Source organism: Pongo pygmaeus, chromosome 20 (assembly GCF_028885625.2).
Source record: "Pongo pygmaeus isolate AG05252 chromosome 20, NHGRI_mPonPyg2-v2.0_pri, whole genome shotgun sequence".
NCBI lineage: Eukaryota > Metazoa > Chordata > Mammalia > Primates > Hominidae > Pongo > Pongo pygmaeus.
This window is the reverse complement of record NC_072393.2, coordinates 11,194,338-11,396,695: the sequence shown is the minus strand read 5'-3', so window position 1 is coordinate 11,396,695 and position 202,358 is coordinate 11,194,338. Positions and strand designations below refer to the sequence as shown.

At 51.6% G+C, this 202,358-nt stretch overlaps 2 protein-coding genes across 20 annotated transcripts; both read right to left on the bottom strand.

Moving 5' to 3' along the window:
• Positions 1-9,296: 9,296 nt before the first annotated feature.
• Positions 9,297-53,443, bottom strand: LDLR (low density lipoprotein receptor). Of its 2 annotated transcripts, none has more exons than XM_054463952.2 (18): positions 53,117-53,443; positions 42,398-42,520; positions 39,950-40,072; positions 37,141-37,521; positions 36,040-36,162; positions 35,214-35,336; positions 31,895-32,014; positions 31,056-31,181; positions 29,239-29,410; positions 28,927-29,154; positions 26,225-26,343; positions 25,432-25,571; positions 22,501-22,642; positions 22,213-22,365; positions 19,822-19,992; positions 15,043-15,120; positions 13,427-13,584; positions 9,297-11,828 (listed from the first exon to the last, which is right to left on the bottom strand). In XM_054463952.2, the coding sequence occupies exons 1-18, from the start codon at positions 53,181-53,183 to the stop codon at positions 11,793-11,795; spliced, it is 2,583 nt and encodes an 860-aa protein (XP_054319927.2). In that variant the 5' UTR covers positions 53,184-53,443; the 3' UTR covers positions 9,297-11,792. The 2 variants fall into 2 exon arrangements, with proteins under 2 accessions (XP_054319927.2, XP_063513896.1); XM_063657826.1 differs by having other exon boundaries at positions 22,495-22,642; positions 53,117-53,328.
• Positions 53,444-80,206: 26,763 nt separating this feature from the next.
• SMARCA4 (SWI/SNF related, matrix associated, actin dependent regulator of chromatin, subfamily a, member 4) lies at positions 80,207-181,128 on the bottom strand. Of its 18 annotated transcripts, none has more exons than XM_054463906.2 (36): positions 180,880-181,128; positions 158,139-158,391; positions 157,094-157,226; positions 155,911-156,315; positions 155,501-155,599; positions 154,580-154,838; positions 153,061-153,187; positions 151,182-151,355; positions 148,166-148,339; positions 146,782-146,949; positions 146,618-146,668; positions 139,969-140,099; positions 139,731-139,788; positions 135,089-135,210; positions 132,582-132,732; positions 130,004-130,167; positions 124,120-124,186; positions 123,439-123,549; positions 121,174-121,416; positions 119,514-119,627; positions 118,703-118,810; positions 117,659-117,745; positions 116,816-116,862; positions 115,214-115,380; positions 112,283-112,446; positions 109,652-109,879; positions 109,303-109,401; positions 108,968-109,045; positions 108,036-108,254; positions 103,664-103,759; positions 101,653-101,906; positions 84,518-84,626; positions 84,003-84,104; positions 82,994-83,126; positions 82,692-82,834; positions 80,207-80,701 (listed from the first exon to the last, which is right to left on the bottom strand). In XM_054463906.2, exons 2-36 carry the CDS (start codon positions 158,358-158,360, stop codon positions 80,669-80,671), a joined length of 5,040 nt encoding a protein of 1,679 aa, XP_054319881.2. In that variant the 5' UTR covers positions 158,361-158,391; positions 180,880-181,128; the 3' UTR covers positions 80,207-80,668. The 18 variants fall into 18 exon arrangements, with proteins under 18 accessions (XP_054319881.2, XP_063513885.1, XP_054319879.2 ...); XM_063657815.1 differs by having other exon boundaries at positions 84,518-84,623; XM_054463904.2 differs by having other exon boundaries at positions 158,139-158,388; positions 180,880-181,101.
• Positions 181,129-202,358: the final 21,230 nt, after the last annotated feature.

Sequence of the window (202,358 nt, the reverse complement as noted above, 5' to 3'; positions counted from 1 at the left end):
TGGCACGATCTCGGCTCACTGCAGCCTCAACCTCCTGGACTCAAGCAAACCTCCCACCTCAGCCTCCCAAGCAGCTGGGACTACAGGTGCATGCCACCGTGCCCAGGTAATTTTTGTACTTTTTGTAGAAATGGGATCTTGCTATGTTACCCAAGTTGGTCTCAAACTCCTGGGCTCAAGCGATCCTCCCGCTTTGGCCTCCCAAAGCGCTGGGATTATAGGCATGAGCGACAGCACCTGGCCGGTTCTTTTATGTGACCTGAACTGGGAGCAGAGTCCTCTATTTGCACCCCTGACCCCCAAATATCTGAAGACCTGAAGCAGAACAGGGCTTTTCCACCTCAGCTCTAGTGACAGTGGGCCGGGCCGTTCTGTGTGTTGGGGGCTGTCCTGGGCGTCGTAGAACAGTTAGCGTCATCCCTGGCCTCCACCCACCAAATGCCAGCAGCTCCCCCTCAGCCTTAACAACAGGAAATGTCTCCAGCTGTTGCCAGTGTCCCTTCGGGGAGGAAGTCACACACACAAAGCCTCTCGCCTGCCTTGAAGCCTCAGGCAGGGAGCAGTTTGCAAGTCAGGTGTCAGCGCCAGGGTTGGCTGAGCACTGCTGTCACCTTCGCGGTCATTCCTTTCCCGCACACGGGACAGGATGCCTCCACTGGCCGGTTCACCGGGGCAACTCTGGGCGCCAGGAGTGGAGTGGGCCCAGCCCATGCATGGCTGAGAGCCCTGGGGTAGGGGGATGGTCACGTCTGCCTCTCGTCCTGCAAACTGCAGCTCCGAGTGCCCTGGAGAGGAAGCAAGCATGGGGCAGGGGGGCCGCTGTGATAAGGGTTCTCGGAGCCCAGGCTTATCTGTACCCCTGACCCAGGGCCCGTGCCCCCCCACCCTGGGGTTGGCGCTCCCTCCCCACAGGAATGACACGGCTTTGTTCCCGGAGGGGGCCAAGGAGCCATTGCCCTGCCCTGTCACTCCACATCCCCTCTACCCCAGCAACCTGGACCTCAGTTTCCCCAAGGAAGAGACGGTCCCATCAGGGGGCCTGTGCTGGGGTTCAGAGAGGCCCTGTGCCCACCACCCCCATCCCCATCCCTGTCCCCTCCAGGCAGGCCCGTGTTCCCCTCTATGGGGAGAGTGAGTGGGAGAGGAACGCGGCCTGGTGGGGGCCCAGCGGGCGGGTTCCGGGAGGTGCCTGATCTCTGGGGCCGGGAGAGGCCCCACTCCACATGCCTGGCCCCTGACTCACTGCCCAGCGCTGGCTGGATGCCCAGGACAGCCTGAGGCCGGTGGCCTCCAGCCCCGCCCCTTCCTACCCCCGCCCCCATTTGTTCTCCCTCTGAGAGCTGTCCCTTCGGCCACCGGCTCTTTCCTGAATGATGGAGGCGGCCAGAGGCTTGCTGATGGCTCAGCCCAGCCCTGCTGAGGTGGGAGTAAGGTTTCAGGCCCCAGGACACAGGGTTCCACACTAGTCCCTGCAGCACTGAGGCTCAGCCCCAGGACCATCCATTTTACAGATGGGGAAACTGAGGCACACAGGACAAGGACCACCCTGAAGTCTGAACTTCAGCAGTGAAGCCCCCAATCCTTCCCTAGGGGCAGGGTGATCTCGCTCAGGACCAGGGGCAGTGTGTGTATATCAGTAGCCCCTGGAGAATCATGCTGGCTTCTCAGATGGGAAGCAGCCCCTTTGAGGAGTCCACCCTGTGTCCAAAGCCACCCAGGTGAGAAGAGGCCAAGCCAGGGTGGGCACCCACACCTGCACCTGCTGGAGCTCCAGAGGGCGGCAGTGGGGCAGCCCGAAGCTCTAGCCACTTAGTCATTATTGGCAAGAGGTGTGCAGGTCATGAATTCACACCATGGCCAGCCCCCTGCTCATAACTGGTGTTTCTGGGGACGGGAGCCCAGGGGCTATGGAGTCTCGAGGCTGAACCCTTCCTCGGGCCCTAGTGCTCACTGGGCGGCTTCCCCTGAGGACTAGACTTGGGTACCTTTCCCCAGGACTCCTCAGGCCCTGGCGGGGATAAAGTGCATCCTCAGGCCAGTAGTGGGGGCCACCCAGAGGGGCAGGCAGCTGGGAGCAGCTTGGGATGGCTGAGCATTTTTTTTTTTTTTTTTTTTTTTTTTTAGAGACAGGGTCTCACTCTGTTGCCTAGGCTGGAGTGCTGGAGTGCAGTGGTGCGATCACAGCCTCACTGCAGCCTGGAATTCATCAGCTCAAACAGTCCTCCTGCCTCAGCCTCCTGAGTAGCTGGGGCCAAGCCTTTCATGCAACCCTCCTCTGGCCTGGCATTCAGTGCCCCTTCCCTGATAGTTCTGGACTAAGAGGTGGTCAAAGTTCTTCCCAGTTTACGGTTAAAAGAAACAGATCGCGGCCGGGCGCGGTGGTTCACCCCTGTAATCCCAGCACTTTGGCAGGCTGAGGCAAGCAGATCACGAGGTCAGGAATTCAAGACCAGCCTGGCCAAGATGCTGAAACCCCCATCTCTACTAAAAATGCAAAAACTAGCTAGGCACGGTGGCGGGCACCTGTAATCCCAGCTACTCGGGAGGCTGAGTCAGGAGAATTGCTTGAATCCATGAGGCGGAGGTTGCAGTGAGCCGAGATCACGCCACTGCACTCTAGCCTGGGTGACAGAGCAAGACTCTGTCTCAAAAAAAAAAAAAAAAAGAAAGGAAAAGAAAAGAAAAAGCAATGGGGCTTGCCTGTGCATGGGAAGTAAGTTTCCAAGGCTGGATTTGAACCCACGGTTGTCGGATCTGAAGTCTCAGTCTCCCTTCTAGGCTGGACAGGATCCGACAGGCCAGGAAGACCAGGTTTGTGTCATTGGCATGACAGTGCTTGGGTTCCAGAGGGGACCCCCTTGAGGTATGGGACTACAGCCTCCAGGCAACTCATCTAGGAATGTGGACCACCCTGGTCCACTCTAACGGTGGCCCCACAACCTCCGGTGGCCTCCCATTTTTGTTTTGTTTTGTTTTGTTTGAGATGGAGTCTTGCTCTGTCACTCAGGCTGGAGTGCAATGGTGTGATCGCGGCTCACTGCAACCTCTGCCTCCAGGGTTCAAGTGATTCTCTTCCCTCAGCCTCCTAAGTAGCTGGGATTACAGGCACATGCCACCATGCCCCGCTAATTTTTTTCTTTTTTTTTTGAGACGGAGTCTCGCACTCTCACCTGGGCTGGAGTGCAGTGGTGCCATCTCGGTTCACTGCAAGCTCCACCTCCCGGGTTCACGCCATTCTCCTGCCTCAGCCTCCTGAGTAGCTGGGACTACAGGCGCCCGCCACCACGCCTGGCTAATTTTTTGTATTTTTAGTAGAGATGGGGTTTCACCGTATTAGCCAGGATGGTCTCAATCTCCTGACCTTGTGATCCGCCGCCTCAGCCTCCCAAAGTGCTGGGATTACAGGCATGAGCCACCACGCCTGGCCAATTTTTGTATTTTTTTAGTAAAGACGGGATTTCGCCATGTTGGCCAGGCTGGTCTGGAACTCCTGACCTCAGGTGATCCACCCACCTCGGCCTCCCAAAGTGCTGGGATTACAGCCACTGCACCTGGCTGGCCTCCCATATTTACTTAGAAATGTGGACTGGGCCAGGTGCTGTGGCTCACGCCTGTAATCCCAGCACTTTGGGAGGCCAAGGCAGGAAGATTGCTTGAACCAGTTCAAGACCAGCCTGGACAACACAGTGAGACTCCTGTCTCTACAAAAAAAACTAAAAAATTAGCCAGGCATGGTGGTGTGCACTCATAGTCCTGGCTACTTGGGAGGCTGAGGTGGGAGGATTGCCTCAACCCTGGGAAGTCAAGGCTGCAGTGAGCTAGGATTGCACCACTGTGTTCCAGCCTGGGTGACAAAGCAAGACACTGTCTCAAAAAAAAAAAAAAAAAAAAAAGAGGGGAGGGAAGGGGGGAAAGAAAGAAGGAAGGAAAGAAAGGAAAGGAAAGGAGGGGAGGGAAGGGGGGAAAGAAGGAAGGAAAGGAAAGGAAAGGAAGGAAGGAAGGAAGGAAAAGGAGAAAGGAGAGGAGGGGGAGAGGAGAAGCCGGTGTGGTGGCTCACGCCTGTAATCCCAACATTTCTGGAGGCCGAGGCGGGGCGGATTGCTTGAGGTCAGGAGTTCAAGACCAGCTCGGCCAACATGGTGAAACCCCATCTTTACTAAAAATATAAAAACTAGCCAGGCGTGGTGGTGCGTGCCTGTAATCCCAGCTACTCAGGAGGCTAAGAGAATCGTTTGAACCCAGGAGGTGGTGGCTGCCTTGAGCTGAGATCGCACCACTGCACTCCAGCCTGGGTGACAGAGTGAGACTCCGTCAAAAAAAAAAAAAAAAAAAAAAAAAAAGTGGAAGGGAGAGAGAGGGAGAGGGAGCAAAAAGAGAGGGAGAAAGAGGCTAGGTGCGGTGGCTCACGCCTGTAATCCCAGCACTTTGGGAGGCCGAGGCGGGTGTATCACGACGTCAGGAGTTCGGGACTAGCATGGTGAAAACCCGTCTCTACTAAAAATACAAAATAATTAGCCGGGCATGGTGGCGGGTGCCTGTAATCCCAGCTACTGAGGAGGCTGAGGCAGGGGAATCACTTGAACCCGGGAGGCGGAGGTTGCGGTGAGCCGAGGTCGCACCACTGCACTCCAGCCTGGGCAACAGAGCGAGACTCCGTCTCCAAAAAAAAAAAGAGAAAGAAAAGAAGGAAGGGAGGGAGGGAGGAAGGAAGGAGAGAAAGAGAAAGGAAGAAAGAAGGAATGAAGGGAGGGAGAGAGGGAGGAAGGGAGGGAGGGAGGAAGGAGAGAAAGGAAAGGAAGGAAGAAAGAAAAGAGAAATGAGTACTGTAAGCCTGCGGCCCACCAGGCCCTCCGTCATGGAGCCACACCCCAGTGGCAGAGGCCACTGTGTCAGTTTTTCTGCAGGTGGGTGGCAGAGCCAGGGCTTTAATCCGAGCCGAGTGCGTTCAGAGCTTGTGCTCTTAATCCCGACCCACAAATGAACGCTGTGGGGTGGTGGGGGGTGACGCTCTGTGGCTCTGTGGGAGGCCCAGGGAGGAGGTGTCATTTGTCCCAGACTTGAGTCCCCAGGGGATAAAGGTGTGGAGACTATGAGTCCCCAGGGGATAAAGGTGGGGAAACAGCAAGGCTGGCATGGAGGAGACCGAGGGGGACGGCAGGAGGGCAGGGGTCCTTGATCACGCCAGGCCTGCAGTCCACAGGGCAATGTGGGGAGAATTTTCCGATTCCAAGACAAGCCCCAGCTCTGGGAGAAGGGAACCTGACACGGCCCCTTGACACAGTGGCCTCGCCTGTCTAGGTGGCTGATGTCACTATTTACTCCCAAGCTCCCCACTCCCCATCCCAGGAACAGCCCCAGAGCAGCCCAGCCCAGGGAAGGGACGGCTCCGGATGGAGCAGAAAGTTGCCAGGAAACCCCAGCGGCCGTGCTCAGTGGGGTGATGGGGACCAGGGACTCCCACTCAGAACCCTCAGTGGCTTTTTTATTCCTTCATCATCATGGAAAATCACAGCCTGCAAGGAGGAGGGTGCTGACCCCAGACTAGGGGGGTGGGGGAGGACTAGACTAGGGCCAGCTGCAGGGCAGGGCAACCTGCACCCCTCTCCCCACCTCCCTCCGGCAGCCGCGGCTCAGCCCAGAGGCTCCAGGCTGACTCACTGCAGACAGCTGTGGTCTGGGATGCCTCCGGCTGCTGGAAGGGGAACGGCCTGGGGACAGGAGAAGGGGAGGGACAGCAGGGGACACTAGTTGTGGGTGTCAGACTTGCTGGGAGTGGGACAAATTCCTCCCACCTTCCACCCTGTCCTGGCCAGAGCTGTTGAGCCTGCGGAGACAGGACAGGACCACCAGCCTGCAGGGGTGGCGTTCCCCAAGCTTCAGGCTGCCCCCAGCCCTGCAGGATAAGTGGGTGGGTGGGTGCTGAGCCTATAGACCAGGGAGCCAGCAGCGCATTTAACCAGGGCCCCGTTCTGAGCCAGAGAACTGGAACTGGCGAGGATCAGAATCCAGCCACAGTGACCCAAGCCTCCTATTTCTCTCTGTAAAATGGGTGGCTGTCACCCTCCTTCCCTTCGGCGACCATCAGGGCAGAACAATGGATTGTCAGGAAACTCTGAATGTCTGCATGTCTGTGTCACCCTCAAAGCCCTGGTACAGGCTCCCAATGCCGCAGCCAAGGCCGAATACCAGAACCTTCCATCACCTCTGGCCTCTCCTCTGGGCCATGCCCCACCCGTGCTGTGCTCCCAGTCCCCACCCCTGCCTGGGGATGCACCCCGGTCCTGCCCACCCTCCCGTCTGTCTCAGCACCCTCGAGCCGCCACCTCCCAGGCCCTCCCGTTTTCCTGGCCATCTGAGCCCGCTTATCCTGTTTGCCACTTGGTTGAGCACCAATTTCGTCAATCAAGCAATTATCGAGCGCCTGTGTGCAGGCTCCGGGACGCTTCCTGTGTGGGCTGCTCAGTTTTCCCTCCCAGGGGCGTTTTGGAAGCGTCCCAAAACAAAAGGCGGAAGGCAGGAAGGAAGTGCCACCCTGTGGATGCGGGAAAGATGACAGGCCCTGCCTTTGTCTCCGAGCGCCTGCGCAGCCCCATCCTGTCCCACTTCCAGAGCCCCTGGGGAGGGGGATATTAGCTTTGTCTCCATTGTCGGGTGGGGAAACTGAGGCTCTGAGGTGCCCGTCACCCAGCGAGTCAGTGGCAGAGCCAGGATATGAACCCAGACGGCCTGGTCAGTCTGCTCTTTTTGGATTTTTGTTGTTTTGTTTTGTTTTTTTGAGACAGTTTCACTCTTGTTGCCCAGGCTGGAGTGCAATGGTGCAATCTCGGCTCACCGAAACCTCCCAGCTTCCTCCCAGCTTCCTCCCAGGTTCAAGTGATTCTCCTACCTCAGCCTCCCAAGTAGCTGGGATTACAGGCATGCGCTACCACACCCAGCTAATTTTGTATTTTTAGTAGAGATGGGGTTTCTTCATGTTGGTCAGGCTGGTCTCAAACCCCCAACCTCAGGTGATCCACCCACCTTGGCCTCCCAAAGACCTGGGCTCAAGAGATCCTCCCACCTCAGCTTCCCAAGAAGCTGGGACTACAGGTGTGCGCCATCGCATCCGGTAGGTAATTTTAAAACTTTTGTTGTTGTTGTTGTCTGTTTTTTTGACGCAGTGTCTCGCTCTGTCAGGCTGGAGTGCAGCGGCGCGATCTTGGCTCACTGCAACCTCAGCCTCCCGGGTTCAAGCGATTCTTCTGCCTCAGCCTCCCGAGTAGCTGGGATTACAGGCATGCGCCACCACGCCCAACTAATTTTTGTATTTTTAGTAGAGGCGGGGTTTTGCCATTTTGGCCAGGCTGGTCTTGAACTCCTGACCTCAGGTGATCCGCCTACCTCGGCCTCCCAGAGTGCTGGGATTATAGGCATGAGCCACTGCGCCCAGAAATTTAAAAACGTTTTTTAGAGATGGGGTCTTGCTATGTTGCCCAGACTGCTCTTGAATTCCTGGGCTCAAGCAACCCTCCTGCCTCAGCTTCTCAAGGTGCTGGGATTACAGGCATGAGCCACGTTTGTGGACCTAACCACCCCAGTGTCGTGTCACCCCTGGGCCAACCCTGTCCCTCCTTCGATCCACCCAGTAAGGAACCATTGCCTGGGCTTCATCAGCCTGTCCCTGTTGGGTTCAGCCTGTGGGAGGCACTGGTGGGAAATAGAGCCCGGAGCGGGGGACAGGCTGGGCTCTTCCCCGCCTTGCTCTGCCGGGGACCACGTCTGCAGCAGTTCTTTCCCTCCTGTGAGTTTCTGGCTCTCACCAGCTCCCAGGCTCCAGAAACCACGTCTTCCCTCTCCTGGTTTTGTGGTGGTGGCGCTTTCTGCTGTTGCTTATTTCTGGGTTACCTCACTGTCCCCGTGTTTAATCTTGAACATTTTTTATGGTGCAATCTCGGCTCACTGCAACCTCTGCCTCCCGGGTTCAAGAGATTCTCCTGCCTCAGCCTCCCAAGTAGCTGGGGATTACAGTCACCCGCCAGCATGCCCGGCTAATTTTTTTGTATTTTTAGTAGAGACGGGATTTCACTATGTTGGGCAGGCTGGTCTCGAACTCCTGACCTTGTGATCCGCCCGCCTTGGCCTCCCAAAGTGTTGGGATTACAGGCGTGAGCCACTGCACCCTGCTTTTTTTTTTTTTTTAAATTGAGATGGTGTCTCGCTCTGTTGCCCAGCGTGGAGTGCAATGGCGCAGTCATAGCTCACTGCAGCCTCAAAATCTTACCCTTTTTAGTAGAGACATGGTTTCACCATGTTGGCCAGGCTAGTCTCAAACTCCTGACCTCAAGTGATCTGCCTTCCTTGGCCTCCATTTTTAGAATAGATACAAAAAATTGCTACATTTTAGAAGAATATTCTAGAAGAATATTAAACAGAGTATGGGGACAGAAAAGCGACTGGCAGGAAGGAAGTTTTCTTCAGGGCGAGTTTCTCTAACGAAGTAACATTTGGCTTGATGTGGTGACTCACACCCGTAATCCTAGCATTTTGGGAGGCCGAGGCGGTAGACGACTTGAGGTCAAGAGTTCAAGAATAGCCTGGCCAACATGGCAAACCCCATCTCTACTGAAAATATAAAAATTAGCCGGGTATGCGCCTGTAATCCCAGCAACTCAGGAGGCTGAGGCAGGAGAATCGCTTGAACCCGGGAGGCGGAGCTTGCAGTGAGCAGAGATCACTGCACTCCAGCCTGGGCGACAGAGCGAGACTCCACCTAAAAAAACAAAAAAATTAGTGTTGGCCATGCGTGGTGCCTCACGCCTGTAATCTCAGCACTTTGGGAGGCCGAAGGGGGCGGATCACGAGGTCAGGAGATCGAGACCATCCTGGCTAACATGGTGAAACCCCGTCTCTACTAAAAATACAAAAAAAATTAGCCAGGCGTGGTGGTGGGAGCCTGTGGCCCCAGCTACTCAGGAGGCTGAGGCAGGAGAATGGCGTTAACCTGGGAGGCGGAGCTTGCAATGAGCCGAGATCACGCCACTGCACTCCAGCCTGGGTGACAGAGCAAGACTCTGTCTCAAAAAAAAAAAAAAAATTAGCCGGGCGTGGTGGCACTCACCTGTAATCCTAGCTACTAGGGGGGCTGAGGCAGGAGAATTGCTTGAACCTGGGAGGTGGAGCTTGCAGTAAGCCGAGATCATGCCACTGCACTCCAGCCAGGGGCGACAGAGCCAGGCTCCATCTCAGGAAAAAAAAAAAAAAAAAAAAAAAAAAAAAGAAGCGAGCGAACAGAAGAACGTGCATCGAGTTTAGACAAATTGGTTCATTTAGGAAATTTAATTGATCACAGTAAGACATTCAGGCTACAAAAACCTTCTATACAGTGGTTTAAAAAGTGACACCCATCTCCCAGAAGCCACTCATACATACATTGGGGACATCATTCTCCCAAAAAGCGTTGCACACAGTCCAGTTTGTGCAAATAATCTTTGTACATAAAGAAGAGGCATTTCAGAGACAATAACCCCCTACACAGGGCCCCAAGAATAGTCACTGAACAAATACAGCAACCAGGGTTTGCAAAAATAAATAGATTTTATATATATGTATATATATATATATATATAAGTGATAACAGTTTCAACCAATATACAAAGTGCAAACATAACAAAAAACCCCCACTATCTGTACAGGGACGCATTTACGTGCTCTGAAACCAGAAAGGCTTATCACGGCTCCCTGCATTGGGGGGACACAGTGTTTCGTCCCTGGGGACAATCGCCAATCCCTTGTGACACCTTCACGCGGGAGTCTGACGGAGGCTGTCACTGTCTCCGGACATCAGTGCAACAGTAACACTTACGGTAATTTCAGAAAGAACCTGAAGTCCTGTCAAACGATCCAGACTGGAGGATTTATTTATTTTTTTTATAGTTGTATTTATGAAATAGGGTCTTCATCTGTTGCCCAGGCTGGAGTGCTGTGGCTCGATCATGGCTCACTGCAACCTCCACCTCCTGGGCTCAGGCGATCCTCCTGCTTCAGCCTCCCAAGTAGCTGGGATCACAGGCACACGCCACCGTACCCAGCTGATTTTTAACTTTTTGATTTTTGTAGAGATGGGATCTTGCTTTGTTGCTCAGGCCTGGTCTCCAACTCCTGAACTCAAGTGATCCTTCTAACTCAGCCTCCCAAAGTGCTGGGATTACAGGCGTGAGGCACCTGTGTCTGGCCAAATTCATTTTTTAAGAGATGGGGTCTTACTATGTTGCCTAGGCTGGAAAGCAGTGGCATAATCATAGCTCACGGCAGCCTCAAATGCCTGAGCTCAAACCATCCTCCCACCCCAGCCTCGCCATGCCTGGCCAGAGGCCATGGGCTGCTGATGCACCATGCATGGTTTTTTTTTTGAGACGAGTTTCACTCTTGTCATCCAGGCTGGAGCGCAATAGCACAATCTCAGCTCACTGCAACCTCCGCCTCCTGGGTTCAAGCGATTCTCCTGCCTCAGCCAGCTCCCGAGTAGCTGGGATTACAGGCACGCGCCACCACACCCGGCTAACTTTTGCATTTTTAGTAAAGACAGAGTTTCACCATGTTGGCCATGGCTGGTCTCGAACTCCTGACCTCAGGTGATCCGCCCGCCTAGGCCTCCCAAAGTGCTGGGATTACAGGCGTGAGCCACTGCGCCCGGCCTCACCGTGCATGTTTTAAACGCATACCCATCAAGACAAGCTAAGGGAAGTGAATGGCTTGGAGGCATTTGCGTAGAAGTGGAAGCACTAGGTGGGCGGACATAAAGAAGACAATGGCAGTTCTCGATATTCACGATCACGGCTTTGAAGTCCCGGTCAACCTGCCCCTCTCTGTCCCTGGCATTCATTGACATAGGCTTTCCCTGGCCAGGGATCCCATCCCAACACACACGACAGAAAACAGTGCAAAATAATAACACAAATGCCAAATTTACACAGTGTACAACTCTGAACTGAGAAAGTGCAAGGAGACCACGGGAATGGAAGTGGGTAGCGGTGGGGAGGACGGGCACCAGGCTGGCGTCCTGACAGCCACACCTGGGTGCAGGCCACGTGTCCTCACGGCCAAGGTAACCGGGTGTCTCAGGCACTTAATAAATATTAAGGGTGACCGGTGACTCAGGCTCTCCCTCTGGGAAGTGGCATCATTTGGTGAATGAGTTTGGTCTCGATGCCACCACGGATTCAGCCAGATCAGTTCCGACGCCATGAATCCCTTTCCTGGCTTAAGGAAGGTACAAACCCAGCTTGAAAGACACTGGGTGGGTGATGATTTGGGGGTGACAGGGCAAAGGCTAACTTGGCTGTCTAGCAAGGCTTGCATAGAAGAGGTAAACACGCTGACTCCTGAGTTTAGGGGTTCGGCTTAGAGATTGGTGGATGAGGCAAGGCCGGGGGGTCCCGTTGGTGGCATCTGCTGTCGTGTGTTGACAGCCACTTGCTTCTCTGGGCCTGACGTCCCCTGCCCTTTCATCTTCCATGTTTGAGGATTGTGTCACGGTGGAGAGAAACTCAAAACTTCCTGGAGAGAAATGGAGGTGTCATCCTGGCCCCCCTGGGCCTGTTTCTCTTCTCCTTCACAAGGAAAGGAAGAAACCAAAATCCCAACCCAAGCCATTGCATGGGCACTGTCCGAAGCCTGTTCTGCCTCCCAGATGAATAAATATATAAAACAAAGCTCTGGCAGGCAATGCTTTGGTCTTCTCTGTCTTTGAATAAAACAAGGCCGGCGAGGTCTCAGGAAGGGTTCTGGGCAGGGACGGGACTCCAGGCAGATGTTCACGCCACGTCATCCTCCAGACTGACCATCTGTCTCTGCCAACAAATGGTAAACAGCGGAAACTATCAGTCCAGCATTCAGGAAACGCGGCCAGAGGCCACCTACGTCTCACCTCCTGGGCCTGGCAGCCTCCCCCAGCCTGATCCCCAAGCATGTTCCCCCAGGAGCCGCCAGAGGGAGACGGTGAGTGCCTGATTCAGTCACTTCCCACCGCTTTCAGGGCAAAAGCCAAAGTCCTCCCCAGTGGCCCACAAGGCTCTGCACAACCTGCCTGGTCGCCTCCTGCCTTTTTACCCCTCTCTCTCTTTGCTCCAGCTACAACAGCCTCAAACCCAACAGGCACAGTCCAGCCTCAGGGACTTCGCACAGGCTGTTCTCCTGGCTCAGAGAAGCCTACCTACCCTAAACCCCTTGTCTAAAGATCAAGGCGGGCACAGTGGCTCACGCCCGCAATCCCAGCACGTGGGGAGGCCAAGGCGGGTGGATCACTTGAGGTCAGGAGTTCGAGACCAGTCTGGGCAACATGGTGAAACCTCGTCTCTACTAAAAACACAAAAATTACCCGGGCATAGTGTTGTAATCCCAGCTACTCAGGAGGCTGAGGCTGAGGCATGAGAATTGCTTGAACCCAGGAGGCAGAAGTTGCAGTGAGCCAAGATCACGGCACTGCACTCCAGCCTGGGCGACAGAGAGAGACTCTGCCTCAAAATAAAAAATAAAAACAAAAAAATAAAACACCTCCTCTCCCTTCCTCCCTCCCGGCCCTCTGGAAACCCTTCTTTGAATTTTTTTTTTTCTTTTTTAAGAGACAGGGTCTTGCTCTGTCACCCAGGCTGGAGTGCAGTGGCACAATCACAACTCACTGCAGTCGTGATCTCCTGCCTTAGCCTCAAGTAATCCTCCTGCCTTAGCCTCCCTAGTAGCTGGAACTAGGTGCTCATCACCACACTAGGCTAAATTTTTATTTTTTGAAGAGATGGGGTCTTACTCTGCTGCCCAGGATGGTCTTGAACTCTGAGCTCAGGTGATTCTCCTGCCTCAGCCTCCCCAAGTTCTGGGATCACATGTGTGAACCACTGTGCCCCACCTCTGAAGTCCTTTTTTTTTTTTTGAGATGGAGTTTTGCTCTTGCCGCCTGGGCTGGAGTGCAGTGGCGCAATCTCGGCTCACTGCAACCTCTGCCTCCTAGGTTCAAGTGATTTTTCTACCTCGGCCTCCCAAGTAGCTGGGATTACAGGCGCCCACTACCACGCCCGGCTAATTTTTTGTATTTTTAATAGAGACGGGGTTTTGTCACGATGGACAGGCTGGTCTCAAACTCCTGACTTCAGGTGATCCGCCAGCCTCGACCTCCCAAAGTGCTGGGATTACAGGCATGAGCCACCGCACCCAGCCTTTTGACTTTCTTTGCTCCGTCACCATCTGATGGAGCTCTATTTGCTTATCCAACATTCCTCTACACCACCGAGGCCATTGTCCGCTGACATTCTGAATGAGTGCACAGAAGCATTCACCTAATGCTGTCCTCGATCTGGAGGGCTGGGGAAGCCTCGGCCTGGTCCCTTGAGGATCATATGCCTCCAGCTGGGAGGGGGCCGCCATGGGCTCTGGCCTTCTAGACAGGGTCACTCACCGAGGGATAGCTGTAGCCATCCTGGTTGCGGCAAATGTGGACCTCATCCTCTGTGGTCTTCTGATAGACGGGGTTGTCAAAGTTGATGCTGTTGATGTTCTTAAGCCGCCAGTTCTTCCACAGGAGGAAGGCCCCCAGGCAGAGGAAGACAAGGAGCACTGTAGGGAGAGGCATGCTCTGTCACACAGCTGCCCCCGAGACCAGAGACCCAGCTCCGTGGCTGGAGCGAAAACACGGGCATCGTACCATAACCTGGACTCCTGGTCTTTTATGTTTGTTTAGAGATCGCCTTGCGGCCTGGGCCCGGTGGCTCACGCCTGTAATCCCAGCACTTTGGGAGGCTGAGGCGGGTGGATCATGAGGTCAAGAGATCGAGACCAGCCTGGCCAACATGATGAAACCCAGTCAGTCTCTACTAAAAATACAAAAATTAGCTGGGCATGGTGGCGGGCGCCTGTAGTCCCAGCTACTCAGGAGGCTGAGGCAGGAGAATTGCTTGAACCCAGGAGGCAGAGGTTGCAGTGAGCTGAGGTTGAGCCACTGCACTCCAGCCTGGGCGACAGAGTGAGACTCCATCTCAAAAAAAAAAAAAACACCAAAAAGAAAAAACAAACAAACAGAAAAGAGGCAAATCTATGCATAAGAATTTTTTTTTTCTTTTTTTTTTTTTTTTTTTGAGATGGGGTCTTGCTCTGTCGCCAGGCTGGAGTGCAGTGACACGACCTCAGTTCACTGCAACCTCGACCTCCCAGGTTCAGGCGATCCTCCTGCCTCAGGCCCTCAAGTAGCTGGTACCACAGGCACGTGCCACCTGCCCAGCTAATTTTTGTACCTTTTCTAGAAACAGGGTTTCGCCATGTTGCCCAGGTTGGTCTTGAACTCCTGAGCCCAAGCAATCCACCCACCTCAGCCTCCCAAAGTGCTGGGATTACAGGCATAAGCCACCGCACCAGCCTCATAAGTATAAGAAATATCTAACCTGAAGCCCACTGGGTGAGCCACACCCCAGAAGTAGCTGACTTCTTCCAGATTTCTGTCCAGGATTAGCCACACACAGGGCTGTGACTTTTTAAGAAATAGGAACTGGGGTACACTGGCTTGCACCAGCTACTCAGGAGGCTGAGGTGGGAGGATCGCTTGAGCCCAGACATTGAGGCTGCAGCGAGGCATGATTGCACCACTGTACTCCAGCCTGGGTGACAGAGCAAGACTCTGTCTCTCAAAAAAATTAAATTTCTTTTTTCTTAAAATTTAAGAAAAAAAGAAAAAAGAGATGTGATGGTAACCGAGTTAGGATGAGCACGAGTGAGGCAGGGAGAGCGCACCTCTCCACACAGCCCCCTGCAAGGGAACCAATTCCCCAGAAGGCACTCAAGTCTCGGTGGGGCTATTCCACAGCACAGGTCCCAGCTCCACATTCTCCATCTAACCCCTTAACTGTCTGATCTTGTCACTGTCAGCCCCAAGCCGGGAGAGGCCGTGGGGGTGATAAAGGACACTCAGTGAGGCTGTTCTCCGTCCGGGAGAAACGGTGAACAGGCCCAACCGGCCAGGCACGAGGTCACATTGCAGGAGGCTGTGACCTGGGGGACGCTGGGGGACCGGCCCGCGCTTACCGATGGGGAGGACGATGGACAGAGCCCCCACGCTCCTGGGCTGCTTCTCATTTCCTCTGCCAGCAACGTCGCCCAGAGCTGCAGGAGAGAAGCGAGAGTGAGGCCCAGCTCTAAAGGAAGGCCACCAAGAAATGGAGCAGGCCGAGGACGGCGGTCACGGCCAGGAAAGTGCCCGGGACATCTCCCTGGGCACTTGGAGAATTTCCCGAGTCTGCGAGAGGCCACACGGGCTTATTTGTGAGTTATCGAGGTTGTGGGACTCAATTCCGGTTTAAGAAGGTTCTTTTTGGGGGGGATAGAAACAGGCGTCTGGCTATGTTGCCCAGGCTGGTCTTGAACTCCTGACCTCAAGTGATCCTCCTGCCTCAGCCTTCCAAAGTGCGGGGATTACTGGAATGAGCCACCGAGCCCAGACTAAGAAGGTTCTTGAGCCTCACATTGATGAGTCTTTAGGGGAGGGCTGCAGAGGCTTTCATTCTAGGTGGTTGACAAGGTCGCAGGTGAAATTTTTGTCAACCTACTTCTGCATTTTATTAAAATGAGCATATTTTGGTCCGGGCGCGGTGGCTCACACCTGTAATCCCAACACTTTGGGAGGCTGAGGCGGGCAGATCACCTAAGGTCAGGAGTTCGAGACCAGCCTGATTAACATAGTGAAACCCTGTCTCTACTAAAAATACAAAATTAGCTGGGCATGGTGACACGCACCTGTAATCCCAGCTACTCGGGAGGCTGAGGGAGGAGAATCACTTGAACCCGGGAAATGGAGTTGCAGTGAGTCAAGATTGCGCCATTGCACTCCAGCCTGGGCAACAGAGTGAGACTCCCTCTCAAAAAAAAAAAAAAAAAAAAAAAAAGGCCAGGTCCAGTGGCTCAAACCTGTAATCCCAGCACTTTGGGAGGCTAAGGTGGGCAGGTTGCCTGAGGTCAGGAGTTCAAGACCAGCCTGGCCAACACGGTGAAACCCTGTCTCTACTAAAAATACAAAAATTAGCCAGGCGTGGTGGTGGGCGCCTGTAATCCCAGCTACTCAGGAGGCTGAGGCAGGAGAATCGTCTGAACCTGGGAAGCAGAGGTTGCGGTGAGCTGAGATCGCACCACTGCACTCTAGCCTGGGCAACAGAGCAAGACTTCATCTCAAAAAAAAAAAAAAAAAGAAAGAAAAGAAAAAAAGAGGGTATTTTGAAGGGGACAGGGGAGCCACCTTCAGACCCCACAGTGCCCAGCCTGCTCATTCCTGAGGTTGAATGGCACAGCAGCTGTTGTCCTGCATCAACTGTCCCAGGCATTATGGGATGGGGTTAACCTTGGTACAGAACCATGCAAGTGGACCTGGGCCATTCAACATAAGGACCCTGGGCAAGGCAACATTTCAAGTCCACTAGAGCTAGGCATGGTGGCTCATGCCTGTAATCGCAGCACATTAGGAGACCAAGGCAGGAGGATCACTTGAGGCCAGGAATTTGAGACCAGTCTAGGCAATATAGCCAGACCCCCCTCGTCTCTACATAAATGAATGAATGAATGAATGAATGGCTTCTTTGCCAAATTTGAGGAGTCCTGGATAGGCCGATCTGTGAAGCGATTAATTCTAGCAGTGCCCCACCTCCCCCAAGCAAGAAGGTTTCTCAGCCTCTCCCAGGCAGTTTCCATTTTATCCTGCTTGTAACTGAACAAAGGTTTCAGCTACTCTGGGAAAAAAAAAAGAATGGTCTGAAATTTGCTGATGTGCCATTTTTTTTGTTTGTTTGCTAAAAGTCTAGGAGCACCATTTCCCAGCAGCTCAAAGCAGTTTGGGCGCCCTCTGGTGGACAAACGAATGACATCCTGACCCAAGCCTGGGTCTCATCACATCCAGGGAGGACAGTGAGGCCAGGTCAGACACTCACCCCAGCCCCCAAACTAAAGGGGGAGCCAAAAAGCTTAGGAATCTGATAATATTACTTTTTTTTGCAGAGGGGAATGGAGTTTCACTCTTGTCCTCCAGGCTGGAGTGCAATGGCTCAATCTCAGCTCACTGCAACCTCCGCCTCCTGGATTCAAGCGATTCTCGTGCTTCAGCCTCCCGAGTAGCTGGGATTACAGGCACCCGCCACCATGCCGGGCTAATTTTTGTATTTTTAGTAGAGACGGGGCTTCACCATGTTGGCCAGGCTGGTCTCAAACTCCTGACCTCAGGTGATCCACCCGCCTCAGCCTCCCAAAGTGCTGGGATTACAGGTGTGAGCCACTGTGCCCTGCCCAGGAATCCAATAATATTCTAATGCATTATTTTTATTTTTAGAGATGGGGGTCTCGCTATGTTGCCCAGGCTGGACTTCAACTCTTGGGCTCAAGCAAGTCTCCCGCCTCAGCCTCTGGGAGTAGCTAGGACTGCAGGCGTGCACCTCCACACCAGCCTTTAATAAGTTATTTTTTTAAATTTAAATTAATGAAAAACCACGCAATGAACAAAATATCAACATTTTCAAGGATAGGCTGTAATCTTACACCTGTAAGATTCGGCCTCACTGGACCACTGGCTCCGATAAAACTTTATTTACAAAAGTAAGTGGCCAGGCCTTGGCTGTAGTGTGATGATTTGAAAAAACAAACAAACAAACAAAACAATTTTTTTGGAGACAGAGTTTTGCTCTGTCACTCAGGCTGGAGTCCAGTGGCATGATCTTGGCTCACTGCAACTTCTGCCTCCCAGGTTCAAGCAATTCTCCACCCTAAGCATCCCAAGTAGCTGGGGATTACAGGCGCCCACCACTATGCCCAGGTAATTTTTGTTTTTTTTTTGGTAGACAGGGGGTTTCACCATGTTGGCCAGGCTAGTCTCGAACTCCTGACCTCAAGTGATCTGCCCGCCTTTGCCTCCCAAGGTGTTGGGAATACAGGCAAGAGCCACCAGGCCTGGCCAAAATTTTTTTTAAATTACATTAATCTCAGCACTTTGGGAGGCCAAGGTGGGCAGATCGCTTGAGCCCTGGAGTTGGAGACAAGTCTGGGCCACAAGGTGAAACCCCGTCTCTACAAAAAAATTCAAAAATTAGCTGGGTGTGGTGGCTCATGCCTGTAGTCCCAGCTACCTGGGAGACTGAAGTGGGAAGATCACCTGAGCCCAAGGAGGTTGAGGCTGCAGTGAGCCATGACAGCACTCTATCACTCCAGTCTGGGGTACACAGTGAGACCCTGTCCCAAAAAAACAAAAATAAAAAAGTTTTGGCCGGGTGTGGTGGCTCACACCTGCAATCCCAGCACTTTGGGAGGCCGCCAATCCTTGGGCAGATCACGAGGTCAGGAGTTCGAGACCAGCCTGCCCAACATAGTGAAACCCCATCTCTACTAAAAATACAAAAATGTTAGCTGGGTATGGTGGTGGGCGCCTGTAATCCCAGCTACTTGGGAGGCTGAGGCAGGAGAATCGCTTGGACCTGGGAGGCGGAGGTTGCAGTGAGCCGAGATGGTGACACTGCACTCCAGCCCGGGTGACAGTGAGAGACTCCGTTTCAAAGAAAAAAAAATTTTTTTAAATATATTGCATTACTATGTTGAATAATTGGGTTTTAAAAGAAAAAAATATTAGTTTATTTATTATTTATTTTGTAGTAGAGATAGGGTCTTGCTATGTTGCCCAGTCTGGACTTGAACTCCTGGGCTCAAGCCATTCTCCTGCCTTGGCCGCCCAAAGTGCTGGGATTACAGGTGTGAGCCACCAAAAATAAATTGTAGGCCAGGCGTGGTGGCTCAGGCCTATAATCCCAGCACTTTGCGGGGACCAAGGCGGGCAGATGACTTGAGGTCAGAAGTTTGAGACCAGCCTGGCCAACATTGTGAAACCCCATCTCTACTAAAATCACAAAAATTAGCCAGGCATAGTGGCGGGCGCCTGTAGTCCCAGCTACTCCACTTGGGAGGCTGAGGCAGAAGAATCGCTTAAACCTGGGAAGTGGCGGTTACAGTGAGCCGAGACTGCGTCACTGCACTACAGCATGGGCGAGAGCGAGACTCTGTCTCAAAGAAAAAAAAAAAAAAAAAAAAAAAAAGGCCAGGTGTGGTGGCTCACACCTGTAATCCCAGCACTCACTTTGGGAGGCTCAGGCGGGTGGATCACCTGAGGCTGGGAGTTCACAACCAGCCTGACCAACAGAGAAGCCACTTCTGTACTAAAAATACAGAATTAGCCGGGCATGGTGGCGCATGCCTGTAATCCCAGCTACTCGGGAGGCTGAGGCAGGAGAATCACTTGAACCCGGGAGCCAGAGGTTGTGGTGAGCCTAGATCGTGCCACTGCACTCCAGCCTGGGCAACAAGAGCAAAACTCTGTCTCAAAAAAAAAAAAAAAAAAAAAAAGTAAAATTGTGTTAAAATGTTACTGGATTCCTTAGCCTTTTGGAGCCTCTGTGAAAAGCTGTGTACTGAGGAATCCCTCCCTCTCCTTGCCTTAGTCCTGGCCTTTTTGGGCAGATGCCTGAAGCTGAAGCAACGAATGTGCCTTGATAAAATTTCAGGACCCAGACTGTGCGTGGCTGACTTTGGGAACCAGGAGCCTGAAGGACCTGGCTCCTCGTATGATTTGGCCCATTTAATCCTTGCAAAGAGGGCAAGAACTGTTATTAGACCCACTTTACAGATAGGGAAACTGAGGCCCCAGAGACACATGGCCCAAGCGAGAGAAGGTCAGCAAGGGAGTGAGGACGACACCTGGATTCCATCTCATGACCAAAATGTTCGTGGCCACTGAAGGGACCCGTCTCCAGGTGAAGAGGGGCCCAGGGAGGGCCCAGCCTTTACCTTGGTGAGATGTTGTCACTGTCTCCGCTGTGGTGAGCCCAGGGGTGGCCCCAGGCAGCTGGGAGGTGTCGGGAACAGGCCGGGTGGTTGTGTGCTGTGTCCTTACGGCTGTGGAGCTGACCTTTAGCCTGACGGTGGATGTCTCCTGGGTGGCCACTGCAGCCTCAGCCTCTGAAAGAATAAATAAACGTCTTCTGAGTGCCACGTGCCTGCAGGCCCCACTCATAGGTGTGCACCTAATGACGAAAGTCTAAAAGGACCTTGGGAGGCCAAAGCAGGAGGATCTCTTGAGTCCAGGAGTTTAAGACTAGCCTGGTCAACCTGGCAAAATCCCATCTCTATATACAAAAAAAAAAAAAAAAATTAGCCAGGTGTGGTTGTGCACGCCTGTACTCCCAGCTACTCAGGAGGCTGAGGGTGGAGGATCACTTGAGCCCAGGAGGTAGAGGCTGCAGCAAGCTATGATCCCATCACTGCACTCCAGCCTGGATGACAGAGTGAGACCCTGTCTCAAAAAAAAGAAACCAAAAAATAATAATAATAATAAAATTTTTAAAAAGTCCAAAATCAGGCCGGGCACAGTGGCTTAGGCCGGGCGAAGTGGCTCATACCTGTACTCCCAGCACTTTGGGAGGCCGAGGCAGGTGGATCGCCTGAGGTTAGGAGTTTAAGACCAGCCTGGCTAACATGGTGAAACCCCGTCTCTACTAAAAATACAAAAAAATTAGCTGAGTGTGGTGGCGGGCCCCTGTAGTCTCAGCTACTCGGGAGGCTGAGGCTGGAGAATGGCGTGAGCCTTGGAGGTGGAGCTTGCAGTGAGCCGAGATCATGCCACTGCACTCCAGCCTGGGCGACAGAGCAAGACTCGGTCTCAAAAAAAAAAAAAAAAAAAAAGCCTGGCGTGGTGGCTCACGCCTGTAATCCCAGCACTTTGGGAGGCTGAGGCGGGCGGATCACAAAGTCAGGAGGAGATCGAGACCATCCTGGCTAACACAGTGAAACTCCCATCTCTACTAAATATACAAAAAAGTAGCCGGGCATAGTGGCGGGCGCCTGTATTCTCAGCTACTCGGAAGGCTGAGGCAGGAGAATGGCGTGAACCCAGGGGTCGGAGCTTGCAGTGAGCCGAGATCACACCATTGCACTCCAACCTGGGCAACAAGAGCGAAACTCCATCTCAAAAAAAAAAAAAAAAAGGCCAGGTGCAGTGGCTCATGCCCGTAATCCCAACACTTTGGGAGCCCGAGGCAGGCGGATCACAAGGTCAGGAGATCGAGACCATCCTGGCTAACATAGTGAAACCCCATCTCTACTAAAAAATACAAAAAATTAGCTGGACGTAGTGGGACGTGCCTATAGTCCCCGCTACTGGGGAGGCTGAGGCAGAAGAATCGCTTGAACCCGGGAGGCGGAGGTTGCAGTGAGCCAAGATCATGCCACTGCACTCCAGCCTGGGCAACAGAGCAAGACTCCGTTTCAAAAAAAAAAGTACTGAAAATAAACACCATGAATATCTACTTTGTGATCATATTGTTTCTTTTTCTTTTTCTTTTTTTGTTTTTTTTCAGACAGGGTTTCACTTTGTCCCCCAGGCTGGAGTGAAGTGGTGTGATTATAGCTCTCTGTAGCCTTGACCTCCTGGGCTCAAGCAATCCTCACACCTCAGCCTCCCGAGTAGCTGGGACCACAGGTGTGAGCCACCACATCTGGGTCATATTGTTACTTTTTGTTGTTCAAAAGGGAGATTCAATTCGCTTGAGGGAGGTCCTGGCCTCTACTGAAACTTTCTCAGAGGATGAGAAAAGTCAACAAAGGGGGGTGGGCGCAGTGGCTCATGCCTGTAATTGTAGCACTTCGGGAGGCAGAGGTGGGCGGATCACCTGAGGTCAGGAGTTTGAGACCAGCCTGGTCACCATGGAGAAACCCTGTCTGTACTAAAAATACAAAAATTAGCCAGGCGTGGTGGCGCATGCTTGTAATTCCAGCTACTTGGGAGGCTGAGGCACAAGAATTGCTTGAACCCAGTGGAAGAGGTAGCAGTGAGCCAAGATGGCACCACTGCACTCCAGCCTGGGTGACAGAGCAAATCTCCAAAAAAAAAAAAAAAAAGAGGAAAGTCAACAAGGGGACCATTTCCTCCCTCAGGGCTCCTGTCAGAAATCAGATCACCTCTTCATGGGGCTGGGAAAGAGGAAACCAGGCGTCAAAGGGGAACTGGGTAAATGTCCAGCCCAGTGCTGATGTGTCCATCCAAGAAAAGAAAAGTACGGTTATCCCGACTCATGAGTCCTTACAACAACCTTGAGGTACCCATTTGACAGATGAGCAGAGAGAGGCTCAGGAGGGGGCAGTTGGAGGACACAGGACGCAGAAACAAGGCGTGTGCCGCACCTGTGAGGCAGCTCCTCATGTCCCTGGCCAGCAGCATGCCATCCGGGCAGGCGCAGGTAAACTTGGGCGAGTGGGGATTGATCTGCGGGGCAGGGAGGCACAGATACTGGCAGCCGCCATTGCTCAGGGTGGTCCTCTCACACCAGTTCACTCCTGGGGCAGAAGAAGTGGAATCAGGGCAGGAACGAGATCATCAGATAGACCAGAAGATTCCAGAAATTTCCAGAACATTCCAGAGTTTCTACAAGGAGGTTTTAAGGTGGGGGGGTGGGGCTGACCCACCCTTACCTCTTGGCTGGGTGAGGTTGTGGAAGAGGACCATATCCTCTGGGGACAGTAGGTTTTCGGCCAACAAATTGACATCGGAACCTGTGAGGCGGTTGGCACTGAAAATGGCTTCGTTGATGATATCTGTCCAAAATACTTTGTCCTAAACAGGGAGCAAAGAAGATGACAAATCCCGTTAAACACTGGGATGAGACACAGGCCACCCTCTCTCCACAACTAGTTTTTTTGTTTGTTTTTTTGAGACGGAGTTTCACTCTTCTTGCCCAGGCTGGAGTACAGTGGCCCAATCTCGGCTCACTGCAACCTCCACCTCCCGGGTTCAAATGATTCTCCTGCTTCAGCCTCCTGAGTAGCAGGGATTACAGGCGCATGCCACCATGCCTGGCTAATTTTTTGTATTTTTAGTAGAGATGGGATTTCACCATGTTGGCCAGGCTGGATTCTAACTCCTGACCTCAGGCCATCCCCCTACCTTGGTCTCCCAAAGTGCTGGGATTACAGGCGTGAGCCACCGTGCCTGACCCACAGCTAGTTTTGTTTGTTTGTTTGAGACGAAGTCTTGCTCTGTCGTCCAGGCTGGAGTACAGTGGCATGATCTCGGCTCACTGCAATCTTAGCCTCCCAGGTTCAAGTGATTCTCCTGCCTCAGCCTCTCAAGTAGCTGGGACTACAGGCATATGCTACCATGCCTGGCTAATTTTTGTATTTTCAGTAGAGATGGAGTTTCACCATGTTGGCCTGGCTGGTCTCGAACTCCTGACTTCATGATCCGCCTCCCTCAACCTCCCAAAGTGCTAGGATTATAGGCATGAGCCACCACACCTGGCCCACAACTAGTTTTTAATTATGGTAAAAATACACATAAAATATACCATCTCAATTATTTGTAAGTGCACAGTTCGTGGCCTTAAGCAGATTCACGCTGTTGTGCAAGTATCACGATCACCACCATCCATTTCCAGAACTTTTTTTTTTTTTTGAGACAGAGTCCCACTCTGTCGCCCAGGCTGGAGTGCAGTGGCATGATCTTGGCTCACTGCAGCCTCCACCTCCTGGGATCAAGCAATTCTCACGCCTCGGTCTCTCGAGAACCCGGGATTACAGGTGCCTGCCACCACACCTGGCTACTTTTTGTATTTTTTGTAGACACAGGATTTTGTCATGTTGGCCAGTCTGGTCTCACACTCCTGGACTCAAGCGATCCTCCTGCCTCAGCCTCCCAAAGTTCTGGGATTATATGTGTAAGCTGCTGTGCCCAGTTTAAACCTCTTTTCTTTATAAATTACCCGGCCTCAGCTATTCCTTTACTGCAATGCAAATGGACGAACACACTTGGGGGGGACTCCACTTTTGGCTGTTGGTAATCATGCTGCCAGGAACGTGGGGCTAGAAAATAGTGCCATTTCCTTAGAGCAGGGTTTCCCCACCGTGGCTCTATCTAGGGCCTGGACTTCTCTGTTCTGGGCGTTCAGCAGCATCACCTACCTCTACCCGCTAGATGCCAACAGTCTTCCCCATCGACTTGTGCCAACCAAAAAATCTCTAGAAATTGCCAAATGTCCCCTGAGAGCCAAGATCACATGTGACAGAGGATCACTGCCTTTCACGACTCCCAGTAAAAAGAATACAAACCGCCAGGCACGGTGGCTCACGCCTGTAATCCCAGCACTTTGGGAGGCAGAGGCGGGCGGATCACCTGAGGTCGGGGGTTCGAGACCAGACTGGCCAACATGGAACCCCATCTCTATCAAAAATACAAAATTAGCTGGGCGTGGTGGCGTGTGCCTGTAAACCCAGCTATTCGGGAGGCTGAGGCAGGAGAATCCCTTGAACCCGGGAGGCAGAGGTTGTGGTGAGGCGATATTGTGCCATTGCACTCCAGCCTGGGCAACAAAGGTGAAATTCCATCTCAAGAAAGAAAAAAAGAAAAAAAAAGAAAACAAACCGGCCGCCATGGCTCATGCCTGTAATCCCAGCACTTTGGGAGACTGAGGTGGGAGGATCGCTTAAGGCCAGGAGTTCAAGACCAGCCTGGGCAACATACTGAGACCCCCATCTCTACAAAAAAATACAAAAATTAGCCAGGTATGATGGCGCACATGCCTGTAATCTCAACTACTCAGGAGGCTGAGGCAGGAAAATCGCTTGAACCTTGGAGGCAGAGGTTGCAGTGAGCCAAGATTGTACCACTGCACTCCAGCCGGGGTGACAGAACAAGACTGTCTCAAAAAAAAAAAAAACCTACAAAAATGAGCTGGGCGTGGTGGTGTGCACCTGTAGTCCCAGCTACTCGGGATGCTGAGGTGAGGTGAGAGGATCACTTGAGCCCAGGAGGTTGAGGCTGCAGTGAGCTATGATCACACCACTGCACTCCAACCTGGGCGACAGAGAGACATCCTGTCTCTTAAAGAAAAAGAAAAATGAAGGAAAGAAAACAGGAATAGCCGGGCATGGTGGCTCACATCTGTAATCCTAGCACTTTGGGAGGCCGAGGCAGGCGGACCACCTGAGGTTGGGAGTTCGAGACCAGCCTGACCAACATGGAGAAACCGTATCTCTACTAAAAATACAGAATTAGCTGGGTGTGGTGATGCATGCCTGTAATCCCACCTATTGGGAAGCCTGAGACAGAAGAATCGCTTGAACCTGGGAGGTGCAGGTTGTTGTGAGCCGAGATCGCGCCATTGCACTCCAGCCTGGGCAACAGGAGCGAAATTCCATTTCAAAGAAAAAAAAAAAAAGGAAGTAAAGAAAACAGAAATAACTCAGGTCTAAGACCTCCTCCCAGTCACGACCAGTTTTCCGCATTCGTCTTGGCTTGAGTGATCTACACAGTCTGTGTCTGTCCTCCACCTAAGCACTTGCATCTCGTACATAAGTTGCTCTAAGTGAACAGTCAGCCAGGACTTCCGTCAACCTCCCAAGCCGCACCTCAAAGATGGCCAGGGAGAAGGGGTGGGCCAGCCTCTTCGCATCCTCCAAGACGGTCTTCCGGTTGCCCCCATTGACATCAATGCTAGAGATGGAGTGAAGTTTGGAGTCAACCCAGTAGAGGCGGCCTCTGGGGAGATCTACAACACACAAGTGGATAAGGAGAGGTCACGTGCCGATGCCAGTCCCAGAGGGGCCTGTGGGCCTGGCCATGCTACTCCAGGCAGGAAGACCCCCACCAAGGGACCCGGCAGAGAAGCATCTGGAAAGGCAGCTCCAACCACGTGTGAGCCTGACCCCCTCCCCTGTGACGCCCTCTCCAATGGGCAGGTAGGTAGGGGAGCTGCAGGTTAAAAAAACTTCAGGGAGGCTGGGTACGGCGGCCCACGCCTGTAATCCCAGCAGTTCGGAAGGCTGAGGCGGGAGGATCGCTTGCACCCTGGAGGTTTGAGACCAGCCAGGCCAACATGACAAGACTTTGTCTCTTCCGAAAAATAAAATAAAATTAGTCTACCATGGTGGCATGTGTCTGTAGTCTCAGCTACTCAGGAGGGTGAGGCAGGAGGACCACTTGAGCCTGGGAGGTGGAGGCTGCAGTGAGCTATGATTGCACCAGTGCACTCTACCCCAGGTGACAGACCAAGACCTCATCTCAAAAAAAGAAAAAACAAAGAAAAGAAAAAGGGAAACCTTCAGGGAGCAGCTTGGGCTTGTCCCAGAGCCACCTGGCGACCCCCATCTGTCCTCCAGCCTGTGCCCAGCCCTGGCTGGGACGACCGTCCTGCGAACATACCTAGGGTGATGCCGTTGGGCCACTGAATGTTTTCGGTCACCAGCGAGTAGATGTCCACACCGTTCAGGCCCCCTTTCTTGATCTTGGCAGGAGTTCCCCAGTCAGTCCAGTACATGAAGCTGGTGGGAGGACAGAGAATAGCTATGAGGCTGGAGGGTGGGGGAGGATCCCAGCCAACGTGTGTAATGAATTCTGGCAGAAACAGCCAGGCTCAGGCTTGGGAAATAGCCCTGCTGGGAGCCCCAAACTCCAAATGTGGTTTGTTTGGGGTTTTTTGTTTTTTGTTTTTGAGACAGTCTGTCTCTGTCGCCCAGGTTGGAGTGCAGTGGCACGATCTTGGCTCGCTGCAACCTCCACCTTCCAGGTCCAAGTGATTCTCCTGCCTCAGTCTCCAGAGTAGCTGGGATTACAGGCGCCCCACCACCACACCTGGCTACATTTTTGTATTTTTAGTAGAGAGGGGTTTCACCATGCTGGCCAGGCCTAGGAGGCTGAAACCGGAGGATTGCTCGAGCCCAGGAAGTTGAGGCTACAGTGAGCTATGATCACACCACTGCACTCCAGCCTGGGTGGCAGACTGAGACGCTGTCTCAAAAGAAAAAGAAAGGAAGAAACACAAGAACACAAACCGGCCGGGCGCGGTGGCTCATGCCTGTAATCCCAGCACTTTGGGAGGCCAAGACGGGCGGATCACGAGGTCAGGAGATCGAGACCATCCTGGCTAACACGGTGAAACCCCGTCTCTACTAAAAATACAAAAAATTAGCTGGCCTAGTGGTGGGTGTGCCTGTAAACCCGGGAGGCGGAGCTTGCAGTGAGCCGAGATCACGCGCACCACTGCACTCCAGCCTGGGTGACAGAGCGAGACTCCGTCTCAAAAAAAAAAAAAAAAAAAAAAAAAAAAAAAAAGAACACAAACCACGCACAATGGCTCGCGCCTGTAATCCTAACACTTTGGGAGGCCAAGGCAGGAGGATTGCTTGAGGCTAGGAGGTCAAGACCAGCCTGGACAACATAGTGAGACCTCATCTCTACTAAAAATAAAATAAATTAGCTGGGCGCAGTGGTGTGCACCTGTAGTTCTAGCTACTTGGGAGGCTGAAGTGGGAGAATCAAATGAGCCCAAGTTTGAGGCTGCAGTGAGCTCTGATTGCGACACTGCACTCCAGCCTCAGTGACAGAGCGACACCCTGTCTCAAAACAAACAAATGAAAAAAACAAACATGAGACTAGAACACACACACACAACATTTGTATCTGAGTGGAGACAGTCTGGGAGTCTCTTTCCCTCTGGCAGTTATGTGGCCAAACACACTGGGTCACAGGTACCCCACCCATTGTTCTGTGGTAACAGCAAGCATTGTCTTGTTTAAAAGAGGTCTAGGGTTGGGTTGGGCGCGGTGGCTCACGCCTGTAATCCCTGCTCTTTGGGAGGCTGAGGTGGGCGGATTACTTGAGGCTAGGAGTTCAAGACCAGCCTAGCCGACATGGTGAAACCCAGTCTCTACTAAAAATACAAAAAATTAGCCGGGCATGGTGGCGCATGCTTGTAATCCCAATTAGTTGGGAGGCTGAGGCAGGAGAATCACTTGAACCTGGGAAGTGGAGGCTGCAGTGAGCCGAGATCACACCACTGCAATCTATCCTGGGAGACAGAGCGAGACTCCGTCTCAAAAACTAAGAAATAAAAAGGGGGCCGGGAGTGGTGACTGACGCCTGTAATCCCAGCACTTTGAGAGGCCAAGGAGGGCTGATCATGAGGTCAGGAGATCGAGACCATCCTGGCTAACACGGTGAAACCCTGTCTCTGCTAAAAATGAAAAAATTAGCCCGGCGCAGTGGCGGGCGCCTGTAGTCCCAGCTACTCAGGAGGCTGAGGCAGGAGAATGGCGTGAACCCGGGAGGCGGAGCTTGCAGTGAACCAAGATCGCGCCACTGCACTCCAGCCTGGGCGACAGAGCGAGACTTCGTTTCAAAAAAATAAACAAATAAATAAAAATAAAAAGGGACACTGGCCCTAGCGGGCCCACCTTCACCCACAGGCAGGTTCTGTTCCATCTGAATGATGCTCTCTTCCCTGCTTTTCCCTTCCAGACACCAAGCGTGCCTTTTCCAGTGTTCTCTGCCAGAAACCCAACATTCACCTCCTGATTGTAGCTGCAAGGACAGTGTGCGTCCCAGGTTGTCAGCACCACACTGAAACTGTGAAATGCCACCTCTCACGTGCTTAGGTAGCAGATGTTGCCTGACAGGTACAGAGTACACTGGGCAGGCGGCAGGGGCAATGCTTCCTGCCAGGGGACACAGGTCAGAGTGTCTTGACCCAGAAGCTGCTGAGTCAGCCACGGGCTTGGAAGATACCATCCTGGGGCCTAGCCACTAACCAGTTCTTTTTTTTCTTTTTTTGAGACGGAGTCTCACTCTGTCACCCAGGCTGGAGTGCAGTGGGGCTGTCTTGGCTCACTGCAACCTCCGCTTCCCAGGTTCAAGTGATTCTCCTGCCTCAGCCTCCCGAGCAGCTGGGATTACAGGTGCTTGCCACCACAGCCGGCTAATTTTTGTATTTTTAGTAGAGACGAGGTTTCACCATGTTGGTCAGGCTGGTCTTGATGATCCACCATGCCCAGCCCACTAACCAGTTCCTGAAGCCCCTTCCTGCTCCCTCCCTTCCCTCTGCAGCCCTCAGCGTCGTGGATACGCACCCATGAACAGGATCCACCACGATGGCCCTTGGCTTGGAGCCGTTCTCCCTGAATAACGTTTTCCTCTTCACACCCTTGGTATCCGCAACGGAGACAGTGCCCAGGACAGAGTCAGTCCAGTAGATGTTGCTGTGGATCCAGTCCACAGCCAGCCCGTCGGGGGCCTGGAGGTCCCTGCTGATGACGGTGTCGTAGGAAGAGACGCCGTGGGCTCTGTCAAGCTGGGTGCTGAGGCAGGAGGAGAGGAGGGCATCAGGGCCACGAGCCCTCATCTCACCTGAGGCCAAGGCTGCAGGCAGGGGCGACGCTCACCTGTAGATCATTCTCTGGGACAGGTCAGACCAGTAGATTCTATTGCTGGCCACCTCCGTGTCCAGAGCGACCACATTCCTCAGGTTGGGGATGAGGCTTGTGTACTCGCTCCGGTCCAGTGTCATCTTCCTGACCTCGTGCCGGTTGGTGAAGAAGAGGTAGGCGATGGAGCCTGGGGACCCGTGGAGCAAGGTCAGGGGGGCAGAGGGGACCCGTCGATGGAACCAATAGTGCCTCCCCATCCCCTTGTGTCACCCTGCAGGGTGCAGCTGAGCCGGAGGAGGCACCCAGAAAAACAGGGTGGAAAAGACCTCCCAACGGGAACAGGCACAGTGGCGACCACCTGTAATCCCAGCACATTGGGAGGCTGAGGGAGGAGGATCACTTGAGGCTAGGAGTGTAAGGCTAGCCTGGGCAAGACAATGAGACCTTATTGCCTCAAAAAAAAAAAAAAAAAAAAAAAATATTCCAGGCGTGGTGGCTCAAGCCTGTAATCCCAGCACTTTGGGAGGCTGAGGCGGGAGAATCACTTTATGTCAGGAATTCGAGACCAGCCTCACCAACATGGTGAAACCCCGTCTCTACTAAATGTACAAAAACTAGCCAGGTTTGGTAGCAGGAACCTGTAATCCCAGCTACTCAGAAGGGTGAGGCAGGAGAATTGCTTGAACCTGGGAGGTGGAGGTTTCAGTAAGCCAAGATCGCGCCACCGCACTCCAGCCTGGATGACAGAATGAGACTCTGTCTCAAAAAAAAAAATTAGCCAGGCATGGTGGCACATGCCAGTACTCCCAGCTACGCCAGAGGCTGAGGCAGGACGATCACGTGACCCCAGGAGGTCAAGGCTGCAGCGAACTATGATGGAAGCTGCACTGCACTACAGGCTGGAAGACAGAGCAAAACCCTGCCTCTAAAAAATAATAGCCAGGTGTGTTGTCTGTAATCCCAGCACTTTGGGAGGCCAAGGCAGGAGGATCACTTGGGTTCAGGAGTTCAAGACTAGCCTGGCCAACGTGGTGAAACCCTGTTTTTACTAAAAATATGAAAATTAGCGGCCGGGCACGGTGGCTCACGCCTGTAATCCGAGCACTTTGGGAGGCCGAGGCGGGCAGTTCACGAAGTCAGGAGATCGAGACCATCCTGGCTAACACAGTGAAACTCTGTCTCTACTAAAAATACAAAAAATTGGCCTGGCGCAGTGGCGGGCTCCTGTAGTCCCAGCTACTAGGGAGGCTGAGGCAGGAGAATGGCGTGAACCTGGGAGGCAGAGCTTACAGTGAGCCGAGATTGCACCACTGCACTCCAGCCTGGGCGACAGAGCGAGACTCCATCTCAAAAAAAAAAAAAAAGAAAAGAAAATTAGCCAGGCATAGTGGCATGCACCTGAGGTCCCGGCTACTCCGGATGCTGAGGTGGGAGGATCAACCAATCCTCCTGCCCTCAAGCAATCCTCCCGCCTCAGCCTCCTGAGTAGCTGGGACCACAGGTGTGCGGCACCATGCCCAGCTAATTTTTTTTCTTTAACCCCTTGAAGTCACTCCCCAGGTTGTCCCTGAAAGGAAAGCCGGTTCCTGTTCCACCAGCAGGGCTGAGGGTTCCGTTAACTGGATATTCCCAAAAACTAGGACATATGCAGGCACCCCCCTGGCAAGCCCAAGTCCTAACAGGGCGGCAGACTCCCCTGCCAGAGCCCTCAGGAGCAAACAGCCTCCCGGTCAGGGGATATGAGTCTGTGCAAAGTTCAGATGATGAAAATCCCCACCACTGCTGCCTGCGAGGGGTGAGGCCGCCCCCACCCGCCGCCTTCCCGCGCTCACCCACAGCCTTGCAGGCTTTGGTGTGGGGGTCCAGCTGGAAGCCTTCCTCACACTGGCACTTGTAGCCACCCTCCAGGTTCACGCAGAGCTGGCTGCAGGTGTCGGGATCCTGACACTCATCGATATCTGGGAGAGAGAGAAAGAGGCTTGGTGGGGAGGCTCTTCCCCAATGGCTAGAGACGGAGCAAGGGGGCCCAGGCCAAAACCCACACCTTCGAAGGCAGCCAGGAGACAGCCCAGCCTCTCGGGGGATGTAATCAAGGAAACAGCCAGGTGTCATCACTAGTCATCACCTGACCTCACCATTCACCACGAGAACCCAACCAAGAGTGTGAAGCTGTGTCAGCTGAAATTTCTTTTTTTTTTTCTTTTCTTTTCTTTTTTTTTTAGACGGAGTTTCACTCTTGTTGCCCAGGCTGGAGTGCAATGGCCTCCCGGGTTCAAGTGATTCTCCTGCCTCAGCCTCCCAAGTAGCTGGGATTACAGGCATGCACCACCACGCCTGGCTAATTTTGTATTTTTAGTAGAGACGGGGTTTCTCCATGTTGGTCAGGCTGGTCTCAAACTCCCGACTTCAGGTGATCCGCCCGCCTCGGTGTCCCAAAGTGTTGGGATTACAAGGATTACGCACACAGCCTGAAATTTCTTAATTACTGATTCCCAGAGGCAAGAAACTCTGGCCAGCCAATGATAGTTTTCCATGCTGGTGGAATCTCATGAAACCCTCCTAACTGCTTTCAAGCCCACTTAACAGATGGGGAAACTGAGGCATGAGGGGTTTGGTTGCCATGTCAGGAAGCGCAGAGGGGGCCCAGGGCTCAGTCCCACCCGGGAATCACCTTCGCATCTTCGCTGGGCCACCAGCTGGAAGCCGTCGGGGCACAGGCACTCATAGCCGATCTTAAGGTCATTGCAGACATGGGAACAGCCGCCGTTGTTGTCCAAGCATTCGTTGGTCCCTGCGCAGGGCCAGGGGACGCAGACTGGTCACTCTCGGGCCCCCACCCATCCCTTCGCCGCCAACCATGGCTCACTACAACCTCCACCTCCCGGGTTCAAGTGATTCTCCTGCCTCAGCCTCCCAAGCAGCTGGGACTACAGGCATGCGCCACCATGCCCAGCTAATTTTTTTGTATTTTTAGCAGAGACGGAGTTTCACTCTTGTTGCCCAGGCTGGAGTGCAATGGCACGATCTCGGCTCACTGCGACCTCCGCCTCCCGGATTCAAGCGATTCTCCTGCCTCAGCCTCCTGAGTAGCTGGGATTACAGGCGCCCACCACGACAGGCTAATTTTTTGTATTTTTACTAGAGATGAGGTTTCACCACATTGGCCGGGCTGGTCTCGAACTCCTGACCTCAGGTGATGCGCCCGCCTCAGTCTCCCAAAGTTTTGGGATTACAGGCGTGAGCCACCGCACTTGGCTCAGTGAAATAAGCCAGTCAAAAAAGGAAAATGCTGTCTGATTCCACTCAGAGGAGGTCCCTAGACCCATCACATTCATAGGGACAGAAAGTAGAATGGTGGGTGCCAGGAGTTGGGGAGGAGATGGAGAGTGAGTGTTTCATGGGGACAGAGCTTCAGTTTGGGAAGATAAAAGAGTTCTAGGGCCGGGCGCAGTGGCTCATGCCTGTATTCCCAGCACTTTGGGAGGCTGAGGTGGGAGGATCACCTGAGGTCAGGAGTTCGAGACCAGCCTGGCCAACACGATGAAACCCAGTCCATCTCTACTGAAAATACAAAAATTAGCTGGGCGTGGTAGGGCGGGCACCTGTAATCCCAGCTACTGAGGAGGCTGAGGCAGGAGAATTGCTTGAACCTGGTAGGTGGAGGTTGCAGTGAACCGAGATCACACCACTGCACTCCAGCCCATGCGATGAGTGAGACTCTGTCTCAAAAAGAATTAAAAAAAAAAAAAAGAGTTCTGGAGATGGTGGTTGTGATGTTGTACAACAGTGTGAATGTGCTAATGGCACAGAACTGTGCACTTAATAAGGTTTAAGAAGGTAAATTTTATGTTATATGTTTTTTACTGCAGTTTATATATATATATAAAACAAGTTATATATATATATAAAACAAGTTATATAGAAATATATAGATAAAAACAACAGTTTTATATCTATATCTATAGATAGATAGATAGATAGATAGATAGATATAAAACAACAAAAGTCCAGGCGCTGTAGCTCATGCCTGTAATCCCAGAACTTTGGGAGACCAAGGCAGGCAGATAGCTTGAGCCCAGGAGTTCAAGACCAGCATGGGCAAACATTTTTTTGTTTGAGACAGACTGTCACTCTGTCACTCAGACTGGAGTGCAGTGGTGCAACCTCGGCTCACTACAACCTCCGCCTCCTGCGTTCAAGCGATTCTCCTGCCTCAGCCTCCCAAGCAGCTGGGACTACAGACACGCGCCACCATGCCTGGCTAATTTTTGGTATTTTTAGTAGAGACGGGATTTCACCATGTTAGCCAGGATGGTCTCGATCTCCTGATCTCGCGATCCTCCCGCCTCGACCTCCCAAAGTGCTGGGATTACAGCCGTGAACCATCCTTCCAGGCCTAAAAATGGCTTTTACATATTTAAATACTTGAGAAGAAAAATAAAAATAAAAAGGGAAATCATTTTCATGACACAAAACAGTTACATGAAATTCCAGTTTCAGTGTCCATAAATAACATTTTCTGGGCCCACAGCCACATGTATTGGTTTGCGTTCTGTGTGTGATTGTGTTCACCCAACAGCCATGTTGAGAAACTGCACCAGAGACCGTATGGCCCACGGTGTCCAAAATATTTACTTTTTTTTAGAGATAGGGTCTCTTGCTCTGTTGCCCAGACTGAAGTGTGGTGGTGTGATCACAGCTCACTACAGTCTCCAACTCCTGGGCCCAGGCGATCCTCCTTCCTCAGCCTCCTGATTAGCTGAGACTACAGGAGTGTGCCACCTTGCCCAAGCCTACTCTGGTATATGACAGAGAAAACTTGCCACTGCCTTCTCTATACTGTACAGTTATCCTAATATGGTCTTTCAGTATCCACCACAAAGGGTTGGGGAAAAAAAGACCCTCACCAGGACGAGGTGGCTCACGCCTGTAATCCCAGCACTTCAGGAGGCGGGCAGATCACTTGAGGTCAGGAATTCGAGGCCAGCCTGGCCAACATGGTGAAACCCCATCTCTACTAAAAATACAAAAATTAGCCCAGCAAGGTGGCATTCAGCTGTAATCCCAGCTACTCAGGAGGCTGAGGCAGAAGAATCGCTTGAACCTGGGAGGCGGAGGTTGCGGTGAGCCAAGATGCCAAGATCATGCCACTGCACTCCAGCCTGGGCAACAGAGCAAGACTCTGTTTCAAAACAACAACAACAACAACAACAACTAACCTCAAGATAGAAGCAGGCATCCAAGGAAAAGAATTCATGTATTTCAGAATTCGCTTTTTTTTTTTTTTTTTTTGAGACAGAGTCTTACTCTGTCGCCCAGGCTGGAGTGCGATCCCGGCTCACTGCAACCTCTGCCTCCCAGGTTCAAGCGATTCTCCTGCCTCAGCCTCCTGAGTAGCTGGGATCACAGGTGCCTGCCACCACACCCGGCTAATTTTTTGCAGTTTTAGTAGAGATGGGGTTTCACCGTATTAGCCAGGATGGTCTCAATCTCCTGCCCTCGTGATCTGCCTGCCTCGGCCTCCCAAAGTGCTGGGATTACAGGCGTGAGCCACCGCACCCAGCATCGCTTCATTTTTTAATTTTTTTTCATGGGGTGGGTCACGCCTGTAATCCCAGCACTCTGGGAGGCCGAGGTGGGCGGATCATGAGGTCAGGAGTTCAACACTAGCCTGGCCAACATAGTGAAACCCCATCTCTACTAAAAATACAAAAAATTAGCCGGGCTTGGTGGCGGGCGCCTGTAAACCCAGCTACTCGGGAGGCTGAGGCAGGAGAATCACTTGAACCCGGGAGGCAGAGGTTGCAGTGAGCCACGATCTTGCCATTGCGCTCCAGCCTGGGCAAATATGCGAGACTGTCTCAAAATGAAAAAAGGAGCCCTTCGCACGGGCTGGGCAGAGTGGAGTTCCCAAAACCCTACAGCACTCATGTCTCGGTCCCATTCCTGGCTTCCCACAAACTCTGCAAGCTGCCTGCACCGAGACTCACCGCACTCCTTGATGGGTTCATCTGACCAGTCCCGGCAGTCTCTAGCCATGTTGCAGACTTTGTCCAGGGTGATGCACTCGCCGCTGTGACACTTGAACTTGTTGGGTCCCTCGCAGAGTGTCACTGTGAGAACCAGAGAGAGGAAGGAGGAAGGTCAGGTGTGTCTGAGCCGCAGTCTGCTTGGCACTCATTCATATAATAGTTTATTCACATAAGAACGCATGCAAATAGATTCATTAAGAAAACGCGTCGGGCATGGTGGTTTGTGCCTGTAATCCCAGCACTTTGGGAGGCCAAGGCAGGCAGATCGCTTGAGCCCAGGAGTTCGAGACCAGCCTGGGCAATATGGCAAAACCGCATCTCTACTAAAAATACAAAAAAATTAGGCCTGGCGCGGTGGCTCACACCAGTAATCCCAGCACTTTGGGAGGCCGAGGCAGGCGGATCACCTGAGGCCAGGAGTTCAAGACCAGCCTGGCCAACATGGAGAAACCCTGTCTCTAATAAAAATACAAAAAATTAGCCGGGCATGGTGGTATACGCCTTTAATCTCAGCTACTCGGGAGGCTGAGGCAGGAGAATCACTGGACCCCAGAGGCAGAGGCTGCCGTGAGCTGTGATTGCGCCACAGCACTCCAGCCTGGGTGTCAGAGCGAGACTCTGTCTCAAAACAAAAGGAAGTGAGGCTCTGAGAAGTCAAGTCACTTGCCCACAGACACACAGCTGGTGCAGAGCTGACCAGGGAAGCGCCCTCTGGCTTCACATATCATTTGCAAGCAGCAAGGCACAGAGAATGGGGGATGGAAACCAGATGGCCAGAGCTCACCGTTAACACAGCCAACTTCATCGCTCATGTCCTTGCAGTCATATTCCCGGTCACACTGCCGGCTGCCATGGATGCAGGTTCCATCAGAGCACTGGAATTCGTCAGGGCGGCAGGTGGCCACAGCTAGAAAACAGGACAGAGTGTGTTGATTTTCTCAAGAAGAGACAACCAGAGAAAAAGAAGCAGGGCCTTTAGCCGGGTGCAGCGGCTCATGCCTGGAATCCCAGCACTTTGGGAGGCCAAGGCAGGAGGATTGCTTGAGCCCAGGAGTTCAAGACCAGCCTGTGCCTGTACAAAAAAATTGGCCAGGCTTGGTGGTACAGCCTGTGGTTCCAACTGTTTGAGAGGCTGAAGTGAGCGGATCGCATGAGCCCAGGAGATCAAGGCCGCAGTGAGCCATAATCCTGCCACTTTACTTCAGCCTGGGTGACAGCAAGACCCAGTCTCAAAAAAAGAAAAAAAAGGCTGGGTGCGGCAGTGCACGCCTGTAATCCCAGCACTTTGGGAGACGGAGGAGGGTGGATCACCTGAGGTCAAGAGTTCATGACTAGCCTGACTAACATGGTGAAACCCCATCTCTACTAAATAGAAAAAAAAAAAAAAAAAAAAGCCGGAGGTGGTGGCACATGCCTGTAATCCGAGCTACTTGGGAGGCTGAGGCAGGAGAATGGCTTGAACCCAGGAAGCGGAGGTTGCAGTGAGCTGATCGCGCCACTGCACTCCAGTCTGGCGACAGAGTGAGACTCCGTCTCAAAAAAAAAACAAAAACAGAAAACAAACAACAAAAAACAACCAGCACCTTCCAAACAGTGATTTCCCAATAAGCTAACAGGAACCATCGGCCAGCCTGGGGCCTCATGGTGGCCATATGGATACAGGAAATTTAGGTGAAAAAAATCACAGAGTGAGACTCCATCTCAAAACCAAAACACAAGAAAGAAAAGAAAAAAAAGAAACAAACATGAAATGGGAATACTTTCTTGGCATGTTGTTCGAAATCCACTTCAGCACCTAAATCACTGCATGTCCCACACCTGGGGGAGCCCAGAGACAGGTGATAGGACGCCCCGCCCCCGGCCCCGCCCCCGGCCCCGCCCATACCGCAGTTTTCCTCGTCAGATTTGTCCTTGCAGTCGGGGCCGCCGTCACAGCGCCAGCTGGAGTGGATGCACTCGCCACTTAGGCAGTGGAACTCGAAGGCCGAGCAGGGACTACTGTCCCCTTGGAACACGTAAAGACCCCTACAGCGCTGCGGCCACTCATCCGAGCCATCTTCGCAGTCGGGGTCGTTGTCGCAGGCCCACAGCTGGGGGATGCAGGTGGAGCTGTTGCACTGGAAGCTGGCGGGGCCGCAGGTGAGCACCGGGCAGGAGGCCTCGTCCGAGCCGTCCAAGCAGTCCCGGTCTGAGTCACAGACGAACTGCCGATAGATGCACTTCCCATCGTGGCAGCGAAACTCGTCCTGGGAGCACGTCCTGGGGGCTGCAGGAATGGATGGGCCGAGACCACCATCACCGTGAAGTCTCCCGACACCAGCCCATTCTATAGCCGGGGACGCTGCCGCAGTGAGGCCAGGCCCCTGGAAAGGCGGGCTGGGGAGCAGTCAGGGGCCATGGACTCTGAACCACTGCCCTCTCGGTGCCTCAGTTTCCTCATCTGTGCACATCTCCCAGCACTGCTATGAGGACTGGTGCGTTAACAGGTGTAAAGCTGTTAAACTGAGACCGGCAAGATGGTAGCACCATTTATAGAACTGCTGTCCTTATTTTGGGTTGAGTATCCCTTCTCTAAAATGCTTGGGACCAGAAGTGTTTTTAGATTTTGAATTTTTTTGGATTTTGGAATATTTTCAGAGTTGGAATATTTTTCTGATTTTGGAATGTTTCAAATTTGGAATATCCTTAATGTTGTGGGTGAGCATTGACTGTCTGGACCAGTGGTGTGGAGGTAAGAATTTATCAAGACAGTTGTAGGTGCAGCTGGCCTCAGTGGCTCATGGCCGTAATCCTAGCGCTTTGGGAGGCTGAGGTGGGAGGATCACTTGAGGTCAGGAGTTCAAGACCACCTTGGCCAACGTGGTGAAACCCTGTCTGTACTAAAAATACAAAAATTAGCCTGTGTGCTGGTGCACGCCTGTAATCCCAGCTACTTGGGAAGCTGAGGCAGGAGAATCGCTCGAATCCAGTAGGTAGAGGTTGCAGTGAGCTGAGATTGCACCACTGAACTCCAGCCTGGGCAACAGAGTGAGACTCCACCTCAAAAAAGAAAGAAAGAAATTTTTAAAAAGGCAGTTGTAAGTACAGAAAGACAGATTTATTCCAGAAAGTAGGTAGGAAAATACCTTGCAAGAAAGCAACGAGCAGGTCAGCAAGAGAGGAGCTGACTGCCAGAAGACAAAGGCTTGCTGGGAATTTTTTTTTTTTTTGAGATGAAGTCTCGCTCTTGTCCCCCAGGCTGGAGTGGGATGGCACGATCTCGGCTCACTGCAACCTCCACCTCCCGGGTTCAAGCAATTCTCCTGCCTCAGCCTTCCAAGTAGCTGGGATTACAGGCACCTGCCACCACGCCTGGCTACTTTTTTTGTATTTTTAATAGAGACAGGGTTTCACCATGTTGGCCAGGCTGGTCTCAAACTCCTGACCTCAGGTGATCCGCCCGCCTCAGTCTCCCAAAGTGCTGGGATTACAAGTGTGAGCCACCACACCCGGCCGCTTGCTGGAGATTTTATAGAATGGTGCTTGTGCTGTGCGCTGAAGAGGGCTTTGTGCAGTACTTATAATGCCGAGGTTGCTGTGAGCTAACTTTCAATTTTCTATCAGCTGAGGTGTCAGGTGATAGCTGGGCGCAGGAAGATAAGGAGTTATTTATACAGGAGGGCTGTGTGTTCTGGACCATGGAGAAAGGCAGAGTTACATAGTTTGTCTGCCTTCTTCTTCTTTTTTTTTTTTTGAGACAGAATTTCGCTCTTGTCCCCCAGGCTGGAGTGCAATGGCGTGATATTGGCTCACTGCAACCTCCGCCTCCCAGGTTCAAGTGATTCTCCTGTCTCAGCCTCCCGAGTAGCTGGGATTACAGTCACACGCCACCACGCCTGGCTAGTTTTTGTATTTTTAGTAGAGATGGGATTTCACCGTGTTGGCCAGGCTGTTCTCGAACTCCTGACCTCAAGTGATCCACCCGCCTCAGCCTCTCAAAGAGCTGGGATTACAGGGGTGAGCCACCGTGCCCAACCCTATCTGCCTTCTTTTATTGCTTTCCCTTGGTTCGGCCAGCCTGGTTTTTTTCCTAATTAGGACTCCACACTCAGTGGTAAAAATCCGAAATCCAAAATGCTCCAATAAGCATTTCCTTCTAAAGGTCAGTGCTCAAGACGTTTCAGAATTTCGGGTGCTCAAGACTTTGAATTTCAGGGTTTTGGATTTGGACGTGCCACTTGTATTAAGACAGTCAAGAAGATGCCCAGCTTCAAAGTCCATTTCCCTTCGGGATTCTTGGCCTTGCTCCTTGGCAGAATTTTCTGGCTTTTTCCCCTTCATGTTACGTGGGTCATTGAGGCTTGGCTAGCAAGTGTCACTATGTGTTCAGCCTCATGGGGCGGGGATCACGGGGATCACGACCAGCGGGAATCACAGCGGCTTGCCAATGTGTGTGCCAGGTGGCTAGCCCTCGGCAGGGACAGCCTCCCTGACTGTGCGTGACAAACCCGAAGAGGTGGCACCATCCCCGCTTTGTAATGCCTCCTGGTCAAGGGGGGATTTGAAGGACGGAAGAGGCTTGGTATGAGCCCCCAAGAGATGGAGCCCAGTTCGGGGCAGCTGCCTTGCAGCTTGAGCAGGACCCCGTAGAGACAAAGTCAGACCACTCCCCAGGACCCAGATAGGCTCAATAGCAAAGGCAGGGCCACACTTACGACAGCCTTGCTCGTCTGAGCCGTTGTCGCAGTCCACTTGGCCATCGCACCTCCAGAACTGAGGAATGCAGCGGTTGACACGGCCCCCGCAGCTGAAGTCCCCGGATTTGCAGGTGACAGACACTACAGAAGAAACAGGATTGAACTGTCACTCAAAGGAAAGAGCCACTGAGGCCGAGCACGGTGGCTCACGCCTGTAATCCCAGCACTTTGGGAGGCCAAGGCGGGTGGATCACCTGAGGTCAGGGGTTCAAGACCAGCCTGGCCAATATGGTGAAACCCTGTCTCTACTAAAAATACAAAAATTAGCTGGGTGTGGTGGCAGGCACCTGTAGTCCCACCTACTCGGGAGGCTGAGGCAGGAGAATCACTTTAACCTGGGAGGAGGAGGTTGCCGTGAGCCGAGATCCTGCCATTGCGCTCCAGCCTGGGCGACAGAGTGAGACTCCGTCACACACACACACACACAAAAGACCCACTGGCCTTGCCAGTCCTGTCTTTGCAAAGGAAAACCCCAGAACTTTGAAGAGAATGTCAATCCCACTTTTTTTTTTTGAGACAGAGTCTTGCTCTGTCGCCCAGGCTGGAGTACAGTGGCACGATCTTGGCTCACTGCAAGCTCCACCTCCCGGGTTCACGCCATTCTCCTGCCTCAGCCTCCTGAGTAGCTGGGACAGGCACCCGCCACCATGCCTGGCTAATTTTTTGTATTTTTTTAGTAGAGACAGGGTTTCACCGTGTTAGCCAGGATGGTCTCGATCTCCTGACCTCGTGATCCGCCCGCCTCGCCCTCCGAAAGTGCTGGGGTTACAGGCGTGAGCCACCGCGCCCAACCTAATCCCACTTTTTTTTTTTTTTTAAGTAGAGATGAAGTTTCATCATGTTGAGCAGGCTGGTCTCAAACTCATGGCCTCAAGTGATCCGCCCACCTCAGCCTCCCAAAGTGCTGGGATCCTAGGCATGAGCCACCATGCCTGGTCTTCCATTTAAAAAAAAAAAAAATCTATATATATGGGCCGGGCTCAGTGGCTCACACCTGTAATCCTAGCACTTTGGGAGGCCAAAGCTGGTGGATCACGAGGTCAGGAGATTGAGACCATCCTGGCTAACACGGTGAAACCTCGTCTCTACTAAAAATACAAAAAAATAGCTGGGCGTGGTAGTGGGCGCCTGCAGTCCCAGCTACTCGGGAGGCTGAGGAAGGAGAATGGCATGAACCCGGGAGGCACAGCTTGCAGGGAGCCGAGATCACGCCACTGCACTCCAGCCTGGGCAACAGAGCAAGACTCTGTCTCAAAAAAAAGAAAAAAAAAAAAAAAAGAAAAAAAACCACAAATATTTATTTATTATTTATTTTTTAGAGATGGGGTCTAGCTATGTCACCCAGGTGGCCCTCAAACTCCTGGGCTTTATAAAGCAATCTTTCTGCCTTTCTGCCTCAGCCTCCCAAGTAGCTGGGACTACAGACACAAGCCATTGTGCCCGGCCAAGCCTACCCCTTTATGGGTCAAAACAGAGGGCATTTAAATGGAGCTTGTTAAAAATTGGACATTAGACTGAGTGCAGTGGCTCACACCTGTAATCCCAATACTTTGGGAGGTTGAGGCAAGAGAATCACTTGAGCCCAAGAGGTCAAGGCTGCAGTGAAGTATGATTGTGCCACTGGACTCCAGCCTGGGCAACAGAATTAGACTCCATCTCTTAAAAAAAAAAAAAAAAAAAAAAAAAAAAATAGGCTGGGCGCGGTGGCTCATGCCTGTAATCCCAGCACTTTGGGAGGTGGAGGTGGGCGGATCATGAGGTCAGGAGATCGAGACCATCCCGGCTAACATGGTGAAACCCCATCTCTACTAAAGATACAAAAAATTAGCCGGGTGTGGTGGCGGGTGCCTGTAGTCCCAGCTACTCGGGAAGCTGAGGCAGGAGGATGGCATGAACCTGGGAGGCGGAGGTTGCAGTGAGCTGAGATCATGCCACTGCACTCCAGCCTGGGCGACAGAGCGAGACTCCGTCTCAAAAAAAAAAAAAAAGACATTAGGTTATGGAAAGTTTTGGAACAAAATAGAGGTGGTGGCCACACAGCATTGCAAATGTATTAATGCCACTGAGCTGGTTAATTTCATGTTATGTGAAATTCACATCAATTGAAAAAACAATAGAGCCATTTAATGGCTTTAAGGAAAGCTCCAATAATTCATTCTCTCCCCACCTCCTAATTCATGATTGAATACATCAAAATCCACTGGCCACTTTTCCAGCCGCCATCATCAAAAAGGGGTTAGAATCGTGTCACAGGCCAGGCGTGGTGCCTGTAATCCCAGCACTTTGGTAGGCCGAGGCCAGCAGATCACTTGAGACCAGAAATTCAAGACCAGCCTGGCCAACATGGCGAGACACTGTCTCTATTACAAAAAAAAAAAATGCATATCATGCCCAAAGGGGACTCACAGCACGTCTCCTGGGACTCATCAGAGCCATCCTGGCACTCAGCGCTGCCATCGCAGACCCACTTGTAGGAGATGCATTTCCCGTCTTGGCACTGGAACTCGTTTCTTTCACATCTGTCGCCCACTGAGAGAGAGGAAAAGGAGAAAGGGTCTACTCAACGCCAGAATCAGAAACTGACCACGTTTCCTGTGTCTGTTTCCTGCCAACTAAAGAATTAACCAGAAATGTCATCCGATCAGGAACAGTCTGATTCCCAGGGAATTAAGCAAGCACAACAAATGAAATTTTATGAACCCCAAAATACAGAGGAGGACACAAAGAAGAAACGCAAGAGAGACACTTGTCAACAAAGGCTAATGTTGTTGATTCCAAAATGTGGACTCTCTGGGGTATGGGAAAAAAAAATTAGAACTTCCATGCACATTAATAAAGAAAGGAAGAGTATTTAGCATATTAAAATCCTGTACTGCAGCTGGGCATGGTGGTTTATGCCTGTAATCCCAGCACTTTGGGAGGCCGAGGTGGGCAGATCACCTGAGGTCAGGAGTTCAAGACCAGCCTGGCCAACATGGTGAAACCCCATCTCTACTAAAAATACAAAATTAGCTGGGTGTGATGGCACATGCCTATAATCCCAGCTACTCAGGAGGCTGAGGCAGGAGAATCACTTGAACCCGGGAGGCAGAGGTTGTGGTGAGCCGAGATGGTGCCATTGCACTCCAGCCTGGGCAACAAGAACAAAACTCTGTCTCAAAAAAAAAAAACTGTACTGCCCAGGCACGTTGGCTCATGACTGTAATCCCAGCACTTTGGGAGGCAGAGATGGGTGGTTGAGCCCAGGAGTATGAGATCAGCCTGGACAACATAGTGAGACCCTTTATCTATTATAATTTTTTAAAAGTTAAAACAAAACAAACAAAACCTGTGTTGTTCTATCAACCTGACCATTAAAAAAACAAAAACAAAAGACTTGTACTGTAAACAGTCATGAAGAAAACTCAGACACAGCATAATCATTAAGGTGGAAGAAAACTTGAGTTTTCTTCAGTAGGTAGGGAAGAAATACTTAGATAAAGAATTATGAGAAATTATAAATGTAGAGGCCAGAGAACACAAATTTAGCAGTGAAGATAATCATGTATCTGAAGATCAGATCAAAAGAAATGGGAGAGAAACATTAACAAAAGATATAATAAGAGAAAACTTTTCCTTAGAAAACCAAGACTTGGATTATTACATTAAAATGAGAACAAAATAACTGTTTGGAAAATTTCCCAAAATATATTTACATCTTGGAAAAGAGATCAAAGTCTTATTGAATGTATTTAGTTTTCTTCTATTTTCTTTTTTTTTGAGACAGGGTCTCACTCAAAGCTATCAGTGGAGCGATCATGGCCCACTGCAGCCTCAAACTCTGAGGCTCAAGCAATCTTCCCATCTCAGCCCCCTAAGTAGTTGGGACTAAAAGCACTCACCACCATGCCCAGCTAATTTTTCCACTTTTGTAGAGATGGGGTCTTACTATGTTACCTAGGCTGGTCTTGAACTCTTGGGCTCAAGCAATTCTCCCACCTCAGCCTCCCAAAGTGTTGTGATTATAGGCGTATGCCACCACACTCGGCCTGTATTTAGTTTTATATATTAAATTTGGATTTAGAATACATTTTTTTTTCTTTTTTTGAGACATAGCTTCGCTCTGTCACCCAAACTGGAGTGCAGTGTCAGGATCATGGCTTACTGCAACCTGGATTGAACCTCGTGGGCTCAAGTGATCCTCCTGCCTCAGCCTCCCAAATAAATGGGACTACAGGCACATGCCACCATGCCCAGCTAATGTTGGAATTTTTTGTAAAGACAAGGTCTCACTATGTTGCCTAGGCTGGTCTCAAACTCCTAAAGTGATCCTCCCTCCTCAGCCTCCCAATATGCTGGGATTACAGGCATGAGCCACCACACTGGGCCCTCTAATGCCTTTCTATGAAAGATTCTGGTTCTGTGAACTAGAATCAAAGCACCTTTTATAAATCAAAGTATAAACTTTGATTCCCTATGTAAACTAAGGCAATAAAGGCAATAATAAATTATTATTATTATTATTATTTTTCAGACAGAGTCTCATTCTGTCGCCCAGGCTGGAGTGCAGTGGTACAATCTTGGCTCACTGCAACCTCTGCTTCCCAGGTTCAAGCGATTCTCCTGCCTCAGCCTCCCAAGTAGCTGGGGATCACCAGCAACTGCCACCATGCCCAGGTAATTTCTTGTATTTTAGTAGAGATGGAGTTTCACTATATTGGCCAGGCTGGCCTTGAACTCCTGACCAAAGTGCTGGGATTATAGGCTGGAGCCCCCGTGCCCGGCCGCAATAACAAATTACGATTGCTTATCTCAGCATGCACTATGCACTTATTATTACTATAATAAGGTAACAATACCAAGAAGAAAAAAAAAATCTGCCTTTTTTTTTTTAATTTTATATTCTTTTTGACACAGAGTCTCACTCTGTCACCCAGGCTGGAGTACAATGGCGCAATCTCAGCTCACTGCAAACCTCCACCTCTGGGTTCAAGAGATTCTCCTGCCTTAGCTTCCTGAGTAGCTGGGAATACACGCGTGTGCCACCACACCCGGCTAATTTTTGTATTTTTTGTAGAGACGGGGTTTCATCATGCTGCCCAGGCTGGTCTCAAATTCCTGACCTCAAGTGATCTGCCTGCCTCAGCCTCTCAGTGCTGGGATTACAGGTGTGAGCCACCATGCCCAGCCAAGTCTGACTTTTTATCTTTGTGAAGATGTAACAGATGCTGTCCAGGAAAATCACATACAAGGGTTTGTTTTTTTGTTTTTGAGACAGAGTCTCATTCTGTTGCCCAAACTGGAGTGCAATGGTATGATCTTGACTCACTGTAAACTCTGCCTCCCAGGTTCAAGCGATTCTCCTGCCTTAACCCTTCCAAGTAGCTGGGATTACAGGCACGCGCCACTGTGCCTAGCTACATATGTACATCAATAAGTTCTGATCGATGATTGAATCTTTGGGAGGCCGAGGTGGGCGGATCACCAAATCAGGAGATCGAGACCATCTTAACATGGTGAAACCCCATCTCTACTAAAAAAATTAGCCAGGCATGTTGGCGGACGCCTGTAATCCCAGCTACTCAGGAGGCTGAGGCAGGAGAATCACTTGAACCCGGGAGACGGAGGTTGCAGTGAACCGAGATCACGCCACTGTACTCCAGCCTGGGCGACAGAGACTCTGTCTCAAAAAAAAAAAAAAAGAAAAAGAAAAAGAAAATATGACCACATGGCCAGGTGCAGTGGCTCACGCCTGTAATCCCAACACTTTGGGAGGCAGAGACAGGATTGTTTGAGCCCAGGAGTTCCAGACTGGCCTAGGCAACATACCAAGACCCCATCTCTACAAAATAAAAAAAAGAATAATTAAAAAAAAAGAATATATGACCGCATCTTCTATGGGAATCCTTTCAGAAGGCAGAGCCTAATTCTTCTCCTCTGGAATGGCACTGGACTTTTAATGACTTGCTTCTGATAGGAAAATGTAGAGGTGACAGGGAGTGGCTTCTGAGCCTACTTCATGGCCATGCTCATTGTTGGATCGACTGCTCCAGGGGAGGCCAGCTGCATGTCATGAGTCCACTCAAGCAGCTGGAGGGAGAGCTCCACGCAGCAGGGAACTGAGGCCTCCAGCCAAGAGCCACTGAGTGCGCCATCTTGGAAGTGGATCCTGCAACCCCAGACAAGCCTTCCTAAGCCTGCAGCTTCTGAAAATATGTTTTTCTCTCCTGCCAATATTTTTATTGCAACTTCATGAGAGACCCTGAGCTGGAACCATCTAACTGTGCTGCTTCCAAATTCCTGACACACAGAAACTGAGAAATCATAAATGTGTTGTTTTAAGCCACTACGTTTTGGGCTAATTTGATATGTAGCAAGAAATGAGTCATTTCCTCCTTTAAGCACAGTTGAAACTGAGTTGTAGGTAATTAACATACAACCTAACTTTAAAAGATGTATCTGTGTCTTTTTTTCTTTCTCTTTTGGACACAGGCTCTCACTCTGTCGCCCAGGTTGGAGTGCAGTGGCATGACTGAGGCTCACGGCAGCCTCCACCTCCCAGGTTCATGCGATCCTCCTGCCTAAGCCTAACTGAGCAGCTGTGACTAGAGGGGTGCACCATCACACTCAGCTAACTTTTTATTTATTTTTTGCAGAGACAGGGGTCTCACTATGTTGCCCAGGCTGGTCTCAAACTCCTGGGCTCAAGCGATCCACCCACCCATCTCGGCCTCCCAAAGTGCTAGGATTACAGGCATGAGCCACCGCATCCAGCCCCCTTTATCCATTTCAACTTTGATGGTTGACCCAGCACATTCATGTGGATTCCCTGAAAGTCAGAGTAGTAAGGGGGTTAGATACACAATCCTGGGCTTCAGTGGCTTCCCAGGCCATTTAACTGGAACAACTTGGATAACTGACTTAATCCTTCTGGGACTCAGTTTCCTGATCTGTAAAATGGGGGAGAATGGCAGTCTCTACTTCCTAGAGGGTGTTTTGAGAATTAAAGAACAGAACAGGCTGGGTGCAGTGACTCACGTCTGTAATCTCAGCACTTTGGGAGGCCGAAGTGGGCGGATCACTTGAGTTCAGGAGTTCGAGACCAGCCTGGCCAACATGGTGAAACCCCATCTCTACTAAAAATACAAAAATTATCCGGGCATGGTGGCGGGCGCCTGTAATCCCAGCTGCTCAGGTGGCTGAGGCAGGAGAATCACTTGAACCAGAATGCCTGTAATCGCAGCTACTAGGGAGGCTGAAACACGAGAATCATTTGAACCCAGGAGGCAGGGGCTGCAGTGAGCCCAGATTGTGCCACTGCACTTCAGCCTGGGCAACAGAGCGAGACTCTGTCCAAAAAAAAAAAAAAAAGAAAAGAAAAGAAAAAAGGGAAGGAAGAGAGAAGAAAATGAGTTAGTTGAGCTTTGGAATCTGCTGTGGTCACCAACTCTGATAATTTTCTTGCCCAACTACAGATCTGTCAATATCGTACACACCCCGCTTTGACAATATCGTACACACCCCACTGACTCACAGCTCAATTTCGATTGTGCTTAAAGGAGGAAATGACTCATTTCTTGTGCTGACACACCGGGTGGGCAAAAAGCAATTGAGATTCCAGGAGGCTTGCAATAAATAACAATGAAAGTTGGGCCAGAGGCGTTGGCAATCAAGATCTTAAGGGAGGAGCCTCTGATCACTCCACTAGGTGACCACTAATCCAATGCTCACCTCCCTACCTCTGTACGAGGGCCCAGCTTACAAACTAAATGTGCCACTGGGTAGACCCGGAATGTCAGTAACACCTGAAGGTCCTTTAAGGAGAGATAAAGAACAATAAAAACCTTTCCCTGAAGAAAAACAAAACCTTTCCCTGGACCTCAAGCTCTCCCCTGACTATTATTCTCCAAATATTTGCTGGCCACAGGTGGCTCAAGACTGCACCCATGGGGAGGACCCCACGATGACCTATTTCTGTGGTCTACCACCTGGGCAACTCTCTAGACAATGTTTCAAAAATGGATTTCCCCAGCACTTTGGGAGGCTGAGGAGGGAGGACTGCTTGAGCCCAGGAGTTTGAGACCAACCTGGGCAACATAGCGAGACCCCCATCTCTACAAAAAATACAAAACTTAGCCAAGCATAGTGGCACATACCCGTAATCCCAGCTACTTGGGAGGATGTAGGGAGGATGGCTTAAGCCTGGGAGGTCGAGGATGCAGTGATCTGCGCTCCAGCCTGGGCGGGAGACCCTGTCTCAAAAAATAAAAACAAACAAACAAACAAACAAATAATTTAAACTTAGCTGGGAGTGGCCAGGTTTGGCGGCTCACACCTATAATCCCAGCACTTTGGGAGGCTGAGGCGGGTGGATCACCTGAGGTTGGGAGTTCGAGAACAGCCTGAACCAACGTAGAGAAACCCTATCTCTACGAAAAATACAAAATTAGCCGGGCATGGTGGCGCATGCCTGTAATCCCAGCTACTCAGGAGGCTGAGGCAGGAGAATCGCTTGAACTAGGAGGCGGAGGTTGCGGTGAGCCAAGATCGCGCCATTGCACTCCAGCCTGGGCAACAAGAGCAAAACTCCATCTCAATAAATAAATAAATAAATACATAAACAAATTTAGCTGGGAGTGGTGACACGTGCGTGTAGTCCCAGCTACTCAGTTGGCTGAGAGAGGAGGATCAGTTGAGTGCAGAAGCTGGAGGCTGCAGTGGGCTATAACTGCACACTTCAGCCTGAGCCACAGGGCAAGACCCTGCCTCCAAAAAATAAAGGGGGATTTTACTGCAACAGGCGCAGCCAGACAGCAGTTGCCTGCAAAATGAGCTCCCTTGGCCTAGCTAGTGGGGACAGAGCTCAGGAATGGAATAGTACTGAGTGAGAGCACGTCAGGGAGCTGTCCTCACAGTTGCTGCCCTTCCCAAGCAAGAGGACAAAACCAGTCCTGTTCCAAACATCAACGGCCCAACGAAACCGCACCTCTTTCTTATTCTTTCAAGCAAGGTTGGCGTTTTTCATATTAGATCATTTGAATTTCAGGAAAAGCAAATTAGGCCAAGTGCAGTGGCTCACGCCTGTAATCTCAGCACTTTGGGAGGCCAAGGCGGGCGGCTCGCTTGAGGTCAGGAGTTCGAGACCAGCCTGGCCAACATGGTGAAACCCTGTCTCTACTAAAAGTACAAAATTAGCCAGGCATGATAGCGGGTGCCCGTATCCTAGCTGAGACACGAGAATCCCTTGAACCCCGGAGGCAGAAGTTGCAATGAGCTGAGATTGCCTGGGTGACAGAGCGAGATTCCATCTCAAAAAAAAAAAAAAAGGAAGTAAACTAGAGCATGGATCCCCAGATTTTCTCATGCTAGGGATGCCTAAAAAGCACTGAGCTCCTCTCAAAAAAACAAAAACACAAAAAGGCCAGGCGCGGTGGCTCAAGCCTGTAATCCCAGCACTTTGGGAAGCTGAGGTGGGTGGATCCCGAGGTCAGGAGTTTGAGGCCAGCCTGACCAATATGGTGAAACCCCATCTCTACTAAAAAATACAAAAATTAGCTGGGTGTGGTGGCAGGCGCCTGTAGTCCCAGCTACTCAGGAGGCTGAGGCAGAAGAATCGCTTGAACCTGGGAGGCAGAGGTTGCAGTGAGCCGAGATTGCGCCACTGCACTCCAGCCTTGGCAACTCAAAAAAAAATAAACAAACAACACCTCTATAAATTCTAGTCCTCTAGCCCTCCGATCTCTCAAGTCACGAGTGACAAGTCAGGAACAAGGTTATCGAAACAGAAAAAGAGAATACACATTTCTGCTTTTTCCCCCAGCACACAAATGAGGTGGTGAATGCTTTCGATGTTTTCTTTCCCCGTGCTACTGAAAACAGTTGTACAAGGAAATCAAAATTGTAGCTAGAATCATTTCCTTGAAGAGGAAACAAACAAAGGAAAATCCCCTGGCTTAAGGGAACAGAGCCAGCTGAAAATGAATGAGAAATCAATTGATCAGCTGGCACGGTGGGTCACACCTGTAATCCCTGGACTTTGGGAGGCCGAGGCGGGTGGATCACGAGGTCAGGAGTTTGAGACCAGCCTGGCCAACATGGTGAAACCCCATCTCTACTACAAATACAAAAATTAGCTGGGCGTGGTGGCGGGCACCTATAATCCCAGCTACTCAGGAGGCTGAGGCAGGAGAATTGCTGGAACCCGGGAGGCGGGGGTTGCAGTGAACCGAGATTATGCCATTGCACTCCAGCCTGGGTGACAGAGCGAGACTCCAACTCAAAAAAAAAAAAAAAAGAAATCAATTGATCAGTGCTTCTTTCCAAATGAGGTGGGTATTTTCCCCAGAGTGATCTCAGCAATTGATTTTGCTTCCGGAAGACAGAGCCTGACTCTTTCACTATTTGCTGCTGGTCGGTTACATCTGCAGTCTCTTAGCAACAAAATGCTATTGCTTGACAGTTGGGACAGAGTGTGGAAGGCAAAAGGGACATCAAAAAGCCCATCAAAATAATAATAATAATAATAATAATAATAATAATAATAAAGCCCATCAAAGCACCCATCAAAGCAAGCAGCAACCGACCCATCTAGAATTGGATCTTATCAGGGAGGAAGTCTACAGATAAGAGCAGGAATGAGGAACAGAATTCCCCTACAGGTTTTCTGTCTCAACAAAGGTCTCTCTATTTTTTCCCAGTGTTCTCTGGAAGATAGGTATTTCCGGCCTGGGGCTCGTTAAAGCAGCCAACTCCCTTACTCAAGTTTGGGTGAGTCATTGACATGTTTGGAGCCACGCTCACCACTGTTGCCTGATTTTGATCTAAGTGAAGGCTTGCGTTCAGATTCCAACAACTTCCCTTTATAAAGGAAATGGACAAGAAACTCCCCCCTGGATATGCCTTGAAGCCAGCTAGAGCGTGAGGTGGTGCAGCTAGACGTGCTAGAAACACACACCACCGAGCTCTCAGAAGTCTGGAGGAAAACATCAGGGGTGTGGTCTCCTTGACAACAGAGGAAACATCACATTCTCAGCCATCCCGTGAGAGAGAAACTAAAGTGATGAACAAACAAGGTCTTGCTTAAGACTTCCTTAACATTTTCTCTTAAGGAAGAGGTTGATGGGTGAGTGACATACAGGTTAATCCAGTGTCTCTCTTTCTTTTGTAAAACTGAGTGGCAGAATGTTTGCAATAATCATCATCCCTGGTGGGGCGCGGTGGCTCACTCCTGTAATCCCAACAGTTTGGGAGGCTGAGGTAGGAGGATCGCTTGAGGCCAGGAGTTCAAGACCAGCCTGAGCAACAAAGCGAGACCTCATCTTTACAAAAAGTTAAAAAATAAATAAATAAATAAAAATAAAAGAACAATCATCCGAATTTCATTACACCCTCCCTCCCTCTCTGGCCTCCCAGAGAAAACCGGTATGTTAGTTACAGCGTGAATTTCAAGGCAGTTCAAAGCTCTCCATCCAGTCAAAGCCAACCCCCTTGCCAATTAAAAAAAAAGTTTCCTGCAATCCTTGTGTTCATCAGGCAATCCCAATCCTTTTCTAGGCTAGGCTGGTTCTCAGGAGGGAAAGGGCCATGTAGCCATTGTCTAGGGTGAGGCTGTCTCTCTGCAACTAATTTAAAGCCACCTAAAAAGCTCTAACTCAGGATCATGCACTAACCAGCCTCTTGTGGAAATCTAAAATCTAATCCATTTCACCCAGAGGAAAAATCGCCGCTTGGACAGCTGAACCGAAGCCATTCACAGCCTCTGAAGAAGCGAGGCCACCCCAGGGGGTCGGTCCCGGGGGCTAGCTGCCCCACCGTGGCTGAAGATCTCGGCTGCAGACCAAGGAGTGGCGGGGAGATTCTGAGGCAACGTTTCAACCTCGGAAGGAACCGAGGCCTTGAGGGTGGCCGGGGGCCCCTCTGTGAACTTGATCAGGGCTGGTGGGGCGAGGGCGCCCCCCAGGACAAGGTGGGGACGGAGGTATCGCCACAGAGCATAGCGGAAACCGGGGCCTTCGCCGGGAGGGCCCAGGCTAACGGAGGGCGACTCATGTATGTCACGGAGGCGGCTCCGGGGACCCGGGACTTGTCGTCGCCTTTGAGACAGGAACCGCGGAGGAACGACAGGCCTCCCCTGCATCCGCCTCGCCCCGGACAAGGTGAGGCTCAGACTTGCGCGCCAGCCCCGCCCGGCTCGTACACAAGCCCCGCCCTCCCGACGCCCGCCTCCGCCTCCACCGCCTCACATTGGACGAGGGGAGTGGCTCGAGGGTCGCCTGTTCGGACTGCACCCAATGGAATTCGGGGGGCGGGCCAAAGGGGCGGGGGCAGGGGCAGGGGCGGGGGCAGGGGCGGGAGGGGGTGGCCCCCGGTCCGGAGCACGCGGCGGAATCCGGGGACTGCACCCAACTCAGGGTGGCAGTGGCGCCCTGGGGTCGCGCAAAGCGGATCGGGACCCCTGAGCCCGCGGCGACCTCCAGGCTGGACATCCGGGTCTCCAGTCGCCCTCGCCCCCAGAAGGACTTAAGGCGGGGGTGGGAGTGATCCCTTCTTTTAGGACTGTAGGTCCCCACACCCAGCTCTGAGTTAGAAGAGAGGGTCCCGGCCGGGCGCGGTGGCTGACGCCTGTAATCCCAGCACTTTGGGAGGCCGAGGCGGGCAGATCACCTGAGGTCGGGGTTCGAGACCAGCCTGGCCAAAATGGTGAAACCCCGTCTCTACTAAAAATACAAAAATTAGTCGCGCGTGGTGGTTGCGCGCCTGTAATCCCAGCTATTCGGGAGGCTGAGAGAGGAGACTCGCTTAAACCCGGGAGGCGGAGGTTGCAGTGAGCCGAGATCGTGCCACTGCACTCCATCCTGGGCGACAGAGCTAGACTCCGTCTCAAAGAAGATGGGGTCCCTTACCCGGTGGAGACTGGGGGACAGCCGTGCCCCGTTTCCCTTAAATCCCTCAGACTCCTCCCGACCCTCGCGCTCCCCTCAGCGCCCCCCTCCAGCGCCCCCTCCAGCCGTTTGGGAAGGACCCTGTGCCATTACCCTACAAGTCTCCCAGGGATGGAGTGATTATTTTTACCCAAAAATATAAATTCCCAAGGGTCCCCCCGGGGGCTCCCTCTCAACCTATTCTGGCGCCTGGAGCAAGCCTTACCTGCTGCCCCTGCCGCGGCGAGGAGCAAGGCGACGGTCCAGCGCAGTTTCCAGCCCCAGGGCCCCATGCTCGCAGCCTCTGCCAGGCAGTGTCCCGACCCGGATCACGACCCGCTGTGTCCTAGCTGGAAACCCTGGCTTCCCGCGATTGCACTCGGGGCCCACGTCATTTACAGCATTTCAATGTGAGGTTTCTAGCAGGGGGAGGAGTTTGCAGTGGGGTGATTTTCAAATGTCTTCACCTCACTGCAAGAGGAGGAGTTTCGAACGGCCGATGTGACATCGGCTTTTTAACCCGTGAAGCTCTGATTCCCACTCTAGTCCTTCGAAAGTGTCACCAGGGCAGGCGACTTGATTTGTTGTATTTGGGTCTCCGGTGAAGAGCTGACCCCCCCGCCCCAAAATTGGAAACGCATCTTCTGAAAGATCCCCCTGAGATTTCTTGATGTTTAACTGTTAACATTTTGTTGTTGTTGTCCACAGAAGGATAACAACATCCTTTCAAGATCCTCCAATAGCCTAATGCCAATCTCCTCTCTGCCTCAAAAGGAAAACACTAAAAATGTTGGGAACTTCCGCCACTCTCTATATTTGCCTTTTCCTTTCTAGGAAATGTGTGTACATTTTTAGCTTACTTACGTTGTATATTGTTTTTACATGGCTATTCCAAATCACCTAATAAACACTGATCAATCAGGAATTTAAATAAAATCTTCACAAAAGTACAGCCAAAAAAATATTTTTTGTTTTATGGGATCCCGCCTTTGGATGAGCATAAACATCTGAAAAATCAATTGTACGGATACCTGGAGTCTGGACGTAAATATTGATTTCTCCCTTAGGAGAAGGAGTTGAACAAACACAAGGGCGGTTTCCTCTCCCTCAAAGCAAAACAAAACAAAACAGGGCTTTCACAGTGGAGACCAACTTTTAGAATTGAGTCTCTTTGGGGACTCATGGGGTTGCCAGAGGCCTCTTGCCAAAAAGGCACGTGTGAGAAACTTGCCTGAACCCCACACAGGGCTGGGCAGTCTTGGCGGTTCCCCCAGGAATGAGCTGGATTTCTCTGAGGTTTTACAAACTGACTTTGGCAGGGAGTGCTAACCTCTCAGCAGAATTTTAGGGAAACCTAGGAGACAAGGCAGAAAAGGGACAAATTGAACTCTCAGAAGGATAAAAAAAAAGATTAATCAGGGCGAATAATTTATTATTTTTATTATCTTTTTTACATAATTATTTATTATTTATTTATCATTATTTCCAGTGGTCACTCAGGCTGGAATGCAGTGGCGTGATCACAGCTCTCTGCAGCGTCAACCCTGGACTCAAGGAATCCTCCCACCTCAGCCTCCTGAATAGCTAGGACAACAGGAGTGCACCACCATGCTCAACTAATTTTTAATTTTTTTTTATAGCTGGGGGTCTCACTATGTTGTCCAGGCTGGTCCCGAACTCGTAGCTTCACTCAATCCTCTTCCTCTTGCATCACGATGCCTCTCAAACTGCTGGCATTACAGGCACTGTGCCCAACCCAGAAGAAGAAATTGATGATAAGAATTTTTGGCAGTTAAGACTCAGTTTCAGAATTAGGCCTTGGACAGATAAATTAGCTTTCCCAACCTGTAAAGGGGCCATCAAAATGCTTGAACCTACTTGGCAGGCTCAGTGTCAAGGTCAAATTGAAATAATTAGCGGGCCGGGCATGGTGGCTCACGCCTGTAATCCCAGCACTTTGGGAGGCTGAGGCGGGTGGATCACAAGGTCAGGAGATTGAGACCATCCTGGATAACACGGTGAAACCCCGTCTCTACTAAAAAAATACAAAAAAATAGCCGGGCATGGTGGCAGGCGCCTGTAGTCCCAGCTACTTGGGAGGCTGAGGCAGGAGAATGGCGTGAACCCGGGAGGCAGAGTTTGCAGAGAGACGAGATCGTGCCACTGCACTCCAGCCTGGGCAACAGAGTGAGACTCCATCTCAAAAAAAAAAAAAAAAAAAGAAGTAATTAGCAATCACCTAGAGAAGTTTACAAGGATAGGCAAGTTCTAGGAGCTGCTGCAACATTTATAAATGTGTCCCCATTGAATCCCATTCCTTACACCATTTGCGACATTAAACGAAAAAGTGAAGGCTGGGTGCAGTGGCTCATGCCTGTAATCCCAGCACTTTGGGAGGGTGAGGCAGGGGGATCACTTGAGCCTAGGAGTTCAGAGCCAGCCAGAGCAACACAGTGGAACCCTGTCTCTACAAAAAATACAAAAATAAGCTGGAAATGGTTGTGTGTGCCTGTAGTCCCAGCTGCTCGGGAGGCTGAGGCGGGAGGATGGCTTGAGCCCGGGAGGTCAAGGCTGCACTGAGCTGTGGTTGCGCCACTGCACTCCAGCCTGGGTGACAGAGTGAGACTGTGTCTCAAAAATAAAGATAAATTTAAAAATTCAACTTAAAGCAAAAAATGAGTAAATAAAAATTTAAAAAGTAAATATCACTGGATTTTTTTTTCTTTTTTTTTTTTTTGAGACAGAGTCTTGCTCTGTCACCCAGGCTGGAGTGCAGTGGCATGATATTGGTTCACTGCAACATCCTGCTCCCAGGTTCAAGCGATTCTCATGCCTCAGCTTCCCAAGTAGCTGAGATTACAGGTACATGCCACTACGCCCGGCTAATTTTCGTATTTTTAGTAGAGATAGGGTTTTGCCATGTTTGCCAGGCTGGTCTCGAACTCCTGACCTCAGGTGATTCACCTGCCTCAGCCTCCCAAAGTGCTGGAATTACAGGTGTGAGCCACTGTGCTGGCCCAATATCACTGGGTTTGATTTCCTTTAAAAAAAATTTAAGGCCGGGGTGCGGTGGCTCATGCCTGTAATGCCAGCGTTTTGGGAGGCCGAGACGGGTGGATCACGAGGTCAGGAGATTGAGACCATCCTGGCTAACAAGGTGAAACCCCATCTCTACTAAAAAAATACAAAAAAATTAGCGGGGCGTGGTGGTGAGCGCCTGTAGTCCCAGCTACTCAGGAGGCTGAGGCAGGAGAATGGCGTGAACCCAGGAGGCAGAGCTTGCAGTGAACCAAGATCGCACCTTTGCACTCCAGCCTGGGCGACAGAGTGAAACTCCGTCTCAAAAAAAAAAAAAAAAAAAAAAAAAAAAAAATTTAAGACGGCCAGGCACAGTGGCTCATACCCTGTAATCCCAGCACTTCAGAAGGCCAAGGCAGGTGGATCACCTGAAGTCAAGACTTTCAGACCAGCCTGGCCAACATGGCGAAACCTTGTTTCTACTAAAACTACAAAAATTAGCCAGGCATGGTAGCAGGCGCCTATAGTCCCAGCTACTTGGGAGGCTGAGTCAGGAGAATCACTTGAACCTGGGAGGTAGAGGTTACAGTGGGCCGAGATCACGCCACTACACTTCAGCCTGGGTGACAGAGGGAAACTCCCTCTGAAAAAAAAGAAAAAAAAAAATATGCTAGGCGTGGTGGCTCACGGCTGTCTCACGCCTGTAATCCCAGCACTTTGGGAGGTGGAGGTGGGCAGATCACCTGAGGTCAGGAGTTCGTGACCAGCCTGGCTAACAGGGTGAAACCCCATTTCTACTAAAAAAAAAAAAAAAATACAAAAAATTAGCCAGGCGTCATGGTGCATGCCTGCAATTCCAGCTACTAGGGAGGCTGAGGCCGGAGAATCGCTTGAACCCAGGAGGCGGAGGTTGCAGTGAGCCGAGATCGCGCCATTGCACTCCAGCCTGGGCAAGAAGAGAGAAACTCTGTCTCAAAAACAAAAACAAAAAATTATAAGACGTAAGCTCAGTGTGTGTCATGAGTCCACATCTGGTTACCCAGAAAGAGTTACCAGGAGAGGGACTCCCTTCCCGGAAGGCACTTGGCTTACATAGTTCCCAGAGCTAGAGGTCAGGGCAGGTCTGGAAAACAGCCACAAAAACTCTGAAAAGCACATTCCTGGGGTGCCAAGGCCTGGCCAAGTTTTCCAGAACAGCGTTCCCCAGGCCCCTGACCTGCCTGCCACTCACGGACACGGTCATACATGGCCCTGAGGACTGAGTCATGCTGATAAATTTTTCTGTTTCTTGGTTTCCATTTGTGCTCTTGTAACTAGCTCATAGGGCTCTTGTAAGGATTAAGTTAAAATATATAAAGCGACTAGAGGCCAGGTGAGGTGGCTCATGCCTGTAATCCCCAGCACTTTGGGAGGCAGAAGCGGGAGGATCACTTGAGCCCAGGAGTTGGAAACCAGCCTGGGCCACATAGTGAGACCCTGTCTCTACAAAAAATAAAACAGTTAGCCAGGGATGGTGGCTCACACCTGTGGTCCCAGCTACTCAGGAGGCTGAGGTAGGAGGATTGCTTGAGCCAAGGAGGTTGAGGCTGCAACGAGCTACGATCACGCTGCTGCACTCCAGCCCAATCAACAGAGCCAGGCTGTCTCTCAATTAAAAAAAAAAAGTGATTAGAGCCACACTCGGTGCATAATAAATACCATATAGGGTGTGTTTTCTCTGTGGCTGCTTTTGTGTTGCAACTGCATTTTTTTTTTTTTTAATCTCTTCAGGGAAGACCTGCCAGTTCCTGCCGGTTTTTTTTGTTGTTTTTTTTTGACGGAGTCTAGCTCTGTCACCCAGGCTGGTATGCAGTGGCGCAATCTCGGCTCACTGCAACCTCCGTCTCCCGGGTTCAAACAATTTTCCTGCCTCAGCCTCCCAAGTAGCTGGGACTACAGGCATGTGCCACCACGCCCGGCCAATTTTTTGTATTTTTTTTTTTTTTGAGACGGAGTCTCTCTCTGTCGCCCAGGCTGGAGTGCAGTGGTGCAATCTCGGCTCACTGCAAGCTCCGCCTCCCGGGTTCACACCACTCTCCTGCCTGAGCCTCCCGAGTAGCTAGGACTACAGGCGCCGCCACCACAGCCGGCTAATTTTTTTTGTATTTTTAGTACAGATGGGGTTTCACCGCGTTAGCCAGGATGGTCTCGATCTCCTGACTTCGTGATCCGCCAGCCTTGGCCTCCCAAAGTGCTGGGATTACAGGCATGAGCTGCCACGCCCGGCCTAATTTTTTGTATTTTTAGTAGAGACGGGTTTCACTTTGTTAGCCAGGATGGTCTGGATCTCCTGATCTCGTGATCCGCCCGCCTCAGCCTCCCAAAGTGCTGGGATTACAGGCATGAGCCACCGCACCTGGCCTGTGCCTGCCTTCTTTCTATTAGGGAATCAGTAAGTAATCCTGCTGTGGAACCCACTTTATTGGAAAGTTCCTGAACTCCCAAAGTTATCTAATACAACTCAGCGTGGGCATTTTCCTCGTTGTAATAGCCCACCTGCCCCCGTCCTCCCATTTTCTACCTCTCTAATTCACCAAGAGGCTCAGACCGGAATAGGTCTCTGCCCCAACGAGCCTGGCCTTTGGCAGCGGTGAGCCATTGCAGCTGTGGTCTGGCCTTAAGCCCATCAGTCCACAGAGAAACCATCAGTAACAGCAGAGACCTCGGTGCCTGCCAGTGGGTGGAATCAGGAACCTGCCTTGGCTCAGCTGGCATCAGTTATCTTCACAAAATGCCCATAAGCCATGTGCTGACAGACCCCATGGCTTGCTGGAATACAGCAATATTAAAATTCCACAGTGGAACTCCACAGTGCCTCCTAGAATACAGCAATAGTGAAAGTTGCATAAATAAGTGAAAATAAGGTCTAGTGTAGTGGGTCACACCTGTAATCCCAGCACTTTGGGAGGCTGAAGCGGGCAGATCACTTGAGGTCAGGAGTTCAAGACTAGCCTGGGCAACATGGTGAGACTCTGTCTCTACTAAAAACAAAACAACAAAACAAAACAAAACAAAAAACAGGGAGAGTGGAGGGCTAGGGGAGGGACAGCATTAGGAGAAATACCTAATGTAGATGACAGGTTGATGGGTGCAGCAAACCACCATGGCACATGTATACCTATGTAACAAACCTGCACGTTCTGTACATGTATCCCAGAACTTAAAAGTATAATAAATATATATATATTTTTAAAAAATAGCTGGGCACAGTGGCACACACCTGTAGTCCCTGCTACGGAGAGGCTGAGGCACAAGAATCGCTTGAACCCGGGAGGCAGAGGTTGCAGTAAGCCAAGATCACACCGGCTGGGTGCGGTGGCTCACGCCTGTAATCCCAGCACTTTGGGAGGCCGAGGCGGGCAGATCACGAGGTCAGGAGATCGAGACCATCCTGGCCAACATAGTGAAACCCCATCTCTACTAAAAATACAAAAATTAGCCGGGCGAGGTGGCAGGTGACTGTGGTCCCAGCCACTTGGGAGGCTGAGGCAGAAGAATGGCGCGAACCTGGGAGGCGGAGCTTGCAGTGAGCCGAGATCGCGCCACTGCACTCCAGCCTGGGTGACAGGGCGAGACTCCATCTCAAAAAAAAAAAAAAAAAATAGATCACACCACTGCATTCTAGCCTGGGCGACAAAAGCGAGAGTCTGTCTCAAAAAAAAAAAAAAATTACCTTATAATCCAGAAACTCCACATCTGAAATATCCCCAAAAGCATTGAAAGCAGAGACCCAAAGATATGTGTATACCATGTTCATAGAAGCATTCTTCAAAATGGCCAAAGGTGGGATCAACCCAAGTGTCCATCAGGATAAACAAAATATATCATATTAATATAATAGAATATCATTTAGCCTTAAAAGCAAGGAAATTCAGGCATCCTCCAACATGGACAAACCTTGAGGATATAAGGCTGGGTGAAATAAGCCAGTCACAAAAGGACAAACAGGTTTGACTCCACTTCTATTAGGTCCTAGAATAGGCAAATTCATACAAAAAGTAGACAAAAAGTAGAATAGTGATTACCAGGGGCTGAGAGGAAGAACGGGGAATTGGGTATGGGGTTTTCACTTTGCAAGATGAAAAACTTCTGCAGATGAGTAGTGGTGACGGTTGAACAACAATGTGAGTATACTTTAATGCCTCTGAACTTGAAGATGGTTAATATGGTAAATTTTAGGGCTGAGCGTGGTGGCTCCTGCCTGTAATCCCAGCACTTTGGGAGGCCGAGGGGGGCGGATCAATTGAGGTCAGGAGTTTGCGACCAGCTTGGCCAACTTGGCGAAACCCAGTCTCTACTAAACATACAAAATTAGCCGGGTATGGTGGCACGCGCCTGCAATCCCAGCTACTCGGGAGGCTGAGGCAGGAAAATCGCTTGAACCCAGGAGGCAGAGGCTGCAGTGAGCCAAGATCATGCCACTGCACTCCAACCTGGGCAACAGAGTGAGACCCTGTCTCAAAAGAAAAAAAAAGGGTAAATTTTACATCTATTTTGCTACAATAAAAAGATTTACAAAAAAAAAAAGCAAAAGGACTCAAAAGGTGGACATATGGAAAAACCTCCATCCCACTCAGGTCCCCTGCCTTCTGACAATTAAGACTGCTGACCTTTTTTGGTTTTTTTTGAGACGGAGTCCTGCTCTGTCACCCAGGCTAGAGTGCAATGGCACAGTCTCGGCTCACTGCAACCTCTGCCTCCCGAGTTCAAGCGATTCTCCTGCCTCAGGTTCCAAAGTAGAGCTGGGGCTACAGGCGCATGCCACCGTACCCGGCTAATTTCTGTATTTTTAGTAAAGACGGGGTTTCACTATATTGGTCAGGCTGATCTAGAACTCCTGAACTTGTGATCCGTCCGCGTTGGCATCCCAAAGTGCTGGGATTACAGGCATGAGCCACCATGCCTGGCCAGGACTGCTGACCTTTTAAGCATATCCTTCTAGAACAGTCTAAGCATATACAAGGAGGAGAGTACATCATATTCCCCTCCATTTCCCCCTGTACATTGTAGTACCCATTCATACTGCTCTATACCTTCAGGTTTCATTTATTGAGGTATCTTAAAGAATGTTCCGGGGAAAAAAAAAAAGAATGTTCTGGAACAACAGAAATCAGACTATGGATGGACAGGATTTCCGCAGGTAGGAGCAGCACCGAGGTGGAAATGGCAGATCAGTGAAAGCTGGCTGAGGCAAGGCATATGTGTGGAACGCTGGGAGGTTGAAATAAAATTGGGAGAGACACTTTCACATCCCCTGGGAATGAAAGAAACTATTTTCGGGGCAGTGAGAAGACTTTGAAAAAAAAAGTTAGAGTTCTCATGCGGGTGCATGACTTCTCAGTTCCGTCATGGGAGTGGGGATACCAGAGGGAAAGGAGACTGATCAATCAGGTTGGGACTTAGGCTGAGGTGGGGTGAGGAGAGCAGGAAGAGGAAAAAGTATACACCTCTTACGTTAGACTTTATATTTATCTCTCGAGCAGGTCATTATTTAAATCATTAAATTAAACTTTCTTTCTTTTTTTTTTTTTTTTTTTGAGACAGAGTCTTGCTCTGTCACCCAATGGCGCAATCTCAGCTCACTGCAACTTCCATCTCCCGGGTTGAAGCGATTCTCCTGCCTCAGCCTTCCAAGTAGCTGGGACTACACCCGGCTAAGTTTTGTATTTTTAGTAGAGATGGGGTTTCACCATGTTTGTTAGCCAGGCTGGTCTCGAACTCCTGACCTCAAGTGATCTACCTACCTCGGCCTCCCAAAGTGCTGGGATTACAGGCGTGAGCCACTGTGCCCGAACTTTTTTATGGTTTGTTGTTGTTGTTGTTGTTGTTTTTTGAGATGGAGTCTTGCTCTGTTGCCAGGCTGGAGTGCAGTGGTGCAATCTCTGCTCACTGCAACCTCTGACTCCCTGGTTCAAGTGATTCTCCTGCCTCAGCCTCCCGAGTAGCTGGGACTACAGGTATGCACCACCACGTCCAGCTAATTTTTGTGTTTTTAGTAGAGACGAGGTTTCATCATGTTGGCCAGGATGGCCTCGATCTCCTGACCTCATGGTCTGCCCGCCACGGCCTCCCAAAGTGCTGGGATTACAAGCGTGAGCCACTGAGTCCGGCCTTTTTTTTTTTTTTTTTTTGAGGCAGGCTCTTTCTCTGTCACCCAGGCTGGAGTGTAGTTCAATCGTAGCTCATTGCAGCTTCAACGTCCTGGGCTCAAGAGATCCTCCAGCCTCAGCCTCCAAAAAAGCTAAAACTAGAGGCATACACCACCATGTCTACCTAATTTTTAAATTTTCTGTAGAGACAGGGTCTCACTATATGGCCCAGACTGGTCTTGAACTCCTGGACTCGAGCAATCCTCCTGCCTGGGTCTTCCAAAGTCCTGGGATTATAGGCGTGAGCCAACATACCCGGCCATAAAAATTTCATTTATGAAGTGTCCTTGTCTTCTCATCGTTTATGAATTATACCTGTGTGAAGCACATTGTTTACAGACTACTCCTAGTTAGATTTCACAAATGATTTCTGGAAATATCTAGAATGATCTGGAAGAGTCTGGAAAGCTTTGGAGGGATGGGAAGTCTGGCCAAAATTAGGAAGAGTCAGATTTCCATCTTGATTACGTTGCTTCTGTGACCTTCCTCGAACGAATCATTTCTTTCTGGGTCTTCTATTTACTCTTCATTCAAGTAACTTTTCTTGGCCAGGCGCAGGGTTTCACACCTGTAATCCCAGCACTCTGGGAGACCGAGGCAGGTGGATCACGTGAGGTCAGGAGTTTGAGATCAGCCTGGCCAACATGGTGAAACTGCATCTCTACTAAAAATACAAAAATTGGCCAGGCGTGGTGGCAGGCGCCTATAATCCTAGCTACTTGGAAGGCTGAGGCAGGAGAATCACTTGAACCCGGGAGGCAGAGCTTGCAGCTTTTTTTTTTTTTTTCTTGAGATGGAGTCTCACTCTGTTGCCCAGGCTGGAGTGCAGTGGCACGATCTCACCTCACTGCAAGCTCTGCCTCCCTGGTTGAAGCGATTCTCCTGCCTCAGCCTCCAGAGTAGCTGGGATTACAGGCATGCAGCATCACGCTTGGCTAATTTTTGTATTTTTAGTAGAGATGGGGTTTCACCATGTTGGCCAGGCTGGTCTCGAATCCCTGACCTCGTGATCCGCCCGCCTCATCTTCCCAGTGTTGGGATTACAGGTGTGAGCCACCATGCCTGGCCGTGTTTTTATTTTTATTTATCTGCTTTTGGGACAGAGTCTTGCTCTGCAGTCCAGGCTGGAGTGCAGTGGCACAATCTCGGCTCACTGCAACCTCTGCCTCCAGGGTTCAAGCAATCCCCCTGCCTTAGCCTCCCGAGTAGCTGGGATTACAGGTGCCCGCCACCATGCCCAGTTAATTTTTGTATTTTTAGTAGAGACGGGGTTTCATCATATTGGTCAGGCTGGTCTCGAACGCTGGACCTCAGGTGGTCCGCCCACCTCAGCCCCGCCAAAGCGCTGGGATTACAGGCGTGAGCCACTGCGCCCGGCCAGATTCTGCTTTTATTTTAGCTGAGCTGCCCTGATGGTTCCAAAGGCCAAGGTCAGGTGTTTGTTGCCCACAATCTAATCTTGGTCTACAAAGGCCTGGGCTGCAAGGCCTTCCATTTCCCAGTGGTGGGCAGATCCGTTGCAGTTGCTGGGGAACAGACTCTCCGTTATCTGGCATGTGCGCAACTGTGGAATAACCAAGATAGAAGGAAGGACATTGGCAGGAGCTAAGATGGGCCAGAGTCCTGTAATCCCAGCACTTTGGGAGGCGAGGCGGGAGGATCACGGGGTCAGGAGTTCGAGGCTAGCCTGACCAACGTGGTGAAACCCCATGTCTACTAAAAATACAAAAATCAGCCGGGCGTGGTCACAGGCACCTGTAATCCCAGATACTCAGGAGGCTGAGGCAGGAGAATCGCTTGAACCTGGAAGGTGGAGGTTGCAGTGAGCCGAGATCACACCATTGAGCTCTAGCCTGGGAGACAGAGACTCTGTCTCAAAAAAAAAAAAAAAAAAAAAAGAGGCCAGGCGCAGTGGCTCACGCCTGTAATCCCAGCACTTTGGGAGGCCAAGGCAGGAGGATCACGAGGTCAGGAGATCTAGACCATCCTGGCTAACATGGTGAAACCCTGTCTCTTCTAAAAATACAAAAAATTAGCCAGGCGTGGTGGCGGGTGCCTGTAGTCCCAGCTGATCGGGAGGCTGAGGCAAGGGAATGGCGTGAACCCAGGAGGCGGAGCTTGCAGTGAGCCGAGATCGCGCCACTGCACTCCAGCCTGGGCGACAGAGCAAGACTCTGTCTCAAAAAAATTAAATAAATAAAAATAAAAGAGGGGCCAGAGTCCAGGACTCCACCCTGGCTGAGACTGAACTTCAACTACCCAAGTAGCAAGTGGCTACAACGTTTAAAATTGCACAGCCCCGGGTTCTGATCTGGAGACAGGGTTGGGGGCATGGGGGCGGTGGTGGGGGCAGTGGGTGGGGGAAGGGTGTCTTATATGTTGCACTTCATTACACGGATGTCGTATTGGCTGGGCACAGTGGCTCATTCCTGTAATCCCAGCACTTCGGGAGACCGAGACAGGAGAATCACTTGAAGCCAGGAGTTCAATACCAGCCCGGCCAACGTGATGAAATCCCGTCTCTACTAAAAATACAAAATTTAGCCAGGTGTGGTGGTGGGTACCTGTAATCCCAGCTACTCAGGAGGCTGAGGCAGGAGAATTGCTTGATCCTGGGAGGCAGAGGTTGCAGTGAGCCAAGATTGCGCCACTGCACTCTAGCCTAGGTGACAGAGTAAGACTCTGTCTCAAAAAAAAAGAATGTTGTATGTATGGATTACCTGTGTGATTAAGAGGAGAAAGGTGGGCCGTGCCTGTAATCCCAGCACTTTGGAAGGCCGAAGTGGATCATTTGAGGTCAGGAGTTCGAGACCAGCCTGGCCAACATGGTGAAACCCCGCCTCTACTAAAAATACAAAAAAATTAGCCAAGATCACGCCATTGCATTCCAGCCTGAGCAACAAGAGCGAAATTTTGTCTCATAAATAAATAAAGAGGAGAAAAGTGAAATAAGCCAGTCACTGAAGTGGAGACACTGTAGGATTCAACTTATAGGCGGTCCCCAGAGTAACAGATTCACAGAAAGCAGATTCACAGAGTAGAACCTGGAGTAGAATTCTGGTTTGACGGTGATTAGGGAATGGGGCTGTGGGCTGGTTCTTACACTCGAGCATGTGTTGAGACTTGCCTGGTTTGAAATTCCCCTAGCACCAGAATAAAATGGTGGGTGCCAGGGACTGGGGAGGTGGAATGGGGAGTGAGTGTTTCTCGGGGACATAGTTACATTTGGGAAGATGAGAAAGGTGCAGAAGGCTGGGCGAAGTGGCTCACGGCTGTAATCTCAGCAGTTTGGAGCAGACCACTTGAGGCCAGGAGTTCAAGATCAGCCTGGCCAATATGGTGAAACACCGTCTCTACTAAAAATGCAAAATAATTAGCAGGGCATGGTGATGTGTATCTGTAATCCCAGCTACTGGGGAGACTGAGGCAGGAGAATAGCTTGAACCTGGAAGGCAGAGGTTGCAGTGAGCCAAGATCACACCACTGCACTCTAGACTGGGCGAGAGAGTAAGACCCTGTCTCAAAACAAACAAACAAAAAAAGAAAGATGGAGATGGACGGCGGCTGATGGTTGCACAACAACGTGAATGTGCTTAATGCTGCTGAACTGTGCACTTAAAAATGGTTAAGAGGGCCGGGCGCGGTGGCTCATGCCTGTAATCTCGGCACTTTGGGAGGCTGAGGCGGGTGGATCGCTGGAGGTCAGGAGTTCGAGACCAGCCTGACCAACATGGCGAAACCCCATCTGTACTAAAAATACAAAAATTGGCTGCGCGTGGTGGCTCACGCCTCTAATCCCAGCACTTTGAGAGGCCGAGGTGGGCAGATCACTAAGTCAGGAGTTTGAGATCAGCCTAGCCAACGTGGTGAAACTCTGTCTCTACTAAAAATAAAAAAATTAGCCAGGCTTGGTGGCCACTGCACTGCAGCCTGGGTGACAGAGCAAGACTCCGTCTCAAAAAAAAAAAAAAAAAAAAAAATTAACCAGGTGTGGTGGTGGCACATGCCTGTAGTCCCAGCTACTCAGGAGGCTGAGACAGGAGAATCGCTTGAACCCGGGAGGCAGAGGTTGCAATGAGCCGAGATCATGACACTGCACTCCAGCCTGGGCAACAGAGCGAGACTCCATCTTAAAATAAATAAATATATCAAAATAAAAAATTATTTGGGCATGGTGGTGGGTGCCTGTGGTCTCAGCTACCTGGGAGGCCAAGGCAGGAGGATTGCTTGAATCCAGAAGGTTGAGGGTGTACTGAGCTGTGATCGTGCCACTGCCCTCCAGCCTGGGCAACAGAGCAAGACCCTGTCTAAAAAATAATAATACTAATACAAAAAGAAAACCAAAAAAAAAAAAAAAAAAAGAAAGAAAGGGAGGAAGGAGAGAGGAAGGAAAGAAAGAAGAAAATAAAGGGGGCAGGAAGGGAGCAAAGAAGGACAGACAGATGGAAAGAGAAAGAAAATATTGTTTAAAGCTCCTCCAAACCATCTGGCTAACCTTGGCTCCCAGCTTCTCTGCGTCAGCAGTGACGAACTCTGGCCCTCCGGCTCAATGTCAAGGGCACCAGAGCCTCATGCATCTCTCTTGCCAGCCGACCTAACTCTGTTGCCCAGAACCCCTAGGAATCCAGGGAGAAAAAGCCAGTGAGAAACCCCTGCAGGGGCCCCAAGGCCTGTGTCTGTGTCTGCTCTTCTCCATCTGCATCTTAGTTCACAAGGCGACCTCATCGCCCTGCCTGGAATTGGGGCTCCGTCCTTGGTTGAATTGGTTAGAACTTGTGGTCTTAGGTCAAGGAGACATCATCCCTGTCTCAGGGTGCGCTGGACAGGGCTAGGTGCCTGCCACACGAGCACCCTTCTTTTCTTTCCTTTTTAAGTTAAAAAAACCTTTTTTTTTTTTCTGAGACAGAGTTTTGCTCTGTCCCCCAGGCTAGAGTACAGTGGCGTGATCTCGGCTCACTGCAAGCTCCACCTTCCGGGTTCACGCCATTCTCCTGCCTCAGCCTCCCGAGTAGCTGGAACTACAGGTGCCCGCCACCATGCCCAGCTAAATTTTTGTATTTTTAGTAGACGCAGGGTTTCACCGTGCTAGCCAGGATGCTCTCAATCTCCTGACCTCGTGATCCACCCACCTCAGCGTCTCAAAGTGCTGGGATTACAGGTGTGAGCCACCGCACCTGGCAAAAAAACCTGTTTTTTATGTGTGTTTGTTTGGAGACAGGGTCTCACTCTCTCACCCAGGCTGGAGTGCAGTGGTGCAATCATGGCTCGCTGCAGCCTGGACCTCCCTGGGCTCAGGTGATCCTCCCAACTCAGCCTCCCCAGTAGCTGGGATTACAGACGTGCCACGATACCCAGCTAATGTACTTTTAGTAGAGACAGAGTTTCACCATGGTGGTCAGGCTGGTCTCGAACTCCTGACCTTGTGATCACCCACCTCAGCCTCCCAAAGTGTTGGGATTACAAGCGTGATCCCCCGTGCCTGGCCCACCTTAACCACTTTTTTTTTTTTTTTTTGAGACGGAGTCTCGCTCTGTCGCTCAGGCTGGAGTGCAGTGGCACAATCTTGGCTCGCTGCAAGCTCTGCCGCCCGAGTTCATGTCATTCTCCTGCCTCAGCCTCCCAAGTAGCTGGGACTACAGGTGCCCACCACCACGCCCAGCTAATTTTTTGTATTTTTTAGTAGAGACGGGGTTTTACCATGTTAGCCAGATGGTCTCGATCTCCTGACCTCGTGATCCTCCTGCCTCGGCCTCCCAAAGTGCTGGGATTACAGGTGTGAGCCACCGCGCCCGGCCCATCTTAACCACTTTTAACTGCATAGTTAAGTGGCATTAAGTGCATTCACACAGTTGTGCAACCACCACCATCACCATCCATCTCCAGAACATTCTCAACTTCCCAAACTGAAACTCTGGCCACACTCCCTCCCAGCCCGTGGCACACACCATTCTACAACTCTAGGGACCTCTTATGAATGAGATCAGGCAGTATTTGTCCTTTTACGTCTGGCTTATTTCACTGAGCATAACGTCTGTGTTGGGTGTTGGAGCCTGTGTCAGAACTTCCTTCCTTCCTTTTTTTTTTTTTTTTTTTTTAAGACAAGAGTCTTGCTCTGTCACCCAGGCTGGAGTGCAGTGACACAATCTCGGCTCTCTGCAGCCTCTGCCTTCCGAGTTCCAGCGATTCTCCTGCCTCAGTCTCCCGTGTAGCCTAGATTACAGGCGTGTGCCACCACACTCGGCTAATTTTTCTGTATTTTTAGTAGAGTTGGGATTTCACCATGTTGGCCAGGCTGGTCTTGAACTCCTGACCTCAGGTGAAATCCCCACACCCTTACGAAGCCTCCCAAAGTGCTGAGAGTACAGGCATGAACCACTATACTCAGTGAGAGTTTCCTTCCTGTTAAAGGTCAGACACTGTTCCACGGTACAGATACACCATCTTTTGTTTACCTGTTCTTCCATCCACAGGCCCTTGGGTTGAGTCCACCTTTCGGCTGTGGTGAATAACGCTGCTATGAACATGGACATGCAAATAATCTCTCTGAGCTCCCGCTTTTTTTTTTTTTTTTTTTTCTGAGACGGAGTTTTTCTTTCTGTTGCCCAGGCTGGAGTGCGGTGGCGTGATTTCCACTCACTGCAATCTCCGCCTCCCAAGGTTCAAGCACTTCTTCTGCCTCAGCCTCAGTAGCTGGGACTACAGGTGTGCGCCACAACTCCCAGCTAATTTTTGTATTTTTAGAAGAGACAGAGTTTCACCACGTTGGCCAGGCTGGACTTGAACTACTCCTGGCGTCAAGTGATCCGCCTGCCTCGGCCTCCCCAAGTGCTGAGATTACAGGCCCTGTGAGGTACCGCGCCTGGCCATCCTGCTTTCAATTCTTTTGGTGATATACCCAAAAGTGGAACTGCTTGGGTCCTACGGTAATTCCATTTATCTTCTGGAGGGGGAACCATCACACAGTTTTTTTGTTTTTTATTTATTTTTATTTTTTTTGAGATGGAGTCTCGCTCTGTCGCCCAGGCTGGAGTGCAGTGGCGTGATCTTGGCTCACTGCAAGCTCTGCCTCCCAGGTTCACGCCATTCTCCTGCCTCAGCCTCCCAAGTAGCTGGGATTACAAGCACCCGCCACCACACCCAGCTAATTTTTGTATTTTTTGTAGAGACGGGGTTTCACTGTGTTAGCCAGGATGGTCTCGATCTCCTGACGTGATTGGCCCACCTTCGCCTCCCAGTGCTGGGATTACAGGTGTGAGCCACCGTGCCCAGACTATTTTTGTATTTTTAGTAGAGATGAGGTTTCGCCCGTTGGCCAGGCTGGTCTCAAACTCCTGACCTCAAGTGATCTGCTCTCTGCGGCCTCCCAAAGTGTTGGGATTACAGGTGTGAGCCACCACTCCTGGCCAATCCTACTGATTTAAATGGGTTGGTGTAACTGATTGCAATTCTGACATACAGCCTTCAAGGAAAAAGTGCCAACTGCCCTTACAGGGCCTTCTGAGAGAGTATTTTATCCTAACTTTGATTTTGTGGACAGCAATTTAGAACCACACTGTCTGAGCACAAAACCGAACTCTGTCTTTTACTGTGTGACCTTGGGCAAGTTTTTTTTCTTTTTAAGATGGAGCCTCGCTCTGTTGCCAGGCTGGAGTGCAGTGGCTCTCGATCTCAGCTCACCACAACCTCCACCTCCCAGGTTCAAGGGATTCTCCTGCCTCATCCTCCTGAGTAGCTGGGACTACAGGTGCTTGCCACCATGCCTGGCTAATTTTTGTATTTTTAGTAGAGACGGGGTTTCACTATGTTGGCCAGGCTATTCTCAAACTCCTGACCTCGTGATCCACCCACCTTGGTCTCCCAGTGTGCTGGGATTCCAGATGTGAGCCACTGCACCTGGCCTTCCTTTTTCTTTTTTAAAGGTTAAAGTAGGTTTCTTGTGGTCTGTTCAATAAAAGAACATATTTTATAATCCATTTCAGTGATGCTGGTGTTTTTTTGTTTGTTTTGTTTTTGAGATGGATTTAGCTCTTGTTGCCCAGGCTGGATGGCGCAATCTTGTCTCACTGCAACCTCCGCCTCCCAGGTTCAAGCGATTCTCCTGCCTCAGCCTCCCAAGTAGCTGAGACTACAGGTGCCCGCCACCACACCTGGCTAATTTTTGTATTTTCAGTAGAGATGGGGTTTCACCATGTTGGCCAGGATGGTCTCGAACCTGAGGCCAGGATCACCTCAGGTGATCCACCTGCCTTGGCCTCCCAAAGTGTTGGGATTACAGGCATGAGCCACTGAGCCTGGCCAAAATTTCAGTCTTTTTAATGGCAGTGTAGTACTACATTGTGTATATACACCGCATTTTCTTTATTCATTCAAACATTGATGGGCACTTAGGTTGATTCCATATTTTGGCTACTGTGAATAGTATGCTAATAAATATGAGAGCATCTTTTTTTTTCCCCTGAAACAGTCTTGTTCTGTCGCCCAGGCTGGAGTGTAGTGGCGCAATCTTGGCTCACTGCAACCTCTGCCTCTTGGGTTCAAGCGATTCTTCTGCCTCAGCCTCTCGAGTAGCTGGGATTACAGGCATGCACCACCATGTCCAGCTATCATTTACTTATTAAGAGGATTTATAACCAGTTTTTCTTTTTCTTTTGAGACAGAGTCTAATTCTGTCACCCAGGCTGGAGTGTAGTGATGTGATCACAGCTCACTGCAGACTTCACCTCCAGACTCAAGCAATCCTTCTACCTCAGCCTCACAAGTAGCTGAGATCACAGGTGTGTGCCACCATGACCACCTAAGTTTTAAATTTTTTTTTGTAAAGGTAAGGCCTCATTTTATTGCTCAGGCTGGTCTCAAACTCCTGGGCTCAGGTAATCCTTCTTGCTCAGCCTCCCAGTGTGCTGGGATTACAGATTTGAGCCACCACACCTGGCTTTTTTTTTTCCTCTTTTTCTTCTTTTTTTTTTTTGAGATGGAGTCTTGCTCTGTCCTCAGGCTGGAGTGCAGAGGTGCAATCTTGGCTCACTGCAACCTCCGCCTCCCAGGTTCAAGCAATTCTCCTGCTTCAGCCTCCCAAGTAGGTGGGATTACAGGAGCCTGCCACCATGCCTGGCTAATTTTTGTATTTTTAGTAGAGACGGGGTTTCACCATGTTGGCCAGGATGGTCTTGATCTCTTGACCTCGTGATCCGCCCGCCCCGGCCTCCCAAAGTGCTGGGATTACAGGCTTGAGCCACTGCGCCCTTCTTTTAAAAATAAAGACAGGAGGCTGGGCGCAGTGGCTCACGCCTGTAATCCCAGCACTTTGGGAGGCTGAGACAGGCGGATCACGAGGTCAGGAGATCGAGACCATCTTGGCTAACACGGTGAAACCCCGTCTCTACTAAAAATACAAAAAAATTAGCCGGGCGTGGTTGCGGGAGCCTGTAGTCCCAGCTACTCAGGAGGCTGAGGCAGGAGAATGGCATGAACCCGGCAGGCGGAGCTTGCAGTGAGTCGAGATTGCACCACTGAACTCCAGCCCGGGTGACAGAGTGAGACTCCGTCTCAAGAAAATAAATAAATAAATAAATAAATAAATAAATAAAGACAGGAATCTCACTATGTTCCCCAAGGGGGTCTCAAACTCCTGACCTGAAGCGATCCTCCCGCCATGGCCTCTGAAACTGATTATAGGTGTGAGCCACTGTGCCCAGCCTGAACAGTTTTTCTAATGCACTCATGTTTCTTCTTTGCAGTTCTTTTTTGGGGCCTCTAAAGAAATAAGAGGCCAGGCACAGTGGCACATGCTTGTAATCCCAGCACTTTGGGTAGCCAAGGTGGGCAGATCATCTGAGGTCAGGAGTTCAAGACCAGCCTGATCAACATGGCAAAACCCCGTCTCTATTAAAAAAAAAAAAGCCAGGTGTGGTGGCAGGTGCCTGTAATCCCAGCTACTCAGGAGGCTGAGGCAGGAGAATCTCTTGAATCCGGTAGGGAGAGGTTGCAGTGAACTTAGATCCAGCCACTGCACTCCAGCCTGGACGAGAGTGAGACTTCATCTCAAAAAAAAAAAAAAAAAAAAAAAAAGAAATAGGAGGAACTTCTCTTCTGTCAGTTTCTTTTTTCCTTTTGTAGAGACAAAGTCTTCCTCTGTCACTCAGGCTGGAGTGCAGTGGTGGGATCACAGCTCACTGCAGCCTTGCCCCTCTCAACCTAAGTTATCTTCTCACCTCAGCCTCCTGAGTAGCTGGGACTACAGGTGGACACCACCATGCCTGGATAATTTTTTTTTTTTTTGGTAGACACGGTTTCTCACTATATTGTCCAGGCTGATGTCAGACTCCTGGGCTCAAGTGCCCCTCCTGCCTCAGCCTCCCAAGTAGCTGGGATTATAGGCATGCACCACCACACCCGGCCAGAAATATGCTTTGAAAACCGACCTTTGTAGGACTTTTTTGTAGAGCTTAGGCTGCTCTTGAACGTCTGGGCTCAAGCGATCCTCCTACCTCAGCATCCCAAAGTGCTGGGATTACACGCGTGAGCCATTATGACCCGCCCCAAGTGCTTCCTGCTCCAGATTACCAAAGAAGGCAAGAAGGAGCGGGAACTGATGTCTGAAGGCTCTGAGGGAGACTCGCCACATGAGGTGTTGCAACAACAGGCCCCTGCGCATGCCAGTGTCTAGAAGTATGTGGTGTAGAATTTTAGCTGAGGCTTAGAGAAGGCTGGGCAGGTGCCAGGCTCAGCTGACCAGGCCCCCTTGTGCATTGAGGAACTGCAAGAGTTTAGAACCCTCTGGCCACATGGAGTGCAGCGTGGGTGGAAGCGGAGAAAACAAGGAGTTGACCATGCTGGTCTAGGCCAGCCATGAGGCTGAGGCTGGTGCAGGTGAAGGTCAAAGGTGGAGAGAGAGGTGGGTGGGTTGAGGGGATATTTAGGAAGAAGAATGAGTGGGTGAGCGGGGGATTGGCTGGTGTGGCCTGATGGAAAGGGATGGCAGCTGACATGGACTCCTTGTAGGCCAGTGGCCACTTGTGAGGTGGGGACACAGAAGCAGAATCAGACATGGGTGGATCGGGAGGAGCTGGGCTCTGGACACCTCATTCATATTAACGCTCCAGCAGGTAAGAACTGTTTTTTTGTTTTTTTTTGAGTCAGAGTCTTGCTGTGTCGCGCAGGCTGGAGTGCAGTGGCATGACCTTGGCTTATTGCAACCTCCGCCTCCCGGGTTCAAGCAATTCTCCTGCCTCCGCCTCCTGAGTTGCTGGGATTACAGGCATGCGCCACCATGCCCGGCTAATTTTTGTATTTTTAGTAGAGATGGGGTTTCACCATGTTGGCCAGGCTGGTCTCAAACTCCTTGCCTCAAGTGATCCACCCACCTTGGCCTCCCAAAGTGCTGACATTACAGGCTTGAGCCACAAGGCACAACCAAGAACTGTCTTATTTCAGTAGAAACCTTTGAGACCATGACAGAAACTAGAATCCAAGTATGCTGTTGACCAAAACATTGGTGAGGAATCAAGAAGAGATTCTGGCCAAGCGCAGTGCCTCACATCCTATAATCCCAGTAATTTGGGAGACTGAAGTGGGAGGATCCCTTGAGCTCAGGAGTTCGAGATCAGCCTGGGCAAGATAGTGAGACCTTGTCTCTATTCAAACATACAGAAACTGGGCCAGTACTTTCGGAGGCTGAGGCGGGCAGATCACTTGAGGTCAGGAGTTCAAGATCAGCCTGGCCAACATGGCAAAACCGCCTATTAAAAATACAAAAAATTAGCTGGGCATGGTGGCACGTGCCTGTAATCCCAGCTACATGGGAGGCTGACGCAGGAAAATCGCTTGAACCCGAGGCAGAGGTTGCAGTGTGCCAAGATTGCACCACTGCACTCACGCCTGGGCAACTGAGCAAGACTCCACCTCAAAAAAAAAAAAAAAAAAAAAGAAGGGATCTGCCCACCTCGGCCTCCCAAAGTGCTAGGATTACAGGCATGAGCCACCACACCCAGCCCAAAAAGTGGCTCTTAAAATGGCCAGGCAGCTGGGTGCGGTGGCTCATGCCTGTAATCCCAGCACTTTGGGAGGCCGAGGTGGGTGGCAAGAAGTCAGGAGTTTAAGACCAGCCTGGCCAACATGGCAAAGCCCTGCCTCTACTAAAAATACAAAAATTAGCTGGGCGTGGTGGTGGGTGCCTATAATCCCAGCTACTTGGGAGGCTGAGGCAGGAGAATCACTTGATCCTGGGGGGAGAAGTTGCAGTGAACTGAGATTGCGTCACTTCATTCCAGCCTGGGCAAAAGAGCAAAACTCTGTCTCAAAAAAATATATACATATACAAAAAATAAAATAAAATAAAATGGCAAGGTGACCTCACCAGCTTGGGGAATCTCTTAAATGCCACCCTTCCCTCCCCCACTGCCAAGGGTAACAGCAGCAGTTCAGGCTGTTGTGTTTGGTGTGGGTCCTGACACAGCTTTCTCTAAATGTGATGTACAAGTGACATGGTCCAGAACACATATCCAGGATCCAATGTGTGTCCATCTTGCTGGACATTTGCTTCACTGTGCAGCCTGCTGTTCTATCCTCAACAATGTTCTCAAGATCTTTCCATGTTTAATTAGATCCCTGTCATTTAAAAAATTATTTTATGATGTTCCAGTACTGTTGCTGCCTAACAGCTTAGTGGCTTAAAACAATGTGTTTATTAGCTCTCATGGTCTCCATGAGTCAGGAATGTGGGAAGGGCTCAGCTCAGTGGTATGGGCTCAGGGTCTCTGATGCAGCTAGTGACAGCTGAGGGCTAGGGCTGGGGCAGCCATTGCTTTCTCTTCCCGTGGTCTTGGTGGCCTTATAGCACGGGCTTGGTTGGGCTTCCTCACAAAATGGCAGGCTCCAGGAAGTCAGGCTGTTATATGGCAGCTGGTGATTCAAGAGTGAGTGTTTGAGCAAGCAAGGCGGAAGCTGTGCTTTCTGTGACCTACTCTTAGTAGTTACTTCCATTGAACTCTGTTGATTACCAATGAGTCCCAAGTCCACCCAAACTCCAGGGAAGGAAAAGGAGACTCCATGACTTGATGGAAGCAAGACTCTAGGAGAGGCTGGGTGTGGTGGCTCACGCCTGTAATCCCAGCACTTTGGGAGGATGGGGCAGGCGGATCACCTGAGGTCAGGAGTTTGAGACCAGCCTGGCCAACATGGCAAAACCACGTCTCTACTGAAAATACAAAAATTAGCTGGGCGTGGGTGCGCGCCTGTCATCCCAGCTACTCGGGAGGCTATGGTGCCACTGTACTCCAGCTGCACAACAGGGCGAGACTCTGTCTCAAAACAAAACAAAAAGACTCTAGGAGAGCCAGTCTAGATGGCTGGATGGGAAAGCACGTGACCCCCTGCCACATATGATGTCCCATATTATTCTTCCCACCCCTTCCTAGTCCAGGCCATGTCAGGTCCCATCATGCCCTGACCATCCGGCATTTCAGCTTTAAGGTCCTGCTCACTCGTGTCTTGTGGAAGCCTCTCCTGACTCCTGGGGACACACGGACCTGCCCGCCATTGCTTAGTCCACCACCTGGTTCCAGGCGCCATTTCAACCTTCAAGTCTCAGGGTCCTTGCTCCAGACCCCAGAGCAGGTGGCAGCCCCTGAGGAGTCTCATGCCCCCCAAACCCGAGCTCAGATCTGTGTAGCCTTAGGCCAGTGGCTCAACCTCCCCAAGCTCCACTTGTGTCATCTGGGAAACGGGAATGAAGTCCCCCAGCCCTTGGGGTTGTTGGGAGAAGGGCACTGGCCAGCGGGAGTGAGAGAGAGAGGAAAGGCCTGCGAGAGGGGCAGGTGCAGAGAGCAAAGGTCAGGAAGGGCAGCAGCCAGCCAGCAGCTGTCACCAGGTGACACGGCTGGAGGCCCCTGGCTTGGGGCCACTGCCACATGGGGACCAAGCTGGTTCCAGGCCCTCAGGCCAAAGCCGATGTCTGAGACTTGAGTCAGACGGGCCTGCAGCCCGGACCACTCATCTGCACCACAGCTAACATGTTCCTGTGTCCCTATGACATGGGTTTTGCACAGGTGGACACTCAAAGTTATTTCTGTAGGCTCCCCTCATTTTTCTTCTTAAAAATTTTTTTCCTTAAAAAAAATTTTTTTTTTTTGAGGCAGGGTCTTCCTCTGTCTCCCAGGCTGGAGTGCAGTGGTGGGATCACAGCTCACTGCAGCCTCGAACTCCTGGGCTCAAGTGATCCTTCTGCCTCAGCCTCCCAAGTAGCTGGGACTACAGATGTGCACCACTGTGCCTGGCTAATTTAACTTTTTTATTTTTGTTGAGATGGGGGGGTCTCTATGTTGTCTAGGATGGTCTCAAACTCCTGGCCTCAAGCAATCTTCACAATCTTCCTGCCTCAGCCTCCCAAAGTACTGGGATTATGGATATGGGCCAACATGCCCAGACTAAGGGACTTATTTTTAAATTGGCCTCATCCTGAAAACCATGAAATCATAGGTTTGGTGAGCTGGTTTTCCATAAACGTTAAAATACATTCTGGGTGGCTCACATCTGTAATCCCAGCACTGTGGGAGGCCAACGTGGGCAGATTGCTTGAGCCCAGGGGTTTGAGACCAGCCCGGGCAACATGGCAAAATCCTGTCTCTACTAAAAATACAAAAAAATTAGCCGGATATGGTGGTACACGCCTGTAATCCCAGCTACTCAAAAGGCTGAGGTGGCAGAATTGCTTGAGCCCAGGAGGCGGAGGTTGCAGTGAGGCGCAGAGAGGCGCATAGCGCCGGCGCAGGCAGAGATCATGTCACTATACTCCAGCCTGGGCGACAGAGCAAGACCCTGTCTCAAAAATAAATAAATAAAAAAAAAATAAATTATAATATATTAAAATAAAGCCAAAGCTATTGCAACAAACGAAATGTGGATTTTCCCAAATGGTGGAGTGAGGATCTTGGCAAATCCTCTCCCTAAAAGCAACAATAAAGCTAAACAGAATTGTCCAAAGCAACCATCCCAGGACTGTGAAGATCTGGTCAAAGGCGTTCACCCAGTGAGGAAATGTTTATTCCAGAAAAACTACTGAGTGGCAGGGAAGAGCAGCGGGAGGTGATTTTTGCCTGGGGCTGCTCTTGGCCTGGGCCCCCAGCTCCAGCCAGGCCATGAAAATCAGCAGCCTCACTGCTGGAGGGCCTTACTGTTGGAAGCTGCAGGGATCTCGGCGTGGAGTGAACCAGGAGGAGAGGGCCAAGGTCATCAGCTGGCCTAAGGATGAAACAGATTGGTAAACTAGCCAGAAATGGAAAAGGAGGTCGAGACAGAGACTGCCCCAGTTGGCCCCAGGTATCCCTAGGGGTTTGGGAGGCCACGTGCAAGCGCAAGAGCACATATGCCCTGGAGAGAGCCTGATGCACATCTCCCTGCCCAACAGAGCTGAAGTGTGTGCCCTGATAGGACCCACAGGCAGAAAGCAAAGGTAGGGCCAGCCTGCAGACTGTCCGGGCAGAGGCGCTGACTCAGCATTTGGGCCCCCCCTCCCCAGGCTCAGCATATTTGGGCACAAGTTCTGACCAACCACCGACTGACGTCTCAGCTCGGCTGACCCAGGGGTGACTCCTTCTAAATAAAAATGAGAATTGGGCCAGGCGCGGTGGCTCACGCCTGTAATCTCAGCATTTTGGGAGGCAGAGGCAGGCAGATCACTTGAGCCCAGGAGTTCAAGACCACCGTGGGCAACGTGGAGAAACTGTCTCTACCAAAAAAAAAAAAAAAAATTAGCTGGCTGTGGTGGCACAAACCTGTAGTTCCGGCTACTCGGGAGGCTGAGGTGGGAGGATGGCTTGAGCCCAGGAGGCTGTAGTGAGCTGAGACTGCACCACTGCAATCCAGCATCAGTGATAGCGTAAGACCTTGTCTCCGAGGGGAAACATAAAGAAAGAAAAGAAAAACAAAAATTAAGAACAAAACGAGGCCAGGCACGGTGGCTCACGCCTGTAATTCCAGCACTTTGGGAGGCCAAGGTGGGCAGATCACCTGAGGTCAGGAGTTCGAAACCAGCCTGGCCAACATGGTAAAATCCCGTCTTTATTAAAAATACAAAAATTAGCCGGGTGTGGTGGCGGGTGCCTGTAATCTCAGCTACTCCAGAGGCTGAGGCAGGGGAATCACTTGAACCCGGGAAGTGGAGGCTGCAGTCAGCCGAGATCACACCACTGCACTCCAGCCTGGGCGACAGTGAGACTCCATCTCAAAAACATAACAAAATTAAAAACAAATAAATAAAAATACAATGTCTACTTTCTGACAACAAAAGCTTGCCAGACATGTGAAGAAACAGGAAAGTGTGACCTACGCTGAGGACAAAAAGCAGTCAACAGAACCCTTCTGTGGAGGAATGGGTCCGGACGTTGGACCTAAAGCCTTCAAAGCAGCTACTAAAAATAGGTTCAAGCTGGGCTGGGCGGTGCACGTCTGTGGTCCCAGACACACTGGAGGCTGAAGAGGGAGGATCATCTGAGCTCTCGAAGTTGAGCTACGATCACACCACTGCACTCCAGCCTGGGCAACAGAGCAATACCCTGTCTTGATTAAAAAAAAAAGTAGGCTGAGGCAGGAGGATCACTTGAGCTCAGGAGTTCAGACCACCAGCCTGGACAACAAAGCCAAACATTATCTCTACCAAAAAAAAAAAAAAAATTAGCCAAGTGTGCTGGTGTGCACCTGTGGTCCCAGCTACTCAGGGGGCTGAGGCAGGAGGATCACTTGAGCCCAGGAGGTCAAGGCTGTTGTGAACCGTGATGACACCACTGCACACTAGCTTGGGTGACACAGCAAGACCTTGTCTCAATTAAAAACAACCAAAAAAAAAGGTTCAAAGAGCTAGAAGAAACCATATCTCAAGAATTAAAGCCAAGTATGACGACAGTGACCCACTAATAATGGCTCTTAATGAATAGACAAAAATGATAAGAATTCAAATTGGTTAGGCACAGTGGCTCACGTCTGTAATCTCAGCACTTTGAAAGGCTGAGGTGGGTGGACTGCTTGAACCCAGGAGTTTGACACCAGCCTGGGCAACATTACAAAACCCTGTCTCCACCAAAAACAAAAACAAAAATTACCTGGGCATGGTGGCGTGCACCTTTAATCCCAGCTACTCAGGAGGCTGAGGTGGGAGGACTGCTTGAGCCCAGGAAGCAGAGGTTGCAATGAACCAAGATTGAGCCACTGCACTCCAGCCAAGACTTACTGTAAAAAACTCAAAGCACGGTAGCTCATGCCTGTAATCCCAGCACTTTGGGAGGCCAAGGTGGGTGGATCACTTGAGGTCAGGAGTTTGAGACCAGCCTGGCCAACATGGTGACACCCTGCCTCTACTAAAAATACAAAAATTTGCAGCTGGGCGCAGTGGCTCATGCCTGTAATCCTTGCACTTTGGGAGGCCAAGGCGGGTGGATCACCTGAGGTCAGGAGTTTGAGACCAGCCTGGCTAACATGATGAAACCCATCTCTACTAAAAATACAAAAAATTAACTGGGCATGGTGGTGCACCCCTGTAATCCCAGCTACTCAGGAGGCTGAGGCAGCAGAATCACTGGAACCAAGGAGGCTGAGGTTGCAGTGAGCCAAGATCATGCCACTGCACTCCAGCCTGGGTGACAGAGACTTTGTCTCAAAAACAAAACAAAACAAAACAAAAAAACAAAAACTCAAATTATGTTCTGGATTTGAAAGGGAGCAGGCGGCTCCGTCCCTTCCCTCACTGACCACCTGGGCTCCCATTATGCCCTGAGCTTCCTCCATCATGGCCCCGAGAGCTCTATGTGGCGTCTGCCCATTTCTGTGAGGGTCTCCCCAACCCAGGCTTGGCCATGGGCAGGGAACGGACGGAGCTGCCTGCTGCCTGCACTGTAGGTCTCAGCTGAACAAATGCTGGAGACCTGCAGTGGCAAAGGCCACATGTGTGACCAGACAAGTCCTCTTCCCCTGCCGGGGCCTCAGTATCCTCCTCTGTGAAACGGGCCCCATGGGTTCTGGTGCCAGGAGAAGGACAGGGACCTGGACATGAGGTGGCCCCCACCACTCCTGCTGGCAGAAACCCGGGGAGCCAGGCACGAGTCCACCTGCAGGCAAAGCTGTGCATTTTGTTGTTGGTTTTAATTTATTACTGTTTGACATCCAGTGACACTGACATACCCTCGCCGGGCCCCCGGCGAGTCTGACCTGTCCAATAAAATACAGTACGAGGAGTGGACGGTGACGCACATGCATCCACACTTAACTACAGTGACTCCAAACTGCGGCGCAACAGTACTGCCAGCAAAGGAAAAGAAAAACAGGTATCGTGTGTTCCCCAATTCGGAATTCTCTCTCTCTCTCTTTTAGACAGTTAATGCTGTTACAAATGCTACTGATGCCAGGACAGGGCCAGTCACAAACAGTCCTACAGCTTCTCTGCTGTATAAATATGGAAGATTCTTTTGTTTATACAGTTTTACTCCAAGTCTGAAACTACGTCTGCTGCTACCCGTTACTGCTAAGGCCTATGCCGTCTCGGCTCTGGAACGAGGGGCTCGGGGTCGAGACTGGAATGTCGGGGCTCAGTCTTCTTCGCTGCCACTTCCTGAGCGGTCCTGGAGAGGGGACAGGAGGAGAGAGTGTGCGTTGGCCACCCCTGCCAGGGCACCTTGCCAGGGACCTGCCAAGCTTTAAATAAACTTGCTCAAGAAAACACTGATGCAGGCCGGGAGTGGTGGCTCATGCCTGTAATCCCAGCACTTTGGGAGGCTGAGGCGGGCGGATCACGAGGTCAGGAGATGGAGAGCATCCTGGCTAACACGGTGAAACCCTGTCTCTACTAAAAAATACAAAAAATTAGCCGGGCGTGGTGGCGGGCGCCTGTAGTCCCAGCTACTCGGGAGGCTGAGGCAGGAGAATGGTGTGAACCCGGAGGGCGGAGCTTGCAGTGAGCCGAGATCGTGCCATGGCCACGCCCAAACTTCATGTTTCTCTATAGGACGAGTCCCTGTGACCACACTCGGCCCTCTCGGGACCTGAGAGGCTCCATGTGCCTTCCCTGCTCTGTCCCATGTCACCTGCCTGGTCCTTGGCCCCTGACCTACAGCTTCCAAACCATCTTGGTTCTTCCTGTGAAAGATCTTTGCTCTTTCATATATATATATGTATATATATATATATACACACATATACATATATACATATACACATATACATATATACATATATACGTATACATATATACGTATATACATATACATATACACGTATATATACATATACATATACGCATATATATACGTATATATACACATACGCATATATATACGTATATATACATATACGCATATATACATATACGCATATATATACGTGTGTATATATACATATAATATATATTAATATATAATATATAATAATATATAATATATATTATATAATATATAGTTATTTATATATAATATATAGTTATTTATATATAAATATATTATATATATAATATATATAATATATTATATATATTATATATATAATATATAATACTGTATAATATATATACATATAATATATATATTAAAAAAAATATATATGTATATATATTTTTTAAGACAGGGTCTTGCTCTGTTGCCCAGGCTGGAGTGCAGTGGTGCTATCACGGCTCACTGCAGCCTCGACCTCGCAGGCTCAAGTGAGCCTCCTGCCTCAGTTTCCCAAAGTGCTGGGATTACAGGTGTGAGCCACTGGACCTGGCCTCATAAAACCTTTTTAAACAGCCTGGCATGGGCCATAAAACACCCTGCTCTGGATTAGGCAAGAGAGACAGCATCACAGCCCAGACCCTCCTGCCTGACGCAGGGGCCTCCCCTCCCCATGAGGACTTCGTGAATGTCTTCAAAGGTCACGTGCCTCTTTCGTCAGACTCATTCCCAGGCACTGAAATTTGTTGCTTCTCTGATGACCAAATGGCATTCACTGGGCTTCAGTGGGAACCAGGCGCTTCAGTGGGGGCAGCCCCCCAATCCATGCAACCTCCTTGCTTTGCATAAGAGGAAACTGAAGCTTGAGAAGCAAAGTGACCTGCCAGGTCCCACAGCCAGGAAGGGCCAGAGACAGAGGTGAGATTATTTAAAGCCAGCAAGTGGATCTTCTCAGGCTCCCCACTGCCCCCCAAAAACTATCCACTGTGGGCTTGGCGTTTCTGCCCATTCTCTATGCCACTGAGGAGACAGGGCACTGTCTGGTGGGTCCCCAATCCTAGCACCTCCCACCCGACCCTAATCAAGCCCTGGCCTGCCCAGCCTCAGCTCAGGAGCCCTGGTGCCCTGGGACCGCCTGTTGCCTGTCCTGAGACCTCACGTGTCCCCCAGTCCCCAGACACCCACGGGTATTGAGAGCTGGTTCCAGGATCACACAGGCTTGGCTTTGAGTGGCAGCCCTGCCACATACTGGCTGTGTGACCTGGGGTCAGCCATGGCAGGTCAAGCCTCAGTTTTCCCACCTGCAGCGTGGGGGAGTGGGAGCACCGCCCCACAGGGCTGTCCCATCAGGGCCCTGGGATGCCTCCTGCCACACGCCAGCCCTGCCTGCTCGGGGGCCCGGCCTCACCTCCTCTTGTTCCTCCTCACTGTCGTCGTCACTCACGACCGGCTTGGCTCGGGACCCTCGGCTCGGCCGCCGCCGGCCGCCCTTCAGCCGGTCCTGTGCCTTCTCCTTCCGGCCAAGCTTGATCTTCACTTTGACGGACCGAGCTGGAGGGGACCGGGAGGGAAAGACAGCCTTGAGCTCTGGGAATGCAGCACCCCCACAGCAAGGGGCGTCTGGGAGCCGGGAGGGCTGTGAAAAGCTGGAGCCTTGGGGGCTCTTGGGCCAGCGTGAACCACGGCATCCTGAACCCCCACGGGACTCACATTCGGATTCGGAGCCTTCCTCCTCGCCCTCTTCCTCCTCCTCACTCTCCTCGCCTTCACTGTCATCCTCCTTCTCGATTTTCTGCCGCACGCTGGTGAAGACCGACTGCAAGACGATGGAGTCTTCATAGATCTGGGTAGAGACACCAGGGGCTTGAGTGGATGGGCCCGACTGGAGGGCTGCCTGCCCAGCCCTGGCCCCAGCCCCAGCCCCAGCCCCAGCCCTAGCCCTGTGTTGCCCCTGGACAGCTTATCAGTGGCCAACGCGAGCCTCAGTGGGTCGGGGCTTCAGCCCACCGAGGGTGGAAGGCCCTCTCCATAATCTTCCTCCATAGGGGCCCCAGAGAGCATCAGACTTCTGAAATGCTCCAGGGTGAAAGGTCAGGCACACTGGTTTGGGAATGGCTGCAGGTGCCTCCCTCCTTCTGCACAATCTCTGAGGTCTGCAATAACATTGGAAATGCATGCCCCTTGTTGAAGCCAGCATCCTTCTCAAACTCATCAAAGTCAAGTCTTTTTTCTGAGAGGCATCAATCCCGAACACACTTAAGAAAGTCTGCCAAGCTGAGGCTGTGTGCGCGTCAATTCTACCACAGGAAAGAACACACCATAGGGTTCCTTTGAAGGGAGTGTGCCCCAGGGAATTTAAAATAAAATTCCAACAGACAGAGGACTCTGAGTCTATTTCTTCTGTTGTGCCTATCTTTATTTTCTTCGGTAAATACATACTGCTTTTGTAATTGCTAAAATATCCCAAGTTGGAAATTTTAAATTTTTTTTTTTTTTTTTAAAGACAGGGTCTTGTTATGTTGCCCAGGCTGGTCTTGAACTCCTGGCCTCAGGTGATTCTCCTGCCTTGGCCTCCCAAAGTGCTGGGATTACAGGCACAAACCACCACAGCTAGTGGGACTTGTTTTTAACCCATCAATTCAGAAGGGAAGGAGGGGCGGGTTGGTTCAAAGCCCAGCTGTGGGAGTGGCCCATCCCCAATCCCCAGCGGTGCCCTCACCAGGGAGCCCTCCAGGTTGAAGGTCTGTGCGTTCTGGCACAGCAGCATGACGTCCTTCTCTAGGTCGTTGAGGCTGCGGTACTTGTGGTTGCGGATGCGCTCCTGCAATGGACGGGAGGAGCAGGTCTTACCTCAGGACCCCGCCTCGCCTACCCGCAGGCCTGGCTGTGTGCTGGGGACCCCACAGGCTAGGATTCCTTGTGCCTATGAGGATGTGGCCAAAGCCCCAGCCTCGGTAACCTGGCTCACTAGGCATGGGAATTGCGTAGACTGAGGCCCAGCACTAAGTGAGCGGGACCTTGAAGGAACACCCAACACCGACTGCCCACTGACAACCCTCAGGACACCCCCAACCCTTACAAGGAACCCCAAAAGCCCACGACCAGGTCCCTAACCAGGCAGCCCAAGGCACCGCCCAGGTGGTTTCCGGTCATTCTGCCCACACACCACAGCTCTCAGATGGGGGTGCCCCTGGGTCAGACTCCCCTCCGGGAAGATGCGGGGCACAGGGTCACCTTTATCTTCTTGAAGTCCACGGGCTTGCGGATGAGCTCGTAGTACTCGGGCAGCTCCTTTCGCGAGGGCAGCTGGATGAAGACCTCGCTGAGCTGACGTCCACTGCTGCTGCAAGGCAGAACCGGCGGGTATCACCCCCGAGCCCACCCACCCGGGAGCCCCCACCCCACCTCAGCAGGATCCCACATTGTTTGAGGATGAGAAATTCAAACTCGGCTCAGGAGCTATTTCTTGCACGTGTGCTTTTTTTTTTTTTTTTTTTTTTGAGACGGAGTTTCGCTCTTGCTGCCCAGGCTGGAGTGCAATGGTGCGATCTCGGCTTACTGCAACCACCTCCCAGGTTGAGGAGATTCTCCTGCCTCAGCCTTTGGAGTCATTGGGATTACAGGCATGCACCACCATGCCAGGCTAATTTTGTATTTTTAGTAGAGACAGGGTTTCTCCATGTTGGTCAGACTGGTCTCAAAGTCCCGACCTCGGGTGATCAGCCCGCCTCAGCATCCCAAAGTGCTGGGATTACAGGTGTGAGCCACCATGCCTGGCCTGCACATGTGCTTTCTTGTAGCTTCTGGAACATTTCCCAGAGACAACCACACAAACAGGCCTGTGATGCATTTTTGTTGTTGTTTTTTTTTAGACGGAGTCTTGTTCTGTCGCCAGACTGGAGCGCAGTGGAATGATCTCGGCTCACTGCAATCTCTGCCTCCCGGGCTTAAGCAATTCTCCTGCCTCAGCCTCCCGAGTACCTGGGATTACAGGTGCCAGCCACCACACCCGGCTAATTTTTGTATTTTTAGTAGAGACAGGGTTTCACCATGTTGGCCAGGATGGTCTCGATCTCTTGACCTCATGATCTGCCTGCCTTGGCCTCCCGAAGTGCTGGGATTAGAGGCAGAAGCCACTGCACCCGGCCTGGGATACATCTGGATCTCTGCTCTGTCCTCGCTGGGGACTGATCTAACCCCCTGAACACCTCAGGAAGTGCCCTCGTGCACTCAGCACAGCGACGGTGATGAGATGCTGCCAGGCCTCGTGCACAGCGCTCCCAGCTCTTACCCATACCTGAGCCTGGCTCAGGAGGACAGGGTGGGTGGGGACAGAAGCTCTGAGAGCTGACCTTGCTCTGACAGAACCCAGCCCACAGGCTGGGAAAATGAGAACGCATGGCCAACGCGCTCTCCCCTCTGCTTTGGCCCAGAGGAAGGGCCTAGCCAGGGAACGGCCCCAAGCAGGGAGTCACCAGGCAGACGAGGCCTAAAAGCGGCCAACAGGGCCTGATGGGAAGGAGGAGCTGAGCTTGGGTCCTGATAACTCCAGCTGCCTCATCAGCACCGCTTCTTTCCTTATGTTCTTTTCCAGAAAATTCCAGAGGGCAATGCAGCCTGCCCATGCCACTGGCTGGCCCCACCGTCTGTCTGGGTGTCCTGAGCACGCCTTGTCTTGTTTCTGTTTACCATGCTGGAAAATGGCAGCGACAACATGGTGGCTTCCTTGGTTCTGTTGCTGGGGGGTCCTGATGTCACCAAGGGGCAGACAGGCCAGGCCTGCCTCCAGGAAGCTGCTCGTGGGCAGGATCCCGGGAGGCCTCCTGCTTTTTTGGTGTTTGTGTGCCTCACGAAGTCCCTGACCCAGCTTCTAACACGAGAGCCTCCTGAGATGCAGACGTTACACACGGGAGCCAGAATCCTGTCCCTGCACCTCCCCTGGCCTTGACAACCGCCATCATCCCCCCCTTGCTGGGCCAGCCACACTTTACACACACTAAACTCTGAAGCAGGCACCAGTGCCAGGCCAGCCATGCTAAGGAAATCGAGGTGGGAGTGAATTTCCTGGCCTGGACACAGCCCGCCTTGAGCCTCTGCCTTCCAGGAGTGTCCTTCCCCCACGTGTGCTCATGAAATACATCTCCCCATCTCCTGCCAGGAGGTGTTTTTGGTCCCGGGTGTGGGACCAGCTGGTCCAGCATGGGAGCACATACCCTTCTAAGACTGTGTTCCCATCGTGGGCCCTCCCTGGAGGCACAGGCTTCCTTTTTCTTATGAACGGTCTGGTGGCCGGCTCTGCCACAGGCAACTGTTGGTAAACCCAGTCCACAGGCTCAGAAAATAAGCACACACAGTAGATGCGCTTGCTGCTCGGTGACCCTGGAGAAAGACACGACTCCCCTCTGAGTCGGGAAATGTGTGTCCCATCTGCAGCTCGGGCAGAGCGGGCCTGTACCTCTTCCCTCTCCTAAGCCGGCACGTCCTGTTCTCCACTCTACAGAATTTTATAAGCAAAGAGCTCTCCTCTCTCTTCATGATGGCAGCATCCACCCTATACCCGTTACAATAAGGCACAGCAAGAGCTCAGCTTTACACTGTGAAGCAGGACATACAGCACAGGCAGGGGCAACCCCAATGCGATAGTCTCTTCTATGAAAAGCAGCACGCTTTGCCATTTTCCATTCTATTACATTTTTAAAGAAATGCCAGTTGTAGGTCAGGCATGGTGGCTCCGTGCCTGTAATCCCAGCACTTTGGGAGGCCCAAGTGGGAGGATTGCTTGAGCCCAGGAGTTTGAGACCAGCCTGGGCAACATGGCAAAACCCCATTTCTGTTTGACTGGGGGAAAAAAAAAAAGTCAGTTTTGTGATCCACTCAGTACCCTTAGTGGCCAGCAAACAGTGCAGACCCTTGGCTTGAAACGCCCTGCCCTGTGGCCACGGGGGGCTTGCTGCGCACTGTGGCCTTGCCCTGGAGGGCAGCTCCCTAAGCAGGGAGCCCCGGAAGTGAGACCCCAGGGCTGTGACAGCAGAAGGCTTTATAATAGCACCCCACCACCCCAACACCCACCTCCATCAGGCTAATGAGAAACAGCTACAGGAAGCAAAAAAAAACAAGGTGCGGCTGGGCGTGGTGGCTCACGCCTGTAATCCCAGAACTTTGGGAGGCTGAGGTGGGTGGATCACGAAGTCCGGAGTTCAAGACCAGCCTGGCCAAGATAGTGATACCCCGTCTCTACTAAAAATACAAAAATTAGCCGGGCGTGGTGGCAGGCACCTGCAATCCCAGTTACTCGGGAGGCTGAGGCAGGAGAATCACCTGAACCTGGGTGGCAGAGGTTGCAGTGAGCCGAGATCGCACCACTGCATTCTAGCCTGGGCGACAGAGTGAGGCTCTGTCTCAAAAAACAAACAAAAACAAAACACAAAACCAAGGAACAAGAGCACCCCTTTCCGGACCTCTAGGAGAATGACCTTCTGGATGAATCAAGACCACCCAGCTGCCGATCTGAGGATTCCACTCTGGTGCAGAGTTCCCTGGAGGTCCCGTCCTCAGGCTTTGCTGCAGCAGGCAGGGTGCTGAGAGCCTCCCTCACCTCTATATTAAAGAGGGACATGCCGCAGCCTCCCCTCACTTGGAATGAAACTCGGAGTCCTCCGGATAGGCGCCACCACCTTTGATGTCAGTGCCCCTAACTCCGCTCCCATGCTCATGTCAGGGCCTACAAAGGGGAGTCCACCCCCATGGGAATGTGGGCTCTGACCTCATCTCAGGGCAAACATCACCTCCTCTGACCCCCACACACACCCAGCCCACACCTCTTAATATCTGACTTAACACCAATGCACACATCATGCAGTGGCGTGATCTCGGCTCACTGCAACCTCTGCCTCCCGGGTTCAAGCGATTCCCTTGCCTCAGCCTCCAAGTAGCTGGGATTATAGGTGCACCATCACACCTAGCTAATTTTTGTATTGTTAGTAGAGACGGGTTTCACCATGTTGGTCAGGCTGGTCTCGAACTCCTGACCTCCTGATCTTACCCACCTTGGCCTCCCAAAAGTGCTGGGATTACAAGCTGAGCCACCGCACCTGGCCCAATGCACAGATCTTAAGCATGAGGCTAAAGATGTGCTCCTGTCAGTCCTTCCCCCAGGGATGATCCTGGACCGAGGTTGGCTGCTTCTTCAAGTTGATGATGCAGAAACACACAGGGGAGCCCCCAAACCTGGCCTGGCCTCCTGCCTCCTTGCTCTCCCTGTTGCCGAGTGCAGCAGCAGGTCCCGAGGTGGGCACACACCAGCCATGCCCAGTTCCCGCTGCTGGGCATCTGGGCTGTGCCCAGGGTTGGACACCAGGAAGCAAGTGTCTGTGGACACTCAGGAGCAAGTGTTTAGTTTGCAGTTCTCCTAGGAATTTATCTGGGAGAAGATACTCTAGGTCACAGGGTGGGGAAATGCTCTACTTGGGAGATACTGAGCCAGCGTGAGTGGTGCTTGTCCTTGCAGCCATTCTACAATGTGGCCCTAAACACGTTTCCTTGTTGTGCAGAGAAGCCAAGTGCTGCTTCACAGACTCTTCCAAGCAGCGCCTGTTCCCATCTTTGGCCCATTTCCTTCCCTGGGGAGTCCTTTGTTGGAAGCACTATTGCAAACACCTGCTGCAGTCTAGGAATTGTCTGTTTCTCTTCTCTCTTTTTACAGACACGGTCTTGTTCTGTTGCCCAGGCTGGAGTGCAGTGGTGCCATCCTAGCTCACTGCAGCCTCCAACTCCTGGGCTCATGAGATCCTACTGCTTCAGCCTCCCAAGCAGCTAGGACTACAGACACATGCCACAACACCTGGCTAATTTAAAAAATATTTTGTAGAGATGGGGTCTCACTAGGTTGCCCAGGCTGGTCTCAAACTCCTGGGCTCAAGGGATCCTCCCACATCAGCCTCCCAAAGCACTGGAATTACAGGTGTGAGTCACTGCGCTCAGCTCAGTGTAAATATTTGAGGCTTGCTGGGCCTGCCTCTGTTGCAACTGCTGAGTTCTGCCACTATTCCATGAAGCGAACCACAGACAATGCAGAAATCAGTGGGCTTTGGCTGCGTTCCAACAAAACTTCATTTATCAACACTGAGATTTGAATTTCTTTCTTTTTTTTTTTTTTTGAGACGCAGTCTCACTGTCACCCAGGCTGGAGTGCAGTGGTGCAATCTTGGCTCACTGCAACCTCCACCTCCTGAGTAGCTGGGATTACAGGCACCCGCCACCATGCCCGGCTAACTTATGTATTTTGAGTATAAACAGGGTTTCGCCATGTTGGCCAGGCTGGTCTGGAATTCTTAAGTTCCAGCAATCCACCAGCCTTGGCCTCCCAAAGTGCTGGGATTACAGGTGTGAGCCTAGGTTCCATTTTTTGGAACTCCTGACCTCAGGTGATCCGCTCACCTCGGCCTCCCAAAGTGCTGGGATTACAGGCATGAGCCACCGTGCTCAGCCTCCAAGTTCAGTTTTTAAGAAACCCTGATCTCACTCCCCATCAAGAACCCAAGTTTGGAAACCACTTAGTTTGATGCCCTATATCTGGAGGCAAGAACCTGAGCATGGCAAGAGGCAGACGCCAGATGAGAACCCAGGTGTGGCTCCCGTCTCACGTGCCTGTGCTGGCTGCCCCAACACTGCGAGGCGGGGACTGGCCTTTTATACGACGAAATGAGAGCCCTGTGACAAAATCTATTACACATGGCACCACCCAGAGCATTTCCCAGTGCCAGGGGAAGATGAAAAGGAAAGGCAAGCCCCAGCTCCCCTACGCCGCAGGCAGGTGCAGTCGGTCCTGAGTGCGGGGAGGCCCATGGCCACTTTCTGCAGGGCTGGGGGAGGGCAGCTTGAGAGGCGTTCGCTCTTTTCTGAATTCATCACTACTAGTGTCCCTGTTGTCACCACAGCAGGTCCTGGAATCCTGAGTGGCTCTGAGTCAGAAAATGCCTCAAGTCCTTTCTGAAGAGGCAGAAATCACAGGATCCCGACATTGGGCAGTGAGCAGGCAGGGGTGCCCTCTGGGCTACCAGGAGGAAAGGGTGGGTGTTTGTAGGGGCCGTTGGCTCAGAGAAAGTGCTGCTCAGTATGGCCAGGTGGAGGAAGGAGGGTGTGGACCCTCCTTCACACCCCCTGGAGCCCCACATGACAGCCTTTCTTCCTGCTGCTTTTTTTTTTTGAGACAGGGTCTCACTGTGTCGCCCAAGCTTGAGTGCAGCGGTGCCTCCAACTCCTGGGCTCAAGTGATCTTCCCGCGTTGGCCTCCCAAGTAGCTGGGACTACAGGTGGATATCACACCTCGTTCACCTTTCTATTCTTTGATCTAGCTATTTCCTGACTTTATTTTAAATTTGCCTATTGTTGATGTTTCACAGTCACTCAATCTTGTCTCCTGACCTTATTTCTTTTTTACTTCCTTTTTAAAAGCTGCTTTGAATCTTCTACTTCATCCCTCCTGTCTATGATCATCTATTTTTATTTATTTTTTTATTTACTTACTTATTTTTGAGACGGAGTCTCGCTCTGTTGCCCAGGCGGGAGTGCAGTGGCACAATCTTGGCTCACTGCAACCTCTGCCTCCCGGGTTCAAGCGATTCTCCTGCCTCAGCCTCCCTCGTAACTGGGATTACAGTCAAGTGTCACCACGCTCGGCTAATTTTTGCACTTTTAGTAGAGACAGGGTTTCACCATCTTGGTCAGGCTGGTCTTGAACTCCTGACCTCGTGATCCACCCACCTCAGCCTCCCAAAGTGCTGGGATTACAGGCCTGAGTCACAGCACCCGGCCTCATCTGCTATTTTAATAAACATTTCCAGCCGGACATGGTGGCTCACGCCTGTAATCCCAGCACTTTGGGAGGCCGAGGCAGGTGGATCATGAGATCAAGAGATCGAGACCATCCTAGCCAACGTGGTGAAACCCCATCTCTACTAAAAATACAAAAATTAGCTGGGCGTGGTGGTGCATGCCTGTAGTCCCAGCTACTCGGGAGGCTGAGGCAGGAGAATTGCTTGAACCCAGGAGGCAGAATTTGCAGTGAGCGATCAGGCTACTTGCACTCTAGCCTGGCGACAGAGTGAGACTCTGTCTCAAAAAAAAAAAGGAAACATGTTCCCACTGTGTTCCCTCAGATGACTGCAGCACAGGCTCACTGAAAGGAAGGGCCTCCTCAAGGCAGGGGGCTGCTCCAAGGGAGGCCAGGGCAGGAGGGAAAGGCACCAGCGGCTCCCCCAGGCCTCCTGCTGCCAACTCCACGCACCTGCACCTCTGTCTCTAATTGTCCTGTCCTAAGCTTTTCTTAAACACGCCATTCTAGTTTTCAGACTCATTCTTCTAAACCAGTTGCCTTGCTTATTTGTGTTGTGTAAAGGTCTCTATCACTGAGGGGGAGACTTGGGGGTAGGGCCAGACTCACAGAGGAGGGGGAGCTTCTTCCAGCAAATCCTGGGGCAGGCGCAGAACCCCAGCGCGGCTCCACAGGGAACCCGACCGCAGGCTGTGTGGGCAACTCCATCCATGACTTTTGGGCCCCCTGAGCCCTCTGCCATGGTTATGTTGGACCCAGTGCCCTGCACCCAGCCTATGCCCATAAATGGGCATGCCTGGGGCTCACGTGCTTGGTGCCCTCATCCAGCCAGTGCCTGCACAGCACCAGGGTCCAGGCTATGTGCCAAGCAGACCATAGACCTGGAACCTCAGGCCAAGGGCAAGACAGCCCTGAGGAGCCCCCCTGTTCCCAAAGAATGGCTCCCACTCCTGCCTACCCTCCACCTGCACCCGTCCCTCAGGGGCCCTGCCCTGGGGGCTTGGAGGAGTATGACAAACACTTTTAAGCCCTGGGATGACCTCTCCTGCAGAATGTTTCAGGCAGGCCGACAACCTATTTCATTGTTTTTCTTGCACAAGGTACAACCACTCAACTCTGAAGAGCCAGGAGGGACAGTGCTTGTGGAAAGGCAGGGAAACAGTGCAGACAGGCCTTCAGCAGTAGCAGCCAGCCTCTGCCAGACCCAGGCCAAAGCTGTCACCACGAATTGGCAAGGCAGCAGCTCACGCCCTGGGCTGGGGACCATCGTCCCCTCCCACAGTGCACACGGTGCTGGCCTCTGGGCTGTGTGCCTGGCCACGTTATTTCAGTCAGGCCCCTGTGCTGCAGACGTGGAGACTGACGCACAGAGACAGGTGTGGAGCGCAGATCTTCACTGCATTCAAGTCCCTCCTACAGTAACCACAGGGCTGCTGCCTCCAGGCAGTGGGGAGTGGGGATGGAACCCAGAGGGCCCGCCCGGTGGGGCCAGAGCTCTTGTGAGGCTTAGCTGCAGCAGTCTGGCTCCGTCACCGTCTTTCCGAGTTGCCCGAGCATAGTCTGCAGCCACTGTGCCCCTCTAGCCCTGAAACTGTGCACGTGTCTCCTGACCTCAGCACAAGCATCAAGTTCAAGTTCAACACCACTGTCTACCACATAGTCTTTTTTTTTTTTTTTTTTTTTTTTTTTGAGATGTAGTCTCACTGTCACCCAGGCTGGAGTGCAGTGGTGCGATCTTGGCTCACCGAAACCTCCACCTCCTGGGTTCGAGCGATTCTCCTGCCTCAGCCTCCCGAGTAGCTGGGATTACAGGCGAGTACCACCATGCCTGGCTAATTTTTGTATTTTAATAGAGACGGGGTTTTGCCACCTGGGCCAAGCTGTTCTCAAACTTCTGAGCTCAAGTGATCGGCCTGGCTTGGCCTCCCAAAGTGCTGGGATTACAGATGTGAGCACCTGCGCCTGGCCCGCATGGTCTTTGATGTAGCAGCATCTCTGCCCCATCACTGTCGCAGGCAGGCTGGTGGCTGGCGGGGTGGTCTTCAGCAGGCTGCTGGCTGAGCCCACGTGGACCAGCAGATGCCCTTCTCTGAGCCCTTACCAAGGACACCAAGGGGGTACCCCGATACATATGCGGCCTTGACACTTGGACACAGTGCCCCAAATGCCTCAGCCACCAGCTGCCGACTGCTATAAAGAACTCAGGGAGGGAGGCGGAGGTTGCAGTGAGACAAGACTGTGCCACTGCACTCCAGCCTGGGCTACAGAGCAAGACTGTCTCAAAAAAAAAAAAAAAAAAAAAAGAACCCAGGGAAGAAGGTATCAACTGGCAGTGCACAGCCCCACAAGCCCGAACCTGACCCGGAGCCACAGAGAACGTTTCTGCATGTTCTGATTTTAAAGTAAAATCTCCTACATGTAACTTAATTTCTTAATTTTGGTTTCGATTTCTGGCAGGTTCCTCAATGTGGTTTGAGATTTCAAACCACCAAGGAGAAACGCCCTTGGCTAAGGGCAGGTGTGTGGCCCAGGGCTCCTGTGAGGCCCCTGGTGCTGGCACAGCCGCACTCAAGCCCCTAGCCTCCCTCCAGCCTCTGCATGCACTGTGTCCTCTCTGCCTGGGACACTTGTCCCTCTCCTCTCAGTGGACACTGCTCACGCTTCCTGTTCTGCTTATGTGGCCCTTCCCACTGGAGCCACCACAAGCTCCTGGACAGCAGAAGCCAGCACTGCCCGCACGGTACCACAGAACACTCCAACCTGTTCCCACTGTGGCCCCTGAGCAGGAGGGGCATGTCACTGCACTCTGTGTATACAATGTAAAGGACCGTGGCTGTGACAGCTGGCAGTGCCACACTCTGGGGCCTTGGGAGGAGGGGCCTCATGGCTGTGAATCTGAGTGCAGAAGAACAGAGTATAAGATTCCCAGGCAAGACAACTGTACACGTATGATGAGGTCAACACAGAGGTCACGTCAAACACAATTCTGCCAGAATAAAACACAAACTAGGGGGCTGCAAGTATCTCCAACGATCAAAAGCAATATTTGAAAAGATTCCACCTGACAGGAAGGGCGTCCCTGCCTCTCCAAAAGGGTCTGGCCCCAACACAGCAGCGGGTGCCCAGTTGAACCACTTCTGTTCTCAGGTGTCGCCACCTAGAGAGACCATGTGGCTCCCACCTGCAGTCATGGGCATACTCTCCAGCTCGGCGAGGCAGGCTCCTGACACCGAATCCAGAGGACAACGTCCTGTGTAAACTCTTTGAATTGTTAGAACTCAGGTCTACATAGATGCCAGTCTCTTTTCAGGCTTCACATTTAACTCAATTACAGAGCTGAACTATTTAGAGGGTTCTGGAAAGCAAACTAAAAAACAAAAATTCTGGCCAGGCATGATGGTGGTGTGCACCTGTAATCCCAGCTACTTGGGAGGCTGAGGCAGGAGAATCACTTCAACCTGGAAGGTGGAGGTTGCAGGGAGCCGAGATCGTGCCACGGCACTCCAGCCTGGGTGACAGAGTGAGACTCTACTTCAAAAAAAATAAAATAAAATAAAAAATAAAAATAAAAATACATTAAAAAAATAAATAAAAATCCAATTAAACAAAAAAGTTTTCCTTTCTTTTCTTGGAAAGGAGCAATTGAAAGTTGGAGACAAAAAAGTGAGCTGTTAGCTGTGTCTGACTTTATTCCATTCAAGCTCTTCTCAGCCTGGTGCAGCTGTGTGGGACCAAGGAAGGGCCGAGTGACATGAGCACCACCTGCCACGCAGTCGGTGGCGTGGAAGCTTCCAGGGGTCTGACAGATGTGTCATACAGAATGTAACTTCTAGCCAATGATGGGCAAATAATAATAATAAAAAAGAATGTAACTTCGCCCCAAATGAGGTCTGGCTTTTGCCTAGGGCTCCTGGGAGGTGATCTCTGAGCCCTTAGAATGTCACACCTAATGGCTGTCTTTGTTTATGTGGTGTCTGGGACCAGTCCTAGGTTGGGGCTTTGGGCTATGTAGTTTCTGCTCAGCCCACAGAGGGGCTGGAGATGGAGGTGAGCCACATGGGTAACCAGTTGTGTCTTTGTGACCAAGTCCCAATAAAAATGCTGGACACAGGGTGGGTGCAGTGGCTCATGCCCGTAATCCCAACACTTCGGGAGGCTGAGGCGGGCGGATCACTTAAGGTCGGGAGTTCGAGACCAGCCTGGCCAACATGGTGAAACCCTGTCTCTACTAAAAATACAAAAATTAGCCAGGCGTAGTGGCGCAAGCCTGTAATCCCAGCTGTTCAGGAGGCTGAGGCAGGAGAATCACTTCAACCCAGGAGGCAGAGGTTATAGTGAGCCGAGATTGCACAACTGCACTCCAGCCTGAGTGACAGAGTAAGACTGCTTCTCAAAAACAAACAAACAAAAAAAACCTCTGGACACGGAGGCTTCTCTGGTTGGCAATGCTCTGTGTCAACGTCACCAGGAACATCAGCGCTGTCTTCAACTCCACAGGGAGGAGACAAAGGAAAACCCTGTGTCTGGAACCATCCAGATCACCTCAAGTGATCCTCCCGCCTTGGCCCCCCAAGAGGCCCCATACATCTCTTGCCTTGGTTGATTTTAGTCTGTAGCCTTGCACTGTAATAAATCATAACTGCAAGCGTAACAGCTGCTAGGGCTCTCGGGGTCCTAAAGAATGACGGCACTTGAGGGTGATCTTGTGGACTTTTCCCACCCTGTGGACCCTGAGGTTGTTTTCCCTCATAGCTTCAAATTTAGTTAAGAATATCAGAAATATCCATTAAGTACACCAATTTTGTATCCAAACATCATGTTTGAAATTATTGCTAAATGGAGGCAGCTTTTCTTTTGCTTTTTTTTTTTTTGCAACAAGGTCTCACTCTGTCACCCATGGTGGAGTGCAGTGACGTGATTATACCTCACTGTGGCCTTGACCTCTTGTGGTCCTCCTGCCTCAGCTTCCTGAATAGCTGAGACAACAGGCGTGCACCACCACGCCTGGCTAATTTTTGTATTTTTTGCATAGGCGGGGTCTCCCTATTTTGCTCAGGTTGGTCTCGTACTCCTGGTCTCAAGGGATCCACACGCCTCAGCCTTACAAAGTTCTGGGATTACAGGCGTGACCGCTATGCCCAGCTGAGGTAGCTTTTCAACGACTATCTTTCCTGAGTTGATGTGCCCTATGTGATGTTTTTCTGTGCAAATCACATTACAGTGAGTGGACAGACCCACGCCTGCTGTGCTTCCAGCACTCAGGAGGCTTTCTTTAATAGTCATCTTTGTTGTCCTACTTGTAATTCCAACATAGTTACTCCCAGTCTAATGGGCAACCCCCAGGTCTGTGAATCCATCCATTCCAGGAAGATGTGAGGTTAAATTGAAAACAAAGATCAAATCCCCCACTGAGGCATCCTCCCACATGGATCCCAGGTAAGACAGGAGCATTGCTGTGTGACTGAAATGCTGGTGTTCTCTTCAAAGCAGGTCTCAAAATCTCTACCAGAATCGAATGTCCTGAAACAGAACAGTTTTGATAAAGCAGTCACTTAGCAATAAGAGTTAAGATTTGGGGTTTTTTTAATCTGGTTTTTTTTTTTTTGAGACGGAGTCTCGCTCTGTCGCCCAGGCTGGAGTGCAGTGGCACAATCTCGGCTCACTGCAAGCTCCGCCTCCCGGGTTCACGCCATTCTCCTGCCTCAGCCTCCCGAGTAGCTGGGACTACAGGCGCCCGCCACCACGCTGGCTAATTTTTTGTATTTTTAGTAGAGACAGGGTTTCACCGTGTTAGCCAGCATGGTCTCGATCTCCTGGCCTTGTGATCCGCTCGCCTCAGCCTCCCAAAGTGCTGGGATTACAGGCGTGAGCCACCACACCCAGGCTTTTTTTTTTTTTAATAGAGACAGAGCCTATGTTGGCCAGGCTCATCTGAACTCCTGGGCTCAAGTGATCCTCCGCCTTGGCCTCCCAAAGTGTTGGGATTTCAGGTGTGAGCCACCGCGCCCAGCCTGTATTGTTGTGGCTTTTTTGGGACAGGGTGTCACTCCCATTGCCCAGGTTGGAGTGCAGTGGCACGATCATGGTGCACTGCAGCCTCCACTTCCCGAGCTTAGGTGATCCTCCCACCTAAGCCTCCTGAGTAGCTGTGACTATAGGCACGCACCACCATGCATGGCTAATTTTTGTATTTTTTGTAGAGATGGTGTTTCAACACATTGCCCAGATTGGTCTTGAACTCTTGGGCTCAAGAGATCCACCCACCTCAGCTTTCCAAAGTGCTGAGATTACAGGTGTGAGCCACTGTGCCCAGCTGAAAGTTTTAATTTATTGTATGATTTATCACCAAATCTTACAAAGGCTACAAGACTGACTATAGCAGCTGGGTGAGCCATTCCCTCTTTTGTCAGATGATATACAACTAAATATGACCCTAAGAGGGCTCTTTCTGTGAGTCTAAAACTAAAAAAAAAAAAAATAGACTAACACTGGACATACTTTTTGTCTGAAAATATTCAGCCTCTTAATAAGTTGTGCATGCTGTTTCTGTCTTTTCAAAAACCAAGGTGTAATGGAATACAGAGAAGTGTACATATCTCATGTGTACATCTTGGTGAATGTACACATCATATACACATCCAGATCTATAGAGAGAATATCCCCAGTATCCTAGAAGGCTCGTCGTGTGGCTTTCCTGCTATTCCCTCTCTCAAGGTAAGCACTGCTTGGCAGCCATTACTGTGGATCAGCTTCTGACCCTCACAGAACTGGACTCACACAGTCTTGCTCTGTTGCCCAGGCTGGAATGCCGTGGCATGGTCTTGGCTCACTGCAAGCTCCGCCTCCCGGGTTCGTGCCATTCTCCCGCCTCAGCCTCCCGAGTAGCTGGGAATACAGGCGCCCGCCACCACAGCTGGCTAATTTTTTGTATTTTTAGTAGAGATGGGGTTTCACCATATTAGCCAGGATGGTCTCGATCTCCTGACCTCGTAATCCGCCCACCTCGGCCTTCCAAAGTGCTGGGATTACAGGCGTGAGCCACCGCGCCCAGCCAGTAGGCCCTTTTTAGTGTCTGGCTTCTTTCACTCAACAAAACGTAAGCTTCTTCCAGGTAGCAGTACTATGTCTGTTTTCATAGCTATTTGGGGCCCTGTACAATGAGGCCCCCGCTGATCCATGCCCCTGTAGATGGACACTGGGCTGATTCCTGTTTGGGGAGATTATGGCCCAAGTGGCTATGGACACGTCTGTCCGTGTGGACAGATGCACTCAGCTCTCCTGGGTAGAACGAGGGCTGCAGGCTGCTGGGTCAGAGGGTATGTACAGGCTGAGCCTCAGAAAATATTGTCTTCTGCAGTTCGATGGTTAAAAACAAAGCAAAACAAAAGAGATTGCAAAAGAGCCGCATACTCCTACACGCAGGGTGTGAGGCCAGACTGCTTCAGACTTGCCAGCACTGACGGGCATTTGGCTGTTGTGGGGCGGGTGCTGGCGCAAGTCACTCTGGTTTTAACGAGCATTTTCTTGAAGTTGTGATGCTAATGCAATGATGTGAGCACCTTTCCCCACACTGATTAGTCCTGGGATGTCCTGTGTAAGGAGGCGTCTGTTCCTGGCTCTTGCCCAGCTTTACATTGTGTTGTCTTTTCCTAATCTATGAGGAGTTTTCACTGTCTCCATCAGCGTGTCCATTAATAAACAGATGTGATTAATTTTAGTGAGGTCTAATTTCTCGATTGTTTGTGATTAGTGGCTTTTGGCTCCCGTGGAAGAAATCGATGCCTACTCATGAAGATTTTCTCCCGTGCTTTCTTCTAGAACTTTGTTTTACCTTTCACGTTCTTACATCCACAGTCCATGTCACGTGGATCCAAGTGCATGGTGTGTGCGTGTGTGGGGGTGGTCAGGGCTCATCCTCTCTACGTGGATACCCAGGAGACCAGCGTGATGGACAAGCCCGTGCTTTCCCCACTGCGCTTCAAGGGTCTTCTTCAGGTTGGTAATGTTAAGTTTCCCTCACAAGAATATCATTAGAAATAAAACACGGGGAGGGTCTGTCACTGCCATTAGATTTTTGCAAATTCCGTTTTTTTGTTTTTGTTTTTGTTTTTCAGATATCGTCTCACTCTGTCACCCAGGCTGGAGTGCAGTGGTGCAATCCTGGCTCACTGCACCCTCTGCCTTCTGGGTTCAAGCGATTCTCGTGCCCAGCCTCTCGAGTAGCTGGGACCACAAGCACGCATCACCACGCCAGGTTAATTTCTTTTTTTGTATTTTTTGTAGAGATGGGGTTTTGCCATGTTGGCCAGACTGGTCTCAAACTCCTAAACTCAAGTGATCCGCCCGCCTCAGCCTCCCAAAGGCTGGGATTACATCAGCCACTATATCTGGCCCGTATTTTAAATAAGTATTCTGTATTTATTTTTTTAAGAGACAGGGTCTCATTCCGTCACCCAGGCTGGAGTGCAGCTGTGTGATCACGGCTCACTGTAGCCTGGACCTGCTGTGCTTAAGTGATCCTCCCACCTCAGCCTCCCGAGTAGCAGGGACCCCAGGCGTGTGCCACTGCCCGCAGCTGTATCCCGCACTTTAAGTAACTTAAGTCCTCCACTTGCTTTCCTCTTTGAGGACTTAGCCTTGGAGTTAGGTTTGTGAATTAGAGTCAATATATTTTTTTCTCAATACTGACAACACATGACATTTTCAGATCTGGCATTGAACTTGAGTATGTCTCCTTTTTCTCATCATCTGTTTCTCTTCCAATAATAAAATAACCTTTTTTTTCTTTTTTTTTGAGACGGAGTCTCGCTCTGTCCCCCAGGCTGGAGTGCACTGATGTGATCTTGGGTCACTGCAACCTCCGCCTCCCAGCTTCAAGAGATTCTCCTGCCTCAGCCTCCCGAGTAGCTGGGATTACAGGCGTGCACCACTACACTCAGCTAATTTTTGTAGTTTTAGTAGCGAGGCGGTTTCGCCATATTGGCCAGGCTGGTTTCAAACTCCTGACCTCAAGTGATCCGCCCGCCTCAGCCTCCTAAAGTGCTGGGATTACAGGCGTGAGCCACCGCGCCCAGCTAAAAGAAACTTTTTAAGCAGTATTTTGTTTTTGGCATTGGCGTCTTGCTCTGTCACGCAAGGCTGGAGTGCAGTGGTGCAATCTTGGTCCACAGCAACGTCCACTTCCTGGGTTCAAGTGATTCTCCTGTCTCAGCCTCCCAAACAGCTAGGATTACAGGCGTGTGCCACCACGCCCAGGTAACTGTTTTTGTATTTTCAGTAAAGATGGGTTTCCACCATGTTGTTGATGCTGGTCTCAAACTCCTGACCTCAAGTGATCCTCCCACCTCAGCCTCTCAAAGTGCTGGGTTGACAGGTGTGGACCACCACAGCTGGCCTTGCACGGTAATTTTGACCCATTAATTTAGGCACTCCAGTTGTTACCATCCTCTAAAACTTCACACTTGGTAAGATTCTCTCCAAACCATGCATGTGGGCTCCCTTCACTTTCCCCTCCAACAGATACAATTCCCCCATGCTCTGATTCATGACTAACAGCAAACTGTTATTTAAAATCAAACAGTACAACCCTCCCATTACGGGGACAGCCATACTGGCCAGTTTGTACCAGGAAGTGAAATAAGACCTTGGAGAGTGGAAGACTGGATGAGTCCTGGGCCAGGCATGGGCCTTACACCCTTTGCTGGCTCCTGCCCAGCTCTGTGACCTGCCCTGGGCTGGCAGAATGTGCACATGCCTCCCTGGGGAGTTGCTGAGAACATTCCTTTCTTCTTATTTAAATGGTACTCATATAGAGTCACTCACGGAAAAGGATATTAGTAAATGAAAAATGTATAAATGGCACTCATGATCCACCAACACGTTATGATCCACCGCTGGGCCGTGGCCACAGCTGGAACCGCATGCTGCCTCGTATATAGGACATGTCTGTGAGGACAGCTATCTCCAGGCTTGGAGCAGGGCCTGGCAGAGAGCAGGAGTGTGGCCACCATCTCACCAACACAGAGATGGCACGGGTAGCCTGGGAGGGTGCAAGGACAGGAGACGGCTGCCAGTTTCTCTGCTCCAGACATGCCAGCCTCTTGTCCCTATCCTGGCCACACGGGCAGCACCCATTACTGCCATATAACCCCTCATCCCACCTCGTCCCTTGAGGCCACCAGGCCACACCTTTGGCAGAGCCTCTCCACCTGCTGTAGCCTCTGCTGGTGTACTCTCCCCAACCTCCCCTCTCTCGAGGCTCTGCTGCAATGTCCCCTTCCCTGAGACCCGCACCCCTGCCTCTCCTCTCGACCACATGTGACATTCCCTCTCATCACTGCAGATACATGTGTGCTTCCCTGTTCCAGAAAGCATGTTCCTCAGGGCCAGGCTCAAAGACACAGAGATTCCGTCAGTGTTTGTGGATGAGTGAAAGAGTGAGCGGCCCAAGCCTGAGTGTGCAGAGTCAGAGCACAGACGCCAGGCCTGCTCCCACGGGGACCCCCGCGGCCCCCGCCCTCCCCGCCTCCTCGCTTACCTGTCCTTGTACTTGATCACGGCATCCACAATCTTCTTCATCTTCTTGGTGAGGTTGGGCGGGTTTGGGGAGAGCTTCTCGGCAGGCGGCCGCCCGCGCTTCTTCTGCTTTTTGCTCTCGTCATCCTTGTCGCGGCTGCGGGTGCTGGTGGTCGGGGTGGAGGAGCCGGCGTCGCTGTCTCGCTTGCGCTTCCGTGATGATTTCTTCTGCCGGACCTCCTCTTCGATCTCCTCCAGCGTGCCCTCCTCGATGGCCTTCAGGGTCAATAGTAGTAAAATAGGACAGCCAGCACCCAAGTTGACAAGCAGAGGCCGCGACGCAATCCCGGGGGCCGGGCTGGGACACGGAGGAGGGCCCCCGCACCCGCTCTCCCTTCAGCTTGACTGGCTCGGGGCATAACACACACTGGGACTCTCAAGGGGTGCCTGGGCTGCAGTGAAAGACCAGCACTGCCCCCAGCAGGCACCCCACCCAAGCTTGTCTTTAAAAAACTAATGGTTGAATTTCTTGACCAAAAAAAAAGAACTATCTTCTCTGTACAGATAAGAACAGGCTCCTGAAATCCCTTCACCCGGAGGTGATGCTGACACCTCTGTTTCACACTCTCCCCATCTATTTCTTTTATTTACTTCTTTATTTTTAGAGACAGGGTCTCACTCTGCTGCCCAGGCTGGAGTGCAGTGGCACCATCATAGCTCACTGCAGTCTTGAACTCCCAGGGTTCAAGAGATCCTCCCACCTCAGCCTCCTAAGTAGCTGGGACTACAGGCACATGTCACCACACTCAGCTAATTAAATAAATTTTTTGTAGATATGGGGTCTCATAATGTTGCCCAGGCTGGTCTTGAACTCCTGGTCTCAAGCAATGCTCCCATCTTAGCCTCCCAAAGTGCTAGGATTACAGATGTAAGCCACTGTGCCTGGCCTCCATCTATTTCTTCTTTTTAAGATTTTTTTTTTTTTTTGGAGACGGAGTCTCACTCTGTCACCAGGCTGGAGTGCAGTGGCGTGATCTTGGCTCACTGCAACCTCTGCCTCCCGGGTTCAAGCAACTCTCCTGCCTCAGCCTCCTGAGTAGCTGGGATTACAGGCGCACACCACCACGCCCAGCTAATTTTTGTATTTTTAGTAGAGACAGGGTTTCACCATGTTGGCCAGGATGGTCTCAAACTCTTGACCTTGAGATCTGCCCGCCTCGGCCTCCCAAAGTGCTGGGATTACAGGTGTGAGCCACCACGCCCGGCCTTTTTAAGACATTTTAAAAATTATTTTTATTTTTATTTTTCTGAGACGGAGTTTTGCTCTTGTCACCAAGGCTGGAGTGCAGTGGTGCAATCTCGGCTCACTGCAACCTCCGCCTCCTGGGTTCAAGCAATTCTCCTGCTTCAGCCTCCCAGGTAGCTGGGATTACAGGTACATGCCACCACACCTGGCTAATTTTTGTATTAAAAATTATTTTTAAATTTTCTTTTTTGTTGTTGTTGAGACGCAGTCTCACTCTGTCACCAGGCTGGAGTGCAGTGGTGCAATCTCAGCTCACTGCAACCTCCGCCTTCCTGGTTCAAGCGATTCTTCTCCCTCACCCTCGTGAGTAGCTGGGACTACAGGCACCCACCACCACGTCCAGCTAATTTTCGTATTTTTAGTAGAGATGGGGTTTCACCATGTTGCCCAGGATGGTCTTGATCTCTTAACTTCGTGATCTGCCCACCTCAGCCTCCCAAAGTGCTGGGATTACAGGCGTGAGCCACCGCGCCCAGCCGATTTTTAAATTTTCTTAGACATGGGGTCTTGCTACATTGCCCTGGTTGGACTTGAACTCCTGGGCTCAAGTGATCTTCCCATCTTAGCCTCCTGAGTAGCTGGGCATTTAAAAATATATATATTATAAATCATATATAACATAAAATTTACCAAGGCAACCATGTTTTAGTACACAGTTCAGGGGCATTAGGCGCGTCCCCAGTGCTGTGCAGCCCTCAGCGCCACCCACCTCCAGAACTCTCCCCACCTTTGACGCACGTGTGCAGAACTGAAGGCCACGCTGGAATTGTAGCCCACGTGCCACACTGCTGGCTGTGTCATGGATATCTTTTCCTGTAATTTTCTACAACAAAATTTTTTAATGTCTGTTTAGTGTTTCAGTGCACAACGTGCCCTTATTTAGCCTCCCCTTGTTCTTGGGCGTTTAGGTCATTTCCCTTTTTATCTGAGACAGGGTCTCATTCTGTCGCCCAGGCTGGAGTGCAGTGGCGCGATCTTGGCTCACTACAAACTCCACCTCCTAGGTTCCAGTGATTCTCCTGACTCAGCCTCCTGAGTAGCTGGGATGACAGACGCCCACCACCACGCCTGGCTAATTTTTGTATTTTTAGTAGAAACGGGTTTTCGCCATGTTGGCCAGGCTGGTCTTGAGCTCCTGACCTCAGGTGATCCGCCCACCTCGGCCTCCCAAAGTGCTTGGGATTACAGGCACGTGTCACTGTGCCTGGCATTTTTTTTTTTTTAAATAGAGACAAAGGTCTTGCTATTTTGGCCAGACTGGTCTCAAAACTCCTGAGCTGAAATGATCCTCCCGCTTTGGCTTCTCCAAGTGCTGGGATTACAGGCATGAGCTGCCAGGTCTGACCACCTTTTTTTATTGTTGCTATTTTAAATAATGCTATTGACAACTGACATCGTTTAAGACAGATTCCTCATGGTAAAACTGCTGAGAAGAACATGAATATGAACAATATTAAGAGAATCCCCAGGTATTAATTTTCAATGGTACTAATAACTTATCCCAATGGTAAAAAATGCAGCCAGGGGAGCCAGGTGTCCAGGGAATCTGAGGCTGTGCCAGTGAGCTGGGCACTGTGCCTGGCGCTGAGGACAGAGCTGTGACTTGAACCAGCCAGGGCCCTTTCCCTTGGAAGGGAGATGGTGATCAGACAGCAACATCCCACAAGTGGGTGACAAACGTGTCAGGTGCCAGGCAGGAGGGAAGACAGAGACACCAGAATGATGGAGCAGACATGTCTTAGAGAAGACGGGAAGCTGAGAGCCTGAGGGGCCCAGGAGGATGGAAGGCATCCGGGTCAAAGCAGCAGCATGGAGGGCACAGCAGGCAGGAGGCACCGGGAGAAGGCCCCCTGCAGACCCAGGGCAGAGCGGCGGGTGCCCCCCAGACTCATGTCTACCTGGAACCTCGGAATGGGACCTTCTTTGCAAATGAGGTCTTTACTTTTGGGATTAAGTTTTAAAAATTGTTCTTAAAAGACACAGAAGGGGACAAAGAGGAGAAGTCCCCATGAAGACAGAGGCACAGATGGGGTGACGCTGCCCCAAGCCAGGAGGCTTCTGGAATCATTAGAAGCTGGAAAAGCCAAGGAAGGGTCCTCTCCTAGGGCCTCGAAGGGAACACAGCCCTGCCCACACCGTGGATTCAGACTTCTGGCCCAGAACGCAGAGAAAATAGTTCTGTTGCTTTAGGCTGCCACAGTCATGGCCATGTCCGATGGCGGCCATAGGAGCATTTTGAAGGCTTTGAGTTCACTTGGCAACAGATGGCTGCCAGAAAAGTGGTGCCAATTCCACGGCTACCAGTAGTGGGGAGAGCGTGTTTTGTATAATATTTTTCACAACTGTGAATTTAAATATAATGTGTAATAAGATGGGCTCAATGGGAAAAAATAGTCTCTTCAACAAGTGCTGCTGGGACAACTGGATTTCCACAGTTGGATGGATGAAGATGGACCCCTACCTCACATCATGTATAAAATTTAACTCGAAATGGATCTTACAGGATATCTACATGGAAGAGCTCAAACTATAACCCTCCTAGAAGAAAAGACAGGGGCAAGTCTTCGTGACCTTGGATAGGCAATGGTTTCTCAGATACAACACCAAGGCACAGGTGAAAAAGAAAAATCAACTGTAAGTACAATGAAACACTTCTGTGCTTCAACGGATATCAAGGAAGTGAAAAGACAATGTGCGGAATGGAACAAAATATTTACAAATGATATCTGATAAGGCACTTGTAAATAACTTACAATTCAATATTAAGATAAATATATTTTAAATTTGGGTAAAGGATGATGTGACTAGACATCTCTTTCTAGAGGATACACAAAGGGCCAACAAGCACATGAAAAGATACTCCACACCATTAGCCATCAGGGAAATGTAAATCCAAACCACACTCAGATGGCACTTCATACCTGCTGGGATGGCTAGAATCAGTGGGCGAGGGAACAGCAAGGGTTGCTGAGGATGTAGAGAAAGAGGAACTCTCATACACAGCTGGTGGGACTGTGAACTGGCGCAGCCACCAAGGAAACCAGGCTGGGGTCCCTCAAAAGGTTAAATAGAGAACTACCATTGTTCCGGCAACTCTACGCCTATGCACATATTAAAGAGAAATCAGAACGTGTGCACGCAAAAACGTGTACGTCAATGTTCACGGTAGTATTGTTTGTAATAGCCCAAAAGTGGATACAACCCAAGTGTCCATCAAGAATGGACAGAAAACCCAAATGTGACAAATCTGTACGAGGCAGGATTATTTCACCATCAAATGAAGCACACCTGCTGCATCATGGGTCAGTATGTTACGTTGCGTGAAAAAAGCCTGACACCAAAGCATCCCACGCTGTAGGACTCCACTGATAGGAAACGCCCAGAACAGGCAAAACTATATGGACAGAAAGTACATCAGTGGTTGCCTGGGGCTGGGGAGAATCCATGAATTAACAGGAATGGCAAATCGGGGCAGGGCTTCTTTTGGGGGTGATGAGAATGTTCTAAAATGGACTGTGGTGATAGATGCACAACTCTTGGATACACTGAAGATGATTGTATCATATACCCCAAAAGGGTGAACTGTATGGTATGTAAATTACACCTAGAAAAAAATGTACATAGAGCAGCCACATACGAACTGATCTTAAATTTAAAAGGTACTCACTGCCTCAAATATGCAGGGCTGAGCTGGGCATCGTGGCTCATGCCCGTAATTCCAGCTACTCTGGAGGCCGAGGCGGGTGGATTGCTTGAGCCCAGGAGTTTGAGACCAGCCTGAGTGACACAGTGAGACCCCCACTTTACAAAAAATTTAAAATTAGCCAGGCGTGTTGGTGTGTACCTGTAGTCCCAGCTACTCAGGAGGCTGAGGTGTGAGGATCACTTGAGCCCCCCAGGAACTGGAGGCCAGCCTGGGTAACACAGCAAGACTTTGTCTCTATTAAAAAAGAAAAAAATGCAGGGCCGGTGACACTCATACAGCAGCCAAACAGCTCTGCTGTCACACAGGTCTGTGGCAGGGCTCACACTCTGTCTTTTCAGGGTTTCTCTTCTGGATCCTGGAGCGCTCTGCTTGGGAGGCTGGCTGGGGAACAGGATGGCCTGTCACCTGGGCTCCTGGTGTGTTTCAACAGCGCCCTCTGGTGCACAGCTTGGCACGCAAGCTCACGAGTCTGGGCTGCTGAGGTCCCAGGAGGGGACCGGGGCTGTTTGGCAACATGGGCTAGGCCACATGGCTCTTTCCTGGGTGTGGCACTTTGCACGGCATAGCCAAAAGCTGCCATCTGCCTTCTCGGAATTATTGCTTCAGGACATTTTTATGACACAACTTCAGGGATGGATTCTGAATCATCATCTCTATAACTCAGAGCCCCTGAGCTGGGAAGGGGTCTGATCTGTCACCGTAACCCCAGTGAGGACGTCAGTGCCAGGCATCTGTCACAGTGTGCCTTGGGCTGGGAAAGTTGGGTCGGGTGAAGCCCCAGGAGCACCGCACGATTGACTCAGACATCTCCAGCTGCTGTTGCAGGGCCAGGTGCCATCTGCTGAGAACGGGCCCTTCACGTCAGCTCCACAAGCAGCTGCCAGTCCCGTGCAGCACCTGCCAGGTTCAGAGGCCCTTGGGGGCTTGCCCTCTCCTCCCTCCCCATGACTGAGTCTCCCCAGCTCATGGGGGGGACTTGCCCAAAGTGAGGCTGCCTGCAATGCTTTGCAGGGCGCCTCAATAGTCCATGATTTACCCTTGTGCCTCCCTCCTGGCAGGTGCTGGGAAAGCCAGCAGTCCACTGAGATCAGCAACATGATTTTTAACCTCGGGAAGAGGTAAACCCTTGTACTTGAAAGACCAACCATAACCAGCAGCAGGTTTTGAGCTGCTCAGGAACTGTGGGTCCTTCTCGCATTCCAAGGCAGAGCCAGAAGGACCTGACCGTCCCTGGCCCACATCGGAAGGCTCTTGGCTGCCTGCAGAGCCTGGCCAGGAGTGGCCCAAGGGAAGCGTTTTGGACCCAGGCCTGAGTCCTGGCGGCGGGCCCTCTGTCTCCCCAGCCCTGCCTGGCGCCGGCCTGAGGCGGCTGCCGGGCCTCTCCGGCATGTACCTTGAGCCACTGCTTCTCCGTCAGTGAGTCGCTGTAGTCCACCTCCTTGCGGTGGCGGGAGCCACGGCCGAACATCTTCTCCTCCTCCTCCTCACAGGTCAGCCGCTCCACCTCCGCATCGTCCTTGATGATCCATGAGGGGAGCTCGTCCTCCTCCATGAGGCGCGGCTTTCGCTTGGGGTTGCGGGCCTCCTCGCGCCTGCGGTCCAGGTCCATGCGCTGGCGGGCGGGGAGGCAAAGGGAGAGGCATCAGCATGCGGGCACCAGGGGCACGCTAGAGCCAGAACACCAAGGGTTCAGAAGGGCCTTTCTTTGCCCATGGGGCCCCACGCTGCTGCGAGAGTTAAACAGTAGCTCTCGATTTTTCGGTGGCTGACCTGGCCTGGCTACATCAGACCCTGACTAGGGGCTCTGCCTCGGGAGGCAGAGGACTCAAAAAGATGGAAGGTTGCACAAGAGGGCTGCAGACCCCAGCAGGGGGGCAGCAGCTGCGTGGCCCAGCGTTGGTGGAGGCATGAGGCCTGCGGGCCAAGGGGCCCCCTGCTTGGGTGGCTTATTTCCTGTTTCCCACCCAGGGGCAAGGGGGCTCTGCGACTGAAGGCCTGGTCAGTCCCTTGGCCTTGGATGGGGCAAACTCCCTCTGAAAGGGAGTGCACGAAGCCCTGGAGAGCCCGTTAGAAAACAGAGCTGGTGGGGCAGGTCTCGGGTCACACGCAGAATGGCTGGGTGTGCATCTCGCCCTCCGATGCCATGCTCAGGAGACTGGGGGTGGAAGACGGGTCAGTCTGGAGGCGGGAGTGGGCTGCACTGTGAGCTGTCCCTGGCTCTCTGACCTGCTAGGGACACCACCGTGGGCACTAGGACGTCTGCTTTGCTCCTGGTGGCGGCAGAGTGGGATGCCTGAACTGCCCCATCCAGCCTGCAGCGCTTACCATGAACAGATCAAACTCCTCCTCATGCCGGGCGATCATCTGGTTGACGGTCTCGTCGTCAGGCACCTCGTCTTCCTCCTATAAGATTGCAAACTGTCAGTGCCGCTGCGGAGGGGCCGGGGTGGGCGGCGGCCGAGCTCAGAGGTGAGCGGCGGCGTCCGTGGGAATGAGCTGGTGGTCCCGGCACGGCTGCGGTGGATGGGGACCCACACGGCAGCGAAAGGCACACACACGCACACGCACACGCACGCTCCGTGGGACCAGGGCCCTTGCTGGCCGTCTCAGCCGAGAAGCCGAGGATTGAATGGGCATGGAGACTGAACTACCCCTCTCACCTTTAGAGGTGGCTCCTCCAAGTCGGGGTTGACGCCCGCTGGCGGAGGGGCAGTGTGGGCGAAGCTGGCACTGCCGCTGCCCGTGCTGCAGTGTCTGCTCTGTGGATAAATAGAGGACTTCAGTCTCCAGGGCTGTCAATCCGGCGTCTTTCACCAGCAGTTTAGAAAAAAAAAACCACTTCAAAGAAAAAGCAAGTACTCATCCTCTTTCCGTTCAGCCCACACTCCCTTTACTCCAAAGGGATGCAAAAAAAATAAGAGTGCAAAAAAGGTAAAAAAACAAAAATGAAAGCCGCTCATGCGTCCACCATTCACGCTGGGGAGGGGTCGGGGCCGGCGCTGGGCTCACCTCGTCCTGCTCCTCGTGCTCCAGGATGGCCTGCAGGAAGGCTCGCCGCTCGTGGCTGGAGGACTTCTGGTCGAACATGCCGGCCTGGATCACCTTCTGGTCCACGTTGAGCTTGTACTTGGCCGCAGCTAGGATCTTCTCCTCCACGCTGTTGACGGTGCAGAGGCGGAGCACACGCACCTCGTTCTGCTGCCCGATCCGGTGGGCTCGGTCCTGCGCTTGCAGGTCCTGGGGGAAGAGGTGCCAGTCAGTCCCAAAGGAGCCCAGGAGGTCATAAAAGGGAAGGTGGCCTCTGACACTAGCTGGAGAGGTGTGGTGTGCATGCCACTCTCGGCCTGACAATTCTGCCCAGCCTGACCTGCCGCCGCAGGAAAACAGAGCTGGTGGAGCCCGGGCCGCCATGTGTCCCTGGGGGGAAGGGGGCTCTCATCACGTTCCTCCAGAAGTGCCACCTTCTACCTTACTGGGACCCCACAGATATTCAGGAAGAAAGCACCAACCCCCAGGGGATTATATTTTCAAGCAGCTCCCATGGCAGCGGCACAGCTCCCCACAGCGTGGACTTGCACAGTCGAGCACCATTTACAGCATGGGGCCGAAGCTCGGCCCCGTTGTGGCAGTGCTTGGTTTGGCTGTAGGCCCTGCCACTCTCACAATGCACACAGAACTGGAACCAGGTCTCACCTCTGTGAGCCTCAAAACTCCCTCAGCTGACATGGGGCCCATCCCGTGGCTACTGCGTGCCTTGAATGAGTGAATAAGCACCAGGAGTGTGGCCCAGTGACTGGTGCAGTCAGCTCCCAACGATGCAGGTGCCGTGGCTGGGCTTTTTTTTCTTTTTTTTTTTTTTTGAGACAAAGCCTCACTCTGTCGCCCAGGCTGGAGTGCAGTGGTGCGATCTCAGCTCACTGCAACCTCTGCCTCCCGAAGTTCAAGAGATTTTTCTGCCTCAGCTTCCTGAGTAGCTAGGGCTACAGGCATGCACCACCATGCCTGACTAATTTTTTTATTTTTAGTAGAGACAGGGTTTCACCAATGTTGGCCAGGCTGGTCTCGAACTCCTGACCTCAGCTGATCCACCCACCTTGGCCTCCCAAAATGTTGGGATTATGGGTGTGAGCCACCGCGCCCAGCCTGGGTTGTTAGTTTTATCATCACCCCAGCACAGTACGAGGAGGCTAACACGAAATCCTGTCTCTGGGCCCAGGAGCTGCAGGACCAGGCTGAGTACCAGTGATGCTCGGAAACTTAAGACTGGCACCCAGGGGGTGGCAGAGGCCACAGCTGGTGGGGACCAGGAGTGCCTTGTGTCTGCCGCTCAGCCCTCCTGCCCTGTCAGCACACTTCCTGGCAGGGCCAGCCCTCCCCAACGCGCCCCTAGCCCTGATGTGCAGCTTCCGCCTGCTGCCGGCCTGCCAACGGGGACATACAACCTGACCACCTCCTAAGAAACTGGCTGGTCACCAGGGTCTGGGCAGAAGCTACACCCCAGCCTGATCGTAAGAGGGGCCACCAGTGACCACCACGGCATTCACCCATCAGATGGGCGACAATTTACATACTGAGAACGCTGGTGCCCTCACGCTGCAGGGAAGGGCAGGGCACGTTCACACCCCAGCGGTAGGAGCGAAACCACTTCGGCAGAAGCAACCAGAACATGAAGAGGACAGTGCCTGGGGTGGAGCGATCCCACGTCTGACGGCTGAGCAGACCTAGGGTGTTCGCACAAGCACTCTGAGAGAAAGAGGGACCCTGCTGGGCTGGTGACCAGGCTGATCAACAGAAAAGCCGGATGCCTGCCAACCAGAGTTTGAGAGCAGATGTCCAGGGGTGGCCATCTGCCAGGACGCCTGGTGGCCGATTAGATGGCTGGGTAGCTTCCGATGTGCACTCGGCGGCTGACACCCACTGCTCGGTGGAAGAGGCACATGCTAGGCCACACCGCATCTGTGTTAATCTCAGTACACACGTGTGCGAAGGCAGACGGGCTGGCAGAGGCTCAGAACAGAGCAGGGTTGGAAAGGAAGGGAAAAGGGACTCCTGACTGTCACTGGTGTTTACATGTTAAAAACAACAAGAACTTATTAGTCTTATAATGAAACACAGAGAAAAGTTTAACGCATTTTCAAATTCTTGTAGCTATGTAACAGCATGACCTGGTATCCACTGATGCCGAGGCCCGTGAGGGGTACATGGTTATGGAACAAGAGGAGGAAGTAAACGAAGTGGCATGGAGTTCACCCCCAATTGTGTCTGAACAAGCGCCCCAGTGTGTGCGCTCACAGGGCACACTGCAGGGGCCACCCCACAGTGATGGCACAGATTGATCAGGGTACTTTCCACCTCCTCATTGGTGCCATTCCAAGATTTAAGAAAAACCAAACCGACAGATGGCTTATACACTGCTTTCCCAATCAGAGGGAAAAGCTGTTTGTATTTTGGGAAACAGGAGGACCCCGCCTCTTTTCTCCCTGATGACCTATGGAGGTATGGGTGCAGCTCCTCCTGGCTCCTGGGGTCCGGGACAATGTGGAGGAGGCTGGAGGACCCTCAAGCCAGGGCTGGTGTCTCCTCGAGGTTTTGCAGGCACCTCCTTCCTTCTCCTCGACCTGGGGCCCAGCCCGCTTTTACCTGGTGAGGATTCCAGTCGCTGTCGAAAATGATCACAGTGTCTGCCGACTGGAGGTTCAGGCCGAGCCCCCCAGCCCGGGTGCTGAGCAGGAAGATGAAGTACTCGGAGCCGGGCTCGTTGAAGGTTTTCAGCAGCATGCCCCGGTCCTCCGCCTTCGTGGTTCCTGACGGGCACAGAAGAGAACAGGGTCAGCGGGGTGACCTCAGGGGTAGAGTGGGGACACCGGGGAACACCTGCTTCTGAGAGCAGGATCAGCACCTGCCAGCATCCCCAGATCCCCGGCTCTGCACTCTCCACACAGGCCTGTGGGCCACTGGCGAGTAACCGGATTTCCAGTGTTTCACCACAAAACGTCTCTCCACACATCCCAGAGATGAAAACAGGCCCCACTGGGAGAACTAGAGGAGGCGGGCCTGGAGCACAGAGTCCGGCACCCACAGCCCACAGCTAGGCCACAGCGTGAGCACAGCCACCACCACCACAGCCCTGGACTCTCCCCTACTCTACCCCGTGCCATTCCATGGGGAGCAGGAGACACAGCGGCCAATGCTGGCAACACTGCCGCTCGCAACACAAGGGACCTGGGGGTGGGTGGACAATGACTGTGGGTGCACCTGCCTTCAGCCCTGTCTCAAAAAGTTTTGTGGTTCACAAAGAGAATCTTCTACGGTAAGAGCATGGGGACCTTATAAAGGGGGTTCGTGTCCTTTCTGGCAGGATCAGTGTCCCCATGCCCCAGAAAACCCAAGTCAAGGAGCCAGAGCAGGTCTCCTGGGTGACAACCCAGGATGCCCTCAGCGTTGTGGGCATTAAGGCAATGTCAACACTCCCTGGGCTGCTGGGAGTTTGGACGGAAGTGCCCCTGAACACTGAAGTCATTTTGGTGATGAAATAAAAACTGGCAGGCCAGGCGCGGTGGCTCACGCCTGTAATCCCAACACTTTGGGAGGCTGAGGTGGGTGGATTGCCTGAGGTCAGGAGTTCGAGACCAGCCTGGCCAACATGGTGAAACCCCATCTCTACTAAAAACACAAGAAAATTAGCTGGGCATAGTGGCCGGTGCCTGTAATCCCAGATACCAAGGAGGATGAGGCAGGAGAATCGCTCAAACCCAGGAGGTGGAGGTTGCAGTGAGCTGAGATCATGCCACTACACTCCAGCCTGGGCAACAAGAGTGAAACTCCGTCTCAAAAAAAAAAAAAGAAAAAGAAATAAAAACTGGCCATTTCCTGCCACCAGCCTACACATGCCCAGGCACGGTGCAGAAGCCCATAGTAGCCTGGCCATCCGCCTGCCGTCCCACCCTCTCTCAGGCTCCAGATGTGCCCCTGGTACCCCAGCTCGGAGGAGGGGCTGAGGTGAGGGGCTACCCGGCTCCCAGATGCCAGCCCATCCATGGGAGATGCAGTCTCAGGAGACTTCACTGAGCTCCTGCCCTTTCTCTACTCTCAATGGGTTCTCTGGCCCTGTGGCCATGACCACATCACATGCAGAGGACACATCTGTAGTTCAACTGACCAAAGTCCTTGTCCTTATGGAGTAGGCAGAAGGGCACTGGGATGGGTGGGAACCGGGCTCTCTCCTGGGGGAGTCAGGGACACGACACAGACAGGATGGCCCTCAGGGAGCCTTGGCCCTCTCGAGGACGGAGAAGCCACTGGAGACACCGTAGGAGAGGAAGGGGTGGGGGTGGCCCGGCCATGAGGACCCTGAAGGGTTTTGGTTTTCAGCCTGAAAGTAGTGGGAAGCCACCAAGGAAGAAGGCAAGCCGGGGAGACCCCTGCAACAGACTCGTGTCTGTAGAGTGGTCCTGGATAGAACCCCGGGGAGGACCTGAGTGTTGGAGGGACGCACAGGGCATACTCTGGGTGGCACCTGGACAGGTTGGCCCAGGAAACACAGGTCCAAGTGATCAACGGGAAAAGGGGTACGGAGGTCTGGGGTGTCCTGCCGTAAGACAGACCTTGCACGGGAGCTTCAACAAAGACTCTGGGAGGTCGTGTAGGGAACAACGAACTGGCTGAGCCATGTCTGTCCCAGCAGCTCGTGCTCGTGTTTCTCGTAAGCCCCGTTCTAGTAACTCCCACGAAGAACTCACTCCAGGGCTCCCTGACCCACTGGGACTGACAGACACGTCTCACGTGCCCTGTCGGCGTCTCACAGCCTCTCCTCCCTGAGCTCCCATGTGCTGGGGCAGGCGGGCACAGAAACACAGGTGGTGACCTTTCCCATCAGGGACCACAGGGCAGGGGGTCGGGCTGAGAGCCTCTCTACGGCAGCTGCTGCTCCTGCCTGGCAGTGCTCGCTTCCCTCCCTCTGTGCTCGCCACACAGTCTGATTCCAGGTCCAGGCCTGACCTGTGGCAAGGTGGCAGTCACTGGGCTGCTATGAGTGGCCCAGGGATGCGCATGTGGCCCACAGCAGCTAAATGAGAGCCAGCCTGGGACCTGCCTTTGTTGGGGACACTGAGAAGGTGGAAAGGAAGCCAAGATGGAAGAAGCCAGGGCAAAGAGCTGGAGAAAAGTCTCTCCAATATCACCTACATGCCTAGATTCAGCTGTGCCTGAAGCCGGTTTAACCTCCTGGGGTTAGAGCTATGTAAGCCTACTGGTGCTTTCTTCCCTGTGTCCATATGGTATGGAATTCTGTCACTTCCAGCTAAAAGTGCACAGGGCACCCCTTCCCCAGTGCGCCCAGCATGCCGTGGAAAGACTGTCAGACCAGGAGTCAGGACACCCGACGTCCAATCCAGGGCCTGTCCCAGTGCCGAGTGCCCAAGATGCTCAGCCTGTGGTTAGGCCCACTCTGGCCACTGGACCCAGAGTGCCTGGGCCTCACCCTGCCTCACGGGAGGGAATGCCAGTGAGAAGCTTCTGTGGCAGCCGCAACGACAAAACCCTGTAACAAACACCTCACTGGCTCATACTCACCATCAAGCCTGAGGTATTTAAAGCCGCGATATGCAAAGTAATCTTCCATGATGGTCATGAGGGAGGTCATCTGGCAGAACAGCAGCACTTTGTGGTTGGTTGCTCGGAGTTTGGGAAGAATTCTATCGAGAAGCTCAAATTTACCCGAGGCTCGGTATAGGTCCAGCCTGGAGCGTGGAGGAGGCAGGAGAGAAGGCGCGGGATGTTAAACCTGGAACCCTGCAGGCAGGTAAGGCAGGAGGTGCATCACCCGCCTCCAGGCCAGGCGCCGGGTTCAAGGGCACAGACATGCGTTCTAAGCAGATGTCACCCACCCAAAGCTTCGGCAAAGTTATTTCCCCCAACTGAAATAAGCCCGGCCACCCTCGCTGGGAGGTGTATCACCAGGGTGGCACATGTATTTCTCGTCAAACCCAGACATTCACGAGAGTGAGAGGAGCTGTGAGTCACACGGCCGGGACAACACGGGGCTGGAACAGGGATGCTCCGGGAAGCCAGACCTTGTCCCCTTGCCCGATAAAGAAGCCCCAGGAGCAAATGCCACACTGGAGACACCCATGCTCTGCTAGACCCAGAAGGAAGGACCACCTCAGCTTCTCATGTTCTCTCCAGCCAAACCCCAAGTGTTGTAGATGTGGACACTGAGGCTGGCAGGGGCACGACGTGATATGGCTGACCACATGTCTAAGCCAGGCCTCCAGGCCTTGAAGCCAGGTGTATAGGACCCTGTTCTACAACTCAGTATAAAAAAACACATCAAAAAGACTTTGTGATGTTTTCATTAGGCACCTCTCTTCTTGCAAATGGCTTACTACCCCAGGGGAATTGAATGGAGGCTTTAGTTGGAAGAATGCTTTTAGCAAGGTTCTTTGCAATGGTGAAAATCTAGACACAGCATTCATATCCATTAGGGGCTTAAAGGAGTCTGGGCTGCCCCTTACAAAGGGTGCCATAGAAAACACCCACAGGATGTAAAGAGTGCCTCTATACTAGTGAGCAGAGTTTAGGCTCAGAGAGATTAAGAAAGCTGTCCAGAGTCACAGAGCTTGGAGGCAGCAGAGTGGGATCTGTAAGCCAGGTCTGCCTCAGGAATCCTGTCTCTTGGGGTTAATAGTGGTCAGCTCTCCAAGCACTAAAGATTTGTATAATGGGGCCGGGCGCGGTGGCTCACACCTGTGATTCCAGCACTTTGGGAGGCCAAGGCGGGTGGATCACTTGAGGTCAGGAGTTCAAGATCAGCCTGGTCAACATGGTGAAACCCCGTCTCTACTAAAAATACAAAAAATTAGCTGGGTGGTGGCAGGTGCCGGTAATCCCAGCTACTCAGGAGGCTGAGGCAGGAGAATCGTTTGAACCCAGGAGGCGGAGGTTGCAGTGAGCTGAGATTGTGTCACTGCACTCCAGCCTAGGCAACAAGAGCAAAACTCCACCTCAAAAAAAAAAAAAAAAGATTTGTATTCTTTGCTTTGGATTCTTCTGTATTTTCTAATTTTCTGCCTTTGAAATTGGACAACATAAAACAGCAGCAATAAAGCCAACAAAACGACAGAAAACCTCTGGGTGGACCACTTGCCCACCCCATCCAGTTGGGAAGCTTCTCACCCTTGGACAATGCCGCCAGTGAACCCCAAGTGCTCGGAAAAGGACTCCTGCAAGGCAAGGAGAGAAAGGTCAGTGACAGGCAGGAGCAGGCCACTGAGCCCCGCTGCGGTCCGCACACACCTCTGGTGCTCAGAGGACAAAGCCCCCACACTGTGTGCTTGGCATGGGCCCACGGCGGCTCTGAGACCAGACACAGATGCCAAAACCATCTTTCTTAGTCCACTGACATCCTTTCCCTCACACTCCTCCAACGAAGGAAAGGACGTCCCAATACAGCACTCTTCACACCCCGAGTGCACGAGGACGTCATGGGTCCACAGCCATGCTCAGGGTGCTGAGACAGCCCCAGGGACTCTCGGGGCAGCAGGGGGTCTCCAACGACCCCGACACTTTACACCAAGAAACACAAACATATGCATGCTTCTAAGAACCCAGATTCTCAAAGCCACCATGACCCAAAAGGGTTCTGACTCCCCCACACTTCACTGAAGAGGGTGGTGACTCTCGATGCCCCGCAACGTGAGAAAAGCCAGTGAGCCAAAGAGACGCAGCAGGACCCCACTGTGGGGGGACACGTCCCCAGAGAAGTCTCCAAACGCTCCTGTTCTCTGAGGGCAAGCTTTCAGGGCCCTATATTCCTATCGCAGGTTGCACCCTAACTGCTGGGATTCTTCCCATAAGCACTGGTGAAGTGAAGACCAAACAAGAAACAGATGTACAGGCATTACCTAATGAAACTATTCGAGTCTATTTTTAAAGAGCTGTCGAGGAGAAGCAAGCCAGCTCTGCCTAGGAGCTCAGCGGACAGCAGGCCCTGAGCTGTCCCGGCCGCAGTGGGCTCACCTCGATGTGCTGGAACATGTAGGGGTGGTTGCAGATCTTCCGCAGCTGCATGATGGTGTTCATCAGGGTCTTGGTGCCGCCTTTGCCCTGGAAGGCAGATGAGAGGGTCCCAAATGGGGTCTTGCCCTCCTGGGGTGGGGTGGGCTTGGTGGATGGGTGGGTGTTGGGAGAAGGGCCGTGGGGACGCTCTAGTGGGGAAGAGTGGCTTTTGGCACAGCAATTGGGAGTGAGGAGATGGCAGGCTGGAGGCCTGGAGGCCCCCAACAAGCCCTGGGAAACACATGACTGCCTGGCACAGCAGAGGGCAGATGGCAGGGACAGGGCCAGCAGGACGGGACAGAAACAAGACTGGCAAAGGGCTGAGGCAGAGTCCCCGATGCTTTGTGATGCCAGCTTTGTTCTGGGCACTGTTACTGTGGGGGTCCCTAGAGGGTCTCAGCCGGGTGAGCCATGACTCAGGGCTCCCTGGGCTCCAGGATGAGGAAGGAGGTGGGGCGGGGGGGCGTGCTCTGGGCTGGGAAAGGACTAGGGAACACACTGCTGCTCAGCTCAGGAGAGGAGGGGCACAGACACAACGCCTAGGGGAAGCCAGGCCGAGGTCAAGGCCTTGGGGGCAGAATCAAGGGGTCTGGTGCATTTCCTGGGAGGATAATTTCACTCCTGGTGAGGAGAGCCAGGCAGGTGGGGCCTGGGGCCTGGGATTTTCAGAGCAGCCCCTGAAGGAGACAGCCCGCTCCCTTCCTTTCACTTAATAACAGGGAAGGGGGGCATTCTAGAACACTCTAACCCTGCTGGGGTTAGTGCTGGGCCCAGGCTACCAATTGCAGAAGGAGTCAGTGTTTCATAGGCAAAGGAGAAGCCACTGGCACCTGAGTCAGTGTGTCCTGACACAAGCCACCAGCCATCATAACCAGGGCTGGACAGATGCCCTGGGGATCATGACCAGACCATGACCCGATGGTCAGAGCATGCTCTGCTCCGCCTGCCACGCTGCCTGCCTTGGACACCCAGTGGGGAATGCAGTTGGGGGACTCCGGGGCCCACCTTCTTGTCCTTCTCGGAGCCGTCAGTCAGCAGCACCCCCTTGGCCTGCATGTGGCGGTAGAGCACTCGCTGCAGCGCAGACATGTCGCACTTGATGACGTACTCCACCTGCAGGGGACACATAATGCTCACGAGGGCCCAAGGTGCCTTGAGGCCTGACTCCCCCAATCCGAACCCAGCTCTGACCCCCTTGGCCCTGTCATATGAGCTCTGACCCGGGCACATTGGGGTGTGGGTGAGGAGACCCTCACAGCTGGGGAGAAGAGGGGAGACCTGGGCAACGAGAGGAAGCACCAGGCAGAGATACCAGGGGAATACTGGGCCAGAAAGGGCCCCACAGCCATCTTCTGGGGGTCTCTCCACAGCCAGCCAGGAAACAAAGATCAAGAGGGGCAACTGCGGCCAGGGACCCCAAGTCCACGGGTCTTGCTGTGGAAACTGGGCCCAGGGGTGTGGTTGCAGCAGGCCTTGAAAACCCAGAGCCATGATGCGGGGCTGGGGGGCAACCCCAAGCCCACGGCCCCTCCTGGTGTGGCCAGGAGAGCCCGCACAGGCACCTGGCCCCCTGACAGGAAGTGGTATTTTGTGCTCTAACCTATTGTGAGCTATGTGAGCCTATGAGTGCTTTTCAATCCCTACGGCAGAACAGCAGCATAGGGCTTTACAGACACGGTGGCGTCATCGCCACCCCCAAGATGGATTGACCAGGGCAGGCCTGGGACTGTGGGGAGAGGCCCTGAGCACGCCCAGCCCTGGAAAAAGCCCCCACGTGAGGCTGCTTCACTGGGGGCTCCCCTCAAAACTCTGTCACCTTTTCGGGCAACTGGGCCTCGACTTCCTTCTTGAGTCGTCGGAGCAAGAAGGGCCGCAGCACTTTGTGGAGACGCCGGATGATGAGAATGGTTTCCTCCTCATTCAGGTCCACCTGGAACCCCCCAAGACAGGAGAAGCAAGCGTTATCTCCAAAGGAGGGCAACAGAGGTCTCACTAGAAGGTGCGGATGTGGGGACAGGGTGGATGGGGTCCCCTGGGGTGATCTTGCCCTTAGCACGTGGCTTTTCAGCCTGCTTTATGCTTTCTGGGAGCCCGGCAGGGCACCGTCTTCCTGAGGAAACTGTGAGGATCTGGTTCCATGTAATTCCTGGCACATGGAACCGTAGTACCCACAGCACCCTGCTCCCTGTGCCTCACCAGAAAGACCCCCGGCAGTGGGCATGCCACTTCTCCACGAGTAACACAAACTGGAGTGTCCACAGACCCACCCCACATCAAGCTCACGCCAGGAGCGCTGCAGGGGCCAGGCTGACCACGTGGGGCTTATAGCGGGTGATTCTCAGGGAGGGCTCTGCCACTGGGAGCCCCAAGGGACTCTCAGTCAGCCTGGGTGGAACCCGGTGAAAGAAACCCTGACCTCCCACGGCGCCTACTCCTCTACTAATAATTAACTTTTAAAATGTTTTAATTTAAAAAGTTAAAGGAAAATGAGACGACGCCAGAACTTTTCTTCTATTGCTTCCCTGGCAATCCTTTGGCAGAACTTTTGTTCGGCTCAGAAAGTGACGAAACTATAGCATCAGATCCTGGCCCTTGGTGTGGGGGTCCCGGGAGTCTAAAAATTGGGGACTCCTTTATCATGAGGCTTTGGGGAATGCCTCGATTTCTCCGTCAGAAGAGTCTCTGCCTTGACCAGCAGCCGAGAGGGCAGGGAACTCACGCATGAGGCCAGGAAGGCCCCAGCTGCCCGGGACCTGTCTAAGGTGGGAAGAAGGGGGTGGGCCCAGCCGTCCTGGGCAGGGCACTTCGAGGTAACCTCTGTAGCTCTGCCCACACTTCAGCATCTGGCTACTTAAACCCCTCAGCAGGAAACACAGTCCGTCCCACAGTTTCAACCCCCAACAGCAAGGAGCTCTAGGCTCAGGGATCAGTGCTGGTGTGGGACCACTCATCAATGATGATGCTGCCATGCCACAGTCTGGCTGATGGTGCCACCCAGACACTGAGACACACTGGCCACTGCACTTTTCGAAAACAACGTAAGACAGAACCTGACCATGTGGCCCCGTTAACTGGACTCTTCCAAGTTTCCTTCCCACTGCCCTGAGGGTGAGTTCTGAGGGCACCTAAAGGGGCCTACAGCACGCTGAAGCCTCTAGCTGTGCTCTCCACACGCTTGTGGTCCCACAGCTGCCTCAGGGCCATCTTCCTCACCATCCCCTCTGCACCTGGAGCATAGGGTCAGAGACGCCCCAAGCATTCCGAGATTCACCACCATCACCTCTGCCCTGCTCCCCCGGGGCCCTTGTGGCTGCCCTAGCCTTGGGTCCCAGGGCTCCCCTGCTCCATGCAGATGCAGACTCTCACCAGGCACCCAGCACGGGCCCAGCCAGCTGTAGCTGGTGCTCAACACGCTCCAACCAGCAAAACCAGCCGCACCTGGAACTGTCAGCATGGGCACAGCTGGGCAAACCCACCTTTTCCCCAGTCATGGCGAAGGGTGCGTTAAACCACTGCTCGAAGGTGCTGCAGCTCTTGAAGATGGTGGGCAGCAGGAAGTTGAGCAGCGCCCAGAGCTCGGGAAGCTTGTTCTGCAGCGGTGTGCCCGTCAGCAGCAGGCGGCGGGGTGCCACATAGTGCGTGTTGAGCACCTGCGTCAGCTTGCAGTGGTGGTTCTTCATGCGGTGACCTTCGTCCACAATCATGTACTTCCAACGGATCTGCGGGCCCCGGAGTGGGCAATCAGGGCAGGGGGCAGCAGGTGGCCTGGCACATGGGGAGAATCTCCCACTCTGCGCCCAGGAGCCAGGAAGGCTCCAGGTGGAAGAGCGCAGCTGGGTGGAGAGCACAGGCCTGACGTCCTGCCCCGGGGCTGACTCACCGAGCTGGAGCCACACAACGTAGCCTCTTGCAAGCCTTGGGCAGAGACAGGCCCGTGACCCCATGACTACTGGCAGATGAACAAAGCAAACTGCAAAAAAGTAATCTGGCTTCCCTGCAAAATCACACATATGAATCTACAGCACAGAAAAATGCCGAGCACATTCCGGCAGAAGTTACATCTTGCTGACTGGGGGATTTGTCCTGCTGGTGTGGAGGGTCTCAGGGGAACTGGGTTGGTGACGGGTACATTTCTAATGAGCAGCATGTGTGCCCCATGGGGTAGGGGCCGGCGCCACTACACACAGGGCCATGCGGGTCGGGAGGGGGCGCAGTGGCTGCACTCAAAGAGCACTCCCACTGCAGGGTGATTACATCAACCGAGCCACTGGCAGCGGAGCACGGGGTTTCAGACCCTGGTTCCTGCGCCTGCCAATGGCCTGGCTTTGTAAGGAGTCAGCAGGGGTGAGCCACAAATGAGGCACCTGAAGCACGGACCTGAGGTAAGAGCCTGCACGGGGGATACCCAGCTCCCTGGGCCTCAGTTTCCTCCCTTGTTGGCTCCGGGATAAAGCACCCAGTCCTCGGAAGGCTGAGGCAGGCGAATCACTTGAACCCAGGAGGCAGAGGTTGTTGCAGTGAGCTGAGATCGCTCCACTGCACTCCTGCCTGGGTGACAGCCATGAGACTCCGTCTCCAAAAAAAAAAAAGAAAAGAAAAGAAAGCACCCAGTTCACAGCCCCAGTATTCCAGTATTGTCACTCCAGCCATGCACTGAGAGGCAGAGCAACCCATAAACAGCTCCTCCATACCCCTATCCCTGGGTCAAGAACTCTACTGTTAGGCCAGACACAGTTGCCCAGTGCTTTGTGAGGCCAAGGTAAGAGGATTCCTTGAGGCCAGGAGTTTGAGACCAGCCTGGACAGTACAGCAAGACCCCATCTCCATAAAAAATAAATTTAAAAAAGTTAGCTGGGAGTGCTGGCGCACACCTGTAGTCTCAGCTACTCAGGAGGGTGAGGTGGGAGGATCGCTTGAGGCCAGGAGGTCAGGCCTGCAGTGAACCGTGATCACATCACTGCACTCCAGCATGGGCAACAGAGCGAGACTCGGTCTCAAAAAAAAAAAAAAACCAAAATGCAAAAAACTCTCTACTGTTCAACACTCATTCAGCTGGATGTTTAGGGGTGAGACCAGGTACATCTCTACCTGCGACCCCTCCTCAAATGAGGAACATGAGTTTTTGGAGGCAGCGGGCTATGTCTGTTTTCTATCTGGGCCGTATGCTCAGTCATCACCGATGGCCACGCTGGGACTCCCTTCACAGTTTCGTCCCAGAAGAGGCTTCCAGGCCAGTAGGACCCTCACAGAACAGCCCGAACCAGCTGCCCAAGACCAGCAGGCAGTCATGGTATTTGGCCCTCGAGCTCTCCCCCACACGCTGAATCTCAGCCCATGGCCTGTGGTGAGAAGCCAGGGCCCCAGGGAGGGACGGCCGAGGCGATGAGAGACAGGAGGACAAGACTGGTCTGGCCAAGGCCCCATGGGGACCCTGTAGGCGGGTCAGGAGACGCCTTGGTGCTGAGGTTCTCTGGGCAGAAGGCCCGAGAGGAGGCAGAGCACATGCTGTGTAGACGGCCCCAGCTTCTGGGCCTGACTCAGGGCCTGCCTGGAGACACTTAGGGAGGTAAACCCGAGGTCACCCCCATCTGGGCCTTTCCCCTACACAGGGCAGCTGTCTTCACGCACATGCAGGTGGGACTCTGGGAAGATACTTGTAGGGGCTTTGGAGGAGACGGGCAGCGTGACCTACGTGTGAGCACTCGGCCCGTGGCCTGGCATTTCCCACAGGGACACGTTACCTTGGCGAGGATGTGCTTGTCTTTGATGATGTACTCGTATGTTGTCAGCAAGACGTTGAACTTCCCACTCCGGAGCTGGGGGACAAAGGCCCGTCTTGCTGCTGGGGATCCCTGCAAGGGAAGCAGGATACACAGCTCAGCTTTTGCAGCCAGGTGGCCAGGTGGCAGGAGGAGCACAGGCACCCCCTGCAGCTGCCCAGTGACACGGTGGGAGGGCTCGTCCTCACAGGGGTAGTGGGGAAAGGGGCTGGCAGGGCCGCTGGCCCGTCCCCAGACCTCGCCATGCAGAACACGCGCTGCAGGGGGAAGAGGAAGCAGTGCGGGCCAGCGGCGGCCGGGGCCTGCGGGAACCGCGCAGCCTGCACTGCCATCTGCACATTCCTGGTGGCTGACAGGCTCCCCTCTTCCTGGGTCCCCATCTCAGGTGCCTGAGCTGGCCTCTGAGTGCTGGCCACCATGCTCACTCCTGCCTCCTCCCCAGTGAGCTAATCTGCCCTGTCCCTGCCCAGTCCAAACTCCCGGACCCATGTGACTGGAGTTCCATGGCTGTCCTGGAGACTCCATGTGACTGGAGACCCAGCATTCTCCTCAGGTTCACTGTCCAGAGGTATGTGTGGACGTCCCGCCGCCACCGCCTGCACCTCCGTAGCAAGAGAGGAAACCTCAGTGGCTGTGACCTACCTTGTAAGACACCTTCACCACGGAGGGAGCCCACTTGTCAAACTCGTACGCCCAGTTGGACAGCGTTCTGATGGGAGAAGGAAATGAGAGTCAAGTGCCGGTCTCTCATCAATGGCTCACTGTGCAAACCCACAGCCACTGGCTGCCAGGGGCGAGGCCAACATGGCCACAGCCCTCGGAGTGGGCAGAGAAACTGTGTTTAGGGCAGCTGAGGGAGGGAGGGAGGAAGAGAGACTGGCGAGGACGTAAAGGGCTCTGCCTCAGAGGGCACAAGGGAGGCCAATGGGAAAAGAGGGCAAGGCCCTTTAGAGTGAGAAGTAGGGACACAGAGATGTGATGGGGGACAGAGACAATGCTGCCAGGGCTCGGGGAGCCTGGACCTGCTGCCGGGAAAATGCAGCTTCAGAGCACAGGCTTCATGCCCAGAGCCAGGCTAGCAACAGTGCTGTGGAGACCTGGGGATACGGGAGACACCAAACTGTCTTTCTGCCACCCTCCAGCCACGGAAGGTTCCTGACTGTGAGAGAGAACGAGGACGGTGAGGGGCGAGGCGGGGCCTGGCTCAGGTGGCAGGCGGGAGGACAGCGATGGGAGGGAGTGGCAACTCGTGGCTGCTCCCCTGTGGGATGACCAGGGCTGGAATGAGGGAGGACGTGGGGGCAGGCAGAATGCAGTGGGGAGGGGTGAGTCACCTGAGACCGACAGCCTACAGACTGAGGAGAGGGTGAAGGCGGTAATAAAGCTGAGTCCCAAAGGGGGCGGGCTCTGGGAGGAAGACTGGGGCAGGGAGTTTTCAGTGGGGGAGGGAAGCCACTCAGAAAGTCTAGATGGGGTGGTCCGTAAAGACAGGGCTCGAAGCTGGAGTCCCAGGGACTGCTCTTGGTTTACCCCCAAGCAGCTCCACGAGGGAGGTGCTGTGTCCACCATGAACCCATCTCCAGCCCCCCTGGAAGCCACAGCCAACCAGGCGGCACATTCAATAGACAGAAGGACGCATGGCTGTGGTGAAGGCTGGGAAGAGTTCCTGAAGAAGCGTGGGGAGCGGGGGCTCAGCAGCCTTGCGCTTCCGCTGCCTTTTGCCCTGCCCATTCTCCTGGAACCTGGATGAGGCGAGGGAGGCAGTGCAGCCGTCTTGCAACCACGAGGTAAGGAGCCTGAGGGGTGGAGTCACCCAAGAATGACTGGGCAGAAACCTGGGGGAGGCTGGGTCCCTGATGGCATCTTGGAGCCACCAGACCTGGCCCGTAAGGCCTGACCCTGCGCTTCCGCTGACTCAGGAACAGTGAAACCTCCCTGGAGTGATGGGGACAGTCAGCACACCAAGGGAGAAGCCGGAGGTGTGGGGAGCATCTGCACTGGGAGGGAGAAGAGCCAGGAGCAAGGGTCAGGAGGGGACTGAGGGGACAGGTCCAGGAGACAGAGGTCCAAATGGAGGCAGGACAAGCAGCTCATGGCAGGAGGCAGCAATTCCCAGTGAGAGGGCCGGCACAGTCGGATGCCCATACGTTGTAAACATTCCCTAGCGCGCGGGCCCTCTTCTGGCCTGCAGGAGCTGGCGTTCCACAGCATGGACACTTGCCCAGGTGGGGCGTGGTGTGGAAAGACTGCAGGAGCACCCACCTCACAACCTCACTGAAGTAGGGGAAGGAGGTGACCTCTATCACCCTGGAAATGGAATTTGACTGCAATCTGGAGGCCTGCACTCTAGAGGAAGACACAAGGAACTGGCCCCAAGGCCTGCACTCTAGTGGCTCAAGATGCTTCCCGGAGGTACAGGCTCACTACTCTGAAACTGTTGTCCACGGAAGCTGAGAATGGGCACACACACACAGGGCGAAGTGCGAAAAGGAATCTGCGGTCCTCACTCAGAGCTGCAGACAGTGGTATGAACTCACTTTCAGCTTAACACAGAAACAGATGCCGAGGCAGAGAAGGCCTTCCAGACGATACGTGCACATAGCATCAGCACACGGACACGAATCTCCTAGCACTGACCACTGAGAGGGCCCCAGGAGCAATGACACCCCAGAAGCAATGGGCCCGTCCAGGACCCAGGCCTTGGTTCCCAAAACCATTCTGTAAGAAGGGAAACCAGGGATCCTTGGAGAAATGGCTGATTCAAGGGAGTGGGCGGGAAATGGACTACATGACCCTGCTCTTGGTGCCGAAAAGCAAGAAAGTCCTCAAAATTCACCTGATGCTGGGGGCGTGTCAAAGGACAGAAGAGCCAACTGAAAGCACCCCCAGTGGCCAAAGCTGGATGGATTTGAGCCACAAAACAAGAAAAACCCAGCCACTGGTGCATAGCCTGGAGTACAAAATAAATATCCGTGGGTCCATACTCATATTAACAAATGACTGAATACATAGAGAAGACGCAATTCTTCCAGGGAGAGTTCTCCCAGGCCAAATCTGAAAAAAACTGAAGCAACAAAATAAATAATATTTGTTTGCGTGATCCCACACTGATATAATAATTACCCAAACAAGCACATGGGGGAGAAGGGAAAGCTCTTCCTGACAGTGGAATTCCAATTAATTTGTAGAGAAGAGCGGACAGAAACAGGTAACCATGTATTTGGCAACTCTCATGTAATTATTGTTTCAGGCAAGGCTTATCCGACGTTTGCTGCTATAGTTTGGGTATCTGGCGCCTCCAAATCTCATGCTGAAGTCTCATCTCCAATGTCGGAGGTGGGGCCTGGTGGTAGGCGTCTGCGTCATGGGGGCAGAACCCTCGTGAACGGCCTGTACTGTACTGGGCATGGCGGATGAGTGAGTTCCTGCTCTCTGAACTCTCGTGGGAGCTATTGTTAAAAGGAGCCCGGCATCCCCGCCTCCCTCGCCTCCTCCCTCCCCATGGGATCTCTACACACTGGCTCCCCTTTGCCTTCCACCAGGAGTGGAATCCGCCTGAAGCCTTCACCAGGTGCCCAGTCTTCCAGCCAGCAGAATCATGAGCCAAATAAACCTTTTTTTTTTTTTTTGAGAAGGCATTTCATTCTTGTTGCCCAGGCTGGAATGCAATGGCGCAATATTGGCTCACTGCAACTCCCGCCTCCCAGGTTCAAGTGATTCTCCTGTCTCAGCCTCCTGAGTAGCTGGGATTACAGGCATTTGCCACCATGCCTGGCTAATTTTTTTTTGTATTTTTGGTAGAGACAGGGTTTCACCATGTTGGTCAGGCTGTTCTTGAACTCCTGATCTCAGGTGATCCGCCTACCTCGGCCTCCCAAAGTGCTGGGATTACAGGAGTGAGCCACCGCGCCCGGCTAAACCTCTTTTCTTTATCACCTAGCCTCAGGTATTCCTTTATGGCAACATGAAATGGAGTAGAAGACATGCTGAAATTACTGGGGAAAGTAGGAAGAGAAATGAGATATTCACAAGTGTCGAAGTATGTTCCCACGAGATAGTTATTAATGGAAAGTGTAACTCCTAGGTTTACAGTGGGAAACCCAGCAGGCACCTTGCCCGAGAGACCGAGGCCTCAACATCTCATGCCTTCCCCGCTAAGGCACATCAAGCAGGGCGTGGCGTCGCTCCACGCGATCACATCAGACAAACCCAAATTGAAGGAGAGTCTACCAAAGGTCTGACCAGGATTTAACAGCGTCAGGCTCGACAAGGACAAAGATGAAATGAGGAACTGCCACAGGCATGCCACACAGACGTGACAGTGTGGGATCCTGAACCAGAACAAGGCCACTTATGGAAAAACTGACAAGATTGGTAAATAAAGCCTCTGGTTTGCTATTAGTCCTACGTCCATGTTATTTTCCTGGTTTTCATAATTGTCTTGGGGTTATGAAAGAATGGGGAAGATGGGTGAAGGGTGCATAGCAATTCTTTACACTAACTCTACAATGTTTTCTAAGAATGAGGTCGCCAGGCACAGTGGCTCACTCCTGTAATCCCAGCACTTTGGGAGGCCGAGGTGGGCAGATCACGGGGTCAGCAGTTCAAGACCAGCCTGGCCAAAATGGAGAAACCCCGTCTCTACTAAAAATGCAAAAAAGTTAGCTGGACATGGTGGCGCGTGCCTCTAAGCCCATCTACCCGGGAGGCTGAGGCAGGAGAATCGCTTGAACCCAGGAGGCGGAGGTTGCAGTGAACCAAGATGGCACCACTGCACTCCAGGCCGGTCAACAGTGTGAGACTCATCAAAAAATAAAAAAAAAATAAAAAAAGAAAGAGATCATTTCAAAATGAAAAGTTTAAAAAAATTTTTTAAAGCAAAAAATTAACAACTAAGAACCAAGGCTGCAAAACAACAGCACCCCGGACAGCAGCGTTCCAACAGAGATGGTGATCTGAGAGGTGTGTAAGTGAAAGGAGGGAAAATCGGGAACTGCAGAGGGGAACTGCCACCGCACCCATCAGCCTCTAGGGGAAGAAGGGCAGAGGGGAGCCAGGAGGTGGGCAGAGCCGGAAGGAACAGCCTCCGGACACAGACAGGGGACAGAGCTCAGGCAGGTGCAGCAGGAACGCTGTAGCAATCTGGGTCTGACCACGAGGGGAGGTGCAGCTGCCTGCAGCACTGTGCACAAGGAAGCCCTGCTCCTACAGAGCAGTCTGTTCTACCCACCATGTGGGAAGCAAGGGGATAGAAGAAACAGTTCCACGGTAAACCTGGGAGGGTTCTGGGGTCCTCACCTTTCCTCCAGTCCTCCCTGCAACAGTCAGGACATCAGGCCCACCCTATGGGTGTGTGATCCATGGGGCACAGCTGTCTTATAGGCAGGAGGGCATTTTCCCATGGGGTTGGGGCATGGGCACGCCACTCGCCAGCCTGCCAGGGGTTGGGGGTGCGCTGCTGACTCGTGGCTGTAGTGGTCCCAGTGAGTGCCTGGTTGGAGTTAGGGGCTGCGCTCTAGGGCCAGACCAAATGCTATGCTGAGGTTTGGCCAATCAGATCAGATTAACCCCCAGGCCGGTGACTGTCTGCGTGCTGGACATGTGACTTGAACTAGACCAGTAAGAGCCAGCCCTGGGGCTTTCTGGGAAAACCCTAGGCAGGTCCCCCTTTAGGTGCAGGGGCTGAGCTGGGTAGAGAGATGTGGAGAGAGGTGGGCAGGGGGGCGGACTCTGTTTGCAGGAGAAAAAGGCTGGTGGAGCCAGGCAGTGGCAAGTGAGAGCCTCTCAGGGTGTCCAGATCCCACCATGCCCAAGGACCTGGGCCACGCTGGGATGTGCCCGAGGGCTCTGGTGGCCCTAGCAGGGCACTGCACAGTGAGGAAGTAGAGACTGTTCAATGGAGCCTCAATGGCCTCACCCTACTTTTCTAGTGGGAGGTTCTTGTCTCCTGCAACTCCCCTGCATGGACTTTGCTGGTTGTGGGACTTGAAAAGGACACCAAGGACATCCCGGGAGAGGGACCCCAGGCCTCCCCAGGGGTGGAGGGGATGCGCAGTCATGCCCCCACTTGATCCGGGACCCAGAGGCAGAGGCTGTGATGGGTGCAGCTGTGCACAGCCCCGAGGCTGGTGGAGCAGTCCTGAGCCCCAGCAGCTCAGGATGCGACTGTACCTGGAGACAGGGCCAATACAGAGGCAATGAAGTTAAAGCAGGCCATTAGGATGCGCCCTCATCCAACCTGACCCATGTCCTTCTAAGAAGAAGAGATGAGGACATAGACACGCACGGAGGAAGGACCACGTGAAGACACAGTGAGACACATGTAAGCACGTATCCCTGCAAGCAGGAAGAGAGGCCTGAGGAGGAAGCAACCTGCTACACCTTAACCTTGGACTTCTGGCCTCCAGGAAAACAAATTTCTGTCCTTAAGCCACCTCGTTTGTGGTATTCTACTGTGGCAAACTTAGGAAACGAACACAGGAGTGTGTGAGCGGCGTGCGGGGTGTTGCTGGCACCGGGTACTCACGAGAGAGGCACGATGATGAGGAAGGGCCCGTTGATGCGTTTGTGCTCCATGAGGTACGTGATGAGTGCGATAGTCTGGATGGTCTTCCCTAGGCCCATCTCGTCAGCCAGGATGCCGTTCAGGTTGTTGTTGTACAGGGACACCAGCCACTCCAAGCCTTTGATCTGCAAGGACAGACGCGGCCACGCCAGGACTGAAGGCCGGGTCAGACACCAGAGGGTTCTCCCCACTTTAGAAAGTCAGACACCACCAGCCACGAGTTCTGCTTAAGCCACATCCCACCCTCTACTGCCTTTACCAAGGATTTTTCCTCTGAACCAAACTGATTCTTTATCGCTTAGCCTCATCCTTAGCAATAACGTCTGTGAAGCTGCAGGGTGACTGTGCTAACGATGGACATGTGTAACATTTCTAATGCACATCTCAACAGCTCATTCCCAACTGTTACACTGTCTGCCTGTCCATGCCCCACACAGCACACAGGAAAAGCCTGCCCACACCACGGGACACTTGCACTCAGGAAAGCACGAGGGCTTCAGGGCGACTTGGTGAGGAATTCACTGCCTGAACATCATTTCAAGATTAAGGGAGGGATTTCCAAAGCCTGGGAGCTTTCTGAAATACAGGCCTTAAACAGAAGACTACTTGCAAACTGAAGATAACGTCATGAAGGAAAATTTGGAAATTTTCATAATGGATTGAAGAAGTAAGTTGTGGCCAAGTTCTAATTCATTTTTTTTTTTTGAGACCGAGTCTCACTCTCACCCAAGCTGGAGTGCAGTGGCCCGATCTTGGCTCGCTGCAACCTCTGCCTCCCGGGTTCAAGCAATTCTCCTGCCTCAGCCTCCCAAGTAGCTAAGATTACAGGCATGCACCACCATGCCCAGCTAATTTTTTGTATTTTCAGTAGAGACAGGGTCTCATCACGTTGGCCAGCCTGGTCTCAAACTCCTGACCTCAGGTGATCCACCCGCCTTGGTCTCCCAAAGTGCTGGGATCACAGCTGTGAGCCACTGCGCCTAGCCAAGTTCTAATTATTTTAATTGCATGGGACTCTTGGAAAATTCCACTAACCATGAGATTTGCCTTTGTTCCATTATTTATAGAGATGGGGTCTCGCTATGCTGCCCAGGCTGGAGTGCAGTGGCTATTCACAGGGACTATCTCACTACGGATCAGCACATTAGTTCTGACCTGCTCCATTTCTGACCTGGGCAGATTCGCTCCTCCTTAGGCCACCTGGTGGTCCCCCACTCCTGGAAGGTCATCATATTCACGCTGAACTTAGTACAGACACCTGATCAACATAGGGCGCTACAGCTCAGAAGTCCTGGGTTCGGGCTCTCCTCCCACCTAAGCCGCCCAAGTATCTGGGACTACAGATGTGTGCTACCACCCCCAGATAATTTTTAAAATATTTTTGTAAAGGCAGTGTCTCACTATGTTGCCCAGGCCCATCTTCAACTCCTGGGCTCATGTGATCCTCCCATCTCAGCCTCTTAAGTAGCTGGGACTATAGGTGCATGTGCAGCTTTGAATGTTGATATTAGCACAAAAGGTTTAAGAGCTGTCTTAAAGAAAGTAGGGGCTGGGCACAGTGGCTCACATCTGTAATCCCAGCACTTTGGGAGGCCAAGGTGGGCGGATCACCTGAGGTCAGGAGTTTGAGACCAGCTTGGCTGACATGGTGAAACTCTGTCTCTACTAAAAATACAAAAACTAGCTGGGCGCGATGGCGCGCACTTGTAGTCCAAGCTACTCAGGAGTCTGAGGCAGAAGAATCACTTGAACCCGGGAGGCCGAGGTTGCAGTGAGCCGAGATTGCGCCATTGCACTCTAGCCTGGGCAACAACAGAGAGAGACTCCGTTTCAAAAAAGAAGAAAAGAAAAGAAACCAAATTGAAAACCAGAGAGACCTGTTCTTTGGTTGGAGTTGTGCTGGTTGCCTTGCGGGGCCTTGTAATGAGCTTGGGATGGCGGGCCGCATTAAGAGCATGAGCAGCTCTGTTTCTTGACTGTCCCAAGTCAGGCCCAGGTGAAGAGCTTCAGAGCTATCAACTTTTCACCCACACACAGGACCTGCTACCTCATCCCCAGAAGAAAGAGCGGAGTCCAGGGCTGCCGGCTCCTAGATCTAAGCTCCTGATGCTCACCGTTTCACACCACACAGAGCTCAGGTAACCTGTCCTGAGCATGCAGATGCCCAGATCTGAGCTCTGGCCCTGGTTGAGCCCTACACACGGTGCGATGCTGAGGAGGTGCTGCACTTCTCTGCTCCTCAGGTGGACCCGTCTCCTCTGTGAGGCCACTGGCGTGCAAATCGCTCCCACTCTGCCTGGCACATCAGGCACCCAGTAGACACTGACTTTCTGCTGTTGCACTTCCTCCTGGCAGCTAACCTACCAGACCACATCTCTGCTTTACACATGGGGAAACCCAGGCTCAGAGGGGAAGAGTGCATTGCCCACAAAGAGCAAAAGGTGAACTCAGGTCTGCCTGAGGTCCGAAGCCCGCACCACCTGGGAACACCTGCACCGAGGCAGCTACGTGGCGGTGGCCTCCCCACTCCCTACCTCACCTGGTACTGTTTGAGGACACCATTGACCATAAGCGCTGACTGCTTGTCCACTCTCTCAGTGACAGCGTGGGCCACGGCATAGTAGGACTGCAGGCCACGTGCAAGGGCCTGGGACACGCCATACTCATCATCGACATCTTGCTTGGCGTTCCTGGGAGTGAGATGGAAGTGCCGGGTAAGGACACACGTTCCTATCTGTGACAACGTGCTCGCTCCTGACACAAGCTCTGTGGAGTGGCCCTTTCTGCTGAATGACCTGTGGCCAGCACTGTAAGACACACAGAGGTGCAGCCGGACAGTGTGAGGCCAGGCAGGGCAGCCTGCACTAAGCCTGAGGGGCCCAGACTGGACTCCTGGGAGCTCTGGGCCCTGATTGCATCACCACAGAGCAAGAATTCTATCACTCTGATGGGCATGGCGGCTCATGCCTGTAATCTCAACACTTCGGGAGGCTGAAACAGGTAGATCCCTTGAGGCCAGGAGATCGAGACAAGCCTGGCCAACATGGTGAAAACCCATCTCTACTACAAAAAACAAAAATCAGGCTGGGCGCGGTGGCTCAGGCCTGTAATCCCAGCACTTTGGGAGGCCGAGGTGGGTGGATCACCTGAGGTCAGGAGTTCTAGACCAGCCTGGCCAACACGGTGAAACCCCGTCTCTACTAAAAATACAAAAATTAGCCGGGCGTGGTGGTGGGCACTTGTAGTCCCAGCTACTCGGGAGGCTGAGGCAGGAGAATGGCATGAACCTGGGAGGCGGAGCTTGCAGTGAGCCGAGATCGCGCCACTGCACTCTAGCCTGGGCGACAGAGCAAGACTCTGTCTCAAAAAAAAAAAAAAAAAAAAAAAATTAGCCGGGCGTGGTGGCGCATGCCTGTAACCCCAGCTACTCAGGAGGCTGAGGTAAAAGAATCACTTAAGCCCGGGAGGCAGAGGCTGCAGTGAGCCGAGAGATCGAGCCACTGCGCTCCAGCCTGGGTGACTGAGCAAGACTGTCTCAAAACAACAAACAGAATGCTGTCACTTGCCACAGCACAGAAAGACACTCTGCACATAGCCAGACGCTGATCATCATAGAACCCACCCTTTCTAAGAACAATTCATGAGCCTAAAGGTGAAAAGAAACACAGACTGAACAGGTTCATACAAAACCATAACTGTTAAAACTTAGACAATTTGTAATCTAATCTGAATGCTTTTCTTTTAAAAAGTAACTTTGGCCAGGTGCGGTGGCTCACGCCTGTAATCCCAGCACTTTGGGAGGCCGAAGTGGGTAATCACGAGGTCAAGAGATCAAGACCATCCTGGCCAACATAGTGAAACCCCATCTCTACCAAAAACACAAAAATTAGCTGGACATGGTGGCCCGCGCCTGTTGTGCCAGCTACTCGGGAGGCTGAGGCAGGAGAATCACTTGAACCCACGAGGTAAAGGATGCAGTGAGCCGAGATCGCGCCACTGTACCCCAGCCTGGTGAAAGAGCAAGACTCCATCCCCGCCCCCCAAAAAAAAAAAAGTGACTTTTAGCCACTTACATTTTTTTTTTTTTTGAGATGGAGTCTCCCTCTGTTGCCCAGGCTGGAGTGCAGTGGTGCTATCTCAGCTCACTGCAGCCTCCTCCTCCTCCTCCTCATTTCAAGTGATTCTCCAGTCTCAGCCTCCCAAGTAGCTGGGACTCCAGGTGCACGCCACCACGCCCAGCTAATTTTTGTATTTTTAGTAGAGATGCCGTTTCACCAAGTTGGCTAGGCTGGTCTTGAACTCCTGACCTCAAGTGATCCACCTGCCTTGGCCTCCCAAAGTGCTGGGATTACAGGCCTGAGCCACCACGCCCAGCCCTCACTTGCTTTTTAACAAGATCCATTAATTCCTAACCATAAGCAATGATGAGATTAGTGTGTTAACTGTGATGTGTTACAGGAGCAAAAGATGAGAAATATAACCTAAATGCCTGTCACCAAAGGGCAGCCTACGAAAATGAGAATATAATGTGATGCAGTATGACACTGCACACTGAGGACCGGACTGGAAGCACTCTGCACGGACACAGGATGACCTCCGAGAGGGAAGGTTCAGTGAAAATAACAAGGTGCACACCAATGTACACTGGAGATATGTATGCAAATGAAAAGACAAAAATATGCACATTTTGCTTGCTAATGCAGACAGCATCTCTGGAAGATGACACACGAGGCTGGAAAGTTTCCCCAGGGAGGGTAGTGGAAAGGGAGGGAGCCGGAGAGCAGAAAACGGGGGGAGAAGGGCTTCTCCCGCACACCTGACCGTACCTCGTAAGCATATGGTGAAACATGCGAATGCATTTGCTCTATTAAATCCCTATAAAATACATGAAATGTGAAGTAAATAAATTTGGTCTCTGTGGTTCCACAGTAGCAGCTGGCTGGACAGTGCTGAATGTCAGCTAGGGATGGCTGGGATTCTAGCCACTCCCACCAGCGCCACCTCACAGGAAGCTGGCACAGAACAATGTGTGTCGGGACCCCTTACTCAATGATGTGCCGCGCGTCCACCTCAGAGACGTCATCGCTGTCTGGATCTGGAATCTTCTTCTTCTCCTCCACGGGCAGGGTGGGAGGCTGTGCTGCCTGCGGCTGCTCTTCCTCCTCCTCCTACCAAGAGACAAGCCCATGTCACCTCAGTTCATCCCCCAGAGAAGGGGGACGGGACTCCCATGGGGAGAACACAGTTTCAGAAGCAAGTGATCTTCTTACAGCCCTCACCCCCTCTACCTATCCTGGAATGTGTGATGTTTGTTATTTACATCTTCGTTTTAAAATTATGTATTTATTATTATTATTTTTAATATATGGGAGTCTCAATATGTTGCCCAGATGGCTTTGAACTCCTGAGCTCAAGCGATCATCCTGCCTCAGCCTCCCCAGCAGCTAGAACTACAGCTATGCACCACCATACCCAGCTCAAATGTTTTAAATTTCTGTAGATATGCAGTCTCGTGACATTCCCCGGGCTGGTCTCAAACTCCTGGGCTCAAGCAATCCTCTCGCCTCAGCCTCCCAAGTAGCAAATGCCACCACACTGGCTACATCTTTTTTTTTTTTTTTTTTTTTTTGAGACGAAGTGTCACTCTGTTGCCCAAGCTGGAGTGCAGTGGCGTGATCTCAGCTCACTGCAACCTCCGCCTCTCAGGTTCAAGCGATTCTCTTGCCTCAACCTCCCAAGTAGCTGGGACTACAGGCACGCACCACCATGCCTGGCTAATTTTTGTATTTTTAGTAGAGACGGGGTTTCACTATGTTGGCCAGGCTGGTCTTAAACTCCTGACCTCGTGATCCGCCTGCCTTGGCTTCCCAAAGTGCTGGGATTACAGGCGTGAGCCACTGTGCCCGGCCCAGTAAACCATTTTTGGTTTCCCCACCACAGATTCCCGACACTTCCTTTATTTTGTAATTGTTGAGATGGGGTCTTGCTCTGTCACTCTGGCTGGAGTGCAGTGGTGCTATCTCAGCTCACTGCTACCTCCACCCCCTGGACTTAAGCGATCCTCCCACCTCAGCCTCTCGAGTAGCTGGGACCACGGGCGTGCACTACCAAGTGTGCACTACCACACTTGGCTAATTGTTTTGTATTATTCGTAGAGACAGGGACTCGGTATGTTGCCCAGGCTGGTCTCAAACTCCTGAGCTCAAGAATCTGCCTGCCTCAGCCTCCCAAAGTGCTGGGATTACAGGTATGAGCCACCGCACCCGGCTCCAACACTTCTTTTAAGGCTATCTCAGGGTATTCTGGACTTTCGTTACTAATTAGAAGTAGACTCCATATCCCTCCTACCCCTGTTATACAATGAACATGACACGTCTATTCTCTGCTGACCTACTAAAGCAGTTTCTCAGTTGATTCTCTTGGATTTCCTAGGTATTAAATATCTTAGAGCCCACCATCACCCCAGCTAATTTTTGTATTTTTCAGTAGAGACAGGGTTTCGTCATGTTGGCCAGGCTGGTCTCGAACTCCTGACCTCGGATCATCCACCCAGCTCGCACTCCCAAAATGCTGGGATTACAGGCGTGAGACACCGCGCCTGGCTTTAAATATCTTAGAACCAACTTTCAATATTTATTGCTTGTAATTTACTTCTAGCTTTACTGACAAGTCTCAACCATCTACAATATGTCTGATAACACTGGCGACAAGAAGCATCTCAGTTTACTGCAAGTTATCTACAAACTTGTTTAAGCATTCACTTTGCGTCATTTAATGGCTTTCCAGCCTTTACTGGGATTTTGCATAACACATATTGATAACACAGACAAGAATGCATTTCCTTATCTTAAACTATTCTTGTATTGCCATTTACATCCTACAAATACAACACAGTTGATTGTTCCCTCATCTATAATGGAACAGCTACAAAGCTTTAAAAATACGATCTGTAATTAATCTGCTAAATAATTCCAGTGAAAAGCCAGTGGGATTTCCCTTAGGTCACAAAAAATGATTTTATAGATCACTTGGAATAAACAGGTGGTAATAACACCGACATTTTAGGCAAGAAAATCAGAGCTGCTACAGACATGCTGGAATTAAAATAGGAGTGAGACTTTCAGCTAAACCCAAATGAGGAGGTGGGCAAATTTCCTCCCCAAAAGCAACCATAAAGCCGGACAAATTGACAGAGTGAGCATTTCAGAGCTCAGCGAGTTGACCAAAGGTCTACTAGAATCATTGAACCTTAAAAAACTGAACTTCAGGTGGGCAGAGTGGGAGTTTGTAGCACTTTTACTGTGGGCCACTTTCATCTCTTCTGCCTCACAGCTCCGGACACACGAACGTCTTACGGCTGGAGAGCTGCAGGCCATGAGGCTCGGCAGGGAGGTGGAAGGGGCTCAGTCACTTGTAGAAGGAAGCAATGCCCACGCCCAGTGGCACTGCTAATGGAGGTGAGATCAGCCACAGTAGGGAAAAGCGTATCACTGGCTGAGGCTGAGTCTGTGCATATGCAAACAGACGTCAAAGGGCCCAGCAAAGCGTAAGTGCCAGGGAGAACCCGACAATGGCCCAAATGTGGAATGCATCTCCTCATACAACTGAACCATTAGCAGGAGAAACAAGGCGCGGGTCTGAGCACAAACTGTGCCCAATCTTTGGATGACCACTAAGTGACAAAGAAACACTGCCTGCCCCTAAATGAACCAGGAAAAAAATCACGAATAAGATAAAACCAAAAAATGTTTAAAAGAATTGAGGAAATACAGCAGAGGCTACACACACTGCGGGAACCAGATTTCACAGACTTAGCCCCAGGAAATTACTAAACAGACTAGACGCCACCACAACCTCCCAGAGTTTTAAAAGTCAGACCCCAGGGTAGCTAAAGTACGCTTCAACTAAACATGAAGAGGTAAGCAAAAAAATAGAAGAGGCCAGGTGTGGTGGCTCACACCTGTAATCCCAACACTTTGGGAGGCCAAGGCAGGAGGATCACCTGAGGTCAGGAGTTCGAGACCAGCCTGACCAGCATGGTGAAACCCTGTCTCTACTAAAAATACAAAAAAAATTAGCTGGGTTTGGTGGCATGCACCTGTAGCCCCAGGAGGCTGAGGCAGGAGAATCACTTGAACCCGGGAGGCAGAGATTGCAGTGAGCCGAGATTGCTCCACTGCACTCCAGCCTGGGTGACAGAGCGAGACTCTGTCTCAAAAAAAAAAGGCACTATAAAAATAAAAATCTAGGAAAAAAAAAACATTAAACACAAAAGGCAGTAAAGGAGGAACAAAAACAGGAGGCATAGAAAAGAAATAGCAAATGTAAGCCCAATCATATCAGAAATTACAGTAAATATAAATGGGCTTAGAAACTCAGTCAAAAAGCAGTCACTGTCATACTAGCTGAAAATGCAAAACCCATATGCTGTTGTAGATTCAAGTTGAAAGTAAAAGAAGGGAAAAAGATGTACCATGTGAACAATAATCATAAGAGGGTTAGAGTGACTACTCTAACACAGAACAGACTTTAACGCACTGGTTCGTGCCTGTAATCCCAATACTTTGGGAGGCCCAGGTGGGTGGATCGCTTAAGGTCAGCAGTTCGAGACCAGCCTGGCCAACATGGTGGAACCCCATCTCTATTAAAAATATTTTTTAAATTAGCTGGGCATGGTGGCGGGCGCCTGTAATCCCAGCTACCCAGGAGGCTGAGGCAGGAGAATCACTTGAACCCGGGAGGCAGAGGTTGCAGTGAGCGAGATCGTGCCATTGCACTCCATCCTAGGCTATAGAGTGAGACTTTGTCTCAAAAAAAAAAAAAAAAAAAAAAAATCGCCAGTCAAGAGTTCAAGACCAGACTGGCCAACATGGTATAACCCTGTCTCTACTAAAAATACAAAAATTAGCCAGGCATGGTGGCAGGTGCCTGAAGTCCCAGCTACTAGGGAGGCTGAGGCAGGAGAATCGCTTGAACACGGGAGGTGGAGGCTGCAGTGAGCCAACATTGCGCCACTGCACTCCAGCCTGGGCAACACAGCAAGTCTCCATTTCAGAACAACAACAAAAAAATCACAAGTCGGACATGGAGGTTCATGTCTGTAATCTCAGCACTTTGGGAGGCTGAGGCAGGTGGATCACTTGAGGTCGGGAGTTTGAGACCAGCCTGGCCAATATGATGAAATCCCATCTCTACTAAACATAAAAACATTAGCTGGACATGGTGGCAGGAGCCTGTAGTCCCAGCTACTTGGGAGGCTGAGACAGGAGAATTGCTTGAACCCGGGAGGTGGAGGTTGCAGTGAGCTGAGATTGCACCAGTGCACTCCAGCCTGGGCGACAGAGCAAGACTCCCCGTTTCAAAAAAAAAAGAAATGGGCAAATGAGGCAGACCATTCCCAGAGAAGGGATGCCAAGCACCCGAAATGCAGCCAGTGTGAAAGAGAAAATGAGTCTTAAATTTTATGTAATGTGACTGATTTAACTTAAAATGGAAACGGTCATATGTCGCCAGAAGCTGCCCTACTGGATACCACAGCTCTAAAGCACCGACTTCAGGCAGGCCTGGGCCCTGCTGTTCCCCGCCCCACAGGATGCCCAGCCAGGCCAGGAGAGGGCCACAACACACAGGGTGGAAGTCACTGCCAGTGGGCACTGAGAGCCTCGAAAGCCAGGAAATGCACTCTTACCTCTTCCTCTTCTTCTGAGCCACTTTCTTCACTATCAGACCTCGGAGCTACTTCATACCTAGAAAAAATATAAGGGCTTTCATACAAATCTGCTCAGAGCCAGCAGAATTCTCTTTCTCTACCAAACCTGCCAGGGATTCAAACAGAAGTAAAATTGCCCCTGGCTGCCACCTCCCTGGAACAAGGCCCACCGAGGACTTGGATCCCCACTGCATCTGGAATGCGAGGCCCAACTCACCCCGGGTTCATCTCGAGCCAGGCCTCCAGCTGCCCGGCTTTGGGGGCATCTGTGCCTGTGAGGATCTTCCCGCTCTCCACATGGATCACCTTCACCGGGAGGTCGCTCATCTGGCTGGTCTCGTCCAGAGGCTGAAAAAGAGTCATTCGTGTGACATTGAGGTTGCAGGGCCTCCAGACCAAAGGCTTACAGAGGCCAAGGTGGGAAGCACCCACTCAACTGTCTGCACAGAAAATGGCAGGCAAACACGGCTAGTGGTGGTGAAAACGCGCAAACCGTATACTCAGTAATCCAGTAAAAATATATAACCCATCAATCTTGGCTGACACTTGTTTCTTCTTTTTTTTTTTTTTTTTTGAGACGGAGTCTCGCTCTGTCACCCAGGCTAGAGTGCAGTGGCGTGATCTTGGCTCACTACAACCTCTGCCTCCTGGGTTCAAGCAATTCTCTGCCTCAGTCTCCCAACACCCGTTTCTTTAAGGTAACTGGCATATACATTGTGATTTTCAAATAGTCCAGACACTCATAGCTGAAAATTCAGGCCGGGCTGGTCTCGAACTCCTGGCCTCATGTGATCCACCCGCCTTGGCCTCCCAAAGTGCTGGGATTCCAGGCGTGAGCCACTATGCTCAGCCCATTTTTATTTATTTTTTATTTATTTATTTTTTTGAGATGGAGTCTCACTCTGTTGCCCAGGCTGGAGTGCAGTGGTGTGGTATCGGCTCACTGCAAGCTCCACCTCCCAGGTTCATGCCATTCTCCTGCCTCAGCCTCCAGAGTAGCTGGGACTACAGGTGCCCATCACCATGCCCAGCTAATTTTTAGTATTTTTAGTGGAGACAGGGTTTCACTGTGTTAGCCAGGATGGTCTCGATCTCCCGACCTCGTGATCTGCCCACCTCGGTCTCCCAAGGCCCATTTTTATTTTTTTAACGAAAACTGAAGAGCATAATGTGGGCTCTCCCCATTCTTCTGTCCTCCAGCCTAAGTTTTTCTCTTCACAGTTGTCCACTGGTATCAGTTTCCTGTCCATCCTTCCAGATCAATTCCATGGATAAGAAACAAGGACTTAAGACGTTTTCACTTTCTCCCTCTTTTTTACACTAATGGTTATATAATTTACGTTCTTTGGACCTTGATTTTTTTTCCCCCACTTATACTCTATTTGTAGACTTCATCAAGGGTCTTCATTCTTTTTTGTTAAAAAGCTAATTGAAATATTTCAAAAATAATTCCTCTTAGCAACAAATATGAAACTCCTCCTGTTGAGATTCAATGGATAAACATTTTCTCCCTCATTGATTCTTGTATATTTCCTAGAGAAAACTTCCACGATGGGGAAAAAGTTCTTGGTTTAAATTTTGGTTTTCATCTTCCAGGAATTTATAACTACCTGCAAAACTGCTGCGCTCATAGTCCACACAGCGGAGGGATATCAGTCTCTACGCGCTAAAAGCTCACCCACAAAGCGGCCACCACAGAGGGTCACAGCAACCTCTTACCCCAACAATGGGCTCTGCAAGCTGCCTCAGTCAGGGACTTTCAACTCCACATCCTCTCTGGGATCACTGGGAGGAGCGGTCAAAGATGCCGATTGCTGCATGCCTCCCCCACACCCAAAATTCTGATTGAACTCCTCTGGAGTAAGGCTTGGGCATCCTTGCTTTTTTAAATTTTTAATTTACTTTTTATTTTTTGGAGACAGGCTCAGTACCATGGTTATTCACAGGTGTGATCACAGCCTCAAAGCCCTGGGCTCAAGTGATCTGCCTACCTTTGGCTCCCAAGCAGCTGGGATCACAAGTGCACACCTCCATGCCCAGGTAATTATTTTATTTTTTGGAGAGACAGAGTCTCCCTATGTTGCCCAGGCTGGTTTTGAACTCCTGGACTAAAGCAATCCTCCCACCTCAGCCTCCTGAGCAGCTGCAACGACAGGCACACGCCTTCACGCCCAGCTACTACTTAGAAAAAGGTCCCCAGAGGATCACTTGAGCCCAGGACATCGAGGCTGCAGTAAGCCATGACCTCACCACTGGACTCCAGCCTGGACAACAGAGAGACCCTGTCTCAAATAATAGTAGTAATAATAATAGAGAGCTCCCCAGATGACTAGAACACACAACAGAGGCTGAGTACCACTGGCCGAGAACAAGGAAAACCCACAAGCAGCAGCTAGTGCCGGTGCCTGTTCTCAATACTCCACGGGACAGGCAGCCACAGCAGGACTGAGCACAAGCACTCGCTTCATGCACTTTCCCACTTCATGACTTTTTTTTTTTTTTTTGAGACAGAGTCTCACTCTGTCGCCCAGGCTGGAGTGCAGTGGTGCGATCCGCCTCCCGGGTTTAAGAGATTCTCCTGCCTCAGCCTCCCAGTAGCTGGGACTACAGGAGCCTGCCACCACGCCCAGCTAATTTTTGTATTTTTAGTAGAGACACGGTTTCACCATACTGGCCAGACTGGTCTCGAACTCCCGACCTCGTGATCTGCCTGCCTCGGCCTCCCAAAGTGCTGGGATTACAGACGTGAGCCACCGCACCTGGCCCATGACTTTTTTCTTGAGTCCTCCAGATGGCTCCAGAACTGTGAGACAGAACTGGCTGACAGAGAGAGACCCTGTCTCAAGTAATAAAAAGCTCCCCAGGCTGCAATGCAGTGGTACAAACACAGTACACTGCAGCCTGGACCTCCTGGGCTAAATTATCCTCCCACCTCAGCCTCTCGAGTAGGTGGGACTACAGGCGTGCGCACCAAGCCTGGTTAATTTTTTGTAGAGATGAGGTTTCACCATGTTGCTCAGGCTGGTTTCGAACTCCTGGGCTCAAGCGATCCACCCACCTTAGCATCCCAAACTGCTGGGATTATAGGCATGAGCCACCACGCCTGGCCCAAAGTAACTTCTTTTTTTTTTTTTCTGAGACAGAATCTCGCTCTGTCACCCAGGCTGGAGTGCAGTGGCCACGAACCTGGCTCACTGCAACCTCCATCTCTCAGATTCAACCGATTCTCCTGCCTCAGCCTCCCAAGTAGCTGGGACTACAGGCGTGTGCCACCATACCTGGCTAATTTTTTGTATTTTTAGCAGAGACGAGGTTTCACTATGTTGGCCAGGCTGGTCTTGAACTCTTGACCTTAGGTGATCCGCCTGCCTTGGCCTCCCAAAGTGCTGGGATTACAGGCGTGAGCCACCGCACCTGGCCCCAGTACCTTTTGAACACAGTATTTGGAACACATATCCTGAGGTAGAGGAACTCTATAAATACTGAACTCTAACTAGGAGACTTCTGCATAGAGATGTCCATTAGCACTTTGGAACGTAGTTTCTGTGTATTCTAGAATGCAGCAGGTAAGTAAGCCTATTATTGCTAATGGAAATCAGGTTCCTGATTTCAGAATTATGGAAAGGCGGAAAGGATAAAATTAACCCTCTGCTGTTGGATTAGAATTGGAGGTGTCAGTATAACCTCAAGATTTTTTTTGCGTGTGAGATAGGGTCTCACTGTCTTCACCAGGCTGGAGTGCAATGGTGAGATCACAGTTCACTACAGCCTCAAACTCTTGGACTCAAGTGATCCTCCCACCTCAGCCTCTCGAGTAGCTGGGACCACAGGTGCATGCCACTACACCCGACTAATTTCTAAAATTTTTTATAGAGACAAGGTTTTGCCATATTGCCCACACTGGTCTCGAACTCCTGGGTCAACTGGTCCTCCCATTTTGGCCTCCCAAAGTACTGGGAATACAGGCATGAGCCACCATGCCCAGCCACAAGTTTTAATATATACAAACAGCAATGCAGATGAGTATGTGTACACACATCTATTTCCCAGATCTGGCTGCTCAGAGGGCCTAGAAGCAGTGATGGCCCACTAGCAGGAAGCACCCCCAAAGTCAGATCTTGGCATGTAAATATTCTTCTGTAATAAAACGAAATACAGCCAGGCACAGTGGCTCATGTCTGTAATCCTAGCACTTTGGGAGGCCAAGGCAGGTGGATTGCTTGAGCTCAGGAGTTCGAGACTAGCCTGGGCAACATGGTGAAACCCTGTCTCTACAAAAAAATACTGAACACTTAACCAGGCATGGTGGCGTGCGCCTGTAGCCCCAGGTACTCCGGAGGCTGAGGTGGGAGGATTGCTTCAGTCCAGGAGGTTGAGACTACAGTGAGCCATGACTGCACCACTGCACACTCCAGCCTGGGTGACACAGGTAGACCCCGTCTTGACAAAAAAAAAAAAAAAAAAAAAAGGGAACCAGGACTCCCTGGAGAAAGAGCTGGCTCCAGGAAGCTCAGGCAGGGAAAACAGAAGAAAAGTCTGATGAGGAAGGAAGTGCTCCAGGAATGGTGGGCACATACCAAAAGTGAACAGGAGCCAATGGCAAGGGGCTCCTACTGGCTAAAGCTAAATGACCAAAAGAAATCATTTTAAAGGATCACAATCCATTTACTCAACTAAACAAGAATCCATAAGTCTACACCAGGGGTTGGCAGACCATGGCCACAGGACTAACAGGACCAAAGAGAAAGATTTTCCTACTGTAGAAAAACAAACAAATCAACGCAGAAACAACCATGGAACTAAAAGTCACCATCCTGTAGCCATCACAGCAAAAACTGATACAGGCGGGAAAAAAAAAAAAAAAAAAAAAAGATACTAAAAGGAGTAGCTGGAATTCTGAGGAGTTACAACATAGTTACGGAGTCTCAAGTATCTCCCTACAGGGTACTTACTGATTACAAAAGAAAAAAACAGTAACTGGACAGTGGAGATCCCTTGGCAGGGGTTCAAAGTCAGCATCATCAGTGACCTTATTTGCTAACCTCTGCCATGCACTCTCGATGTGACACCCTGAGAGGGACCCAGGGCCATGTTGGGTCTGCCTGCCAGAGACACATAACCCAACTCTAACCACAGGAACATCAGACAAACCAAAGTCCAGGGCCACTGGATGACACAGCTGGCCTGAAGCTAAGCCTGGTGGCTCACGCCTATAATCACAGCCTTTGGAAGGCCGAGGTGGGAGGATCACTTGAGCCCAGGAGTTCAAGACCAGCCTGGGCAACATAAGACCCCATCTCTGCAAAAAAACAAACACACACACACACACACACACACACACACACACACACACACACGGAGCTCTTTAAGACTGAAGCTGACTAAAGGGACCTCCACTAAATGTGACCCGGGATTCTCTGCTGCTGTGAAGACAACTGGAAAAACTGGCCAAACCTCATATAAAGGCCTGTAGATTGGATAACGGTGCTGTACCAATGTTCACCTCCTGTGTCCGTCACCTCGGTACAGTGTGCAGAAACAACCTTGTCTTTATGAAGTAGATAATGAATTACATGGAGATAAGGCGCTGTCATGTCTGCATTTGACTCTCAAAGAGTTTAGGAAAAAACATAGGTGAAGGCCAGGTGCGGGAGCTCATGCCTATAATCCTAACACTTTGGGAGGCTGAGGCAGGAGGATGCCTGAGCCCAGGAATTGGAGACCAGCCTGAAAAACATAGGGAACCCCCGTCTCTATAGAAAATAAATTTTAAAAAATTAGGCCAGGCGTGGTGGCTCATGCCTGAATCCTGGCACTTTGGGAGGCTGAGGCGGGTGGATCACTTGAGGTCAGGAGTTCAAGACCAGCCTGGCCAACATGGTGAAACCCCGTCTCTACTAAAAATACAAAAACTGGCTGGCCATGGTGGATCAAGCCTGTAATCCCAGCACCTTGGGAGGCCGATGTTCACAAGGTCAGGAGATTGAAACCATCCTGGCTAACACGGTGAAACCCCATCTCTACTAAAAACACAGAAAATTAGCCGGGCACGGTAGCGAGTGCCTGTAGCCCCGCTACTCGGGAGGCTGAGACAGGAGAATGGCGTGAACCCAGGAGGCGGAGCTTGCAGTGAGCAGAGATCGTGCCATTGCACTCCAGCCTGTGTGACAGAACGAGACTCCATCTAAAATAAATAAATAAAAATAAAATTAGTTGGACGTGGTGGCGGATGCCTATAATCCCAGCTACTCAGGAGGCTGAGGCAGGAGAACTGATTGAACTCGCAGGGCAGAGGCTGCAATGAGCCAAGATTGCACCACTTTACTCTAGCCTGGGCAAAAGAGCAAAGCTCCATCTCAAAAAAAAAAAAAAAAAAAAAAAAAGAACTTAGCTGGGTGTGGTGGGGCATAACCGTAATCCCAGCTACTCGGAAGGGTAGGATCACTTGAGTCCGGAGGTCAAGGCTGCAGTGAGCCACGCGCCACTGCAATCCAGCCTGGGTGACAGAGAGACCCTGTCTCAAAGAAACAAAACAAAACACAAAAACGTGAAAATGGAGACTCTGGGTGAAGAACACACAGGACATCTCTGGATGGTTCTTGCGCCTCTCCTGTAAGTCGGACGTTACAACAAAGTAAAACCTGAAAGATGAATCCTGTGGCACATGCATAGAAAAAGGTCTGGAAGAAAACACAACGTGTGGGATGTGGGGGTGGGTGGCATGGGCGTCAGAGGACACCCTGGGATTCTCACCATCATCATATATCATTGTTCGTAATTTTAAAAGAACATAGGTTTTAAAGTCTGAAACAGACCAACGCCTTAGGGCTAGCTTGGTACTTCCACAAAAAACCCTGCTTCCTCACCTCGCCATCTGGCCCGATGGCAGGCGTCTGTCCTTCTGCATTTTCTGCCTTCTGGAAATAGAGAGAGACAAGGTCAGGCCCTGACCCGCCAGGCTGAGGCCACACACGTGAAGACGGCTGCTCCTATCCCACCCGCGGCGGGCGCCATGCCAGGCCCAGCACACCTTCTTTTTCTTTTTCTTCTTTTTCTCCTTGGCGACCTGGGCGGCCTTGTGCTGCCGCACCAGCTCCGTGAGGTTAGCCACGTACTCGTCTGTCTGCTGCAAGAGGTAGGCCAGGCGCTTGTCCTTCTTCTGGTCGATGAGCTTGCGGTACCCCTCCTCATCTTCAGCCTACAAAAGCATGGGGGTTACTGCAATGTGGTGGCACAATGTGCACGTCTGTGAGCACCCATGGCCAGTCAATCCAGAGGCGCACTGAGGGCGTGCGTGGCTCATGCGGGTGCCGTGCCACCAGCCCTTCACACGGCAATTGACTCCTCATTCAGGAATCATTTCCTCAAAACCTACCAAGGGCTAGGTTCCAAGGGCACCTGCTAGGCAGACGGTCCCGCCAGGAGCCATTTACAGAGGCCATGAGCCAGTCCTACCCACTCTGTCCACGAAACACACCCCAAACCCAAAGCCTTCTCTCTACCAAGTCCAAGGTGCATCCCTCCCACCAACTCCTACAGCAGCCCCCCACCTTTCTAAGAATACATCAAATCACATCACCCCACAGCCAAAACCCTCCCAGGTGAGGCTCCCCTTCATGATCAGAACTCAACCCAGAGTCGTCCCAATGGTCTGAAAGGTCCCACGTCCCACCTGCCCCTGTAAGCTCTGACCTCACCTCCTGCCCCACACGACACTGTTCTGGGAGCCCAGGGCTACCGGCTGTCCCTGGCACATGGCTGCCTGCCACCTCAACCTTTGTCCGCACTGCCTGGGGCTCCTCCCCTGGGTCTCTGCGTTTGTGCATCAGGGCCACCCTTTGGGCCTCTGTTCCGAGGCTTTTACCTACTACCCTGTCCCTCCCCTTCCACTCCACTCCCCTCTTCACTGTAGCGGTCACCATCCACTACTCTGTTTGCTTCATTCGCGTATCTGCCCCTCAAGCACAACCAGGAGCCCCCCCCCGACAAGGGCAGGGGCCATGTCCCCGTACACAGAGCAGCACCTGGCCCAGAACACGCTGCCAATATCTGTCCAACCAGCGACTCAGCCACAAATAAATGGTCAGAGATGTTTATGCTAGGGGTGGGGGGTCTCGATCACACCACCTGGCTCTCACAGAACGAGGGAAGGGGGCACCACCTCCATTTTCCAGAGAACACAGAGGAGCCGGCTAAGTGGCCTGAGGTCACACAAGTCATTCTGATGATCAGAGGAATCAGCAAATATCCGAGCCCAGGACTGACTCCCAAGCCCGCGCCTGCTCTTTTCCCTCCGTCCCACCTCTAACTCCCAGCTGTGAAATGCCTTGGCGTAACCCTGGGGAGCGACCCCTGGAGCCCGCAGTACCAGCTACACGTGTAGAAGAGCGCAGGTCAAGAAGGCAGGACCATACCATGAGCCTCCGCATGCGCTCCTTCTCGATCCGCTCGTTCTCTTTCTTCTGCTCCCGCTCTGTGTTGGCGTGGTACGTGGCCACTGCCTTGGTCAGCTTCTGGATTTTGCCTGTGACCGATCTGTGATATTCCTTGAAATCCTTGGCATGCTGGAGAATGCTATTGAGGTATTCCTGCAGGAACGCACAAAAGAGAAGGCTGACCCTTCAGCAGTATGGCGGACACATCTCCCCGCAAGGCTTGTTTAAAACCTAGAATATTGGCCTGTAATCCCAGCATTTTGGGAGGCAGAGGAGGGCAGATCACGAGGTCAAGAGATCGAGATCATCCTGGCTAACACGGTGAAACCCCGTCTCTACTAAAAATACAAATAAAAAAATTAGGGCTGGGCGCAGTGGCTCACGCCTGTAATCCCAGCACTTTGGGAGGCCGAGGAGGGCGGATCATGAGGTCAGGAGATCAAGACCATGGTGAAACCCCATCTCTACTAAAAAAAAAAATACAAAAAATTAGCCAGGCATGGTGACGGGCGCCTGTAGTCCCAGCTACTCAGGAGGCTGAGGCAGGAGAATGGCGTGAACCCGGGAGGTAGAGCTTGCAGTGAGCCGAGATTGCGCCACTGCACTCCAGCCTGGGCGACAGAGCGAGACTCCGTCTCAAAAAAAAAAACAACCAAAAAAAAAAAAAAAAAAAACTAAGCACTGGCAACTGTGGGTGGGAAAGGCCCTCGAACACAGCAGGTAGGCACACAGGGCAGTCGACTTGCAGGGCAGCGTGGCACCGATATGAAATGTCTCAAAAATGCTTCCAACCCTCCACCCAACTTATTCCATCACTACAAATTTATTTTAAGGAAATATCAGAGACCAGCGTCAAAATGTTCAAGCCAAGAATTCCCGTCCTAGCACGATTTTTAATTTTCAAAAGCTGAAATATGCTGCATGTCCTCAAACAGGAAAAAGGTGACATAAATGATTAGATCCTGGACACACTGAAATGGAATAGTGTAGACATCAAAAGTCATGTTTCCGTAATACTTAAAAACAAAGCGATGTGGCCAGGAGCAGTGGCTCACACCTGTAATTCCAGCACTTTGGGAGGCCAAGGCAGGCAGATCACTTGAGGTCAGGAGTTCAAGACCAGCCTGGCCAACAGGGTGGATCCCCATCTCTACTAAAAGTACAAAAATTAGCCAGGTGTGGTGGTGCACGCCTGTAATTCCAGCTGCTCAGGTGGCTGAGGCAGGAGAATCGCTTGAACCCAGAAGACAGAGGCTACAGTGAGTGGAGATCGTGCCACTGAACTCCAGCCTGGGCAACAGAGTGAGATTCTGACTCAAAAAAAAAAGCAAAGTTTTAGAAAAAATTTAAAAAGGGCTATTTAACATTGTATTAATATACAAGAGAAAAGGCTGAAATAATATTAAAAAAATGTTGGCGGCCAGGAGCAGCAGCTCACGTCTGTAATCCCAGCACTTTGGGAAGCCGAGGCAGGCAGATCACGAGGTCAACAGTTTGAGACCAGCAGCCTGGCCAACATAGTGAAACCTCATCTCTACTAAAAATATAAAAAATTAGCCAGGCGTGGTGGCAGGTGCCTGTAGTCCCAGCTACTTGGGAGGCTGAGGCAGGAAAATCGCTTGAACCCAGGAGGCAGAGGTTGCGGTGAGCCGAGATTGCACCACTGCACTCCAGCCTGGGCAACAAGAATGAAACTCTGTCTCAAAAAAACAAAAAAACAAACAGGTGTGGTGGTGCACACCTGTAATCCCAACTACTCGGGAGGCTGAGGCAGGAGAATCCCTTGAACCCGGGAGGCAGAGATTGCAGTGAGCCAAGATCATGCCATTGCACTCCAGTCCGGGTGACAAGAGCGAAACTCCATCTCAACAAAAAAAAAAAAAAAAAAAAAAATGTTGGCCAGGCACGGGGGATTATGCCTGCAGTCTTAGCACTTTGAGAGGCCAAGGCGGACAGATCACTTGAGGTCAGGAATTCGAAACCTGCCTGACCAACGTGGTGAAACCCCGTCTCTACTAAAAATACAAAAAAAATGTTAGCCAGGCATGGTGGCAGCTGCCTGTAATCCCAGCTACTAGGTAGGCTGAGGCAGGAAAACTGCTTGAACCCAGGAGACGGAGGTTGCAGTGAGCCGAGACTGCACCACTGCACTCCAGCCTGGGCGACACAACAAGACTCTCCATCTCAAAAAAAAAAAAAAAAAAGTTAACAGAGATTGCCATGTTGACTGTCTAGATTATTTTACACTACATCAATAAGATATTAATTATAGAAAATGTCTAGAAAATCTATAAATGACCAAATTAGCACAATCATCCCCAAATCCTTACTTGATTTTAGATTTGAAGATTTCCGTCTTACTGATTCATCTTGGGAAACCCTGAGTCAGATCACTCCCTGCGCTGCCCAGAACCCTCTATGGCTCCCACTTCACTCAGAGCAAACGCCCAAATCCTCCATGCAGCTCACAAGGCCCTGCATCACCTGCCCGTCACCTCCCTGCGCTCCCCTCCTCCAGCTCTCCCCGCCACTCACTCTTCTCTGGCCACATGCAGTTCCTTGCTTTCCACAGAAAACACAGGCACATTCCAGCCCCAGGGCCCTTGCACCTTCTCCTTTTCCCAGAAAGCTCTTTCCCACAGATCTGTGTGGCTCCCTCCCTTGGGGGTCTGCCCAGATGTCACCTCCAAAAGAAAGAACTCCCCCAACATCAGGTCTACAACAGCCCGTTCCTTCCTCTCTACCCCGGCTTGATTTTTCTTTGTGCCCTGTCACCTTCCAGATGTGCTACGCGTGGATTTCATCACTATCTTCTCCCTACCATTGGGTTTTTACACCAATACGCTCTCAGTGCCTAGAATACTGTTACGATGAGCAAAAGAGAGAGACAAGCAGCATGTTTAGGAACAAAGCAAACAGAGCCCCATGGCAACTGCTGGACAAGCCAGGCAGCCAGGTGGGCAGGCTGCAGGGCCTTGGGGCCACCGGGGCGTACCTGGTGTTTCTGCCGGCGCTTGCGCTCCTGCTCGATCTTCTGCTGCTTCTCCAGCTTCTCAGTGATGCGCGCCTCGCGCAGGGACTGGCGCTTGCTGCGCTTGTAGGCCTTAGCATTGAGGGCTGTCTCCAGCGCTGTGTCCCTCCGCATGCACACCACCACCTCCTGGCGCAGCTATAGGAGGGAAGAGGACAAGCCCACGCACTGCACGGCTCTGTGGCATCCACAATGACGCACACACACACGGTGACGTCACATACTACACCGCTAAAGGAGCATTGTAAGTGCCTTACACACCCAGTCTGTGTGTGCAGGGGACGTCTAGTAGGTGCCCCCGGGCAGGGCGAGCACAGGACAGAAGGTGATCACTTCTGGACACCCAGCTGGGGGTCCTCTCGGACCTCCAGCTTGCCTCCCCTCTACCACACACACATCTTCTTAGGAGTCATTCAGAAGTATAGCACCCTTGGCTGGGTGTGGTGGCTGAACATCAGTAATCCCAACACTTTGGGAGGCCAAGGTGGGAGGACTGCTCAAGCCCAGGAGTTTGAGACCAACCTGGGCAACATGGAGAGACTCACTTCTACAAAAACTAAAAGAAAAATTAACTAGGTGGCCAGGAGCGGTGGCTCATGCCTGTAATCCCAGCACTTTGGGAGGCTGAGGCAGGTGGATAGCTTGAGCTCAGGAGTTCGAGACCAGCCTGGGCGACATGGCGAAACCCTGTGTCTATTAAAAATACAAAAACCAGGCCCGCGCGGTGGCTCATGCCTGTAATCCCAGCACTTTGGGAGGCCGAGGCAGGAGGATCACCTGAGGTCAGGAGTGCAAGACCAGCCTGGCCAACATGGTGAAACACTGTCTCTACTAAAAATACAAAAATTAGCCAGGCGTGGGGCACGTGCCTGTAATCCCAGTTACTCAGGAGGCTGAGGTGGGAGAATCACTTGAACCTGGAAGGCAGAGGTTGCAGTGAGCCAAGATCGTGCCACTGCACTTCAAAAAAATCAGCCCGGCATGGTGGTGCACACCTGTAATCCCAGCTACTCAGTGGCTGAGACAGGAAAATCACTTGAACCACAGACGCAGAGGCCGCAGTAGGGTGAGATAGCACCACTGCACTCCAGCCTGGGTGACAGAGTGAGACCCTGTTTCAAAAAAAAGAAAAATATACCAGGTGTAATGGTGCACACCTATAGTCCCAGCTACTCAGGAGGCTGAAGTGGGAGGATGACATGAGCGTGGGAGGCCAAGTTTGCAGTGAGCTGTCATCTCTCCACTGCACTCCAGGGTCTAAGTACAGCACCCTCAGAAATAGACCCATGCAGGATGGCACGTGGTGGCTCATGCCTGTAATCCCAGCACTTTGGGAGGCCAAGGCAGGCAGATCATTTGAGGTCAAGAGTTTGAGACCAGCCTGGCCAATATGGTGAAACCCTGTCTCTACTAAAAATATAAAAATTAGGCACGGTGGCACACGCTTGTAATCCCAGCTACTTGGGAGGCTGAGGCAGAAGAATTGCTTGATCCCAGGAGGTGTACGCTGCAGTGAGCAGAGTTTGTGCCACTGCACTCCAGCCTAGGTGACAGAGCAAGACTGTTTCCAAAAAAAAAAAAAAGAAAGGGAAAGGAAGAAAGAAGCCCATGCAAGTCTGCTTCAAGGAGGCAAATGCTTTGGGGTAGTGAGGTCCACGTCCCCAGCACTGCACAGGCTGCGAGAGGAAGGCTCTGCAATGAGTGAGTGCCCATGGGTGGCCACGGCTGCTTTTCACAGCCCAGGCGGGTGTAATACTAGCCAGGCAAGCCGTACTTGGAGCCTTAGCAGCAGTGTTGGTGACAAAGGCCCTTTTCGGAAAGCTGCGGCTGTGCCAGCACCCACCTGCCTCTGGAAGTTCAGCAGCCTGAGGGCCTTGAGCTCAATGGTCGCTTTGGTTCGCAAATCCCCGGCCAGGGACCCGGGAAGGTTTTCAAGTTCCTGAATTCGGTGTGCGATGCGAGCCTGCAGCCTGGGAGCAGAGACAAGGAGCAAAGGTGGTGAGAGGCTTGCCAGGGCACCCAGTTACAGCCGGAGCTGCAGGGGATCCATCCCTCGAGGGAGGCAGGCGCTGGTCATGAGGCAAGAGATGCCTCAGAAGAGGATGCTGGCCGCAGGGCACAGCAGAGAGGGAGATAGCCCAGGGCACTCCTCAGGACCGGGCCTCAGGGGACAGCAAACAAGATTCCTGATAGGCGCGCCCAGGTCATGCCTTTTCAGTGGTGTGAGCCAGGTTCTGGCGTCAGGCGGGCCAGGGTTTTCATGCAGCCCTGGCATGGATGAGGCGCAGGGCAGTGGCAATCTATTTCAACTGCACACCTCAGCATTCTCATCTTAAAACTGAGGCGACCCCTTGGAGTGACCCTAGAGGCTTGGTCTGAAGCTTACGAAGGTTACATGGGAAGGTTATGTGGGCTAATTCTCTTAATCAGTCTTTCTGCACATACTCATTGAGCACCAACTGTATGCCAGGGACCATTCTAAGTGCAGGGCCTTAGCACTAAACAAGAACAACAAGGCAAGGAACTCTCAGTCTCATTAGAAAAAACAGGCCATAAAGGAGATTTTAAAAAAATAAAATATCCACTGCAATTCCAGAGAGTGGCTGTAAGTGGCAGGAAGGGCCTCCATGAGGAGGGAACCCCAGCAATCAGGCCTGAATGAGTAGAAGGAGCCGTGCACGGCCTGTGCAAAGGTCCTGGGGCAGGAACAAGCCTAACTTGTTAAATAAATGAAAAGAGGAACAGAGAGACTGGGATGGGTGAGGAAGGATGCTGGGCAGGAGTGGACATAAGGGAAAGCTTATTGGGCAGATAATTGAAGCTACAGGCAGGTTTTAATCCAGGGAGTAGATCTGATGTCAATCAATCATAAAAAGAGCATTCAGGCCAGGTGCGGTGGCTCATGCCTGTAATCCCAGCACTTTGGGAGCACCTGAGGTCAGGAGCTCGAGACTAGCCTGACCAACATGGAGAAACTCTGTCTCTACCAAAATAAATACAAAATTAGCCAGGTGTGGTGGCGCATGCCTGTAATCCTAGCTACTCAGGAGGCTGAGGCAGAAGAATCGCTTGAACCCAGGAGGTGGAGGTTGCAGTGAGCCGAGATTGCACCATTGCACTCCAGCGTGGGCAACAAGAGTGAAACTCTGTCTCAAAAAAAAAAAGACAGAACTCAAACTGCTGTGTGGGAAACAGCCCGCAGCCAGGGTGAGAGCTGGGAGGTGAGGAAGGAGATGTAGGCCAAGTGGCAGTGGTGGGCACAGGGCACTGTTTCCTAGAGTGGGGGAGAAAGTTGAGTGGCTTCCCCAGGGGGACATGGGGGACACACGGTAGTGACCTTGGCAACTGGGCCCCGCCCTTACCTGTACTCGCGCTCCTGCAGGATCTCCACAGGGTCGAGGCCCCGCGGCTTCTGGATGGGGGTGATGCGGCTCTGCTTCTGGTGCAGCGGCACCATGGGCGCGGGCTGGGCCGGCTGCCCAGGGGACTGGGTCTGTGGTGGCATCACGGGCGAGGCAGCGGGTGGGACGGCAGGGGGCGCGGGGGAAGGGCGGCCCGTTGGCTGCGGGGGAATCAGCTTCTGAGGGGTGCTCGTGGGGGCAGCAGCATTCGCCATGGGTCCTGGGAGGAGGCAAGGGGCCAGGGCGTCATGTTGAGCTCTGGGGCCCATCCCGGGCTGGAAATGGAAAGCTGCTGAGCTGCTTGAGGCACTGGGGACAGGCAGACCCCGCCCATCTCCCACCTTTCACCCAGGGGTGTCCCTCACACCTGCCTTGGGCTCCAACCTCCTCCAGATCTTAGCCTCTCCCTTGTCCTTCACACCCTCCACTGGGGCCAGCCCCAGGCCCCCGAGGCTTTTTTGTTCCGTCTGTGGCTCTATGGCAGCATTTCCTGTCATCTCCTCCTAGTGCCAACTAAATCCAATGGAAGCAATTTGCCCCTCAATGCCCAAAGCTAAACCTCAGGCTCCAAGAGGACGGGTAATGAGTTCCACTGCCTCTTTGAGCCCAACAGATGGGAGCCTGCAGCACTTACTGAGCAACTACATATACAGGGCTCAGGCACTGGGTGAAGGCCACGAGCTGTCAGAGGAAGGATGAATGACAGCCTTTGGGCACTGACTGGCTACAGGGGAGACCCAGGGACCACCACCAGAAAAGTACAGGCTGCAGTTCAGCCTGACCACCCTCGGCCCTTTCTCCCTGCCGAGGCTCATCTCAAGGACGCAAGCTTGTGACGGGGAGTCAGGGCATGGGGGCGCCACCATAGAAGAGGGAGCTCACCTTCAGGCCAGGGCTTGGGAGGCCCTCCAGGAGGCTGGCCTGGCATCCCGGGGGGCACGCCTGAGGGTCCTGGGGGAGGCATGTTGGGCCCTCCCATACCTACATGTAGGGAGAAACAAAAGAGAAAACAGTGCGTCCCAGGTTTATGCCTGCGCCCAGCCCCGTGGGCAGCCCTGGCTCCAGGGGACACAGCAGATACACCTATTAACCAGCGGCCCCAGGGGAAGGGGGGAGCTGGGGAAGCAGCACTTAGCTGCCCCCACCACCCGAGCACCCAGAAGTGCAGTATGGGCCCGTGCAATCCCAAACCAGGGAACCCAGTCGGCAGCAGAGCCCAATCTGTCCACCCCACCACCCACGCCCCAGCCATTCGCTCTGAGACTCCTGAGGGCCAGGGCAGCCAGTCTTACCATGAGGCCTGCTGTAATTTGGAGGTGCCGGGCCAGGACCCTGGCCGGGGCCGGGGCCAGGGCCAGGGCCAGGTCCTGTTGCGGACACTGAGGGTGGAGGTAGCGTTGGCATCTGCTGCTGCATCCCGGGCATTGGCCGCTTGCCCTGCACCGCCATCTGCAGGTGGTCGGGGAGGGGCTGCCCCCTGGCCAGCATCTTGTAGGCCATGATCTGAGCTCTGAGCTGGTGCAGCTGGTTCTGGTTAAATGGGGTTGGGCCCCGGTTCTGCTGCCCCAAGGCCTGGGGGTCAGCACCATCCAGCGGGGCACCTCCTGGCCCGGAAGACATCTGGGGGCCCGAAGACGGGCCACTGGCTGGAACTGGACTAGAGGCATGCTCTGAGCCACCCAGGGGCGAGGGGTAACCTGCAGAGAAAGGCCAGCCCACTGGTCACTCGGCAGCATATGTCTGTGATTTTTACAGCCTCTTCCCCCTACACCAGCTCCCACTCTGAGACAGGGCACGGCCAAATGGCATCCTTGAGTCAACCAGGGGCACCTGGAGGGCACACGCTGGAGGCACCTCAGCCCAGCAGCCGGCCTCGTGGATTTGGTTTGGCCCACGTCTCAGTAAGGTGCTTCTGGTTAATGCTGAGAACCTATGCATGAAATCACGGCTCTCTCCCGGCCTCTGCCTGCCTGTCCACAGGCGGGGTCCACATCCTCGGGCTGGCCAGGCCCACCCGCAACACTTCCATTCCCAGAGGAGCCCCTGAGCTTCCCACTCCTGATGACAGCAAGGCCTTGGAAAGTCACCCACCATATCACTTCTCAATTGTCCTCGTACAGAAAAGGCACCTGCTGGGCTCATTAAAGCAGAGTCCCAGGCCCCAGGAATCTGTATTTCCAGTAAGTTCCTGGGTGGCATGGGGCTGCTGCCCGGCACAGCCCTCCTCTATCACCCATGCTGAACATGGTCTGCCCCCCAACCAGCGTTTCCCCTTCCGGGGCTGCTCCGAGACGAGGTGGCCAGAACAGAGCACCAGCCACGCCATGCCAGACAGCTCTCTGTGGCGGGCCACCCACCCGGCTACATCATCCTAGGTACTCCCTGAATCCATCCTGTGGGAACCCAGGGGAGGAAAATGATCTGAGGACTCTGGAGTATGACAAACACAAGACAGGAAGGAACGCAGTTCGGTACCTTGGGAGTGCTGGTCCATGGGGCTGGGCGGGGGCCCCATCCCAGCATGGCCCCCTGACCGCATCCCCATTCCTTTCATCTGGTTGTAGCGCGGGTCGTCCGACATGCCCTTCTCGTGCATGGACTCCATGGGCTGCGAGAGGACAAGGCAGGGTCAACATGTGGAACGTGAGGTGGTGGCGTGGCTATGCGCCGCCCGAGAGAAGCTCAAGGGCACCGAGAACAGCCACCCGAAGACAACGCACATCTCCCCAGTCCCCAGCATGACTCCAAGGCAAGGTTCTGACACCTACTTAGGCCTCAAGACAGGTACACAAAATAAATGTCGCCCAGTGGAGCACGAGCACCTGGGAAACTGTGGTCAGGCAATCCTCATCTTCCACCACCCGGGACCTCCTGTGGCCCCTGACACTTAGAAATGTCACCTTTTCTCATGGATGCTAATATGACATTTTCTTTCAGATGTTGTACGTATAAAGGAATATGTCCTCTAACCACGTCCAGGGACATGCGAAACAGACTTGTGACCATAAAGAGCCTTCTCCGCCTTGCTGATTGAAGGCCCTGCTCAGCGCAGGTGAGGTAAAGACAGTGGCTGAGGGGCACGCCTTGGAGAAAAGGGAACTCGCTGATCGGCTCTGCCAGCTGCACAGGTGAGCCTGACAGCCAGAATGGGGGAAACCACGTGGCTAAAAGCCTTTTTAGGAATTTGAATGTTTTTCTTCATTACCAAAAGAAAACTTTGTAGTGATATTCCCAGATTTCACATGCAGAAAGCAAGGGAGCGGGAAATGGTGGGGCAGGCGCCCGCGGGGGCCAGGACATGCTGCTCAGGCCCAGATCATGCGCCAGCACAGGCTGGGGTCCGACGAGCTGAACCCTCTGTTCACGGCCGTGGGCCCTGGGGTAGGGGGCTGAGCCAAGGCAGGCCACCTCCAACAAGAAGGCTTCCCCCTGTCCTCCAAGTAAGGCCCTCGGTCCAGAGGCTGCCTGCAGCCCTAGGGGGCAGAGGCCGCAGGTGCGAGGCGGGCGCAGGGCTCCCTACCTTGTGCATCTGGTGCATGTTGTCCTGAGGGTACCCTCCAGGCCCCTGGGTGGGGATGGGGTGTCCTGCTGAGGGTGGCCCCGGGCTGGGTCCCATCATGCTGTGGGCGGAGCCCGGCGAGGGACCCGGGCTAGGGCCCAGCATGGCTCCAGGGGAAGGGCCAGGGCCCGGGGAAGGACCCGGCCGAGGAGTTCCACCCAGGGGTGGGTCTGGAGTGGACATCTTCACGGGAGCTGCAGACAGTGGCCTCCTGCTGGAAGACAGTCCCGGTCAGTCTGGGGTTCATGACCAAAGGCGAGGCAGGACAGGGATAGCAAGGGACAATCATACGGTCACATCAGAATCTACATCCGACAGGAAGCCAGCACCTTTCCCACCAGCCACCCAAACCGTTTCTCCATGATCGCTCTCAGAGGAAGTCCTACATCTCAGGCACACAAGATCAGTCAGTCTACCCAGGAAGGGGTGGGCCACGCTCACAGACAAGCACTGCCCCCCACAGAGGCCTTCAGGGGCTCCTGCCATATTCTTGATCATGGCAGAGAGTGTCTCCGGGGGTGCTGGTCTACCCTTCACACTGCTCTCCACTTGCTTATCTTCCTAACAGAAAGAACAGGACTATGGCTCAAATAGCCTCTGACTGGCCGGGTGCGGTGGCTCACACTTGTAATCCCAGCACTTTGGGAGGCCAACGCGGGCAGATCATTTGAGGCCAGTATGGCCAACAAGGCGAACCCCATCTCTACTAAAAATATGAAAATCAGCTGGACATGGTGGCACACGCCTGTGGTCCCAGCTACTCAGGAGGCTGAGGCGGGAGAATTGCTTGAACTTGGGAGGCAGAGGTCGCGGTGAGCCCGGATCGCACCCCTGCACTCCTGCCTGGGCAACAGAACGACACTCCGTCTCAGAGAAAAAAAAAAAAAAAAAAAAAAAAAAAGCCTCTAACTGAAAGTCCATCAATTCAGCCAAAACAAATATTTATGGCAAATACTGCTGGTTTTCCATTGAAAGTAGTTAAGACCAACTATCCCTTAAAATAAATGAACTTAAGTTTAAAAAGGATAAAGTATTACACAAATAATGGCACTTTTTGGTCCCTGACACTTAGAAACGTCGCCTTTTCCTTTAGATGCTAATATGCATAAGGGGATGTCCTCCAACCACCCAGGGACACATGGGAAAGGAAAGATACTTGTGTCTGTAAAGAGGCTTCTCCGCCTCGCTGGCTGAAGACGCACACACACTCAGTGAAATTTCTCAGTACATTCTAGGCTTTCATGTAATCTTACCCATGGCGATTCTTATCATTTAATAGTCTTTAAAACACAAATTCTAACAGCTACACTGCATTTCCTGACACGCTGGGTTTTTTGATAGCCCCTCTCTGGTTAAGCATGTCGCAAATCTGTCTTTTGTTTCTGCTGCCTTTTGGAATGAATCTCTTTGACCCTGAACTTTCCAGCATACTTCTGGTTCTAAGGATAAATTCTGTAAGAAGTGTAGGAACATTTTTAACTCTTGATTTAAAAAGTTCTATTTTTTGGCCAGGCGCAGTGGCTCACGCCTGTAATCCCAGCACTTTGGGAGGCCGAGGCGGGCAGATCATGAGGTCAGGAGATCGAGACCATCCTGGCTAACACGGTGAAACCCCGTCTCTACTAAAAATACAAAAAAAAAGCTTAGCCAGGCGTGGTGGCAGGCACCTGTAGTCCCAGCTACTGGGGAGGCTGAGCCAGGAGAATGGCGTGAACCCAGGAGGCGGAGCTTGCAGTGAGCTGAGATCGTGCCACTGCACTCCAGCCTGGGCGACAGAGCGAGACTGTCTCAAAAAAAAAAAAAAAAAAAAAAAAGTTCTATTTTTTGTTTTATTTATGTTTTTGAGATGAAGTTTCACTCTTGTTGCCCAGGCTGGAGTGCAATGGCGTGATCTTGGCTCACTGCAACCTCTGCCTCCCAAATTCAAGCAATTCTCCTGCCTCAGCTTCCTGAGTAGTTGGAATTACAGGCACGCACCAACATGCCCGGCTAATTTTTGTATTTTTAATAGAGACGGGCTTTCACCATGTTATTCAGGCTGGTCTTGAACTCCTGACCTCGTGATCCCAACCGCCTCGACCTCCCAAAGTGCTGGGATTACAGGCGTGAGCCACCGCGCCCGGCCAATTTTTTTATTTTTAGTAGAGACGGGGTTTCACCACATTGGCCAGGCTGGTCTCGAACATCTGACCTTCAGGTGATCCACCCGCCTTGGCCTCCCGAAGTGCTGGGATTACAAGTGTGAGCCACCGTTCCTGGCCAAAAATTACATTGTATTAGGTAATCTAGCAGAAAAAGTTTTAATTTGAAAGGCAGGGGTTTTTGTTTTGTTTTGTATATGGAGTCTTACTCTATCACCCAAGGTGGAGTGCAGTGGAGCCATCATAGCCCACTGCAGCCTTGACCTCAGGGGCTCAAGCCATCCTCCTGCCTCAGCCTCCCGAGTAGCTGGGACCACTATGAGTGCATCACCATGCCTGACTAATTTTTCTTAATTTTTTTGTAGAGACGGGTCTCTCTATGTTGCCCAGGCTGATCTCAAACTCTTGTTGATCCTGCCTGGCTCAAGGGATCCTCCAGCCTGGACTTCCCAAAGTGCTGGAATTACAGGTGTGAGACACTGCACCCAGCCATAGGGATATATTCTTAGACAAGAGATGAAAGGCTCAAAATGAGCTCATTCCATTTTCATGGCTAACAGCCGGAGAGGACCAGGAAACTCAGCAGGGGAGGAACCAGTGGCTCGCACTCCAGCCAGTCCTGAAAAGACGGACCCTGACATAAACAAACCTAAATGTGTTACTGCAAGGAAATTCATCTGGAGGCAAAATCTGACCTGATTCTGCTCCATGTGGATATTCACATGTTCTGCTACAGAAACAGGACCTGTCTGATTATGAGATGCCACCCTCGCCTCTGCCATGTGACAACAGTCTGAACCTTGTGTTTACGTTACTAAGATGCTGATTTTGGAGCCTGAAGCCTCTGGTCCACGGGTATATCTGCAGGGAGGATGCGCCTGCAGCTACCTCTATAGGTGGGAAGCCCAGCAACGTGGGCACCGCCAGGGCAAGGGGAGGCACTGGCTCCTTGGCGCTCCCCTCTGGGCCTTCTGTCCCCACAGTCTTCTCAGGCCCACAGTGTTGCAATGAGGTAGGAAAAGGGACAACAGGACTGCCACATACTTCACAGATCCTGTGATATTCAGGGACCTATAGCTTCTTCCTCACTTGAAGGTCTTTATTCTAAGTCAAATAAACTGAAACTGACAGCAAAATACAATCCAGCACGCCTGTAATCCCAGCACTTTGGGAGGCCAAGGCAGGGGGATGGCCTGAACCCAGAAATTCGAGATTAGCCTGGGCAACATGGCAAAACCTCATCTCTACAAAAAATACAAAAATTAGCCACGCTTGGTGACACATGCCTGCAGCCCCAGCTACTCGGGAGGCTGAGGTGGGAGGGTTATCTGAGTCCAGGAGGTTGAGGCTGCAGTGAACCATGACCGCACTACTGCACTCTAGCCTGGGCAAAAGGGCGAGACGCTGTCTCAGAGGAAAAAGAAAAAAAGATCCAGGTCATTGAGGGCAAACCATCTTTTCCCTCAAGCGATTCTCGTGCCTCAGCCTCCTGAATAGCTGGGACTACAGACGTATGCCACCTACTCGTACTTTACACTCAGCATTAGAACTTCTCCCCTCTCCCTTCCATCAAATCATGCGATGCCGTCACAGCCTGCATGAACGGCTCCAACTCACAGCAGCGCTAACTTCGTCAACGGACAACAGAGCACACTGAAGATGCTGCCTCAAAAAACCATTTTGTGCCCGAATAAGGCAAGTCTGCTTTTTAGAAGCACGGGGTTTCACAGAGGCTTGTTAGAATGGCCTCTGCTCCTGAAAATGCTGCCTCTAGAGTCAGGCTGCGGTGAAACAGAAATGCGGGTGCCGCCAGCATCCGAAAATTCATTTCCGGATTGAAAGCTCAGACACGTGCAGAGTGACAGTAAAGGGGATCCAAACAGCCCGGGCGTGATGCAAAGCCATCCCCAGCAGTATCGCCCAATGCCAAAGCATGTAATGAAGTTGCTGGTGCCTGCACTTGAACAAGCACTGGCCGACCTGCAGCACAAAGTGGAGAGCCGTGGAGCGACTCCATGTCCTCAGCTCAGTACTGAGGGGAGCAGCATGTGATTCTGCTTACTCTCACTGACTTGTACATGCCCTGATCGCAGGATCATAGGTGAACAGCTTGAAGAACACTGCGTCAGACATCCCTCCTGACGTTCCAGAAGGCATTCTTGGGCCCCTCCTAGTCAACACCACTCTCCCAGGGAAACCACTATTTTGACTATCACTGTAGCTTCCTTGCACCTATTATTGAACTTCCAATAAAATGACGGGTGTGGTGGGTCATGTCTATAATACATATATTATATAATATACAATATATGCTTATAATATATAATATATGTAACATATAAATAATGTAATGTTGGGGGCAGTGGGTCATACCTATAATCCCAGCACTTTGGGAGGCCAAGGCAGAAGGATCGCTTGAGTCCAGGAATTCAAGACCAGCCTAGACAACATAGCAAGACCCTGTCTCTACAAGTTGTTTTTTTTTTAATTAGCTCGTACTCAGGAGGCTGAGTAGGGAGAACTGCTCGAGCCCAGGAGGTCAAGGCTGCAGTGAGCCATGATCATGGGCAACAGAGAAAGGCCCTGTCTCAAAAAAAAAAAAAAGACAATCACACAGGGTCATCATGTCTGGGAGAGTCATCCGTTCTTTTTATCTGAGCATTCTCATTTTCATAGACATTGTACTCTACCAGGTTCTGGCCAGCACAAATCAAGCTGCTATGAGAGTCATTTGGTGAACACACGCATTGGTTCTTCTTGGGTGTCCAACAATGAAACTGGTGGTTATAAAGGGAGGCATAAACTTAGCTTTGCTAGTTTTCCCAAACAGTTGTATCATCTACATACACGGTCCCACCTCCCAAACAGGGACAGCATTCCAGGTGCTCTTCATCAACCCCAACACTTGCTGCTGTCAGTCCTTACAACTTTTAACATTCTCGTCAATGTCCAATCACATCTTCTTATGGTCTTCATTTGCATGTCCCTCACAACTAATGGCACTGAGCACCTTTCCGTATGCTTACTGGCTATTAAGCTACCTATCTATCTATCTATTTATCTATTTAGAGACAGAGTCTTGCTCCATTACCCAAGCTGGAGTGCAGTGGCGTGATCTTGGCTCACTGCAATCTCCGCCTCCTAGGTTCAAGCGATTATCGTGCCTCAGCTTCCCGAGTAGCTGGGATTACAGGCACGCACCACCATACCTGGCTAAAAATATATATATATATATTTTTTTTGTATTCTTAGTAGAGACGGGGTTTCGCCATGTTGGCCAGGCTGGTCTTGAACTCCTGATCCACCTGCATCAGCCTCCAGAAGTGCTGGGATTACAGGCGGGAGCCACCACATATGTGGCCGGTATCCACTTTTAAAAAGTAAAAAGTATCGGCCAGGCGTGATGGCTCATACCTGTAATCCCAGCACTTTGGAAGGCCGAGGCAGGCAGATCATGAGGTCAGGAGTTCGAGACCAGCCTGATCAAAATGGTGAAACCTGTCTCTACTAAAAATACAAAAATTAGCCAGGCGTGGTGGGCGCATGCCTGTAATCGCAGCTACTTAGGAGGCTGAGGCAGGAGAATTGCTTGAACCCAGTAGGTGGAAGTTGCAGTGAGCCGAGATTGCATCATTGCACTCCAGCCTGGGCAACAAGAGTAAACGTCCATCTCAACAAACAAAAAGAAAAAAGAGAGAGAAGCTCTTAATTCTAATGAAGGCCAGTTCATCAAGTATGGTCTTTGAGGTTTAACATTTCTGGGGTCCTATTTAAGAAATCCTCGTCTACCGTAAGGTCATGCTGACAGAGGAAGGGAAGGGATATTTGCAAATCCAGGGGGGACTGTGGCTTGCCTTCACCTCCCAGTGATTTACAACTGCTGAGGATGTCTCAGTCACAAAGAAATGGCAAGGAAGGAAGATCTAGCCAGGAGGTAGGGGCCTCAGCCTACTTGAGGGTAACAACTGAGACTCACCCCACTGGGCCCTCACCACCACACAGGGACTACAGTGGTCCTGCCGACAGATGACTCCCTGAGGCTCAGACAGGGAAGTGGAAGAGTTCAGGTCACAAGGCCAAGGCCACAGTGGAACTCACTGCCATGCATCCCACACTCTGAACATGAACTGTGAAGCCACGGTGCCACCTCCCTGTGGCTCCACCTCCTCCTCCACAGGCTGGAACATCAAACGATCACTCACAGGCAGGAAGTGCCAGCTACTCAGCTGGTGAAATCAAGGTGCCCCATCTCTCCCCAGGTTTACTGAGCAGCTGCTTAGCACGTGAAAGGTATCACACTAGGAGCATCACACAGATGAGGTCCTCGGATGCTCCCATCAAAATGGGAAGCAGAGGCCCCTTTCCCTGAACAGAAATGAGAAAGCTGAGTCATGGGCTGGGCACGGTGGCCTATGCCTGTAAACCCAGCACTTTGGGAGGCCGAGGCGGGCGGGTCACTTGAGGTGAGAAGTTCGACACCAGCCTGGCTGATGTGGTGAAATCTCGTATCTACTTAAAAAACAAAAAGTAGCTGGGTATGGTGGTGCATGCCTGTAATGCCAGCTACTCGGGAGGCTGGGGCAGGAGAACTGATTGAACCTGAGAGGCAGAGGCTGCAGTGAGCCGAGATCACACCACTGCACTCCAGCCTGGGCGATAGAGCAAGAGTTCGTCTCAAAAAAACAAAAACAAAAACAAAAAAAAACTCGAGTCTGTAACGCAGCCTCCCCCCAGCACAAACCGCCAAGTAACACTCCTGCCCCGCAATGCTCAGGAACAACAGACTGGCTTCCCCTCTTGGGCACGCATCAGGTAGAAGCAGCTGGCTGGAGAGCAGTAAACCCCTAGGTGCAATCCAGGACCTGCTATCAGCCATGACACACCCACCCTGGCAATCAATGCACATAGATTTGGGCGGCTGCCAAGAATTTTGTTGTTGTTGTTGTTTGTTTTGGAGACAGGGTCTCGCTCTGTCACCCAGGCTTAGCGCAGTGGTGCAATCTTGGCTCACTGCAACCTCCGCCTCCCCAGTTCAAGCGATTCTCCTGCCTCACCCTCCCGAGTAGCTGGGACTACAGGCACACACTGCCGAACCCGGCTAATTTTTCTGTATTTTAGTAGAGACGGGGTTTTTGCCGTGTTGCCCAGGCTGGTCTCGAACTCCTGAGCTCAGGCAATCCACCTGCCTCAGCCTCCCAAAGTGCTAGGATTACAGATGTGAGCTACCACGCCCGGGCCCACTTTTTTATTTTTATTTTTTTTTTTTGAGACAGGGTCTCGTTCTGTCTCCCAGGCTGGAGTGCAGTGGCGCCATCACAGCTCACACAGCCTTGAACTCCTGGGCTCAAGTGATCCTCCCATCTCAACCTCCCAAGTAGCTGGGACTACAGGCTCATGCCACTATGCCCAGCTAATTTTTGTATTTCTTTATAGAAATGAGGTCTCGCCGTGTTGCCCAGGCTGGTCTCAAATGCCTGGGCTCAAGTGATCCACCCACCTCAACCTCCCAAAGTGCTGGGATTACAGGAATGAGCCACCGCACCTAGCCCAAGACACAGTGCCTGACCCACAAACATCTCTTATCCCTCCTTGCTCCCACAGCCATAAGCATGGTGTTGTTCTCAGCCCTCAACCTCCTCCTGGCCAGCTCACCCTCCCTGAAGGGCTGGGGTGAGCCCAGCCCTGTAGAAGCTGGATGGGGTGTGGGGCCAGGTGCACCTTGCTCCGGCGAGATGTCTACATGGGAAGGCCAAACGAGCATGGCCAGGAAAGGTGTCTAAGGACAAGGAACACCTCTCTCTCTACCCCTTCTTACACCATCACCAATCATCCCTGCCCTTCTATACAGGAAACTAAGGATTTGGCATTTTCAGCAAAGTCCTGGGGTGGCCAAAGGTCGTCCCTAAGGTGTCTCACACGGTGCCGCTTAGAGTCCTGCAATGGAGCCCTCAATGATAAGTCACTAGCAAGGGAAATTCACGCAGCAATGAAATCCATCGCAGACCAGGAGGCCACACCTACTCAGGTGGAAAAAGCAAAGGATAAGGGGATTCAGGGGCCAAAAGGGCGAGAATAGTTAGTATATGTGCGTGGAAGCCAAATCCAGATGTGTGCGGCCCTTGGATTGGGTGCTGCCGGGGCCTCCACAGGAAGAAAACAGAGCCTGGGAATCCAGGCCAGCGGCCAGAAGGAATGACTGGAAGTGAAACTACTCTGGCACAAGAATCTAAAAGCTAAAATCTAAAACACCCAGTTAAACATCCAGGAAGACAGGAGATGAAAATAAGCTCTCAGGTTCCCTGGGCCAAAGGGTCTGGAAGTGGTGTGGCCATATTGCCTCAATTTCTTGAGAAGCTCCTCAATTGCCCAGCAATCAAAACCCCCACACAACCCACAATGCAGAAGTCTTGGCACCATCAAAAAAGAGTTGAGAGGCCGGGCGTGGTGGCTCACGCCTATAATCCCACACTTTGGGAGGCCAAGGTGGGCAGATCACAAGGTCAGGAGTTTGAGACCATCCTGGCCAACATGGCAAAACCCTATCTCTACTAAAATACAAAAATTAGCTGGGCATGGTGGAGCTGGCCTGTAGTCCCAGCTATTTGGGAGGCTGAGGCAAGAGAATCGCTTGAACCCAGAAGGTGGAGGTTGCAGTGAGCCAAGATCGCGCCACTGCACTCCAGCCTGGCAACAGAGAAAGACTCAAAAATAAATAAATAAATAAAAGTAAGGCTGGGTGTTGTGGTTAATGCCTATAATCCCAGCACTTTGGAGGCCAAGGAGGGCAGATCACCTGAGGCCAAGAGTTCAGGACCAGCCTGGCCAACACAGCAGAATCCCATCTCTAGTAAAAATACAGAAGTTAGCCAGGCGTAATGGTGCGCGCCTGTAGTCCCAGCTACTTGGGAGGCTGAGGCATGATAATCACTTGAACCAGGAAACAGAGGTTGTAGTGAGCCAAGATCACGCCACTGCACTCCATCCTGAGCGACAGAGACCCCGTCTCAAAAAAAAAAAAAAGAAAGAATAACTATATATGCATATGGCTGGGCGTGGTGTCTCACAGCTATAATCCCAGCACTGTCGGAAGCTGAGGCAAGCAGATCACCTGAGATCGAGACCAGCCTGGCAAACATGGTGAAACCCCATCTCTACAAAAACACACAAGTTAGCTGGGCGTGGTGGTGGGCACCTGTAATCACAGCTACTTAGGAGGCGGAAGCAGGAGAATCACTTGAACCCAGCAGACGGAGGCCGCAGTGAGCCAAGATCGCACCACAGCTCTCCAGCCTGGGCGATAGATCAAGACTCTGTCTCAAAAAAAAAAAAAAAAAAAAAAAAAAAAAAATATATATATATATATATATATATATATATATATATATATGCATGTTAATCCATGCATAGAGATTACCCCAAAGAAAACACGCACAAACCGCTATCAGCACAGCCAGTAGCTCTCTCTGATGGCATGGGATGAGGAATTTACCCTTTCCATATCACACATGTCTGGCGCTTTTTATTTATTTTTTACAATAGCCATCTATTACTTTTTATATTCAGATTTGTAAAGAAAAACTTCCAAGAAAAAAAAAAAAAGCCTAAATCAGAATACTCATGAAATAAATACCCACAAGAAATGCCCAGGAAGTGTCTTTGTGGAAATAAAAGAGAAAGATCAAAAGATGTGAGGACTACCGTGTTCTCATTATTTTCAACTTCATCAAAATTATCATCTAAAATAGAAACATCTGTTGACGTTCAAATGTGGAACGAGACTGCTTGAGGAAGAGAAGAGGTCTGGTCTCTTCTTTCACGCCACCCCTAGCTTTTGTCTTAAAGCACTGCGGTGACCAGCCCCAGGCAGGGCAGGTTGCTAACCCGCAATTGGATCCCTTGGAAATCTGTTTGTTGGAATTATGGCGGTTGTTTACACCTTGCCTGAGAAACCAGCATTATATTTACGTTTGGCCCCAGGATACCTGCTATTGTGTTTTTTGGGGCTTGGGGAAATTTGTTCATGGACACATTTCAGCAGCAGACCAACGTAGGAGTCAGGTTATGGCAGAGGCTTGGGCGGAACAACAGCAATGGGCAGGATGGCTTCGGCAGAGCCAGCCCCGTTTACTATGCGTGAACTACAAAACAAAATGTTCCCCTCGGTGGTCTATAAGAAAACCTCCAGGCCAGGTGCGGTGGCTCACACCTGTAATCCCAGCACTTTGGGAGGCCAAGGCGGATGGATCACGAGGGACAGGAGATCGAGACCATCCTGGCTAACACGGTGAAACCCCGTCTCTAATAAAAATACAAAAAATTAGCCGGGCAAGGTGGCGGGCACCTGTAGTCCCAGCTACTCGGGAGGCTGAGGCAGGAGAATGGCGTGAACCCGGCGGGGTGGAGCCTGCAGTGAGCCCAGATCACACCACTGCACTCCAGCCTGGGCGACAGAGCAAGACTCCGTCTCAAAAAAAAAAAAAGAAGAAAAAAAGAAAACCTCCCCCATCTGACCTGATGGTGCAGAGCACTCATCTGCAAACCGCAAAATTACGTATGTGTGGGGCGTGTGTGGTCTTAGAGAATGAGTGGAAATGGGTTCCTCCTGAGGGCGACTGCCCTTCTCCAACACTGACTCCTCTGTGGCATTTTACTTGCAACATAATTAAGTAGCAAAGCCCTGCCCTACATTTAAAAGGCAATACATTTCAGAAACTAAATCATATAATGGTGATAAATTACAATGCCTTCTCAGTTCTACCTACAAGGTAAGTGTGCCAAATTGTTACCAAGTATTATTCTTAGCACTGGAAATTACCATCATTTTATTGGCTGAAATCTCCCCCCTTCTTATTTTCATTCACTTGAAAACCGCTGGCCGGGTGCGGCGGCTCACGCCTGTAATCCCAGCACTTTGGGAGTCCAAGGCGGGCGGATCACAAGGTCAAGAGATCAAGACCATTCTGGCTAACATGGTGAAACCCCGTCTCTACTAAAAATACAAAAAATTACCCGGGTGTGGTGGCGGGCACCTGCAGTCCCAGCTACTCAGGAAGCTGAGGCAGGAGAATGGCGTGAACCCGGGAGGCAGAGCTTGCAGTGAGCCAAGATTGCATCACTGCACTCTAGCCTGGGCAACAGCGAGACTCCGTCTCAAAAAAAAAAGAAAACTGCTTAAGAGCACCTACACAAAGGACCTAAAAGCATCCAGGACAGTTCTCTGCCTTAGGGGAGTGCCCTCTAACCCCACAGGGACGTGTGGTGTCTGCATTGCAAGCCTGCAAATGCTATCCTATCTATCAATTAGATGGATGTTTTTCAAGCTCTTCTGATCATGTCTCCGTGTGACAATGTGACCCAGCAGAAACATATACGTAGAGTTACGTAGAGTAACTGCATCAAGTGTTACAAATCCATCCTGACCCACGCTCCCTGTGGAACATCAATAACCCCATTCTTTTTTTTTTTTTTTTTGTAGATAAGAGTCTGGCTCTGTCACCCAGGCTGGAGCGCAGTGGCACAATCTCAGCTTACTGCAACCTCCGCCTCCCGGGTTCAAGCAATTCTCCTGCCTGAGCCTCCCGAGTAGCTGGAACTACAGGCACACGCCGCCATGCCCAGCTAATTTTCGTATTTTTTGTAGAGATGGGGCTTCACTATGTTGGCCAGGCTAGTCTCAAACTCCTGAGCTGATGATCCGTCCACCTTGGCCTCCCAAAGTGCTGGGATTACAGGCGTGAGCCACTGTGCCCCGCCCCTATTCTTTCTTTTCGGCTGGCTGAGGCCCACTGGATGGATGTCCTGCACCACCACCGGGTCTGCTGTGTTATCAGCTATATACGCAACACTGAGCATGAGGAGTGACACTGTGTGGAGACGGCAAGAGAAGTCCCCACAACAGAGGCACGCAAAGGCCAAGAGTGGGCAGGGAGATGCAGAATTCATACCTGCCCAGTGTCACTCGTGACAGGCCCTCTCTACCACCACAGCAGAGGACTTACTGATGATTACCCCCAAATACTAACAGCGCTGAATGCACCAAGCTGGTTCCAAACACCATGCATCTGGCAGAGAACAACATAGTTCCTACCTGGAGGAGTGGACAGCAGAGTGACAGAAACAGCCAAACATGACACGTCACATAGAAAGTGGAAGTGTTATTAAAAAAAAAAAAGTATTCAGGGCTGGACGTGGTGGCTCACGCCTGTAATCCCAACACTTTGGGAGACCAAGGCAGGTGGATCGCCTGAGGTTAGGGGTTCGAGACCAGCCTGACCAACATGGTGAAACCCCATCTCTACTAATAATAAAAAAATTAGGACCAGGCTTGGTGGCTCATGCCTGTAATTCCAACACTTTGGGAGGCCAAGGCGAGTGGATAACTTGAGGTCAGGAGTTTGAGACCAGCCTGGCCAACATGGTGAAACCTCATCTCTACTAAAAATACAAAAATTAGCCGGCATGGTGGCGGGCACCCGTAATCCCAGCTACTCGGTGTGGGGGCTGGGACAGGAGAATCGCTTGAACCCAGGAGGTGGAGGTTGCCGTGAGCTAAGATTGCGCCACTGCACTCTAGTTGGGGCAACAGAGCGGACTCCGTCTCAAAAAAAAAAAAAAAAATTAGCCGAGCGTGGTGGTGGACACCTGTAATCCCAGCTACTCAGGAGGCTGAGGCAGGAAAATTGAAATCGCTTAAACCTGGGAGGAGGAGGTTGCAGTGAGCCAAGATCGCACCATTGCACTCCAGCCTGGGCGACAAGAACAAAACTCCGTCTCCCCCCTCCAAAAAAAAAAAAAAAAAAAAGTATTCAGGGTGGGCACGGTGGCTCATGCCTGTAATTCCAGCACTTTGGGAGGTTGAGGCAGGTCGATCACTTGAGGCCAGGAATTTGAGGCCAGCCTGGGCAACATGGTGAAACCTCGTCTCTACGAAAAATACAAAAATTAGCTGGCATGCGGCTGTAGTCCCAGCTACTTGGGAGGCCGAGGTGGGAGGGTCCAGACTGCCATGAGCTATGATTGCACCACTGTACTCCCCGCTGGGTGACAGACCAAGACCTTGTCTCGAAGAGAAAAAAAAAAAAGACACAACGTCACATAGAGGGTGGAAGTGCTATAAATCTAATCAGGCAGGGTTCGCAGGGTTAACAGATGAGAGGCACTCCTTCCATGGTAGCCTGGGACACCTCAGTGATGAAGATGTCTGAGCAGAGATCTGTAGTGACATGGGCACCATGTGGTTATTTATCTACCACAGAGGAACAGCAAGTGCAAAGGCCCTGGACTGTGCTTGGCATATTCCAAGGCACAGCAAGTCAGCCAGTGTAGCTGGAGCAGGGAAGGTGGGAAAGCACACTCCGTTTCTTTTTTTTTTTTTCTTTTGAGATGAAGTTTCACTGTTGTTGCCCAGGCTGGAGTGCAGTGATGCGATCTCAGCTCACTGCAACCTCTGCCTCCTGGGTTCAAGCGATTCTCCTGCCTCAGCCTCTCAAGTAGCTGAGATTACAGGCACGCGCCACCATGCCCAGCTAATTTTGTATTTTTAGTAGACTGGGTTTCTCCATGTTGGTCAGGCTGGTCTCAAACTCCCGACCTCAGGTGATCCACCTGCCTCAGCCTCCCAAAATGCTGGGATTACAGGCGTAAGCCACCGTGCCTGGCCCACACTCCGTTTCTCTATACTCTCACACAGCACTTTTGACACCAACTCAGAGAAAATCAGTTTTCTTCTACTATACTCTCACAACAGAGAACAATTCTGTGACCAGATGCGTGGGTCTTTTCCAAGTAATTCTCCAAGTCTCCAAACACCAGCTGGGTGTCCTACAATTTAACTCAATTCAGACTCTATCTCCCACAGGTTAAGGACTTTATCGGCCAGATGCAGTGGGCTCACCTAACCACAGCGCTTTGGGAGGCTAAAGTGGGAGGACTGCTTGAGGCCAAGAGTTTGAAACCAGCCTAGGAAGCATAGCACCCTGTCTCTACAAAAAATGTAAAAATTAGCTAAGCCTGGCAGTGGTGCGCACCTGTAGTCCCAGCTACTCGGGAGCATGACATGAGCCCAGGAGCTGGACACTGCAGTGAGCTATGACTGTACCACTGCACTCCAGCCTGGGTGAGAGAGTGACACTCTATCTCTAAAAGAAAAAGAGCTGTCCCACAAGACTGCTCCCACTACAAACGCCATTTGCACATCCCAGGGTCCAGTACTTCTGCCCAGCCACCTATAAATTGGGAATTCCCACAACCCCCTCCTCGGTTTGATTTGCTCGATTTGCTAAAGCAGCGCCCAGAACTAAGGCAGGCACTTCACTTCCCATTAATGGTTTATTATAACGGATACGACTCGGGGTCAACCAGATGGAAGCAATACAGAGAGCTTCAATGGCCCCTCCGTGCATGCCACCCTCTAACCACTTGGTCCTTCTGGTAACCAGCCCCATCCTGGGCTATCTAGGAGCCCCATCCTAAATCACCTCATAAGCATAAACTCAGCTGTGATCAAAAGGGGCTCATTATGAATTTTAAAAGACACACCTATCACTCCTACGACATGTGGCGCAAAGACCAAATATATTCCATATCATACCTCAGAGGGCAAGTGGGTGCGGCCGCAGGTGGGGCATAGGGGAGAAGTCACAGGCCTTGAGGGCCGCAGTGAAGGGGCTCCAGGAGCATCCAGTGCAGTGGGGAGCTGCTAGAATGTTCCAGGCACGGGAAGGGCACGGTCTGATAGTGACTTTCATTTCTCTGGACATGCTGATGGAATGGATGCGCGAGTGACGGCAAGAGATGAGGCAAGGGTGAACACCAGGGTCTCAGCTGGGATGTGCTGTTAGAAACATAAAAAGGGGGCCGGGCGCAGTGGCTCACGCCTGTAATCCCAGTACTTCGGGAGGCTGAGGCAGGTGGATCACCTGAGGTCGAGAGTTTGAGACCAGCCTGACCAACACGGAGAAACCCCGTCTCTACTAAAAATACAAAATTAGCCGGGTGTGGTGGTGCATGCCTGTTATCCCAGCTGCTCGGGAGGCTGAGGCAGGAGAATCGCTTGAACCCGGGAGGCGGAGGTTTCGGTGAGCCGAGACCCTGCCATTGCACTCCAGCCTGGGCAACAAGAGCCAAACTCTGTCTCAAAAAAAAAAAAAAAGAAAGAAATATAAAAAGGGGCCGGGCGCGGTGGCTCACACCCATAATCCCAGCACTTTGGGAGGCTGAAGTAGGCAGATCCTTTGAGCCAAGGGGTTCAAGACCAGCCTGGGAGATAACATCAAGACCTCCACTTCTAAGAAAGTAAAACCTAAAACATAAATTTTTAAATAAACATAACAAGGCCCCCCTTCCTCGAGGCTGACCAAGCCCTAGAGCAAGGCTTGGCAAAGCCAAGCAGGGCCGGGGTTCAGCCCCTGGTTCCTGAGGTAGAGGGTGGAGGCCAGGGAGATTCTGAGAGGAAAACAGAATTCTGAGTTCAAAGAGGTTAAGTCATGCAGAACAGAACCCCGCCTCAAGTCTCTTTGACTCCAGGGCCTGAGTAACTGATTCAGGGATCAAAAGAAATAGGATGAGAACCTTGAAGGTCGTGGAAGGGCAGAGCCAAGAGGAAGGGCAAGCAAAGAGCCACTCCCACAGGCGGGAGCACCCAGGAGATGCCTCCAGGAGGCGGACAAGGCCTTCGGGTGCCCAGCCAGTCCAGGCTGTGCCAGAATCACATTTGATCATCACAGGGCCAGTTTCAGCTCCCTGGGCACAATGAGACATCCACTATGCCCCTTTACTGGGACTTTCGGAGCAAGCCAGGTCGCATATAGCAGACCCTCCCCCTCAAGTCTCCCACTGGAACAGGTGAGCAGCAACTGTCACATCAGCCACCTGCTTCCTGAGCCACTGGGGCGTGACTTGCCAGTGGCGAAGAAAAAACTTAAAAAACCCCCAAGAGCTAGTATAGTGGATCACGCCTGTAATCACAGCTAGTCAGGAGGTGGAGGCCAGAGGATCACTTGAGTCCAGGAGCTAAAGACCAGACTGAGTAACACAGCAAGTCTCCGTCTCTAAAAAAATAAAAAGTGGGAAAAAAAAAAAAAAAAAAAACCTCCTCAAAGAACCATTTTAAAGTTGATCACTATTAAAAACGGGGCCCATGCTCCTCTATCACACTCACAGCTGGCTGCACACAGAGCAAAACGGTTCACAGTGACAAGTGTCCACATACATAAATGAAGCTATGCCCCTTTAGGGAAGTAACAGAGTCCCCAAAAGTGAAGCTCTGGAAACCAGTCTGGGACTTAAAAAAACATCTGAGGCCGGGAGTGGTGGCTCATGCCCGTAATCTCAGCACTTTGGAAGGCCAAGGCGGGCGGATCACCTGAGGTCGGGAGTTTGAGACCAGCCTGACCAACACGGAGAAACCCCATCTCTACTAAAAATACAAAATTACTGGCCAGGCACCGTGGCTCACGCCTGTAATCCCAGTACTTTGGGAGGCCGAGGCGGGTGGATCATGAGGTCAGGAGATCGAGACCATCCTGGCTAACATGGTGAAACCCCCGCCCGGGCGGGCACCTGTAGTCTCAATTACTCGGAAGGCTGAGGCAGGAGAATGGCGTGAACCCGGGAGGCGGTGATTGCAGTGAGCCGAGATCGTGCCACTGCACTCCAGCCTGGGCGATTGAGCAAGACTCTATCTCAAAAAAAAAATAATTATCTCAAAAAAAAAAAAATAAATAAAAATTAAAAAAAAAAATACAAAATTAGCCAGGCATGGTGGCGCACGCCTGTAATCCCAGCTACTCAGGAGGCTGAGGTGGGAGAATCGCTTGAACCTGGAAGGCAGAGGTTGTGGTGAGCCGAAATCATGCCACTGCACTCCAGCGTGGGTGAAAAGAGTAAAGATCTGTCTAAAAAAAAAAAAAAAAAAAAAAAAAAAAAAAAAAAAAAACATTTGAAAGGGGCCAGGGTTGGTTTCCACCCTGCTAACATTTACCTGTTTTCTAAAGAAAGCGCCCTTCCAGCCAGGCGCAGTGGCTCACACCTGTAATCCCAGCACTTTGGGAGGCTGAGGCGGGCGGATCACGAGGTCAGGAGTGCTAGGAATACAGGCATGAGCCACCACGCCCAGCCCAACCCCCTAGCTTTTTTAAGATAGGGTCTTGTTGTGTCACCCAGGCTGGAGTGCAGTGGTGCGATCACAGTTTACTGCAGCCTCCACCTCCTGGGCTTGATTCTCCCACCTCAACCTCCCAAGCAGCTGGGACTACAGGCATGCAACACCATGCCTGGCTAATTTTTTAACTTTTTTGTAGAGATGGGGTTTCGCCATGCTGCCCAGGCTGATCTTGGATTCCTGGGATCAAGTGATTTGCCCTGCTGGGCCTCCCAAAGTGTGGGGATTACAGGCATGAGCCACCGCACTCGGCTGAACATTTGATATTTTTAAAAACCCGGCCGGGCGCGGTGGCTCACGTCTGTAATCCAGCACTTTGGGAGGCCGAGGCAGGTGGGTCACCTGAGGTCAGAAGTTCAAGAACAGCCTGGTCAACATGGTGAAACCCCGTCTCTACTAAATATACAAAAAATTAGCCAGGCATGGTGGCGGGCACCTGTAATCCCAGCTACTTGGGAGGCTGAGGCAGGAGAATTGCTTGAACTCAGGAGTCGGATGTTGCAGTGAGCCGAGACCGCACCATTGCGCTCCAGCCTGGGCAACAAGAGCGAAACTTCATCTCAAAAAAAAAAACAAAAACAAACAAAAAAAAAAACCATGCCACTAAACACACTCTCCCCTTTCCAATGCCTTATGGTGAAATTTCAAAGCATGGTTTTCTTCACCACATAACATTTTGGTCAATGACGGACCAAATATACAATAGTCCCACAAGATTATACCTTCCTCCTTGAATTGTCTAATTAGAAAAATTTTTTAAAGATCATAATACTGTATTTTTCCCATATGTTTTCTATGTTTAGATATATTTAGATACACAAATACCATCAGGTCACTAATGCCTACAATAACTGGTACAGTGACATGCTGTACAGGTTTATAGCCTGGGAACAATAGGCTATATACCACAGAGCCTACATGTGGACTAGGCTCCACCATCTAGACGTGTGTAAGCACACTCTATCATCTTCACACAACCACAAAATCATTTCACAACGCATTCCTCAGAATGTATCCCTGCTGTTAAACAATGTGCAGCCATTAAGGACAAAATGGAGGAGCTGATTCCTTTGCTACCACTTTGAAACATACAGAACTTATTACGAGAGGAAAAAGTATATTATCTGTGTCATCCCACCAGGCTGTTGCAGGAATCCTAATAAATGATGAGAGCTAACAACTGTTTAGCACTACGTGCCAGGCACCATTCTAAGCACTTCGCATTTGTCACTGGTTGTTCAGCTCTTGCAGCAATCCTACAAGCTGGATACTAGTACTGTCCCCCTTTGCAAGTCAAGAGTGGGATGTAAGCTACTAAGAACAGGACCCTTGTCTGCCCGTTCCCCATGGAATCCCCAGCTCCCCAGCAGTGCCTGGCACATGGCAGGCGCTCAATGCATGTTTGTTCGCCACATAAATGGGGAAGAGTGGCTGGGTCATTTCTTGCACAACTCCAGGGGGCACCATTCACATTGTGTTCTGTCTACAGGCACCATGAATGGGTCCCTCTGTGCCATGGCAGCCTTGATGACCAAGGGATGGAAAAAGACAAAACCAGGAGTCAAACCCAGGTGGTTGACTTGACAGCCCTTGTGGAAAGAAAATAACCCTAGGCCTTAGTTTCCTTACTGATAGAAAGTTCCACCAGACTAGCCGGGCACGATGGCTCACTCCTGTAATCCCAGCACTTTGGGAGGCCGAGGTGGGCAGATCACAGGACGCCAGGAGTTCGAGACCAGCCTGGCCAACATGGTGAAACCCTGTCTCTACTAAAAATACAAAAATTAGCTGGGCATGGTGGTGCACATCTGTAGTCCCAGCCACTCCAGAGGCTGAGGCACGAGAATCGCTTGAGACCAGGAGGCAGAGGTTGCAGTGAGTCGAGATCGCGCCACTGCACTCCAGCCTGGGCGACAGAATGACTCTATCTCAAAAGAAAAAAGAGGCCGGGCGCGGTGGCTCATACTTGTAATCCCAGTACTTTGAGAGGCCAAGGGCCAAGGTGGGTGGATCAGTTGAGGTCAGGAGTTCAAGACCAGCTTGGCCAACATGGTGAAACCCCATCTCTACTAAAAATACAAAACTTAGCCAGGTGTGGTGGTGCACGCCTGTGATCCCAGCTACTCAGGAGGCTGAGTCAGAAGAATCGCTTGAACCCGGGAGGCAGAGGTTGCAGTGAGACAAGATTGCGCCATTGTACTCCAGCCTGGGCAACAAGAGTAAGACTCCATCTCAAAAAAAAAAAAAAAAAAGAAAGAAAGTTTCACCAGACATCTGCCCAAAACCCTAGTCCCTCCCATGCTCCCACCTCCCACGCTCCCACCTCCCACAAACAGCCAAAACATGGAATGGTCTAAGGTTATCTCCTGGTGTTTTGAGGGTCCCCAAGGAGAAGCAAAGATACACAAATAAATTGTAAATAAATACACGTATGTTGGAATGCTCCTCACTGACAAAAAGTTTAGAGACCACTGCACTACCCTATATCACAATTCTGATGACATCACCTCCCCTGCTCAAAAGCCTGCACGATCAACATTTACGTCTCCTAAAGGGCTGGACACAAAATGATTTTAGGTGGCCCATGCAAAACCATTTATTACTTTCCTAACTATGCGTGAATTAATTTTTATTTCTTTTTTTAGACAGGGTCTCACTTCGTCACCCAGGCTGGAGTGCAGTGGCTCAATTATGGTTCACTGCAGCCTGTACCTCCTGCCCCAGCCTCTCAAGGAGCTCGGGACTACAGGGGCATTGTGCTCCAGCCCAGGTTACAGAGCGAGACTCTGTCTCAAAAAAAAAAAAAAAAAAAATCAAGTGTTCACTATGCATCAGGTGCAGCAGTGTGTTAGCGGCTTCCCATGTGACCTCATTCAACCCTCACAAGAAGCCTGTGAAGTTTCAGGCATCCTGGTCCTACCTGTTTCACAAGTGGGGGGCCCTACTGCTAAGCGCCTCGCTTGAGGTTAAGCTACGATTTAGAGAGCTGGGTGTGAATCCAGGAGGTCTGATTCCAGAATGAGTACTCCTTACCACCACCCCACGCTAACCACCACCCCACACTTTGTAGTGGAGAGGAGGACAACTGAGGTTCAGAAAACAATGGCTTGGAAAGTGCAAAAACTGTTCAAACAACTAATCTGTATCCCTTACAATCCATCCCCAGTCCTGCACCAAGCTTTCTTTTTTTCTTTATTTTTTTTGAGACTGTCTTACTCTGGTGCACAGGCTGGGATGCAGGGGCACAAGAATGGCTCACTGCAGCCTCCACCTCTCTGGCTCAAGCAATCCTCCTACCTCAGCCTCCTGAGTAGTTGGGACCACCGGTGCATGCCACCTCACTCGGCTAATTTTTGTATATTTTGTAGAGATGAGGTCTCACTATGTTGCCCAGATTAGTCTCAAACTCCTGGGCTCAAGCAATTTTCCCGCCTCAGCCTCCCCAAGTGCTGGGATTTCAGGTGTGAGCCACTGCACCCGGCCCTGCAGCAAGCCTTTTACACAGATGGTCACGCGATCTTCCACAGGACCCCCTCGTTCAATCCACAGAAGTTCGCCAAAGACCTACTATGTGTCAGGCCCAGGGTACTGTGGGGCCAGCCAGGCAGACACAACCCCAGCTCTCAAGGTGCTGGGGGTGACAGCCACACTGGAAAGGACCAAGTTGATGTATGAATGTAGCTGAGGGGAACAATGGCTAGTCCGAGGTGGCCAGGGAAAGTCAAAATACAATCCTGGCGCGGTGGCTCACACATGTAGTCCTAGCACTTTGGGAGGCCGAGGTGGGTGGATCACCTTAAGTGAGGAGTTTGAGACCAGCCTGGCCAACATGGTAAAACCCCATATCTACTAAAAATACAAAAATTAGCCAGGCGTGGTGGCGGGCGCCTGTAGTCCCAGCTACTCAGGAGGCTGAGGCAGGAGAATCGCTTGAACCCAGGGGGCGGAGGTTACAGTGAGCGGAGACTGGGACTCTGAACTCCAGCCTGGGCGACAGGCAAGACTCTGCCTCAAAAACAAAATACAATCCTACACACCCTCCCTGATTTTGAGGCCCCCTCTTCCAAGCAGCCCCCGTGATCTCTGGCTACCACCGATCCCCTGCCTGTCCGCTGTGTCCCTCTCACAGTGCAGGTTAAGAGCATTAAATGATAGGCCAAGAGAGTTTGTTCCCACATTTACCACCCGCTCCCCTCCAAGACTGCTGAGGCTCCAGGATCCAACCCCCGACCATCCAACACTTAGTAGGGCCTCAAGAAGTTATTTGCTGAACAATGAGGGAGATTGGACCAGACAATAACAATAGTGCTTCCCGCTTGCCAGGAACCATTTTACAGGCTTTCACCAATTCTATTTGGAAGATTACCCCCTTTCACAAAGGAGCTTTCACAAAGGAGGAAAACTAAGAGGTTCAGGGAGGTTAAGCCACTTCCCTAAAGTGACAGTGTGCTAAGTGACTGACAGCACCAGGAATCAAGCTTGAATGCAGCCTATCTATCCAAACTGAAAACTTGTTTCAAATTCCTGCGAAGCGGCTTTTCCGCTTATTCCCTTTCTACTTTCCCCAAGGAGTCACTGACCAAAAAAAAAAAAAAAAAAATCAAGACTGGTGTCTTCAAGATCGGGACAAAACACTCGCCCAAAAGGTCCACGTTGAAAAGAAAAGCCTTAATCTGAAAAACCAATTGGGAAGCAGAAAAAAGGATGCAAAAGAAAAGCAATGCTTTTACACAGCAAAGGATTTCCTCCGTGCTCCCCTACTTGCCGCCGGCCCCATCCCCAACCCCAATTCGGGCAAACATTTTGAAGTCACTAACTGCAAGGCACTGAGGGAGTCCTTTACCTTTCCTTGAAAATCTGGAATGACTCGTTTTTAAGACAATTTGAGGTCGGCTAGCCCAAGGGGACCGCTAATGCCCGTGTCCGGCCGACGCCGGACATATCTGGAGGTTTGGCTACTGAGCCTCGATCGCAGCTTCGCCAAAAACGCAACATTCGGGTCGGACCCGTTACCACGCAGCCAGAAAAGCCCCAACGCCTGCCTATTGTTGCAGCCGCTGTAATTGGGAGGGCGACTGTAGGGGTGCCGGGCGATGGGGGCGAGCTTTGTCCGGCGACCCCGGCGAGAGCGCGCGCGGAGAGGATCGCGCGGCCTCCACGCGGCCCGGGCCCCCCACCCACCCCGCCGCTCCGCGGGGGCCGCCGCTGCCGCGGCCTCGCGACACTGTGGCCTTCCCCACGAGCGCGGCTGCCGGCTGGGCTTCTTGACCCTCGGGCGCCGCCGTACCCCGGCCCCGCACAGGGAGCGTCGGCAGCCCCCTCCCCCCTCGGCGCCCCGGCTCCATTCAAACCGCCCTCCCCGGGCCCGCGCCGCGCTGCCCCCGCGGCCCGCGTTCCTTACCGGGAGCCGCCGGCGCCGTCGACTTCCCGGCGCCTCCCCCGCCCCTCCGCGCGGGGCCAGGGGCAGAATGGGCGTCTCGCTTGTCTTCACGAAACAAAGAAGCCGCCGCCGCCGCCAAGAGAGGGGAAGCCTCGCGCGCGCGCCCGCCCGCCTCGGCCACCGCCCCCCCTTCACACACACACGCGCGCCGCCCGCGCCCCCGCTGCGCGCGCGCTCGTCGGCTCCCCTCCCCCTCAGCACCGCGGCGGCCTCTTCAGCTTCCGCCGCCTTCCCGGCCTCGTGCGCGCGCTAGCCCGCCCTTCCGCTCCCCGCGCGCGTGCGCGCCCGCCCCTGGGCTGACAGGGGTGGGCGTGGCTCGGAGGAAGCACGCGCGGCCGATGCACCGCCCCACTCGGGCCGCGATGGCCTCGCGCCTGCGCACGCTTCGCCTTCTGCACGCCGCGCGTCCTGACGCCCCGGAGCATGCGCAGAGCGGGCGCCACTGCGGCGGCGGCGGCGGCGGCGGCGGCGGCGGCGGCGGCGGCCGGAGTGACGGTGGGGCCGCTGGGGGATGGGATCCCGGTGGCCGTGGGGTCTGTGGAGAAAGGAAGTCCCTGAGGCTCGGAAATAGGAACCCTGGACCGTAGGACTGGCCGCCTGGGCCAAGACCGGGCAGTGGTTTCCCGCGGGCCAAGGGCGCGCCTGGGAACCGCTTTGATCCCTGACCTGGGGTGGCGAGGCCTATTTGGGGAGGGTAGGCGGGGCCCGACCGTGGCCGCCTTCTCTGCAAAATTTCCCAAGTGCCATTAATTAGCTTAGCAAATATTTATTGATCTGCTACTGTGTCCCAGCCGCCGTGGAGCCCACGGTCTAGTGGGGAAGGAGGACAAGAAGCAAGATTAATAAGCAAAATAGTGCAGTGTGAGAGGCCGGATTGGTGGCTCACGCCTGTAATCTAGCACTTTGGGAGGCCGAGGCGGGCAGATCACCTGAGGTCAGGAGCTAGAGACGAGCCTGACCAACATGGTGAAACCCGTCTCTACTAAAAATACAAAAATTAGCCGGGCGCGGTAGCTCACGCCTGTAATCCCAGCACTTAGGGAGGCCTAGGCTGGTGGATCATGAGGTCAGGAGATGAGACTATCCTGGATAACAGGGTGAAACCCCATCTTTACTAAAAATACAAAAAATTAGCCGGGCGTGGTGGCACGCGCCTGTAGTCACAGCTACTCGGGAGGCTAGGCAGGAGAATCGCTTGAACCCGGGAGGTGGAGATTGCAGTGAGCCGAGATCGTACTATTGCACTCCAGCCTGGGCGACAAGAGTGAAATTAAGTCTCAAAAAAAATAAATAGTACAGTGTGAGGTGGAGACTGGGAGGATCATGGACATTTTAAATAGGGCAGCCAGGGAAGTCGTCGTTGCAAAGAACACGTTTGAATGCAGACAGGCTGGTGGTGAAGGAGAGAAATCTTCCTCTGAGAGTGAAGGCCCTGAGCCTCTTGGCCTCTTCTGTGTGTTTTCTTTTTTTGTTTTTTTGTGTTTGTTTGTTTGTTTTGAGACGGAGTCTTACTCCGCTGCGCAGGCTGGAGTGAGGTGGCACGATCTCAGCTCACTGCAACTTCTGCCTCCCAGATTCAAGCGATTCTCCTGCCTCAGCCTCCCGAGTAGCTGGGACTACAGGCGCCCGCCACCACGCCCGGCTAATTTTTGTGTTTTTAGTTGAGACAAAGTTTCACCATGTTGGCCAGGCTGGTTTTTAACTCCTGACCTCAAGTGATCCGCCCACCTCAGCCTCCCAAAGTGCTGGGATTACAGGCGTGAGCCACCTCACCTGGGTGGGTTTTTGTTTGTTTATTTTATTAGAGACAGGGTCTTGCTCTGTAACCCAGGCTGGAGTGCAATGGTGTAACCACAGCTCATTGCAGCGTCAAACTCCTGGACTCAAGGGATCCACCTCAGCCTCCCAAATAGCTGTGACTACAGGTACATGCCACCACCACCAGCTTTTTTTTGTCCTGTTCTGTAGAGCTGAGGTCTGCTGTGTTACCCAAGCTGGTCTCAAACTACTGGGCTCAAGCAGTCCTCCTGGCTCAGCCTCCCAATGCGCTGTGATTACAGGCATGAGCCACCAAGCCTGGCCCCAGAAGGACCTGGGTTTAAAACATGACTCCATTGCTACTACCTGGGTGATGTATGGGTAATACCAAGCAGGTTTACCAGACCATCTACACCTCACTTTCTTCACCTGTGAAACAAACAATAAGGCTGGGTGCGGTGGCTGACATCTGTAATCCCAGCACTTTTGGAAGCCAAGGTGGGCAGATCACCTGAGGTAAGGAGTTCGAGACCAGCCTGGCCAACATGGTGAAACCCCGTTTCTACTAAAAATACAAAAAAAAATTAATTAGCCAGGCATAGTGGCAGGTTCCTGTAATCACAGTTACTCAGGAGGCTGAGGCAGGAGAATTGCTTGAACCCAGGAGGTGGAGGTTACAGTGAGCCAAGATCATGTCATTGTGCTCCAGCCTGGGTGACAAGAGTAAAACTCCATCTCAAGGTCGGGCACGGTGGCTCACGCCTGTAATCCCAGCACTTTTGGAGGCTGAGGTGGGCGGATCACAAGGTCAGGAGATCGAGACCATCCTGGCTAACACGGTGAAACCCCGTCTCTACTAAAAATACAAAAAAATTAGCTGGGCATGGTGGCGGGTGCCCGTAGTCCCAGCTACTCAGGAGGCGCAGGCAGGAGAATGGCGTGAACCTGGGAGGAGGAGCTTGCAGTGAGCCGAGATCGCGCCACTGCACTCCAGCCTGAGCGACAGAGCAAGACTCCGTCTCAAAAAAAAAAAAAAAAAAACTCCATCTCAAAAAAAAAAAAAAAATGCTGGGCCCAGTGGCTCACGTCTGTAATCCCAACACTTTGGGAGGCCGAGGCGGGTGGATCATGAGGTCAAGAGATTGAGACCATCCTGGCCAACGTGGTGAAACACCGTCTCTACTAAAAATACAAAAATTAGCTGGCTGTGGTGGCGCGTCCTTGTAGTGCCAGCTACTTAGGAGGCTGAGGCAGGAGAATTGCATGAACCTAGGAGGCGGATGTTGCAGTGAGTTGAGATCGTGCCACTATACTCCAGCCTGGCGACAAAGGGAGACTCTGTCTCAAAAACAAAACGAAACAAAGAAAAACCACCAGAAACAATAATGGCTCCCACTTCCACTGCTTGGTTATGAGGAATCATGAGAGCAGGCAGCCCACCTGCTAGCTCTGTGATCCTCAGCTAGTGTTATTGAATAGTGCACAGTAAGTGAGCAAGTAGAAAAGTGGGATCTGAACTTGATTCCTCATTCATTCAAGTAGTTGTGTTTTTGTTTTTGTTTTTGAGACACGGGCTTGCTGGGTCATCCAGCATGGACTGCAGTGGCACGATCAGTACTCACTGTAGCCTCGACCTCCTGGGCTCAAGTGATCCTCCTGCGTCAGCCCCCCGAGTAGCTCGGACTACAAGTGCGGAACACCACACTCAGCTCATTTTCTTAAAATTTTTTGTAGAAACAGTGACACTATGTCTTCCAGGCTGGTTTCAAACTCCTGGGCTCAAGTGATCCTCCCACCTCAGCCTCCCAAAGTGCTGGGATTACAGGCATGAGCCACGGCGCCCAGCCAAGTAGTATTCTTATGCTCTTTCCAAATGCTAAGCATTGAGCTAGGAATACCCTGCAGCAATGCATGGAGGAGGCAGGGTTGCTGCCCATGGAGTGGACAGTATGACTGTTTCCTAATTGTCTTTTATGCTAATCACACTAATATGCAATAGTGTAAAGAAAAACAGGCCGGGCCGGGCGCAGTGCCTCACGCCTGTAATCCCAGCACTTGGGAGGCCGAGGCAGGCGGATCACCTGAGGTCAGGAGTTCAGGACTAGCCTGACCGACATGGAGAAACCCTATCTCTACTAAAAAAATACAAAATTAGCTGGGTATGGTGGTGCATGCCTGTAATCCCAGCTACTTGGGAGGCTGAGGCAGGAGAATCGCTTGAACCCAGGGGGCGGAGGTTGCGGTGAGCCATGATCGTGCCGTTGCACTCCAGCCTGGGCAACGAGCGAAACTCTGTCTCAAAAAAAAAAAAAAGAAAAACAGGCCGGTTGTGGTAGCTCATGCATGCCTATAATGGCAGTACTTTGGGAGGCCCAGGCTGGCAGATCACTTGAGGACAGGAGTTCAAGACCAGCTTGGATAACATTGTGAAACCGCATCTCTACAAAGCAATACAAAATTTTCCAGGTGTGGTGGTGCACACCTGTATCCCAGTTTCCCAGGAGACTGAGGTGGGAGGATTGCTGCAGCCTGAGAGGTTGAAGCTTCAGTGAGCTTTGATCCCACCACTGCACTCTAGCCTGGGTATCAGAGCGAGAGCGAGACCCTATCTCAAAACAAAGTCTTCAGTGGCACGATCTCAGCTCACTGCAACCTCCGCCTCCTGGGTTGAAGTGATTCTCCTGCTTCAGACTCCTGAGTAGCTGAGATTACAAGTGTGCACCACCACACTGGGCTAATTTTTGTATTTTTGGTAGAGACTTGGTTTCACCATGTGGGCCAGGCTGGTCTTGAACTCCTGTTCTCAAATGATCCACCTGCTTCAGCCTCCCAAAGTGCTGGAATTACAGGCGTGAGCCAGAGCGCCCAGCCAAATGAGTGATTCTCGATGTTACATTGGCATCACTTTTTAGACAAACCTGATGCCTTTAGCACTTACATTCATGTATATAATATATTTTGAATTACTTTTTGTATATAGGATAAGGATTGTTTAATATAAGAATACCCAGTTGTTTCAGCACCAGTTGTTCCACACTGTCCTCTTCCCCATTGAATTACCTTGGCACTTTCATAAAAAATCAGTTGACTGTTAAACTGAGTGTGGTGGCACATGCCTGTAGTTCCAGCTACTTAGGAGGCTGAGGTGGGAGGATCATTAGAGGCCAGGAGTTCGAGACTAGCCTGGGCAACATAGTGAAACCCTGTCACTACAAAAAAAAAAAAAAAAAAAAAAGCTAAAAACAGGCCAGGCACAGTGGCTCATGCCTATAATCTCAGCCCTTTGGGAGGCCGAGGCGGGCAGATCACCTGAGGTCAGGAGTTCGAGACCAGCCTGGCCAACATGATGAAACCCCATCTCTCCTAAAAATACAAAAATTAGCTGGGCGTGGTGGCAGGCACCTGTAATCCCAGCTACTCAGGAGGCTGAGGCAGGAGAATCACTTGAACCCAAGAGGCAGAGGTTGCAGTGAGCCGAGATAGTGCCATTGCACTGCAGCTTCTGCAACAAGAATGAAACTCCATCTCAAAAAAAAAGGAAAAAAAACTAACAACAAACAAAAAATCAATTGACTCTTCAAGTGTGGGTTTGTTTTTGGACTATATTCTGCTCATTGATCTCTATGTCTGTCTTTATGTCAATACTACAGTACCTTGATTATTGTAGATTTGTAATGTCTTGAAATCACATAGTGAAGTCCTCCAAGTTTGTTCTTTTTTCAAATTGTTTTGGTTACTCTAGGTCCTTTGGATTTCTGTGTAAATTTTAACATCGCCTTGTCAATTTCTACCAAAAAATATAATGGGATTTTGACTGGGATTGCAGTTAATCAGTAGATCAATTGGAGAAGAATCACCATCTTAACAAGATGTAGTCTTCTAATCCATGAACATAGTATATCTCTCCATTTATTTAAGTCTTTTCTCATTTTCATTAAATTTTCTCCTTTCAAGCCTTTCCTACTCCACTGAAATGACTCTTGTCAAAGTCACAGGGACCTCCTTGCAGTTAAATCCAAGGACCAGTGCTCATCTTCACCTTCCTTGACTTCCCTCTGTGGAACAATCTCCTCACTTCCAGGCTTCCAGGGCACCACTCTCCTGGGTTTCCTCCCACATCATCAGCTGGCCTTTCCCAGGCTCTTGTGGCTTCCTCCTCCTCACACTGTCCTCTTAATAATGAACTGCCCCTGGGACCTTGGCCCCATATCTGCATTGACACCCTTGGCTTCCAGACTTTAAAAAAAAAACATCTACAGACTGGGCGCAGTGGCTCACACCTGTAATTCCAGCACTTTAGGAGGCCGAGGCGGGCAAATCACAAGGTCAGGAGTTTGAGACCAGGTCAATATGGTGAAACCCTGTCTCAGCCGGCACGGTGGCTCATGCCTGTAATCCCAGCACTTTGTCTGGGATCACAAGGTCAATATGGAGTTCGAGACCTCGTCAATATGGTGAAACCCCGTCTCAGCTGGGTGCAGTGGCTCACACGTGTAATCCCAGCACTTTGGGAGGCCGAGGCGGGCAGATTACAAGGTCAGGAGATTGAGACCATCCTGGCTAACACAGTGAAACCCCGTCTCTACTAAAAATACAAAAAAATTAGCTGGGCGCGGTGGCAGGCGCCTGTAGTCCCAGCTACTTGGGAGGCTGAGGCAGGAGAATGGCATGAACCTGGGAGGCACAGCTTGCAGTGAGCTGAGATCCCACCACTGCACTCCAGCCTGGGTGACAGAGCGAGACTCTGTCTCTAAAAAAAAAAAAAAAAAAAAAAAGAAACCCTGTCTCTAGTAAAATACAAAAATTAGCCAGGTGTGGTGTGTCAGGCACCTGTAGTCCCAGCTACTCGGGAGGCTGAGGTAGGAGAATCTCTTGAACCCGGGAGGCGAAGGTTGCAGTGAGCCAAGATCGCGCCACTGCACTCCAGCCTGGGTGACAGAGCGAGATGCCATCTCAAAAAAAAAGAAGGGGAGGAGAGGGCAGGGCAGGGGAGGGGAGGGAAGGGAAGAGGAGGGAACGGGAAGTGGGGGAGGGGAATCATCCCAGAGGAGAATGGATTTTTTTTTTTTTTTTTTTTGAGACAGAGTCTCCCTCTGTTATCCAGGCTGGAGTGCAGTGGTGGGATCTCGGCTCACTGCAAGCTCCGCCTCCCAGGTTCACGCCATTCTCCTGCCACAGCATCCCGAGTAGCTGGGACTACAGGCGCCTGCCACCACGCCCAGCTAATTTTTTGTATTTTTAGTAGAGACGGGGTTTCACTGTGTTAGCCAGGATGATCTCGATCTCCTGACCTCGTAATCCACCCGCCTCGGCCTCCCAAAGTGCTGGGGTTACAGGCATGAGCCACCGCACCCAGACTTCTTTTTTTTTTTTTTTTTTTTTTGAGACGGAATCTTGCCCTGTCACCCAGGCTGGAGTGCAGTGGCGCAATCTTGGCTCACTGCGACCTCCATCTCCCAGGTTCAAGCGATTCTCCTGCCTCAGCCTCCTGAGTGGCTGGGATTACAGGTGGATTCTTCTCTTTTACTCAAAGATGAGGGCTTGAAATAACAACCCACCCAAGTCCAGAACATGAAAATGTAAAATCATTGACTTACACTTAACTTGCCACTGCAAGTTAAACACTTTTTCAGTAATATCTCCAGATCTTCCTTGGAATATGAAATCACTCATTAATTAACGAAATGTGCATTTATTCATCAAAAATGTCTTCTTGTGACTGGGCACAGTGGCTCACACCTGTAATCCTGGGTATTTTGGGAGGCTGAGACAGGCAGATTGCTTGAGCCCAGGAGTTCAAGACCAGCCTGGGCAACATGGCGAGACCCCATCTCTACTAAAAATACAAAAATAAGCGTGGCATGGTGGTGAGCACCTGTAATCAGAGCTACTCGGGAGGCTGAGGCAGGAGAATCACCTGAGCCCAGAAGGCTCTCTAGCCTGGTGATAGAGGAGACACTGTCTCAAAAAGAAAAAAAAAGAGGTCAGGCACGGTGGCTTACATCGGTAATCTCAGCACTTTGGGAGGCCAAGGCGGGCAGATCACACAGTCAGGAGTTCAAGGCCAGCCTGACCAACATGCTGAAACCCTGTCTCTACAAAAAATACAAAAATTAGCCGGCGTTTTTTTGTATTTTTTGATTAATACAAAAGAGATTAAGGAGAATCGCTTAAAGCCCAGAGGCAGAGGTTGCAGTGAGCCGAGATCGTAACATTGCGCTCCAGCTAGGGCGACAGAGCAAGACTCTATCTCCAAAAAAAAAAAAGAAAGAAATTGGCCGAGCTCAGGCCTGTAATCCCAGCACTTTGGGAGGCCGAGGCGGGCAGATCACAAAATCAAGAGATCGAGACCATCCTGGCCACCATGGTGAAACCCCGTCTCTACTAAAAGTAGAAAAATTAGCTGGGTGTGGTGGTGGGCATCTGTAATCCCAGCTACTCAGGAGGCTGAGGCAGGCGAATCGCTTGAACCCAGGAGGCGGAGGTGAGGTTGCAGTGAGCCAAGATCGCCCCACTGCACTCCAGCCTGGTGACAGAGGGAGACTCTGTCTCAAAAAAAAAAAAAAAAAAAGAAGACAGAAAGAAAGAGAGAGAGAGAGAAGGGGAGGGAGAGTGGGAGGGAGAGAAAATGACCTATTGCCCTCAAATCTAGGCCTCAAAAGAAGGTGATTTTCCAATTAGCTGGGCATGGCGGCGGGCACCTGTAGTCCCAGCTACTTGGGAGGCTGAGGCAGGAGAATCACTTGAACCCAGGAGGCGAAGGTTGCAGTGAGCCAAGATCATGCCACTGCACTACAGCCTGGCGACAGAGAGAGAGACTCTGTCTCAAAAAAAAAAGAAAAAAAAAAAGAAGAAGGTGATTTCCCTAAACCTAGCAGTGAGATGTATGGTGCAGAAAACAATTCTTCCAAGACAGAAACTCAGGGCAATAGCTTTATTTTAGCTGGTAGCTGTGGTTTTAACACAATTCAGGAAATACCCAGCATTTCACATTATGTTTATACTAAGCATACCACTTCTACCAACTACATATGGAAACCTGACTGCCCACACTTGTCAGAAATTTTGTAGGTGTTTTATTTTAGCTATATTGTTTTATCTTAAGTTGAATTTATTAAGTTCTTCTAAGATTCTAGCTCTAAATTATGGCACTTTGGGTCTCCACCAAGAGTAATAAACTGGGTGTGGTGGCTCATGCCTGTAATCCCAGCATTTTGGGAGGCCAAGGTAGGAGGATCGCCTGAGCCCAGAAGTTTGAGACCAGCCTGGCCAACACAGGGAGACAGTATCTCTAGAAAACTTTTAAAAATGAGCGAGGTGTGGCAGCACATGCCTATAGTCCCAGCTACTTGGAAGACTGAGGAGAGAGAATCACTTGAGGCTGGGAGATCAAGGCTGTGTGAGTCATGATTTCATCACTGCACTCCAGCCAGGGCCACAGAGCAAGACCCATTCTCAAAAAAATAAATAAAAAGGAATAAACTATTGAGATGCACAACAGATGAGATGAATGAATCTCTTTTTTTTTTTTTTTTTTTTTTTTTGAGACGGAGTCTTGCTCTGTCGCCCAGGCTGGAGTGCAGTGGCACAATCTCGGCTCACTGCAAGTTCCACCTCCCGGGTTCACGCCATTCTCCTGCCTCAGCCTCCCGAGTAGCTGGGACTACAGGCGACCGCCACCACGCCTGGCTAATTGTTTGTATTTTTAGTAGAGACGGGGTTTTACCGTGTTAGCCAGGATGGTCTCAATCTCCTGACCTCATGATCCGCCTGCCTCGGCCTCCCAAAGTGCTGGGATTACAGGCGTGAACCACCGCGCCCGGCCGAGATGAATGAATCTCTAGGGAATTATGCTTTGGGCAGGAGTGGCGGGGTGGGGGAGGGGGGTGGTGCGGGAAGCCAATCTCAAAAATATTACATACTATCTGATTAATTTTTTTTGTTTTGTTTTGTTTTGATTTGATTTGTTTTGAGATGGAGTCTTGCTGTGTCTCGCAGGCTGGAGTATAGTGGTGCAATCTTGGCTCACTGCAACCTCTACCTCCTGGGTTCAAGCAATTCTCCTGCCTCAGCCTTCTAAATAGCTGAGATTGCAGGCGCCCACCACCATGCCCGGCTAATTTTTGTATTTCTAGTAGGGATGGGATTTCACCATGTTGGCCCGGTGGATCTCAAACTCCTGACCTCAAGTGACCCACTCGCCTCAGCCCTGATCAGTATTTTGAATGTGGGCGTGAATATGCAAACCTACGTAGGAAGCAAATTGTATACAATTTACTACACATGTGCACACACACACACACACACACAAATGAGTACAAGTAAAATGGAGAAAATCCACCTAAGATTGCGCTGGGTGTGGTGGCTCATTCCTGTAATCCTAGCACTTAGGGAGGCTGAGGCGAGCAGATCACTTGAGGCCAGGAGTTTGAAACCAGCCTGGCCAACACGGGAAAACCCTGTCTCTACTAAAAACACAGAAATTAGCAAGTCTTGGTGGCGGGCACCTGTGGTCCCAGTTTTACTCGGGAGGCTGAGACAGGAGAATCTCTCCAACCTGGGAGGCGGAGGTTGCAGTGACTGAGATTATGCCACTGCACTCCTGCCTGGGTGACTGAGCGAAAGTCCATCAAAAAATAAATAAATATATAAACCTGGGAGTGGCATCCACAAGACGGTGGCAGAACAGGTTTTCCAACCCTGAACTGGAGCTACTGGAAGTGTCCCAAGGCAAGCCAAGCCAGGGTTTCCCAAACATCACCTGCAGATGTGCTCTCTGAGAAGAGTGAGCCCAGTCTGAGAAGAGTGAGTCTGGGCCTCAGCAGGTCTGCTTCTCTCAGAAAAAGCATTTCGCTGTTCTGGGCTTATCCAGCTATTACTTTTCCCTGGGGCTGCACACCAATTCTTCTAATGACTTTGTAAACATTTATTTAGTTAGTTACTTTTTGAGGCAAAGTCTCACTTGGTCACACCCAGGCTGGAGTGCAGTAGCACAATCATGGTTCACTGCAGCATCAACCTCCAGAGCTCAAGCCATCCTCTTGCCTCAGCCTCCTGAGTAGCTGGGGCTACTGCTGCTCACCTCCACACCTGGTTAATTTTTTTTATTTTTTGTAGAGATGAAGTTTCACCATGTTGCCCAGGCTGGTCTTGATCTCTTGATCTCAAGCAATCTTCCCACCTCAGCCTCCCAAAGTGCTGGGATTAAAGGTATGAGCCACCATGCTAGGCAATTTTGTAAACTTGAAATGCACTTCTCTGAAAACAGAAGACAGCAACAGCCTCTTAAAAATCATAAGTGTAGGCCGGGTGCACTGGCTTACGCCTCTAGTCCCAGCACTTTGGGAGGCCAAGGCAGGCAGATCACAAGATCAGGAGTGTGAGATCAGCCTGGCCAGTATGGTGAAACCCCGCCTCTACTAAAAAAAAATACAAAAATTAGCTGGACGTGGTGGCACGCACCTGTAGTCCAGCTACTCTGGAGGCTGAGGAAGGAGGATCGCTTGAACCTGGGAAGCAGAGGTTGCAGTGAGCTGAGGTCGCGCCATTGCACTCCAGCCTGGGCAACAAAATGGGACTCCATCTCAAAAAAAAAAAAAAAAAAAAAAAAAAAAAAAAAAAATCGGCCAGGCGTGCGGTGGCTCAAGTGTGTAATCCCAGCACTTTGGGAGGCCGAGGCGGGTGGATCACGTGAGGTCGGGAGTTCAAGACCAGCCTGACCAACATGGAGAAACCCCGTCTCTACTAAAAATAAATAAATTAGCTGGGCATGGTGGCAGATGCCTGTAATCCCAGCTACTCAGGAGGCTGAGGCAGGAGAATCGCTTGAACCCAGGAGGCAGAGGTTGCAGTGAGCCTAGATTGCGCCATTGCACTCCAGCCTAGGCAACAAGAGCGAAACTCCATCTCAATTAAAAAAAAAAAAAAAAAGGCTGGACGCAGTGGTTCATGCCTGTAATCCCAGCACTTTGGGAGGCCGAGGCAGGTGGATCACAAGGTCAAGAGACTGAGACTATTCTGGCTAACATGGTGAAACTCCGTCTCTACTAAAAATACAAAAATTAGCTGGGTGTGGTGGCTTGCGCCTGTAGTTCCAGCTATTTGGGAGGCTGAGGCAGAGGCAAAGGCAGAGCTCACAGTGAGCCAAGATCGCGCCACTGCACTCCAGCCTGGCAACAGAGCGAGACTCTGTCTCAAAAAAAAAAATCATAAGTGACAACTTTGAGAAGCGTACGGGGGCAGATGACTTGAGGCGAGGAGTTTGAGACCAGCCTGGCCAAAATGGTGAAAACCCATCTCTACTAAAAATTCAAAAATTAGCTGGGTGTGGTTACAGCTACTTGGGAGGCTGAGGCATGAGAATTGCTTGAACCCAGGAGGCAGAAGCTGCAGTGAGCTGAGATCGTGCCACTGCACTCCAGCCTGGGCAACAGAGCGAGACTCTGTCTCAAAAAAAAAAAAAAAAAATTAAGAAGTGGCAGCCACCTCACACTGTTAGGAGAGCTACTATTAAAAAAAAATAAGGCCAGGCATGGTGGCTCATATCTGTAATCTCAGCACTTTGGGAGGCCCAGGTGGGGGGATCACTTGAGCCCAGGAGTTCAAGACCATCCTGGGCAACAGAGGAAGACCTTTTTTCAACTAAAAATAAAACATTGGTCTGGCCATGATGGTTCACCCCTGTAATCCCAGCACTTTGGTAAGCCGAGGTGAGCAGATCACTTGAGGCCAGGCTGGCCAACATAGTGAAACCCCACCTCTACCAAAAATACCCAAAAGAACCTGTCTCTACCAAAAATACCCCATCTGTACCAAAAAAAAAAAAAAAAATCAAAAATTAGCCAGGTGTGGTGGTACATGCCTGTAGTCCCAGCTACTCGGGAAGCCGAGGCACCAGAATCGCTTGAACATGGGTGGCAGAGGTTGCAGCAAGCCAAGGTTGTGCCACTGCACTCCAGCCTGGACAATGGAGTGTGACCCTGTCATAAAAGAAAAGGGAAATTTTATGTAATGTGTATTTTACCACAGTTTTTTTCTCTTTTTTTTTTTGGCACAGGTTCTCACTCTGTTGCCCAAGCTGGAATGTTGTGGTGTGATCATGGCTCACTGAAGCCTCAACCTCCCAGTGGTCAGGTGATCCTCCTACTTCAGCCTCCCACTACAGATTGGTACCAGTACACCCAGCTAATATTTGAACTTTTTTTTTTTTTTTTTTTTTTTAGAGATAGGGTCTTGCTATGTTGCCCAGGCTGGTCTCAAACTCCTGGGCTCAAGTGGTCCTCCTGCCTTGGCCTCCCAAAGTGCTAGGATTACAGACATGAGCCACCGTACCCAGCCTTTTTTTTTTTTTTTCCTGAGATGGAGTCTCACTCTGTCGCCCAGGATGGAGTGCAGTGGTGCGATCTTGGCTCACTGCAAGCTCTGTCTCCCAGGTTCATGCCATTCTCCTGCCTCAGCCTCCTGAGTACCTGGGACTATAGGCGCCCACCACCACACCCGGGTAATCTTTTTGTATTTTTTTTTTTTTAGTAGAGACGGGATTTCACCATATTAGTCAGGATGGTCTCGATCTCCTGACCTCGTGATCCGCCCGCCTCGGCCTCCCAAAGTGCTGGGATTACAGGCCTGAACCACTGCGCCTGGCCTTTTTTTTTTTTTTTTTTTTTGAGATGGAGTCTTGCCCTGTTGCCCAGGCTGGAGTCCAGTGGCACGATCTCGGCTTACTGCAACCTCCACCTCCCGGGTTCAAGCTACTCTCCTGCCTCAGCCTCCCGAGTAGCTGGGATTACAGGTGCATGCCACAATGACAGAGCTGTTTTGTTTTTTGTTTTTTGTTTTGTTTTTTTTTGTATTTTTAGAAGAGACAAGGTTTCACCATGTTGGCCAGGCTGGTCTCAAACTCCTGACCTCAGGTGATCCGCCTGCCTCGGCCTCCCAAAGTGCTGGGATTATAGGCGTGAGCCACCGTGCCCAGCTTTACCACAATCTTTTTTGTTTGTTTCTTGTGTTTTGAGACAGTCTCACTCTGTCACCCAGGCTGGAGTGCAGTGTCAAGATCTTGGCTCACTGCACCCTCCACCTCCCAGGTTCAAGCGATTCTCCTGCCTCAGCCTCCTGAGTAGCTGGGATTACAGACACGTGCCACCACACCGAGATAATTTTTGTATTAGTAGTAGAGATGGGGTTTCACCATGTTGGTCAGGCTGGTCTCAAACTCCTGACCTCAGGTGATCCACCTGCCTTGCCCTCCTAAAGTTCTGGGATTACAGGTGTGAGCCACCACACCCGGCCTGCACAATTTTTTAAAAAGTCATAAACAGCAATACTCCAGGCCACCCAGCTATCCACCGCTGAACTCTGCCTAGGTCCTTGTGATCAGTTTCAGGTGCCGGCTGAGAGATGTGAGAAATCTTCAAACGAAAAGAATCAGCCCCAGTTAACTGAGAATTTACTGCTGATCTGGTTGCCCTGGGAAATTTAAGAGACTGATTTCATCTGATTAAGAGCATGGCTTCTGGGCCAGGTGTGGGGGCTCAAGCCTGTAATCCCAGAACTTTGGGAGGCCGAGGTGGGCAGATCACCCGAGGTTAGGAGTTCGAGACCAGCCTGGCCAACATGGTGAAATCCCATCTCTGCTAAAAATACAGAAATTAGCTGGGCATGGTGGCAGCGTGCCTGTAGTCCCAGCTACTCGGGAGGCTGAAACACAAGAATCACTTGAACCCAGGAGGCGGAGGTTGCAGTGAGCCAAGATCGCACCATGGCACTCCAGCTTGGGCGAGAGAGTGAGATTGTGTCTCAAACAGAAAAAAAATATATATATATGGCTTCTGTATTTCTGGACTATTTCCAAAGCGAGGGGACACGGCGGTGCTTGTCATGTACTCACATCGTGGGACCTTCTGAGATTAGTTTCATGTTCCATGTGACAGAATGGAATTAGGAAGGCACCAGGCGGCAGTGAGTCAGCCAGCAGGCGTGGGAATTACTGCCAAGAGGCCTCACTTGGAAGAAAAGCTGTTCTTTTGGGGGCCAAAGCTGATTTTCTTTTTTTTTTTTTTCAGACGGAGTCTCGCTCTGTCGCCCAGGCTGGAGTGCAATGGCGCGATCTTGGCTCACTGCAAGCTCCACCTCCCGGGTTCACGCCATTCTCCTGCCTCAGCCTCCCGAGTAGCTGGGACTACAGGCGCCCGCCACCACGCCCGGCTAATTTGTTGTATTTTTAGAAGAGACGAGGTTTCACCATGTTAGCCAGGATGGTCTCAATCTCCTGACGTCGTGATCTGCCCGCCTCAGCCTCCGAAAGTGCTGGGATCACAGGCGTGAGCCACCACACCCAGCCTTTTTTTTTTTTTTTTTTTTTTTTGATGTAGGGTCTGACTCTTTCACCCACAGTGGAGTACAATGGTGTGATCTCATCTCACCGCAACCTCTGCCTCCCAGGCTCCAGCCATTCTCCTGCCTCAGCCTCCAGAGTAGCTGGGATTACAGGTGCCCACCACCACGCCTGGCTAATTTTTGTATTTTTAGTAGAGACAAGGTGTCACCATGTTGGCCAGGCTGGTCTCGAACTCCTGACCTCAGGTGATCCTTATATCTATACCTCCGCCTTCCAAAGTGGTGGGATTATAGGCGTGAGCCACCAGGCCCGGCCAGTACTGGAATGTTAATGACAATTTTTTTTTTCTTAATTTTCTTTTTTTCTTTTTTGGGATGGAGTCTCATTCTGTCACCCAGGCTGGAGTGCAGTGGCTCACTGCAACCTCTGCGTCTCAGGTTCAAGTGGTTCTCCTGCCTCGGCCTCCCAAGTAGGTGGGATTATTCGGTGCCCCCCACCATACCCAGCTAATTTTTGTATTTTCAGTAGAGACGGGGTTTTGCCATGTTGGCCAGGTTGGTGTCAAACTCCTGACCTCAGGTGATCTGCCTGCCTCAGCCTCCCAAAGTGCTGGGATTAGAGGCGTGAGGCACTGTGCCCAGCCTTTTTTCTAATTTTCTTGTAGAGAGGGGTCTCATTATGCTGTCCAGGCTGGTCTCAAATTCCTCAGCTTAAGTGATCCTCCTACCTCAGACTCTCAAAGTGCTGAGATTACAGGCCTGAGCCACCATGTCTGGCCAAATATTTTAATTTCTAATGATGAAGATTTTTGTTTGTTTGATCTGATAGCAAACCAGGTTGTGTAGTCTATCCTCCTGCTGAGAACTAAAAGAGCTATTCCAGGAATTTTAATGTTGGCATTATAGGCATTTTGGCTTAGTTACTTCTTGGTTGAGGGGGATTTCCTGTATATGGTAGAATGTTTAGCAGCTCATTAGATCCTAGTAACACCTCTCCTCCAGTTCTGACAACTAGAAATGTCTCCAGATATTGTGAAATATTTCCAGGGAGGTCAAAATTTCCCCTGCTTGAGAACCAGTGGACAAAACAAAACATTTAATTTATTTTTCTTTTTGTGTGTGTGTGTGTGTATGTGTGGTTTTTTTTTTTTTTTTTTTTGAGATGGAGTCTTGCTCTGTCGCCCAGGCTGGAGTGGTGCAATGGCGGATGCTGGCTGACTGCAAGCTCCGCCTCCCGGGTTCAGACCATTCTCCTGCCTCAGCCTCCCGAGTAGCTGGGACTACAGGCACCCGCCACCATGTCCATCTAATTTTTTGTATTTTTAGTAGAGACGGGGTTTCACCATGTTAGCCAGGATGGTCTCAATCTCCTGACCTCCTGATCCGCCCGCCTTGGCCTCCGAAAGTGCTGGGATTACAGGCGTGAGCAACCGTGCCCGGAGTTGTTTTTTTTTTTGAGACAGAGATTTGCTCTGTCACCTAGGTTGGACTGCAGTGGCACAATCTTGGCTCACTGCAACCTCTGTCTCCTGGGTTCAAGTGATTCTCCTGCCTCAGCCTCCTGAGTACCTGCGATTACAGGTGCCCGCCACCATGCCTGGCAAATTTTTTCTATTTTTAGTAGAGACGGGGTTTCACCATGTTGGCCAGGCTGGTCTTGAACTCCTGACCTCAAGTCATCTGCCCACCTCGGCCTCCCAAAATGCTGGAAGTACATGAATGAGCCACGGCACCTGGTACATTTTTCTTTTTTCTTTTTCTTTGAGACGGAGTCTGGCTCTGTCACTCAGGCTGGAGTGCAGTGGCGCAATCTTGGCTCACTGCCACCTCTGCCACGTGGGTTCCAGCGATTCTCCTGCCTCAGCCTCCCGGTTAGCTGGGACTAGAGGAGCGCACACCATGCCCAGCTAATTTTGTATTTTTAGTAGAGACGGAGTTTCACCATGTTGGCCAGGCTGGTGTCGAACCCCTGACCTGAGGTGACCCGCCCACCTTGGCCTCCCAAAATGCTGGGATTAGAGGCTTGAGCCACCGCACCCAGCCTTCACCTTAAAATATTTTTGGGCGAGCACGCTGGCTCACACCTGTATTCCCAGCACTTTGGGAGGCTGAGGCCAGTGGATCGCCTGAGGTCAGGAGTTTGAGACCAGCCTGGCCAATGCAGTGAAACCCCATCTCTACTAAAAATGCAAAAATTAGCCGGGCGTGGTGGCTAATTTTTAGAAATAGAAATAGAAATTTTAGAAATAGAAATTTTTTAGAGATAGGGTCTCGCTCTCTCGCCTAGGATGGTGTCAAAATCCTGGGCTCAAGGGATCCTCCTGCCTTGGCCTCCGAAAGTGCTGGGATTACAGGCATGAGCCACAGCACCCAGCCTTGTTTTGTTTTACTAGCTGTTCTCATGGGTGTGATATGTTATCTCTCCCTCTTTTTTTTTCTTTTTTTTTTTGAGATGGGGCCTCGCTCTGTCACCCAGGCTGGAGTGCAAGGGCGCGATCTCAGCTCACTGCAACCTCCGCCTCCCAAGTTCAAGTGATTCTCCTGCCTCAGCCTCCCGAGTAGCTGGGAGTACAGGCATGTGCCACCACGCCCAGCTAATTTTTTGTATTTTTAGTAGAGACGGGGTTTCACCGTGTTAGCCAGGATGGTCTTGATCTCCAGACCTCGTGATCCGCCTGCCTCGGCCTCCCAAAGTGCTGGGATTACAGGCATGAACCACCACACCCAGCCTCTCCCTCTTTTTTTTTATTTTTATTTATTTATTTTTTTTTGAGACAGAGTCTCACTGTCTTCACCTAGGCTGGAGTGCAGTGAAATGATCATGGCTCACTATGGAGTCAACCTCCAGGGCTCAGGTGATCCTCCACCTCAGCCTCCCAAGTAGCTGGGACTACAGGAGCACACTAGCTCACTCAGGTCATTTTTTTTTTTTTTTTTTTTTTTTAGAGGGAGTCTTGGTCTGTCACCCAGGCTGGAGTGCAGTGGCACGATCTCGGTTCACAGCAACCTCTGCCTCCCAGGTTCAAGCGATTCTCCTGCCTCAGCCTCCCAAGTAACTGGGATTACAGACACCCACCACCATGGCTAACTTTTTGTATCTTTAGTAGAGATGGGGTTTCACCATGTTGGCCAGGCTGGTCTTGAACGCCTGACCTCATGATCTGCCCACCTTGGCCTCCCAAAGTGCTGGGATTACAGGTGTGAGCCACTGTGCCCCGGCTATATTTTATTTTATTATTTATTTATTTGTTTACTTATTTATTTATTTATTGAGAGGGAGTCTTGCTCTGTTGCCCATGCTGGAGTTCAGTGGCATGATCTCCGCTCATTGCAACCTCTGCCTCCCAGGTTCAAGCGATTCTCCCACCTCAGCCTCCCCAGTATCTGGGACTACAGGCACATGCCAGCACATCTGGCTAATTTTTGTATTTTTAGTAGAGATGGGGTTTTTACTAAATTTTTCATATTTTTAGTAGAGATGGGGTCTCCCTATGTTGCCCAGGTCAGTCTCAAACTCATAGGCTCAAGGGATCCATCTACATCAGCTTCCCAAAGTGCTGGGATTACAGGCATGAGGCACTGTGCCCCACCGTGACAGGTTACTTCATTGTGGTCATCCTCTTGATATTTTGAAAGCATTCAAACTCTATAGTGCCTTTTATATAATTAAACAACAATTTCAAAGAGATGGAGGTCTCACTATGTTGACCAGGCTGGTCTTAAACTCCTGGTCTCAAGCAATCCTCCCATCTTAGCCTCCCAATGTGCTGGGATTACAGGTGTGAGCCACCACATCCAGCCTATAGTGGCTTTTGTAAAACCCCTACAGAGTGAGGCCTATCATATTATTTCAAAAGCCTTCACCCAATATCTAACTGTTCTCAGAAGAAATAGGGAGACTTTTCAGAGCATCACTACCTAAGCAAGGTCACAGATTGGAGCCCCAGCTAGGAGGAAACAGAGTTGTCAACATTAGATGTGCCTCAACAAAGACCAGTGCAGTCCCTGCAGGGGATGATGAAAACTTTTCAAAACCAGCTGTCCCATGAGTAAAGTTTAAACCAATCCACAGAGCACAGATCCTACACTGATAAGCAATAACACTATAGCAGAACTCAAGCAATGGAAAATCCTACAAGTTTTAGCATGAATAACATCCACAAGAGCTGGGTTATTAGAGCAGAGCACCTCTCCCTGGTTTTGATTCAAAGAACTTGCCAGAATTTAAAGTAATTATTTTTTCATGTAATTATTTGCTGCAAGGCTGGGCACGGTGGCTCACGCCTGCAATCCCAGCACTTTGGGAGGCCGAGGCGGGGCGGATCACAAGGTCAGGAGATTAAGACCATCCTGGCTAACACGGTGAAACCCCGTCTCTACTAAAAATACAGAAAAATTAGTCATGTTGGCCCGGCTGGTCTCGAACTCCTGACCTCAGGTGATCAGCCCGACTCGGCCTCCCAAAGTGCTGGGATTACAGGTGTGAGCCACTGTGCCCGGCCCCTGCATTTTATTTCAATGGAAGGATGTCTAACTTAATTTTCCCACAAATGGTTTCCAGATCAGCTCTCACTCAGGGCAAACACCAGATCAGGCCTCTACAAGGAACCACAGATTAGTGCAGCTGGGAAATGGGTAACGCCCACCTGATAGAGAAAGGGGGTTCTCACTCCCTCTAGTGTTCACCACACACTACAGATGTCCTGCTGTTCCCCTGCGAGGCGGCCAGTAATACCTACCATGTCAGCTTTGAAATAACCAAGATGTCACTAAGTAGATGGGTGAATAAACCAACTGGGGTCCATGCAGACAATGGAATATATTCCGTGAGATAATATATTACACTAGAAAAGAACTAGCTGCTCAGGAGGCTGAGGTTGGAGGATCACTTGAGCCCAGGGGTTCGAGACAAGCCTGAGACCCTATCTCCATGAAAAAAAAAAAAAAAAAAAAAATTAGCCGGGCATGGTGGCACATGCCTGTAGTCCCAGCTACTCAGAAGGCTGAGGCAGGAGAATCGCTTGAACCCGGGAGGCGGAGGTTGCAGTGAGCCGAGATTGCACCACTGCACTCCAGCCTGGTGACAGAGCTAGACTCCATCTCAAAAAAAAAAAAAAAAAAAAAAAAAAAAAAAATCTGCCGGGTGCGGTGGCTCCTGCCTGTAATCTCAGCACTTTGGGAGGCTGAGACGGGCGGATCACGAGATCAGGAGATCGAGACCATCCTGGCTAACACGGTGAAACTCCGTCTCCACTAAAAACACAAAAAATTAGCCGGGCGTGGTAGCGGGTGCCTGTAGTCCCAGCTACTCGGGAGGCTGAGGCAGGAGAATAGCGTGAATCCAGAGCGGAGCTTGCAGTGAGCCGAGATCGCACCACTGCACTCCAGCCTGGGCGACAGAGGGAGACTCCTTCTCAAAAAGAAAAAAAAGCAGGCCGGGCGCGGTGGCTCACGCCTGTAATCCCAACACTTTGGAGGCCGAGGTGGGCGGATCACGAGGTCAGGAGATGGAGACCGTCTTGGCTAACGCAGTGAAACCCCGTCTCTACTAAAAATACAAAAAAAAAAAAAAAAAAAAAAAAAAATTAGCTGGGCGTGGTTGCAGGCGCCTGTAGTCTCAGCTACTCCGGAGGCTGAGGCAGGAGAATGGCCTGAACCCGGGAGGCGGAGCTTGCAGTGAGCGGAGATCGTGCCACTGCACTCCAGCCTGGGCGCCAGAGCGAGACTCCGTCTCAAAAAAAAAAAGCCCCATAGGTACCTACCCTGTGTTCACTTTATCTTATGGAAAGTGACCATTTACTGGGCGCCAGACGAATACATAATTGACTATCCCCCTACCTGCTCCTTTTCTGTAGGAATATGTGAATTACATATGGATACATTTGGGATACATTACATATATGGATTATATTACATACGGGCACATTACTTTCCCATTTGCCCTCCAGTCCCCTTTTCCCCTTCAAATACTGAAGCCCTCAAAATAATTTTTGGAGAAAGACACAGATTATGAACTGTTTCCGTGATTCTGTTTCGTTCTTTTTCTCTTTTTCTTTTCTTTCCTTCCTTTCCTTTCCTTTCTCTCCCTCCCTGCCCCACTCCTCCCTCCCTCCCTCCCTCTGTCTCTCTCTCTCTCTATCTCTCTCTTTCTCTCCCTCTGTTGCCCAGGCTGGAGTGCAGTGGTGCACAGCGATTCTCCTGCCTCAGCCTCCTTAGTAGCTGGGATTACAGGCGCCCACCACCACGCTCGGCTAATTTCTGTATTTTTAGTAGAGATGGGGTTTCACCATGTTGGCCAGGCTGGTCTCAAACTCCTGACCTCGTGTTATCTGCTCGCCTTGGAC

Coding starts and splice junctions, on each gene's coding strand:
- LDLR (XM_063657826.1), bottom strand. CDS start 53,183: ATGGGGCCCTGGGGCTGGAAACTGCGCTGGACCGTCGCCTTGCTCCTC. Junction 32,015..35,213: donor TGAACCCATCAAGGAGTGCG/GTGAGTCTCGGT, acceptor GGCCCTGCGCAG/GGACCAACGAATGCTTGGAC. Junction 22,643..25,431: donor TCTCCCTGGCCATCTTTGAG/GTGCGGCTTGGG, acceptor CTCCCTGTTTAG/GACAAAGTATTTTGGACAGA.
- SMARCA4 (XM_054463906.2), bottom strand. CDS start 158,360: ATGTCCACTCCAGACCCACCCCTGGGTGGAACTCCTCGGCCGGGTCCT. Junction 117,746..118,702: donor GCTCCGAGAAGGACAAGAAG/GTGGGCCCCGGA, acceptor TCTGCCTTCCAG/GGCAAAGGCGGCACCAAGAC. Junction 112,447..115,213: donor TAAATACCTCAGGCTTGATG/GTGAGTATGAGC, acceptor TGTGCCCGTCAG/GAACCACGAAGGCGGAGGAC.